General features: G+C 40.2%; 3 protein-coding genes across 6 annotated transcripts; 2 read left to right on the forward strand and 1 right to left on the reverse strand.

The window, feature by feature from the left end:
• Positions 1–24,516: 24,516 nt before the first annotated feature.
• On the reverse strand, positions 24,517–83,865 carry LARP7 (La ribonucleoprotein 7, transcriptional regulator). Of its 4 annotated transcripts, none has more exons than XM_089691843.1 (14): positions 83,773–83,858; positions 78,606–78,659; positions 78,116–78,331; positions 71,995–72,095; positions 70,564–70,647; positions 66,865–67,029; positions 63,631–63,739; positions 54,057–54,407; positions 50,222–50,360; positions 37,588–37,730; positions 34,228–34,328; positions 33,259–33,418; positions 30,654–30,745; positions 24,517–25,733 (listed from the first exon to the last, which is right to left on the reverse strand). In XM_089691843.1, exons 3-14 carry the CDS (start codon positions 78,321–78,323, stop codon positions 25,653–25,655), a joined length of 1,734 nt encoding a protein of 577 aa, XP_089547969.1. In that variant the 5' UTR covers positions 78,324–78,331; positions 78,606–78,659; positions 83,773–83,858; the 3' UTR covers positions 24,517–25,652. The 4 variants fall into 4 exon arrangements, with proteins under 4 accessions (XP_089547969.1, XP_089547970.1, XP_089547971.1 ...); XM_089691844.1 differs by having other exon boundaries at positions 83,707–83,810; XM_089691845.1 differs by lacking the exon at positions 78,606–78,659 and having other exon boundaries at positions 83,773–83,865.
• A 203-nt stretch (positions 83,866–84,068) lies between these two features.
• On the forward strand, positions 84,069–229,707 carry ZGRF1 (zinc finger GRF-type containing 1). The gene is made up of 29 exons (XM_089691846.1): positions 84,069–84,143; positions 98,743–98,808; positions 101,713–101,793; positions 103,950–104,009; positions 104,782–104,958; positions 105,999–107,748; positions 110,546–110,703; positions 111,420–111,470; positions 120,661–120,760; positions 124,472–124,563; positions 125,257–125,386; positions 125,796–126,406; positions 134,293–134,431; positions 140,024–140,208; positions 140,331–140,527; positions 148,195–148,334; positions 151,321–151,467; positions 156,567–156,681; positions 160,335–160,579; positions 164,284–164,443; positions 178,252–178,329; positions 181,673–181,820; positions 183,615–183,742; positions 186,803–186,926; positions 211,599–211,775; positions 211,894–212,028; positions 221,025–221,289; positions 223,011–223,144; positions 228,858–229,707. The coding sequence occupies exons 2-28, from the start codon at positions 98,788–98,790 to the stop codon at positions 223,139–223,141; spliced, it is 5,745 nt and encodes a 1,914-aa protein (XP_089547972.1). The 5' UTR covers positions 84,069–84,143; positions 98,743–98,787; the 3' UTR covers positions 223,142–223,144; positions 228,858–229,707.
• A 28,425-nt stretch (positions 229,708–258,132) lies between these two features.
• Positions 258,133–261,587, forward strand: NEUROG2 (neurogenin 2). Its single transcript, XM_089691847.1, has 2 exons — positions 258,133–258,503; positions 258,578–261,587. Exon 2 carries the CDS (start codon positions 258,579–258,581, stop codon positions 259,164–259,166), a length of 588 nt encoding a protein of 195 aa, XP_089547973.1. The 5' UTR covers positions 258,133–258,503; position 258,578; the 3' UTR covers positions 259,167–261,587.
• Positions 261,588–288,358: the final 26,771 nt, after the last annotated feature.

Genomic DNA, 288,358 nt, shown 5'->3' on the forward strand with positions numbered 1-288,358 from the left:
TGCATATATCAGCAGCACATTTAAAGCCCTGATGTGTGTTTCACTATGTGGGAAGAATGGTGGCCTAATTGGTGAACAAGTCACAGACCATCAAACAAACAATTCATTGGCTGTCTAGGGGACATTTGGGTAAAGGACCTACCTGTCACCATCAAATCCTTGGTCTTGGGTTTTCAGTGCTGCCCTGGCTTCCACTCCTATACCAGCTCCCACTACAGCTGCGGCCTCACGACCATACAGGCTGCTATGGACTGGTCAGAGCATCAGTGGAGCTTCCAGACCCGCTCCTTCCTGCTGGGGAATGTACTGTGTAGCGCACTGCCCCCGTGTGTACCTGGTTGCGCTGCAGTGCCATCATGGAGTGGGGTGGAGGGCCCCAATTTGCAGGCAGCGCAGGCTCAAGGAGCAGCTGCTTTGGGCTCCACAATAATGACTGGGCCCGGGGCATCTGCCCCTTTTGGCCCAACGTTAAAGACGGCCCTGAGTAAGCTGCAATACGAATAATATTTGTGCTTGTGTTTAATAAGGCTTTAACTCTCTTACAGAAACTAGATAACTTTCTTTCTTTCAGCAGACATAACCTATAAACAAATGTAAACAGTCCCTTTAAAATATCTCCTAACATGTGGAAAACATTCTCTTTGGAGAATTCAAATTGTATTGACATAACAGGGCAGTCCTAATCTAAATGAGTGAATCTATTGTAAATGGAAGAGTTCCTTTTAAGATGTGGTAAAATGCAGCAGAAGAAACAAAATAATCTGTTTTGATGACCCTGAATTCTCCATCAAATGCACTTCCTCATTGTCAGGATGTAATTAGATCTCTTTAAAAAGCATTAAAACATGTTATACAGTGCAATTTGTATCTGAGTTCCACTTGTTCATTACAGAGCATAATGGTGAAATGTTCTTTGCTGTTGCTTGCTTGAGGAGCGGATGTGATTAATAATGCACTCTGTTTTTATTTTGGTATTGGACAAAGCAGTGATGGAGAAGAGATGTTCTCTGCTAACAGCAGAGCTATAAAACTGTGTTAAAGAGCACCTGTCATGCAGCAGTGTTTAGGTTGAGAATGAAAAATAGAGCATAATAACCCTCCAGGAAGAGTTGACAGAATACAGGTATCACTTGAGGAACATCAATTTCCGAGTAAAGATACTATTAAAATTACCTGCATGCTCCAGAATGTGAAGATTGACATTTGGAGTAGCATTTCTTCCTTTTTCAGTCATGGCACCCTTTATACCCTTTTGCTACTAGAGCCATTTTTGCTTTTGAAGATTAGTTAAAACACCCAAACATTATACATTTTTCTGAGAGTAGAGACCCTCGAAAATGAAATAGTGGTAGTTCTAATTTCCTTTGTCACATGATACTTGCTCAAATGTTTATCAAGTGCAAAACTTCAGTAAAAAAATACTTTGACATTCATTTTAGGGCACAAAATGCAATATGTCATTTTATATAATTTTTATAATATATAAAAGATGAGTTGCATCAAGTAAATAGAGCGGGGGTACAACTGGGGGAATCAATGGTGGAGAAGGATCTGGGGGTTCTAGTAGATCACAAGCTTAATACTGGCAAGCAATGCCAAGCTGAGGTTTCTAAAGCGAGCAAAATCCTCTCTTGTATTAAAAGAGGTATAGACTCCAGAGAGATATCCTATTACTCCGGTACAAATCAGTAAGACCTCATCTGGAATATGCAGTTCAGTTTTGGGCACCAATTCACAAAAAGAACATTGGGGAACTGGAGAAAGTACAGAGAAGGGCAACCAAACTGATAAGAGGCATGGAGGAGCTCAGCTATGAGGAAAGATTAGAGGAACTGAATGTTTTCTCTCTTGAGAAGAGGAGATTAACCCCTTGATGCCGACGGCACACAAATATGTGGCCTCCTGGAACTGGGCTTTTTTCCATGGGGCCGCATATTTGCATACCTGTCTTCGTGCTGGGAGCGCGCCACACGGCACAGAGACCGCGGTGTCACTGAGAGCCCCGGGTCCCGTTCTAACGATTGGGACCCGGGACTCCCGATTCCGGGTCACGTGATCGCTGTGATAGCCTCTGATTGGCTATCACAGTGATCAGTCACTGTGCAGCCCGGCCCCCTTGTTTTTTCTCTCTCTATGAATGGAGAAGAGAGATACATTGTATCTCTCTAACTCCTGACATAGAGAGATAAAAAAAAGTTTGTAAAAAAAAAAAAAAAAGATAAATAAATAAATATTAAAAAATAAAATAAAAATAAAAGAAAAGGTTTCATCCAGTTCAGTGCCAGGGTTAGTGTTTGGGTCAAGGTCAGGGTCAAAGGTCAAGGTCAAAGGTCAGGGTCAAATGTCAGAATTTAAAAAAAAATTGGTATCAGTGTCAGTTAGCGTTAATGTCAGTGTCAGTGTGTTTTAGGTAAAAAAAAAAAAAAAAAGACAAAAACAAAATGCGTACTATTGTTTCTGGGCTGTACTACGGGTACAAACAACAAATAACATACACATATATGGTATCGCTGCGATCGTCAAGAGCTGGAGAATTTATTGTGGGTTGTTCTATGGAGGTAGGTTATGGTCGTAACAAGAAACACACAGCTAAATAAAAAAAATGATTTTTTTTTTTACTATTTTGGGCCAGTTTTCCTTTGATAATAAAAAAAAGTAGGAGCTTTCCATTACCATTTACCACCAAATGAAAGCCCAATTTGTCCTGAAAAAAACAAGGTATAATTCACCTGGATGTAAAAAGTAGTTGTGATTATATGTACGGTTTTACTAACACATGTCAACGTTGCAGAAATGTGCTTAGGCATTTAGATTTGTTTTACCCTTAGGCATGAAGGGGTTAAGGTGATCAACGTATAAATACATCAGTGGTTCATATAGTGAACTCGGTGTAGAGCTATTCACCCTGAGGTCATCACAGAGGACAAGGGGGCACTCTTTATGTCTGGAGGAAAAGAAATGTAATCTCCAAACACGGAAAGGTTTCTTCACAGTAAGAGCTGTGAAAATGTGGAATAGACTCCCTCAAGAGTTGGTTCTGGCCAACTCAGTGGATTGCTTCAAAAAAGGCCTGGATTCTTTCTTACATACACAGAATATAACTGGATACTAACATTTATAGGTAACATTGATCCAGGGAATATCCGATTGCCTCTCGAGGGATCAGGAAGGAATTCTTTTCCCTGCAGGAGCAAATTGGATCATGCTTTGCTGGGGTTTTTTGCCTTCCTCTGGATCAACTGTGGGTATAGGATTATAACTTTTTTTTTAATGGTTGAACTGGATGGACTTTTGTCTTTTTTCAGCCAGACTAACTATCTAACTATGTAAATAGATATCCAACATGTCAAATTTTAAGTTTGTGTGTGCCGGCAAAATGAAGACAACCTTTGGCAACCCATATTTTCCATAGCCAAGGTTTTAAAAGCCCTATAGGTCATCGGTTTAGTGTTAATCATGAATAATGGATCTAGAATTATTGATCTCACTCCAGGGCGATAGGTACCTGCGTATCACAAGCAAGATTTTCATATGCAGGCATCTCCAACGGGTGTGTCTACATTTGTGTGTGCATGCACATCCGGGTGGGCAGGCTCAGAATTTTTTCTGGAGAATGTGGGGGGGGGGGGTTAAGTGCTTAAGTGCTTGGGTGAAGGTAGTTTTTTACTTTCACTAAACTTTAGATTGTATGCCCCTTGAGGGTTAGGGACTGATGTGAATGTACAATATATATGTAAACCTCTGCGTAAATTGACGGCGCTATATAAGTACCTGAAATAAATAAATTAATTAATTTATATCTCATAGGAGACAAAAAGTCCCCTATGTGATAAAATATTCTTAGAACAGGTTTTCATTAATGAGATAGTTATCTCAGTTGCGTTGTGCTACCATAAAAAAATAAAAGTGCAGGTGCTTATCATTAAATAAATATTAAAGAAGTGTTAAATAGATCAAATTCATAAAACATTCATAGAAAGTGTGCTCTACGAAAATCACACAAATTGAATATAGTGTAAGTTTCAAAAGAATTCATATAAAGTCCGTTATCAAAGACCACAGTATGTGAATAAAGCAGCCCAGATGATCCCATAAACAAGCAGACTCTTTGCCACTTGGGAACACCGCCTAACCGAAGTTATTTACCGGACTCTTAGACCTCAAAGTAATGGAGGTCTGGCTAAGTTTTTAGGGGAAAAAAAAAAAAGATGGATAGATGATGGATTCCCAGCCCATCAGGTGCTCATTGAAGAGATGAATAAATAGATGGAGAACTACCATCTGATTCGATGGATGATACAGTGGGGAAAATAATTATTTGATCTCCTGCAGATTTTGTAAGTTTGCCCATTTACAAAGAAATGAAAGGTCTATAATTTTGCATCATAGGTGTAGTTTAAATGATAGAGACAGAATATCAACCAAAAATCCAGAAAGAAAACACATGATACAAATGTTATAAACTGACACATGACTGCAGGTCAGTGAGTAAAATAAGTATTTGATCCCCTACCAACCAACAATAATTCTGGCTCCCACATAGAGGCGTAGCTTGAAGCTTGTGGGCCCAATGCAAAAGTTGACCTGAGGCCCCCAACCAACTTCCTCTGTGTGCCAAGATGCTCCCACCGCACGCCATAATATGATAGCTGTATGGTGGCTTTCTCTGTTCTCTCTCTCCTTCTGCCATTTGCACATGCACACAAGATTGGGGACAAGCACGCCACACTCTGAGCTGTGGGGTAAAAGCTGTAGCTTTGTATGTGAAAGAGGAAACTCAGCAGGCCCTCTGACTGCCAGATCCACATAGAAGCTCACCGCTTTCACCCAGCAGCTCACAGTGTGGTCTGCCTGCCCCCACCTTGTGTGCACATGCAGGGCTGAGCAAGAGCAGAAGGGGGGAACTGTACTGGCCTGGGTGGGGGGCTGATCAGAGAGTGTGCCACTGCAGATATCATGTTTTTGTTTTTTTAACACATTTCGTTTATACGTCATTAAACAGCATCCAGTTACCTCTCTCATGGCCATACTGAAGTGATATGGAGGTGCAGGATATTAGGGAAAATTAACTCCCCCCCTTTTTGGTAATGACACATGCCCTCCGGCCTCCTCTTGGTATTGACAGATGTTCCCTCCTCCCACCAGGTAATGACAGATGACCCTTATTCCCACCAGGTAATGACAGATGACCTTTCCCCCCACCAGCTAATGACAGATGACCCTCCCCCCATCAGGTAATGACAAATGACCTCCATTCCCCAACAGGTAATGACAGATAACCCCCCTTCCCCAGCAGGTAGTGACAGATAACCTCCCTCTCTCCCACCAGGTAATGATAGATACCCCCTCCCCCACCTGACAATTTCCTGTCCAGCAGGACTGGCCTCACCCCGTCCTTCCTCCGCTACTTTCCAGCTCAGGACTTGAAATTGAAGCAAAAGCTCAGAGCTTCCGATTTGCTCCAGATTCTGCTTTGTCCGTGATAGTGACAGGGAGACAGCACAGGCCTCCCTGGAGCATGAGCAGGGTCACAATTGTGACCCTCTGAGACCCCTGATGCTACACCCATGCTCTCACAGACTGGCTATGTGTTCATGTGGTACACAGATTAGTCCTGTCAATTTAAGAAGGTGCTCCTAACAACAACTTGTTATGTGTATAAAAGACACCTGTCCACAGAATCTCTTTCTTCCATTCAAACCTTACCACCATGGGCAAATGACCAAAGAGCTGTCAAAGGATGTGAGGGACAAGAACGTAGACCTGCACAAGGCTGGAATAGGCTACAAGACCATCAACAAGAAGCTTGGTGAAAAGGAGACAACTGTTGGAGCAATTATTCACAAATCAAAGAAATACAAAATAACCATCAATCGTCCTCAGTCTGGAGCTCCATGCAAGATTTCTCCTCATGGGGTAAGGTAGATTATGAGAAAAGTGAGGGATCAGCCCAGAACTACATGGGGGGAGCTTGTGAATGATCTCAAGGCAGTTGGGACCACAATCCCCAAACAAACCATTGATAACACGATACGCCACCATAGACTGAAATCCTGCAGCGCCCGCAAAGTCCTCCTCTTCAAGAAGGTACATGTACAGGCCCATCTGAAGTTTGCCAATGAACATCTAAATAATTCAGAGAAGGATTGGGAGAATATGCTGTGGTCAGATAATACCAAAATTGAGCTTTTTGGTATTAACTCGACTTGCTGTGTTTGGAGGAAGAAAAATGCTGACTATGACCGTAAGAACACCATCCCTACAGTCAAGCACGGAGGTGGAAACAATATGCTTTGGGGCTGTTTCTCTGCTAAAGGTATAGGCCGACTTTGCCGCATTGAGAGGCCAATGGACGGGGCCATGCATTGTAAAATCTTGGATGAGAACCTTCTTCCCTCAGCCAGAACAATGAAGAAGGGTCTTTGATGGGTCTTCAAGAATGACAATGACCCAAAACATACCACCAAGGCAACAAAGGAGTGGCTAAAGAAGAAATACATTAAGGTCATGGAGTGGTATAGCCAGTCTTTAGACCTTAACCTTCTTGGCAGTATGATTCTTTTCGATTTTTTGTGCTGAAAGCGGTACCATTTTTTTGCATGGAAATATGTACCGTATATACTCGAGTATAAGCCAACCCGAATATAAGCCGAGGTACCTAATTTTACCACGAAAAACTGGGAAATGCTATTGACTCGAGTATAAGCCCCATCATTAGTATCAGTGGGAGGAATAGTGCCCCATCATTGGTATCAGTGGGAGGAATAGTGCCCCATCATTGGTATCAGTGGGAGGAATAGTGCCCCATCATTGGTGTCAGGGGGAGGAATAGTGCCCCATCATTGGTATCAGTGGGAGGAATAGTGCCCCATCATTGGTGTCAGTGGGAGGAATAGTGCCCCATCATTGGTATCAGTGGGAGGAATAGTGCCCCATCATTGGTATCACTGGGAGGAATAGTGCCCCATCGTTGGTGTCAGTGGGAGGAATAATGCCCCATCATTAGTATCAGTGACACCAATGATGCGGCACTATTCCTCCCACTGACACCAATGACACTTGCTGACCCCTGTTGCAGTATGGTGCTGCTGCAGCCAACATATGTGGTTGCAGCAGCACCTCTGCACTGCACACTTACCGGCTTTTCCCTCACTCGATTTTCGCGGGTCCACTCGGCTCCGCCTCCTCGCCCGTGATTGGCTGCCTGTTTACCTTTCCTGAGCTACAGTTCTGGCGGCCAATCACCGGTGAGGAGGCGGAGCCGAGCGTCAGGAGTGAGGGAGTGGCCGGAGTGACAGAAGGAGCAGCGCTGCCTGGATGGATCATCGTGGAAGCCAGGTAAGAGACAGCAGCCCTCTGCCCACCCCTGTACGCGCCCCCCTTGACGTTGACTCGAGTATAAGCCGAGGGGGCCGTTTTTCAGCACAAAAAATGTGCTGAAAAACTCGGCTTATACTCGAGTATATACGGTAGTTTTTTATTGTAGGCTGTAATTTTTAGGAATAACTCACTGAAATCTGTACGAACAAGAGTCTATTAAACATTACGGATATGATAAAATTTGAAACACGAAATCATAAATAATAATTTAATAAATAATCATAAAAAATAATAATATAATAATAAATTTAATTCAATAATATAATCAAACCAAAAACACTGAAATTTGAAATACAGAGGCAAATTCGCACATCGCTGAGCAGTCACAAAATCGTTTTCAGTGTCTGATGACAAATTTCCCCACGAATCATTATCACTCAATTCTGCAAGTGGTTCTAATTTACTATCGCTGTTCTAAAACCGATTTTGACATAAAGGGACGCTTTTTGGACGCCATGGACTTTTCTAAGTTTCCAGGCAGAAAGAACATTCAAAATGCAGGCAGGGCACAGGACAAAGCAGTAGGGACAAAATATATGTGAAATGCATTGAAATAGCAATGACAGCAAAAATGACATTTTTTAAAAAATTCAAATTTCCACGGCGCCCGTACATCCCGACGTCACAGGGACCAGAACACAGAAGCCGGATGCCGGCATCGGCCGGAGGAGATGGCTGGGGACGCTGCAGGGGACACATCGCGGGAGCGAAGGACAAGGTAAGTGCTGCAGGGACCCCCAGAGCAGCGCCATTGTAAGCCCGAGTGTAGCTCGGGGTTACCGCTTTTGGTATAGAAATTTTACCCCGAGCTACACTCGGGATTACCGCTAAGGAGGTTAATCCTATAGAAAATTTATGGAGGGAGCTGAAAGTTCAAGTTGCCAAGCAACAGGCAAGAAACCTTAAGGATTTAGTGAAGATCTGTAAAGAAGTTTATACCAAAATCCCTCCTGAGATGTGTGCAAACCTGGTAACCAACAACATCTTACCTCTGTGCTTGCCAACAAGGGTTTCTCCACCAAGTACTAAGTCATGTTTTGCCTGGGGATCAAATACTTATTTTACTCACTGACTTGCAAATCAATTGATAACATATGTATCATGTGCTTTTTCTGGATTTTTGGTTGACATTCTGTCTTTATAATTTAAAATACACCTATGGTAAAGATTATAGACCCTTCAATTCTTTGTAAATGGGCAAACTTACAAAATCTGCAGGGGATCAAATAATTATTTTTCCCACTGTATACATGTACTCTCACTGTCTCCATCAATGCACACTGCTCATCTCGCCAGCAACACCGATCCACCATAAATCATGCCAACCAGTAATTATATCAATATACACTATATTTTCAAAAGTATTAGGATGCCTGCCTTTATACGCACATGAACTTTAATGGCATCCCAGTCTTAGTCTGTATGGTCCAATATTGAGTTGGCCCACCCTTTGCAGCTATAACAGCTTCAACTCTTCTGGGAAGGCTGTCCACAAGGTTTATGAGCACGTCTATGGGAATGTTTGACCATTCTTCCAGAAGCACATTTATGAGGTCAGGCACTGATGTCGGACGAGAAGGCCTGGCTCACAGTCTCTGCTCTAATTCATCCCAAAGGTATTCTATTGGGTTGAGGTCAGGACTCTGTGCAGGCCAATCAAGTTCCTCCACCCCAAACATGCTCATCCATGTCTTTTTGGACCTTGCTTTGTGCACTGGTGCGCAGTCATGCTGGAACAGGAAGGGGCCATCCCCAAACTATTCCCACAAAGTTGAGAGTAGGAAATTGTCCAAAATGTCTTGGTATGCTGAAGCCTTAAGAGTTCCCTTCACTGGAACTAAGGGGCCAAGTCCAACCCCTGAAAAACAACCCCACACAATAATCCCCCCTCCACCAAATTTTAAACTTGGCACAATGCAGTCAGGCAAGTACCGTTCTCCTGGCAACCACCAATCTCACATCCATGGGAAGCGTGATTCCTCACTCCAGAGAACACGTCTCCACTACTCTGTCCAGTGGCGGCATGTTTTCTACCATTGCATCTGATGCTTTGCATTGCACTTGGTGTTGTAAGGCTGCTTGCCCATGGAAACTCATTCCATGAAGCGTTTTACGCAATGTTCTTGTGCTAATCTGAAGGCCACACAAAGTTTGGAGGTCTTTAGCTGCTTCCACTTTGTTATAATACCGTTAACAGTTGACCGTGGAATATTTAGTAGCAAGGAAATTTCACGGATGGGCTTATTGCACAGGTGTCTACCTACCACGGTACCACGCTTTAATGCAGAGCTCTTGAGAGCGACCCATTCTTTCATAAATGTTTGTAGAAGCAGTCTGCATGCCTAGGTGCTTGTTTTTTTACACCCGTGGCCATGGAGGTGATTGGAACATCTGAATCCAAAAATTTGTCCCAATACTTTCGTCAATATAATGTATAAGCAAGAGGAAAGACAATTCTCATGGTGTAGTATTATAAAACCATGCTTTAATTAAAATTAGGCAGCTACTCATAAATATACAGTAGACGTTAAAACAGCATCACTAGTATACTATGATCAACACCTTGGCAGGTGTGATGACGTCACTGCTGTAGCTCTGTGTGACACATTTCATCCTATGGGATGTTGTCACTGGGGAAACAAAGTACTCCCAAGTGACGACACCCCATAGGACGAAGTGTGTCATTTATTTAATGATAACCACATCATCCTTTCTCTGTTTATGGCAGCGCAATGCAACTGAGATAGCTATTATATGTATTTCATATGTGAAGATATAGTGTTTAGTTAGTGTTTAGTGAACACTAACTATACTTAAAAATGTTCCTATCCCTGCTACCTATCCTGCCTAACCTGTGTAAAAAAAAAAAAGACTTGCATACTTATTTTTAGTCTGCTCCGATCCAGCTTTGTGATTCCACAGCTCTGGCTTCCCCTGCAGAAGAGGAGGGAGGGCCCATCAACGACTGGGACATAGGAGTCTATGTGTGACATATCCGCTCCTGGAATTCCCAGGTAAAATAATAAAGCTAAAATAATTGAAATGTAGAAGATGAGTACAGGATGGCTTATTGCTCCAGTTTACAGAAAAAGGCAGGTCAAGTTGGTGTTTTTGGTCTGATATCAGCCCGCTCATTTTTTGTGTCTCTCAGCTCATTTAAAAGACCCCATCAGGTCTCTAAAGAAATAAAAATGGCAGCTTTCTGCTGAGTCCTGTAGTGAAGTAAAAAAATCAGAGGAACCACGGTTTTGGGGGTTGTAAGTTTGAGGGGGCAAGCTTCTGATGACAGTGACAGAGGCTGCAGTGCTGCAAGCACTATGTTAAAATATGCACTGTAGGTGACATTTGAGTAACTGGACAGTAAGAGGCTTGTGTATCCAATACAGTGCATCCAGAAAGCATTCACAGTGCTTAACTTTTGCCACATTTTATGTCACAGCCCTAATCCAAAATGGATTAAATTCATTTTTTTCCGCAACAATCTACAAACAATGCCTCATAATAACAACGTGTAAGAAGTTCATTTTGAAATCTTTGCAATTTATTAAAAAAACGAACAACACAAGATGTACATAAGTATTCACAGCTTTTGCTCAATACTTTGTTGATGCACCTTTAGCACCAATTACAGCCTCAAGTCGTTTTGAGTATGATGCTACAAGCTTGGCACACCTATTTTTGGCCACTTTCTCTCATTCTTCTTTGCAGTACCTCTCAAGCTCCATCAGGTTGGATGGGGAGCGTTGGTGCACAGCCATTTTCAGATCTCTCCAGAGATCTTCAATTGGGTTCTAGTCTGGGCTCTGGCTGGGCTACTCCAGGACATTCAAAGAGCTGGCCCATAGCCATTCCTTTGTTATGTGTGCTGTGTGCTTAGGGTCGTTGTCCTGTTGAAAGATGAACCGTCACCCCAGTCTAAGGTCCAGAGCGCTCTGGGACAGGTTTTCATCAAGGATGCCTCTGTACATTGCTGCATTCATCTTCCCTTTGATCCTGGCTAGTCTCCCAGTTTCTGTCGCTGAAAATCACCCCCAGAGCATAATGCTACCACTACCATGCTTCACTGTAGGGATGGTATTGGCCAGGTGGTGAGCGGTGCCTGGTCTCCTCCAGACATGACGCTTGGCATTTAGGCCAAAGAGTTCAATCTTTGTTTCATCAGACCAGAGAGTTTTGTTTCTCATGGTCTGAGAGTCCCTCAGTTGCCTTTTGGCAGACTCCAGGCGAGCTGCCATTTACTTATTTCTGAGGAGTAGCTTCTGTCTGGCCATTCTACCATACAGGCCTGATTGGTGGAGTACTGCAGAGTTGGTTGTTCTTCTGGAAGGTTCTCCTCTCTCCACAGAGAAACGGAGCTCTTTCAGAGTGACCATCAGGTGCTTGGTTGCCTCTCTGGCTAAGGCCTTTCTCCCTCGATCGCTCATTTTGACCGGACGGCCTGCTATAGGAAGATTCCTGTTGGTTACAAACTTCTTCCATTTACGGATGATAGTGGCCACTGTGCTCTTTGGGACCTTCAATGCTACAGAAAATTTTCTGTACCCTTCCCCAGATCTGTGCCTTGATACAATCCTGTCTCGGAGGTCTACAATTCCTTGGACTTCATGGCTTGGTTTTTGCTCGGACATGCACTGTTAACTGTGGGACCTTATATAGACAGGTTTATGTCCAATCATGTCCAATTAATTGAATTTCCCACAGGTGGACTCCAATCAAGTTGTGGAAACATCTCATGAATGATCAGTGGGAACAGGATGCACCAGAGCTCAATTTTGAGTGCCATGGTAAAGGCTGTTAATACTTATGTACATTTTTTTTTAAATTTTGAATAAATTGCAAAGATTTCAAAACGAACTTCTTTCATGTTGTCATTATGGGGTATTGTTTGTAGAATGTTGAGGAAAAAAATGAATTTAATCCATTTTGGAATAAGGCTGTAACATAAAAAGTGGCAAAAGTTAAGCTCTGTGAATACTTTCTGGATGCACTGTATTTGTATAGTGTATATTAGAAATATACAAAATACTGCCTGGCCTACCTTCTAGTTTATAGACTAAAGTGGAATCCTGGGTAGATAAAATACACCAGTTAATATAGTTATGCATTCATTCAAAAATAAAAGTAGTTTAAACCTGATTGGTTTATATACACCAGCTTTGTCTTCATATTAGCCTCCTGTAATCCGTTTTACAGTATTACTGAGTCTGCTGTAGTAATCTTGATTAGGCTTGCTTCTGCTGCAGTAGAGGTTGATGATCGGGCTGTGTTGCCTGGCAGGGGTGACTGGATCACATAACTGAATGCACAAAATCAAAAATTATCCGGCAGGCAAACCATTTTCCCTAAAAGTAGTTTGACTCCATATTTAGCTGCTTCTTTGGCAGGGAAAAGATGAATATGGGACTAATAATGGGGTGTTGCATGCTGATATGAGTAGAAGGAAAGGTGACAGATGAACATATCAGTGAGCTGTTAGACCTCAAATTGATCCTAGAGTTACTTAGGAGGCCTTGAATCTTGGCTGTACACAGGGGCCTTGAGGTCTCTTCATTAGAGATTAAGCCCCTCTCCAAATAGTACAATATCTAATGCCTATTAAGGCTCTGGCATTTGAATGACATTAGTCAAAGCATAATACAAGTAGGGAGCAGGGCTAAACCACAACCTGGGGAGAAGCTGAGAGACTGTGTACAGTAGGAATGACACAGGGATTAATTTGAAGACCAAAAGTAGTACTTGCAGTCACAAGGCACCTGTACATCAGCAGTATTATTATGTTAAAGGAGAAATAAAGCTGTACTTCTGTGGTTTACAGGATTGTAGCTTGTTCTGTACTCCTGTGACCCGTTTTCAGCCAACAGCGGGCTAAAGTCTGCTGCCATCACTTAGCCCGTCCAGGCTGGGAAAGATCACGACCCTATGATTGGGCACGGGCATGCGAAATTTTAAAGCATGTCATGTTTGGTATCCATTTACTCAGTGTAACATCTTTTATATGCTATCAAACAATTGGACAATATATTGTGTTTTAGTACATTAAAATTCTAAAAAGTGTATTTTTTCCTAAAACATTGCGTTACAAAAATTTCTGCGCAAATACTGTGTGACGCAAAAATTTCAACATCCGTTTTATTCTCTAGGGCCTCATATTTATTGTTTGGGGTTTCAAAGTAATTTTCTAGCAAAAAAAATAAAATAATAAAGTGTCAGAAAAGTCTTGGTCTCATAAACTGGGGCACTCGACAGGGATGTCCACTATCCCCTATTTTATTTGTCCTGGCTTTGGAGCCCCTGGTCATAAAAATTAGGAATAACCCGGATGGTTTGGGTATCCTGTGCGGTGATAAGGAACATAAGTGCGCCTTATTTGCGGATGATCTTTTAATGATCTTGACATCCCTGGCCATGTCGATACCTAACCTGTATAGTGACCTATCATGTTTTTTTAGCGATCTCTGGCCTTAGGGTCAACCATAATATATCCCTTGACCTCAACTTAACTTTGGATGACTCCACAGTTCTTTCTTTACAACAAAGCTTCTCTTTTAAATGGCAAGTGGAAACGCTTCCTTATCTAGGAATTAATCTAACCTCTTCCGTGGACACCCTGTATCAACGAAATTATCCTCCCCTATATAAAAAATTGCAGGGCGATCTTTCCAAATGGGCCATCCATCCCCCATCATGGTTTGGTAGGTTGTACTCAGTAAAAATGAATACTTTGCCTAAGATCCTGTACCTGTTTCGTACCTTGCTGATAATGATAAACATGTCTGACTTACGTATTTTCCAACAGAAAGTGTTAAAATTCATATGGGGAAATTCATATGCTGCCCAATTGGTACCATTGATACACTATCATTCTAAACACGTCCATCCCATGTGGATGCATTTGGAATAGTCCCATATCCCTAACATCCCGATCAGCCATATAATGTGGCTGAAAGCCAAGGATAGACCCACAATTTTGTGTCCGACATTATAGTTTTCCCTTTCCTTATGGGATAGATTGGCGAATAAGCATGACTTTAAATCTCTCCATACTCCCCTAGCTCCTTTACTGAGCAATCCGGCATTTTCGCCGGGACTCAGCCCCTCTGCTTTTGAATGGTGGACAAATAAAGGTTTTCTTCGGTTGGTGGATTTTTGTGACCATAGAGGCCCCATATCTAGGATAGTATTTCAGGAACAACATCACCTCCCCACTAAGGAACTCTATCGACTCTCACAAATAACCCATTTTCTTCATACCCTTAGACATAACAATGACGAGTCCTCATTGACTTCAATGGAACATCTCTGTAGAACTCTAGATAAACACACTGGTCATATATCCATGATATACGCTATCTTACAAATGGATTCCTCCAAGTTACCCCATATGGAACGTTGGGAACAAGACCTGAGGGAAGTATTAGAGGTGGCGGAGTGGAATAAACTGGCGCAGCTTAATTCCAAAAAGTATATCAATACTTTGTTGATCAAAGCGAATTACAAGGTTTTCTTGCGGTGGTATTTGGTACCTTCCCGCTTGGCGTCTTTTGTTCATGGGGCCTCCTCCGGCTGTGGACAGGAGAGAATGGTTCTCCATACGTGGTGGACCTGTAGCAAAGTAAAGCGATTCTGGATTCGCACATATAGTTTTATATATTCACTTACTCAGGTTAATCTTATCAAATCTCCACTTCAGGCCCTCCTGGGGAAGCTGGTGGAAGGCATACCTGGATATGTGAGACACCTAATTGCATTTATATTTACTGCAGCCAGAATATCCATTGCACGCTCCTGGTGGTCCCCCTTGGTATCCCTTGACCTGAAGGCCAAGCTGACTTGGATTATGGTCAATGAATGTTTGACCGCTATTCTTCATGATAGGGTGGCCTACTTTGAAAAAAACCTGGGATCTTTGGATTAAATATCTCTCAGCACCGTTCTAGGCTGGATGGTGGACAATATGGGGAATGTGTAAACAGTACACATCTCGTACCCCACGCTTGGTTCCTCCTCCTCCACGCGTCCTCTCTTTCATCTTTCTCTCTCTATTCTTCTATTTCTCTTTTCACTTCTCTTCTTTTCTTCATTTTATTCCGTTTATGTGTCTTTGCCTGGCATTGGATATAGTTAGCTAAAGGTCACGGTGGGAGGGGGTCTCCTCTTATGGCCTGTTGATTATTGGAGGGGGATTGACTCTCCATACAGGTTATGGTAGTCTCTGATGCCAGGCCTGACAAAAAGTTTCACTTTAGTTTTTATTTTCTCATTTACCTTATTGTTACGGGCCTTTCACTTATTTATAAGTCCCAATGGGACCCTTTTGGCTATCACTTGACTGACAATTATCCTGGAAAACTGTATTTTGTGCATTGCTTGTATCAGCCCAGATGGGTGGCAGTTTATGGAAAATGGATGTATACTTTTCTGGACTGGCTTGTAACTCCTGTTATAAAACAAATAAACATCATTGAAAAGAGAAAAGGCTTGATCTTCAAGTGGTTAGAAAAGTGGGTGATGTGTGGCATAAGCTTCTGATGTTGGCCCTGACATGCCAGGATAGCAGAGGCACCCCCCAAGCGACTGCCTTTTTGGAAAGTAAACACTCCAAGATATTTGCTAAGGGGCATGGTGAATATTTTGCAGATCTCATATGTTGCCACAAGACTTTGGAAAACAAAAATGTATTTTTTCTTTTCTCTTTCAAAACCCTGTGACAAAAATTATATCTGCAAAATACTCACCACGCCTCTTATCAAATTCCTTGGATTGTATACTTTCCAAAAAAGGGTCATGGGGGGGGGGGTTGTGCTATACTGGCATTTTAGGGCCTTTGAAACTTTGATACATAGTGAGCAAGTGATATGAGGAAATATGCCCTTTGAAAGCCTGGAGGTGGGCATTGCATTTTGGGTGCCCGTATGTAGCTAGGCTGCCAAAAAGTCTCTCACATGTAGTATCCCCATACGCAGGAGAAGTATCAGAGTGTGTTTTGGGGTGTTATTTTTCATATACCCATGGCATGCGTAAGCAATATATCATTTAATTGACAGCTTTGTGTAGATAAAAAAAAAGTTGTCATTTTAAAAAAATTTGTGGCAAAATTCCATGGACTCAACATGCCTCTCAGCAAATTGTTTGAGGTGTCTACTTTTCAAAAAAGGGTCAATTGATGGGGTTTGTACTGCCCAGGCATTTTAGCAACTCAAGAAATGCGACAGGCAGTCAGAAAGTAAAATCTGCATAAATTCCAATATATATACCATAGTTTGTAAACGCTATAACTTTCAGACAAACCAATTAAAAAACATCTATTGGGATTTTATTTTCACCAAAGACATGTAGCAGAATACATTTTGGCCTAAATTTATGACTGAGTTTACTATATATTTTTTATAACAAAGTAAAAAATAGTTTTTTCAAAATTTTGTCTTTTTTCATTTATAAATCACAAAAAATAAAAAAAATCATTGGTGATCAAATACCACCAAAAGAAAGCTCTATTTGTGTGAAAAAAAAAGAACATAAATTTAGTTTGGGTGCAGGACTGCATGACCGCGCAATTACCAGTTGAAATTGCGCAGTGCCAAATAGCAAAAAATGGCCTGGTCATTAAGGGGAGTAAATCTTTCGGAGAGCAAGTGGTTAAGCACATTTCAGGACAGGTACAGTTGGGCTGGGAAGTTCCAAAATTAGAAGCCTGTAAAGCTCCACTGCAGTTCATATGTGCTGACAGGAAAACAACTCGAGGAGATAGAGCAGGAAAAATGATGGAGCACAAGGTCTTTAACAGCTAGTATCCACTGCCCAAGTTAACATCTGGAGCAAACAACCTCACACTTTTAAGCAATTAGCAAGCCCAGCAATGCAAAAAGAACCAGCACTCCATGGACAATCCTCTATTGAAAATCCAGCTTTATTAAATATACATTAAAAAAAGTTATTGCATTATTTCAGACAGAAATCCTTAACGATAAAATACATGTCTAAAATCCATAAGCACATTTTAATGCATATTTAATAAAACTGAATCTATATATTATGGAGACTTGTCCTGGAAGTGCTGACGTTCCATTTTGCCTTTCTGAAGGAGAAAAGAGATTGATGTTGCTCCTACATTGTTCAGTCACTAGACTGGGGGTGTGTTCTTTGCAGCAAACTGTGGTGTCCCTGAGGTTTAGGAGCTTTTGTGTTGTTTTGCAGGAGTACTTGCTTAAGAGGACTACTTAAACAAAACTGCAAATGGATTTGCACATCAAACAGCTCATGTAAATGGAGATATTCAACTGTGAATTTACTTTTTGGCATAGAGTTCACCTTTGAACCTTAATTTTAGTCCAAAAATAGTAAGCAGAAGGGACATTAGTTACAATGTGATTTGCTCCTTGTACTGCTGGTGTTTTCATTGAAATCTTAAGTCCTCCAATACACCCACAATCTTTCGGTGTGCAGGGGGTAATAGAGCCGAAGGACCTGTCATATGCACTCATCAAGAGTGCCATTTATGCCTGCCTTTTCCACCCTTCTCCTCCATTCATAGAAGTTGTACTATAGCTTCCATGAAGGAAATGCAAATATATGAGTGATGGGCGGATAAATAAAAGGGCTTGCTTCCTCCATTAATAAATGATTTTTCATTCAAGTAAGCTATAGTACAGAATGGAGGAGGGGGGAGGGAAAGGACTGACATAGCTGGCACTCTTGATGAGTGTATATGACAGATCCCTCGGCTCTATTCTTTTTTTTTTATTCTTTATTTAAAGGATTGCAACAGATAACAAGAAATGTATCGACTCCTGTCCAGCAAAAGATTTAGAGCTTTGTAAGGTACATTATGGAGGACAAACAGAAAAATATATGCAGAAAAACCTACTATGCATAGATACGGATATACACCGTGTTTCAAATTATTATGCAAATTATATTTTTCTCATTTACCTAAATAATTGATGTAAATAACAGTCAGCATAATTCTCATGTTATCAACTATTAACAGTACAATTCACATTTTATTGAACAGACTTCCTAATGATAACAGTATTTTTTTTAAACATAAAAAACTTTCAATGCACTGTTCCAAATTATTACGCACAGTAAGTTTCAAAACACTTTATAGGTTGTAAAGAACTGAAAATTGTCATTTTGTTGTGTTTGCAGTATATTTACTGAAATCAAAAACTATTTCAATCAAACTTTTAACATTTTAACATAGGACCTTTTATTTGATAGCAGCTTCACAAGTCTTGCATCCATTGAACTTGTGAGTTTTTGGACAGTTTCTGCTTGAATTTGTTTGCAAGATGTCAGAATAGCCTCCCAGAGCTGCTGTTTGGATGTAAACTGCCTCCCACCCTCATAGATCTTTTGCTTGAGGATGCTCCAAAGGTTCTCAATAGGATTGAGGACAGGGGAGGATGGAAGCCACACCATGACTCTCTCTCCTTTTATTCCCATAGCAGCCATTGATGCAGAGGTATTCTTTGCAGCATGAGATGGTGCATTGTTTATGGCATGGATGGCAATCCAAGGGGGGTTGCCTCTCAGGACATTTATGCATGCCAGGAACCTGAGCAGATACAGACACTGCCCCTTCTGCATCATCCATGAGGAAACGTCTCACCACATTTTCTGGGAGTGCTCATTTGCTCAGGCCCTGTTGGGGGCCCTGGAACCTGAACTCAAAGACTTTGTACCACTGACAGCCATCACTCACTTTGGGGTGTTGAATGGACTGTTCTGTGGAACTTTTTCTCTGGAGGACATTGACGGCGCCTGGTGGGTGCTGGGTTGCTTTAAGGACGCTTTATGGTGCACCAGGAAGCGCCTCATCCACCAGCGGGAGAGGATGTCCATTGAGGACTGTCGCAGACTGATCCTCAGTCTGCTCAGAGACTATACCTTGATAGACTTTAAGGAGGAAGAGGACGTCTGAAGATCTCCCCTTCCCCCTACTCCCCCTTGCGTGTCTTTGTCCCTTCAATAAAGCTTCAGGCCTGTGCTTTCCCCTTTTTTCCCCTCCCCCCCACACACCCGATGCTTATTGTAGATTGTAAACTCCGGCTTTCGTTTTCGCATGACTTAGTAATGTTAGAAAAAATGTACTGTGTATCAGGATGCTATGGTTTCGGGGTAAGCGGCGTTATGCATGACGTGTTGGTCTGGGGATTCATCCTCCACGCACATCACGTCAGGCATCATACCGCTGAGTGAATGTATTTATTTCTGAATGTATTTATCGTATGCTTGGAACTGTATTGCAATGTGGTGCGCTGCGTCGCAGTACAGGGTGAGATGTACCCCGATTCCAAGTATCATGTTGTTTTTGATGCTTCCGTAATAAAAGTATCTTTTCAATCAAAAATGAGATGGTGCATTGTCATGCATGAAGATTATCATTATACAGTATTTATAAAGCGCCAACAGTTCGCTCAGCGCTGTACATTACAAAGGGAGACAGAACATGCAACAGTACAATAACAATACAATGTGATATACGAGGGGTTCGAGGGCCCTGCTCCTTCGAGCTTAAAATCTAGGAGAGGGGGATAGTGGTACAGGAGGAGATAGCTGTGGGGGATGGGGTGGTAGGAGGAGTGGAGGAGGTCGGCAATTAGCAGGGGATGGGGTAGGCTTCTCTGAAGAGGTGGGTTTTCAGGGTGCGTCTAGAGGAGTAGGTGATAGTCTGATAGATTGGGGTAGGGAGTTCCAGAGGATGGGTGATGCCCTGGAGAAATCCTGGTGGCGTGCATGGGAGGAGGAGGAAGATGATTTTATTACGGAAAGCATAGTTCTTCCTTCTGTACCAGGTAAGAAAGTGGTCAGTCATAAACTCCACATACTTTGCAGAGGTCATCTTTATACCTTCGGGACCCTAAAGGGGCTGACCAGCTCTGTTCCCATAATTCCAGCTCAAAACATGACTCCATCACCGCCTTACTGACGTCGCAGCCTTGTTGGAACAAGGTGGCTGTCCACCAACCATCCATCTGGACCATCCAGGGTTGCATGGCACTCATCAGTGAACAGGACTGTTTGAAAATTAGTCTTCATGTATTTTTCTGCACAATTCAGCCGTTTCTGCTTGTGAGCATTGGTTAGTGGTGGCTGAATAGAAGGTTTATGCACAGTTGCAAGACTCTGGAGGACTCTACACCTTGATGTCCGTGGGACTCCAGAGGCACCAGCAGCCTCAAATATATGTTTGCTGCTATGTAATGGTATTTTAGCAGCTGCTCTCTTGATCCGATGCATGGATCTGGCAGACATCTTCCTCAATGTGCATTTATCTGCACGAACCCGTCTGTGCTCTGAATCAGCCACAAATCTCTTAATAGTGTGATGATCACGCTTAAGTTTTCATGAAATATCTAATGTTTTCATACCTCGTCCAAGGCATTGAACTATTTAATTTTTTTCGGCAGCAGAGAGATCCTTTTTCTTCCCCATATTGCTTGAAAATGGTGCTCTGCTTAATAATGTGGAACACCCTCCTTTAGTAGTTTTTCCTTAAATTGGGCTCACTTGCCAATCTAATTATCACAGGAGTTCGAGATTGTTTTCAGTGATCAAAAGAGCCCTGACACACAATGCCATCCATGAGTTAAACTGAAAAACAAAATATTTAATCTTTGTGACACCTAAATAGAATTTGCATAATAATTTGGAAAAGGGTGTACATACACTTTGAAATGTAATAGGATAAAAACCGTTTTCTGTATCCAATCTGTAGCAGTGCCTTTGAGTCAAATATGTACATAGATAACTGGGGGCTTGCATATCTCAAAAACATTTTTCAATTTTTCCTAAGACAGAGAGAGAAAGGAGGAAAGAAGAGAATGGAAAGACAAAAAAAAAAAGGGGGGGGGAGGTGGAATGGAGGGAAAGGATCACCTCTGAGGGGACTTGGGGGAGGCATGTCTTTACTTCCAGCCATTAAGAGAGCAGACAGAAGGAGATTATGCAAGTCAAACATATTGCATATATTCATCAGAGAAACGAAAGATATTCTAATAGAACCACCTGGTCTTATGTTCCTCCATCTTGTCTTGCAGGGTTGAGGCAGGTCCTCCAGTTGTTCTATATTATTCCTTGCAAGACATTGAGCGAATATGGGGGGGGGGGGGAATTGTTGTTTCCATGAGATAACAATGCAGGCCCATGCCGCATTCAACAGGTGTTTTAGTAAAGATTTGTGATACCGCTTCTGCAATAGGGGATTTAGATTGAGCAAAATCACAGCAGGATTATCTTGTAGTGAGATGTCTGTAAATTTTGGAATAAGGTGGAGCACAGGTTGCCAAAAGGTTTGACGTTTAGGTATTCTCTTACATATCTTTTGAGAATGTCCCACAGACGAACCACATCTCCAACAACAACCACTTTGTTGAGGGTATAGTTTCGCAAAGACCGACGGAGAACTGTACCAGCGAGTCACTATCTTGTAAGTGGTCTCTTGGTATTTGTTGCATAGGGACAATTTATGTGCAAAGAAAAGTATTTGTTACTTTTGAGAGTCAGAGAAGGTGACCTGTAAGTCTCGTTCCCATTTAGCTAAGTAAGGGGGTCAGACTGAGCATTGAGTTCTAGAAGGTATTTGTAAGAGTTAGAAAGAGAGCTTTGGATCAGGCCTTTATCAAAATACATCTCCCAAATGCATGTAACTTTCTAGGGAAAAGTGAAGGTTTGGGTAGAGAATAGAAGAAGTGAGATAGCTGGAGGGTCTTCCAACAATCTGTGATAGAGGTAGATGGGCTGGGAAACGAGGTACTCAGCGAGATCCCCCCAGTGGGACATAGAAAGTGAGATGCACGTATTAGACCCTGGGAAGACAGGGATCTGAAGCTAGAATCAGTAAGCCCGGGAAGGAATCCTGGGTGGCCTATGATTAGCGTCATGGGGGAGGGGAAGCTCTGCAAAGATGCTAATGCGAAAAATCTGTTCAGTTCGACCAACATGGGACTTATTAGTGGAGGAGTAGTAAGTTGGGATACGTATTGCCTTCTTGCCCATGGAAGTCCTGCAAGCGGGGCCCCCGCCATTTCCTGTTCCAATGTGACCCATAATTTGTGCTTCTGGTGTAGACCAGTCCACCACTCTAGTCATCTGAACAGCTGTACAGTATAGGGTCCGGAAAGCCTACGCCACCTCTCAGTTTGGGTCTGCGTAGCAAAGCACAGATGATTACCATGCCAAACAAATCTAGTGAAGGCAGAGCACACAGAGTGGAAGAAAGCTTGTGGCAATTTAACTGGTAGGGCCTGTAATAGGTATAATAGCCATGGCATAACATTCATATTCAGCACATTACAACAACCAAACCACGATAAGGCAAGGGAATCACATTTTTTTAGGTCAGCAGATAGTACACTTGGCTCTATTAACCCCTTTGGCACCATGGTAGGGGGGCATCAGAGGACAGAAGATTTCAACTAAAGTACCAGCCAGTAGCACAAGGGACACATCACAATGATTGATAGTATTTTCTCATGTAAAGATCTCCACAGGCAATTGCTGGCTGTGTGAACAGGTATGACTAACTGCAGCCGCTGACAGCCTGTCAGTGTACAGGCTTGGTGTCAGTGATTCACAAAACAGCTGTCAATCCCAGCAGCAAGAATCAGTAAATTCTTGCTGCTAGGATTCAACGCATCACTAAATGCCCGTGAAAATGGTGCCTTAGGTCTTAAACAAACCTTTGCTATCTGATGCTAGTTTTGTTCTTCACATATGCATACAACAAGATTAAAAAGAAAAAAAATACCATGCCACTACTCACCACTATTAAAAGTTGGCCAAACAGAACAGTGTTCTTTTAATTATAGTTTGATGAAAGAATTAGTCATTTAAAGAGCTTTTGGCAATCCTATACACATGGTAATTACAAGGGTTAGACAAAAAAATGGAAACGCTACATGATTTGCAGGTGTGAAAGTGACATGTTTCGTGTTGAAAAAGGAAGTGATGTAACATTCTTTTGCTTCTGCTGTGTAATGAGACACCTAGCTAACAGGTGGGAAGCTTCACTTTCATCATTCACTGCGTGCGCTGCTAGTGATACGGAGTCATGTCAGAGCTTACTGAGCTTCAAAAAAGGGGAAATTGTTGGATCCCGCCTAGCTGGTGCCTCCGAGACTGAAGTTGCAAATTTATTTGCGGAGTTGTGAGGTACCTTATCAAAGGTTATGACGGTATACACCAACAATTTGCCCTCTTTGAAGCTCAGTAAGCTCTGACATGACTCCGTATTACTATCAGAGCATGCAGCGAGTAACGAAACGAAAGCTGCCTCGCTGTTAGCTCAGGGTTTCATCACACAGCGGAAGCAAAAGAATGTTGCATCACTTCCGATTTCAATGTGAAACATGTCGTCACTTTCACACCTGCAAATCATGTAGTGTTTCCATTTTTTTGTCTAACTCCTGTATATATCTATATCAAGATGTATTAGCACTGTAAATGCAACGTCTAGGTATTTCTAGCAGCATGAAATTCAAATCTGGCTAATTGCTTTTTTTAACTCATCTGACCGTTTTTCTTTTTATAAGGTTCCGTTCACATATGGGCATTTTGAAAGCTCTGCAATTCTGTCTGTGCTTTCAAAATATTCTGCTAAAATGGAAAAAAGAAAAAAAAAAAACAAACCACACAATGCTAATTTCAAATCCCATTAATTTTAATGGCACCGGTGTGCGGTTCTGCTGCAATTGTTGCGCACTAAACCTTGCTGCAAACCACATCGAGCGAAGCAGGTCGCCCAAAAGCAGGAGCTTCCTTTAGGTGGCAAGCTACGCGTGATGCAGTTTGCGGTGATTGCAGTGCGACAATCACGGAAGAACCCCACCATGTTTTTAGGTGCCATTAAAATAAATGGAATCTGAAATTCGCATTGAGTTATTTGCCATTTTAGCACGGCGTGTTGAAATTGCGGCGATTCTGCTCATGGTTCAAAACGCCCATATATGATATGAGCCTAAGAGATCATTGCTCCCAGCATCCACTGAACATTTTACAATGGCAACAGAAAAGCAGAATTTACCAGCGTTTAACAGTAAACTAAGCACTGCTGGCATTCTGATGATTGCATATATTGTGCAGGTTCACTTTCCAAGCAGGCTGTAAAATGTAAAAGGCGGTTCCCCACAAGAATTAAAAATAAGGATTTTTATTTTCTCTGAAACAATACAAAATATATCCTTTGTCTGACAGCTTCACAGAAGATCCACAATCCTTTGTAGATGTAAGCATTGTCTGAATTAAACAAACTTGTAGGGTAGTCTGCTAAAAACAGTGTTGGATGTTATATTGTATGACAAATATAACAGCAGCTGTAAGGGAGGGGATCCCCCCCACCCTCTGTCACAGGGGAAACATTGAGGTGTTGAGGGGATTGTGCAGGAACATGTTACATTCTAAATACAGGTGTAACATGTTAAAAAATGTGAAGTTATCTTTTAAACAATTTGATCACATTGACAAAATGAAAAAACACCATAGCCAAGTGGATAATGTTATTATATGTAGTAACTGCAACATAGCTGCAAACTCCTTGAGTCGTTGGTCATCAGGAGGTCTAGGATGATTAAATTGATTAGTAACCCATCTTTATTTTATATGCTGAACACTCACAACAGAATATATTGGATCTTGGGTATTCCTTAGCATCTAGAATCTTTAGCATGCAGTCCCCTTACCTTTTACCTATATCTAATGTTGTGGTAGATGATACAAAAGTCATGGGCCTGGATGCATGGCGTTATGAGTTTGGGGACTTCCTGGACTTTACATAGAATAAGTTGAACAAAAATAGGTGTACTTGCAGTCCTGCATTTTAATGCTGATGCTGGCTTGATTTTGGATGATTCAAGCCATGTTCCTTTTATATTAAAGGCAAATCAGCTATCAGAAATGGGGTCAAAACCCCTAAACTGCATGCTCAAGTAAGTAAATAAAAAAAGCACTATGGGATCAGTAGGTCAGGCAACTAGCATTTTCAGAAGGTGAGGTTAGCAGTGGCAACTACCACATGTCCATTTCCTATCCATATTTCTTTAAATGTTGACTCGGCAAGCTCATTGGCTCCTGAAGATACACCCAGAAAAGAGATGCTATATTCTGTATTTACATCCAATACAATGTTTGACATACACTTTTTTTTTTTTGCAAAAAAATCCAACGGAACATACATTAACAAACTGTAACCTGAAACGTATGTGTTTGCATGCTGAAAAATTATAAAATGTTAAAAAAAAAAAAAAACAGTCTAGATATCACATTTCTGTGTGTCAGGGTTCATCACAGAATCTGATGTGTTTGCAAGCCTCCTGGGTTTTAACAAGGCGGATTTTCTCAGCCTTTGCAACCAACTGTAAAGAAAAACAAAAAGGAGAAAGAAATTAGAATGTAACTTAACTTGATTTCAAATCTTTTTCTCAAAAGGAAATGATCAGAATTTGAATACGTGGGTGGTCCTGCCTACTTGTAAATGAAGGCTTTCATCCTTATCCTTCCTGCAGCATCAGGTATCCTGACACATAATATGCATTTGCTTGCTCCAGGTCACTGAATTACTAAGTACACAGTGGTGCATAAGGATGAAAGCCCAGAGCAGAACCTCTGTGTAGGAGTAACTGTACTGTTGAACATAGACTTGTGATATGTAAACTTGAAATAGAAGGCAATTTACAACTATGTGTCCATGTTACATAGTTAGTCTTGCTGAAAAAAGACAAAAGTCCACCCAGTTCAACCATATTAAAAAAAAAAAAATTATAATCCTACACCCACAGTTGATCCAGAGGAAGGCAAAAAAACCAGCAAAGCATGATCCAATTTGTTCCTGCAGGGGAAAAAATTCTTTCCTGATCCCCCAAGATATTCCCTGGATCAACTTTACCTATAAATGTTAGTATCCAGTTATATTCTGTGTATCTAAGGAAGAATCCAGGCCTTTTTTAAAGCAATCCACTGAGCTGGCCAGAACCAACTCTTGAGGGAGTCTATACCACATTTTCACAGCTCTTACTGTGAAGAAACCTTTCTGTGTTTGGAGATTAAATTTCTTTTCCTCCAGAAGTAAAGAGTGCCCCCTTGTCCTCTACAACTGTGTCCATGTACAACAGTAACAATGAAGGTGTCTGTGATGAATAGTCTTTATTTTATTGATTAGCACTGCAATGCCACTTTTTATTTTTTTGTTAGTTAGCTGGCTTGTTTTAGCTTGTTGTTTACAGACCCGTTTCAATAACACATATTGCGAATGAGGATGGTGGTTAGAGTAATTTCCCTAAATGGGTCTATACCCATCTACACAGGGATCAACTAAAACGTTATACAACAATATACAGTGACTAGAAAGATTCACATAAACAGCGCTCTGTCATACTAGATTACACTTAAAAATTAAATAAATAAACCAATGAAAAACAATTATAAAAGGAAATAATATAGAAACTTCCACCAAAGTGAAAAAACTGTGAAAAAGTTCAGTTCATTTTAGTAATGCAATATCTCTTTAAAGTAGCTTGATCCACCATCAATGTGATCCTGCAGTGATTATCACCCCATTGATTTCAACAAACAGCGCTCTGTCATACTAGATTACACTTAAAAACAGGAGTCATAAATAATCAATATCCAATCAAAAACAATTATAAAGTAAATAATATAGAAACTTCCACTAAAGTGAAAAAACTGTGAAAAAGTTCATTTCAGTAATGTGATATCTCCTTAAAGTAGCTCGATCCACTATCAATGTGATCCTGCAGTGATTATCACCCCATTGATTTCAACACTCACCAGAAGCTGGTGAATAACCAGCAGTGGAAAAATCAGAAGAAAATCAACCTCCTTGATGTTGAATGGTTGTGAAAGCGACAATAGGATAATCAGCCAGCAGCCCAAAAACAACCTGCGATCACTCTTACTCCGATCTCCTCATCATCCATATTAAATATCAATTCCACTCCATATATGGGCACAATAAAACAGCCACATAGTGCGATTCCATAAACACATTATCTTAAAAGCCCCCCTTAAAATGAAAACACTCACACTGAATTAAAAAGTAAAGCACATTGCAAGCATAGCACTTCTAATATAATGGCTGCCACTTCTGACACCCTCAGAGGAAGTCGGAATGACGAAACGCGTCAGTACGTGAACATCTGTGATGTCAGCACGGATGCCGGGACCACATGGCGCGATCATGTGACCGTTCCTGCGGGAATCCATAGGAACCAGTGTGTGGTGAGACTGTCACCAGCCGCAGAAGTGGTGGCCATTAGATTTGAAGTGCTATGCTTACAATGTGCTTTACTTTTGATCTCAATGTGTCATTTTAAGGGTTTTTTTTTTAAGATAATAAATGTGTTTACAGAATCACACTATGTGGCTGTTTTATTTTGCCCATATATGGAGTGGAAGTGATATAATTTAATCTGGATGAGGAGATTGGAGCAAGAGTGATCGATAATTCACTGATTGAAGGTTGTTTTTGGGCTGCTGGCTGATTATCCTATTGTCGCTTTCACAACCATTCAGCATCAAGGAGGCTGATTTTCTACCGATTTTCCACCAGCTTCTGGTGAGTGTTGAATTCAATGGGGTGATAATCACTGCAGGATCACAGTGATAGTGGATCAAGCTACTTTAAGGAGATATCACATTACTGAAATTAACTTTTTCACAGTTTTTGCACTTTAGTGGAAGTCTCTATATTATTTACATTATAATTGTTTTTGAATGGATATTGATTATTTAATCTAGTATGACAGAGCGCTGTTTATCTGAATCTTTCTAGTCACTGTATATTGATGTATGAGTTATTTAAAATGGATGATTTGTTTTACTATATATAATTTTAATTTATGTGTTACCTTCACCATCACTTTAGCACGGAGATATAGGCTGTGATTGGCAACATATATATATATTGTTTGTGAAAGTTATACACATCGGAGATTTATTGCAACTCTGTATCGATTTACATCACTGCATTCTTTAAAAATGCAAGCAGTGAAAGTACCAAATTCGGCCTTCGTAATCAGCCCTTCATAGCTGAGCTCAGACTTGAGAATTACGAAGCACCACAAGTAGCAAATCCATTTTGCTGCAGTGTAAGAAGTAGGCTGACAGGAAGGTACAGCACAATGATGGAGGGATGATTTCAATGTTCTGCTGTTTCTCATTTAAAAGGCTTGGGGAAGGACAATGTCTGTAAATGTTACTTAACTACAGCAAGGACAATTTAGTCCTTCTGCTCTACAGATGAAGCTGTGCTGTGTAGTCTAAGGACTGGGTTGACAGAAATGCAAAATGTTTTGCAGATAACACAGCTCTCATATTGATTTTATCTGTAATAGCTGTTTGCTTGCAATTTAGCTTTTAAGGTACCCAAGCCATTATCTTAAAACAGGTGCAAAAAATAAAAAAATAAAGACAATGCTGTCACATTTGGTTTATATAGTTGGGACTTTAGAAGTTTGGCTAATGGCAGCTCTTTATACTTCCCAAATTTTCATAGTGGAATTATTGTTTGATATTAAAGCGGTAGTAAACTGCCAAAAAAAACCCCCAAAACAATTCCTGTGCAAAATAATGTCAAGACTTAGAACAAAGCCCTCCAGCAAAGCACTGTCACTGCTGACAGGGCTTCCATCTTTACCTGGTCTTCCTTCTGGGTTAGCGGGCTCTGGCTGCTTGATTGGTCAAGCCACAATTACGTCACTCCACGCATGCACGTGGGAGTCTCCGCTGTGGCACAGAGCTGTGAAGGAATGGCACAGGTATGTGCCGGTGACGTCACCAGCTGCAGGGACACGGAATATCTCCTAAACTGTGCATGTTTAAGAGATATTCCTTGTACCTACAGGTAAGCTTTATTATAAACTTGCCTGTAGTTACAGGTGTTCAGTGGGAGTTTACTTCCATTTTAATGTCATTTTACACACCTTCATAGGTAGTTTTACATGGGTGTAAATGTATTAATGAAATAATGGTGTCCCACTAGTATGATACACCAATTCTGACTGGCTTTAATGAGCTACAATAAGTTGCTACAATTAAAATTGTTAAACTGGGTATGCATGGTTAGTTTTTTTCTTCGTTCAGCCAGTGGGCTGAATGGAAAAAAACAAAACAAAAAAACAAAACAAAACACAAGACAGGATTTCCCCTCATCCACACAAATGATTTGGACAGAGGAATCCCTCCGCTTTAACAACAATGTATTCTGACAGCGGAGCATCTTCTTTCTCAGAATACACTGATTAGTGGCTGTAACTGAAAGTTTTCCAGTGTGGCTGTTGAACAGAAGTCGATTCAATAATCAACTTCCGTCAAACAGGGAGGGACATACAGATTGAATTCTGGCTGGTCCTTGCGGAACTGGCCAAATTTCGATTCATCTGTACCCACTCTGCAGTGTACACTGCATCATTTGATTGGACTCAGCTGCAGTATAACTAAAGGAAATTTTTTTTCTTTTAAGTTTTGGACAGAGTAGAGATGGATAAGTACACCAGTTAGATTTTACTGCAGTCTGTGCCCCCATTACAGAGATTCATCCTCTTTATTTGTCCTGTTTACCATTATCATCGAAAGTGAAAGTAAAAGAAACCCCCAAATTTTGAGTTGCCCCAGAAAAGTATCAGGAGGGAAATGTTTCAATGGGGACACTAGTTCTAGTAACCTGGGGGTTCCCAAGGATTTCCCTTGGCTAGGGGACAGGAAGTGAAGGGAAATAGCCTCAATGGGGCACAGATGGCAAAAAATAAATGGACAGGGGTTATAACCCTCCATTAAATTATTCAAAACGAAAAAAATAAAATAAAGTTTTGCCTATAGTTCTACTTTAAGTATGGGGATCAGAAAGGTCATACACTCCTCAGATGTTTTTTTTTTTGCCTCAGTGACTAAACCTTTTACAGTAAAATAGTCAGCATAAGAGCCAGGCAATTAGCATTTGGAGACATAAAAGTCAATTACAGTACTTTATTCTCTCATGACAAAAAACCGCTTCTTCAGTAACTTTCACTATTCATTAACATGTTGAGAAACATTGTTCCAAATATATAAACAAAATACAGTAATTTAGTTTGGAGGTACCAGGGATACAAATCATTGTCACAAAGCCTTACTCACATCCAAACACATCAGAAAACACCTTATAGAACAGTCTACCAGTTGATCATAATCCTAAGACTCGACATTGCCAATAAATTACCAGTATTTAGAAAGATATTAGCCCAGCTGCAAAGAAAAAATAATACAATTATAAAATTCACCTTTTCAGTCCCCCGCTTCTTTTCACGAGGTCTGTTCAGTTTTGCCTGCCTGTCCACTAAGATCTTCTGCCAATATCGCTGCTCATTGTCTCCTAAAGAAAAATAGATTTAATTGCACACAATTCCATATCTGCAAACAAAGTACAAGCAACTGCCACCAATGAAGTATTGAATAAAAGTGCACTGTGACTTGCAGCTACTATACTGGCTGGAACCCAAGAAAAGCAAGACATTATACATTATACCATTTCCTTATTCAATTTTATTTAGCATAACCTTCAACTATGTAATGCATGGTCCACCTGCCCTTGGTCTATCCATTAAATACATGTGCCTCTACTATGGGGGCTCTCAAAACTTCTAGAGTTAGGAACTACAGAATATCAGGGTGCCATGACGAGGCTCTGTAGCTTACACATGTATTTGCAAATGTGTGCTAACTAGGGATGCACCAAAATTTTGGCCACCGAAACATATCGGCCGAAAATAACCCTATAGGCATTTTGGCGATAGGAAAAATGTAGCTGATACAGGTGCAGATACAGGGGACTGTATGTACTGCAGATGTGAGAGGGGGGGCAGCGGAGAAAGGCAGGAGAGGAGGAGTGTATCCAGTGACTGGCTGTCACTATATGTCACTGCCGTTATTAAATGTAATTACAGGATTTTATTTTTTCTTCACTATAGCTCAGAGAATCAGCTGTCACTTTCCCCCAGCTAAAAGAAACAAAGCTTCCTTTTAGTTTATTTCCCCAAAAAGAAACAATGTTTAAGTTTCTTTCCTGAGATAAATAGAAACAAAGTTTCCTTTAGCTCCAGGGAAAGTGACAGCTAATTCTGTGAGCTATACTGAAGAAAAAAAAAAGCTGGCAATTGCATTTAAAAATTGGCACCAACATATAGTGAAAGTCAGTAAGGGAGCCTCTCTGTATACACTGCTCCCTCACTGTATACACTGCTCCTCCCCTGCCCCCTCCACTGCGCCTCTCCCCACCCCCCTCCAAAAAGGACCTGTCACTCATATGCTATCACATAGGGGACGATTGGTCCCCTATGCGATAGCAATGAAATCTTAAGTTAAAAAATGATTTTATATATACATACACACATACATACACACGTACATACAGATACACACACGCACACTTACAAGAAAGTAGAAAAAAAGTACAAAAAAAAAATTGGAGCCTCCCCACCCCCAGATACATTTCGGTTCGGTTTTCGGCCACATGCATTCTGAATTTTCAGTATCGGTTTCGACACCATAATTTTAATTTTGGTGCACCACTAGTGCTAACTAAACCCCTGTTTTTAACGCATACTGTTAGACAGGATAATTCAGTTTGTTTGCAGGCTGACTGGCAAGTCGAGCCAGGAATTTTTCTCTTTTGTTGTTTGACATGTGTCACCCTTCCATGTGCTCCTTGCTGTGAAGGCCAGTTATAGACTAGGGCAGTGGCCATGTCTTGTACTGTTGAATTGTTGGCGGGGGTGGAGACTGGACACCTTAGCTGCCATTGTGCTATATGCTGGGTGTCCAGTGCGCTCCTGTACCTTTAACCCCTTCCCGCCAGCTCTTCCCGGGCCTTTAAGAGTTTCAGAAGCCTGGAGGCAGGACGGGCGGGGTTTAGGGATCACCGTGACCGCCAAAGGTCCCAATCGAAAGAGCAGACCGGGACTACCGTGAGTACCGGACATGTGTGCTGGGAGAGCGCAGGGTGCGCGCTCTCAGCGCATATGGTTTTTGTTAATTGCACGCAAATGTGCGGCCGCACGGCGTCTAGGCCCAGACGCCGGGAGGCCGCACATTTGTGTGTGGCCGGCGTGAAGAGGTTAAGGAGGGGTGGGCTCCCTCAGGTCCACCTGTCCTTGGTCTATCTATTAAATAACATGTGCCTCTACTATGGGGGCTCTCAAAATTGTAGAGTTATGAACTACAGAATATCGGGGTGCCGTGACAAGGCTCTGTAGCTTACGCATGTATTTGCAAATGTGTGCTAACTAAACCCCTGTTTTTAACGCATACTGTTAGACAGGTTAATGCAAGGCCTTGCCTGACTGCATATAAACTGAAAGTGTTAAGCTTTGACCTCATTATATGGTTTTGGATCTAATCTAAAAGGAAAATTGTACAAGAAAATCGTATAATGTATGGCCAAGCCTTACATAGACTATACAAGGTTATATCTGAAATGCAGATGGTATCTGTAACCAATTTTGATGCTTGAGTTTCATCCATTCTATACCCTGCTTTACTTTTTTTTTAATTTATATATTTATTTATTTTCCATATAAAAAATACATATTCTTCATTTCTCTCATATAACATACAAAACCTTCAATTATATTTAAACCCTTAATTATATCCCTTTCTATCATTGTTCCCATTCTATCTTTATTCCCCTTACCCCCCCACCCTGAAAGAAAAAAAAAAAACCCTACAAGTAAAACCACCCACTCTGCATTTCTCATTACGTCTTTTCCTAAGTAATATGTACTGTCACCTCTCCCATTCTACTACTTCATATATTTCACCTTGGACACCTGCTTTACTTGTTAATGTACTGCTCAGTAGGTGACGGATATCCTTTAACCATTTCCTTACCCGTGAGGATTTGAAGCTTCCAGTTGTGCTTGCTCTGCAGCTCAGAGCGTGCTTTCAGAACAGCTTGAGCATCTTCAGGAGTCTTACAGCGAGCATGACACTCTGTATCCCCCTCCAGCATATCTACATATACTACTTCAGACACTGCAGATAATATCTCCTACAAAAAAAAGGTTTAATGGAATTATATTTTTCCATCTAGTGTTATGTAAAAGAGCATTGTAAATGACCTCTGGATGACTTGATCATTACAAAAAAGAAGTGCATGGAAACTGTTGCCTAATTCTTATTTACTCTCCAAACTTAGGATTCTTGGAATGAATCAAGGTACAGACTTTCTAGAAAATGGTATAAAATGTTTTCCTGCCATCCATCCTCAGTGTCTAAAAACCAAATATAGTTGCCAGTATCCTCAAGTCTTGGACAACTCTGCATTTATGTTAATGTATTCAAATGCAGCTCCCTCTCCAAGCCCACCAAAGGCCGCACATTATAGAAACTGAGATAGCACAGAGAATCATGTAAAAAAGGTTGGAGTCACATCCAAAAACCTACAGGGAAACTTATTAAATTTGACTGTAAAAGAGCATATGATACCTTGAATTAGATAACCTAAGAATATTTTCTATATAATTTATTATTTTTTACAGGTACTTATATAGCACCGTCAATGTACGTAGTGCTTTACATATACAGTATATTTTACATTCACATCAGTCTCTAACCCTCAAGGAGCATACAATCCAAGGTACCTAACTCAAATTCATAATGTCACTAATCCAATTATCTGAAGAGATTTTCCAAAACGTTTTCTGGCATACATGGCACTATTGTAGAGCGCAGGGTATTTTTGTCAAATTTCTAGAGTTTGGCTTTAAATAAGAAACTAAACTCAAGACTTGTGTAAGATGGAATATGCAGCTACAACTGTAAAAAAGAGCCAATAAATATAGAGTTTTCTCTGCTTACCTTAATGTATTTACGAATTGGCAAAGGATCTGAGCAGGTGATCTTCACAATAACACCACAAACAAACTGGGGTCCTAGATTTTCATTCTTTGCACTATTTGCTGTTGAATGCATGAGAAAAATGTGAAAAGAAGCTGCCAAAATATAATGTGATGGAACATTACACAGAAACTGAAAGAAAATAAACAGGGAAAATAACGGGACAACTAAAATTAATTCAATGATGAGTACATTAAAAAATGTTTTTTTTAAAGCAGATGTGTAGGCAAAAATAGGACGCCAATTGAATCCAGTTATATATTTGTTACACATGCTTAGATGTATTTTTACATGGTACCTCAATCTGTCTTCATATTATTCATCTGCAATACCCAATATAGCAGTATTCATACTGGTGAGGAAGACTACTGCATAGGAGTGACTTCCATCTACCACTGGGAATATGCTAATGGAGGGGGGGGGGGGATTGCAGGGTAAATGCAACTTTGCTTTTCTTTTCTACAGGTTGGAGCAGTCTAAACAAGCTATTGTGTTTCAGCTGTGGTGGAAAAAAAAAAAAGATGTAGCACCTGGCTTTGCTGTTTGGTAGGGGTGCATAGATCACATGAGTTAGGCCTCAAACACACTGCAGCTGTCAAACGCCCATTTTACAGGCATTTGACATGTTTTTTTGTTACCCCAAAATGCCTCACTTTGTTAGCCTGTGTCCATGTACACAAACCTTTTTAGGAGTTTAGAGGAAGAAATCTGAATGCACCAAAATCACATTCAGGAGCAAAAAACGTTTAGGCAGAAAAAAAAAAAAACACTGTTCATTTCAATGGCCAGAATAAATTAATATTCTGCTCAATTAAATAAACGCCAAGACACGTGACGCACATGTCTAAAAGCACCTTAACACATTAGAAAAGTGTGGCTTTAAGTGCGTGTTTTTTTTTTTCTCCCAAAAAATATTTTAGTAACCATTAGCCGCCTGGCCTATAGCCGTTTGGTGGCAGCAAAAATGCATCAGCTTTCTGGGTGCACACCATTTGGCGTGCTCCCGCACATGCGCAGTTTGTGCGGTTGCAGAGCCGCGCAGCGGCGCGATCTGTCACCGGCCGTGTACCTCGGACAGGGCCGATGACAGATCTGAGTACCGGCCCCCGTTGCCGGTACCATGTGACCTGCTGTGACCAATCACAGCAGGTCACATGACAGTTGTATACAATGGATGGCTTCATTCATGCCATCCATTGTATACTAGTGCCTAGCTGTGAATGGTCACAGCAGGTCACATGCACATGTCATGTGATTAGCTGTGGCCAAATCACAGCTAAGCACAAAGAAAAAAAAACAAAAAACCTAAATGAATCGATTTCATTCAGGTAAATGCTTGCTAATAGCAAAGTAATTCTTTGCTATAAGCAAATTGTGTAAAAAAAAAAAAAATACTGATCACTTCCCCAAAGTAGTACAATGTTACTATGGTAACATTGTACTACTTTGGTCATAGTAAAATATGAAAAAAAAATCTTAAAAAAAAAAAAAAATGTAATAAAAAAATATATATATTTTTTTTTCATACTGTCACCAGTCAGTGTCCCTGTTCACTGCCATGCCAGTTATATGATGATGCTGTACTGCACTGGTGACAGTATGTAAAAAACAAAAATAGTGAAAATAATTTTTTTCATTTTCCGAAAAATTATGACAAAAAAAATACAACTTCAAAAAACGCGCCATTCCTCTTATGAAGTACGTCGGACTGTCTACTCTGCAAAAAGGGGTCATTTGGGGGATATCTGTACTGCTCTGACATTCTTGGACCTCAAGAAATTAGATTGGCTGTACTTCAGGATTGATCAATTTTCAGATCTATACCATAGTTTGTGAACTCTATAACTTTCCTACAAACTAAATAATACATCCTAATTTGGGTTATTTTCACCAAAGACATGTAGCAGAATACATTTTGGCCTAAATTTATGAAGAACAATTATTTGTAAACTTTTATAACAGAAACAAAGAAAAACGTGTTTTTTTTTCAAAATTTTGGGTCTTTTTTTGTTAATTTAGCAAAAAATAAAAACCCCAGCGGTGATTAAATACCACCAAAAGAAAGCTCTAGTTGTGTGAAGAAAATGATAACATTTTAGTTTGGGTACAATGTTGTATGACCGCGCAATTGTCATTCAAAGTGTGAGAGCGCTGAAACCTGAAAACTGGCCTGGGCAGGAAGGTGTAAAATTGCCCGGTATTAAAATGGTTAAACAATAAGGCATAGCAAAGCAAATACAACTACGGATCGCAGTCCTAGAATAGACACAATAAACGGTGTCCCGTATCGCAGACGGGTCAGACATATAGATTACAATGCAATCATAGCGTAACAATGCAGTAAGACAGGTGTATATTACATTACTGCAGATATGAAGAGTTTACTAGACGAGGTTATGTAGATAGTAAAGGGTACTGACCCATGTAATAATGAGCTTTTATGATGAGGGGGTACGAAGTGTCGGGTAGGGGTTGCTTTGAAGAGGTTGCGTGTTCTGTGTTGTGTATCCGGATTAGAAAATGTGTGTTACCTAGAAGTATTTGCGTCTTGAAGGAAGTAACTGCTATATTCTGTTGAGGAAATGTGGATGATGTGAGTATTTACTAAAGGAAGTTAAGTGCGTTTTAAATGCTGCTTTTCTCTAGTCAGGAGAAAAGCATTCAGAAGAGTCTAGTGCGCATGAGACCTTACTACACAAAGGTTTTAGCAGGGAGAGCACTCACTGACCACTTTATTAGGTACAGCTGTTCAATTGCTTGGTAACACAAATTGTTAAATCGGCCAATCACATGGCAGCAACTCAATACATTTAGGCATGTAGACGTGGTAAAGACAACTTGCTGAAGTTCAAACTGAGCTTCAGAATGGGGAAGAAAAGGGATTTAAGTGACTTTGAACGTGGCTTGGTTGTTGGTGCCAGACAGGCTGGTCTGAGTATTTAAAAAAAACTGCTGAACTACTGGGATTTTTATGCACAACCATCTCTAGGGTTTACAGAGAATGGTCCAAAAAAGAGAAAATATCCAGTGAGTGGCAGTTGTGTGGATGAAAATGCCATATTGATATCAGAGGAGAATGGGCATTTGATTTCAGCTGCAACATTCAGATGGTAGGATCAGAATTTAGCGTAAACATGAAAAAAATGGATCCATCCTGCCTTGTATCAATGGTTCAGGCTGGTGGTGGTGGTGTAATGGTGTGGGGAATATTTTCTTGGCACTAGTAAGGTGTACCTAATAAAGTGGCCGGTGAGTGTACGTGTTGTGTATATTTACTTTTGTACTGCAATACAACTCTGTGGCTGTTTCAGGTCAATCTACCTTTACTGTCAAGGTTTTCTCCAGTTGGCTCAGTTTCCATCTCTCCTGTAGAACGGCTTATTTCATTTAACGACTTCTTGAGGGATGCCATGCTGGCTCTCTGAAGTGACAAGTATTCAGTCTTGAGGTCCAACCATTCCTTCCTGTGGTAAACAAAGGACATTTACTATATCTGTGAAAGTTATTTTATTGAGTGCAACACAAAAACAGATGTTATATATAACCGAAAAAAAAAATAACGTAGTACAATTCCTAGGCACATTTTCCTGCAAAAGCAGTGTACAAAGCCTACTTGCAATACAGTCTTAAGGCTGGATTCACACAAGCAACTGTGAACAGCCACTGGTGCTCACTGGGAGGACAAAGAGTCGACGCATAGATCCCGGCACATTGCAGGGTTTACTTTATTTTTTGTTATAACTATAGTGAAATGTCACAAATTTAAAAATATTATAAAAGAAACCTTTCTTGAGAGGCTAATCACTGTCCGGAAAATATAAGCTGCCCAGCTGTCATTGGCGTCTGAAAAATACGGAAAGGCACTGGATCTGGAACAAGTATGCAGCCAGTGAGATCAGAACAGCTTACCTTTACACAGACAGCCAAAGAAGTGAATGGATGTGTGTGCCTGTAATCAAGCACATGTCGGATGCTTTCTTACAGGATTTAACATTTTTAATTCCATGGCTAATTTTGAGTCCCAAACTATCTGTGTGCATGAGGTCTTAGAGGCATTTTTTATTCCTATGAATGCAGCATGTGTCTACACACGCATTGTGGCCTTTAGATCTATAGTTTAGAGTTGTGTTCAGGGGCAAAAAAAGACCCAAACCTGCATTCGGAAAAAAGCTTACTGGCATAAAAAAAAGTGAATATTCTAGCCAACAGAATAAATTTATGTGCATGCGACTCTAAACACCATATGCATAAATGTGTTTAATTACAAGCCAAGATGCACATTTAACGCTGGATTCTGCTTCTGGCAGAAAGTCCCAAGCGTATATGGGAGTATTTTAATATGCCTGTGCGCATGAACCCTAAAAGCCTGTATAATAAGGGCTGTATGTATCATTCTGAGAAGCAGGGTTTTCACTGGGATGATAAAGGATAAGTTCACCTTTTAAAAATAAATAAATGCACATGCAGGTAAAAAAAAAAAAAAAAAAAAATGTGCATTTATTATTTTTTCACTTGATCACTTCACAGATCACAGGTGCCATGCAGGTATCCTACAGACTTGCCATTGTATCTGTTTGTTCAAACCTCGTATGGGCAGGCAGATACACACTGACAGGAAGAGACTATGAACCACCACTCAACAGCACAATACTATCGGTACTTGTAGTTACCCATTTACAAAACTCTGTGAATGAATGACGTGGCACTATTTTTAAAATGGCGACACTTAGCAGGGGGAGAAGATCCCCTGCAAGGTGTCACTAGATGCAGCGGATGCAGGAGTGGAAACATGTTACACCATAAAATCTGATGAAACTGTAATATGTTCCCAAAGGTGAAATTATCCTTTAAGAATCAAAGTCAGGCCCATCCCACCATTTCCAGGTATTAAACCCCCAAAAACTAGTTCTTGTCGTAGTAATCAATGACAACTAACAACTATTAGAAAACAGTGGTGGAACCTTGCCAGAAAACACATTGGGCACTGATTGGGGAAAACTTTTGCACTCCACTCAGAAGGGTTAATTGCTGTGTCTGTCTTCCTGTGTGCACCATCTTTAAAAGAAACCCGTACTGACAAAAGCCACAGGGCTTGCCAGTGCGGTTATCTAATGTTAACAAGCTGTTCCACCATTCTTTTCTCGGTCACCGGTGCTTGTTCAGTGTGTACATTTGTCATTACAAAAGTTCAGTGATAAGTGCACATAATAAAATAAAACTACAATATGCTTTGGTAGGTTTAGAAAAACAAATGCATGTGAAAAACAGCAAGTGCAAGCCCCTATTCTAGAAATACACATTACAATCTGACTACACAATCTCCTTTACTATATAGTGTTGGATCTAAGTCGAACGTACCGCATTGCCGAATTTGCACATCTTTGCTACTTTTACACTGTTCTGTATCAAAAACGCACATGCATTTTGCCATGTTGTAGCACAAACGCAATGTATGATGCATTTTTGCTGCATTTGTGATGCGTTTCCGCATATCACTTCCCTCTATTCGGCCTCATGCACACTGGACATTTTTGCATCTGCTTCTAGGGGCGTTAGGTGTTTTTTTTTTTTTTTTCCTGCCTCTAAAATCCCATGCATGCCCATGTACACATAGGAATTTAGCAGTGTTCAGTGGCAAAAAAATTTGGAGGCAGGAGAAACCCCCCCCCCACTATCAGTGCATCCAGGAGCAGCAGGGTTTTGGCAGAAAAAATTATTGGTACGCACATTTAGCGCTGGAGCATTAATTAATTTCAATGGCCAGAATAACTTTAGTGGAACTTCACTCTCTCTAGCAACATGAGCTACCCTGTTTCCCCTAAAATAAGACCTACCCCGAAAATAAGACCTAGGGCTATTTTTGGGAATTACTAAAGTATAAGACCTACCCCGAAAATAAGACCCAGTTGTGATCAGGGCTTTTTTTCAGCCGCAACATTGTGGAACGCCATTCCGTCACTGGCCCTGCGCACACCCATATTCACTGTCTCTTATAAACACAGAAGCGTGCCTGAAGTGACAGCACCATCCGCCCCCACAGAACCTCCCTACCTCTGTACTCACTGTGGGACAGGGAAGGAACAGATATCTGCGGGTGCAGTATGCAGTGTGTTTAGGGGTGGGGCATCTCCTCCTGCAGTCTAATGCATGGAAGCCGATGCTCCAGGGGTGATCGCCGGCCAGTGGGGAAGAGGCGGAGTGGTGAGTAAGTACGCTTGGTGCACTGTGTGGGAAAATGGGACCCGGAATGGGAGTTACTATAGAGAGGGGCCGGCTGCTGACAGCTGTGTTTTGCAAAGCTAGCTAACCATATGAGGACAGTGGAGGGGGAATGTGCAAAGGTGAGCTGCAGTCAGGTGAGTTGCAGACGGTGCATAGGTGAGCTGAGGCTGGGGGGGTGCAGAAGTGAGCTGAGTTGCAACCCACCTTTGCACCCCCCAGCCACAGCTCAGCTCTGCACCCCCCAGCCACAGCTCAGCTCTGCACCCTCTGGCCACATCCCACATCTGCAACTTACCCCTGCACCTTCTGTGGCTCATCTCTGCACCCTGTCTGAAACTCACATGTCAAGTCACCTCTGCAACACCTGACTGTAGCTCACAACTGTCATCAGCCGGCCCCCTCCATAGTAACCCTCATCCACAACTGCCTGCAGCTCACCTCTGCACCCCCTGTCCACACCTGGACATTTAAAAAATAAGACCTACCCCAAAAATAAGACCTAGTGTGTTTTTTTGAGCCAAAACAAAAAAAAGACAGTGTCTTATTTTCGGGGAAACATGGTATTTGTAATCCTTCTGCTGCTATCATTAATAAATAGATAGCAAAGTATATTTTATTTACTTGTTTTAAACTTTTTTTTACATTTCTCAAGTTACTTCTAGGTTTCTGTGCCTAGGCAAATGATGTCATACATCCTAGGAGTCCTGAGAAGAAGAGATAAATGAATCATCAACCTTTACTCAAGATGGCCCCTGCCAGAAATGCCAGGATGTGTTTTTCAAAGTGATTTCTCAGCAAAAGAAAAGCATGGACACATAGATGGATGGAGGAGTTTGCTTTGATTATTAAAAATGAACTAAATAGCATTTGTGGTTTGTGGTGCTCATATGCAGTGCAGTTCCACTTTATTTATTCTGGCCAATGAAATTAATCAATGCCCAAATGCTAGACGCCTGTAAACGCATCTACACACTTGTAAAAGCTTTACACTTTTACAAGCATCAAGCTTTTTTTTTGCCAAAATGCTGCTGCCAGGAGGAAGGCTTATAGGAGAGTTTAGAAAACGTTCTGGGTGCATGAGGCCTATATGTGAACGCAACAGAGACCACATAATCAGACTGCAACATATTCGGTTGACTTAACAAAACAAAAAAAAAAAAAAGGTTTTGCCTTTAAGTTTTGGACAGAGTGCAGAGGGATTAGAATCCTGTTGGACTTTTACTGCTATTGTCCTATTTACAGTTATCACTGAAAATTAAAGAAAATCCTAAAATTTTGGGTTGTCACTAAAACAGGAGTAGAGGGGAAATCTTTCAAGTTGGGAAACTTGTTGTGGTGACAACTAGGGATTTTCTCACCTTCTGTTTTGTCTTTGGGACAGGAAGTGAAGATAAATCTTTTTGAAAAATTTACTAAGTTGAATGGAAAATTATCTGCTGAACAATGACTGCATCCAATCAGAAGCAGTCCCTGTTTGGGAATTCAGGGTGCCATGGGTGTTGGCCATCTGAATACAATAGTTGGCAGTGCAGATTCCTCTATCCATGCTGTTTAGCATGAATAGAGGAATCGAGTGATGAACAGCGAAAATAAAAATGTTTATGGCTAGCTTAAAGTATAACTAAATTTATTTTTTTTTTCATTTTGGATAGAGTGGAGAGGGATTATAACACTTGTTGGGTTTTTATTTCTGCGGTTTACCATTATTACTGAAAATAAAAGTAAATTCCAAATTTTGCATTGTCCACAGAGGAGGAATAGATGCAAAATCTTTCAATGGGGGCTACTAGCTCTGGTGACAACCAGGGAATCCTTCACTTCTGGCTATGGGACAGAAAGTGAGGGGAAATCTCCACAATGGAACACAGATGGCAAAAAATGACAGGGGTTATAACCCTCCTCCATCTAAAAGGAGTTCTATTTTAAGACTCTCCATAGTTAATTATTTATGTAATGGCACACGTAGTGAATGGAATTTTACTTATTCTACAAGAGATTGACTTTTAATTGCAGAGATATTTCAGCATGCACACTGCTTATGAAAACTAGACCGTGTATGCCTATAAGTAAAGATGATGCACACATATCAAAGATGAATTTCAGTAGTACCATCACCAGGAATTTTAGTTATCCTGAATACCCATGACATCCATACTATCCTAAAAATATAATAGATATTTCTAATTTACTCCCATGTTCTTCCAATGTGACCCTAAAACTTCCTGCCACATTACTTTGATTGACACTCTTCCTGACAATGACATTCTAAGGAAACACTTGCTAATTACTGTGCATAACACAGCTCCAGGGTTTACACAGAAATAGTAAGAAAAAAAAAAGAAGTGTCATTTAAATCACCTTAGGATTCAATTCTAAACAAAACTAGGTATGTAAGAGCTTTTGGTGCCTGGGTGAAAGATAGGCAAATTTGCACCTAAATAGGTTTTAAAACAATCAGCATTAGCATTCCAGGAAAGCCTGCTTTAATAAATAGCCTGCTTGTAGGAGGGGAGATATTAGAAACACATGTTTGGAGAATCTCTTTTATTGATGTACAGATACATTACACTTGATGAGCCCAAGTTTTGAATAATAGAAAAGACTTGGAACATTTGTCATGTTTTTATTGCAGTTTGAGATTTTACTGGGGAAAGAAGGTAGAGAAAGCAATAAAACCTAACAGTGTTTCAAACCTTTTACCGCTCTATTAAAAATAGTGTTTATTTTGCTACCTGTGACCCCACTGGAGAGATATCCCATCACTTTCTGACTCTCTGACTTTCTGCCACCAAGACAAAAAAGTGAAGGAAAATCTTTCCAGTGGGGTCACTGGCAGTAATAAAAACCCATCATATTCTAACCCTTCTCCACCCCAACATGATTAACAAAATCAGTCACAAGTTAAAAATCTGATAAAAGTAATTCTGACTATAAATTCAGATCACACAGGACTTGTATCAATCAGGCAGATCCACAAATATAAATATTCGTAGACTTTTCACTAATTTACAATCTCCCAACACCTCCACAACTCCCAGAACTATAGTGGCCTTAGACACACATACATCATTTTCAAATCTATTTATTTATTTCAGGTACTTGTATAGCACCATCAATTTATGCAGCGCTTTACATTCACATCAGTCACTAACCCTCAAGGGGTGTACAATCTAAGGACCCCAACTCACATTCATACATACGCATACTGGGGCCAATTTAGATAGGATCCAATGAACCTACCAGCATGTCTTTGGAGTGTGGGAGGAAACCGAGTACCCGGAGGAAACCCACGCAGGCACAGGGAGAGCATGCAAACTCCAGGCAGGTGGAGCCGTGGCTGGGATTCGAACCAGCGACCCTAGTACTGCCAGGCGGAAGTGCTAACCATTTAGCCACTGTGCTGCTCAATCGATCATATGCTAATCTGATCATTCATACACAGCTTTTCTTCTAAATTATTCGAAGGGACAAACAAATTGTTCTCGATACCAGGTCGTACGATTTGTTTAATCAGTACAGTTTTCATCTGAAAGTACAATACAAATACATTACATCACTTCTGAGTTTTTATTCTGTCCTACAAGAATTTTCCTAACTTTAGTAACCTCTTCACATTCGATATGAGATTAGCATGCAAACAAAACAAAAAAAAAACAAAAAGGAGATTTTTAACGCAAGTGGATATTAGAAGGTCAAAAATAACTATTGTATGTATTGCTATTACATGTTATAAAATGAAAGTGCATACTTTGACTATACATATCCTTTAGCTGGGCTTCTAAGCAAACAACATGCTAAAAGAATAAATGTTTGTTTGTTGAGAGCCTAAATTTACCAAACCTGCCAGCATGGGTTAAAGCATATCATAGGAAACAAACATGCAGGTAAGGCCTGAATTCTGAACGCCAATAAGGAAAAGTTGTAATTATTTCATTCCCTATATGAGGCTCTGTTACCATGTAGAGAAAAGCTTCAAATTGACCTATGACCAAGGGTATCATTCCCCAGTACCTAGCCCACTGGCAGAAAATGTGTTATATACGACAATATGTGAGTATTTCTATACATGTTGGTGGACATGTTTCAGAAAGCCATTTGTCTTCTAACAATCACTGTTTAACCCCCCCCCCCCCCCGTTGTGATTTTAAACCTCCATTTTTCCTATTTTCCTAGCTCATTCCATATCCCCAATGATCAAGTTCTGAATCACTAAAAAGGAGCCACTGGGTCAGCATGGAAGCCAGGTGACTATCATTTTCAAAAGAGCAAGAACGACAGCCTTCAAAGCTTCTCTTAACAAACGTTTTATGCAATATGAATAATTTTATCAATGTATGCTTTTTACTTTTTGCCATATTTATAGTCTGTAGTCATATATGTGGGAATGGGCAACCATAGTACCTTGTTACATACGGACCGATTACAGCTTACTAGCGTGGCAAAGTGATTGTGCTGTACTATCAGTCTGCTTGGACGCAATGAAAACAAAGATAATAAAAATGAAAATAGCCTCTGATAAAACTTGTAAAAAGCAAGAATTACCTCCAGCCAAATATTCCATTTATGTATTGTGCTAAACCAAAACTAAAAGTACTAGTCAGCAATTTTATTTAATGGAGAGTTACTAGACAGCTGAAAACCAACTACCAGACACCCCATTTTTCTTCAACTTCTCTATGTCTGAGATGCCCCAGAATTACATACTGGCCATTAAAAAACTGTTTGAATAAAGTGTTTTTCCTTTTTCGCTATACCATATGGTGGCAACTATAGATGCATAGTTCATCATACTGTCATTAGATTTAAAAATGATTACTACTGCAATTTCCTTATCTGATAAGACTTCTACTCCTAAACAGATTTTCTGCTGTTTGATTCATTAGCATGGAATGCAGGCAGTCGGAAAGGGGCTAAACAAAGTTATAATTGCATTCGGGGTTTACAAAAGGTATGTGAAGTTTGTGCTCATCCCAAGGACTTTTGGCTTTTGCATGAATACAATTAGTATGTGTCCACTGCCCAGCCTGATTGTAACAAAATGCCATTGCAGTGCTTTGATCAGCTCACTCCTGTGTACATTTGCCTCAGGAAAACCTGATCAGCCCAACAGCAGATTTCACCACTGCAGGTAGTTAGCATATAAATACAATGTAAAATAAGTAACTGAGTCATTCTCAGTCATGAGAAGAGGTAACTGGTAAGATTTCCTCTACTTAATCAAGATAAAGGACAAATGGATGCAAGAACCTCCCCAAAAAATTAACACACAGTTAGTAATCCCAAGTGATAATTGGGAGGTATAAAGGGAAGGCCAGTGAGGCAAGGCCATTAGGAGCAGCACAACACAAGAGTACAGTTCAGCAGACAGCAACCAAGGTGAGTCCTCCACGCACATCACGTCAGGCATCATACCGCTGAGCGAATGTATTTATTTCTGAATGTATTTATCGTATGCCTGGAACTGTATTGCAATGTGGTGCGCTGCGTCGCAGTACAGGGTGAGATGTACCCCGATTACAAGTATCATGTTGTTTTTGATGCTTCTGTAATAAAAGTATCTTTTCAATCAAAAAAAAACCAAGGTGAGTGACTACTAGAACCAGCTCACAGCTCTTTAGCTGCCTTCTGTGGTTTACTGACTGCATGCCTCTGAAACAGGCCAAAACTAAAAAGGGATGTCAGTGTGACTGATTTTAGGACAACTATAGCAAAGAAAACTAGTCAATAGGGAGCCATTTCCCACAACATATCCTGGGACAAAACCACAATTAACCATGGCTCTAATTTAATACAGTTTTCTCTGTATTTGTACCATTTGCATCATATTTATACGCCTATTGGAAATATCTGGTCTACATACTTTGGCACGATGTACTTATTGAATATGTGTGTTTATGGCAAATAGTATTTATTTTACATTAAGCCATTCCTAGTTTTTTACTCATTTGTGTCTCTGAACAATCGCTTTCATATAGTTACTACTATACACATTGTCACAAAAAGTTTGTTTTCTCATCTTCATTGAACTCTAGTGTTTTACCATTAATGAAGCTAGCATAAATCTTCATTAGGCTTACCTCATAAACCAAAAACCAATGTGCAAAGTTACAAATGAACTGAAATTTGATTGGCTGCTGTGTGATATTATGTGACTAGCCTCATTTATGTTAACATTTACAATTCTTTCTCCCAGTAGGTTCCATGCTGGAAAAGATCAACAATGTGAAATACTTTCTTTTGCCTTAACATTGAAACGCTTTTCTGATTTCAAAAGAGCAAGTGCTTCATTGTTTCGGCAAAAGAGGGTCCTACTTTTGCATAGACAGCGAACCATCCCAGTGAACCACAGCACATTGTACAAACAGTGCAATAATGAATTTATGTTTTAATAGCACATATAAATGTATATGTGTACACAGAGTACTTGTCTGTACATAATATATGTAACGAATTATTGCCTTCCATAAAATGTTATGCTTTTATGAACACATCCCAGAGTGCACCGGCACTTTAACGTTGGAGCACTTTCTGTGACTTGCAAAAAAGGTAAGTGCTTCCAACGTTGTAGATCTGGTGCATTTGATCACATCCAATGGCTTAAAACAAAACAGAAGATAATGGCAGAAGTCTGAAGGCCACAAAGAAGCTCGCTCATGTTACAGGTATTACTATTATACAGTATTTATATAGCGCTAAAAGGTTTGCTCAGCGCTGTACATTATAGATAGGTAACCAAGAGACATATCTGCATTGTCGCATGCAGCAACCATTGCCAATGTGCACCTCTGTGGTGTTAGAGCTGGAATTGCACTTAGCAATGGTGATTGTTTGCAGCGTGTCAGCAGTCCAATCACATAAGTTATAAGGAAGGTAATTCAATTACAGTATCATTCCTACAAAAATGTATTAATAAAGGATGCGGGGCACAGTGGTTGGCACCTCTGTCCTGGGGCCCTTTGTTTGAATTGAATTAAAGACACTATAGTTTGCATGCTCTCCCTGTGCTTCTGTGGATTTCCTCTGGGTACATTGTTGCCCTCTCCATTCCAAAGACAACTGCAACATATGGCAGACAGTTGGTAACAATATGTTGACAGGCTATTGCAACTTTGTATGCATTTCAGACTTGAAGCCACAGAAAATCGTGTTAGACGTGCACCAAAGATGGCAATGCCAGTCACAGTAGTGGGAAGGCAGGGGGATGCTATATTTTCTAGAATAGATTTTTTTTTTCCAAATATTTATTTGAAACAAGTAAATATCTAAATATCCCCTTTACTAATACAAAAATCATTTGGTAAAGCAGCTTAAAGAAAAAGTTCACCTTTCGTAACATGTTGCACCCATATTTAGGGTGTAACATGTTGCAAAAGGAGTATAGGGGTAACACCTCCCCCCAATCCCTTGTGATGGCTAGTAGGGGATCTTCTCCCCCTGCTGTCTCTCACAATTTATAAAAATACTCAGTACTCAGTTCACAGTATTGTGTGAATGAGAAACTAAAAACGTTTTAGCAGCCTTTGTAGTTCTCCATGATCTACCATGGTGCTGTTGAGCACTGTGGTAGTTCATTGCTTCTTCCTGTCAGAATGTATCTGCTTGCCCGTACAAGGTAAAAGCACATAGACACACTGACAGGTCTGCAGGAGTCCTGTATGGTACCAACAATCTGCTGATCGCTGGTGCAATGCTTTCCAGGCTCCCAAAACAAAAATAGTAAATGCACATTTTTTTTACCTGCAAAAAAATGTGCATTTATTAATTTTGTTAAAAGGTGAACTTGTCCTCTAAGTTGCATGTATGAAATATATGACAAAACAATAAGCTGTAGTGTATGTAACAATTCATATACCTGTGCTACTTTAAACTTGTCCATACACTTAAAGATTTCTTAAAGAGAAATCAATGGATCCTCTAAACATGGAAGCGCTAGTAACAAAACTGTAACTGTAACTTATAAAATACCTGGTGAAAAAGTAAAATTTTTTATTCTGTATTTCAGATATTGCTCTATAGACTGCAACTAGACCAGGGCTTATTAACCAGGGTTCTATCATTATTTACATGTCCCATCACAGGCAGGTGATGGGTGGATCACATCATCACAAAGCGGACAGTCCATCTGCTCCTCCCCCTACAGAGCCATGCATGGAAGCAGCATACATCATTGTCTCCTGACCCCTCTCCCCCATACTGCACTCCTGGCCCTCATGTATTGTGCACTTCTGACGCTGCCCCCCCCCCGTATTATGTCGAACCCAGTATTGTGCCCTGCTGCCCCATACCTTGCTCCCTGGCTCAACATCCTTCCCATATTGTGTTCTCCTGACCACCCATGCCCCCCCCCCCCCATTGCACTTTCTAGGTCCTCCACCTGGTAATTGTGGGTTTAAAAGAAAAGAAAAAAGGGGGAGGGGGGGTGTTGCTGATCACACCAATGCTCTGAGCTGTAGATACGAAAATTATTTCACGGGTTTCCTGAGATCTTAAACTTTTTCACAAGGGTTCCTCTGAGGTAAGAAGGCTGAAATACCTTGAACTAGACAACTGGGACAAAATTTGAGGTGAACCCGTTTTCACTTCATATCTGCACTAATGAATTGAAATAAACGACGACCTTGCTGCACATTAAATGAATATATTTAAGCTGCAAAAAGCAACCTATATCTTCGCGCTTGAATGGAAAGGGTCAAAAACGTAATAAATCAGTTAATTAAATATAATAAACAAATAAAGCAGCTGTTTCAAATAAATAAATGAATGTTTGAACTGTCCTCATAAAAGCGCTCAGTATTGCAAAATTAGGTATACAAATATTGCCTAAAGAATATATAATGTCTAACAAAAATCGTGACAAAAATTACAATTAAAACTTCCACCAAAGTGCACAAATGTGAAATAAGTTCAGTTCGTTTGAATTATTTCAGTATTTCCTCCAGATAATAACATCCACCATCATAGTGATCTTGCCGTGATTAACACCCCATCAGAATGTTCACTCACCAGATGCTGGTGATTAACCAGCAGTGGAAAATCAACCTCCTTGATGTTAAAATGATTGGAATCAGACCAGGAATACAAAAGACCAAGAAGTCCTTTATCTCCAATAGATATTGCTCAATCTGCCTCCAGAATCATCATCATGTTGTTGTGTAGATATGAGTAGTTCAGGTTTTGGTGTTGGTTTTGCCTTTGGATCTGCTGGTTTCATAGTTCTTTCTTGTGATGCTGGCACCCTAGGGTCAGAGCAGTCATGTAGTGGATTAGTTGGAGAAGAAGCAAGGAAGTACAAGTGACACTGCTAGTGCACCCTCGACAGCAGCTGTAGCTGGGAACAGTAAGGTGCCAGCATCACAAGAAAGGACTATGAATTACCATAAATTAAATTCTGACTTAGTGCTATGGAGTATTTTTACATAATCAAACCTTGCATTGGATTGTTGAATCAGACCCCAAGACTGATAACTCTAAAAAAAAAAAAAAAATTGTTCTACCATATCCAAGACAGAAGAGCAGCAGCTTGATCTGACTGCAGTATAAACACTGCAGTGATCCGCATTGTCCAATGCATTGTTACTATATTTGTGTGCATTGCTCACTGCATTATCTCTGTAGTAATATTAGGAGATCCCTTGCAGCAGTTGAAAATGTTATTCAAATAGCTTCTGCTGTGTGATCATGTAAGTTATAGTTTGTAGATTGAGCTGTTGGAGAAAAGATGTCTGATACATACTTTGACAGGACTCTGAGTGGAATCACTTCCTCCCCAACTCTGTGTCTCTCCTTGTGCTTCTTTTTTCTTTTCCTTTTTACTTTCACAGTAGATGTGTCTTTCTTGTCACTTGTGTCTTTTTCTTCTTCTGTAGAAACCTCTGATAAATGCAAAAAAACAGGTCCACAAAACCAGCCATGAAAACTTTGGGACATACAACTGATAGAGAATCTCTCTGTTCTTCAGTAGCAAAGTGATTTCTTTAACTGCTTCTGAGCCGCCCTATAGCAGAAATACTGCTACAGGGTGGCACGGGTGCACAAAATCACGGTGACTGACAGCCACTCGTGGCCTCGGCAGTCAATTACCGGGTCCCGGCCGGTGATTCCCCGATGGCACCCGGCGATCTCCGAAGATTTCCAATGGGGGGAGACCTGTATGTAAACAATACAGATCTCTCCCCTGTCAGCTCCTGCACACTGCTTTGTATGGTTCTGCATATCAATGTCATACAAAGCAGTGTGCTTACAGTGAAACACACACAGCCCCCCATAGCAAAACAGCACACATTTAACCTTTTGATTGCCCCACGTTGTCCCCTTCCTGCTTAGTACCATTAGTACAGTGTCAGTGCTTTTTATTAGCACTGATCACTGTATTGGTGTCACTAGGGATGTCAGTGACACCAAGTCAGTTCCTCCCAGTGTCCCAGCGCCGCAGTCCTGCTATAAGTTGCTGATCGCCGCCAATACTAGTAAAAAAAACAAAAAAAACAGTATACAGGCATACCTCGGTTTACGAATTTAAATTTGCGTAAACCGAAAAGCCGTTTCCCATAGGAATGCATTGAAAACCAATTAATCAGTTCCGGAGGTCAGAAAAAAGTAGACGCTACTAAAATACCACATTAGTTATTTTATCAATTCAAGCGGTATTTTAGTAGTGACAACCATGTGTTAATGTTTCAGCTGTCAGCGGGGTTCCCCACTGACAGCTGAATGTAAAAGAAAGAACTGCCAGCAATTTAAAAAATTTAAAAACCGGCGTGGGGTCCCCCCTCCCATCCTTACCAAGCCCTTCAGGTCTGGTATGGATTTTGAGGGGAATTCCCACGCCAAAATTAAAAAAAACAAAAAGGAAATGGCGTGGGGGTCCCCCCCCAAAATCCAAACAAACCCTTAACCGAGCATGCAGCCCGGCAGGTCAAGAAAAGGGAGACCCTTATCCTAAACCATGCCAGGCCACATGCCCTCAACATGGGGGGTGCTTTGGGGCAGGGGGGTTCCTCCACCCAAAGCACCTTGTCCCCCATGTTGATGGGGACAAGGGCCTCTTCCCCACAACCCTGGCTTGTGGTTGTGAGGGTCTGCGGGCAGGGGGTTTATCGGAATCTGGAGGCCCCCAGATCCCGCCCCCCCATGTGAATGAGTATGGGTTACATGGTCCCGCTACTCATTCACACAAAACCAAAAGTGTAGTGTGAAAAAAAAAAATAGGACACGGTCTATGACAAGTCCTTTATTAAAAGAAAAATCTAAAAGAATGTCCCCCACAGTAGATCCAATGTCAATCATGATGTCTGCCGCCAACCCGAAAAAATAAATATATATATATATATATAAATAAAAAAAGCTCCACTCCCGACGATGGCTCCCGGCTCTCTGCCTCTGAGCTGGCTTGACAGTTCTCAAATATGTAAGGGGCAGGGCCACCCAGTGACATCACACGTGTGGCTCCACCTCCTTGTGACATCATTGACCCAGCATGCCCCGGCTGATGGGGGGGTAAGAGCCTGCCTGCCAGGCTGCATGCTCGGATATGGGTCTGGTTGGCGTGGGGGTTCCCCATACCAGACCCGAAGAGCATGGTATGAATGGTGCGGGGACCCCATGACATAGTTTTATTGATTAGGGTGCCGGTTTTTAAATGTAATTACCGCTTTTTTTTTTCTTCACTATAACTCAGATTCAGCTGTCACTTTCCCCCCAGCTAAAAGAAAAAGTTTCCTTTTAGTTTATTTCCCCAAGTTAAAAGAAACAATGTTTCCTTTTAGTTTGTTTCCTGAGATAAAAGAAACAAAGTATCCTTTAGCTCCAGGGAAAGTGACAGCTAATTCTGTGAGCTATAGTGAAGAAAAAAAAAAGCCAGCAATTGCATTTAAAAATTGGCACCAACATACAGTTTGTATTGCGAAACAAATTTGTAAACCGGGGCATTACTTTCAATGGATTTTCATTCGTAAACCAAAAATTATGTTAAACGAGGCGTTTGTAAACCGAGGTACACCTGTATATATATTTCATGTAAACCAATTAATTTACATGTAGTGGGATTTTTTTTACTTTTTTTTTTTTTTTAAGGAAACACATGTAGAATACATTTTGGCCTAAATTTAGGACGAAATTTGATCTTTTAAATTATTTTACTGGTTATGTTCATTAGCAAAAAGTAAAAAATATTTTTTTTTTCAGTTTTTTGTTTATAGCGCAAAAAATAAAAACCGCATAGGTGATTAAAAACCAATAAAAGAAAGCTCTATTTGTAGAAAAATAAAAAGACGCAAATTTCATTTGGGTGCAGCATTGCATGACCGCGCAATTGTCAGTTAAAGTAACGCAGCGCCGTATCCCAAAAAATGGCCTGGTCAGGAAGGCGGGTAAATCCTCTGGAGGGCAAGTGGTTAAATGATCACAAGTGATATCACATACAGTACCACCTACTAGTAGCATTCAGGCATGCAGAGCTCCCATCATCGATACAGACACTGATGACACTTTATAAACATTTGCTGCCTGCATGATTACATCCTTGTTTTCTATGATAATAATAATAATAGTTATACTAACAATATTAATATTTACAATCCCAATTTACTACCAGTTTGCAGCCTGGTAAAGTAAAGAATGAGCAGTAGGAATCTCCTCTACAGCCCTAAAACTGTGGGAGGTATTGCTAACACATCCTGGTGACACATGCCCTGGCCAACAATACATTCTCATGGTCCTTGTACTATGCCCCATTTTTAGGAAGATTCATGGATGAGTTATGTGGCGTTTAGCTACAATTTACTGCTAAATCTAGATGCCATCTACCTCACCCTGGACAATCTATACGCATCCTGTTAGTAGTAGCAGAAGATGAGTATGTTTCAGTTTGTGGTCACTGCCTGTTATTTAGATATGAAGCTGTGGAGAATCCCCTTTCAGAGTTAACAGCATTGATGTAATTAAATAATTCCATGCTTTCAGACAGCTTGAGCGGTCAGGCGACTGGATTCTTGTGCCAAGCAGAACAGCATCAGTGATTGCTCACCACCACAAGAAGAAGCTCAGATAGGAGGTACATCATAAATTGGCGGGCTTATACAGTATATCAGCCAAGTATTTTTTTTTAGAGGGTACCATTATCAGAAAATATCCCCATAATTCTCTCATGGCAGCATTCCTTTGTGTTAACATTTATGTACCACGTAAAACAGAAGTATGGGGTTGTGGAAATAAAAACAAATTCTACTCACTTAAGTGCTGCATCTGTCCCCTGCCACTTCTGAGACTGAGAACCGAGTCTGCGGAAAGCCGGTGACTTTCAATCACCAGTTCTCTGCACTGCCCCTCCAGTGCTCACTGGAGCACTGGGTTGAGAAGGGGGTGGGAGCGACTGGCTCAGGCTCTCAACAGTATGCTAGGAAGGGGGGTGAGCCAGCTGTTCATCAGGCTTCTGGACGGAAGTAGGGTCAAAATAATTTCGACCATACTTCTCCTTTATTGCTTTATTGTGGATAATTAACAATCAAGTAGAAGTGGTGATGAATATGAAGAACTCAATGTATTTACAAAAGAGCAATACAATGTATTACCTTTACAGTCCAGAAGGTCTCTTGAGGACTTTGAATCTACAGATTCAGAATGCATTTTCCTTTGCTTTGATGAGGAGGAGTCGTGCTCTTCTGAGCTGCTTTCTGTATGTTTTCTCTTGGATGATCTAACCTCATCAGACTGGTCAGAGCTCTCTGCTCTGTCTCTCTTCCTCTTTTCCCTTCTTGAAGACTGTTTGTTGGTATCTGATGATTCAGCCATTGAACTCTCTGACACACTGCGATGTCTCCTAGGTTTTTCCTCCTTTGAAGGTGCATCATTTTCCTCTTCTGCTTTTTCCTCATTCTCTTTTCTACTCTTTGACTTTTTCTTTTTCTTCTTCTTTTTCTCTTCTAGAAAACAGAGTAAGGCATCAGAATAATGACATAGTTCAGCAGAGAAATTGTATTACTAAACCCTGCATTCGCTATATCTGGTCTCCCACAGTACACACAACATAGAAATGCAATTATTTTAATAAATATAAACTGCTAAATACCTTTTCTCATCAGCAGTTAGAGCAGTCTTGTGACTTCTATCAGTGCCCAGGTGAGCAATAGTTAAAGCTTGTAGGAGGAATTTGCATTCTTCCCTCATTGTCCTATGAGACTGCATAACCCCTAACCTTCTGTCTAGACAGTGCTGACTGGCCCTGTGCTGGTCCCATGCACCCTCCCAAGAAAAAAACTCTAGTAATACACACTAAACTGAGCATGTGCAGTTTGCCCCCAAGGAACTGTTCTATCAGCAGATGGATTGCGGACAGTAGAAAAAGGGGAAGATCAGAGAAGACAGGAGCAAATATCCTTTTTACACTATGCCGAGGATTAACCCCTTACGTTCCAAAGTGACTATAACAAGAATACTTTACTGCATATACAGACTGATTTTACTGTTGTGGGTTTAGTAACAGTTTAAACACATTTACTTATAAGCATAGTGGTACAGTGGTTAGCACTTCTCCCTTGCAGCACTGAGGTCCGGACTAAATCCCACCCGGACACTATTTGCAGGGAGTCTGCATGTTCTACCTTGCTTGTGTAGGTTTCCTCTCAGTACCCCAACACCCCCCCTCCACCCACCCGCGCACACACTCCAAAGACATGCTGGTAGGTTAATGTGCTCATGCCCAAATCGGCTCTAGTATGCATGTGTATGCGCATGCGTGTAAGATAGGAACCAGAGGTTGTAAGCTTTGAGGACATCTTGATGTGAATGTACAGTATTTAAAGCAATGCATAGTAAACTGTCAATGCCAGTTTGGGAGGAATCTTGTACAGTATTTTCTCCAAGGCAAGTGTTTAATTACTTTTTTGCCCATCCCAGAAAAAAACTTAAAGTGACATTAAACCCAAAACAAAAATAAAAGCTGATCATTGTAAGCACAGCTCAAATTTCAGCTTATGCAGTAGAAATGTTTTCGGAGGGTGACCCTATTTGCCCTAAAACAGCCAGGCAGAATATTCTTGTTCGAACAGCTCCTGCTTCCAATCAGAAGCAGACAACTGGTCAGCTGTCAGAATCCAATAGTCAGCACTGTAGATTCATCCAACCACTTGATTTAATCTGGATGGGGCTGGTCTAAAGCTGGATCAGTGTAATTCACCTTTAGCCCCCGGTCACATCAAAGCCGATATTGAAACTGTGCGACTTACAGTAAAGTCGCATGATTGCAAAATCGGATGACCTGCCGATTTCCTTGCGACTTACAAGACATCTGACACAGATGTCTATGCAAATCGCACGAAAAGTAGTGCATGTGCTACTTTAGAAATTGGTGAGGCTCCGACCATGTCAGAACCGCACCAATATGATGGCTCTAATAGCGGACAATAGGGTGCAGCTTGGCATATGATCACCTGGAATGAAAATCACATGCCAAATCGCACCTGATGTGACCAGGGGCTTAACGTGTATGGCTAGCTTGAGCCAAAGACGAAAAAATAAAAATGCAGCCCAAAAGGCAAGAATGTCTTATTCCCATACTTGTTATGATCAGTGACTCAAATATATTGAAGCCCATGCATCAGCCTAACGAGCAGCGTTTTCAGAATGAGCGGTCAGAAATGGAAGCTTACTTGTGTTAAAGCTGTTGTAAACCCTTACATTTACCTAGTGAAGTGACTGGCCTCAGGTAACACACCGAGATGAAACAAATCCTACATAAGTTGTACCTGTTTATCTCTAGTATTCTCTTTTCTACATCCAAAGTAAAGAATTTTTACAGCTTGTCTGAGAGTTCAGAAAAAATGGGGCGGAGAGCTGAAGTTACACTCTGCAAAACTCAGCGAGGAGAGCTCTGAGAGCTGATTGGAGGGAAGAGCCCCCCCACACATAGCTCACAGGAACAGAGTCAAAGTGGTTAGTCTGCTGGAAGTCCCTTCCTCGTCACCATTTTTCTCTTGGTGTCAAGAAAAAGCAGCACACAGAAATTACACTTAGTGCTCTTAATTGAGAAAAGTACACACTATAGAGAGATATGCTTTGTTCATATTTTATTTCTGAGGTTTACAACCATTTTAACAACTGAGCATAGGTCTGCCCTAATGCTTTATTGTGGATAACAACAGGTAAATGGGAGTTGAGCTCTGAATTCATTTAGATCTGCGAGATAAAAACAGGAATTTTGACTAAACTGCAAATTCCTTATATTGAAGTACAGTACAGGACAGGACCAGGGGTATGGACATTTAAAAAAAAAAAAACTATTTGTCCAGGGACTAAATTGGGGTCTACTTGTCCCTCGTGACAATCTGCTTGTCCTGATAAAAAGAAAAAACAAAAAAATTCTAATCAAAACTGTATTTAAATCTGAGGTGCTTTTAGGAATGTCTGGGGCTTTTAAAAACAAAAGGGGCTTTATGGTGACTTAAATGTTTAATATTTTTTAACATTGCGCTGTTTATCTCCTCCTCACCTCCCTGCCTATCTCCAGCACCGCATCTGGGGACTTGCAGGGAGTGGAGAGACCTTGCAAGTGTAATGAGCACTGATTGGGTGCTCGTCCGGAAAGAGGAGTAAATGAGGTGCCGGATCCAATGGAAAAAAAAAAATAAAAACTTTATTCCTTCAGGTTACCCTCACACAGGGAAACATTTGGGTGCTCAGTACTAGCAGCCAAACCAAACTCCGGTGTCCGCTCTGTTAACCACTTTCCCTCCTAAGGATTTAACCCCCCTTCCTGACGAGGCCATTCTTAGTGTTATGGCGCTGTGTTACTTCAACTGGCAATTGCGTGGTCATGCAACGCAGCACCCAAATTAAATTTACATTTTTTTCCCCACTAATTGAGCTTTCTTTTGGTATGAATTGATCACCTGTGGGGTTTTTATTTTTTGCACTATAAAAAATAAAGTCTGACAATTTTGAGGAATAGAAATCAATATTTTTGACTTTTTGCTATTAAACATGTCCGTTAAAAAAAAAAAAAAATCAAATTTCATCATAAATTTAAGCCAAAATATATTATGCTACATGTCTTTGCTAAGAAAAAAAAAAAAATCCCAATACACGTAAATTAATTGGCTTACGTGAAAGTTATAGCGTTTACAAATGGCGGTATATATACTTGTCTTTTTTTAAAAATATTTTTACTAGTAATGGCGGCGATCAGTGACTTATAATGGAACTGCGGCTGGCATTCTGACACTGAGGGGAACTGACTTGGAGTCACTGACACCAATACAGTGATCAGTGCTAAAAAAAATAAAAATAAAAAGCACTGACACTGTACTAATGGCATTGGGCAGGAAGGGGTTAACATGAGGGGCAATCAAAGGGTTAACTGTGTGCGGTTTCACTTGTGTCTGTGTGCTTCACTGTAATCACATTGCTTTGGATGGCTGTGCATAAGCCGACAGGGAGGAGAACTGTGTTGTTTACTAATAGTTCTTCTCCCCATCGGAGATGCTCGGCAATCGCCGGGCACCGGCGCGTAATCACTGGCTGGGACCTGGTGATTGACAGCTGCAGTTGCAAATGGTTTTGCGGGTAGGGATCACGCACCGCCTACCCGAAAATGCAAAATCACATATATATGATTTTGCGCATCCGTGCCGCCCTGTAGCAGTATTTCTGCTACAGGGTGGTCGGGAAGCAGCTAAAGGAGAAGTTCACCTTTAAAATAAATAAATGCACTTGCAGGTAAAAAATTCACATTTTATTTTTTTTTATTTTTTTAAGAAGCCTGTAAAGCACTACACCATTGATGAGCAGATAGTGGGTATAATGCAGGACTCCTGCAGACTGTCAGTGTAATCTGTTTGTCTGTACATCATATGGGCAGGCAGTTTCACAATGACAAAAGAATCAATAGAAACATAAAACAGTGATGGCTGAAAAAGACAGAGTGGTCCATCGAAACCTATTTTTTTTTTTTTTTTGTCTGAGTATAGATCTATGCTTGTCCCAAGCATGTTTGAAGCTATTTACTGTTGACTGGCTCACTACCTCTGCTGGAAGTTTATTCCAAGCATCAACTACTCTTTCAATAAAATAGTACTTTCTGAGATTAGTTTTGAACTTTCCACAAGTTAGTTTAAAGTCATGCTCACGCTCAACAGCACCATAGTACTTAATTGAGAACTACAAGCCGACATCCACAAAGGATGTCGGTAATCATAGTTGATTCATTCACAGAACTCTGTGAATGGATGGCGTGGCCGTGTGGGCGGAGCTTCTCCCCATACTGCTGTCACAAAGAGGGCTCGGATCGCCAAGCCACTGGAGGATCAGGAACATGTTATATGTTCCACCCTAAAAATAAGCAGAACATTTAACATGTTTCTGACAGTGAACTTATCCTTTATCAATTTTGCTGCAGAATCTTCTTTGCGTTTTTTTTTGCACGTTTAAAAAAATAATTTTAGGCCTGAAAACTACACAAAACCCCAAACATTATATATTTTCTGAAAGCAGGGGTGGCTGCCAACTTAGCATGGTGTGTAGAAGCATTTGGGTGTCACCGTAGCTGCCTGAATGCTTCCACCTAACAAGTAAGCCCTGCTGCTTGCCCACAGCAGGGCTAAATGGAAACAAAAAACCTGTCCAGTGCCCAGAACTGCATGTCCCAGGCGTCAGGTGAGACAAATCGCACACCCCTGAGGACATAAGACTTGCATTTAAAGATCATGGGTTATATGCAGGCTACCTTCAGGTGATTGGAAACTGGCAAAAAATCTTGCCAGGACTGTCTCTAGTGCACACTCATAACCCCACCCACTCTTTGAGACTCCAGTTTTTATCAAGCAATAAGGAATGATCAAGACACAGAGGAGAGTGGCCTGTGTCCTTTACCATATTCCTATATAAGGAATGTACAGGCAAGTCAAAATTCTTACTATCCTAATCATACAGTACAGGACTTGGATTCATGGACAATGGGACATCCCCAAGCAACAAACTCAAAGGGTGGGCAACAACACAGGAAAAACAAAACTGCCAATACACCCACAAAAAGAGAGAGGGGATTAAAAAAAAACTAAAACACTTAAGTGATAGCAAGAAGCACCTTGTGGCCAAAGCTCACAGTAGAAGAGGCCTGAATATCCACCAAAAGGAACTTCTGGACCAGAGAGAGGAGTGAGGACCAGAGGGGGTCTTGAAAACGTGGGATAAAGATGTTTGATGTTGAAAAGCCCAAGAAACACCAACAGTCCTGGTGGAGCTCTGAGAGGGAAGGGAGGAACTCTTTAATTAAAGACCAAGTTCACCTTTCGGAACAGGCTAAAGTTACAAGCTATACAAATATAGCAACCACTATAATTTATAACTAGCCTTTGAAGTATGATGCAAAGTGAAGGGCACTGCACATCACAACAAACTAAAAAGTTCCCAGCACACTTACCAGCCTGCAAAAAAAAAGGACCCTGTCTATCTAAGGGCTCGTGTACATGGGGCATTTGGAAAACTCATCTAAACTATGGAAATTGACTGCTGGAAAACGTAGGTTAAAAAACGTCAGTTTAGCCGTGTTTGCATACCGGCGTTTATGTTTAGAAGCGTTTTTAAAAGAAAACCTCTGGAGACCTTCCCAAATGCCCAGAATACACTGAAAAATAGTAAATTAACTATTTTAGACATTTTGAGAGAAATAGAGAGAGCAGAAGCAGAGAGATCAGTATGTGTTGAGATCACCTATCTTTTCTGGTTCACGTGAAACCTGGAACTAACTGGAGACTCTCAAAAATTAGTCAGGATCACACTATAAAGGAGGAGCCTTGGTGAGGCAGTGCAGCTTCCACATCTACAGTATTGGCATGTATGCAATGAAACCCTCTCCTTTTAACGAGAATTGATAGACAGGGTGAAATTGGTTATTTTGCAGGCTAGCTGGTAAATGTGCTGTGAATTATTTTTGTTTGTTTGTAAGGTTAAATGTTACACCTGTATTTAGGGAGAAGATGCTTTTTACCAGCAGACCAAAAATGATGTGCATATGCACAAAGAACAGGGACTTTCAAGAGACTTGGCAAATTAAATTCTTTAGAGCAAGGTTTCTGAACCAGGGTTCCATGGAACATGAGGGTTCCTCCAGAGGTTGCTAGAGGTTCCTTGGGCAAGGACTAATTTTTGCCTCTCTGATAAGTTCCTACTGATACCATTGATCTTTTTAGCTATCTGTAAGGGTGTAATTCTTCCCAATAGCCAGAAGTGTAAGAAGCATTCTTCCCACTGACCGGTACACTAATGTATCATGCGTTGTAGATATAGTAACAGTTCCTCTGTGTCAAGACAAAACAATTATTCTAGGAGACCAGGGTAATCAAAGACATGTCCATTGTCTCTGTTCATTTGTGTTGTCCCTCTGCTTCCCTATTAAAAAAAACTGACCACATTTAGCAGGAGAGCACAGAGTGTTCAGTTTTCCAGCTATGCTGGGAACTCAGCCTGCTCTCCTTCAATGATCAGACTTGTCCTGACACAAAGCCCCACACAGCCATTAAATAGGAAGATCAGTGTGCTGCTGTTTATCATCCCCTAGCTTTTATGCAGCTGAGAACAGAGGGAATTAATAATGTGTTTTATATCCATACACAAATGTTTTGCCTTTTATTTCTATTTTAAACTGAATGAGTTGTTTTACAAGGTGAGGGTTTACAATAACTTTAAGCTCCATGTGCACAAGGCCTAAATCTAAAGACAAACCCATCCAGATTGTTGTTAAACATGGAGACCATAAGGTTCTTATTCAGAGTTCACCACCTGTGACACCTTTCCTCAAACACCTCTGGGTGTAGGGACCAGGGAAGGATATGGACTACGTCTTACAGAGTGAATTGATTCTGATGGTCAATGTACGCCACGGCTGTAGCGTACTCCAACAAAATCTAGAGTGGATGAACTTCTAGCATAATGGTTTAAAGTTCCAAGATCTTGAGCAGATGAGACTCCAACAACGTTCATGACTGCTGCAGTAACAGGGTACCTAGGCTTTTTCCCTAGCCTGACAGGTTTTCAACTATTTTGAGGATCTTCCAAAATATGGGAGTGAAGAATTCCCCAATTCTGGAGCTAAAAATATTAGGAGGCCAGGGCTGGGATCCTGAGACACCAAGCCAGGGACAAAATGATCCTTGACGCCAAATGAGTTCTGTCAGGGACCTGATGACTGTCCCACAACAACAGACTGTTGTGATGAGAGATCTGGAATGAACTGGTCAAAAGTGCAAAAGTTGAAAAACCCAAAATGTTTTGCCATAGGAACTGGAGCAATGACACTGTGATCAAGAAGACACTAGAGGGCTCAATGAAGATCTGCAGATGTGTGGAGATACAGCAAGGTTGGGGATTATAAACAGAGGAGGAGATAATTGAAATTCCAGATGTAGCCCTGGGACACCACAACCTGCATCCAGGCAGCTGGGATGCAAGCAATCCAAGTACCTGCAAAAGGTTTAAAGTGTAGCCCCCCCCCCTAAAAAGTCAGGGCGTACCTTCATGCAGAGAGAGGCTTGCCTGAGAACATGGCACACTTACAGTTTTAATCTTTGCAGACAGACTGGGGCCCAGCTTGATGGGGTCTTTATGAAGAAGTGGAATGAGCAGAGAAGACAAAGGGAAAGTTTAAACATTTAAACAAGAGACTGAGCAACCTGTTGCTCAGGTGTCTTTCATAGAGGAAGATGGGTGCTTATATCATCCTTGACAATAGAAAGCAAGAGTCAGTCAAAGAGGGTGTCCCTCAATGGTCATGGGGATTAAAAGCGTCTTGCAAAAGGAATTCATTGTGCTGCATTTGAACCAAAGCGTCTTATGCATAAGTATTGACATGAGACAACTGACATGAGAGATGAGATGGGAGGCCTCCAACAGGCTTTCAGTGTTGAAATTTAAAGCTACAGCTATCTTTGCCATACTTTGAAGCACAGACTGTGTTGTAATTGTAGTGGAAGCAGGACTACTGAATGAACACCAGTGAGAAAAAAATGGAAAAAAAAAAAAACTGTGCCTGGTTCCCCTATTTGCACAGAAAGCATAGGGTTTGGCAGTTCAACCTAAGGATGAGAAAACAAAGCAGTGAAATCCTGTTATAGCTGAAACACACAGGTTATAATCACTGGGAGTACAAAGCTATCACAGATAAAAACACCAATATGGAAAGCTGGGAAAACCTGCGATCAGTGTTCACACACTACCCAGTAGGATACTATTTAATAAATAAGAGCGCTTAAGACCTGATAAAATTCATAACATGAACACTTCAGAGGTGGGGGTCTGAGGAACTGGTGCAACTTAGGTACCAATAACTCAGTAAGGAATCCCCAGGCAAGCCAGACCTAAATAGCAAAGTCCTGCGATAATGGGATGTCACTAGCTGCAGGTTTGTCATAGAGAGATCACTAAAATAAAACTGGGAAAACCTGCGCTAGTTGACTGAATAGAGAGACTTCAAGGATTGCACATCCAGTAAGAATCTGAACAAATCGTGGCTAACTGGAGAAACCATCAAGTATTTTAATACATCAGACATGGGTCTACTAGGTCTGTTGACTAACTGGAGAGACCTTCATGATTTCATATATCCAGCACAAATCTACCCAGCAGCTTGCAGATAGTGGAAAAGCCTTCCAGAAATTCATCCAAACAGCAGAATTGAAGAAAACATGTAAAATGTTCTGAGAACACTAGCAAACATGGTTGTGGGAAGGACTATCCTTTTCTGGTCAACTACCTTTTTTGTCACCATTTCTCCTGTAGAGGACAATATCATTCAAAAAGACAAAAAAAAAATAAGAATTCCTGTTTGCCTCAATGGAGGATAAGGAATCAATATACTGCAGTTTATCAGTCCTTAGCTGTGGTGTCAGAATTAGTTTTCTTTTTTCCCTGGTGATCTTGCCAGGAACACTCTCTGTTCCAGGGTGACTATGCTCACTCAAGGTATTGTATGTATGGAGAAGAAGCGCTATCACCCTAGGACAGAAAATATATTAGAACTACAGAACACCACCACCTCTCCATAACATGGGTGAGGGGGGTTGTTCTTTAGTTCAAAGAGAACTGGGAACAAAGCTAACGCTTGATAATGAACAGAGATGACTAATACAACACACATATACAAAACTGAGCTCATACCAAGCTCCCGTGATTCAGAGACTCTTAACTCCGGAACGTACTTGTTCTTTACAGTCCTGGGGAAAATCCCAGCTTTCCTTGGTGCTTCCTCTGGAGGATTATTCAGGTGCTACAGAAAAAAAAAATACAAAAGAAGGTCAGGAAGATAGTGGACAGTCTGGCATGAGGTTTATTAAAAAAACAAAAAAGCAAAAAATAAAAAACAACTTTCTATGTAACATTAAAATGAAATAAACCACAACAACCTATGACAGTAGACTATGAATTATACCAGCATTCATACTATTTCATTCCTTAACCTGGTCACAATTAGGTGATATTTTCACATAATATGAATATTTTGCTGCTAACATTCAACAATTCCAAAATGTATTGTGCATAAACTATGATATGGGACCCCTGCATGAGCATTCAGGAATGAAAGTGGTGGGAGACCAGGGAATGGGAAGGTGGAATGAGCAAGGAATTGCTCAACTCTGAACACTCCTGGGTTTAAATATGTAAGGATATCTGTGGGTGCAGCCATGTAACCTGCAGATCAGGGACTCTTCATGCAATTACAAACATAAAAAAATGTGTTACTGCATGTACATGGGACTGAAGGGCCCCTAAATATTTTAAGAAGCATCACATAGATATAATTTGCCCAACTAAGTATGAATGAGAGTTCTATCTGAAATGCATTTTCCCTATGAAAAACTGACAAGGGTGATTGGGCCATGGAGTCAAAATAACAGTGACTTTGAGCTGCAGCTGTGGAGTTATTTTTACAGTCACTTCTCTAGACGCTAAATGATGATGAACTGTCTTTAATGGCTATGTCAAGTCAATTTTCTCAGTATTAGACACCAGAAGGTTTCACAGACAGCTAACCAGTTCTGATTGGTAACAAAAATCTCACTAACAGTCTATGGCATTTATACATAGAAAAGAAGGGTAAGGGATTTAAAAAGTTAACAGTTACAAAAATGTGATACTGGATGTATGCTATAATACAGTTCTAAAATTTCTAGTGCTATAAGATTCTTTTTTTTTTTCAAAAGCTGAAGTTTAAAGTGGAACTTTAGTCAGAAAATTAAGTAGAGGTCGATCTGCTGACAGCCTTAAAGCAGAATAAAACCCTCCTATCCTTTCCAGCCAATGAAGCTGCTTCTGTTTGATCTGCAACTGCCATGGTGATGAACATATGATCAGTTTTAACACCAGTCATTTGATGGTTTGACAGTTTGGTTGAGGATACAAGCAAAGGTGACAGTTAGCAATTCCCGCATTCCAGGAATGTAACTGTTTTTTGAAACCGGTAAATAAATGGGTTTAATTCCACTGATATACTGTTGTTCGGAGACCCTGGGCTTCAGCAAAATAGCAAAAGAAACAGGAACAATGCTAGAGGCAATTTCCAGCACACACTAATTTGGCAAACATAATTTTTAATGTGGAATGTATGCTCCATTTTAAGGAACATGATGAACATGCAAATTTAGCCAGGGCTCAACAATCCCAGGCGACGAGTCGCCACATAAACCGCGTCCTGGTGCCAGGGCCCCCGCCAGCCCACACTGTCCTACACTCCCCTATTCAGCGTCTTTGTCCGGCTCCTCTCCCCAAACCTCACAAAGTGGAGCCCTTGAAGTCCCCCCATCCCTCCCCGTGCACAGAGTGCACACCTCTCCCAGGCAAAGAACCCCCCCCGAACTCCCCGTACAGCCCCACGAAAGCCAGCCCCCCCAGATGACACTGTAAGCCTGACACCACCACACACAGACAACCCCCTCCCCGGAAAGCCCATGGAGTGGAGGATGTGGCCCCCCGCAGTGACTGCCCCATCCACACCACTGATGCGGATGCAGCGCCGCACACCGGAGCCCGCCAAGGCCGACATCAAAGTGACAGACAACACATGCGGCTCCCCCCTGGAAGAGCACAACATGCAGACGGGAGTCACCGAGGCCACAAAGTCCTGCCACCTGTGTTAAAACTGAGAGCCCCACCTCCAGCACAGCGCTGAGCACCCCCACCGACCACAACCAAGGGGACAGAGGCTCAACTACCCATCCTGGCATCAGATCCTCTCCACTGACACCATCTGGAGGAGCTGCTTCTGGACAGGTGAGATCTGGGAGGACTGGTGCTTCCCAGGGTGTGCCCCCTACCTGTCCCCCTCCCGTGACTTCCCCCCCCTCTCGTGACACTTCCCCCTCCTGTCCTGCTGTCTCCTCTCGTGACACTTCCCCCTGTCCAGCTGCCCCCCGCCTGGCCCCCAATTTTTTAGCTGGCTCCTAGATTAAAAGAATATTTGTCAAGCCCTGAATTAAGTTATCAAAGAATACCTGTCTCTGTGCTCACCTATGCAATGTAGGCAGATTATGGCAGGTGGGGGGGGGGCAGCGTGAGGCAGCAGTGTTCTACATAGAAAATATCACAGTGCCCTCCTTCAGTATGTCTTTTAAGAGCCTTCAGCCCTGATGTAGGCAGTGATCAGGTTCTTGGGAGCAGCCACGTAAACATCAAATGAGATGGATATCCCAGGGCAGGCTGTTTTTGCACGCAGGTTTCATAGGCAATACCCACATATGATGATGAGCCTCTATGATTGAAAGAACCAAAATCCAGTAAATAAAAAAGGTGGGTCAAGGACAGTCAGGCTGGAGAGAAAAAAAAGCTAGATGATGCTGGATGTCCTCTAGAAAAGAAATGAGGCAGGTTTTGTCTGACTTGCTGCAGTTTTTAATGCACATTGTGAAAAGCTCACAGTGTGCAGTGAAATCACAGTAAGCAATTTCAATGCAGGAGAGGAGCCTGTAAATCTGTGCAAGACTGAAATTAAGGCTGGAGTTCAGCTTTAATATTTCCAATCAAATTTACCATGTCACTCAATTCCTTAAAAGACAAAAGGGGCTGTATATGCTTTTTGAAATAAAGCCTCTCTGCATTCTACTCTTTTCATGGACTTGATTTGTGTACACGTATGGGATTTACTACTCTAGCAAAGCTGAGAAGTCAACAATTAGGAGAAGGCATGGTTGCATGCTATTCCCGAGCAGCAGCATTTGTTGGCATTTCTGGTAAGGATCATACTCACACCGGAAGCCACTTACTTAGGGAAAAAAGAAAAACAGCAGGTTTTGCTGACTAATATGTGCCAGATTTATTTACTGTTGAGGGAGTTAATTCTCACTGTTGAGGGAGCTAATTAATTGACAAAGCAAGATCTAATAAAAGGAGAAGCATTACCTCAATGGCTTTAGCAGCCTGTACTTGATTCTCAAACTCAATAAATGCAAATCCTTTTGGGTCACCTGTGGATTTGTATCTGGGAATGCTGATATAGACAACCGTTCCACATTTACCAAAAACACGATCAATCCAGCTGTGGGTAACATTCTTGGGAAGTAGTTCCTGAGAATAGAAAGCAACACATGAAAACAAACTAGTATTCAGCAAAACCAAGTAAAACAGTAGGAACAGTTTGAAATATACTTGATGGCAATGGCAGCTTACCAGCCCTTGGATTTGAATTTGTTTTAATTTTATACCCATTGATCTGGCCTTGGCAAATATGAAATGGAGGGTTATTTTATTTCCAAGCAATCCTCTGAACTACTAATTCCCCCACCCCCTAAGTAATGGAGATGAAGAGGAAGACAGGTTTGTATAGTGTGACATGGTTGCCAAACAAATACAGTACAGTGAATGAGCACGGTCGCTAGAGTTGTGAAATTTGCAGGATCACAATGTGAAAAGTAAAAGGACAAAAAAAAACAAAAAAAAAACAAATGCAGCCACCACATCTAAGGATTGGTAACCTTCAATATATTACATTTTTGTTGTTGGGTTTACAAACTACTTAAAGCGGAGTCCAGCTGAAAAAAAATGAAAAAGGCAGCAGCTACAAAAACTGTAGCTGCTGACTTTTAAAATACAGCCACTTACCTGTCCCTTGGTCCAGCGGTGTCCTCACCACGGCCGGGTGCCCACCGCACATGCGTGAGAAGCGCTGCGCTTTGTGAATGGCTCCGTAGTCTTCCGGGACCTCTCACATGTCCCAGTAGACTACGGGGAGCAAAGGGGGGAGGGGGGTGAACAACTTCTGCTTCCGATCGCCTTAGGCAATCGCAGCGGAAGTGGGAGCGGGTACCTGTCAAATTTGGGTACTTGCAAGCCCCCCCCCCCCCCCCAAAGGTGCCAATCCTTCATGGAGAGCAGGGGACAAAGACTTAAAGCGGAACTTCCTCTTTTGGGTGTAGCTTCGCTTTAAAGTGGTTATAAACCCTCACATATACCCAGTGAAGTGACTGGCCTCAGGTGACACAGAAATTAAACAAATACTCCTAAGCAAGGTTGTATCTGTTTATCTGCAGCCGTCTTTCCTCTACATCCTTTCAAAGTGCAGAGTTTATACAGGACCTCTCACTAAAAAGTAGAGGGTGGGGAGCTGCAACTGCACACTGCACAAAAGCTCTGAGAGCTGGTTGAAGGGAAGGGACACAGCCCCTTCACACTGCTCACAGAAACAGAGCAGAGCCTGTCAATCTACTGGAGCTCCCTCCCGCCATCATTTTTCACTTGGTGTCAAGAAAACTCCTCAGAAGTGACTCATGCTGATAGTAGATGAAGGAGGCAGCAGACAGAAATGACAATTAGTACTCTGAATTGAGTTAAGTACACACCATAAGGGGATATGCTTTGTTCATATTTCATGTCTGAGGTTTACAACCAAATACTTTACATACAATAGAGACATCAAAGCAGAGCTCCACCCAAAAGACAACCTCACCCCTCCTCTACCTAACTTGGCATGTCATTTTGCATCCCCCCCCCCTTCCAAGGCGATCCAAGCAGAAGTTCTTTTCCCCCCCCTCCCTCCCCGCAGTCTTCTGGGACAAGTTACTGGTCCTAGAAGACTGCTGGACCAGAGCAGCTCGAACATGCACAGTGGGCAGCTGACTGTGAAGCCGAAAGTAGGATGCTGGTTCCGGGAACCCGGAGACTAGTGAAGAACTAGGCTGTTTGAGAGCAGCGCTGGATCCTTGGACAGGTAAGTGTCCATTTATTAAAAGTTAGCAGCTACAGGATTTGTAGCTGCTGACTTTTTTTATTTTTTCTATAGCGAGCCACAGCCTGCACCTGTTGTGGATTGATCTGGATTGTTTGCCTGAGCGGTATACCTCTGTTCTTTACATTTCATCAATAGCCAGCAGCCTCATTTTCTATAACTCTGAGAATGCAAAAATTGCACTGGCCTTGTAAATCACACTTTCTTCTGGAAAATATCACTTGTTTGTCTTTTATAGACCATGGTGCATATGGAATTTACTGAGATTTAATTTAATGTTCAGCCAAAGAAGTGTCTAAAGAACTGAAAATACAGCTGCCAAAGTAAAACGTTGGAAGGTTAATGGGAGTAAAAAAGCCCACACACAGATAGTGGGAGTATTAAATACCCTTGCATCAGTGGGAGTAAAATATGCCTTTTGTTGGTGGACAGCGTTTGTAAAAAAAAAAATGCCCCTGTATCTTGTGTCAGTGGGGTTAGAAATGCCCTGACAAAAAAACCTCTGCAATGGTGGTCAGTGGGGGCAAAAAAATCCTTGCTTTGGGTGCCGAGTAGGACTAATAAATTCACTAGCACTGGTAGCTGGTAGTCAGCATGAGTAATAATTTGCATCTGTTCCATTGGACTGAGCAACAGGCCATAATTTGGAGACCTGTGATCTATCTTAAACGATAATTTAGTATTAGGGCTTTTTTCTATCAGAGAATAGGTGCAGATACTCACTCATTTCCACCCCCCCCCCATCAAATTGTGGGTGTGGTCAAAGCTCAAAACAGCATATTGTTTAAGGTTCAGGAATGCGTAATGCACAAAGTAAAGGACTCAGGAAGGAATACCACTTAGGGCACAGGACTGTGCATCCCACAGGGAGCAGGAGTGGGTAACACAGACCAGTGTATAACCAAACATTACTCCCCCCCCACCCCAGTACAGAGATCCCCCCCCTCCCCACAGTACAGTACTATTAGACATTGGGGGGTTTAACAAAAGGGAAATATGCCAATTATGTTGTGTGAATATCAGCACATTTTCCATGTGCTAAATGAACAATGTCATTACACTTCTAGGTGTTGTTGTGCCAACCATGCCAAATCATGCAACAAATTATTGCGATGTCATGTGAAATATATATAGTACAAAAAATGCTACAGACAGGACAGTTACTTACAGTCTCTGGCCATCTCTGGTATCCGTCACCAGTCTCTGGCCGTCTTTGGCATCCTGCCACCAGTCTCTGACCGTCTCTGGCATCCTGCCACCAGTCTCTGACCGTCTCTGGCATCCTGCCACCAGTCTCTGACCGTCTCTGGCATCCTGCCACCAGTCTCTGACCGTCTCTGGCATCCTGCCACCAGTCTCTGACCGTCTCTGGCATCCTGCCACCAGTCTCTGACCGTCTCTGGCATCCTGCCACCAGTCTCTGACCGTCTCTGGCATCCTGCCACCAGTCTCTGACCGTCTCTGGCATCCTGCCACCAGTCTCTGACCGTCTCTGGTATCCTGCCACCAGTCTCTGACCATCTCTGGCATCCTGCCACCAGTCTCTGACCATCTCTGGTATCCTGCCACCAGTCTCTGACCATCTCTGGTCTCCTGCCACCAGTCTCTGACCATCTCTTGTATCATGCCCATTGTCTTTGACGATTTCCTGTGCTGTGTCTCTGATACTGAATATTCACTGAATTTTATGTACAGCCCTTTGATGATGCTGAGGACCGCATTTGAGGCCCCCATATCAAGAAAGTTGACCACCATGGTCTATGTCCTTGTGTATTGCTGTACACAATTTACTTAGTTCCCACTTCAATATGAATATATAAAACAAAATTATCAATAACCATATACTCTTTAAAAGTAGAAGAGTTGGAACCACTTACTGCATATACAGTACGGTCATCCACATCCTCAGGTTTGTCCCCAAGTGGAAGCCTTCTCCTGATTTTTGTATTTTCTAAATTCATCTTGAAAAGAAAAAAAGAATTAGATCTGCTTTTGTTTGGATGGTATCTTTGCATTTCAAATACATACACTCACGGGTACACCATGCTAGTTCCAGGAAAATACCCACCACACCATTACACCACTACCACCACCAGCCTTTACTGTTGATACAAGGCAGGATGGATCCGTGCTTTCATGTTGTTTATGCCAAATTCTGACTCTACCATCTGAATGTTGCAGCTGAAATCAAATGCCCATTCTCCTCCGACATCAATAAGGTATATCCATGTACACAATTGCTACTCACTGGACATTTTCTTTTTTTTTGGACCATTCTCTGTAAACCCTAGGGATGGTTGTGTGTGAAAATCCCAGTAGATCAGCAGTTTTTTAAAAATACTCAGACCAGCCCATCAGGCACCAACAACCATGCCACATTCAAAGTCACTTAAATCCCCATTCTGATGCTCAGTTTGAACTTCAGCAAGTCGTTTTCACCATATCTAGATGCCTACATGCAGTGAGTTTCTGCCATGTGATTGGCTGATTAGCAATTTGCTTTACTGAGCAATTGAACAGGTGTATAGTGGCTGGTGAGTGTATAAAATGGCCATGTGCTATGCTTAGCAAGCACCTCTGTGCTTGCTGGGATACCATAAAATCTGGGGCAGTATGATTTACAAACAGCAACCAGCCTCCCCAACCAGTAATGAGGCATGTAAGGAAGGGAAGGCCAGAACTGGCAACCAAAGGAGATAGTCTGTACATGCATATAAGAACACCCCAAGTTTTCTATTGTCCTGGAATACATTGCAGAAAATCAGATTATAAGTAGCAGTGTTATATACTGTTAAGACACATATGTTTACAGAAATACTGTCAAGTTACCCATGTAAGATCCCATCCCAAACCAGTTATACACACACCTTACTAGTTAGCATTAAAATCCCTGGTTCAGCTGGGGTCAGATGATGGGAGGAGAGGGTCATGTAATAATGGTCAGGTCTAGCCATTGGCTAGGTCACGTGTTCCCCCATACCTGTTTCACTGGGTAATGCTGCCAATGGTGACAGTGGGGTGAATTTATAAAAGGCAAATAGACTGTGCAATTTGAAAGTGCAGTTGCAGCAGAGCTTAGTAAATGAGGGGAAAAACTGCTGACTTCCATTGCCGAATCATATACAAGCACAAATGCTGTTTTTTTTTTTTCTTGTATGTGATTGGGTATTCTTTACAAAAATAAGCTTCATCTCATTTACGAAGCTCTGGAGCAACTTCACTAGCAAAATGCACAGTCTATTTGTCTTTAGTAAATCAACCCCAATGTCTCTTTCAGGACATGAATTAGTTATAAGAAACCTACTCACCTCCACAACTAAAGAATTCTTGACAGCTCTGGCAATAAGTTTAGTATCTGTAGTCAGTTTCTTCATCTTATTAAATGAGGCCAGTAGAGAAATATCAATAACTGGAAAAAAAAACAATTATAGAAGACATACTATTATTGCAGTGTTCATAATTATCTATGTGTTCTATTAGTTTAATCCTGTTTGGTACATTTTAGAAACAATTTTCATATAACGAGGAATGTAAAAAAGTAACATATAGATGAAAATTCACCATTTTTCAGAAAGTTTGCTTCTGATGGAATAATTTAAGATGACTGTGTAGTCTGTAAATTACCGTAATCTGGCATACTATCAAGTGAGATGATGGAAGCTCAGTGGATGTAGTTTATGCGGTACATTATCAAATGTTTTAATAAAATCAAGATAAACATTTTATTATGCACACTGCTGCCAGACTTACCTACCTTACCAACCGCTCAGTGTCCGCTGCCCCTTTCTGCCAATCCCTGCACTGGCTTCTGATTGCCCAGCAAATTAACAAAGCTATTCACAACTCTGCCCCGAGCTATATCACCAGTCTCCAAATATCACCCAAACCATTCTCCCCGCTCCTCTCATGATCTCCTGCTCTCAAGCTCTATGTCTCCTCCTCCCATGCTCGTCTCCAGGTCTTCGCCAGAGCCTCTACCATCCTCTGGAACGCTCTACCTCGATCTGTCTGGCTATCCCCTACAATGGTTGCCTTTGGGTGATCCCTGAAAACTCCTCTCTTCAGGGAAGCCCATCACACCTACATTTAAACATCACTTCCATCAGCTCATCCCCCACAGTTGTAACCTTTTGTACCACTTGCCCCACTCCATTTGATTGTAAGCTCTTATGAACAATGCCCTCTTAATCCTCTTGTATTTTATTGTATTGTAACTTTACGGTCTTCCTCTATATTGTAAAGTGCTGAGCAAACTGTTGGCGCTGTATAATAATAATAAATGTTTAAATGATTTAGTAACATGTCATCTATATTTAGGGTCATTAGGCAGCATCCACAGCTCACCCCCTTATTCCCAACTGTTACAGTGGGTGGGGTTCTTCTCCCCTCACTTGTCACAATTTAAAAGCAGCGTAGATGTGCAGGGGCTCTGCCTGCACAACTGTGTATCATTCACAGGAATCAGTGAATGAAAAAACGACAAGTTCCGTTCACCACCACGGCAGACAGATCTGCAGTTTGAATGAACTGCAGGCAAGTGGATAAGCATACCCATAGTTTTTTCACAATGTCTACAGCTCAGGAAATGTCTGCCTGTACAGAGGCACAAGAAGAGAGCTCTAGGCAGTGTGCACAGGAGGCCAGCATTACAGCCACGATCCACTGATTGCAGGTGCAAGGCTCTTTTACCTGCAAACATGTGTGCATTTATTATTTTTTTTCAATAAGTGAACTTAGACAATAATCTATAAAAAAGGCCTGTTGGAGTTGATGAAAATAATATGTACATGGATAGGAAACTGGTTACATGTCCAGAGAGTAGTGACAAAGGACTCATTCCCTGAAAGGTCTAAAGTTGCGAGTGGTGTGCCCTTGGGATGAGTGGTTTGTCTTGGGGTTAATTCTGTTCAATTTGTTTATTAATGATATAAAGAAGGGGTATTGAATTAAAATTCACTGAGGTCAGTAAATGTTCTTTGAGCAGAAGTATTAATCACATATTTGGTTCTTAATGGCACCTCGGTACATTGGCAAACGTGGCTTGAAAAATGTGGTATGTATTTCAAAATGAAGAATTAAAGAGTTGTTTGGCCACAGTAATAGTAAACAGGTTGTTGAAAATCTAAGATGGAATTTTAGGACACAAAACGTACCAACTGTGAAGAATGGTGGTGGAAATGGTATAATATGGGGTTGCTTTGCTACTTCAGTTCGGGCAGCTTGAAATAGTCAAGCCAACTGTAAATTATGAGTGCTTGATAAGAATGTCAGGTCATCTATGCAAAAACTGAACCTGATCCACAAATCACTCTTTCAACATAATCATAAACCAAAGCACACTAACAAAATCACCAAATAATGGTTCAAAAAAAAAAAAAAAAATGGTGGATTATAGACTGCCTAACCAAAATCCTGATTTAACTCATATTAAAATGTTGTGTGGCAATATCAAAATGTGCAGTTCATGTAAAGAAACCAGCAAATATCTTGCAACTGCATGAAATTTGCATGGAAAAAGTGGTCAAAAATGTCACATTGACATTAAGACTGGTGGGCAGTTTAAAAAAAAAAAAAAAAAATCACTAGAAAAAGTAGTTTCTGCTAAAGGGAGCAATACCAGTTTCTTAGGTGAAAAATAATTTTCCACAGTAAACAATTACATCCATTTGTATTCTTGTTGAATAAAAAACAGAAAAGAAAAATTTTCTTAGTGGTGTTCATTCAAGTATATCGTCATTATATGCAGACACTGTTTGGATGTAAGCTCTGATCATATTTTGGAATCCAAACATACCCATTCGATAAAAGCCAGACAGGCTGCTGTACACACAGATCGATTCTCAGCCATTTGTACCAGCCTTAACCCCTTGACGCCAGCCACAAGCAAATTTGTGGCCTCACGAAACTGGGCTTTTTTCTGTGGGGCCGCTAATTTGCATACCTGTCTTTCTACTGGGAGTGTGCCGCAAGGGGTAGTCACTGAGAACCTCAGGTCCTGTTCTCACGATCGGGACCCGGAACTCCCGATTCTGGGTCACCTATTGCTGTGATAGCCTCTGATTGGCTATTACAGTGGTCAGTCACTGTGAAGCCCACCCTCCTTGTTTTCTCTCTCTGAATGGAGGAGAGCGATACATTGTAACTCTCTCTGTCCTTTCAGAGAGGAAAAAAAAAAGTGTGTGTTAAAAATATATATAAATAAAAATAATAATAAAAAGATAAATATACCTAGATCAGTGCCATGGTTAGTGTTTGGATCAAGGTCAGGGTCAAGGTCAGTATTATTTTTGTCAGAATCTTTTTTTTTTCTAAATGTTTAAATTAGAATCTGTGTCAGTTAGTGCCAGGATTAAAAAAAAAAAAAAAAAAAAAAGCAAAAAGGCACACTATTGTTTCTGGGTTGTACAATGGGTACAAACAACAACTAACATACACATGTGGTATACATGTGGTATAGCTGCAATTGTCAGGAGCAGTAGAAATTATTTTGGATTATTCTTTGGTGGTTGGTTATGGCAGCAGCAAGAAATAAACAGCTAAATTAAAAAAAAAGATTTTTTTTTACTATTTTGGGTCAGTTTTCCTTTGATAATAAAAAACAAAAAAATCTGGGAGATATCCATTACCATTTACCACCAAATGAAAGCCCAATTTGTCCCGAAAAAAACAAGGTATAATCCACCTGCATGCACAAAGTAGTTGTGATGATATGTATGATTTTGCTAACACATTTCAAAGTTGCAAAATTGTGCTTAGGCTTTAAGACCTGTTTTACCCTTAGGCATGAAGAGGTTAAGGAATAAAGTTAGAACAGGAAGACCAGTACGTGAGCCAGCTTAAGGGCTGGTTCACATAACATGCAGTCCACTGCGTTTTTGATCATGAAAAATGCATGCACAGTGTTCAATGTATTCCAATGGTCCTAGTTTATGCCAGTGCAGTCAACAAAAGAAGAACATGCTACATTTTTTCTGTATAGAACGCATCTGGAAAGTTGCTAAACGCATCAAACCCCCACCTGAACACAAAGGAAATGCATCAAAAATGCACATGTCCTCAACTGAGATGAAGCACAAAAAAAAAAAAAAAAAAAAAGGGGGAAAACACACCAGAACACATCAAAATGCACCTAAGCATATAAACGACACATACAAAACCACAGTCGAAACACAGAAATTGTGGTGTGAACCGGCCTTAAAAGAGTCAAGCCAGTTACAGTCAGTGTACGGACACTTTAAAAAGGCCAAATGGAAGGGCATATCAAGTCCCTTGGATGGGCCTCTCTCTGCTACAGTCAGGTCCATAAATATTGGGACATCGACGCAATTCTAACATTGTTGGCTCTATACACCACCACAATGGATTTGAAATGAAACGAACAAGATGTGCTTTAACTGCAGACTGTCAGCTTTAATTTGAGGGTATTTACAGCCAAATCAGGTGAACGGTGTAGGAATTACAACAGTTTGCATATGTGCCTCACACTTGTTAAGGGACCAAAAGTAATGGGACAATTAGCTTCTCAGCTGTTCCATGGCCAGGTGTGTGTTATTCCCTCATTATCCCAATTACAATGAGCAGATAAAAGGTCCAGAGTTCATTTCAAGTGTGCTATTTGCATTTGGAATCTGTTGCTGTCAACTATCAAGATGAGATCCAAAGAGCTGTCACTATCAGTGAAGCAAGCCATCATTAGGCTGAAAAAACAAAACAAACCCATCAGAGAGATAGCAAAAACATTAGGCGTGGCCAAAACAACTGTTTGGAACATTCTTAAAAAGAAGGAATGCACCGGTGAGCTCAGGAACACCAAAAGACCCGGAAGACCACGGAAAACAACTGTTGTGGATGACCAAAGAATTCTTTCCCTGGTGAAGAAAACACCCTTCACAACAGTTGGCCAGATCAAGAACACTCTCCAGGAGGTAGGTGTATGTGTGTCAAAGTCAACGATCAAGAGAACACTTCACCAGAGTGAATACAGAGGGTTCACCACAAGATGTAAACCATTGGTGAGCCTCAAAAACAGGAAGGCCAGATTAGAGTTTGCCAAACGACATGTAAAAAAGCCTTCACAGTTCTGGAACAACATCCTATGGACAGATGAGACCGAGATCAACTTGTACCAGAGTGATGGGAAGAGAAGAGTATGGAGAAGGAAAGGAACTGCTCATGATCCTAAGCATACCACCTCATCAGTGAAGCGTGGTGGTGGTAGTGTCATGGCGTGGGCATGTATGGCTGCCAATGGAACTAGTTCTCTTGTATTTATTGATGATGTGACTGCTGACAAAAGCAGCAGGATGAATTCTGAAGTGTTTCGGGCAATATTATCAGCTCATATTCAGCCAAATGCTTCAGAACTCATTGGCGTCGCTTCACAGTGCAGTTGGACAATGACCCAAAGCATACTGCAAAAGCAACCAAAGAGTTTTTTAAGGGAAAGAAGTGGAATGTTATGCAATGGCCAAGTCAATCACCTGACCTGAATCCGATTGAGCATACATTTCACTTGCTGAAGACAAAACTGAAGGGAAAATGCCCCAAGAACAAGCAGGAACTGAAGACAGTTGCAGTAGAGGCCTGGCAGAGCATCACCAGGGATGAAACCCAGCGTCTGGTGATGTCTATGCGTTCCAGACTTCAGGCTGTAATTGACTGCAAAGGATTTGCAACCAAGTATTAAAAAGTGAAAGTTTGATTTATGATTATTCTGTCCCATTACTTTTGGTCCCTTAACAAGTGGGAGGCACATATGCAAACTGTTGTAATTCCTACACCGTTCACCTGATTTGGATGTAAATACCCTCAAATTAAAGCTGACAGTCTGCAGTTAAAGCACATCTTGTTTGTTTCATTTCAAATCCATTGTGGTGGTGTATAGAGCCAAAAATGTTAGAATTGTGTCAATGTCCCAATATTTATGGACCTGACTATGTACAAAGCTACAGTATATTATATGTACTGGGCAAGTTCTCTACAGGCAGAGAAAACAAACTGGCAACAAGTCTCCAAACGGTTCCAGATAGTGTGCAATTCAATAAATGAATACTAATGTAACTATCAAAAGTGCGCACATTCAAGCCAGAATATGTGATAGGATAGATGTAGCTAGGTGGCAGAGGAAGCACAGCACAGGCTATCGGGGATTGAAAAGGCAACTGCATGCACGCATTATTTTTCAATATGTATATGAGTGAAAATAGGATCATGAAGCTTCAAATTTTTTTTATAAATATTTACCCTGTATGACAGCTAAAGCAACAGTTAGGCACAGACCAAGATATCCACAAATATGTTATGACATTTTAGGAACTTTTTAGCTGTTTAATTATGCAGTTACAGCAAGATTATTGATCACTGTTAGATATCCTTTAAATCCCCAAAACATGTGGCATGGGAATAAACAAATTGCACAATAGGACTCACAGCCATCTCTGGATTTCTCAATCTGCTCCCGCAGGAAGCGATCCTTGTGAAGGTTAACATCACCAAACCAGAAGTCCACCTGCTTGGCAATGTCAGCCAGCAGTTGTTTTACCCGAGAGCGTTTCTTTTTCTCCCGTTCCTTCCTTGTCTCTGTGCTTTCATCTTCTTTCCCCTTGCTCCTTGGTGTGTCCATTTCCATATCAGCCATCCTGGTAACTAAACAAACACACAAATTACAATACGGAATGACATCGGTTTTTAAAAAATAAATGAATGAATGAAATCTCAGTTGCATCCTGAGTACCATAATCATCTGTTGGGAGATTTAGCAATTCACATATCTGGGGAATTAAGGCAAAATAGCTCAGCAGCTGAACATGAACCATACGGAACTTTCAGTCGATTGCAATTTCATGGATCAATATGTAAACAATTCCTGCCAAAATAGAGGCTGACATGGTTTCATTTTGTTTTTACTTAAAACAGTTACCTTTCAGAGATCTGTTTTTTTTTCACTTTGCCATGAACGTCTATTTCTATTGATCTGTCACAAAAAAAAAAAGGGAGAAAGGGTGAAAAATGTTCTGTGACAATAACATTAAAATGTCCAAGGGTGTAAATGCTTTCTATAGGCAGAGTCTACCTTTACTTACTCCTTTTTTAAAAGGTGCAGGCTTGAAAGTCATCATCCTGATCCTCTACTTACTAGAAAGCTGTATGCTTTTTTCAGTTAGGACCTCCCAACCTTTAAGGGCCCCTAAGTTAAGGCTTGCCTGAACCTTAAAGTAGAAGTATGGGAATAAAACAAACACCCATACTTACCTCCATGACACAGCTCAGTCTTTTTCTTAACAAAGTGGCTACTGAAGAGCCACAAAACACATCAATGGTGTTTTAACCTGTTTTTATAATCAATAAATACCAACCTTCTTTAAGAATCCACTTGGAAGCACTTTTTTTATTGAATGGATATCTGCTGACCACAAACTGGTTCCATTTTTGGACCTTATTCTTTCTACCATTGTTCACCAGATTTGATTGCAACCTAGCACGGTGCAAGAATTTCTGGAAAACCCAGACAAGCATTGAATGCAACTGTCCACAATCTGCATGGAGACAGCATTATTCTCCACATGTGCTTGACCCTAGGACAGGTATCCAGCAACCTTATGAATGTGAGTATATGCCTACTACACTTTTTGCCATACTTTTCTCAAATGGGTCTTGTGAACATTATCGAGGAGTTCCTCTGGCTCATCATGTCACATTGCTGGTGGGCAAGGGTCAAAAACATGGATGAACTACCCCACTTCCCCCCGGATGCCAGTATGAAATTAGCCAAAAGTAAAGGAAATCTGTCCAATGGGACACAAATCACAAAAACTGATATTATTATTATTAATAATAATAATCAGGATTTATACAATGTATCTCCAACAATTTATATATCAACAGTTTGTGCAGAGCTTTACAATACAAAGGGAGACAGTATAGTTACAGACAACAGGGTTAGGAGGGCCCTGCTCGTTAGAGCTTACAAGGTGGGGCAACTGGTACAAAATGTAATAACTGGTAGGGATGAGCTGATGGAAGAAGTAAAGCGGAACTAAACCCATTGATTTCATGGTTTCAAAAAACAGTTACATTCCCTGCGCCAACTGTCATATTTGCTTGTGTCCTCAACCAAACTGTAAAACCATCAAATGGTTGTAGACATAACTGATCACATGTGCTGCACTCTGGCAGTTACAGACTGAAAAGAGGCTAAGATGGCAGCTTCCTTGTCTGAAAAGAATAGGAGGGTTTAGTTTTGCTTTAAAAGTTCAGTTGTCAGGTGAAGGCGGGATAGGCTTCCCTGAACATATGAGTTTATTACGTACTATTGGATTATTGGACTTTACTAGTACAAAGAAGGCAGACACATGTATCTATACATGTGTCTGCCCTCTTTGTACCATTAAAGTCCAACAATAATTTGGGTTTTGTGTTGTATATTTTTTGGATGTGTTAGCAGCCATAGTTTTCACATATACACTATATTACCAAAAGTATTGGGACACCCCTCCAAATCATTGGATTCAGGTGTTCCAATCACCTCCATGGCCACAGGTGTATAAAATCAAGCACCTAGGCATGCAGACTGCTTCTACAAACATTTGTGAAAGAATGGGTCGCTCTCAGGAGCTCAGTGAATTCAAGCGTGGTACCATGATAGGTTGCCACCTGTGCAATATGTCTATCCGTGAAATTTCCTTGCTACTAAATATTTCACGGTCATCTGTTATTGGTATTATAACAAACTGGAAGCAACTGGGAACAACAGCAACTCAGCCATGAAGTGGTAGGTCACGTAAAATGAGTGGGGTCAGCGTATGTTGAAGCGCACAGTGCGCAAAAGTCGCCAACTGTCTGCAGAGTCAATAGCTAAAGACCTCCAAACTTCACGTGGCCTTCAGATTACAACAGTGCGTAGACAGCTTCATGGAATGGGTTTCCATGGCCAAGCAGCTGCATCCAAGCCTTACATCACCAAGTGCAATGCAAAACATTAGATGCAGTGGTGGAAAGCACACCTCCACTGGACTCTAGAGCAATGGAGATGTATTCTCTGGAGTGATAAATCACGCTTCTCTGACTGGTAATCCCATGGACTTGTCTGGGTTTGGGAGTTGCCAAGAGAATGGTACTGCCTGACTGCATTGTACCATGTGTAATGTTTGGAGGAGGGGGGATTATAGTGAGGGGCTGTTTTTCAGCAGTTGTGCTTGGCCCCTTAGTTCCAGTGAAGGGAACTCTTAAGGTGTCAGCATACCAAGACATTTTGGAAAATTTCATGCTCCCAACTTTGTGGGAACAGTTTGGGGATGGCCCCTTCCTGTTCCAACATGACTGCGCACCAGTGCACAAAGCAAGGTCCATAAAGACATGGATGAGCGAGTTTGGGGTGGAGGAACTTGACTGGCCGACCTCAACCTGCTAGAACACCTTTGGGATGCATTAGAGCAGAGACTGTGAGCCAGGCCTTCTTGTCCAACATCAGTGCCTGACCTCACAAATGCACTTCTGGAAGAATGGTCAAACACTCCTATAGACACACTCCTAAACCTTGTAGACAGCCGTCTCAGAAGAGCTGAAGCTGTTATAGATGCAAAGGGAGGGCCAACTCAATATTGAACCCTACGGACTAAGACTGGGATGCCATTAAAGTTCATGTGAGTGTAAAGGCAGGCATCCCAATACTGTTGGCAATATAGTGTAGAAAGCTTGGGGCAGAGATGCAAACAACATGGCTTTTATCCATTTCCTACTCCATCCTGGACAGGAACAAAAAGCTTAAGATTTTTTTCTTGAGTCGGGAGCGGGTCCACGGTTGTCAGCTACTCGTAAATCGCAGTGTTACAGCAAATTAATCAACTGTTTGTTTTGAAACTGTACATAGGCAGCTTTGTGGTCCAGCATGGACAATGTACAGGCAGTTGTCTGAAGCATGATTACGTGAACCTAATGTATTTGTTTCTGTATACATCCTGAAATATCAGTCTGTGCATTTCCAGGTCTTGCATGACCTAGTTGTTTCCTGAGTAAATAGAAGATCTAAGCACCTACAGTGACATTTTGGCAGTTGCATTAAGCACCCTGGGTGTGTCCACCATTGGGTCAGATGCAAGCATTTCAATTAAGATTGCACAGTAGACTAGACATGCTTTTGGGGCAGAGTTTCCAACTGTCTGTAAATTTATGAACGGATTGCAAATATCATTATTTACAAAATGTCTTTAAGTGTACATTATGGACAGCGGCCACTCATAAAAAATATGGCCGTATCAGCTTTTGAACTGTGCATGTGCAGTTCTGAAGCTGGCAAGGCTCGGCCATCATGGGCCGGTGATGTCATGGCACCTTTTATGAATTGCAGCAGGGTTGGCTGGGGGAGCCGGGATTCAGGAGACAAGATTGGACTGGTGCAGCAGTGGAGAAGAGGAGACAGTGCAGAGCAGACTGAGGTGGTGATGACGACTAAAAGCAGAGGTAGAACAAGTGAGTCACCCAGAGGAGTGTAGTGGACTCCTTTTGAGGAGGTCATTATGACAGTGTTATTCCACCCTCGCCAGTCACCACAGTCTCTGTGGGGGGAGTGAATACACTAAGGCAGTGTTTCTCAATTCCAGTCCTCATGGACCCCCAACAGTTCATGTTTTCAGGATTTCCATTATTTTGCACAGGTGATTTGATCAGTTTCACTGCCTTAGTAATTACCACAGCTGTTTCATCTGAGGGAAATCCTGAAAACATGACCTGTTGGGGGTCCATGAGGACTGGAGTTGAGAAACACTGCACTAAGGTAAGGGGGTACACTGATATTAAAATTCCCAATTATATCAGTAACCCTCCCCTTATCTTAGTGTATTCACTCTGCAGAAAGAGTTCCCGGCATTCCCCTTTACATCAGAGTCTGCAGGTTTCCCCCTTACAGTGCAAGGGGAACTCTGCAGACCCTGATGTAAAAGGAGGGGGAGGGGTTTGGCCCCTTACATCAGAGCTTCCCTTCACACCAGAATCTGCAGAGGGTGGTCTCTGGTCATCAGAGTCCTTCACCCCCCCCCCCATCAGAGTTCCTGGTGTTCCCCTTTACATCAGAGTCTACAGGTTTCCCCCTTACAGTGCAAGGGCGGAACTCTGTGAACCCTGGCATTGATATTAAAATTTCCCCTTACCTTAGTGTATTCACTCTGCAGAGGGTGTTTTCTGCCTCTGGTCACGAGGGTCCCCCCCCCAGAGTTCCTGCTGTCCTCCCTTTACATCAGAGTCTGCAGGGTTCCCCCTTACAGTGCAAGGGGGGAACCTGATGTAAAGGGGGATGGGGGCTCTGTTGATCAGAGACCCCTTACATCAGAGTTTCCCTTCACACCAGAGTTTGCAGCATTCTCCCTTATATCAGAATACATGGATTACATTGACATTAAAGTTTCCCCCCTATATCAGTAATTCTCCCCTACCTTAGTGAATTCAATCTGCAGAAAATGGTCTCTAGAGTAACCCCAACCCCAGAGTTCCCACCATTCCACCTTAAATCAGTGTCCTTAGAGTTTCCCTTTACATCAGAGTCTGCAGGTTTCCCCTCACAGAGCAAAGAGGAACTCACCGGACCCTGATGTAGGGGGGAACTCAGGTGACCATAGATCCCCTTACACTAGAGTTTGCAGCATTCCTTCTTACATCACAGTCCATAGATTTCTCCTTTACATAACATCAGGGTCTGCAGAGTTCTCCTTTGCACTGTAAAAGACAACCCTGTGCTGGGTTACCCTGATGATGTATATGGAGAAATATGTTTTTTGTACCTTAAACACATTGCTAATAGCACTAGCTAAGTGTCTGTAGGTTAAATATTGAGATTTGCACCAGTAGCTTTTCCAAAGTGTCAGTAAAAATGTGGTTCGATCAGCAAATTCCATGAATTGTGTCAGTAAATGACACTTCAGGAGGTTACCAACACTGGTAGTTGTATATCATCCCCCCAGCGGAACCCATACATTTATCCTATAGTGACACTCATCCAGACTGACTACAACACCAGCAATGGCAGCTACCTGGTATACAAAGACCCGACATGTTATGCTATGTTATTACACCCCGAACTCCTCTTCTCTGCTCACCTCGCGCCCACACAGGTCACTCCCTCCGCAAACAAGATTCTACAGAGGAAAGCGCCGGGAAACGTCAACAAGCATGCGACCCACAGCAGCTCAGGACCCCACCTCTCCAAAACCTAGAGCTGTCCTCTGAGTGCCTGTATTTCCATGGTAACCTTACCATGCCAAAGAACCGAAGTCTTCCTACCTACACGCCAAACATGTTTTTCTTACATGTTTAATGTGAATAAAATCCCGACATAAAAAAACAAAGCTAAACGAGCTTCCTCTATCCCCACCATGGTTAGTGACTTCCATAACTTGGCGCAGGAATGTGACGTCCAACGAGCGCGAAGTGCACGAATAGCAGCCTGGTGTGAGGAAAGGTGTTCCAGGTGACATGGTGGTTCTGGGTATACAGGGGGCACTGACTGATATGAGAACACACTGGGATGAATGTTAGAGCCTGGCAAAGGGAAGCACGTGAGAGTGAGGGGCTGAGAGGATAGATGTCCTGATATGAAGCAGGGCACAGAACTCAGCTGTGTGCTATACAGCCTCCTGCACAGCCCTTCACATGAGCCAGAGAGATGACATTGGAGCTGGGGCAATGGCAGTGCTTTACAAGCTGGCCAGTCCACATACACACTGTAGGTACCATAGATTACAGGTGTAATAGATGTATTACTGGTCTCTATGCTATCACTGGTTAGCTGCTGCTGAAAATAGTATATACACTCAAGTCTGATAGAAACTCATACAGAAGTGCCAGTTCCACTAATCCTCTATGTAGAGATTTTATAAAAAAAATCAGGGATACACGTCCTCATGTAGGACATAAACTCCTAGGGGTTGATTTACTCAGACTGGTGCACTCAGAATCTGGTGCGCCTGTGCCTATTAGCCAATCAGCTTCTATCTTCAGATTGTTCATTTAAAAGAGAAGTAAAGCCAAAGCTCTTTTGGCTGTACTTGTCCTGTGGATCACAGGAGTGCAGTTCGTTCTGCGCTTCTGTGACCCGGTTTCAGCTGACAGTGCGCTGAAGTCTGCTGATGTCACTCAGCCGGTCCAGGCTGGGGTAAAATCCCAACTTTAATGTCATGATCCACCCTAGAGTCTGGAGCAGCACCTGGCTCAGCCTCACAGTGAGCTACTGAGAGCCTGAGCCAGCTTCTCCCTCCCCCTCCACAACCCAGTGCTCCAGTGAGTGCTGGTGGGGCAGAGCAGAGAGCGGTGACTGACAGTCACCGCTCTGCTCAGAAAACTCGGCAGTCATGTGATTGCTGAGCTTTCACACTTACCCTTGGTTCACATCTAAGCATTTTCTGCAGCATTTTGCAGAAATGCAGTACAGCCCATTTAACATGATTCCTATGGGACGTGTTGACATCTGTGCGTTTTCACCAGGTGCATTTTTTGGAAAGTGTCCAAAGGGACTTTTTTTTTTTTTACGCAAAAATTTGCATTTTTGGGGCTACGCTGCAGAAAAGCATATATTGTGTTTTTGATGTGTTTTAAATCTGCCTAGCAACAAGAAAAATTAAGATGAAAAACATCTCCCCCGCAATACACATCAAAAACACGTCAAAACGCAATGCAGAAACAGCTCAAACGCAACCTGCATAGGTGTGAACTAGTGGTGCACGGAAATGAAAATTATGGTACTGAAACCGAAAATTCAGAATGCACTTGGCTGAAATCCGTTACCAAAATGTGCAGTTTTTAAAAATTAATTTATATTTTTTGGAAAAAAAATACACTGACTAATACAAAAAAAAATATATGCCCCAATTTTTTTGTAAAATATGAAAGAGGATGTTATGGCGAGTAAATAGATACCCAACATGTCACGCTTTAAAATTGCGCACACTCGTGGAATGGCGTGAAACTGTGGTACTTAAAAATCTCCATGGGTGATGCTTATACAATTTCTACAGGTTAGCAGTGTAAAGTTATAAAGGAGGTCTAGTGTGAGAATTATTGCTCTTGCTCTGATGTTTGTGGCGATACCTCACGTGTGTGGTTTGAACACCGTTTACATATGTGGGCATGGCCTATGTATGCATTCACCACTGCGTGCAAGCACGGGGGGACGGGGGCACGTTAAACTTTTTTTAAAAATGTATTTAATGTTTTTTTTTTTTGCACTGTCCCTTTAAAAAAAATTGTAATCACTTTTATTCTTATCACAAGGAATGCATGCATCCCTTGTGATAGAAATAATTAGTGACAGGTCCTCTTTATTGACCCCACATCTCTCCTCTGCAATGTAAGCATTGGATCAAAAAAAGCATTAATCTAGGGCTTGGAAAAAAAAAATGGCTGGAATCGGAAGTGACATCACTCCGGTCCTCCAAGGGCATAGAGATGAATGGAGGCCATCTTTCCTTCACTAATCTCTATGCACAGCACCAGGATCGTTCGATGGTTTCTCGGGTAAGGCTGAGAACTACCAAGGGGCAGGGTTTTTTCAGCACCTGTATCAGTGGCCGAAGTGTTTTGGCCACCGAAATTTCGGTGCATCCCTAGTGTGAACTGTCATAGAAAGTGTGAACTGTCATAGAAAGTCCACAAAAAACAATCCATAAGCTGTGCTTCGTTCACAGTTTCCTCCACCCTAAGTGTAGGTTCACACCTATGCGGGTTGCCTTTGATGCATTTCTGCATTGCGTTTTTAATGCGTTTTGCATTTTTTTCTTCATTTTTTAAACATTTTTCTTGTTGCAAGGCAGATTATAAACGAAAAACGCATCAAAAACGCAAAACATGCTTTTCTGCAGTGTTCCCATTGAAGTCTATAGAACCATGAGCGTGCGTTCAAAAAAGACCCTTTCCAAAAAAACTGGTGAAAACGCGGAGATGTGAACCTGTCCCACAGGAAATCATGTTAAATGGACTGTACTGCATTTCTGCAAAAATGCAGGAAACGCATAGGTGTGAACCTAGGGTAAGGTGTCTTTTAGACTTGTGTTTGAGTTGTATTTTTAGCTCCCCTAAGCCCTGGTAGTTCAATTTCAAAGCCACAGGTCAGTGTGATTTCATGTGTGACTTGCCTGACATCTGTGTGACTTCATGTACAGATGTCTATGCAAGTTGCAAATGAAATCGCAAATAATAGTGCAGAAAACTTTTCTCCAAATTGATGCGGCTCTGCAAAGTCAGAGTTGCACCACATTGAATGGTTCCATAGGCACAAATAAGGTGTGACTTGTCTATTGATTTGATAGGTACAAATCGTATGACAAGTTGCATCACTGTGAACCAGGGCTTAAAGCAGAACCAAATCCTCCTATCCTTTTCATCCAAGGAAGCTGCCACCTTAGCTTCTGTTTGATCTGCAACTGTCATGGTGCTGCACATGTGATCAGTTATGACACCAGCTGTTTGATGGTTTGACAGTTTGGCTTAGAACAAAAGCAAATGTGACAGTTCGCAATCCCGGCATGCCAGGAATGTAACTTTTTTTTTTAAACTGTTAAAGCAGAACTTATGCAGGCAATAGACGGTTCGTTTATCGGCTGATTTTTCATCCGAAAAACGAAACATCGGTCGTTCTGTTGCCACCAATGATTTTGAAAATTGTCTGTTTTTTCGCAAATTTTCCAGCATGACCGATAAAAGAAATGAGGAGGAACCGCAAAAATCGGCCGATGACATTACCCCACTAACAGTACGAAAATCGTCCAATTATTCTTTCGGACGAAAAATCGGCTGACAAACGAACCGTCTATGGCCTGCCTAAGTCCTATCTTTTGTTAGCCAAGGCGAGAATATCAGATGAATGGTTGTCTGTTTTTTTCTTTTCATGCTAGTCTCATGGAAAATGAATTGGTTACAAAAATTTTCATAAGATAGATTACAACTTCAGAAGTGATGTAGTGTATTGCAATGTATTCTTTTGTTTCTGATCATTCATGGTCTTGGTCACTCAATTTTTTTCGGACAAATACTGTACTGATTAAACTAAAATTATTTGTTCTGTTATTTTAAAAGAAAAATTTTTGTGCTTGTTTCTTTGGATAATTTCTCATGAACGTTTGTGATCGGCTCTCGAAAGATGTGTAGTAACAATCAGAATCATGATCAGACGATTGCTCCAAAAGCTGTATTTTTCATCTGTTTTTCTCATTTAGTCATTACATTCACGGTACATATCAGGAATGTAACTGTTTTATGAAACTGTTAAATTGATTGGTTTAGTTCTGCTTTAAACTGATGGGTTTAGTTCCACATTAACCTGCAAAGTCAACAGACAGGTGTTCACATGCCACTGTAGCAGTGCGCTGCGCTCATGGCAAAAAGTATCGCTTCTGCTCCCCATTAAACGAATGAGGATGTGCCACAAACACACCACCACGTGCAATACATGTGGATGCACAGAACAGTGTAAACATTTGCCAGCACACCATGGATCTTCAGACAAAGTTTGAATCATGTTTTATTGAACAAAGATCACATCACAACAGAAGTGTACAACATTTCTGAGCCACATAGGATCCCTTCTTAAGGAATAAATGCCAAAGGGGTCCTTAGCAGCTGCAAAATGTTTCATTTGGACTTTGCAGATTCATGATGTGCTGGCAAATAGGTATATACACTATTCTGTGCATGTTCCAATCTTCAACTGCGGTTGCTGCAGCACACATTACTTTAGAGCCTATTCTGGGATTGTTTATGAGGGAATATGGAAGAATACATGTGGATGCAGCACCTTGGAGCCTAAAACATGCTTGAGAAGGAGTCATATCAGTCAAGGACTCCCTAACCTTCCAGCACACCATCATGCGGCTCAGTTGGCTAAATTATCCTATACTACTGTAAAAGTACCCTCACCTCAGTGGGTTTCCCTTGGATCTAATGAAGCCTTAATGTGGGTTCCTAGTAAGATGTGACCTCCTATCTTATGCCTACATTATCATATTTCCTTGCCACTTGGGACAAATAAAAAGCTAGGAAAAATCCCCCCCCCCCCATACTCGTTTAGCTCTCATCCTAAATAACCCTGAATTTACTCCAGGTTTACTCCTGTGTCAGCCCCACTGGTGGTAAATAAAGACCTCCAATAAGTAGGGAATTTTTGGGTGGAAGCAATTTATATACCATAGAATACTATAAAAACTGTGTTCTTGCAGTCATTTGTACAGGACGACCACGCTTAGGGAGAGTAGCAACAGTGCTAAACTTTCTCCATTTGTAGACAGTCTGTCTTATCATGGACACATGAACATCAAGGCTTTTGGAGATACTTTTGTAACCCTTTCCAGCTTCATGCAAGTCAACAATTCTTGATCGTAGGTCTTCTGAGAGCTCTTTTCTGCGAGGCATGGTTCACATCAGACAGTGCTTCCAGTAAACCCAAAACAGGTGTGTGTTTTTTAAGGGCAGGACAGCTGTCTGCAACACATCCAATATCATCACACTGATTGGAGTCAAGGTTGGCTCACTCCTGGCTCCAATTAGCTCTTGGAGAAGTCATTAAGCTAGGGCCTCACATACTTTTTCCTCCCTGCACTGTAAATGTTTACATGTTATGTGCAATTAAACCATGGCAACATCTAATGTTTGTGTAGTATTATGTTCAGCAGACTGTGTTCTTCTATTGTTGTGACTTAGATGACGTTCAGAGCACATTTTATGCCCAATTCATGCAAAACTCCACGTAATCCCAAGGGGTTCACATACTTTTTCTTGCAACTGTACAGCTACTCCCAACTGATTATTCTGATACAATCAAATGACATCTTATATTCAGACCAAACTTTAATATTTGGCCCATACTTTTTATTACTGACAGTGTTCGAGATCTCCTGTAAAACCAGAGACTCAGCTAAAGGTCATATTTTAATTATATAAAATCTTCTTACTAGATCTAAATCATAAGCTTCCATATATGCAACAATGGGAACAAGATCTCGATATCAAGTTAGATTTATTGGACTAGCAAGATATAGCTAATCATTTCTCTAAAATTTCTATCAATACAACTAAAATAATGAATATATAAATCACTACTAAAATGGTATCTGGTGCCTATTCGGTACTAGATTGCTGTAGATGTTGTAGCCACATGGGAACCATGTGCCAGGTACAGTGGCAGCATCCCAAAGTGACCAGGTTCTTGATCAGAGTCTTTAATTTAATTCAGTTGGTGATAGTAGTACATGTTCTTAGATCATCAGAAATTGCTCTTTTATCGTACATCACGGGATACATAGCAGGCTATTCATGACTGTTTAGGTTATAGGCCACCTATAGGTGAATGGACACTGGCTGGCCAATCAGAGTGGAGGTCCTCTCCTATATAATCTCTCCTATACAGAAAGTACCTCAGTTATTTTGCCACTGTCTGTAAGGTGGATGGTCACTGAAAGTGTTGCTGTGCTCTTGGAGCATACCTGAAAATACTGAACGGTTCCATTAGAGCAGCCGTTCTCAGCTTTTTCAACGCAGAGGAACCCTTGACATAACTTTCCGGTCTTAGGGAACCCCTGCTTTAAATTACTTTATCTTCAATTGATGATACATTAGTGTGATGGTCAGTGAGAAGAATGCTCCTTACACTTAAACTTGGTTATTGGGAAGAATTACCCCCTTACAGATTGCTTAAAAGTTCAGTGGTGTCAGTGGGAACTTACCTAAGAGGCAAAAATTGCTCAAGGAACCCCTGGCAACCTCTGGAGGAACCCTAGTTGAGAAACCCTGCATTAGAGAATCAGGAACTTTAATCGGATCCATTCGGAAGGCTATGAGCTAAAATGGATGGTACCCAAGCCTCGCTGGATAAGGAGAAGAATCCTTGGTGTTTTGCCTGTAATGCAGCCTTATAGCGCTGGATATTGCGTAGATGGAACCCTGTGCAGTTTTAAAATCTGACCAAGGTGCTTCCAGCAGGGTGCTATACGGGTCCAAAGCAGTAGCCACTCATCATGGGGATTTGAAGGTCTGTATGACAATGCCCGCCATGATGGGTGAAGGTTGGTGCCTGACAGAAGTCAGAGACCTGCGTTGGGACTGGTAAGATATCTCCTTTTTTTCTCTCTGTAAAGAGAAACAAACAAAGCTCTAAATTGGAGGGAAAAGGAGAGGTGTTGTGACTGTGAGTTTCCACCAGTGGGAGTGCTCACTGTTGTTCCTTGCGCTTTTTGTTCTCGGCCACTAGAGGGTGTGCAACTGGAACAGATGTTGGCTATATTTGGTGTATCTGGAGGACAGGACTCACGTGGGCTGTTGCTGAGAAACCTCTTGTGGTCAGGACACAAAGCGGGCTATTCAGTAGGGGCACATGAGTACTCCCCTGAGGGGGAAGCGTGGACCAGTCAGTCAGGAGCTGCCCTAGGTGGCTCATAAGGCAGCATTTGCATTGAGTGTTTTTACTTCAGCACACTACTTCCATAGCTGTGTCATTGTGATCTGTGTTACTAGTGGAGGTGCACAGGTTTGCGCTATCTGAAGTAATGTCTTCCTGAAAATGGAATGGGGGAGGTGCAGCAGGAAACGGCACTAATGTACCACTGCCAGATCCTGAGGAGTCTAGTCAAAGGTCCACTGTAATATCCTCTCCTGACAGGCCAGAAGTGACTGGGCAGTCTGAACCGCTGCGTCTATCTGGCATTGTGGCTACTACTGAGGCTTCTGCATATGTAACCAAGAATGATCTTGCTTCAGCCTTAGCGGGTTGCATCAGTTTCTCGGGAGTAAGAAGCGGGATAGATCCCGTCACAAGAGTCACCAATCCTGGAGCAGGAATTGGTCAGGCAGTAGAATTTCTGTCTGAGGAGTCACAGCCTGAGGAGAAGCAGGATGTATCTGCCTCCCAGTCTCAGAGATTTTTAGTCCAAGAACTCACTGATCTGGGTTAGGTCTGGATTCAGGCTATCTCCGATTGAAACCTCTAAGGTTACTTATTCTTCCCTAGGCTCTTTGAGGCCTTCACAGAGTACTCAGACCGTTCCGGTGCATCCTCATCTAGAGCAAATTATGTATGCTGACTGGGACCACCCAGACAGGGTTTTTGTTCCACCAAAGAGGTTTTTTGTTTTGTACCCCATGGAACAACAGTTTGTTAAGAAATGGGGGTTGCTTGTAGTTGATGCAGTTGTTTCATCCTTGAATAAATCTTTAACATGTCCTGTGGATAATGTACAGGTTTTCAAGGACCCAGCAGATAAGATGCTGGAGTCTCTCCTTAAAGCCTCCTCCTCCCTAGCAGGTTATGCCACACAGCCAGCTGTGGCAGCTATTGGCATATACCAGAGTCTTTCTGACCATGTCAAGCAACAGATTGGAAGACCATCAGTACAAGGGGGAATGCTCAGCTGAGGATTCAGAGGATGTTCTGCATACTTTGTGTTTTGTGGTTGATGCTCTTAAGGATTCAGTTCAGCAAATTTCTCACCTGGCCCTCTTATCAGTGCACATGCGCAGAATTTTGTGGCTGCAGAGTTAGTCAGCAGAATTGCCATGCAAAAAATTGTTGGCAGGTTTTCCCTTTCATGGGGAACAGCTGTTTGGGGAAAATTTGGACAAATATATCCAAACGATTTCAGGGGAAATAAGTAATCTTCTACCCACTAAGGAAATCCAAACTCCCTTCTTTTAAGGTGTCAGGGGCTTCGGTTCCTGGGCCCTCATCTACCAGGCAGTCGTTTCACCACACACAGGTCCCAGCCTCCAGGAGTAGATCTCAGAATCAAAACCCAAGGTGGCCCTGGGTGCAAAAGTCGTCTAAGACAGATCCAAAGTCTGCCATCTTATGAAGGGGCAGCCCCACTTGTTCAGGTGGAGGGAAGGCTTTTGAATTTTGTGGCCGCATGTAGGGCTCTAATCCAAGACAAATGGGTCATTTCCATGATTTCTCTGGGGTACAGACTAGAATTTCAGGTATTTCCCTCCTTGGTTTCTAAGATCAAATGTACCAACAAATCCAAAGAAAAGAAGAGCTTTATTTCAGGCACTCAATTACCTATAGGCTCAAGGAGTAATCACGTAGGTTCCAGTGAGCGAAAGGTTTAAGGGGTTTTATTCAAACCAGTTTACAGTCCCAAAACCAAATGGGGATGTAAGGCCCATTTTGGACTTCAAGGGGCTAAATCAGTTCTTATATGTCCGATCCTTTCGTATGGAATCTGTTCAGTAGTGGCCTTCCTACAGGAGGGAGATTTTTTGGCGACCTTCGACATCAAGGACGCATATCTGCATGTACTGATATTCATTACTCACCAAAGATTTCTGCGGTTTGCAGTAGGGGCTTAGCATGTCCAGTTCATAGCACTACCGTTTGCACTGGCTACAGCTCCCAGTGTTTTCACAAAAGATCTTGCTCCGGTGTTGGGGCTACTCAGAACTCAGGGAGTATTGGTTGCAGGTTATCTAGATGACCTCTTGCTCCGTAATCGGTCGGTGCCAGATCTGTAGCAGAATGTGGTCCTTACAATGCAGATTCTGGAACAGTTGGGCTGGATGCTCAACTTTAAGAAGTCGGCTCTGGAACCAGTGCAGAGCCTGGAGTATTTGAAGATGGTCCTAGACATGCTTCAGGCAAAGGTATTTCTGCATCTAGGGAAACGTTGTGCCCTGAGGAATGAGGTTTGCAGTTTCAGGGGTGTGGCAATTTTTGAAAGAACTACTTGTCCAGGGACTAAATCAGTGCCCCAATCTACTTCTCCCTCATGATAATCTACTTGTCCTGATATAAAATAAAAACGATTGGAACCAAAACCGTATTGAAATCAGAGGGGCTTTTAGGAATGTCTGGGACTTTTAAAATCAAAAGGGGCTTTATGGCAATTTAAACGTTTAATATTTTTACCATTGTGCTGTTTATCTCCTCCCCTCCCTGCCTGTCTCCAGCACAGCACCCGGGGACTAGCAGAGAGGGGAAAGACCTTGCAGTGTGATGAGCACCGATTGGATGCTTGTCAGGAAAGGGGATTGTCTGGCTTATCCTTTATCCCTTGTGTTGCCTGAGCTGTTTTTGCGTTTTTTGGACTCGTTTAAAAAATCATTTTAGTACTGAAGATTACACAAAACCCCCAAACATGATATATTTTTTGAAAGCAGACACCCTAGAGAATAAAATACTGGCAGTTCTAATTTTTTATGTTGCATGATATTACCACAAAATTTAATTTAAAGTCAATTTTAGGGCACATAAAAAGCAAAACAATTACCCTATTTTTTTTGTAAAGTATAAAAGATGAGGTTGCAGCGAGTAGATTATCTCGGTCGCTGGCAGTTGATTCCAGGAGAATGGGCTTTGCTTCCTGATGGTTTCAACAAAGTCTTCCAGCGATGTGGTTTCCCGGATATAGATCTATTGGCATCCAGGTTCAACAACAAGGTTGGTCTTTTTGTGTCCAGGGTAAGGGACCTGGCGCGGTAGACGCCTTAGTGATTCCTTGGAACCAGTTCTCACTGATTTATGCCTTTCCTCCGATCCAGCTGCTGTCGCGTCTCTTACGCAGGATTCGGGAGGAGTCTATTCCGGTGAAACTGATTGCTCTAACTTGACCCAGGAGGGCCTGGTATGCAGACATAGTGAAGATGGCAGTAGAAAGGCCGTGGGCCCTACTGTATCGACCAGACCTGTTGTCTCAAGGTCCTATATTGCACCCAGCTTTACAGTTGCTAAATTTGAAGGCATGGCTATTGAAACCCAGATCCTGAAGGATAGGCGAGTGTCGAATTCTGTCATCCCCATCATGTTGGGTGCTAGAAAGGAAGTTTCTAGGAACATTTATTACAGAACCTGGAAGGCTTACATTGCCTGGTGTGAGGTTCACAAATGGCAACCACGAAAGTATGTGATTGGCAGGATTCTGTCGTTTCTGCAAACAGGGTTGCAGAAGAATATGTCTGTTAGTACCATTAAGGGCTGGGTTTCACCATTAGCTATTTTTTTTTCCAGAAGCCCATTGGGTCTCACTCTTTGGTCTGCACTTTTTACAAGGAGTAAAGTGTATGGCTCCTTCTGTCAGGTTGCCTTTGTATCCTTGGGACCTGAATTTGGTTTTGGAAGTTTTGCAAAAGCCACCAGTTGAATCTATTGGAGACATTCCACTGGTCCTGTTGACTTGTAAGGTGTTGTTTCTAGTGGCAATCACTTCTGCAAGAAGGGTGTCGGAGCTGGCAGCACTATCTTGCAGAGAACCATTTCTGTTTTTGCATCATGATAGGGTGGTGATGCGACCTCATCCATGCTTTTTACCAAAGGTGGTATCTGGTTTTCATCTCAATCAGGACATAGTTCTGCCTTCATTCTTTTCAGTCAGCAATAGGGAGATCTCTGCATACCTTGGATGTGCTTCGTGCTGTAAGGGTCTTCTTGAAGGCAACAGCACAGGTCAGGAGGTCAGATGCTCTATTTGTGCTGCCACAGGGGCCTAGGAAGGGGTAGGCGGCATCCAAGGTGACTTTTTCTCATTGGATCCGCCAATTGATCATTCAAGCCTATGGTTTGAAAGGTAAAGTCCCACCCTTTCGGGTGAAGGCACACTCCACCAGGAGTGTGGAGGCAACTTGTGCAATCTGCCATCAGGCGTCAGTGGCTCAGGTTTGCAATGGTCTTCGGTTCACACATTCACAATGGTCTACCAGGTGGATGTCAGAAGATTCTGCCTTTGGCCGCAGTTTTTTATGAACGGCCCGTTATGTACGATGAAGAAAATTGGATTTTTTATACATACTTATCTGTAAAATCCATTTCTTGACACGCATCACGGGACACAGAGGTCCCACCCCCCTTTCTGGAATGTCATTGCTTGCTACAAAAACTAAGGCACTTCCTGTATAGGAGGGGTTATATAGGGGAGGACCTCCTCTCTGATTGGTTGTCCAGTGTCCATTCACCTATAGGTAGCCTATAATCCACATGATTAGCCTGCTCTGTGTCCCGTGATTGGTTTTACAGGTAAGTATGTTGAAAAGAAACAATTTTTCCAGAAATTGGATCCTGGAATCCCTATAAAATCCAAGCGATCAATGTTCTATATGTTAGTGCAGTAGTGTATTTAGATTTTATGCTGCCCTTGGCAACACAAAAATTCTGCGCTACCCCCTCCCCAGTGAGAGAGCGAGAGAGTTCCATAAGTGTGTGGATGTATATATGACTCTCTCTCCCTTTCTTTCTGTTCTCCCCCCCCCCCCCCCACCGGTATCTTCCATTTCTCTCTCTCTCCCCATCTCTCTCTTCCCCTCCCTCTCCCCCATCTCTCTCTCCCTCTCCCTCTCTCTCCCCCTCCCTCCCCCTCTCTCTCTTGCCCCTCTCTCTTTACCCCCCCTCTCTCTTCCTCCCCCCTCTCTCATTCTCCACCCTCTCTTGCCCCCCCCCTCTCTCCTCCCCCCTTCTCTCTTTCTCTCCCTCTTTCTTTCTCTCTTCCTCTTTTTCTTTATCTCTCTCTCTTCCCCCCCTCTCTCTTCCCTCTTCCTCTTTGACCCTCTTTTTCTTCCTCTCTCTCTCCCCCTCTCTCTTCCCCCCTCTCTCTTCTCCCCTCTCTCTTCCCCCCTCTTTCTTTCTCCCTCTCTCTCCCTCTCTCTTTCTCCCTCTCTCTTTCTCCCTCTCTCTTCTCTCTCTCCCCTCTCTCCCCCTCTCTCTCCCCCCTCTCTCTTTCCCCCATCTCTCTTCCCCCCTCTCTCTCTTTTCTCCCCCCCCTCTCTTCCCCCCTCTCTTCCCCCCCTCTCTCTTCCCCCCCTCTCTCTCTTCCCTCCCTCTCTCTCCCCCCCTCTCTCTCTTCCCTCCCTCTCTCTCTTCCCTTTCTTTCACTCTCCCTCCTCAGATAGTATGGGACCACACCCACCCCCCCCTCTCCAAGGGCTGCTGATCTCTGCAGCAGGAAGGGGGGGGGTGTGTGTGTGTGTGTGTGCAGTCCATTACGATCTGTCAGTGATCAGTGTCAGTGTAATCTGCTGGATGGATGACAGGAGGGAGAGCCCACAGAAGACAACACAGCTCACCTCTTCCGGGCTCTTTCATCGCTTCTCTCCCTGCTCCACGCATTCCCCTGGTCCTGGCTTGTCAGCAGCTGGATGGAGAGGTGCACGATCGTCGCTCTGCAACTGCCTTCCCCCACATCGATCTTCCTGCTGTCCGCCGCTGCTCAAAGGGTCCCTTCTTTGGGGGGGGCAGTGCCACCCCCCTAAAAATAGCCACCCTAGGCAAACGCCTTGTTTGCCTCGCGGTTGATACGCCCTTGTGTTAGTGGCTGCAAGAATTGCAATTGCAAGATGCTGGAACCAGCCGATGGTGATATTCAACTGTGTTCAACAAAAATTTAATTGGCTTATGATAAATGTAATAAACCCTCATTACTAGTACAGGTGCATTTATCTTTTCTACTATCTGTTTTTTCCTTAACTCATTTCCTTTCTTTCTCACTCCTTCTTTACTTGTTCTTTGATGCAGCAACAACACATCAAGAGCTGCATGTCACAGAACTCCAGTACCTCCTGTAGTATAGAGAGAATTATATTTGACTGCTACATACATGTTGTCAGTGAATAGCTTACAACTTCTATGATTGTGTACTTGTTCACCATAAGCAAATGGTTTTGAAGGTAATTGAGCTTGCATCAAGCCTAATTTTGTATATCTAAACTTATTACAACTTTTGTCTATCCAAGTCGCTTGTATGATGTTACTTTTCCTCCCACTGAGAGAATTATTTGTTGCCATTTTTTGAATATGTGAATAAAAAGATTGAAATATAAAAAATCTATTGTAAAAAAAAAAAAATTGATTAGAGCATAATATTTATTAAAACCGAGCTTCCTTTGTCCTAAATGATCAGTACTGTCATTAAATGTTCCTGGAATTCTGTATTGTAATGCTGTATTCAGTCGACTTGCTGACCGCCCCATAGCAGATGTACTGCTGTGAAAAATTGTGTGTGTGTGTGTGTGTATATATATATATATACATACACATACACACATGCGCGTGATCTTGCATTTATAGAGAGCGCATGTGCCACCATACCTGCACTCTCCTTGGCTCCCGAAGATGTCAGTCACCGGGTCCCGACAAGGGATTCATGGCCCTAACTCAGTGATCAGCAGAGTAGTTGACAGGGGAGAGATCTGTGTGTAAACAACACAGATCTCTCACCTGTCAGCATCTCCCCCAGTAAAACAGCACACAGTAAGCACAAAGCAGTACACAATTAACCCTTTGATCGCCCCAGATGTTAACCCTTTTTGCCCAGTGTCATTATTACGGTGTCAGTGCTTTTTATTAGCACTGATCACTGTACTAGTGTCACTGGAGATGTCAGTGGCAGTTAGTGTCAAAATGCCCACCGCAGTAGCTGATTGCTGCCATTACTAGCATAAAAATAGATAAATTCCGGTGTATATACCACCATTTGTAGTTGCTATAAATTTTTCACATTTACCAATTGATATACACTTACTGGGATTTTTTTTTTCCAAAGACATATAGCAAAATACAGTTTGGCCTAAATTTATGAAGACATTTTATTTTTTTATTTAATGTTTTAAAGGCAAATGTAAAAAATAGTGCGTTTTTTTTTTTTTTAATTTTCTGTCTTTTTTTTAGAGCGCAAAAAATGAAAACTGCAGAGGTGATCCAAAACGCGCAAAAGAAAGTTCTATTTGTGGGAAAAAAATGCCATAAATTTCATTCATGTACAATGTTGCATGATCGCGTAATTGTCAGTTTAAGTAGCGCAGTGCAGTATCACAAAAAATGGCCTGGTCATAAAGGAGGGTAAATCTTTCGGAGGGCAAGTAGATAATCTATAAGGTAACACTTTATATAATCTTTTGTATTGTAAGCACACTACAGGTTTACAATATGGAAACATCTGCATTGTTGATTCATGTTGAAAATGTTTTAAATATCAGATTAGTCAGAAATTTTGTCTTGTATTTTAAATTTAAGTTATATTTTTTCCCCAAGCTTTCAGAAGTGAAATATCTTTGTTACATCACTATTGTATGGAATTGTCATATTTACGCATTATTTTCCTGTTCTTCAGTTTAGATGACTTGTATAATAAATAAATGGTTCCATAGGTGATGTCATGGCTGCCCAAGAATTCACAGTAAGTGTAATTTTTTTATTTGGCGTTTTAAGCCCTTATTTGCCAGCTTTCTTAAATCTGCATCTACAAAGAGATAGACTAGGTAGTCTTAAAGTGTTGCGAAACCCATGACCCTGCATTCACTATATCTGGTCTCCCACGTTACACACTACATGGAAATGCAATTATTTTAGTAAATATACACTGCTAAATACCTTTTCTCATCAGCAGTATATAGCAGTCTTGTGTCCAACTGAGCACTGGTTAAAGCTTGTAGGAGGAGTTTTCATTCTGCTCTGAATGTCCTATGAGGCTGCATTACCCCTGACCCTCTGTCTGGACAGCGCTGATTGGCCCTGTGCTGATCACATGCACCATCCCTAAGAAAAAAAAACTCTCTAGCAATACACGCTAAACTGAGCATGTGTAGAGTGACTCCTAGAGTGTAGGATTAACCCCTTAGGATCCACAGTGAGTGTAAAAAGCATGCTTTACTGCATATACAGACTGATTTTACTGTTGTGGGTTTAGTATCACTTTAACTCTCAAAAGGAAACTTGTGGTTTGCAGTTAATACCCCTCCCCATCCTAGAGTGCATAGACCTACTTGGCCTTCATGGCCCAATGCTCTGCTCAGTGGCAGGAGCCAATGGAAATAACAGGTATGTCTGAGATTGAAGAAACGAGTGGCCTGCTCCACTTACTTTGCTTCCTTTCACTCTAATGTGGCTTTTGTTATCTTAGTATTGCTGATCCTGTTGGGAACTTTCCAGCAACAGATTTTTACAGAGGCTACTTCCCTGCTCCTACAGGAAGAAGTGCTGCAGAATTTCACTTGTAGCAAAAGAATGACACCTTCCTGGTTCATCGACCAAGGTGGTCATGCCATTGGAGTAGGTGATGCTCTCTTAAAGATCCTGGTGCTGGTTAATTGCTGCCAGTGACAGAATCCAGAGTATGACATGTCCGCTAAAGAAGCCATGGTCACAGTAAAGGTTCTGGGAGTCAAACACATCATCTCCCAGCTGATGCTTTCATTCAGCAACAGTGCAGCATTGCTATTACTTTGTAAAAAAAAAAAAAAAAAAAACCTCCCTCTACAGTGACAGAGTGGAGAGGGATTAGAACACCATTGTCATAGAAAGTAAAAGAAAATCCCAAATTTTGGGTTGACATCAGAACAGTAATAGAGGGGGGATCTTCTAATGGGGACACTGGTTTAGGTGACCCTGGTGACACCCTAAGATTTCATTTCACTTCCTGTTTTGGATATAGGACAGGAAGTGAAAGAAAATCTCCACTAAGGGGCACAGATGGCAAAGAAACTGACGGGGTTATAATTCCCCCATACTGTATCTAAAGTGGAAAAACGTTAGTTCTATTTTAATGCACTGTACACAGACACCTTTAGCTAACCAATGAAAAACAATTGACGCATCTGTAGCAGTCGTGCACACAGAGATGATCGTGGTCATCCATTTTGCTCCAAACCCTCCATCTTGTATCTCTCTCCCTCTTTCCTCATCCCCCCTCCCTCTCTGTTGAGTGACATGTGATGCAGAGTTCAAAAAGGCATTAAGGCCCAGTGGGAGAGCTCATGGCTATAAACCCCAATTAGCCTGGCACCCATGTGTCTGCGAGACTCTTGCTGGAGAAGGGTCGTAAAGCCAAAAACCAAGTCCTTCACTGAGTTCAAAGACATTCCAGCTAGCTGTGAAACAGACTTACATTTAAAAATCCCCTTTTCCCCTATGATTACATATCTTGGAACATGAGAGACTTACATAAAAACCAGGCATATATTCAGACCGGTCACTTTAATACAAGTCGTTTGATATATTACACCCCCTATCTGACATATACAGGAAAACAGGAAATGATATCTCCTCAACTATCCCAGCAGGTATGTCATATTTCATACCTAGACGTTCAGCAGATGATTCTGCGTATTAATCTACCCGTGGGTGGAATGTTACATGTACCTAGGAAAAGTTATCGACCATAGTATAATTTTTGAGGGCTTTGGTCAGAGCCCGAGCTCCCCGCCTAAAACTCCCTCCCCAAATGAGGCGATTGGTTCTCTGCTTCCGGGAGACACCCTGCTGAGTTGCTAGAAAAGCTGTTATGCTTGGAGCAGAAAGCTGAGCTGAGTTGAGCTAAGTTGAAGATTCTCACTTGTAACATCGGAACCAACTCTGGGAGACGGCCCTTTTGCTCTGAAACTTGAAAGCTGCTTAACCCAAGGCTTTTTGCAAGTACTTTATCTATCTAAATTCCTTTCTGTTATCTCTTTGCTGTGTTATTGCTCTTTGTATATTTATATATATATATATTGGCTACATCTTTTTCTGTAAATATTTTTATTGCACCCTTTTGACCTTTTAGTAATAAATCTTACTTTCTGAAAGTGTTGAACTGTTTCTAAAGCTCTTTAATGCAAACTAAGAACCCCTGTCTCTGAAGAGCGCTACTGTGTGTGTTTAAACCTCTGTATAACCTGCCTGCGGTGACAGTGGTATACAGACGATTATTCAACCATCATAGTGTTATTGCTTATATTGTCGAGTTTCCTCTTTTTCTGTACAAAAAGGAGGTGGTGGCAGTGTGAAGGGTTAATTGCGTAATTAACCTGACCCAGTAACAATCGCTCCCAGGCTGCCGACACACAGATTGTGGTCCATTAGCTGGAAAATCTTTGTGCAGGGTGCAGCTGGGCGTGGCATTGTTACGCACGTGGCAGCACGGTTTTAGATTGGCTAGTCCTTCGGTCACGAGTTTGGTGAGAAGGGCTGGGGTCTGACACCGCGATCATCACAGCATCCAAACACAAATTACTTTGGCCACAAAGGCATAAAATACTCTTGATCTTGAAAGCATACTAAATCTAGTGTTTGGAATAATAATTGGCCCTTTTTCTTTCCTCAGGTTTTATATACTCACCAGAAGACAAAAAAGTCTAAAGTCTGGCAAGATGGTGTTTTGAAGATTTTAACAGGGGGAAATCAGGTGATTCATTTTATTAACACTGAAACTTAGCCTGACAAATCTAAGGAGCTTCAACCTTTTCTGTTCTACTATTGCCAATGGAAACTTGTTTCACAGATATTTCGTGACTGATGACTCATATATTTTCCTGACTGGCTTTGGAGTTCTGCATAAAGTCAGCCCAAATCTTTTTTTGTAATTTTGGAGAGTGGAGAAAGGTTAGATTGTGTGTTTGTGTGTCATGCTTTTTATACAGCCGTTAGGGAGATTTATCTTCACTTTGGTCATCAAGGCAAGAAGGGAGCAATATTTCTCCAACAGGTGCGCACCAGCAAAAGCATCATTTTTAAAAATAGAGTGGGGAAGGGTAAGAACCTCTGTCATGATTATTATTGTCATATGTGTCTCTGTTGAGATGATCTCCTCCCTAACTTTCTATCTGGTCACAAGGGCAGGAAGTGAAGATGTAATCTCCACTACAAGTGTACAAAAACAACTTTGCCTTACTACAGCCAAAACCAAGACATTTGTTTTGGCTGGATATGGGCTTTAAAGTGAAACTGCAATTTTTAGTTTTAAACTTTCCTGCTTAACTACATACAATGCAAGAATTTTAGCATATTTTATATCAGATTCCTTCCATCTTCTGTTGAAATCAAGCGAATCAGCATATATGACAAAATTTGTTAGGATTGGTTTTCAGGGCAACTGCTGTGTAGAACTATGCTCCATCCCAAAGTTTTATAGTAAACAAATGTGTTTATCACAATGTTTTCACCTCTGAGCTCCATGTCCCACCTTCATTGTGGTTGAAGCTCACAATTCTCTCCTTGGATGGTGGCAACTTATAACCTGGAAAATGTTTTCTTCTAAAATCAGATCTTAGTCCACAAATTACATGTAATAGGAATTATCAGGATTACTGTGTCTCCTCAGAAGTCCTTTGAAATCCCGAGTTTATGTGACAAGAATGTCAACGATGTGACTCTGCTATGCTGGGAATTAAAACGGTGTGTCATGGGGAAGTACAGTTCTCCTTTAAATTAATTTATTTGTGGTAAACCTTTTTGATTAAATCCAGCTTTTTAAATATACATGAATTTAACTTAAATTTCTTGTAAACCCTAAACATTTTTTTACCCTAATGCATTCCTTTCATTTAGGTAAAAAATGTTTCAGGATGTGTATCGCCCCCTCGCCCTCACTTATACTTACCTGAGTCAGATCCTGCATTGTGCCCATCTGAAGTGGCCCCCTCCTCTTCTCCCCACTCTCCTAGGCTTTGCTGCGAACAGCAGGAGCCATTGGTTCCCACTGTTGTCAGTCAAATTCTGTGACGTGGGAGTTGGGGACGAGGCTGAGCCTTGCTCTCTCATGCAGGCAGCAGGGCTCAGGATCAAGCCTTCAGGTTTGCCACAACAGGAAGTGGTTTCCTATGGTGGCACACCGAGTAGAGGAGGAGCATTGGTGGGATACCCCAGAGGAGAAGGATCGGGGCTGCTCTGTGCAAAACCATTGCACAGACCAAGTAATTATATTTGTTTTGTTTGTTTTTTTTTTTAATTTCCAAACATTGTAAGAACTGTTATTTCACTAGAAAACGTTTACTGCATTTTCACTCACTTATCACACACCCTAAAGCAAAACTAAGTCCACTTTGTTTATTTCCCCTCCAGCAACGAGACATCTGTGCCCAGTCTACTTCTGGCGCCATTGGCAAGCCTGGCTTGCTGTACCTTTCAGTCATGTGCATGCGAGTTTATTCATCCAGGCACCATGGCTAAGACTGTAGATTTAGCTACACATCTGCGGCTTGGTGTACATTTAGGCAAAAAAAGGAGCTGTTATTGCATTTGATACATAAAGAGCCTATTCTGTAATTGAAAATAAAGTTTTGAAGGAAAATGGAACTCAAGTAAAAATCTTAAATCCTCATTTGCCAATGATTATAGTAACACACAGCTCCCTTTAGGCTTTACGGGCTCCTAAGGTTGCAGTTATACCTGTAGCATCTCTTTTTGGTCAAATTTGGTGTTGAGAAGTAACCACATGGATATTGTGTTTGTCTGTGATAAGCACTGCTGCTGGTTGTTTAGACCTCAGCCCAGATGAACATTAGACTGTTTCTTTATGCTGTCTGCTATATTAATCATTTCTGTTTTGGTCTTTATATGTAGGCTTCTTTATTCAACGATAAGGGTCAGCGTCTGGATAATGTATTTATAAAAACTGGCAAGGTGGGTTTAAAAAAGAAAAAATAATGTAAGTTCATTTAAAATCTTTATTAAAACAGTTTTGCTGTTTTTTTGTGCATGATAAATTTGTATATGTACATTATCGTGGAAACGAATGAAGTAAACCTAGAAAAGAAAAGTGAAAAAGCATACCCTGAGAGCTTTCGGTAAGCGTTCGCTATTTACACATAAACCACCAATACGGAATGGGAACAATATTCCTTCCTACATATGAAATGTACAATCAACACCCACATTTATTAAATGTAAGCTATTGTTCACATCTGGGGAGCTTCAGGAGCAGAGCTAGCTTGTTTTTGTATTATGGTAGTGGGTGTTGTTTTTAGTTTTATAACCATATATGGGCATTGTTTTTACCATTCTGTGTTTGCTTTATGAATAACTATAATGTTTTCAGATAGATGGCAGAGTGCCTTGTTTTCTTGGGTAATTTTACAAGTTTGGAGTGGCATTCATCTTGGGACCTTGCATGAATGCACTTATTCTTCAGGCTCTCTGTTTTTACCTGAATTCTTGACAGATTTTCAGTATTGATTTCTAGCACTGGTTACACATAGTGAATAAAATTGTAATATTACTGCTGAACACAACTATTGTGTATAGTAAATTGTGTATTTACTTTGTGCTTCCATGGATTGGTGGTTGTGATAAATGACTGTTACTTCACTGAGGGAAATGTAAGGCCGAAACCAATTATTACACTTCAAATAGACTTTATCTTCATACATTTATTATGCGTTTTCCTATTTTATAGGCAAATATTGGCGATGATCTGGAAAGTGATCGCTATCTGATCACCATTGAAGCAGAAGGTGCAAGCACTAATACTTCTGAGAGCAACAGTGAACGTAAAGATGTACCCATGTTAACCAGATATGGTCTAATGTCTGCTGGCCTGCGTCCTCCAACTGGTTTAAAGAGGAAATTTACAGTAAGGCAAATTAGCAGTATGGTATAATTGCCACCTCTGCATTATCTTAATCTCTCATAACTATTCATTACTGTTTGGCACGTAGTTATCACTTTTCAGATAGCGTTCTGAGAATCCTGTTCACCATGGAAATCTGAAGAGAATGACAGAGCATTTTGTACTGGTTTCCACCATACACATTAAAGTGGTTCTAAACCCATTCTATGCATGAAGGTAAAAAGCCTTCATTGTGCACCTCAGTCCCCCCCCCCCTTTATATTTGATCCCAATCCAGCAATTTGCACAAGAGCAGAAGATTTCCCGGGTCTATGCCTCCTCATTGTCTGAGACACAGCAGTGGGAGCCAATGGCAATCACATTCAGAAAGTAGGGAGAACAGGGGCGGAGCCAAGTCACGCTCTGTGTGTCTCATAGACAAACAGAAGCTGCTTGGGAGCGAGCAGTCATGAGTGCCCCCACAGCAAAGCGCTTGCTCTGGGGGCACTCAGCAGGTAGGAGGGGCCTGGCGTGCTGGCGGGGGACCCAAGAAGAGGATGGTCAAAGCTACTCTGTGCAAATTCATTGCACAGAGCAGGTAAGTATGACATTTTTATTATTAAAAAAAAATCAGAACTTTTGCAATCATTTTAATCAAAGCTCTAAAGGGAACTTTAGAGACTAAAAAAAATGTCATTATTTGAAATAAGCAAGAGCTCAAATGTTCTCCTTGTGACTGATATTTGAGGAAACTGAAATTATTTTTTTATTTTGTGTGTTAACAAGACTTGATGATGAGTTACACTGGAAGGAGGTTGATTTTACTTTCCTTTGGGCCAAGCTGAGCCAACTTTTAAAAGACTATGTAACCACCTAATCTCTCCCTAATGAAAAGCACTTTTTAATAAAATAATACTACGATTTTACATAGTATTTTCTTATTAGAGAGGTAGACTTTGATGGTACAGAATACATTTTTCATTGTTCAAGTAAGAACACATGGAAGTCACAAATGGATAGGAATTGCTTGCTATGTTTTACATGTGAAATGCTTTATTTTTCAGGGTTTTCATTGTCCCCGTGAAGTAACCAAAAAGCCGTGTACAGAGGTGGAGGAGTCGGGGAGGACATCTCAGCTGGAACAAGGATGTAAGTCTCCATCTTCACAGCTCCTTACTACATCGCCTCTCTTTGCTGCTTCATTCACCAAGAAGGCTGACACAGTGGGAGCAGTACAGTGGCGAAACGCATACCATCCAGATGACAGTTCTTATACATGTGAAAAGCAGAGCAGTGTGACTTGCAGAAACCCCCAAGTTAATAGCAGTACGTCCACCAGTCATTTTTCAAGTATTATAAATCAGGGAGCGGAAAGAGAAAATATTGCTGATAAAAATGTACTAGAAGATAAAAGCAGAACTAAGCAAAGTATACGAAGCACAGCACAAATTTTGGCCCTGTTAAAGTCACAGCCAAGTAAAGAAAGGACATTGACTAACTTAGTGGATCGACCTATTGATCAAGTACCAGTGAAACCGGACAAGGATCTTCTAGGATCTGCATTTGCAGGCAGTGCTAGCAGTCATCTTCTAAAATGTGAAAACATTTGTCAGGAACTATTACCAGTAAAACCCCATCCTGTAAAAAGTCGTTGGGATATTTACTTAGATCAGCCCTCAGTCTCCTGCACTAATTATGGTGATGACAATAACACATTTGTGCTGTCAAGAAGTCCAGATGAGTTGCTGGAAAACAAAAACCCTGTAAATTGCTTTCAAAATGGTGAAATAAAACAGGAGGAAATGAGAGGGGAAAATAAACTGAGTTCCGAAGCTGAAGAACCACATATGATTGGTCACAAATTAAATGATTTAGAACATGTAACTATGCCATCAAACAAGGAGCTTTATAATGTAGACAAGTACTGTGAAAACAATTCTTTTCAGTCTGCTTATGTCGAGTCCCCTACCCCAATGCTGTGTTCTTCTTCTCATAACCCAGCTAAATTAGAACTGGATGATGATGGATTAGAGAATGAACATGTAACATCTTTCACAGAAATTTCATTTAACCTGATGGACAGTTTTGATTTCACAGAATTGGATGACGGGGATTCAAATGTGGCCCCTTCTTTTTCACAAAACAATTTACGTTCAGCAGCAGAAAACATGGGTGCGCATCAAGAAAACAATATTTTTGAAGGGAAAGTTCAGGAAAATAATTTAGAGAACAAATCATTATTTAAACCTGATACTATCAAATCCATATTAGCTGAAGATGGCAAAAAAGAGATTAATTACACAACCTGCATTCTGCCTATAGCTTGTGACACCTCTGGCAGCACAGCAGAAAGTAACACAGATGAACTTGCTATTTCTATTGAACTGCCTAAAAGTGATGTTTGTAATCATCACAAAGAAGAAATTAAAAGTGGAGATGAAAGGCTTTTGTCATTATGTGAGTCCAGAAGCATGTCTGTGCCTTTCAGTGATAAAGAAGACATCCCTTGTGGTCCGTTTGTATTGATATCAGCTGATGCATTACAACAGGAAGGATTATCAGGCGATGATGACACTCTCTTCAAATGCACTAGTAGCAGTTCTTTAACACAGGATTCCAATACGGAGGTCCAGTATAATGAAGAGGACTCACCTGGGCTTCTAAAGTCTGGAAGCAGTATTTCTGTCTTAAAAGCTCTAACTAAACCATGCAATGCTCTTGAAAGCCTAAATGCCTTAAAGTTGAAATCTTTCTCTTCCCCAATGGAAAGAGACTGTGAATCAGGAACATGTCTGCAGAGTGGAGCACAAGAAGGTTAGAACTACATTTATCATTACAAATAAAAAAGTCTGCTCCATATGAACTTCAGTTGTGTGTCCTTGGTCTCTGAATTGTCAGTGTTTGGAATTTATAAACATGTAGGAATCTAGTATAATGGCTGAAGTGCAGTTTTATTATTTTCTTCTTTTTTTTGTTATACAAAGAGCAGTTTAGGTTGTCTGTTTTACCAAGTAAAGTTGAACTTCAGCCACACACATTTTTTACAAAATCATAGGGTGCAAAATTATTACCTCCTGTGAAGTGTGTTAAATGCCCAGTCATGTCCACTGTATAATTCATTAATTTCTTAACTCATAACCCATCCAGCTCTGTCCTTCCATCGATGCAACTCTCGAATAGTGAAGGGATACTGTTGATTACCCTTTCTTTAATCTTCCCTTGTCCATTAACATAGTGCCTTGTATTATGTAAAATAACACAGGGTGTTCTGTGAATGAACAAGAACTGCAGCATTCATACAGTCAAAGGATCATGTAACTTTCTGTTCACAAAATACAGGTCATTCTGTTAATGGATAGGGGGAGATAAAAGGGAGGGTAAATGACAGGTGACTCAATTTACTAAAGCAGATCTCATGCAGTATTTAGATGATATGACACAATTTTCCCCAAATACTGCATGCGATGATGTGAAAAATGCCAATTCATTATGCAGTATTTACCATAAAAAGCAAAAATACTTGGTAATAACTGCATAAAACAGCACTAAAGTCAATCCACTAAAGGAAATAAATAAATGCATGTGGTAAATAAGAAGTGGTCCAGGCATCCAATAATTAAAGAAAGTATTTTAATTCAGCTGGTTGTCTAGGAGGTACAGTTCTGCCGATGTCCTCCTGCAGACCCCCACAACCACTGCCCAGGGTTGTGGGAAAGAGGCTCTTGTCCCCATCAACATGGGGACAAGATGCTTGGGGGGGGGGGGGTCATTCACAACCCCCCCCCCCCATGTTGTGAGGGCATGTGGTCTGGTATGGTTCGGCAGGGGGGTGTAAAGTGCTTGCTTGTCCACCCCTTTCCTGGCTTGCTGGGCTGACCAGGAATGAATAACCCTGGGACCCCCACGCAGTTTTTTTTTGTTTGATTGTTTATTTGGTTTTATTGTCCTTCGATTATATTCTGACTCATCAGATGACAGCATTTGAGTCATGGTTGTTAAGAATCATTAGCTCCTTAGCAACAATATTTACTGCTTTACTGGTTGTTAAGGTCAGCAGCGACCACCCACTCCTTAATAACCATGTTGTTTACTGTTTGTTAAGGACGCCGGCTACCGTTGGCGTTAAAATACGTTAGCTTTCACTGCTGAAATACTGCATCACTTCATAAAATAGGTGCTGCCCATCAGGATCCAACTATAACTAAAATATCACTCTAGGGTGGTTTGATGTTTAATGTGTGAAATACCATCTTATTTGATACAGCAAAGCGCAGTATAAAGAAGACGTAAAGTGAGATCTCTCCAAAACAAGGAAAAACTCCCTCTTAAGCCAGACATAGACCGAAATTGGGCCTCTGTCACTACACGACACAGTAGTGACTTAAGGTCCAGCAGATGGAACCAGAATGTGGGACTAGAAATCCTAAACAACTGGAAGCCTGATACCAGCTGCATCCATAGCTCTGCAAGAGAATGGAGTTGACATCTAACAGACATGTAAATATTCCTTTTTTTTTTTCTTTACCATGAATGCAGAGTATGCTGCACATGTGCAGTTATGTCAACAGCTGGAGTTGATGTGAATATCTTAGACGATGCACAGTTAGGAGATATTCACGATACCAACAGGTATGATTTATTATAAGCTTACCTGTAGGATAAAATTAAAAATAGAAGTTTAATATCACTTAACTTTTTTCGTTTTTGTTTTATTTTGCTGAACTGGCAATTGGCTTACTTTCCCCCTCAGCAGAGATGATTTGACCAGGTTCCTAGGCTTTTACACCTAGTCAGCACTGATGAAAGCCTGCAGCAGTGTTGTCTCCAAGAAATGAAAGTATTTCAGACCATCTCTTTAGCTGTTACTCATACCAACAAGAACATGAGCATGACTTTGCTAACATTTCCATAAACTGGCTCATAAGTTAGTAATTGTGCTATTGTCTAAATCTTAAACTTTTAATGTTTCCAAACACTCAATCAAAAACCTCAAATGGAGATAAATATTAACAGTTTTCTTAATTGCAAAAATATATACCTCAATGTATAAGAGAACATTCTGTATACAAAACATTCAAAATCATTTAAAGACTCTCCTGCCAGACATGCACGTATCATACTATATATAGTATCCCTTATTAATTCTCTGACATAGATATTACCTGATCATCACTCAACTAGTAGAAAAGGATATATGCCTGAAGCCTTATCAGCAAGCTGAGCAAACTATATAACTATCTAGTTTAGTATCTCCCAGAGATTGATTGTAAAGCTTTCAGCTAGAGATCCAGAGAGAATGCACTGAAAGATGTTCACTGTTGACAGTATTACACAGGGTTAATCCCAAACCTTTGTGAGTAATGATAGAGATAGAGATTACCAACAAGAAATATAATACTTTTTTAGACTTTTAAGTCATAAAGTGGAAACCTTTCTTATCTTAGCAATTCACCAATCGCAAGATTTTTTATAAGGGTTTTATTTCTCGACTCTAATCAGCTTTGAAGGCATTTTCTATTGTGACACTTGGCAATTTTAAAATTGGCCATTTGTGTCCTTAAATATGTGACCGTGATGATTTTGAAGTAAGACTTATATTGTACACCTTAAGTTCTTCCCAGGACAAGCCACTTAGCAATGAAGCTGCCAGCTTGTGAAGATGTACCAGTTTCATTTTTCCCTGCACCAGTGTTGTCTACCTTTTCACCAGTGTGCGAAGAAGATGATGAACAGACATTATGCTTCCCTCAATCTATTTCCCCACCACTGGTAAAGACCTAATTTAGTTATTTCTGATTGTTATTGCAGTAGTTTATTATTATTATTGGTATTGTTTTGTTTTTCATTATAATGTTCAGGACTAAAAAGGTGTATTCGATTATTTAAAAAATTTGAAACAGTTATTTCTTTTTTAGTTAGGTTAATATGAAATAAAGTAACAATTAATACTGACCACTTTGCAGCTTCACAGCCTGTTTCCCGCTGTGCTTTGTGAATGGTCCCAAAAAAAAGAAAAAAGTGCTATTTGTTAAATGGGGGGGGGGGGGGGTGCAAACAAGCAAAACTTCCCCTTTTGGGTGAAGTTTCACTTTAAGCTTTTGTGAAAAAAACAAACAAGCTGGAAACTGATTGGTTTCTATGTAGAGCTGCACCAGATTTTGCAGTCTACAGTTTTAGCAAATCAACCCACTATATAATTGGCACAAAAATATATATATTACAATAGTTTGATAACGTGCTTGTATCAATGAATTATACTTTGCAGAGAAGTGTTTATTAGAGCTTACTTCATTGGAGATTGCTAGAATGTCATAATCTGAAATCATTTAATGAGCAGTTTTGCTTTTTAAAAAGCAAACATAACATTGGTTTTCCTTATTGAATTAACATTTTAAGTGAGGTATATTATGGCATATTGGGTGCTGTGAGATTATGGCAAGCTGTCCTTTTCCCATACAATGATACTACCTGATTTCTGTTTATAGACACAGCCTGTATGTCAGGAGGAGCAAACTAGCCTAACAACCTCAGCCATGGTAAATGCCTATTTGAAGTACATTTCTTATTTGCAGGAAGGATCTGTCCATCCAAACTGATGTTTTACATTTGGGTAGACAATGGTTGGTTGAATTTCTTTCATCTCACATGGTCTTTATGGCTGAATCCTACCAGGTCTTTTCACCTGCTTCAGACATAACGATATATCCTATCCACATTTGTGTAATTGTGTTGAGAAGTGCAGGCACAAATGGTCAGGGAAATCCATTCTGGCTGATTGATTCCTCATCAGAAAAGAGTTGAACTGTTAATCAGGGGTGGCCTGAGGAGGCCAATGAGTTCCGATAAAATTACAGTCGTTTTATTTAGGTTGTAGCCAACTGGATTAGGTGAATTAAATTTTGGCAGGATAATCATTTTCACCGAATGAACTCGTCCTATGCAAGACAAGAACGGGAATTTCCAAGAGCGCATAAGAGAGGACACGGAACGAAGCAATGGAAAATAGTTGGCAGCAAACAAAGTGCCATAGGTGGGGGTCAGGTGGATGCCCAAGTATTCTAGCGAAGATGAAGCCCATTTGTAAGGAAAATGGGACTGCAAGCGCAAAACCAAATCCGAGGCCAAGGTGATATTGAGAGCGACAGTCTTATCTAAATTTATACGGAGGCCCAAAATCAAGGAGAAATGGGCAAGCACCTGTTGCAAGTTTGGGAGCATCATCAAGGGATTAGTGAGAGTCAAGAGGACATTGTCCACAAAAAGACTCAACTCCTCTTCCGTGTATGGGATCCCGATATGAAATAATCAGCCCGGAACGCCATGGCTAACGGCTCAAGCGCCAAGACAAAGAGCGCCGGAGACAGGGGACATCCCTGTCTCGTCCCTTGCCAAATAGGAAAAGGATCTAAGAAATACCCTGTATACTTAACCGAAATCGAAGAATACAAAGCCTGAATCCAAGAAAGGATAGAATCACCGAAGACAACATGAACCGCAGGTATTCCCAGGATAAGGTATTGAAAGCTTTATAAATGTCTAAAGACCATAAGAATCCTGGAATTTTCCGCTGTTGCAGAAGGTGTATAAGGTGAACCACCTTACTAACATTGTCGCCCACATACTTCCCAGGGACGAAACCCATTTGGTCCCTATGGACCAGGATACGCAAATATTTATTGATCCGTAGACTGAGAATCTTGCCCAATATCTTCAAATCTTCATTAAGTGAAATTGGCCAAAAGGCTTGCAGTTCCTGCACATACTCTGTTGCCTTAGGAATCATTGAAATATGAACTCTGAGTGCTTCTGGGGAGGGCAAAGAGCCCTGTCGTAAGTCATTAAAGTAGCTAGCCAAAAAGGGCACCAACAGGGTTGCAAATTTCTTGTAGTATAGGCCTGAAAAAGCCATCCAGGGCCACAGAGGACCGTAAGGATTTGATAGCTTGACGTGCTTCTGATACAGATTCACCTGCATTAAGGGCTATCTGCGCCGCTTCAGACAATCCAGGGAGCCATAAATCCTGAAAGAACGCTTCCGTCTGAGCTACAGGATCTGGTTTGGTACAAATGCGAAAGGAACTCCTTGAAGCACGAGAGATCTGCTGGGGATTTGAAGTACAACCCCCCGTGGGGAGCCGCAACTGGGCCAGCTTATAGGGTTTTCCCACAGACTTGAGTTTCCTAGCCAGCATCGGACCTGGCTTATTAGCACAGGTATAAAACTTATGTTTGGTCCAACGTAGGGCCCGTTCAGCCTCCGAAGAAACAAGTAAGTCTAATTGTGCGGCCAGGGTGTCTTGTGTACGTTTATGGGCCGCGGACGGGTGTGACTTCCAACGAGCATCCGCCAAGGACAGAAGAGAATGAAGTTCTGAAAGGTGAGCAAGGGGCAACAAACATAAAACCTGAAACGGTCAATAACAAAGCTACATCCCACGTCAATAGGAATAAGGGTCAACAGGAAGTGGGACACCCCCATGTAAATTCTCCCGCTGGAAACCCAACTAAGCTTGGGGACCCAACACCCTCCAGGGGAATGACTACAGGTCACAGCAGAACCCAACCAACTCAGCCCAGATTGTCCCTGGCTGCAGAACCCCCACAAGACCATCAACATGGTACCAAATAAGGGCCAGTCAAACCAACCTCCCTCCCCGGAACCCGAGGGAACTATCGGCCCAAGCCACCCCCACTAATCCGACCACCCTCGCCCAGGACCCCTAATATTCTATAGTGTTGGAAAGTCTCAGAGCTCAAATCCATTTGGTGACCCCCTACCCATGGAGGGGCTCATGGGAGATGGTCGAACAGGACCTAACCCTAAACCAAGACCAAAACCGGGGAAGCCCAAGATGCCAAACTTACGGTCCCATCAAAAGGATTCAGCGATGAGGCACAATGGAGGAAGTCCTGGACACGGCTGCAGCCTGGTGAGGAGCAGGTTGGACTGGAACATAGGGGAGACTGAGGGAGGGCCCTCTTCTGGTTGGATGTCTTCTCCCAGAGGTGACCCAGAGGAAGCAGCCCCACCTGGGATCCAGATGAATGCCTCAGGCTCTGCGTAGTGCCTTCCAGCGGGATAAGGTGTAAGGATTCCAGAAAAGAGTGAGCTTCCTCCAGCGTGGCAACGGAGTGGCTACTGCCTTGGTAGTTGATGGTGAGGCGGAATGGAAAGCCCATGCGTATTTAATTCTACGATTCACCAGGACCAAAGTGAAGGGCTTCAACTGGCGAAGTTTCTGAAGAGATCCGAGAAAAGCTGGTAGTGATGTCCCTGGAAACTGAGGTTTGGGTTATTCTTGGCCGCCAAGAGAATTGTTTCCTTAGTGCGATAATATGTGAACTTGATAATAATGTCTCTTGGGGGCCCCTCCGGCCGTCGGGGGCCCAGTGCTCAATGGTATGCGGTCAAACTTGAGCCGGGTGATGGGAATGGCGGGGTCCAGCTCCTGGAACAGGGCGGTGGCGGTTGAAGTGAGATCTGTAACGGTTTCAGGAATACCCCACAGGTGTAGGTTACCACGATGGGAACGGTTCTCGAAATCTTCAAGTTGGAGCAGCATGTCCGCCAATTCTTTCTTACGGTTGCTCAGATCCTGCTCATGATTTTCAATCGCCATGACTGCAGCATTCATTTTATCCTCAAGATCGTTCTTGCGATTGCCCAGCTCCCTAATTTCTCTAGAGAGACGCTCTGCCAGCCTGGAAGTAGTGGAAGATAATTCTGTCTGCAGCATGGATTTAAAGCGATCCAGGAGCTCAGCATCCCGAAGGGCCGGTGCAGGGGTGCCTCTGACGCAGTGTCTGTGTCATAGGGGGGATCCAACTCACCTGCGGGTAGCAATCCTTTTTTTTTTTTCTTCATAGATACGGGTGTACAGTAGCGATCCGGGGGGAGCCAGCAGATCGGCTTATCCATAGCTATCTCCGCTCACTGCTCACGAGCCTCTACCCCCCCCCCCATAGTAGAATAGTTTGAATATACGAAATACATTCTTTCCTAATTTCCTAATGGTTAAAGCTGTGTTAAACCGAATCCCAAATGTATTAAACTGCAGCATATCAATTTTTAGATGGGGTCGCTGCATTAATGTTTTAGGCTTCTTTTCCCTTTTTTCACCTGGTGATCCAGCCAATAAGTCTGCTATTTTTCGACTTACTTTAACAGACAAAGCTGTCCAAAGTAGCAGTTAATGGGATGACACAAACCATTTAACACTGACAGGGGTGTTTACAATAATTAGCTTTTATTCCATTGATTTAAACCCTTTATCCCAGAAGAAAAAAAAGTTGTTTGCTGCAGCTGCCTATAAATTGTTAAGCTGGGTACACAGTTTTGTTTTTTTCATTCAGCCCAGTGCAGGAGTTTGCTGTACTAATGATCTGGTGTTAGTACAGCGGTCTCCCCACAGAGCTATTGTGTTCTAAAAGGGGGACTGCCCCCCCTCCCCCCCTCCAGAATACACCAGTCAGCGCTGGCAGCCATTGGCTGCTAGCTCTCATTGGATGGTTGTTTTCCAGTATGCTCGTTTGAAAGAAGAAGACAGCCCTGTCAGTCAGTTGGGTGTACACACGGGCCGCATGTCAGCTGGTTTCTAATGAACTGGCCAATAACTGGTCCGTTTGTACGGGGATGGAGTTCAGCTTCAGTTTGTTTATCAAGTTCATCTAAATCTGCTAGTCTAACACTCCCCCTCTCCTGTGACTGATAATGCTGCTGTACAAAGGTGTCTCCTTTACTACTTCATCCACAGTGCAGACATCCTTAAGATAAGTGTGTTACTAGAAAGATCACCAGGTGAAATAAAGGAAAAAAGCCTAATAAAAGAAAATGGATGCAGTGTCACTTCTAGGGACTTATAAGCTGATGTATATTACATTTTTGTTTTTGGATTTAATACCACTTTTAAGCGGAGCTCCAGTCAAAATTAAAAAAAATAAGTCAGCAGCTACAAAAACTGTAGCTGCTGACTTTTAAAAAAACAGACATTCACCTGTCCCTCGATCCATCATTGTCCTCACAGCAACTGCATTCATCGGCCATCCTTTCTCCCTAGCGCTCTTCAGTGTGGGCACCCGGCTGTGACAGTTTGCGGCTTCACAGCTTGGTACCCACTGCACATGTGTGAGTAGCAGTGCGCTTTGTGAATGGTCCCGTAGTCTTCTGGGACCTGTCACATGTCCCAGAATAGTCTTCTATTGTTCACGGAGGACAACTTCCGCTTTCTGATCACCTAGGCGATCTCAGCGGAAGTGGGAGCGGGTACCTGTTAAAATTGGGTAACCCCCCCCCCTCTCCGCAAAAGTGCCATTCTTTAACAGGGAGCAGGAAACAAGGCCTTAAATGATAAGTTCACCTTTCAACAAAAAATAATATATGCAGGTTTTTTTGCAGATCGCTGATGCCATGCAGGTCTCCTGCATCCCGTGTGATGAAGACGATACTTCTGACAGGAAGAATTAATGAACTACCAATACCATCGTGGTAGTTCATTGAGGACTACAAGCCGACAGTCACTAAGGCTGTTGGGACCTGTAGTCTATTAATTCACAGAGGTGAAAGGTGGCAATTAGTACGGGGTGTGACGGTCGCGGCGTCAGACCCCCAGCCCTTCTCACCAACTCGTGACTGAAAGACTAGCCAATCTAAAACTGCTCTGTCACACGCGTAACAATGCCACACTCAGCTGCACCCTGCACAAAGATTTTCCAGCTAATGGACCACAATCTATGTACTGGCAGCCTGAGAGTGATTGTTACTGGGTCAGGTTAATTTCGCAATTAACCCTTCACACTGCCACCACCGCCTTTTTGTAGAGAAAAGGAGGAAACTCGCCAATATTAGCAATAACACTATGATGTTTGAATAATCGTCTGTATACACACTGTCACCACAGGCAGAGGTATATAGAGGTTTAAAAACACACAGTAGCGCTCTTCAGAGACAGGGATTCTTAGTTTGCATATTTAGAAACAGTTCAACACTTTTCAGAAAATAGGATTTATTACTAAAAAGGTCAAAATGGTGCAATAAAAATATTTACAGAAAAAGATGTAGCCAATATATATATATATAAGTACAGAGAGCAATACCACAACAGAGATATAATAGAAAGAAGTTTAGAGAGGTAGAATACTTGCCATCAGCCTTGGTTTAAGCAGATAAAGTTTCCTGAACAAAAGGGTACCGTCTCCCAAGTTGGTTCCTGATGTTAAAAGGGAGATCTCTTCAACTTACTGCTCCAAGCATAACAGCCTTTTTCTAGGAACCTAGCAGGGTGTCTCCTTACAGCAGAGAACCAATCGCCTCATTTGGGGAGGGGTGTTTAGGCGGGGGAACTCAGGCTATGACCAAATCCCTCCCAGTTTATACCATGGCCAATAACTTTCCCTAGGTGCATGTAGCAGCCTAGCCACTAGTAGATTAATATGCAGAATGATATCCTGAATGTCCAGACATCAAACATGCCATATTTCACTATTTCAGCTAGAACTATATGGCTCTCTGCTCTCCTGTAGACTTCAACTAGGGGTGTAAGATATCAGGCGACTCGCATTAAACTGAGCTATCCGAATATATGCTTTGCTTTATTGTAATTATTTTGTAACTTAAGATATAAAATTATATGTGAAAGTGATTTTAAAATGGGATGTGTGTTTCACGGCTATCCCGGAATGCGATTGAAGTCCAGTGAAGGACTGGTTTATGGCTTTACGATCCTTGCCAAGCAAGAGTCTCACAGACAAACTGGGTCCAGGCTAATTGGGGTTTATAACCATGAAGCTGTCCCGCTGTGCATGATGTCTGTGATCTCGGCATACATACAGACCACATTCCTGAAGGAGGGGGATTGGAGGGAGAGAGAGATTGATACAAGATGGAGGATCCCTAGCAAGATGGATGACCGCGTCCATCTCTGTACGTATGATTGCTACAGGGGAACTTCTCCCCATACTTCTGTCATAGATAGGGGAGACAGCGAGTAGCAGCTGCAGGATCGGGAACATGTTACATGTTCTACCCTAAAAATGGGTGGAACATGTAACATGTTCCCAAAGGTAAATTTAAACTTTAAAGCGGAATTTCCCCATTTTGGGTGGAGCTCCGCTTTAAGCATGGTGTTCCAATGTGTAATGCATATGTCATGCTGAGCAGTATCAGTTAAGTGACTTAAGGGTTGGGCAACTCAGAAACGATATTGAACTTATATATGGAGCCTGATCGTCTGTGTCAGTCCCTGTTTATATATACTGTGTGTATATACACTATATTGCCAAAGTATTGGGATGCCTGCCTTTACACGCACATGAACTTTAATGTCATCCCAGTCTTGGTCTGTAGGGTTCAATATTGAGTTGGCCCAACCTTTGCAGCTATAACATTTTCAACTATTATGGGAAGGCTGTCCACAAGGTTTAGGAGTGTGTCTATGAGAATGTTTGACTGTTATTCCAGGAGCACATTTGTGAGGTCAATCACTGATGTCGGACAAGAAGTCTCTGCTCTCATTCATCCCAAAGGTGTTCTGTCAGGTTGAGGTCAGTCAAGTTCCTCCACCTCAAACTCGCTCATCCATGTCTTTATGGACCTTGCTTTGTGCACTGGTGCACAGTCATGGTGGAATAGGCAGAGGCCATCCCCAAACTGTTCCCACAAAGTTGATAGCAGGAAATTATCCAAAATGTCTTGGTATGCTAACGCCTTAAGAGTTCCCTTCACTGGAACCAAGAGGCCAAGCCCAACCCCTGAAAAACAACCCCACTCCATAATCCCCCCTCCGCCAAACTTTACACTTGGCGCAATGCAATCAGGCAAGTACCATTGTCCTGGCAGCCGCCAAGCCCAGACACATCCATTGGATTGCCAAACAGAAGCGTGATTCGTCACTCCAGCGAACATAGAGCCCAGTAGTGGTGTGCTTTACGCCACTGCATCCGACACTTTGCATTGCACTTGGCGATGTAAGGCTTGGATGCAGCTCCTCGGCCATGGAAACCCATTCCATGAAGCTGTCTACACACTGTTGTGCTAATCTGAAGGCCACATGAAGTTTGGAAGTCTTTAGCTATTGACTCTGCTCACTGTGCGCTTCAGCATGTACTGATCCCGCTCTGTCATTTTACGAGGCCTATCAGTTTGTGGCTAAGTTGCTGTTGTTCCCAGTTGCTTCCACTTTGTTACAATACCACTAACAGCTGACTGTGGAATATTTTGTAGCAAGGAAATTTCACAGATGGACCTCTTGCACAGGAGGTAACCTATCATGGTACCACGCTTGAATTCACTGAGCTCCTGAGAACGACCCATTCTTTGTCAAATGTTTGAAGAAGCTGCCTACATGCCTAGGTGCTTGATTATATACACCTGTGGCCATGGAGGTGATTAGAACACCTGAATTCAATGATTTGGAGGGTGTTCCAATATTTTTGGCAATATAGTGTATATGCATATACAACAATGAGATCACACTACCATAAATCTGTTTGTTTTGGAACTTTAGGTGCCCCTGCTTACCTTTGCTTGTTCCAGCACTTCCTGTTGCATTCTGAATCAAGTGACATAAATAAAACATCCAACAGGGAGATTGAGGCTAATGTTGGCATCTCATCCCTTTAAACCTGATCACATATTAATTACACAATTTCTGAGGTGAATTTAATGCAGATAAGGCTCTATGTACATTTAATTACCACCTTAATCTGCCTCAGAACCCGTGCAATTAATATGTGTTTGGTTTTAAAGGGATGAGGTGGCAACCCTAATTGGGGCATCCTCATAATGACCACAACAGGTGTGCGGACCCAGGAACTCAAGCACATATATCTCACCATAAGCTCACCCAGAAATATCTGAGCCATCTGATGGTTTATCACTACTGCTCCTACAAAAAAAAAAGTTATCAGTTTTGAGTAGAGTGGCCTTTTTAGACATTTAATATATGTATATAGAGCCTTACCACTATGTATTGTTCCATGTTTGTGTCATATACTCCTATCAGACACATCATCCTGTTGAGTTTCAAGGTCACCAAGTGAATGGATCAGCATCTAGTGCAGTCATGATTAGGCCTGAAGCATCAGTATTAGATTGGAGCTGCTCTCCAGATAGAAGCTCACATGGAAGTCTTCCCTTTGATTCAAGCAGTAACTTTCAATCACCATCAGCTTATGTATTCAGTCAGTCATTGCAGGTAATGGAATTGTCTTGTGTGAATCTTGGTTGCAATATGTTTTAATTTAATCTTCTAAGTATAGCTTGTCTGCCAAAAACCAAGTTATCCGTTTTGAGTGGAGTGGCCCTTTAGACATTTAATATATGTATATAGAGCTTTACCACCATGTATTGTTCCAGTTTGTGTCATATACTGTTATCAGGTACATCATCCTGTTGAGTTTCAAGGTCACCAAGTGAATGGATCAGCATCTAGTGCAGTCATAATTAGGCCTGAAGCATCTGTATTAGATTGGAGCTGCTCTCCAGATAGAAGCCCTCTTGGAAGTCTACACTTTGATCCAAGCAGTAACTTTCAGTCACCATCAGCTTGTCTTTTCAGTCAGGAGTTGCAGGTAATGGAGTTGTCTTGTGAGAATCTTGGTGAAAATGTGTTTTATTTTATTCAAAGCATATTTTTTTTTATATTGGCACCTTAGCAATCTTTGCAAACTAATGTTTTCTGCCTTTGTTAAATTTTTAGAAACATACAGTAAAGCTATATTTATTTCCAGAATTCTCCTGCTATTGCATTGGATGAGCCATGCTTTGATTTCAGTGATCCTCCCCAGACTGCTATGGTGCACATTATGACACCCCCTGAAACCAATTCTTGTAAGTAAATTGAAAGTAGGTTATTTTGTGTTTCTGGCACATTGTAGGCAACGGTAATACTTTTCCATCACTAGGTGGCGACAACTCCTTTCTTAAAATCTACAAATCTTGTTTGCAAGTAATGTAATCCTCAACCCCCTTCATCTAGAACTATAGTATGTACATAGAAACATAATGGCTATTGTGTAACTGCCTTTTTAAAAAGTTGCATTGTTTATTATTATATTACAGACATGGTAGTATAACCTTTTATGGGGGGAAAAAGATGTGTATCTTATTTAGCACTGTGGGACCTGGGATCTGTTTATCTACAGTTAAATCTTGCACTTTATATTTTACAAAGTAGCCAGTTGAGACTTTGTTTTACTTTCCCATTCTGTACACTGAGAATGAAATAAAGATTCTATTTGTTTGCTTTGTAATAGGAACCACGACTTTAACCCTTACATGAAAACACTTTCACCCCACTCCCCTTATATAAGTTGTATAAATATGATGTTAAAAATGCATACAAACAGAGGTGATAATAATAACTGAAGTTGTTAAACATTTCTTTTGTGTAAAGTCTAATACAGTATGAGGGGAATTTATCAAAGCTGGAGCAGATGTAATCTGGAGAAGCTGGCAGGCAATCAGCTTCTATCTTTAGCTTGCAGGAGAAACAAAGTAGCCTAGCGCACAAGAGTCTGTAAAATAATTGTTACATTTTATTCAAACAAATAATAACGCTTACATTAAGGCTTCAAGAGTGCAGGAGCGTAGAGGGGTTAGTCAGATCATGCAGGATGGAAAGTAGAGCTGCTATGTAAACTCCGCTGTCTGAGGCCATCCTGCATGGTTGGCCTAACCCTGAAAGCAGAATTTCTTTAGTACAGGCTTAAAAAATATTTAGAAGACAAACTTTGAGTCACAATCATATGTTTGTATGTAAACACTTATCGTTTCATCAGATGAAGTGTCATCATACAGAGGTGAGTTTGTGAAGCAGGGATATTCCACTGTGTTCCTTTCCATTGTTTAAAAGTTGCCAACTTAGTGGAACAAGTCATACCAGTACAGGACAGATTATGACTGATTGTCTAGTGCCAATGTTTAAAGTTGAATAGCAGAAAACAGCTAAGTACACAGATAACATGAATATACAGTAATATGGGAGCTGTCAGAGATTTTAACAGCTCTGCTACAGAGTACAGTACCATCTGGCAAGGCAGGGGACTAGCATTTTCTCTCCTACTTACAGGTCTTGTCACTTCTCCAGCCTATGGCACATTGATGAACTCATCTCTTTGTCACTCTGCTTTCTTCTTCTAACAGTATGTCCCTTGCTGCTACATGAGCACAACTAATTGGCTCTTTGAGTTGCTCCTCCAGTTTGAGCTCTTCTGCAAGAGGCTGATACCAAGTCATATTTGGATACTTAATTCTTTAACATTATTTTAAAAAAAGACAACATTCAACGATGTATTCATAATTGAATTCACTTGTGTATCCACTTAAGGACCAGGCTTTTTATGGCACTCTTTGTTCACATTAAACAATGAGGTTTTTTTTGCTAGAAAATTACTTAGAACCCCCAAACATTATATATTTTTAAAACAGAGGCCTAGAGAATAAACTGGTGGGTTTTGCAATTTTTTATGTCACACGGTATTTGCGCAGCGGTTTTTCAAACGCAATTTTTTGGGGAAAAATTTACTTTTGTTTTATTTTAATGCAAACACAATACATAACCCATCTTTTGTAGAATATAAAAGATGATGTTGTGCCGAGTAAAGAGATACCAAACATGTCATGCTTTAAAATTGCGCACACCCATGCAATGGCGACTATGTAAATTTTACTATCCATATACGCCGCTTTAAAAGCATTTATAGGTTACCACTTTACATTTACAGAGGTCTGGTGCCAGAATTACTGCAATGATCTGATGTTCATGGTGATACCTCACAGGTGTAGAACAGTCGCTGTGTGCATGCGGGAACGACGCATGCGTTCGCCTTTGCTCACAAGCTCGGGGGGTGGGGGCACTTTATTATTTTTTTTTTTTTTTACATTGCCACTTAAAATAAATACATTTGATAATTTTTATTGCTGTCACAAAGAATGTAAATGTTCCTTGTGACTGTAATAGGCCTGTGATAGGTACTCTTTATGGAGGGATCTGGGATCAATAAGGAGTGATTGAATGCTTTTTTTTTTTTTTTAAAGGTGCTGATTGTTTTGGAGTAAACCAAAATGATGTTAGATCATTGCTTCTAGTATACTAACAGAGCCGAACAAAGCCAATTTGGTCTTTGTTCAGCTCCCTGACTAACTGGCGACAGCACTGGCTGATAGATCGGGACTCGCGGTGGGACAGGAGCTCCCGTTAATGCCACAGGGGGACATCCCCTCCCACTGCTTGTAATAGCTTTTAAGCAGTTAGTTAGCCACTCTGACTGCTTTTGCAAACGTGTTACATGTTCCACTTATTTTTAGAATGGAATATTTAACATGTTCCCGCTCCGCTGCATCTAGTGACAGCTAGTGGGGGATCTGCTCCCCCCTCTAACTATCACTGTTTAAAAAACAGCCTGCCCAGCCATGTCGTTCATTCACAGAGGTCTCTGAATGGGAAACTACCAGTGCCGACAGGCTTTGCATCTCTGGGCTTGTAGTTCTCAATGAACTACCATGGCGCTGTTGGGCGCTGTTGAGCGCTGTGGTTGTTCATTGTCTCTTCCTGTCAGTATGTATCTGCCTGCCTGTACGAGCAGACAGTTAAACTGACAAGTCTGCAGGAGTCCTGCATGGCACCCACGATCTGATTATGTGTACAATGCTTTACAGGCTCCAAGTAAAAAAAAATTATAAATGCACAGTTTTTTTACCTGCAAAAAGATGTGCATTTATCTTTTTTTTTTATAAAAAACAAAGGTGAACTTATCCTCTAAGGCAATAGGGTTGATTTACTAAAACTGGACAGTGTAAAATCTGGTGCAACTAAAACCAATCAGCTTCCAGGTTTTTTTTTTATCAAAGCCTAATTGAACAAGCTGAAGTTAGGAGCTGATTGGCTATCATGCACAGCTGCACCAGATTTTGCACTCTCCAGTTTTAGTATTTTAATATTTTAGTAATTAACCCCAAAGTGTTTTATTGATTGGGCTTGCAAAATCAGCAGCGTATACTAATTGAACTCTTGAATGGTCATGCATGGTCCTAGTCAAGCCATACAAACATAATCTTTTGCCTCTTTCAATAAAAATTACAATATTGTTGTAATTGTTACTATATTTATGCCCTTAAAACAAAAGTAGCTGCTGTTCTTCCCAGTCTGGGCAGTTTTTTTTTCCATTTTTCCAGGAATCGTTTTTTTATCTTTTGGAAAACAGAAAAGATCCTTACTTGGTTGCAGATTTCTAAAGCTTAGTTCTGAATGTAACCAAAATGAAAAAGATCTGTGTCTATAGTGCTCGGCTATACTCTCTTGTCTCATGCAATAAGCAATTTTCTTACTACCCCTTGCAATACTTTGATAAATGGAGCTCATGGTTTAATGGAAGGAACCATTTTTGAAAATGTGTTTAACCTACATTACAGATTGTACTGTTATTTACTTCCAGATCTTTAAACACAATAATTATATGATCATCAAACAACTGCTGGTAAGCTTTCATTATAATAATAATCATTATCGTTTCTTAGTATAGTATTGCTCTTTACCCTCAGTATCCTCAGTGCAGTGTTCGCTTCCACGATGGACTATGGGAACTCAAGGATCTGATTGTGACTGGGAGTTTTCACAGTGGATAGACTCTAAGGTTCGTGAGCACTCGCATCAGTTACATTTATAGTGTGAAGGTTATAAAGTAATAACTGGATATTATTATAAAATCCAGAATTTAGTTTTTCAATATCCCACGCGCTTAACGTAGACCTTCATCTGAAGAAAAAAAAAAACATTCAGCATCATTCTCTTCCTTAACTCAAGCCTGTTACAAAATTGCATTTTTTTGGGAACTGGATACCTTTTTTTGGTGGTACTCGCTCCCACTTCCCCATTATCTGCCTAGGTGTGGAGGACATACCCAGGGCATAGCTGTCCCACCTGCAGCCTCCTTGGATATACTTTGCACATCACAGGTGGCTGCAGAACCAGTCTCCCTGCAGTTTATAAGCTCGCTCATGCACAGTAAGGGGAAGCTATGAATGACCAGGAAGTGACAGCATCAGAATGTTGTATATCAGCATGGAAGATCAGATACCTTGTGAAGAATTTAGTTTGTGGAAGACAGCGCTGGACTTCATGGGCTGGTAAGTACTACTTGTAACTGCTGACTTGTAGATTAACCATAGTTTAGTACAGTTATTCTTCATGCCTGGAAAATTTTGTTCTAGTAATTTTTCTTTCCTTGCTACACCAGAATCATGATTATTTTTTATAGAATTCATTTTTTATTTAGTTAATTACTGACTGTACATTGTATATTGTCTTTTCTTTTAAATTATTTCAGGGTAAAACGCCAACACAAGAAAAGTCAGACAACTTAATGTGTCCATTTTTTCTGAGACCAAGGCAATGTGTGTCTGTGGAGAGCCCAGGAGCACAGTTAATGGATGGGCCAGCTTTTCTTGAGCAGCACAGTAAGAAAATAGTCCAACTTCTAAAGTAAAATATATGCATGACAATCCTAGATATATCTGTGGTAGATGTATGTCTTTTCTGGAGTTACCTGTTCTGTGGTAGCTGTTGGTTGTTTGCTTTCTTGCTAAAAAAGCAGCAACCAAAGATATCCATAAACATTAACCATTATCTAGATTCTGCAATTTCTATGAGCTTCAGGAGAAAACGAACAGTATACTGAGTAGTAAAATATGTAAAACCAATGACCACGATTGTCTACACATTCATTTGGTGGCTGCTGGTTTTCTTCAAGGATTACCAAGTATGAACAGTTTACAATGATGCCCCAGACTGTAATCTTACATTGCAGCACCAAGAAAGGCAACACCAAGTGGCTAAAATTACCTTTTTTTTTTATCTCCACCTAAGATTTTGTGAACACTGAAAACCTATCAAAAGTACGGTCCAGGCTTCAGATGCAAGTAGCAAAAGTAATTCAACCAGAGGCTGTTGTCAGTCCCAGCTTAGATCTTATGGATGGAGGATATGATGATCCTGAAATTCATAAGCAAAACAGATTCGTATTAAAGACTAACTCTTACAGATCCAAGGAAACACAGTCTGCCATTGTAGATGACAAAAGCCAAGGTGGAGATGATCTTTTCAACTGTTTAGGTACAGATCCTACATTACTGCGACCACCTAAAAGATTTCCTGAGCCATCAAGTAAACAGCCAAGCAAATGGTTAAAGTATCAAGATGTTCCTTCAGAAAATTCACAAAACAATAATTATGAGGTGAACACTGAATTCTGCGCACAAAGTGTCTTTAGACACCCTGAAAAAATACAGGAGATCCAGAATGATGTTACAGAATTGGCCCAGGAACACCAGGTTGGTCCGTTGAAGCACAGACCTGGCCAACAGAATGCTGTTGTTTCAAGGGTGGAGCTGATCACCAATGTTCTTACTCCAGCTAATGGTACTGTGCCTCACATGAGGAGAAAGAACTTGTATTTCCATGACACAGGAGATAAGCAGGTCTGTACTCAACTTTATAAGATATGTATTGAAAAATTTACTGCTTTCTTGTTTGTTTTGGGTTCTTTTTGTGGCTGTTCCAGCAGAAGTAAAGTTGGACATTTTACAAATAATGCAAAATAAGTGCTTAAGTGTGCAGTATGTGTAGGAGAGAAGTGTAAGTGCTATGATAGTAGGGAGTATGTGCAGAAGAGGAGTTTAGCAGGTATTGTGGCAAAAATGTGGGAGAGAAGTGCTGCTAGTGGCACAAATATGGGAGAGAAGTGCTGCTAGTGGCAAAAATGTGAGAGAGAAGTTTTACTAGTGTCCTAGAATATCTTTTCTTCAGCTCTCTTGCAATAAAGACTAACCTATTATTTTGCTAGTGCTTTTCACCTTTGATTTTTCTTATAAGAATGTTATTTTTGATGTCAAATTTCGATTTAGTTTTAGTCCTAGCCTTTTGACTAAAATGCCATTTTAGTTTTAGTTGTATTTTAGTCATCTGAATTATTTTAGTTTTAGTCAACTAAAATCTCCAGTACATTTTAGTCGACTTAAATCTATCCGGTTCAGTTAAATTGTAATGCATTATTTAAGCATTTCTCAAGAATTTCCAAACTCCATTACATACTCCTGGAGTAAAATCTAATAACGTTATTATTTATGGTAATAAGGTCTGAAAATGCACTACAGACACTTATTTAGGCTGCAAGTGAGGATGGGGAAGTAAATGGGAGTGAGGAAATGCACCAGGCAGAGAACTGGATGGTCTGGAAAGGCTTTTATTTTACACAGTGCTAAGCACTGCTACCTTGCTGGGAGGGGAAACACTCGCCATGTCACATTCAGACAGACATGAAGAAATCTGACGGAGGAGTTCCTCTTCTGTGGTTTGCAGAGCATTGTTCCAGAACTCCCAGGCAGCAGACAGGGGGAGCCTGCATCTCTCAGCCAATACAGCTTACCAACAGAGTCAGGGGGCTGGGGCTTTAACCACTCGCCCTTCAGAGGATTTACCCCCCTTCCTGACCAGGTCATTTTTTGCGATACAGCGCTGTGTTACTTTAACTGACAATTGCGCGGTCATGCAACGCTGTACATAAATTAAATTTGTGTCATTTTGTTCCCACAAATAGAGCTCTTTCAGTGGTATTTGATCATCTCTGCGTTGTTTTATTTTATGTGCTATAAACAAAAAAAAACTGACAATTTTGAAGAAAAACCCCAATATTTTTGACTTTTTGCTATAAAACATATCCAATAAAATTTTTTTGAAAAATAAAATTGCTTAATAAATGTAGGCCAAAATGTATTCTGCTACATGTCTTTGCTAAAAAAAATCCCAATAAGTGTATATTAATTGGCTTACGTGAAAGTTATAGCTTCTACAAACGGCGGTATATATACTGGAATTTTTTTTTTTGGCAGCGATCAGCGTCTTTTAGTGGGACTGTGGTGAGCATTCTGACCCTGGGTGGGAACTGACTATCTGCCACTGACATCCCCAGTGACACTAATAAGTGATCAATGCTAATAAAAAGCACTGACACTGTACTAATGACACTGGGCAAGAAGGGGTTAACATGTGGGGCAATCAAAGGGTTAACTGCCTACCAGGAGATGCAAATCACGTATATATACGTGATTTTGTACAGCCGTGCTATATACTTCTGCTATAGGGCGGATGGCAAGGAGACTAACAGACAGGCGGAGCTCCGAGGAAAGCGGAAGTCCAGGTGGGTAAAAGTCCCTCCCTCACACTTTTATTCGTTTGCGAAAATTGGAATTGATTTTCGTCATGGTTTTCATCACTGAAAAGATGCAGCGGAGGAAAATTATAATGAAACTATTTTCAACAAAATTAACACTGCAGTCCTCTCCGCATCACTACTGGAGAATTTTTCTCTGATTGAAGCTGTACAGTGTGGCTGTCCTTGGGGATAGCCTAGAAGTGACCTTCTGGCACTGGGTTCCAGCACTTTCTCGACTCGTTTTTATTAAAAGTTAGCTGGGGAGCTCTCTCCTGGCCCAGAGCCATTGGCAGTGCCTCAGCATTTGCCCTGTCTCATAAGACTCAGTGTAATGCTGGGAGCTACCACATTTTCCCATGGTGTCATCATTCCACTTTTCCTGACAGTTCTATCATGGAATGTGTTAACACTGTGGGACTGAGCTGTGAATTTAACTTCTGCGTAAAGTGTCATGTGCATGCACGCTGTACTCTTCATGCCATACAGCGTAAGGGAAGCATCTTTCTGCTGCTGATCCTGTTTCAAAGAGCCACGGAGAATCTCAATCTCCAGTCTTTGGCCATGTCACTCTCAACTGCTGTCCAGGTTTCTTGAGTACTTGATACCTTACCTCTTACCCTGAGACTATGTGTTCCTTAAAGTGGTTGTAAACCTCAGCCATGAATAATGAACAAAGCATATTCCTTTATAGCGTGTACATCTCAGTTAATTGTCACTTCTGTCTGCCGCTTTGTTCCTCTGCTATTAGCATGAATCATTTTTGGCAAGTTTTCCTGACACCAAGAGAAAAATGGTGACAGGAGAGGCACCTCCAGCAGATTGACAGCCTCAGCTCTGTTTATGTGTGCTGTGTGGAAGGGGTGTGTCTCTTTCCTCCAGTCAACTCTCAGAGCTCTCGTCACTGAGCTCTGCAGTGTGTAATTTCAGTTTTTTGCCCCCTTTTTTCTGAGCTCTCAGACAAGCTTTAGAAATTCAGCACATTGAATGGATGTAGAGAAGCGAAGACTGCAGATAGACAGATACAACTTATATAGGAGGATTTGTTTCAACCCTGTTTATCACCTGAAATGACATCACCAGCCACCGTTCCAACGTGTTTCATCACAATCACGTGACCTCCTCAGGAATAGCAGGAATGCTTATTTAACAAATTCCCAAATACATTTATATAAAAATGCACTTACAATTAAAAACAAATCAAACGACATACAAACAGCATGACAGGTATTCAGAGAATCTTGACATGCAGTTCTTCCATCCGGAGCAGAAATTAGGTCTCCGGCCTACGTTCCGATGCTTTGTGTCACAGCTACGTGAATTCTTCATGGTTGTGACACAACACATCAGAACGGAGGCCGATAACATCATTTTCAGTCTGGACACAAGGACCGCATGTGAGATTCTCTGCATACCTGTCATGCTGTTTTATAATCATTTGATTTGTTTAATTGCAAGTGCATTTTTATATGCATTGGTTTTTTTAATAAATTATTGCACTATGAGAGGCGTTCTTTCCCTTTCTTGAGTTTTAATCTCCACCCTTGATCACGGAAGTCTTAAAGGGGACTGGCACCGCTGTACACCCTAATCGTCCAGGGTACATGGTATATGATTCCATCTGGCGGCTGATCATGACAACTTGGTTATTGGAGTTGAGAGTGCATTGTGACCTGTGAATTATGGGTCAACTATCAAGGGAAGGGTGCATTTCGTGTGGTGGAGGGGTGCAAGCTTTACTGGATCCACTGGTGACCACTGTTTTGAGAAGGTGAAACACAGATGATATTTATGATTGGACTGGTTTCTTTTGAACTTGGTCTTTTATATGCACTGATTAATTTGTTTGCAGCTTGTCTGCACTTTGTGTAACATTTATGGATACACTGTTATGATAATTTTTTTTCATGATTTACTATCAGTTAATATTTTTAACACTTTAAGGGGCTAGTAGGGCTGTTGGGTGTTTCTTGTTGTGATCACTATCATCTATCTATCTATCTATCTATCTATCTATCTATCTATCTATCTATCTATCTATCTATCTATCTATCTATCTATCTCTCTATCTTTCTATTTATTTATCCACTTATTTATTGATTGAATTTATTTATATATTTGGGGATTTGTTATACAAGCTTTTTTTGCTGATGCATTTGATTTTTTTTGCTATCAATTAATTTTTGACACATGCATTCTATATGAGGTTATTTAGTGTTACATGTATTGGGGTGTGAAGGGCTGTTAGGTGTTTATTTTCATGAATTAGTATTATTCACATTTATTCATCTATCTATTCTCTTGTGATTAGTTTGGCAGCGTAACACTCTTTATTCTTTATTTTTTTTGTCTTGGTGTATGTGCGAAAACTATTGGTGTTTGCAGCAGCCCTCGGTAATTATTAGTGTTAGTCTGGCTATAGCTTTAGATGCCTAGAATGCCTGAAAGTAAAAAAAAAAAACTTCAGCCTTTGCAACCACTTTAACAGTATCCTTATACTACAAAACAAATCCATATACATCCCTACTTAATGGCCTTCTAATATATTTTCCATCAAATGGTTTGTTACTGTGTTTTTCTACCTCCTTGTAACATTTTCCATGAGCTACCAAACCTCTTCTATTGTCCTTCACTTCTGTTTGTTTGGAATAAGCAGTGCACTTTAGTTGCGATCATGTGTTCTGCTGTATGCACACGACAAATACCCATAATCCATCTAGGGAGCAAGCAAGAGAGGGAGGCTACGTTCCTACATATAGTAGGATCATGGTAGGATCTCATCCAAAAATCGATGTGTATGGCCAGCATAAGGCTACATTCACACTAGCCTTGTTTGCTAGCGGCAGAAAGGCGTTTGGGAAGCGTTTTTACCGCTTCCCAAACGCCTCGGACATTTCTACCCATTGCAGCACATGGTGCTGTTCTAACGGGAGCAGTGCGGCAAAACGGACGCCTCTGGTCGAGTCAGGAGGTGTTGAAGCCTCCTACTTTAGTCTATGGTGCCGCTCCGCGTTTGCGGAGCGGTAACAACATTCAAACTTCATTATAGGCGTTTTTGGGGCGTTTTTAACTCTCGGCAAACGCCTAGCAACTGCCGCTAAACCGCGCATGCGGCGTTTGCGGAGCGTTTAAAAACGCTTCGTAAACGCCGGACCAACGCTTGCCAAAAGCTATAGGGGCGTTTGGCAAGCGTTGGTAGAACAGTCAAGTGTGAACAAGCCCTAATGCAGGCCATAGATGGGGAGAAAAACGGCAGATTTTTCTTTTAAAAAACGAAAATTCGGTCGTTCAAGCGGCCGACGTTACCATCAATGGTAAAAAAAATCGGCCGATTTTCATCCCTTCTACAGCCGGCAAAAAGTGTCCCTGCAGAGAGCTCCGCTATTTCTGACAGTTCTCTGACAGTTCCTTCACATTTACAGCGGTTGAAACATTGTATCTATTTGTTTCCATTTAGGATACAGATGTTTTTATTCGGAAACAAATAGATACATTGTTGCAACCGCTGTAAATGTCAAAGAACTGTCAGAGAACTGTCAGAAATAGCGGAGCTGTCTGCAGAGACACTTTTTGCTGGACTGGAATTCTTCTTATTTTCATCCTACTTCTTCTTCATCCTCTTCTTCTTTTTCATCCTCATCTTCTTCATCATCCTCTTCTTCTTCTTCTTCTTCATCATCTTCATCCTCTTCTTCATCCTCTTCTTATTCATCCTCATCCTCTTCTTCTTCATCATCCTCATCCTCTTCTTCTTCATCCTCATCCTCCTCCTCTTCTTCTTCCTCATCCTCTTCTTCTTCTTCCTCATCCTCTTCTTCTTCATCCTCTTCTTCTTCTACATCCTCATCCTCTTCTTCTTCTTCTTCCTCATCCTCCTCTTCTTCTTCTTCATCCTCATCCTCTTCTTCTTCATCATCCTCTTCTTCATCATCCTTATCCTCCTCTTCTGCTTCCTCATCCTCATCCACTTCTTCTTCTTCCTCCTCCTCCTCTTCTTCCTCATCCTCATCCTCTTCTTCTTCTTCATCCTCTTCTTCTTCTACATCCTCATCCTCTTCTTCTTCTTCCTCATCCTCTTCTTCTTCTTCTTCATCCTCATCCTCTTCTTCTTCATCATCCTCATCCTCTTCTTCTTCATCCTCATCCTCTTCTTCTTCATCCTCATCCTCTTCCTCTTCATCCTCATCCTCATCCTCTTCTTCATCCTCATCCTCTTCTTCATCCTCATCCTCTTCTTCATCATCATCCTCTTCTTCTTCTTCTTCTTCTTCTTCCTCATCCTCTTCTTCTTCTTCTTCATCCTCTTCTTCTTCTTCTTCATCCTCATCCTCTTCTTCTTCTTCATCCTCATCCTCTTCTTCTTCTTCTTCTTCTTCCTCACCCTCTTCTTCTTCATCCTCTTCTTCTTCTTCTTCCTCTTCCTCATCCTCTTCTTCTTCTTCATCCTCTTCTTCTTCCTCTTCTTCTTCTTCTTCATCCTCTTCTTCATCCTCTTCCTCTTCTTCTTTTTCTTCTTTTTGTCTTCCTCTTGCAGGTCACTGCTCATGTGCAGATTTTTTATCGGCAAAAAATCGGCCGATTTGCCCGCTAATTGCCGCGAAAATCGGCCGATCGGCAAAATCGGCCGATTTTTTTCCAACTTTACAGAAAAAAAAAAACGGCCAAAATACCGAAAAACGGCCGACCAAATAGCCCACTAACGATCCGAAAATCGGCCAATTTTATTTTCGCCCGAAAATTGGCCGATTTTCGACCCATCTATGGCCTGCATAAGACTAGTAGCAGCAGCATGCTTTTTTTAATCACCTGTTATGATGGGATCAAAAAACAAAAATTAACCCTTTATAGCACAAAAATAGCAGATCACTGCTATAAGGGGTTACTTTATACTGTGAAGAAACCGTGAAAGTAATTATATATATAAAAAAAACTTATATACACTATATAATAGTAAATATACCAGGCAGTGTAACTGGGAGTCAGACATGAAGCTACATGCAGGAATTGGGGTGGGGATTGGTGGAGGAATAGAAATCGTTTATATCCATGCAGAAAAGTCACAGCCTTTAGTACTACTTTAATATAAACATTTTACATTTTGAGAATGTTCCCACCGCTGCCCGATTTCCCCCCCCCCTCAAGACAGCAGTACGGGGAGATGTTCCCCATACTAGCTGTCACTTTTTGAAAACCAGGTTCTGTGAATTATTGAACTAACCTTTGCAGCTGTCAGCTTGTAGTTCTCAGTGAACACTACAGTGCTGCTGATAGTTTATTAAATCTTCCTGTTCAACTGTATCTGCTTGCCCGTATGGGATGTATGGATACACTGACAGTTTGCAGGAGTCCTGCATTGCACCAGCGATCTGCTGATCACTGATGCAATGCTTTGCATGCTCCAGAAAACAAAAAAAATGCCCCTTTCTTTTTTTTTTTTTTTTGCAGGTAAAGTGAACTTATCCTTTAAATTTAATTAGAATGCCTAATGTTACCTTCAGTCTATCAGTCTACCGCTTCTCTGGGTTCTGATGCTGATCTTACCTGCACAGAGCCCTTAAAGTGATTGTAAAAATTAGATTTTTTTTTTTTTAATCAATAAACTTGTCATACTTACTTGCTCTGTGTAATAGTTTTGCACAGAGCAGCCCTGATTCTCCTCTTCTGGGGTCCAGTGCTTCTGGCAACCTCCTGCTCTCAGAGTGCCCCTTTAGCAAGGTAAAAAAACTTCTGCCTTTAGAATAATTTCCTTCTCCTGCCAAGCACTGCATGGTCCATAGGACTCCTCACACATTCACAATTTCTCAGGCACTTACTGACATATATGAACAGTGTACTGAGCTGTATGTATGGTGCACTGTATTTTCTGATATGTAAACAAATAATGCATTCTGTATGCAGGCCAACTAATCAGCTAACCAACTAAGCGATAATCGATTATAATTGATTATGTTGATTAGTTGTTTCAGCCCTAGTGCTGTTGTTATTTATTTGTTCAGCCCATGCCACTCTGCGTGTTTTATGACTCAATGCATATATACTGTAAATTAAACTTCATGCCCTGTATCATTTAAATAGTCTTATTATACTTTGTAGAGCGTCTGGAAATTAAACAAATATTTTTTCTGCTTACTTGGATTTTATTCCATTTCATTTTAGATCTTGCTCTCCTGTGATCTTGCATTTCCATCCAAACACAATGTGCTGTCTGCATTAGTTCCTAAAAGAAAAGTAAATATCCCAGCTGTGTTCCAGTCTTCAGCCCATTATAAGCAAGTCTTCAGTGCATCTCTTGCAGGTATAAAAAATGTCTTCAATGTAATGTAAAACCTTAAAGCTGACCTTCAGGCAGCTATAAAAGGCACAAATTCATGCAGTTCTGTAATCAATTTTTATATATACAGTATGTATGTATATACTGTGTGTGTGTATATATGTGTGTGTATATATATATATATATATATATATATATATATATATATATATATATATATATACACACTATATTACCAAAAGTATTGGGACCCCCTCCAAATCATTGGATTCAGGTGTTCTAATCACCTCCATGGCCACAGGTGTATAATATTAAGCACCTAGGCATGCAGACTGCTTTTACAGACATTTGTGAAAGAATGGGTCGCTCAGGAGCTCAGTGAATTCAAGCGTGGTACCGTGATAGGTTGCCACCTGTGCAATAAGTCCATCCGTGAAATTTCCTTGCTACAAAATATTCCACGGTCAACTGTTAGTGGTATTATAACTAGTGGTGCACCGAAATGAAAATTCTGGTACCGAAATCGAAAATTCAAAATGCACTTGGCAGAAAACTGAAACCAGAATGCTCAGTTTTTAAAAATTAATATATATTTTTGGGGAAAAAATACACTTTGATTAAAAAACAACAAAAAAAACAAAACAATATATACCCCAATGTTTTTGTAAAATATGAAAGAGGATATTATGGTGAGTAAATAGATACCCAACATGTCACGCTTTAAAAATGTCTACAGGTTAGCAGTGTAAAGTTACAGAGGAGGTCTTGTGCAAGAATTATTGCTCTTGCTCTGATGTGCGTGGCGATACCTCACGTGTGTGGTTTGAACACCATTTACATATGCGGGCATGGCCTACGTATGCATTCACAAAAACGTGCGAGCACAGGGGGATGGGGGCACTTTAAACTTTTTTTTTTTTTTTTATTTATTTAATGTTTTTTTTTCTTTGCACTGTCCCTTTAAAAAATGTTTATTCACTTTTATTCTTATCACAAGAAATGCATGCATTGCTTGTGATAGAAATAATTAGTGACAGGTCCTCTTTATAGAGAGATATGTGGGGTCAATAAGACATTGGATCAAAAAAAAAAAACATTGATCTAGTGCTTTAAAAAAAAAAAAAATGGCCGGAACTGGAAGTGATATCACTCCGGTCCTCCAAGGTCATAGAAATGAGTGGAGGCCATCTTTCCTTCACTCATCTCTATGCCCAGCTCTGTGATCGTTCGATGGTTTCTCAGGTAAGGCATAAGGCTGAGAACAACTGAGCGGCTGCCGGTGGCGTTGAGGGGTGGGGTTTTTTCGGCTCCTGTATCAGTGCTTTTTTTCATGTCGGCTGACAGCCGGAAGAGGTGTTTTCGGCCGAATCGTTTCAGCTACCGAAATTTCGGTGCATCCCTAATTGTAACAAAGTGGGAACAGCAACTCAGCCACGAAGTGGTAGGCCACGTAAAATGACAGAACAGGGTCAGTGCATTCTAAAGTGCACAGTGTGCAGAAGTTGCCAACTGTCTGCAGAGTCAATAGCTCAAGACCTCCAAACTTTGTGTAGCCTTCAGATTAGCACACCAACAGTGAATTTAGAGCTTCATGGACTGGCTTTCCATGGCTGAGCAGCTACATCCAAGCCTTACATTACCAAGTGCAATGCAAAGCATTGGATGCAGTGGTGTAAAGCATGTCTCCACTGTACACTAGTGCAGTGGAGATGTGTGCTCTGGAGTGACATATCATACTTTTCTGTCTGGCAATCCAATGGACATGTCTGGGTTTGGCGGTTTCCAGGAGAATGGTACTTGCCTGACTGCATTGTGCCAAGTGAAGTAAAGTTTGGTGGAGGGGAGATTATGGTGTGGGGTTGTTTTTCAGGGGTTGGGCTTGGCCCCTTAGTTCCAGTGAAGGGAACTCTTAAGGCGTCAGCAACCAAGAGATTTTGGACAATTTCATGCTCCCAACTTTCTGGGAACCGTTTGGGGATGTCACCTTCCTATTCCAACATGAATGTGCACAAGTGCATAAAGCATGGTCCATAAAGACATGGATGAGCGAGTTTGGGGTGGAGGAACTTGACTAACCTGCACAGAGTCCTGACCTCAACCCAATAGAACACCTTTGGGATGAATTAGAACAGAGACTGTGAGCCAGGCCTTCTCCTAAACCTTGTGGACAGCCTTTTCAGAAGAGTTGAAGCTGTTATAGCTGCAAAGGATGGGCCAACTCAATATTGACGGACTAAGACTGGTATGCCATTAAAGTTCACGTGCGTGTAAAGGCAGGCGTCCCGATACTTTTTTGTGTGTGTGTAGTGTTCAGCATAAATGAATACACCCCAACTGATTTGGAGTGATGAGACCAAGATAAATGTTTTTGAAACTGATGGCTTCAAAACTGTATGGCATACAGATTATATTTTGAAGATCGAGGGCCACTTAAATGATTTGGTAACCGGTTATGGGCCACAATTAAATAAAATGGTTCTGAATTTTGAATCTTTTAATTTGAATAGCATAATGAATGTTTTCCTCCTGCAGCTACTGAATGCCGGTTTATCTCCTGATTATCTGATTATCTCCTAATCTCTACAGTAGAGCTGACCACACACAGACCAATTTTCAGAACATGCAATAAATATTTGATAAAAATATGCTCTTGGCTGATTTAATTAGAATTAAATATACAGTATGTTAGATTACCTCAGCAAATGTTCGCGTTTGTCCCATTGTTTGCAGTACATGGTGGAAAGAATTGTTTCATTGCACACTTTCTTTTACTGGTTTATTATGTAAAGATATACGGCTGCTAGAAGTAAAGGATTCTACAAAATGCCCTTAGCAAAAACAATTTACAATATTATTTCTATCATTGTAAAAGGATATACATGAATCCTCAAATAAGATTCAGTGTTACTCATCTAAGCCACCCAATTACAGAGAGTCTCTACTGTACCGCAGTACTGATTGTTATTGTTGAGCTTTCTTGGGTACATAAAGAGTAATATTTATTTACAGTAAACAGTGTAATCAGGCTTTATAGCTTATTCATTAGAGGATTGCTTTTAGAATGGTAGATTTTAAAACTGGCCCTTATGGGAACCAGTTGACTGTATTTAAATAACCAAAACTGGATTGCTCCATCAATACCAACAAATGGTACAGGAATGGGCATTTTTTAAAAATAGCTAATAAAAGTCATATTCTATAGAGGTGATTAGGGAGGTAACCTAGAGTAACATCATCTCAGTACATGTGCTGTCAAAGCATGTCAGTTTAACCCCTTAAGGGAAAACAAATCTTAAAGCCTAAGCACAATTTTGCAGCTTTGGCATGTGTTAGCAAAACTGTACATATCCAAACTACTTTGTGTATCTAGGTGGACTATTCCTTGTTTTTTTTCAGGACAAATTGGGCTTTCGTTTGGGGTAAATGGTAATGGGTATCTCCTGATTGTTTTATTATCAAAGGAAAACTGGCCCAAAATAGTAAAAAAAAAAAAATGTTTTTCTTAATATAGTTGTAAATTTCTTGCTACTACTACCATCCAAATTAGTTCCTCCTGCTCCTGACAATCACAGCGATATCACATATGTGTATATTAGTTGTTGTTTGTACCCGTAGTACGGCCCACAAACAATAGTGCGTATTTTGCTTTTTTTTTATCTTGCCACTAACTGATACTAATTGAAAAATTGGAAAAAAAATATTGACCCTGACCTTTGACCCAAACACTAACCCTGACAAAAAAAAATACTGACCCTTACCTTTGACCCTGGCACTGACCTAGGTCAAACCTTGATCTAGGTATTTTTATTTATTTATTTTATTTATTTACAAACACTTTTTTTTTTCTCTGAAAGGACAGAGAGATACAATGTATCTCTCCTCCATTCAGAGAGAGAAAACAAGGGGGGCAGGCTTCATAGTGACTGATCATTGTGCTATCCAATCAGAGGCTTTCACAGTGATCATGTTACACAGAATCATTAGAATGGGACCCAGGGCTCTCACTGACACCCCAGTCTTTGTGCTGGGAGCGTGCCGTGCCCCCACTTAGTAGTGCCCCCAGCTTTGCTGGTAACCCGCTCAGTAGTAACCTTCATCTCTGCTGATCCTCCACTCAGTAGTAATTTCCAGCTCTACTCATTCCCATTTCAGTAGTAACCCCCAGCTCTGCTGATTCTCCACTCCGTAGTAACCCCCAGCGCTGCTGATTCTCCACTCCGTAGTAACCCCCAGCTCTGCTGATTCTCTTGTCCCCGATCACATCCTGCTATATTGCTCCCACTCTGTGCACCACATGTGACAATACTAGTTTCTTCTGCTCTGGTCCCCTTGCTCTGTTGATCTTCTGCTGCTCAGTCCTCTCTCTACAGGCTCCACTCACCTTCCGCTATAGCATTCCCATGTTGCACACCACGTGTGCCGTCTGCTAGTTGCTCCGCTCTGGTCTGGACCCCGCTCACCTTTCTGCTGCTCCACACCACAGATGTGACGTTTGCACCAGACACTTCCAGAATATATACACATGAACCGGAAATTACTGCTGATGACATCTTTCCGGTTCCCTTGTTGGTTTCCAAGCGTATCCTAGAATATCTAATACCTGCAATACCTCCAAAACAAAGAGAAGCTAACTGATTAAAAGCCCCTCAAAAGCTACAGGGGCTGTTAGTGAGCTCTGTCATTGACTTCTGTGGAGGCTCTTGAAACACTTTGAAGCACCAAGAAAGCAACATGGATTATAATTTTTGAAGCAAAGCAATAGCAACGTATAAACAGAACTGTAAGCTGACCATTCTACTTAGTAACTGGTGCTTTGTTTGGTATTCAGAGTGCTTAAAAAAAGCGTGTCCAATGCCACATTTTAAAGCAAGTGTAAACGAGCTCTAAGCCTTAAATGATTTAAATAGCATTTCTGGTTTGTGGTGCTCAGATGCAGTGTAGTTTTCCTTAAACTTTGATCAAAGTCAAATGTAAAAGGCAGACTTGCAGACTACCTGTATTTTTAGAGACAGCACATCTTAAAACCTCAATGTATGTCCTCAATGGCATTGGTTTGTATTGTCCTCAAAATGTAAGAGCATATGTTAATTTCTACATTGTATTTAACCTACTTCTTGCTTACTCATATTCATTTTAATGATCTTGAAGTTTGTAAGCTTACTTTGTGAAGATCCACACATATTTACTTTCTTGAATTATATGACATTTATTCACTATGCCCTGTTGATAGACACTTCTGTGTAACAGAATTCACACAGAAGTGTTGGAAGCTTGAGTCTCAGAAGTTAGAGCCAATACAGGAATCATGCTTGCAGGCAGTAAAGTAACATGGAATTAGTCCATAGAAATGCAAAACATGCAAGAAAGAGATGGTCAGCAGGCAGAACCCATAACATAAAATTAGATTTTTCAAGTAAGCTTTTATTTGATTGTCAAAAATAATTATTAAAATATTGTGAAATATCAAATTACTGACTGAAATAATCCTGTTTTTCGTATATGTCATGTGTATAGACCTCAAATGTTTTTATGGAAGTTATTTTCCCTCTCCAGCTGGGGACAGGTGTAGTTTTTAGGTGCCATAATAATTTTTGCCTATTTTGTTTTCCTTTACAGAACATTTAAACATTATAATGTTTGAGCTGTCACAGAGGCTACACAAAGCTATCTCCAAAGTGGACATATCATTCTACACATCATCAGTAGTTGATGAGATCAACAGAAAGGATAATGTTTCTCCACTCTGTCTGCATCAGCAACCTGCCAAGCTTGTTATGGTCAGAAAAGAAGGCCCCAATAAGGTAACACATTTATATTGAACTCAGTTTAGAAAGTTACATTTGTGGCCAGGCCAAAAAAACAAACTGATTAATTTGTGAGAATACATTTTTTGAATAAATATTCAATTTCCTTTTAACCCCAGGGTAGATTCTTTTATACATGCGATGCTCCTAAAGAGGATCAGTGTAAGTACTTCAAATGGTTGGATGAAGTTAAAGGGACACAGCAGGAGAAGGGAAATATTGAGTCCAGACTTGTAATAGGGGACATGAAGAGCCTGTCCAAGTACATCAGATGTCAGCATATAAACTTGTATGAAGAAAGCCAGCTTATCTTTAGGTATGTACTACACAGATCATTTGCAATGTATGTAAATATTGCACTAAAATATTGAGCCATTGAGAGAGACAGTACGTTTTTTTTTTTTTTCCCTTTTTATGTTATATTGGTGCATCCATAGTTTTTGCTAATGTCCTAGGAGCATGGTCATGTTTTCTTCTTTTTTCTAATCAAGACATTTCTCTATATCACTGTTCGTGGTTTGTTTCTTTGATTACAGTTATCTGGTACAGTTGTCCTCAGCATGATTTTTGGAGCACAGCATCTGCACCCTGCAGGACTGGATGTTGCTGGGATAAATGGAAGTTGCCTTTAGGCTCTGTATTCCCCCTGCAGCACTTTCTAGACTCCATTATGGTCAAAGTTAGCTGCAGAGTTCTTTCCAGGTGTGGTTGGCATTGCCTCAGCCTGTCTCTAGTGCTAACTGTAAGCTAACGAATATGCTGGCCATTCAACTCCAAAGGGTGGAGCCAGACATTGTAAGCAGATTGGTGATTTAGGTTCTCTGTGTGCTGTGAATGGCTTGGAGCTGAGCGACCAGTGGATTCCTTAGCTTACAGCTAGCACTATACTGATCCACAGTATCCACCCACATGTTTGGTTTTTGTCATATGTCCTCAGTCTGCTGTGTTTTGTGAGATTATTTTCACTGTCCACAATAAATGATTTATCATAACTATACTACACCATGTGAAACCTTTTTTCCTGCCTGTGGGTCTGGAGCTACCTTGTGTGCAGGCAGTGGAGGAATACTTCTCCTGGTGCTGTTCAAGCTACAAGATAGGCATGCAAATTTGGTGAGTGATTATCCTTAACCACTTGCCCTCCTGAGGATTTACCCCCCTTCATGACCAGGCCATTTTTTGCGTTACGGTGCTGCGTTACTTTAACAATTGCGCAGTCATGCAACGCTGCACCCAAATGAAATTTACATCCTTTTCCCCACAAATTAAGCCTTCTTTCCGTGGTATTTGATCACCTGTGCGTTCTTAATTTTTTGCACTATAAGCAAAAAAAACCCAACAATTTTGAGAAAAAAAACAATATTTTTTGCTATTAAACAAGTCTAGTAAAAAAATTTGAAAAATAAAATTTTGTCATAAATTTAGGCCAAAATGTATTCTGTGACATGTCTTTGCTACAAAAAAAATCCTGATACGTGTAAATTAATTGGTTTACATGAAAGTTATAGCATTTACAAATGGCGGTATAGATAATGGGATTTTTTTTCTACTAGTAATGGTGGCGATCAGCGACTTTTAGTGGGACCACGGCGGACATTCTGACACTGGGGGGAACTAACTTGGTGTCACTGACACCAATACAGTGATCAGTGCTAAAAAAAAAAAAGCACTGACACTGTACTAATGGCACTGGGCAGGAAGGGGTTAATGTGAGGGGTGATCAAAGGGTTAACTGTGTGCTGGGAGTGTTTTACTATTGGGCGGGGTGTGTGTTCTTCACTGTAAGCACACTGCACAGGAGTGTGCTGGAGCTGACAGGGAGGAAGATTGTAAACAAAACAATCCCCCCCCCCCCCCGTCAGTGATTTAACTGCTTAAGGGTGGTCCTTAAGCAGTTAAATGGTTGTAAAGGCTGAAGGTTTTTACCTTCCTGCACTCTCGAGGGACAGCAGCATCCCTGAGTCTATAATTTACATGATGGTCAGAGCTTGTAAATCTACCTTCCATTAGGTCTATTCTTGGATGTGGAAGGCTTACATCACTTGGTTTGTGTTCTGGGGCTTTCAGCTCAGGAATTTATTTATAGGACTAATCCTTTCATTTCTGCAGCTGGGTCTGGACCAGTTTTTGGCTCTCAACACTGTCAAGGGTCAGGTTTCTGCCCTTTCTATCCTGTTTGGGAGACCATTGGTGTCTCACTCTTTGATTAAGACCTTTGTACAGGAGGTCTCCCATGTAGCCCCCCTTCCCCACCCCCACATCCATTCCCTAATGATTCTGTGTGACATGAACCTGGTTTTGCTCTGCACTTTATATACCACCATTTGAATTGGTTAGAGGTATCCCTCTCTCTACTCTACTCTTCTGGTTCGAATTCACCAAAAGAAAATTTCCCTCCATTGGATGTGGTTTGGACTGTGGAAGTCTATCTCTCAGTCACTGCTTCTTTCAAAAAGACTGATTTCTCTTTGTCATCTTGGCTAGATCTTGAAAAGGTACACTGGCTTTCTATTACACCATCTACTAGGTGGCTCAGACAGACCATCATTCAAGTTCATGGTCATGGCCTCAAGGACTGGGTTCCATCCTTTCCTGTCAAAGTGCACACTACTAGATCTGTGAGCACTTCTTGGGCTTTTCAGCATCAAGCAACTGTTTTCAAATTTTCAAGGCTGCCACCACTTCTTCAGTTGACGCATTCCCTACTGAGTTGACTTTCTGCCTTTTCTGATGCCATCCTCGGGCTTAATGTCTTTAAGACAGTTCATTGAGCTGCATGCATTCCCCAGTTTTCTGCTGTTTTCTTGATGCATTTGCTGTGATGCCCACCTCCCATTTGGACTGCTTTTGTACGTCACGAAGGTTAAACGCTTCCTGTGTCCCTCAGTGGACAAGAAAGAAAACATGTTTTCTGTATACCCTATATCTTGCGCTAATCCACAGTTTTTTTTTTGTTTTTTTTTGCTTGGCAGTGTCCAATCCTTTTGCAGGCAGCATTATAACCCAAATTTTACAATTTCCTATGTCCCTCAATGGACTCCAACAAAAGGATTTTATATATTTGGGTACCAAAATCCTTAATCGTACAGTAAAGGACATGGAACAGCAAGTCATAGACCATGGGCTATATGCTGCTACCGTCAGAGGAACGGACACTTGCAAAAGCTTTGCTGAAAACACCCCTAGTGCATCCTCATATAGCCCCACCCACTTGGAATCCAGTTTTTGCTGATGAGTCCTTAGGTGATGGATGTCTCCTATGAAGATGTTCTCAAAAACATTTTTTTTTATTTTTAAAGTGTATCTATGGTAAAATGTTAGTCATATATAAATTTCCACATCTGTTTTCAACTGTTTCTACCCTACTCCTGTTAATTTGAACAATCTTGAAGTTAGTAAACTGACTATTGCCACACATATAATTCCTTGAATTCTGTGACATGTATTCACTATGCCTTATGTTTAGGCACTGCTGTGTCAGAGATCACAGATCCTGCCTTCTGAACTAAAGAGGTTCTGAAAGGAGGAGTTTCAGGAGGCAGAGTCAATACATGAATTACTGATTACAGACAGGTACATATTGGATATATATTTCTTGGAAATTGAAAGTAAACAACAGAGTAGAAGCTACAAAGCATACAGGGAATCCCGGAAGTTGAACTCCTCAACTACTTTGACTGACACTTCTATCAAAATTCAACTGGTTATTGCATTAGGACTCGCCAGCAGTTTCCAGATCAGTTCCAGATCAGTTACCCTTGATATGTATCTTGGGAACTGTACCCAAACCCTGCAATAGCAGGGCTGATCTGTAATGTGTGCACTCTCCCATACTGAGGTTCTATACCGATACAGCTTCCTCCCTTTTATTCTAGTTCCCTCTCAGGCATGCAACGGGCAACCTATTCGACTAAGGCAGATTTCAATTCAACTATGTTTCTCTCTACTCCACTATAACCTTCAGTCTCCATGTCACAAAAGCACTCTTCTGCCTCTACACTATCTGAATCTCCTCAGCTGCAGCTTCTAACCTCTTGGAGGATGATATGGACAGTGAGGTAGTTGCATGTGAGGACTCTAAAGAGGAATTCTCTCCCACTGAATTTTATGAGGTACAAGCTAGGGATTGACGCTATATGCATTCTACTGTGAGTTCACTTACTGATGTGGTGCATACTAACCTTTGCCTAACAACACCAGAATCTCCTCAGGCTAAACACACTCCTATGGGCACAAAAACACTGGTGAAGTGTAGAAATACCTTTACCTTGCATACACAAATTAACCATGTTTTACATGAGGATTGGCCAATATATTAAAAGGTATTCCTTCCTCCAAAATGCTTTGCTGAGTTATAGCCTGAAACCCAGTCCACAGGGTCCTTTCTATCATTTCCAAGGACTACAAAAATAGGATTTCTATCTCTACCCCCTCCTTGATTCCTACCCTTCAATCTGCCAGCTTCAACTCAAAGATAGGCAGATTTGTGTATTGCCATGAGTCAACTTCAGGCACAAGAAGTGGTAATCCTAGTCTGCGCAAAGGAAAAGTTCAAAGAGTTTTACTAAAATGTATTCACAGTCAAAAACTGAATTGAGTAATTGCCCCATTCTGGACCTAAAATTTTGAAACCAATACAGTATCTACATTAGGCATCACTAAATAGCGGACCATGGTCCAAATACGGACCAGGTGACAGTCCTGTCTGGAACGCAGCCACACTACTTAGCAGCCTGAGTGGACTCCTCTCCTCCCGCCGCTGCAGCTGTTTGAAATCGGGAGGAATGGCAGGATGGACTCCTATTCTGTATGCACTTGCCTGCCACCGCTGTAGTCACCGCTGCTGTTGAAGTCACAGCAGGGAAGAGGGCAGGATGAATGGAAGGAAGGACTCCTCTTCTGAATGTTCCGGCTTGTTGCCGCCGCCGCAGATCTTAGAGCAGGATGGAGAGCAAGAGGCACTGCAGGTCTACAAAGGGAGCAGAGGAGGGGAGCCAACCTTTCATATTAACAAGCGGGTCACTCCCCTTTTAACAAGAAGAGTTGGACAGCTCACGCACTCTGTGGAGAGTGAAGAATATTGGGGGAAGGGGGTTGTGATGCCTGAGGAGGGAATCTGTGATATGGGGGGGCTGTGAGAGGGGGAGCTGTGATGTGGGGGTTCTGTGAGAGGGGGAAGCTATGATATGGGGGACTGTGAAGTGAAAAGGGGAGGTGTGAAATGGGGGGGGGCTTTGAGGGTGGAGCTGTGATATGGGGGGCTGTGAAGTGAGAGGGGGGAGCTGTAATATAGGGGGCTGTGAAGTGAGGGTGGGGGGAGCTGTGAAATGGGGGGCTGTGATAGAGGGGAGTTGTGATTTGCTCAGCTCCACATCCTCATGATGTGGTACAAGCAGATCCCTTCTCTGGTTTGCCCACTACTGCTGTCCAGCCAAAGAAGAATCTTTCTTCCATGTTGAATTTCCATCTCAGCCCTAGAATATGGGAAATAATTCCTTACCCTTCCTGAAAGGTGATAACAACAGGTGTAAGCCTGAAAGGCTGGGGTGGGGTCTAAAACTCCCTGACTGTTCAGGGAACCTGGTCCCCCCAGGAGCCTATCAACATTCTGGAACTGAAAGTTATAAGACTGACTCTCCTACATTAGACTTCTCTTCTACATGATCTCCCAGTGAGGGTGCAGTTGGACAATGCCATGGCTGTGGCCTACATAAACCATCAAGAAGGTACAATGCCTGGTTTCAGGAGTGTGGTCCCTCCACCTCGAGATTTACCAGAGTGCTCTGTCAGAAATGGGAAACACCTTATGTCAACATCATAGTCTTCAGATTCAATAAAAAGCTGGACAGGTTTGTGGCCAGGTGCAAGGATCCCCTGGCTTTCGCTGTCAATGGCCTTGTGATTTCTTGGTCCAGTACAGACTGGTGTATGCATTCCCTCCAATGAAGATTTTTCTTTGGCTATTCATCAAGATAGAGGAAGAGCAGATTCTGGCGATCCTTACTGCTACAATTTGGTCCTGGAGAACTTGATACACAGGCATACAATCTCCCAGTGGATCAGTTGGCCTCTGCCAAACAGGCTAGACCCCTGTCACAGGGTCCTCTGTTCCACCCTGTTCTTGGTCACTGGCTTTAACAGCATGGCTATTGCAACCCGGGTCCAAATATGGCCATTGCCAACTCATTCCCCCCTAGCTTAAAGCGGAGTTCCACTCAAAAGTGGAAGCTCCGCTTATTTGCCTCCCACCCACCACCCTCCACTGCCATATTTGGCACCTTTTGGGGGGGAGCGGATACCTGGTTTTGACAGGTAACCGCTTCCACTTCCGGCTTAGTTCACTGCAGCCAAGTGAGACGGAAGTTCGGCCCCCTCCTCCCTCTCGCAGTCTCCTGGGAACTTTCACAGGTCCCAGAAGACTTTGGAAGATTTGGACCAATTCGGAAGCACAGCGTGACGCGCATCAGGCTGTGAAGCCGCAAGCTGTTACAGCCTGGTGCCCACAGTTGAGATGCCGGCGCCATGGAGGAGAGAAGGGACGCTGCGGGTGAGAACATCACTGGACTCCGGGACTGGTAAGTGTGTGTTTATTAAAAGTCAGCAGCTACAGTTTTTGTAATAAACAAAAAAACAGCTGGAACCCCACTTTAACGTAAAAAAATCCATCTCTTGTAGGATCTGCCATAGCACTTGGAGGACTTACTTTGGCTGGTGCGAAAAGAGACACCCCAACGTCCTGAAATATTCTAATCCTCACCTCCTGGCTTTCTTCCAGTCTGGCCTGGACCAACATCCGGTACTTAGTACTCTTTAGCCTTATCCATTCTGTTCCAAAATCCACTGGCTTTGCACATTCTTGTCAGAACTTTTATCCAAAGAGTTGCTCATGTTTATCCCTCCAATCTGGCCTATGTCACCAAGGGACCTTAATCTAGTACTTACAGCTTTTGGAAAACCTAGCTTTGAACTGATTTGGGATTTCAGATTGGGGTTTCACACAGGTGAGGTGGCCATTAACTCTGTTGTGTGTGTCTGAGTTGGCAGCCCTTTCTTGTAAATAACTTTTTCTTGTCCTACATAGGGACAAGGAAGCCCTGAGACTCAGACACTTTTTCCTCCCCAAGGTTGTTTCTTACATTCACCTCATGTCCTTCCATACCTATGTCCTGCTCTATAAAATGCCAAGAAGATTTAATTCCAGTCTGGATGTAGTCAGAGCAATTTGGGTCTACCTAGCCACAATATCTTCTTTCAAGAAGGCCCCATCCTGCTTCTTCTTCCACCACCATTTCTCTTCCCTATTAGGGCTCATTCCACCTGATCTGTGGGTGTTTCTTGCGCCTTTCAGTATCAAGTATTTGTTTCACATGGTTGCTAAGCCACAACCTGGTCTTCCATTCTTTTTTTTTTTTTTTTAGTTACGTTTCGCCAGGTGGATTTTCAGGCCTTTACTATGAGAGCTTTGGCCGCACAATGCTTCAAACTGTTACCTTTGACATCTCCATTGACCCTGCCTTTTGTGGGCCTGTTTCCTATGTTGTTGCCCACCCCTCGGTTTATTGCTTGCGGACATCCCATGGTCTATGTCTTGCTTTCCTGTGTACTCTACTGTACAATTAAGATAACTGTAAATACCATATCTTAGAGTATAGTACAGAACACAGGTTCCCTCTCTCTTCCCCCACTGTCCTCTGTAATTTCTTATTGCTTGCTAAAATACTGGAGTCCTATAGAGTGGTGGGCTTATATAAAGGTGCATTGGGGGCGTTCATGAAAGCTATTCATGATTGTTTAATTACCTGAACATAGCTGCAAATAACCCATGGTCTATGATGTGCTATCCTGTACTGTACTCCGAACTTACTGGTAAGTCAAAATTCCCATTTTGTTTAAACCTAAACTGAAGAATAAACTGTTACTGCACTGTTGGCAAAATGTTTTGGATCTAAAGAATATTAATAGTCTCATCTTGCCTGTTAACAGGAAAATATCAGGATATCCAAAACGACAGTTTGGCAAGTTTGCAAAAGTTGTCAATGCAAGTGCAGATTTTGTTGGTGAATCAAAAACAAAACTTTATCTTAAGCTAAACAGAAAGGATAACTCATCTGCATATAGTAAAGGTATTTTAATATGGCTGTATTGTTGTATGTTGATAGTTATATAGTAAATGCGAAGGAATATTTGCCTTAAAGGTGTAATTAGGGTCTATAGTCTCCTGTGCAAGTTTTGCTGAAAAGGCTCTTTATACTCTGTGAACTGAATATAGTCAGTGTACATAATGTTCAGTTTGCAAAGGACATAGTGCTGATCTCTTTAGGAGGCTTTTCAGAATATATCCTTCATCTGCTGATTGTAACCATAAAGTTGCTGTTTACATGAACAAATTATTATACCAAGTTACCAGGGTGGATTTGATTTAAATCAAACTGATTTAAATCACGATTTAAATCACTAGTCAGTAAGGCTTGATTTAAATCATAGTTTTCTACATAGACTAATTCTTGCTGGTATAACTTTAATATGCAAGTAGATGAAGATTTTTAGAATAACAACTTTTCATATTAGTTTTTTTATCCCCAGTTTAATAGGTTAATCATTCATATTTGGACAACGTTTTGTACTTAGGAAGGAGAAAAATAATCATTACCTTAATAATAACAATTTAAATAGATTTATTCAACTGAAACAATAACATTCCAGCATATGTTATTTGCTTAAACAAACATCCATGTTTGTTAACTAATTTGGCTAAGCAAAATATATATATTTTAAGAAACTTAGACTGTCAGCCCCTTCCTCCTCACACTTAGTTTCACTTTCTTCTTGTGCAGATCTATTCCACTCCAAACAATCAGAAAAATATTTTCTATTATATTCACTGAACTTCTTGAAACTTAGCACTGAAGGGGTTGATTCTGTATTCATAGGTTTGTAGAAGTTAGGATTAAGGTCTTTTTCTTAACTCTGTTCATGTTATAACATTTTTGCTGTGAAGAAGAGGCATGTGATCTCCGCTGAGTCAAATTCAGTTTTGAGAACTGCAAAAGTAAACCAAGCATCTGTGATAATATCTTGTAGGCAGAGAAACTGCCCAATAATCTTACAAAAACCTCTGGAAGAGCATGACATTGTGAATGGATTAATGGAATTTATTTACCAAAAAAATTAAACATATACAGCCTTATTCTACATAATTAAAAAACTAATCTTTATTTCATGATGGAATAACCTTTGGATGGTAATATATTTTCCTCAAAAAGCATTTTATTAAAAAAAATCCAATTTTAAATAAAAAAAATCTGATTTAAATAAAAAAAAATCAGATTTTTTTTTATTTTTTTTTTAAAAAATCATTGATTTTTATCCACCCTGCCAGTTACTAAGACAGCATGGGCATCTACAATGATTCCATGGTACTTTTACCATGAACCAAACTAGAACAAGTCTCAATGCAGGGCTCTTTAAAAAGTTCTGAATGCTCCGGGGGCAAGAAGGATCAGCAATCATGTGACCACTGTGACTGGCTGTCACAATGCTAACATGATTCAATATGATGAATTGGTCCTGCCGGCTGCAGGTTAGTTGGGACCGAGAGCTTTGACAGCTCGGCGTCTGTGCTGGGAGCATGAAGTCAGTGCGCTCTCAGCATAAAGACATCAGCCACCCAGTGACGTTTATATGTGACATATGGGCATTAAAGCCCACACTTTTGCAAACACACATATGTGTTAATGGGGCAGCAACGGGTTAAAAAGTGGAAGATCTGATGTTGGGTGATAAAATGTAAGAACGATGCAATCACTGGACTCAGTTATATACCAAAACTCGTTCCCTGGAGCTTACTGTACAATTTATGTGTAAGGTGTGGTAAGCCTTTAAATGCATCCTTCACATTGAGAGCTCCACAAAACTCACTCCCATAATGGGAAAATGACTTACTGCCAAAACTAGGTAAGTTACGCTGTAGACAGAAATAGGAAGCAGATTTGGGTGTGCTGATTGATGAGATGTGGGAGGATGCCCTTCAGGCATTCTCACAAGTGTCATTGTTCTCTCCCCTCAGGCAAAGCACAATTTTTTTTTATTGCATAGGGTCTACAGTGGGTCTGGTCTTTCTCCATAGGATAGGTGCCAGATAAACTCTTATAGTAAATGCAACATGAATCAAGGTGATTCTCATAAATCTGTTTAGAGCTGCCCTAAACTTGTGCAATGCTGGGATTTGGTTGTATCTAAGATCAACAGTATATTTGGTACACCCATAAATACCCCATTTACATGTATATTGGGCTGCTTTTAAACCACAGAACTAGACATACTGTACACACTTCCCTTGTAGTGACACAATCTTTATTCATGGCCCATAGAATGGTAGTATTGAAATGGGTTTCCACAACAGCACCGAAGAGCTGACTGGAGGGAAGGGGCACACAGGAACAGAGCTGGAGCTGTCAATCACAGGCTGTTCCCTCCCCTATCATCATTTTTCTCTTGGTGTCAGGAAAACTTGTCATAAGTGACTCATGCTTATAGCAGAAGAACAGGTAGCAGACAGAAATGACATTTAGTGCTCTGTATAGACAAGCACACAATATAAATGGATATGCTTTGCTCATATTTCATGTCTGAGGTTTACAACCACTTTAAAGTTTTGTCAATTCATTTTCTTTCAAAGAAAAACAAAATGCCTGAAACATGAATTTTGGGACATTTGGAGGCATTATCAAAAGTGTGGTGGGTAATAATAATGCTTGATATGACACTTAAGATTTGTAGATTGTGTTACTGCTCATTAGGCATCAGGACCACTGTATTGCTATTTTATAGTTGTAATACAGAAGTTCACCTTTTTTTTCTGACGTGTAATTGATTGTATACTATATATATGATTAAGTGTGTTGCATTGAATGCCAAATTTTACTTATGTACATTTTATGTTTACATTGCTTTCCTTTTAATGTAGCCAGCAAGCTCATTGGCCTGACATGTACAGGGGACTATTAGAGCAATGTGTCCATTCATCTTGAGAATCCTTGTCGTTTTACAACTGAGCTGTAATATATAATGGTACTATTTATAACAACCTACTTCATCACATTTTTTCAGATGATGTCTGGGTTGTTTCAAAGACTCTGAACTTTGATCCAGTGGATACTTTCATCGCTTGCAGCGTTTTTTTTGGTCCCTCCGCTAACAATGACATAGAGATTTCTCCTTTGAAAGGATACTGCCCTTCCAACTGGCCAGCAAACAGTATGTGACTGCAGTAACTATCAAAACAAAGAATTTTCTAACACAAATGGTGAAAATATTTATGGCTGTGAAAGAATAGAATGGTGGCGTGTGTGTGTTTGTTTTCATGTTCACACTTGGAGATTTGTTATTGTTTTTAATTTTTTTTTTTTTTAAATGTGATGCAGAAGTTGTTGATTCATTTCGTTCATGTGGTACACATCATTATGTATTATTGAAATTGATTATGTACAGTAGGCGTATGGGTATATAGCATATAATTTGAAGCACTAGATGGGATTGAATTTTCTGCATTTAGTGCTGCATATTATATACAGTATATAGTGATATTTGGGCTTTGGAATGCTAGCCAACCAGCCAGTGTAGTTGTAAAAACACTTTTTTCTCCAAAAGGCAAACAAAGCAGCTTATCTGCAGCATAAAACAAACAAAACAGTCCATAAGCTCTGGTACAAAACAAAGCTTCAGCTCACTGCCAACAGTCTTGAAGTTCCCGCCTGTGCCATAGGTGCATGAAAGTCCAGCAGTGTCTTAATCAAAAAACAGCCCATAGTCCTCTCACACTGGGGGTTAATTACTAAAACTGAGGAGTGCAAAATCTGGTGCAGCTCTACATAGAGACCAATCAGCGTTCAGGTTTTATTGCCAAAGCTTAATTGAAAAAGCTAAAATTAGAAGCTTATTGGCTACCATGCACAGCTGCACCAGATTCTGAGTGCACAAGTTTTAGCAAATCTACCCCACTGTGTCCTGCTCCACACAGCACCTCATTGTCTTGCTACTTACTGAACTTTTCAGGCCTGTCTCACATGTGGTTTTAAAGTGGTTCTAAAGGCTGAAGGTTTTTTATCTTTATGCATTGTATGTATAAAGATAAAAAACCTGCAGTGTGCAGCGCCCCCAGCCCCGCCTAATACTCTCCTGAGCCAGATCTTGGTCCAGCGATGTGTCAGGAGACTTGACTTTTCCAGGTCTCTCTCTCCTCATTGTATGAGACACAGCAGCGGGAGCCATTGGCTCCCGCTGCTGTCAATCACAGCCTGTGAGGAGGGAGCAGGGTGTGGGACCGAGTCTCGCTCTGCTGTCTCTTATGGACGCAGAGAGCGGGGCTCAGGGACAAGCACGTACCAGTGGCCCCATAACAAGCGGCTCACTGCTCAGGTGGGAGGAGCCAGAATCGCCAGCAGGGGACCCAAGAAAAGGAGGCTTGGGCTGCTCTGTGCAAAACCACTGCAAAGTGCAGGTAAGTATGACATGTTTGTTATTTTAAAAAAAAAGGCTTTAGTATCACTTTGTCTGAATACTTCAAAGCTGTTCTTTATCACCCCCCTTAAAGGGACTATAAACCAAACAATGGCTATACGTATTTACCATCCAGGACCCCATCCTTGGCATATTAGCCAGACTAATGTTTTCACAAAATGAGTTGCTCTTTTTTTTCCAGTTGCACTGTTTGGCAAAATTCCTTACTGCTTTTTTTCTTCTTTCATGCACTTGGCTGACAACAAACATTTGAAAAAAAAAAGTTTATTGCCACTATCCCTTTTAACTTTGAAACACTGTTTGGGAGGCTTTGTGGAAAAATATGTGGCAAACTGACACAAAATCAAACTGTTTCTCATCTTTTCAGTAGCATAAGTGTACCCAAAATACATATATAACTTCTTGCTTTTCACATGGACAAATATATGCTAATAAAAGACCCCCACAACACACATTTTTTATAGTAAAAATTAGTTTTGCAATTATCATTTATCTGTGCTATGAAATTGTACTGCAAACATTAGTACTAAAGATAAGTCTTCATGGAATACTGTAAAACCAGTCTCCAATTACCTTCTCTGAAGTATTTCGATATCAACAAATCACATTTTATCTAAAAGCTAAGCTGAAACATGCCACCCGACCATTGTTGTTGACATTAATTTAGCTTTCTTGTAAAACCAGAGATTTCATGAAGGGCCGCATTTCCATACTGTATAATCTTTTAGTGGATCTGACCCATAAAACTTCCTTACAATTGTGCTAAAAAGTTTGCATACCCTTGCTTGGAGAATTGGTAACATACAATACAATATGTACCGTTTTTAAAGAAAACATGAGTGAGCAGGCAAAACATATTTCTTTTATTTCCTTTGGGATTCATATTCAACTGTAAGTCATAACAGAATGACACAATCAAAAAACAAAACATGGTAATAAGTAAACAAATGAATGACCCCTGTTCAAAAGTTTGCATACCCTTAGTTCTTAATACTGTGTATTGCCTCTTTTAGCAGCAATGTCTTTTGTAATAGTTGTCTATGAGGCCCCAAATTCTTGCACATTGTATAGCTGCCCATTCATCTTGGCAAAATGCCTCCAGATCATGCGGAGTCTTTGGTGATTTTGCATGAACTGCACGTTTTGAGATTTCCCCACAGTTCTCGATGATAATCAGGTCAGGAGAGTGTGATGGCCACTCCAGAACCCTCACCTTTTCTGCTGTAACAACTGGAGGGTCAATTTGGCCTTGTGCTTACGGTCATTGTCATGCTGGAAAGTGTAAGACTGTCCCATGCACATCTCCCGTGCAGAAGAATCCAAATTGTCTGCCAGTATTTTCTGATAACATGCTGCATTCATCTTGCCATCAATTTTCACAAGATTCCGCATGCCTTTAGAGTTCACACACCTCCAAAGCATTAGTGAGCCACCACAATGCTTCACAGTGGGGATGGTGTTCTTGTCGCCATAGATCTTGTTGACCCCTCTCCAAACAAAGTGCTTATGGTTGTGCCCACAAAGCTCTATTTTGGTTTTGTCACTCCAGATTACAGTGTGCCAGAAGCTATGAGGCATGTCAAGGTGTTTCAGGGATATTGTAACTGGGCTTTTTTGTGGCATTGGCGCAGTAAAGGCTTCTTTCTGGCAACTCGACCATGCAGCTCATTTTTGTTCAAGTATCGCTGTATTGTGCTCTTTGAAACATCCGCACCGTCTCTTTCCAGAACAGCCTGTATTTCTCCTGAGGTTACCTGTGGGTTTTCCTTTTTATCCTGAACAATTATTCTGGCAGTTGTGGCTGTAACTTTTTTTGGTCTTCCTGGCTTTGGCTTAGTATCAAGAGATCCCTGAATTTGTCAACTACTTAGTAAGTGATTGAACAGTACTGACTGGCATATTCAAGGCTTTGGATATCTTTTTATATCCATTCCCATTTTTATAAAGTTCCATTACCTTGTTATGCATGTCTTTTAACAGTGGTTGCAGTGGTTTTGCACAGAGCGGCCCTCATCCTCCTCTTCTCAGGTCCCCCACTGGTACTGCAGGCGCCTGCCTCCTCCTAGTGCCCCATAGCAAGCTGCTTGCCTTGGGGGCATCTGAGCAGGCTCGCGCCTGAGCTGCTACTCTCTGTGTACATTCACACACAGAACATGGCTCGGCCCCGCTCCCGCTCTCTTCTCATTGTCTCACTGGTTATGATTGTCAATAGCGGGAGCCAATGTCTCAACCAATGAAGAGGGAGAGACGAGAGAGTCAAGGCTCTTGTGCACATCGCTGGATCGGGATGGAGCTCTGGTAATTTTTAGGGGGGCTGGGGGCGCTGCTGCACACAGAAGGTTTTTTACCGTCACGCATAGGATACATGAAGTTAAAAAAACCTTGAGCCTTCACAACCACTTTAAATAAGACAGTTTTTTGGCATGATCAGTCATATTTTCAATATTGAGTACAACAGTATCTGGAACAATGGGAGCATGATCCTAATATAACATTGGATTTAACTGAATGACAGAATATAGTTAAAGCAAAGTTCTGCTTTAAGACAGCCCCCCCCCCCCTCTACCTAACTTGACATGTAACTTTGGAGGGGGCAGGGAACAGGTACCTAGTTTTGACAGTACCCACTCCCCTTTCTGCTCAGGTTGCTTAGCCTAGGCGATCCGAGCTGATGTTCTCCTCTCTCCCTCCCTATCTGCAGTCTTCTGGGACACGTGTCAGGTCCCAGAAGACTGCGGGACAATTCACAAAGTGCAGTGGACACCCAGCTGTGAAGCCACAAAGCTGGGTGTCCACAGTTAGGATGCTGGTGCCGGGAACCCGGAAGCTAGTGAAGAACTAGCTTGGGTAAGGACGACGCTGGATCCTGGGACAGGTAAGTGTCCTTTTATCAAAAGTCAGCAGCTTTAGGATTTGTAGCTGCTGACTTTTATTTTTAGTTTTTTTTACAGACTGAACCTCCGCTTTAACAATTTATTTTAAATATTCATTAATACAACCCTGGTTGAATCTAACTAAACCTTTATTTAGATGGTACACTGCCCCATTAGGGTTGCTAAAATGTGCCCACAAATGTTATCTAATCATCTCTGTAATGGAGTGACCATACCTAGAGCTCCAGAAGTAGCACTTTCAAAAATTGGTTATTTAGCTCCCTAAAATCCTGAAAAGATCAGTATCAAACATTATTTTAGCAGCCAGCATCGCAGTTACACAGAGTTGGGACCAATCAGTGGTGTTCTTTGATCATGTTCAACAAAAACTAAACGGGATCATGATCAATGACACACTTTCGACCCTTGAATACTGAACCTGGCAATAGCCTAGCAAGACCTTGGAGCTACCGTTTCTATTTTCTCCCCTCTGTTTTTCTTTAGATTGCTTTTTCTCTTTGTTTCCTCTTTCCCTTATGCCTAACACGTTTATTAGTTTATAATGATTATTTTGTTGCAACACTTATGTACAGGCTTCTTATAAATAATTTAAGAAATGCTGCGTGACATCTGTATTGATGTACAATATATGTAATTTATTTTTTTAAATATCATATTCATCTTAAGGATTTTGTTGTTTTTTTCCTGTGAATTGAATTGCTAACTTCTATTTCTGTTGTGATACTCTGACTGTTATCAATCTCCAACATGTTAACTGGTCTCTTTGAAAATAATTGTTTTTCTTACTTGGTTCATATGAAAAATCAAATAAACATATTGTAATATAAAGATAAGCCTTCATATTAAATAATAGTTTGTACTTGATTATTTCTTAAAATCTGTAAAAGTGGAACTCCAGCCATTGTCTCATTAAAGCTGTGCTGTTGTTCTATATACTTTCAGTGATTGTCCATGCATTGCTGGTCTGTAATGCAACCACAGAACTGACTTGTATGAAAAATATTCAAGAGCACTTCAACTCATCAACTTTACCTTTAATGCCTCATCTCCTCAGAATGTAAGTAAATGATAGGTAAGCATGAAAAAAAAAAGTATAAAATGGCATCAAGTCTGTCTGTTATCTTAGGATTACAGTGTCTTGAAAAAGTATTCACATCCCTTGAAATTTTCCACATTTTGTCATGTTACAACCAAAAATGTAAATTTATTTTATTGGGATTTTATGTGATAGCCCAACACAAAGTGGCACATAATTGTGAAGTGGAAGGGAAATGATAAATGGTTTTCAACATTTTTTACAAATTAATATCTGAAAAGTGTGGCGTGCATTTGTATTCAGCCCCCTTTACTCTGATACCCCTAATTAAAATCTAGTGGAACCAATTGCCTTCATAAGTCACCTAATTAGTAAATAGAATCCACATGTGTGTAATTCAACCGATTCACGACCGCCCTATAGCAGATATACTGCTACAGGGCAGCATGGATGCGCAAAATCACGTATATATACGTGATTTTTGCATTTACGGGTAGGGGGCGCGTTCGCCCTACCCGTGCCGCCATTCGCGGCTGTCAATCACCGGGTCCCAGCTGGTGATTAGTCATCAGCGCCCGGTGATTGCCAAGCATCTCCGATGGGGAGGAGAACTGCATGTAAACAATATAGTTCTTCCTGCCAGCTCGTGCACACTGCTTTGGATAGCTGTGCATAACACAGCCATCCAAAGCAGTGTGATTACAGTGAAGCACAGACACACGGACACAAGTAAAACAGCACACAGTTAACCCTTTGATCGCCCCTCATGTTAACCCCTTCCTGCCCAGTGCCATTAGTACAGTGTCAGTACACTGATCACTGTGCTTGTGTCACTGGGGATGTCAGTGACACCAGTGTCAGAATGCCCGCCACAGTCTCCCTATACTAGTAAGAAAAAAATTTTAAAAAATTCCGGTATCTATACAGCCATTTGTAAATGCTAAAGCTTTCAGGTAAACCATTTAATTTACTCACATTGGGATTTTTTTTTAGCAAAGACATGTAGCAGAATACATTTTGGCTTAAATTTGTTACAAAATTATATTTTTTTTAATTTTTTTTACTGGAAATGTTTAATAGCAAAAAGTCAAAAATATTGTTTTTTTGTCGGTCTGGTTTTTTTTTTATAGTACAAAAAATTAAAAATGCACAGGCTATCAAATACCATCAAAAGGAAGCTCAATTTGTGAGAAAAAATGGACGTAAATTTAATTTGGGTGCAGCGTTGCATGACCGCACAATTGTCAGTTAAAGTAACACAGCGCCGTAACGCAAAAAATGGCCTGGTCAGGAAAGGGGGTAAATCCTCAGGATGGCAAGTCGTTAATCTCAGTATAAATACAGCTGTTTTGTGAAGCCCTCAGAGGTTTGTTAGAGAACATTAGTGAACAATCAGCATCATGAAGGCCAAGGAACACACCAGACAGGTCAAAAATAAAGTTGTGGAGACGTTTAAAGCAGGGTTAGGTTATAAAAAAATATCTCAAGCTTTGAACATCTCATGGAGCACTGTTCAATCCATCATCCGAAAATGGAAAGAGTATGGCACAACTGCAAACCTACCAAGACATGCCCATCCACCTAAACTGACAGGCCGGGCAAGGAGAGCATTAATCAGAGAAGCAGCCAAGAGGCCCATGGTAACTCTGGAGGAGCTGCAGAGATCCACAGCTCAGGTAGGAGAATCTGTCCACAGGACAACTATTAGTAGTGCACTCCACAAATCTGGCCTTTATGGAAGAGTAGCAAGAAGAAAGCCATAAGAAGTCCAGTTTGCACTTTGTAAGAAGCCATGTGGGACACAGCAAACATGTGGACAAAGGAGGTGTTCAGGTTAGATGAGACCAAAATTGAACATTTTGTCCTAAAAGCAAAACTCTGTGTGGAGGAAAACAAACACTGCACATCACCCTGAACACACCATCCCCACCGTGAAACATGGTGGTGGCAGCGTCATGTTGTAGGGATGCTTTTCTTCAGCAGGGACAGGAAAGCTGGTCAAAGTTCATGGGAAGATGGATGGAGCCAAATACAGGGAATCTTAGAAGATAACCTGTTAGAGTCTGCAAAAGACTTGAGACTGGGGGGGAGGTTCCAGCAGGACAATGACCCTAAACATACAGCCAGGGATACAATGGAATGGTTTAGATCACAGCATATTCATGTGTTCGAATGGCTCAGTCAAAGTCCAGACCTAAATCCAATTGAGAATCTGTGGCAAGACTTAAAAATCGCTGTTCACAGACACTCTCCATCCAATCTGACAGAGCTTGAGCTATTTTGCAAAGAAGAATGGGCAAAAATTTCACTCTCTAGATGTACAAAGCTCCTAGAGACATCTTCAAAAGACTTGCAGCTGTAATGTCAGCAAAAGGTGGTTCTACAAAGTATTAACTCAGGGGTGCTGAATACAAATGCACGCCACACTTTTCAGATATTTGTAAAAAAAATTTTTAAATAATTTCTCATTTTCCTTCCACTTCACATTTATGTGCCACTTTGTGTTGGTCTATCACACTAAATCCCAATTAAATACAATTACGTTTTTGGTTGTAACTTGACAAAATGTGGACAATTTCAAGGGGTATGAATACTTTTTCAAGGTACTGTATGTGGCTCATCAGTTACAATAAATGTGAGCTTCTTGTTAATATGTATAATATTGTAGGCTATTTTCTAGATGCACAACGCCAGAAAACATGATCTGTGGATCAAGAATTTTCGGCCATTTTTATATTTTGATATTTTACATGACTTTTCCATCTTAGGACAATTGTATTTCATTTGCATGTTCATTTCTGGTACTCTAGAAGCAGCATATCTTTGATATTACCTTGCACCATTGCATGCACATTTTACAATGATTTTTGTTGGTACAAAAGATCTTTTACAATTCGGATGACCACTGTCTTTTTTTTCTATAGGTAGCCTTAGTCTGACCATTTAGATATCATTCAAGTCATAGAACACCGCGAACCCTGTTTAGTAAATATTTCTTATTCTTAAGTGCTATAATCTATGACAAAAACAACTGAGTACTGACTTGATATTTTTTTTATTTGCACTAACATACAATTTTCAGGACAAGCTTTCGGGGTATGTCCCCTTCTTCAAGGTCCAAGCAGTACTACTTCACAAAGTTTAAACTTTTTGAAGAAGTAGTGCTCGGACCTTGAAGAAGGGGACATACCCCGAAAGCTTGTCCTGAAAATTGTATGTTAGTGCAAATAAAAAAAGTATTACGGGCAGTACTCAATTGTTTCTGTTGCAAGTGCACTAATATGGCTACAATCACCTCAAGCATAATCTATATCAACAATCCTAAATGCAGTAATTGATCAGAAACCATCTTCTACTGCACTGACCTCAGTCTTTAATGCTAGTTGTCATAGGGCACTGCACTTATCATTAAGAGATCTTTTTAAATAAGCCTATACATAAATGGTTTGTAGTGTACCAGATTTTTCTTGCTGTGGAACTGCCAACAAAGTAAAAAGTACACGCAAGATAAATGTGGATACCCATATGGGTTGATAAAAAAAAGCTCAAAGTCTGCATTTACCCTGCTGATTGTATATAAATAACAGATTGTTAATTTAAAGTATCACTTTAAATTAACTCAGAGACTCAGTGATGAAAAATGTAATTACTGTAAATTATGTCTTTTGCTCCAGGTCCTCTGAATGTGAAAAACCTAATAAGATTTCAAGAGGAAAGTTCAAGCCACCTGCCATTACTGCAAAGATTTCCAACAAATGTGAGATTCCAGATCATAAATTTGTAATGAGTTTGGCAAAGGATATGATTAAACATTTCTGTTTGAATAAAGACCAAGCAGCTGCTCTGATGCAAATAGCACTAATGATGTGTGGTACTGATGGGCCCAAACAACAAAGACCCCCTATCACTATTATCCACGGTAAGCAAAAAAAAAACAAAAACTAGAGACTGCATATTTCTTTTTGTGATTCGTTTTTGGTATGTGCTCTGGGACTGATGAATAAATTCTAGAGAAAGGTACAATGAAGACGGCACTAACCGCAAAACAGTCACTTAATAGATTGCATAATTTATAAAATATAAACAGGGATTCTAATTAGTTTCCATGAGCAACAACCCTATTTATGTTAGTGTATATGTCATAAATTTTGTTCAAACACGATTGAATAATTGCGGATAAAATAAAGTATACAATGATATACACTTGCCAAGCACTTTATTAAGAATACTTCATCAAACTAATTTGTTGCCATACAGGAATGCACATGGTCAGCAATAATACTCTGTGGTATTCAAATAATGAAATGTTGGTAGTAATGGGCACAAAGTGTGCCATGAAAACCTTATCTGCACCATTACACCACCAGTTTGGATTGTTGACTTAATACAGGTTGGGTCCATGGATTAATTCTAACACCAAATTATGACATCTTGCTTCAGCAGAAATCAGGATTCATCAGACCAAGCTCTGTTTTTCCAGTCCAATTTTGGGATGCCTATGTTCACTTCATCCTCTGATTTCTGTTCTTGGCAGAAATGGGGAGTGGAACATGAAATGGTCTGCTGTTGACTGTAAAGGTTCTGATTTATCCAGGTTGCTTATCCAGGTACTGTATATCTAGTATTAGATAGTCACATTCAGTGGGACAAGACCAGATGAATGTGACTAACTGCTACTTGATATACAGTATATTCTGCTTGTGTAGCCCATCTGCCTTAAGGTTTGACATGCTGTGCATTCTCAGGTTTTTTTTTTTCCTTCACAGTTGTGAAAAGTGGTTATCGGAGTTACGGTAGCCATTCTACACGCTCAAACCAGTATAGCCATTCTCCTTTCTCATCAACTAGGCTTTCCATTCACAGAACTGCCACTCACTCACTCAGTTTTTTTGTTTTTTTTAGTTCTGAGTAATCATTATATATTGTTTTGTCTGAAAATCCCAGGAGATCAACAGTTACAGAAATAATCAAACTAGACTATCTGGCACCAGCAATATTACCATGATCAAAATTGCATCTTTTTTCCCATTTTGGTGTTTGAATATTAGCTCCTGTCCTGTATTTGGCTGCTAAGACAGTTGTGTGAAAAATCAGATGTTCAGTTGTTCCCAATAAAGTGTTTGGTGAGGGTAAGTATGGAAGATCATTTGTTAGGATATATTTATAGAGGCATAAATATATATTTATTGGACTTCCTGTAATGTAGATTAGGTTGCCCAAAACTGTGGGAAACTGTTTCACAAAAGAAATTGTGCTTTGTGAACAGTGACCTTTTAGTGATCCTTTGTATGCTTGTCATTTTATTTCTTCATGTTTGTATTTTTAAATACATGTAGTGGCAGTAAAGTCAGCATAGCTGCTGGACAACTGCTGAGATGAGAGTAATTCCCAGCTAAGACAAGTAGAGAGTGTATTGTTTTTAAACAAACTGAACTGATTGACAGGTTTGCAGTGAGAGAACTGAACTACTAACCAAAGAGTACAACCTGCTCGCAATTTTTGACACTGACAGAATATCCATGTGATATTTACAAAGCATTGCATGGCCTTTTTGCACAAATCTCAGTGAGGTCTTTGTGTCATCTGCGTGTCATATTTTATAAATGTAGAGAACCAGTCTCACATCCTGGCAATTCAAATTGGCTATATGAATTTTAGCTGCATTTTCACTAAATGTTGTCACCCACCGTATGTAAGCTCTGCTTTTACGCTTTTTTTTAAAGGATATCTATGGTCACAGCATACATTTTCATTTTATAACATCAACATTGTAACAAACAATACTTACATGAAAAATCTGCTTTCATGTTATGAGTGCTGCCTATCCGCTGACCATCTCTTTCATCAGCTTGCTGGATTCCCTGCATGCTTTGCAGCTTCTCCTCTGTTGTTTAATATAAAATTCTAAGGACTAAATATCACGATACCTCGCTGCCTGTACTGATTCCACCTCCTGAAACTCCTCTTCTAGCACCTCTGTAGTTCAGAAGGCAGGCTCTGTGAATTGTGTGACACAGAATTGCCTACTCACAGGGTTGATTGCAGACAACTGATAGACCGCGATCCAACATGCCCAACTCTACTGATGATCACTCTTGCCAACTGTCAGCCGAGCTGCTGTTCAGATCACAGCACACATGCAGAGCTCCAGTGGGGCGCCGAAGTGCGCTCCAGCACTAGTGTGGAAAGTAATACATTCTGTCAGGCAGAGGCATCTCCACCCGAGAGATGATTTCTAGTTCCAGCCTCTGACTGGCTGTCAAGAGAGAGCTGTGAGGGGGTTAATAATTACATTAGTAATGTGCCGCATGAAGAGGTAATGTGCTGCCACTGGTCACTGATGCATTAGTGACAGGTGGCAGTTAATTAACCTGTTTATGCTGCATTAGTGGCACCGGTGTCAGTGTTAATTAACCCCTTAATGCTGCAGCATGAAGAGGTTAGTAGTAAAAACTCCCACTTGCCACTAATGTGGCATAAAGGGTCAATTAACACGGACAATGGTGTCACTAGTGCAGCACAAGGGGGTTAATTACAACCACTGCCCACCAATAGGGAGGGTAGTTTGATGTTGCACTAACACTGACTATGCAGTGCAGAGAAGCATCGGAAGAAAGCAGGAGGGACCCCCTTCTGCCACCTGTAAACGAAATCCAGTGGCTAATTGGCCACTAAGACTGCTTTTATGAAAAAATAGCATCACCTGCCCGAAAAAAACAATACTGGGATGATGCCTATAGCTGCAGGCATCATCCCAGTATACCACTTTAAACCGGCAAAGTAAATGTACGTTATCCAGTTTTAAAGTGGTTTTTAAAGAAGAATTCCAGCTTAAACCTAGTTAGCTGTAAAATGCATCTCCCCCTCCTAACACCTATGCTGGCTATACTATTTTCAGGCCGCTCCAATCTGGTCACATTATCTCACCTATGAGAGCCAGCGGCATATGTAAGGGACAGGAGGGAGTGTTAACAAAAGCTGGGACATGGGAACCTATGGGTGACATCACCATTCCAGGTCTTATGAGCCGTTGTCAGGCATTCTCTCCTCTGCAGCCGCCACTGACGGACACAGGGAAGATCACATGACCAGACTGGGGAAAGCTTAAAATAGATAAATATATACATATTTATTATTATTTTTTTTTATGATGACATTTGTTTATTTATATTTTTATAAGTTTTTTTCTTCATGCCATCCTTTTTATTGGTACCTTTCTAGTTAATGTCTTTAGAAATTAAAAAAAGGGTGCTGCACCCCCGTGATCTTTGATCTTTTCCATGTTGCTCAGGTAGATCTCCACCTCTCAAAGGTTGCCTACCTCTGGTGTGGTGAATATGTGTCATAGAATTCAAGGAAGTAAATGTGTGGGTATCTTCATAAAGTTAGTTTACAAACTTCAAGGCTACTTGATTGATCAATATATGATTTTGCATTTTGACCGTAGTTATGCTTTAATTGAACTATATCAATTATATGTACATATACAGTTAATTTATAATGCAACAACACATAATATGTATATTAAAGGTGACTGCATAACTGGCATCACACACAAACAAAATGGCAAGCTGTATTGTATCCGGCAAACTCAAAAATTAAATTTGTGATTTTTTTTTTTAGGAGTTTTTGGTGCTGGAAAAAGCTATCTACTGGCTGTGGTGGTTGTGTTCTTAGTGCAGCTTTTTGAAAGCTTTGATCTCTCTGAAGAACAGGGTTCATCTCACTGGAAACTCCTTATTTCATCATCCACCAATGTTGCAGTGGATCGAGTTCTTCTAGGGTATGTGTACATTGTGCAGTAGAGTTCAGTTTTAAGTGGAAGTAAACTTTCTCAATCAACATTAACTCTTTTTAATCTTTATGCTGCTAGCATCAGTAAATAGATAAGATCCTTTTTACTTGTGTTGAACTTTTTTTTTCTTTTTTCGATTGCTTCCCGGTTTCTGGCCTAAACCAAAATGATGTCATACATTCCAAAAGTCTTCATGATTTTTTTTTCCTTTCATCTGGAGACGAGGAGGAGGAGTTTTCTCAGCTAAGCACACCTTCCTGCCTGCATGCCTAAACTAAGGGCAGATGAATTCCAGGAAGTAATTGCTACATGAGTTGTCTGCCCTTACTCAAGATGGCCACGGCTAGAAAAGCTAGGGTGTGTTTTTCAAAGTGATTTCTCAACAGAATAAAGCATGGAGACATGGATAGATGGGGGAGTTTTTTTCTTTTTAATATTAAAAATGAATTAAATAGCGTTTTCAGTTTGTGGTGCTCAGATAGAATTCAGTTCAACTTTAATCTATTTAAAAATAAGGTAACCTTTGTAGTTAGAATTTAATTATTAAAGAATGTGAAATATTATAGGACCTTAAATTGACATGGCTCTGGCAGATGCAATTGTGATAAATGTGGGAGTTATGTTGTCTATGAGAAACCAATGAACACAACAGATTTCTCTAGCAGCTCCATCATATAAAAAAAAGCTATCAGCCTGGTTGGAATTTTTAGTTATGATCTTCTTCATTGGTGCAGAAAAGAACATGCTTCATCAGATCCCAATGGCAGCAAACCTGTAGTATATAAACATATATTTTATGTTTAAGTGCCAGGGATAAAATAAGTCTTCCAGCAATTAGACCCTCTCTTGATTTCTAGATGGGTAGCATAATCTCTTTGTATATGGGTATCTTCACATACATTTTCAATAAGGTGTGACTAGTGTCACCTAATGATGCAGTGCTTTGAGAGTACCACTCCTGTCTGATTGCTCATACACCCTGCTGTGTATCGGTAATTGTAATTGATGAATCTACAATTAAATGGAAGCAGCAATGATATTTTCATTAACTTCTAAGAGATTATTGAGTTTTGTAAACAGCATCTAAATGTCCTAGATAAAACTCCTTGTTTTTGTTGTGGTAGCTAATCCAGTAAAACTATATTGAAGCAGTGATACCAAAACAAACCTTAACCCTTAAATGCTGCAGGGTATATGACAGCGCTGTTCCACAAGGCACAAATTTATGGTGGTTAGTAACAAGATAGAGGTAAAGTGCTTAGAAACTGTACACATTTCCTATTGAAGGAAACATGCTCCCTGTTTTTCTAATAGCTGTGATTTATAACCTTGTTATAGCAGTTCTAGTCTACAGCAAGGTACTGCTAATCCCCTTTGTTACTTTATGAGTTCATTGCCCGCAGGCTGTAGTCAATGCCTCCCCCCATCTGTTTTCTCATTCCATGCTCACCTATGTTTGGTGATGCTTCTCCAATAACTGTAAATACTGGCTAATTTGAGTAAAGCTATTGTAATAATACACCCCAAGTAGGCTCAGGAAAATGTCTCAACGCATAAGTGCGCCTTGTATTTTAATCATTAACACTTCTGTTAGGAGGATGCTGGAACATGTGTTCTAGTGCAGCTGTTACAAGTAATTATGTCACAGTTTGGTTTTATGGAAAGAAATTGCGATACCTGGACAGTAAGCTGTTTTTCTAAATGCCCTTTCAGTTATTTTATAATGTATCAGTGTAGTAAGCTATTTTATAAGGGTGAATGTTGTTTCAGTAGGCAAGGAAAATATAGAAGCAATGAATGTAAACAGCCAGTGAAAGATTTTGGCCTGTGTATAAAGAACTGCTTTCAAGGGAGAAGTGTGTGGACTACCACTGATGACCTCTTTCTCTAAAAGATGCTAAACTTGGCTGTCATTCTGATTCTTTGGCTTCAGTACTTTATGGATCACTGACCCAAAACAATTGTAGAGTGAGTGTCAAGTACCTGGTTATTGATGTGCAGAGGAAGGCCTCTTGTACAACTCCGGCTCAGGGGGGTGCTGATAGTGGAACAGTAACCAGAAGAGCATGGCGAGGTATGAGTGCCTGTGATCAATCCAGTGGTCTGCACGGTAGTAGCCAACACTTTGCTGGAAGAATGCTGGGAACAGAGCAGTTTAGGGCAGGCTGGAAGCAGACAGGCTAGCAGCAGACAAATGACACAGCAGAGCAGGCTGTTAGCAGACAGGTTGGCAGCAGGCAGACAGCCAGATGAGAACATGCTGGACAGAGGAGCTGTAGCAGTCTGGATGAGTAGGCTGCACGGTCAGACAAGCTGGGTCGGTAGCAGACAGGCAGATCAGGCGTAAACGGCAGGCAAGAGAGAAGTCAGGTCGGCAATGGTGCTGGCGGATCATGCAGAGGCAGAATTCCGGAGAACAAGCTGAGGTCAGGCAGGCAGCAGACGAGCGGAGTCAGGAGTAAGCCGAGTCAAGATCAGAGGTCAGATACAGGAATCAGGATAAGCACACACAAACGCTGTAGACCAAACAGCAATTAGCCAGTACACTAGCTCCGTTTAAATGGGCTGTTTGACGCCAGCATTAGTAACAGGCGCGCGCCTGGCTACACGAGTGTGCATGCGCGTGCCTATGCCCATATTTGTGCACATCTGTTGGCCTGCACATGCGCATATATATGCACCAGGAAACTTCATTTGTGCTATGGGCAAGCCTTTCCTGACAGTAAGGAATTCTTTTTTCTAACATTCTTATGGATTATTTTTTCTGAAGTTTCATCATGCTTGTCCCAAGTTTTTTTTTTTTTTTTTTTCCAGAATCACTGAAGCCAAATGAAGCTAGGCAACTAGGCAACATTTTAAAGTCCATCTCCAGACACAGGCTTTATATATAATTTTGGATAACGTCAAGAGAAGGGTTAAAAGACAAGTATAGGTTTCCTTTTTATTCTTTTTTCTTTTGCTTCATCCTATTCCCTGTAAGTTGCTAATACATAAAGATTTTTGCAGTACTCTGAGACCTGCACCCTTTCTGCTAAAATCAAGGTAAATACCTGTGGGATGGGTTTCAGTCTTCTCTGGATTCTTATGCCGACAATCTTGTCTGGATCCACCTCCTTTCCTTTTCCTCTGTTTGATTGATGTCGGCTCGGGGCTGTCTGCTCTCCCCCCTCCTTCCTCCTCCTCTTCCCTCCTTCCACTCCCCCCTCCTTCTTCCTCTTCCTCTCTCCCCTTCCTCCCTCCTTCCTCCTCTCCAAAGAGGATGGGGGGCACAACTGAAATCAAGGGGGACAGGAATACAGCCCTCCCCAACACCTCCGCCAAGATGCAGCCACGTCTACACCACTTATGTATTTTCCACTATGCATAGAATTAGCACAGTGCCTGAACTCTTTTACTGTTCAGGTGTTTGCCTGTTCAGTAGGTGTGGTCACATCTCCCAGTGGAGGAGGGACAGAAGGAGGGGCGGATTGCTGAAGTTGTAGCAACCCCCTCTAAGCTTTCAAACAGCAAACGGACCGTTATGAGACCTGCATGACATATGAAGTGCCCCTGCTGGAAAAACAAAAGGACAGATGAAAGAAATAACAGCTGATTGATGATTATGGTAATATTTGTGAATTATTCAGCCTATCCCATACTTCTCCTTTAACGTAGAACTGTAGGCAAACGTTTTTCTCTCTTACGTTCATTGATGGACACAGCTCTTCTGATTCTTGACCATAGGGGTTATAGTGCCACCTACAGGGGTAGTACACTAGGCAGAAAAAGAACACAGCACCACCTGTAGGCAGCTATAGGCAAACCAGTTATTTCTTATAAGCCAATAATCCCATGCCTTATTTAAAAAAAATTACTAAAAAAAATATTTTAAAAATATCAAAAATAGTATAAATCACAGGTAATTTATCTTCACAGAAGAAATTGGTTGACCATTAAAGTGTGCTGAGGAGTACAGAGTACTGCATAACTTTATGGTCTACCACCCTGCTTACTGTCTCTGTTTGATGGCAGGTTATTGAAAGTTGGGTTCTGGGGCACTGGGAGGTGTTGAGTTCAGTGCCCCCACATGGTTGAAGGCACGTAAGTATACCTCTCTGAAAAACATTGCCCTTGGAAGGCTTATCTTGCCTGGTTCAAGGCTCTGGGTGTTTGTCTTTCTCAGTGACTTGGGTTTTGGCCTTTTTCCAATGGGGTGTTGCACAGCAGCTTGCCTTGAGTGTAATTCTTGGCAGGTTTCTGGGTGGTCTTCTTTCCAGTGTCCTTTGGGTTTCTTCTTGTGGCGCCTCCTGTGTTTTCCCCGTGGCTGCTGTGAGGCCTGAGCTTGGTTCTTTTGGTCCTCCAGAAGCCCTCCTTTGGGAGTATTCGGGTTTTCTCCTGATTTACTCCCTTTCAAGAAGTTGCATTCTTGGCTGCAACTTCTGTGCTGCGAGTGCCAGATCTGGTGGCCTTTGCCTGTGAGTCTCTGTTTTGCACAAGGTGAGGGTGGTTCACCATCTGTGCTTTTCCTTTCTTCCGAAAGTGGGGTCAGATTTCACCTGTATGAGGACATTGTACTGCATTCGTTGTGTCCACGGTCATCACATCCTAAGGAGGTTGCATCATACTCCTTGGATGTGGCCTGGGCGGTTTATGTGTGCCTGTCTTCTACGACCTATTTCAGGTGTTTAGAACTTGGGCGTCTGTGTCTTAGGTTTGCAAGGCAGCTCCCTGGTCATCTGATCATAATTTAAAAATAAATACATTTCCAGGTTGCCGTGCTTGCATCTTTGGATGCTTGTTTTGGCCGCAAGGTTTTGCAGGCTGCTATTTAAAATTCCTTGTTCTAGTTTGCCAACCCCTTCTTGAGACACTGCTTTGGGACATCCCTTTGGTCAAGGATCAGAAGGGCTGTGCCCCTCAATGAACGAAGACGGGTTTTTTTTTTCCTGTGTTTTTTTTTGTTTTTTTTTTTTAATTCACCGTAAAATCTCTTTCTCTGAGTTCAATGACGGACATAGTACCCACCCCTATTTTTTTGAATTTATACTTCTGACACTGCTTTGTAACTAGTTGGTTTACCTATAGCATAAACGGGCCCCCAGGCCACCTTAGTGTACCCATTGGAATGTTTTTCCCTCTATTACATTTCTGGGAACAACCCAAAATTTGAGATTTTGTGTTACTTTCACTTCAATGATAACACAGGTATGTGCAATTTATATTGCCCGATGCTCAGCACATGTAGTTCTGGGCTCCGGGCAGGTAGAAATTTTTTTTTAACATTAATAACTTCACAAATTTTAATAACTTGCCCACAGCAGGGCACATCAGGAATTTGTCAGGTAAAAGCATTTGGGCAGCTGCGCTGCCGCCCGATTGCTTCCAAACACCACGCTAAAGTGACAAGACACCCCCCCCCATCACCACCCCCATCTCCGGAACTGGCATAGCAGAGTTGTGGCTGGTAGAGGGGAGGCAGGAGAGCTGACACATGTCTGCTCTCCTAACCCTTCTTGTCCTGATCTGGAAGCGACGTGTACGATGTCACTTCTGGGTTCCCGTTGACAGATTTCCCAGTCATCAAAGCCAAGAAAGAATGTGATGCAGTGCAATCTGCATTGCAATACTTTCAATAGAGCACAGGGGAGATATGCAGGGTCTCTTAGACCCTGGATGTCTCGGAGAACCTGTCACCAAAAAATCATCACATAGGAAATTAAGTCCTCTATGTGATGAAAAAAAAAGTTACATAAAAAATTGTTTTCTTTAATTGTACAAAAATTACAAAGTTACACCCAAGCACAACACCCTCTTAAAAAAAAATGTTGAGGCCCCCTCACCCCTACATATATGTACATACAAACGTAAACGCACACATGTCACATATCACCGTGCACGCCGGAATAAGAGCAACAATTCTAGCACAAGACCTCCTCCATAACACTAAACTGATGACCTATAGGGGGCTTTAAAGCATCCCCTCTAGAAAATATAGGGTACTAAAGTTTGTCGCCATTTCATGAGCGCACACAAATGTAAGGTTTGACATGTTGGGTATCTATTTACTTGGTTACTCGCAGGGGCGGACTGACCATTTGGAATCTCAGGCACTGCCCGAGGGCCCAGGGTCAGTAGAGGGCCCCATGAGATGCCCCTGTTACCTTTTTCATAGACTTTTTTGAGTTTGGGCAAGGACACAGGGGCCCTATGATCCCCTATTGCCCGGGGGCCTCATGAGTTGTCAGTCCGCCCCTGGTTACTCGGGTAATTTATTGTATTTTTGTGCTCTAAAATTAACTTAAGTGTGTTTTTTACTGAAATTTTGTATTTCCTATACTTTTGCGGTAAAATCATGTGACATATAAAATTGCAACTACCACTATTTTTATTCTCTAGGGTGTCTTCTTTTAGAAAATATATGTTTTCTGTAGTTTATGTAATCTTCAGGCCTAAAGTGATTTTTTAAACGTGTGCAAAAAATGCAAAGAAGGCTCTACAGCGAAAGGGATAAAGGATAAGTTCACCTTCTAGAACATGTTATATGTTCCACCTGTTTTTAGGATATGTGTTCTCACTCTGCAGTGGCTTGGCTATCCCAGTCCTTTTGTGTGAAAGCAGTACGGGGAGAAGTTCCCCACACTCGCTGTCACTTTTGAAAAGAGTACGGCTCTGCAGAGCTTCACCCACATGGCCGCGTCATCCATTCACACAGTTCTGTAAATGAATCAACTACAAGTACCAACATCCTTTGTGAATGTCGGCTTTTAGTTCTCAATGAACTACCACAGCGCTGTGGTAGTTCATTGGTTCTTCCTATCAGTGTTAAACTGCCTTCTTGTACGGTGTACAATGTACGGACAAACCGATTACTCTGACAGTCTGCAGAAGTCCTGCACTACACCCGCAATCTCCTGACCGCTATTGCAATGTTTTACAGGTTCCTAAGAAAGGAAAAAAAAGAAGTAAATGTACATTTGTTTACATGCAAAAAAAGTGCATTTTTTTTTTTAAAGTGAACTTACAGAATCTTTGAACAGAGTGGACACAGGAGCTTGATTTGGCTGCTCAGCATGTGCTTGTACTGAGCACCCAAGTGGTTCAGTATGCGAGGGAAACCTGAAGGAATAGGGTTTTTTTTCCTTTTTGGTGTCGGCGCATCATTTACTCGCTCAGCAGATGCGCTTCTGTTGAGCGTTAAGATAGCCCGACACTCCCCTTTCCTAACGACCACCCAGTCGGTGCTCATTACACTGCAAGGTCTCTCCCTGCTAGTCCTGGGTACGGTGCTTTAGACAAGAAGATAGGTGAGGAGGAGAAAAAAAGCTCAATGTTAAAATTATTAAACGTTTAAGTCGCCATAAAGCCCCTTTCATTTTTTAAAAGCCCCAGACATTCCTAAAAGCACCCCAGATTTAAATATGGCTTTGGTTAAAATTATTTTATTTTTTTTTATCTGGACAAGTAGATTGTCATGAGGGACAAGTAAATTGGAACCCTGATTTAGTCCCTTGGACAAGCAGTTTTTTTAAAAAATGTCCACACCCCTGTAATGGTAAACAGGACAAACAGATAGAGTGACTCTTAGTTCTACTTTAAGCTGGGTATACAATTGTTGAATTTTGTTCAACATTTTTTAATTGTACATTTTTCATTCAACATATTGTAAAAACATTTGTTCAATTTTAAATCATTAGTGGGGTAAAATCAGCTTTCATTTTCAACCACAGTGGCAAGTAAATTTGAGGGAATAGGATGGAAAATGTTTCTCGAATGTAATATAGAGATTCTAACTGTGTGTGGCCTTTGTTTGATAAAGTCCATCCATTCCAAAATTGAATGTTAAAAGCAAACAAAATCTTGAACTGCTTTTAATAAAATCAGTAGTTACTCTGGGAACTACTCTTTGCAACTGTGGTGAGCAGAAAAGTATCTAACAATGTGCATGCTGAAAATTTGAGCCTGTTTGGAGAGCAAGGGAAAACTCTACCAGTAGAGTGTTGCTAAAAAACAAAGTGCTTGATGAGTTTATATACCACCCTAATTTCACTAACAATGAGACCCATTCAAGCTTCACAAACAGTTCCAAATGGAACTTTACTTTAGCAAAGAAGAAAGCTTGTAATGTCATCTGCAAGATCTTCAACTAACCATTATGCTTTTGCTGTTTGTACAGACAATATCTCAGTTATTTTAAGTAGTATTTTATAGGTTTTTCTTTATGCAGCCTTTTTTAAGATGATATTCAGCACAGTTACCGAGGAGTCAAGTGGGCTAGAAACAATTTGTCAAAGACAAGCTGAATAGCCCTGGAATATACCCTTAGCGGTTAGTGGTTCTTGTTCAGGCACTTTCTGTTATAGGTGCTCAAAAAAGTCAACACTGGAGTCCATACATAGACTGCAGAGTTTAATTATCAAAAATTAGGTGTTGTAGTTTACAGCAGAACATTAACACGTTTTGGCTTACAAAGCCATACTCTTTATTCATGATTAACTATAAACTGATGGGCAGTAGGAGCTTTGAAAGCATTGTTTATGGAAAATTTGGGGTTCCAAAGTTCATTGTCATTTCACAGGTACGTTCATTTTTTTTTATAGATTAATGTGTGGTATCTATTTACTTGGTGAAACCTCATCTTGTATATTTTACTAAAAAGTGGGTAATATATTGCATTTGTGTACCCTAAAATTATTTTCTACTAAAAATTTTGGCTTAATTAACTATTGCCCTAATATTGTGCAACTAAAAATTTGGAACTACCAATATTTTATTTTCCAGGGTCTCAGCTTTCAGAAAATATATAATGTTTGGGGCCTACAATTTTTAAACATATGTGCAAAAATGACTTTGGTAGCAAAAGGGTTAAAGAGATAAAACATGGAAATGGAAATGCATTGCATAGATGCACTGCGTGTTTTTTTTTATTTATTTCAATTTTAAGCTGTGCCCTGACGTACACTTTCATTTACTATACTAGTAATTGATTCTGGTTTGGCGCTATCTTCTTTTTTTTTTCTTTTGGATAAAATAGAATTTAGTTAATGTCTGCATGAATTCTCTTAGATTGTAAGCTCCAAGGAGCAGGGCCGTCCTAACCCTCTTGTATCGAACTGTATTGTTGCTGTATTGTCTCCCTTTATATTGTAAAGCGCTGAGCAAACTGTTGGCGCTATATAAATCCTGTATAATAATAATAATTCCATGATGTTGTGTATTTTGTTTGTAAACAGTATGTTGCATGATAAAGAAATGAATGTATTTAATTCAGAAAGCAACAGAAGAGTCTGAATGAGAGTGAAACATTTGACATGATGCTTAAGGCATGTCCTATAGCAAGGCAACAGGCAAAGTACCAGTGGCAATAAACACCCTCATTTACATATCATTGGATTAAAATATCTCTCAGCGGGTCTGCCCTGTACTAGACAAGTTCAGTTTTATGTATTGATTGTTCCCACACTTCATTTAAGGAAGAGATGGCAGCATGACAGGACTAAAATGAATTTTAGTAATTAGCTTGACTGTTTTACCCATGCCCTGGTTACTATGACACCCCACCCAACACACACTTCCAAATCCCCATTCATTAGCAAGTTTCTTTACTTCCTTAAAGACCAACGCTACTTTAAATAATTTTTAGATATAGATGGAGCTGTATAACAACACACAGAATTACCTACAGTCCTAGTAACCTTCCATCTGCTAAAATAGGTTTTGTTGGAGACAGAACTTACAGTCTACTGGATCTGAATTTCTAACAATGCTATAAATCACTTCAGTTTTTTTTTAATGGAGTTGTATTTATAGCAAACATGTTAATGTAGAATATACATAACAGAGCAATGTACAAAAGAAACAAGCTTCAGATAAAACTTGACTTCAACAAATCTGATCAGGTTTAGATCGATAGGCAGAAAAATGAAAGGTAATGGTAACCTGAGAGAAGTGCTGTATGTGGCTGGCCATTATAGACCTAAGGACCTGTTCTCACTGTCCGAGTGATAAAGGCTTTGTTTTACAGCTGTCAGTTTTGTCTAAAGTGAAGGGCTGATGTGATGCATATTTATTTGAAGTACACAAAGTGACACTTCATTCCTGTCTCAGCGCAGCAGCACCGTGCATTGCACTGCAGTGCAGTGACTTGTGGTGCCTACTTGTGCGCTGCAGTAAAATGCAGCATGTCTGTATTTTATTGCAGCTCTGGGCTGCGTTGCAGGGCGAACAGGCCAAAAAGAAAACGGTTGTTTTCTGTGTGTCCTAGCGGAGACTGGAAATTATCCAATGTGGAAAAATGCCAGTCGCTGCGTTATGTGTGAACAAGCCCTAAAAGTGCTACATAACCTGGCAAATGCTTTGACTTTAATACTGAGTAACTGAACTAGAACACATACAGTATGCAGCCAGTGAAGACCAAACTTCATTTTTATTCTATGTCACTGACTTAGTGCTGATTCCAGGCAAGTGACTTTTTAAAAAGCAAGTCTATAAATGCTATATCTGTATTACTCTTTCAATGAATATGTTTAATTGATGCCGTGTCATTCAGCATTCAGATCAAGTGTGATGTACATTCCTGCCATCATGTCTCTGAAACAAACAGAACTGACAATATATTTTTAATAGACATGCATATACAGTATGATAGGAACCTGAAACTGAATTCTAGGCATCCAGCAAAAACAGTCAGCGGAATTCATAAAGAGTGTCTACCACACTCTTAGAATGTCATCATGACTCCAAATGACAAATGTTGGAATGAGCAACAGATTAATGTTCCTCTTGGAAACAGGTACATAAATTATGAGCAAGCACCAAGGCTGAAGCATTCATACTAACACTCCATCCTCATTGCAGCTGAGATCCTTTCTGCTGCTGAGACATCGCAGTGGTTGATGAGTTTTATAGCTGACTGAGTGGAGCCTGATAGAGATTCAGAGACACTAGTTCTTCATCAGGTCATCTCCCCATGTGATTGGCAGTGGGCAGATCCATAGCCAATACACAGCCTGCTATTTCCTATAGAATTCACCCATTGCCTGCTGCCAATCACAACAATAGTGTGGACCTGATGGGGAACGAGTCCAACAGCTTCCCCATCAGGCTTTGCCCACTGTCGTCATCACTGGTTACTCTGAGCTTGTCATTCTTGACAACAAGTGATAGGTGATGGGGAATGGGTTAGGAGTGGCAGATAAGCTGCACTTTGGCTTTCTGTATGCCAAGTTTAAGTGGGTCTTTATTATCTCCAGTTGTGTTATGTGTGAACTAAAGGTAATGTATTTTAGTGCAGTATTAGAACCAATTTTTAAAAGTAACATCATCAAGAAGTGTATGAATCTGTCATGCATCATTAAAGGTACAGAAACTGGTGGCAGGGATTTTTTATTTAGGCGCAGGCCATTTGAAAAGGACATTTTGCCAGAGGAAATGTAGGAAATGTTTTAATGATTTTCTCCCAATGTTTTAATGTACATACAGTTGTGTTCAAAATAATAGCAGTGTGTTGAAAAAAGTGAATAAAGCTCAAAATCCTTCTAATAGCTTTTATTTCCATACACACAAATGCATTAGGAACACTACACATTCTATTCCAAATCAAAATATGAAGAAAAATATATCAAATTTGTGTTGTTCCTCTAAAAAAATTGAAGAAAAGTGAATATTAGACTGTTCAATAAAATAGCAGTGTTTGTATTCTTCTTTACAAACTCAAACATTCACTATATAAACTGAAAAATGTTTGAAGATTTTGCTTTCCTTTGAATCACTTAATTAATATTTAGTTATATAAGCACTGTTTCTGAGAACAGCTGTACATCTGTGTTGCATGAAGTCAACCAACTTCTGGCACCTGTGAACAGGTATTCCAGCCCAGGATGATTGGACTACATTCCACAGTTCTTCTCTATTTCTTGGTTTTGCCTCAGAAACTGCATTTTTGATGTCACCCCACAAGTTTTCTATTGGATTAAGATCCGGGGATTGGGCTGGCCACTCCATAACGTCAATCTTGTTGGTCTGGAACCAAGATGTTGCACATTTACTGGTGTGTTTGGGGTCGTTGTCTTGTTGAAACACCCATTTCAAGGGCATTTCCTCTTCAGCATAAGGCAGCATGACCTCTTCAAGTATTCTGATGTATTCAAACTGATCCATGATCCCTGGTATGCGATAAATAGGCCCAACACCGTAGTATGAGAAACATCCCCATATCATGATGCTTGCGCAACCATGCTTCACTGTCTTCACAGTGTACTGTGGCTTGAATTCAGTGTTTGGGGGTCGTCTGACAAACTGTCTCTGGTCACTAGACCCAAAAAGAACAATCTTACTTTCATCAGTCCACAAAATGTTGCGCCATTTCTCTTTAGGCCAGTCAGTGTGCTCTTTGGCAAATTGTAACCTCTTCAGCACATCTTTTTTTTCAACAGTGGGACTTTGCGGGGGCTTCTTGCAGATAGCTTGGCTTCACATAGGCGTCTTCTAAGGGTAACAGTACTCACAGGTAACTTTAGACCTTCTTTGATCTTCCTGGAGCTGATTGTTGGCTGAGTCCTTGCCATTTTGGCTATTCTTCTATCCATTCGAATGGTAGTTTTTCGCTTTCTTCCACGTCTTTCAGGTTTTGGTTGCCATTTTAAAGCATTTTCTTTCATTTTAGCTGAGCAGGCTATCATTTTCTGCACTTCTTTATATGTTTTCCCCTCTCCAATCAACTTTTTAATCAAGGTACGCTGTTCTTCTGAACAATGTCTGGAACGACCCATTTTCCTCAGAATTTCTGAGAGAAATGCACTGTAACCAGCATGTACAACATTTGCTGCCTTCCTTCCTTAAATAAGGGCAATAATTGCCACCTGTTTTTCAAAGAATGAATGACCTCACTATTAGAACTCCACACTGCTATTAATTTGAACATGCCCCTTTCAATTAGTGATTCAATTACACAGAATCCGCAGCATGCATGTCATGACTGTTGGGTCTGTTGGATTTCTATTACTCTACTACACCTGCTAGTAAACTATTTGCCATGTAGAAATATCATTTCTACCAAAAACAGTGATTGATCAGGTTAGTGATGTCTGACTGCTATTATTTTGAATGTAACTGTATGTGATCTTACTTGTCACAGGATTTGTAACTCACTCCAGCCACCTCTGAAAGCATAGCCAGGTGTCACTATGTTCTTTGTTATAGCTAAGAAGTACACTTTTCCTGCTCACAGCCTGCTGTTTGGATAATGAGAGAGCAGCACTATGTAATCATTGCTCACTATTGTTTCCTCCTGTGAACGTGTTTATTGTTAGCACATACATGTGCATAAAGCAGAGATTGAATAGTTTGTAATGCTGCCCTCCCCCCTTCCCACTGAGTGTTGATGACACTGTTATCAACACCAATTCAGGTACTTATGTATTCTGTATGTATTGTAGCATGTAAAAATATATTCGAGTAACGAAATACACAACAGCAACCCTGGTATTTTGTGTTTGCATTACGTTGGGTGTAGTGCATGCAGTGTTTGTCTGAAGAGGTGTTTCACTTGTTTTCTGCTACAGGTGCCACGATCATTTTATTTAGCTAAGGCACATACAGTAGATAATCAGAATGCTTGCACAGCAAACTTTTTGGATATCACAAGGAGCTTCCCAATCAATGGAACAGCTCTTTATTTGCTGATGTCCTAGTTACTGTTACACAGATGAAAATGTCTAGTGAACTAAAACATACAGACATGTGAACTTGTTCAGAATGTTACATACAATATTAGGAAAATTTTTCAACATTTGGACAATAATATTTTGTGTTTTAAACAGGTTGCTTAATCTGGGATTTGAGCAGTTTATACGAGTTGGAAGTATTAGGAAAATTGCAAAGCCTATTCTGCCTCACAGGTAATATACATCTTATATAGTTCTTTGCAAAAATTCCATTTGTACTGTGAACTGGAGTCACATTCTCTTATATACAGTACATAAAAAAGCAATTGAAGATGGTACTGTTTCTAAGCTGCATGGGTTCAATGCTCCTTTAATAGGTAGATTGTGTAAGTTAACCTCTTGCCGTCCGCCTGCTGTTTATAAACGGCAGGGCGGTGGCAGTCCAGGGGCGGGTTGCCGTTCATAAACGGCACCCGCCTTTTCTAGCTGCGCGCACTCCCTGGGAGCGCACAGCACCGCGATCCAGTGTCCACTGTGTCCTCCGGACACAGTGAAACACCGATCGTCGGACGGGACCTCTGTACGAGGTCCCGATCATGTGATCACTGATTGACGAATCAGTGATCACATGCAAAGTAGTAAGCAAGATGTCACTTGTGGCATCATTGCTTACTACGTGTGAAATCTGTGAATGATCACAGAGGTCACATGGTACAAGGCTATTCACAACAGCTGTGACCAATCACAAGCTCACTCAGTACTTCTCAATGACTGCAAGAATGCAGACAGAGAGAAAGAGAAATTATTGCTTTTACATCCTATATGGGTGTAAAAGCAATCAGTGTAAAAAAAAAAAAAAAATCTTCATCACCCCCCACAAGTAGTACAGTGTCACCATGGTGACACTGTACTGCTAGGGTGACAGTATGTAAAAAAAATAATAATAATAATATAAATAAAATAAAAATGTAAAAAATTTACAAATTATAATTTTTGGTTATAAACTAATTTGGATTTTTTTTTTTTACTAAAAAAATAACGGAATAAATTTTGGCCAAGATTTATGATGAAATATAATTTATTTGCAAAATGTTATAAAAAAAAACACTTTTTTTCAAAATTTTTGGACTTTTTCATTTACATAGTAAAAAAAATAAAAATCCCAGCGGTGAATAAATACCACCAAAATAAAGCTTTTCTGTCTCAAAAAAATGGTAAACAATTCATATGGGTACAGTATTGCATTTGTCATTCAAAGTGTGATAGCGCTGAAAGCTGAAAATTGCCCTGGACAGGAAGGGGGTAAAAGTGTCCGGACAGGAAGTGGTTAAAACACTTATGCACTTTGTTAAACAGCCATTCATAGTAGCAGAAGAAATCAACCAGTGGACACTGAATGATGTACTACACTTGTCCAAATAAAATATCATCAAAGTACACAGGGCGTGTGTAGTATGTCCCCCTCCCACCTCACATTTGCTGGCAATTCCCAACTGTCAAAATGGCAGTCTGGAGTTCATATTTAAATACAGCAGTTGTAATATTTGGTGCTCTTTAGAAATGTCTGTCAGAATGTTTATAAACACTGTTCAGACACAGATAGAGATACAAATGACATTGTTACTTTTAAATCTTTTCTGTTTTATTAATCTGCAAATCAAATGGATATACTTTGATCCATATAGGATGTCTCATAAAGCAACCTGAAAAGTAAGAAAGAAAAAAAAAAGTATTTTTTAAATAATATTGAATCCTTTAACCCTTAGGTTACCCTAAATCATTTTTTCCTATTTCTGTTTTTCTAACCGTTAATAGTTAACATTTATTTTATTCATTTTTATTAATTGTGTTCATTGATTTTTTTCAGTGTTGCATTAAAAAAAGCGAAAAATTGAAAGTACAAAACAAAAAAAGGTTTTCTTTGTAGCGTTTTTTTTTTATCCAGAACCATAACTTTAGTGTGATTTCATAAATAATGACATGGCCTGGTCTATACAGGTGTGAGAGCTGAAGTGGTTGCAGCTTCACAAAAATAACCTTACCAACCTTGGTTATTAATTAAAATTCCTTTTTTATATACAGTACATAGGGACAGCCAATTTTTCCCTTGCACAGGCTCTATCTACTTCCTGCTTTACTGCACTACTCAATGGTTATACTGTACTTTACTCGTAATACAGTTATATGACTTAGTCAGCACATTGAAATCAGCATACCCACAATATGGTTGATATCTTGTTTCACCCATTTTTAAAAGACAAGTCTAGGCTACTATAAATAATATTTTACAGGAACAGATACTTTCTATATTGGCAAGATTTCTTCAGGAACTTGTGCCAAAGTACATTTAATAGATGAGTTTTTTTGCAGGTACATGACTGCCCACTGCCCCCTCTGTGTTCATAGCTGAGACTATGGGTAGGAAGAGGCAGTGCTTAAACTTCACTTCCAGAATCTTCTACACACAGTGGCCACTCCTGTTAGCACTGCCAATCGACAGACAGTGAGGCAAGGCTGGCCATGGTGCTGCTGGGCATTGGCATAGCCACCTCTGCTTCACCTTGACCAAAGGAAGAGGTAGCATCACTAAGTACAGTAGGCTGCATGTAGCCTGTACGTTTTAATGGTGAAAACTCTGTAGATTTACATGTTACAGCATTGTCACCTGTTACTGATATTAGGGCAGAATCTACAGGTGTGGATGTAGATAAAGAGAGGGAAATTAATAATAGAATGAGCTTTTCAGGTGTACAGCTTTCAATGTAACAAAGGGCACGTATTACACTTTAAGATGGCAAGCAGGGTATGGTAGTGACAACTTTACAATGCATTTAATGGGTAATCTACAAATCTTTATATTTCATACAAATATGAGAAAATTTAAAGATGTGAACGTGACATTTGGAGTAAACACTGCAGTAATAACTGAAAATACACAATACTTGTCCTTTAAATTGGCATAAAAACACATACATGGGTTTATAAGGGTTATCTGGCCACCTCAAAGCTGAACTTCAGATAAGCAGCTAAATACACAGTTGAAATATGGGAACTGTTTTACCCATCAAAGTATGTTCAGTTCTGCTTGTCAGTTTTTTGATCCAGGCACCCCTGTCTAAGATGACAGCCAGAACCTCAACTGTCCTTGCAGTAGCATTCAAGAACACTGGGTCAAAACATCCCCTCCTTGCTTATTGATAAGACAATGAGTCATTAGCAGGACACTGCATTTCAGCAGAACATTACTGGCTCAGGAGGATGCCATTGTCCCTTCTAGTTTTAGTGCTGCCATGCAGGAAACTGGTGGGTGTTGATATTAGGACAAATATGCCTAGCCTAGGTCTGTTTAAATACATTTCTTTTTTAAAGAATACATAACTGTATTGCTTGTTTTGTTTCTTATTTTGTTTTTATTTGCTGGAGTTCAGATCTGATTTTATTGTGTTTTCACTAAAGTCTGTGCTAAAGTCCAATAAACGTGTAGACATTAAGGCCCTTCTGAAACTAGCCATGTACATCCAGCTTGATTTTAAAGAACCATTTTGTAGAATGACCACTTTTATATTGTCTGGTTCAGCTTGCATGCAGGATCAGAAAATGAAAGCGAGCAACTAAAGGAACTGGTAGCTCTCCTGAAGGAAGATTTAACTCCTGTAGAAAAGGTGTATGTGAGAAAAAGTATTGAACAGCATAAACTGGGTACTAATAAGACTCTGTTGGGACAGGTATGTGTACATGTTCATTACTGAGCCCTGTTTTAATATAGCACTTTAAGTTTTTTATACATCATAATACAAAATCTCCTCTTGGTTTTTTGTTTTTGTTGTTTTGTTTTTTTACTGACAAAGGTAAACCCCAGAAAGATTGGGTTTTTTTTTAGTTCATTGACCTATGACACCTTTTTTAAGGCACATTCACACTATATATGCATATGTTTTTCCACAGTAAAGCATATGCATTTTATTGCATTGTATTTCTTTTTAGGTAGAAATACCAGCCATCACTGTGTCAGTAGTTCACAAAAAAAAATAGGACACGCTGCATTTAGTTAATTTACTTATACTGAGCCAGCCCAGTGAAGTGAAAAACTTTAAAATGAATGTATCATTCAGTTTTGTGCATTTTACAAGCAACTGCATCATGGAAAATCCCTGCCCTGAATGTTTCTGCATTACTTATTGAATAATTGAATGGGCCAGAAATATCCATAAAAGCATGTCTTAAAGTGATACTAAATGTTCAGCTTTAAATAAAAAAAAAAAAAAAAATCTTAAAAATAACAAACATACTTTACTGCTCTTTGCAATGGTTTTGCACAGAGCAGCGCTGATCCTTCTCTTCTCAGGTCCATGTCCTGCGCTCCTGGCTCATCCCCCCTGCTGAGTGCCCCAGAGCTAGCTGCTTGCTCTGGGGCACTTGTGCGTCGTCACTCCTGAGCCACTTCTGCATGTCCATAAGACATTGGCTCCCACTGCTGTGTCTCAGCCAATGAGGAGGAAGAGACCTGGAAGAGCCGGTGCTCTCGTGCACATCGCTGGATTGAGTTTGGGCCCAGGTAAGTATAAGGGGAAAGGCTGAGGGGGCAGCTGCACACTGAAGTTTTTTTTATATTCTATGCATGAAGGTAAAAAAAACCTTCAGCCTTTACAACCATTTTAAATGTACAAACTTTAAATGCATGTTGTAACAGACATCAAAAACATGGGGTGTACTCCCTATGCATAAATGTAATAGGGTCCTTAATAATGATTGGATATTTTTCTAAAATGGTTTGTTCTATAATGTGATTAGTAAAATTCTAATATTTCTAATATTTTCATGACTACTCTAAAAGAAGTTTACCTACTGTATACAATTAAACGCATACTCTGTACGATTCCTAATATTTAGCTCTGTGGGCTGAATGAGAGAAATCTATGGATTCCCATATTCATGCTAAACAGTGTGGACAGCGCAATCTTCTCTGCTGGCTATTGTATTCTGACAGCCAGCACCCGCGTCTCTCAGAATACCCAAACAGTGGCTGTATCTGATTGTAAATAGCCAGTGTTCGGGTAACAATTCTCTGTCAGGCTCCTTCAATTTTCAATTCTAAGATGTCAAATGGAAGGATGTCGACAGGGCTAATCATGACTCAAATTGTCTCTGGTTTATCAGGAAACTGTAGAAATTCACCTGGTGTATTGTCAGCTTTAGTAAGCACTGGCCAAAATGCTCAGACTAGGTCAAGGGTGCAGACATCATTTACGAAGAATGTTTGCTTTCAGTTTCATGAAGCATCATTTGCATATATGGAGTAGCTTTCACTAAAGTCCCTTGCATTTGCTTAGAATGCACAAGGTTTGTCAAATCTAGCAGAAAGAAAGACACAGATGGCTTGCCATTTTCCCTAGGATCACAGTGCCCTATGGCCCTGTCAAAGAATGACAGTGTTTAAAAAAACAAAAAACTGATAGTTATTTTACAGTCACTACAGGAGTGCATTTCTCTAAAATGTTTTTTGTCCTATTTTATCCAAGGTTCGCGTTGTTGGTGCAACATGTGCAGCTTGTCTTTTTGCTTGTATGAGTAGCCTTAAATTCCCAGTTGTAGTTCTCGATGAATGCAGTCAGATGACAGAGCCAGCATCCTTGCTTCCGATTGCCAGGTAACATAAACTTTACTTAACTATGGTATTACTGAGCGTAGATTTGTGTCTTTGTCACAGAAATATTACTGCCTGATGAAGTGTCCTTATCTCAAGATAGACAGTGTTTAACAAGAGCATGTTGTGATTTGTCCCTAGTAAAAATGTCATTCAACAAGATATTGAACAGACGTGCAGAATTAGGCAGCCAGCTTAAAGCACATGGGGGTCAATTCAATTCACAAAGCAAACATACCAGAGTAAAACTAGCCATAGACAGATTGAAATTCGTCCAGTTTCTGCTGAATTTTGATCCATGTATGGGTGGGCTTGTTGTACTAAAGTCAGTCGCTCAATCGACTTCAGCACAACCAGCCTGTCGGGGTTTTCTCTTTTTTTTTCATTTGATCACTGCTATAGCAGCTGGCAGTGATTATTGTATTCTGATGGCTGGGACCGCAGTCAAAATAGAAAATCTCCGCAGGAGGCATTTCCCCATCAACTCTGAATGTGTTGATGGCAGAATCGAGCAATAAAATAGTATTATCTATGACTTGCTTTAGCTTATTTATTTATTTTTGTCAATGAAGTGACAGTTATTTTAGTTTAATCCATTGAGATTTGAAAATTAGTCACATGGCTAAAAATGGGATACTAGCCTTGTATTAATGCTAGTGAATTAAGCTTATAGGTTACTTTTACTTATACAAGCGGATACATTACACAAAGTTGCAATTTTGAGGTATATTTTACTATTCTGAATGAACAAGCAGTGAATTCCCATACTTTGGGCTTCAAAAGGGGGTGTAACTGCATTTAGAATATAGAGGTGCATTTGGGGAACAATAGGGGCCACCATTCAAAATGAGACCAAGTATGTGTGTGTGTGTATATATATATATATATATATATATATATATATATATATATATATATACAGTTGTGGTCAAAATAATAGCAGTGTGTTGAAAAAAGTGAATAAAGCTCAAAATCCTTCTAATAGCTTTTACTTCCATACACACAAATGCATTAGGAACACTACACATTCTATTCCAAATCAAAACATGAAGAAAAATATATCAAATTTGTGTTGTTCCTCTAAAAAAAATTGAAGAAAAGTGAATATTAGACTGTTCAAAAAAATAGCAGTGTTTGTATTCTTCTTTACAAACTCAAACATTCACTATAGAAACTGAAAAATGTTTGAAGATTTTGCTTTCCTTTGAATCATGTAATTAATATTTAGTTGTATAAGCACTGTTTCTGAGAACTGCTGTACATCTGCATTGCATGGAGTCAACCAACTTCTGGCACCTGTGAACAGGTATTCCAGCCCAGGATGATTGGACTACATTCCACAGTTCTTCTCTATTTCTTGGTTTTGCCTCAGAAACTGCATTTTTGATGTCACCCCACAAGTTTTCTATTGGATTAAGATCCGGGGATTGGGCTGGCCACTCCATAACGTCAATCTTGTTGGTCTGGAACCGAGATGTTGCACGTTTACTGGTGTGTTTGGGGTCGTTGTCTTGTTGGAACACCCATTTCAAGGGAATTTGCGATCATTTTAGCTGAGCAGCCTATCATTTTCTGCACTTCTTTATATGTTTTCCCCTCTCCAATCAACTTTTTAATCAAGGTACGCTGTTCTTCTGAACAATGTCTGGAACGACCCATTTTCCTCAGAATTTCAGAGAGAAGTGCACTGTAACCAGCATGTACAACATTTTCTGCCTTCCTTCCTTAAATAAGAGCAATAATTGCCACCTGTTTTTCAAAGAATGAATGACCTCACTAATAGAACTCCACACTGCTATTATTTTGAACATGCCCCTTTCAATTAGTGATTCAATTACACAGAATCAGCAGCATGCATGTCATGACTCTTGGGTCTGTTGGATTCCTATTACTCTACTACACCTGCTAGTAAATTATTTGCCATGTAGAAATATCATTTCTACCAAAAACAGTGATTGATCAGGTTAGTGATGTCTGACTGCTATTATTTTGAACACAACTGTGTGTGTGTGTGTGTGTGTGTGTGTATGTATATATATATATATATATATATATAAGTTAAAAACATGACAATTCTTTAAGCCTCATACAATGCAGGATTTTATTTCCAGCAGTGACAAGAATCCAGATTATTCCTGTGGTTGGATTTACAGGTAAATGCTGGCAATTGAGGCTCTCAGCCTGTACAAAGATAATACAGACTGACAGCAGCAGCAGCTGTCCAGGTGGTACAGATGATCAGCCCTGATGATCACAAGCTTTTTATGTGCTTGTGGATTGCTGTTTATGACACTATTTACAATTTACTGTGTTGATGAAGAATAATTTATCAGGCAGCTAAGCTGACCATACGTGGCTCAGTTTTTTTCGGTTCAGCTATCGATCTGAATAAAACAAAACTGAATTGATTCCCCCATCCTCACATTTGAGGTGCATGGGGGAATTCCCCATGCTGCCCTAATGTATTCTGACAGTGGGTGGGACTCTTAAATTTCAAGAATACACAGATTAGCATTGCAGCCATTGGCTGATCGAGCATCTTTTTTTACCAACAAGACGGTTGAATAGAAGTCAGTCAATAGATTGACTTCTGCTTAACTTCAGTAGCCACACATGGTGCAAAATTCAGTTGATCTCTGCTGACCCGGACAAATTTCAATCCATCTTTGGCTGCCCTAAGAGTTTCAGTTGTATAATTTTGCAGTAATCCGTTGTATTTTTACATTTTAGTGAGGTATAAATATTTCATAACAAATATAAAGCATTGCTTCTCATGTATGTCAGTATGCGCACATAGAGAACATGAAAATAATTATTACTTTTTTTCAAAAATTATATTTTAAAGTTCCAAATATGTTTCAGTGTAGCAATAGCAGTTTATCTGCAGTAGTCTTTGACAACTAGTGGCTTTGTGCTTTGTTTTCTAGAATAGGCAGAAATTAGTTGGTTTACAATATATTGACACTTTTTTTTATGTAATTTTTTGTGTAAGCATGCAGTTTATATAGCAGAGACAATAAGAGAACTCATACCTAGTGATTGTCTGCTATTTCACCTTTGCAGATATCAATGTGAGAAGCTGATACTGGTTGGAGACCCAAAGCAGCTTTCTCCCACTATCCAGGGATCTGAGCCAGCACATGATGGTGGATTAGAACAAACCCTATTTGATCGCCTCTGCTTAATGGTATGGATTATTACAGCAATAATTACGTATGCTGCATTTGAAGTAACAAGTGACAATACTGTTTACATGTAGATCACATAATATTCAATACACCCTGCTCTTTTCCTAAAATCACCTGTGCCTAGACTGTAACCATTACATTACATATTCTAAACAGCCAGTAAAAGAGCTTTAAACCAACAAGTCATTCCTAACCTTTCTAGCTTCTTTTAATAGGAAGTTATTTTTTTCTCAAAGATCACATCAGAAACTCTTGAGTGATGTTTTAATGTGTTTGTAAGGTCCCTCGCACACGGGGCATCTAGCTGCTGTGTGTCCCTCCCGGCTATTTTGCGCACCTTGGAGGGACAGGTGCAGCTTCAGGCCTTGCTGCCTGCAACCTGCGAAAGTCTATGACAGGCTGCGACCAGACAGAGTTGAGTGGTACTTGCGTTAAGAACCCTATGCCATCAGTGACAAATGCTCAGAACACAGAAGACCTGCATTTCAAGTACCCTAAACATGAGTACCACTCGTTACAGTGTTCACCCCTGTTAAGCTGCAGCCTACCATGGACTTTGACAGGCTGCAGGCATGGGATCTGGATCCTGCACCTGTCCTTTCCAGGGGCACTGAGGCCCATTTCACACCAGGAATCACACAGCAACAAGAGCACAATCCTGTGTGATTTGAGTGCAGTGTATTTTAAGCCCACTGAAAACCACATGTGACTTGGTGCAGGCATACGCACATCGTTGCGAGATCGTTAGCATTGCATTGACACCCACTGTTTTGAACGCAATGCAGGAAGCACGCACACAATGCGAATTTCTCACACCATGTTCTGGTGTGACTGGGCCTTTAAACGCAGCAGAAAAGCACGACAGCTTGAAGGCCCTGTGTGCAAGGGGCCTAACAGCTTAGAAACACCAAGCTACCAAGATTAACAAGAAAGTAATAGTGAAAGAGCCAAGATTCCAATACCTATGTAGTGAAGGTGGCTTGTGTGCTTTTCAGAATCTGTAAATACTTTAGTGTGCATGATCTGGGCACTGATTTATTTTAAGATTTCTAAAACTAATATTATTAAGTGTTCTTGCATAGCAAGGAACACTTATTGTTATCTCACAAATATATTCTTATTAAGTGTTCTTGCATAGCAAGGAACACTTATTGTTATCTCACAAATATATTCTTATTCTTATTTTTATTCTTATTCTTATTATTATAGCCAAATTTGCCACGCTAACTCCTCCCACAGTTTTTACACTACAAAGACAAGTAATATATCAAAACGTGCGGATTGTTCCCGATCGGATTGCTATTACTTTGTGGAACGTTTCGCCGAATCGTTCAAGAAATATCGCGGTTTTTGCGGCAAAATTTTCCCATAGGAATGAATGGTGCATCTAGAGTGGCAGCAGAGCACAGCTAGAGTGTGCAAAGGAAAAATCAGAACATGATTTGTAAACTGCCATCACTATGTCATTTTCAAGCCCACCTACACATATCTTATATCAAAACGTTCAGCTAACCCTGCTGTCACTAAAAATGTTCACGGCTAGGACATACTCCTGATAGTTTTCACAATATGACCATTTGTTTGGACCTCACCCCTCCCATTGACTTTCATTGAAACTCCACTTTAGACACAAGAAATTTTAAGGGACGTTTTTAAACTGCGACTGTGCCTTCATTTTTAATATTGCAGAGACATACTATATATCAAAATTTAGGTCTTTTTCTTGTGATTGTCACAATATAAACCTTTTCACGGTAGCATGTATACTTTTAAAACTACAAGTGTTTGAAAATGGCAATCGCCAGTGAACTTGGCAAGTTTAAACAGCCTGTTTTCAGCAGAGCTTCTCACACACCTGTGACTGACTGAGGTAACAGGTGCAAGCAAAGGTCACTCAGGGGGCAGCCGAGTCACATTAGAGTGAGAAATCTACAGTGTGAAAAGAAAAATCAGAACATGATTTGTAAACTGCCATAACTATGTCATTTTCAAGCCCACCTACACATATCTTATATCAAAACGTTCAGCTAACCCTGCTGTCACTAAAAATGTTCACGGCTAGGACATACTCCTGATAGTTTTCAGAATATGACCATTTGTTTGCACCTCACTCCTCCCATTGACTTTAATTGAAACTCCACTTTAGACACAAGAAATTTTAAGGGACGTTTTTAAACTGCGACTGTGCCTTCATTTTTAATATTGCAGAGACATACTATACATCAAAATTTAGGTCTGTTTCTTGTGATTGTCACAATATAAGCCTTTTCACGGTAGCATTTATACTTTTAAATCTACAAGCGTTTGAAGATGGCAATCGCCAGTGATGTCAGCAACTTGGAGCAGTTTGTTTATAACCATGACTCTGCCCTTGGTGTGGAGGGAGTTGCCATAGGAACCCAGCTGTATGAGCAGGAAGCAGAGAGACAAAAGCTAACCTGCCCACTCCAGTTGTGTGGAGGCCAGAACACCACACAATTTCCACAGAAATTGTGAAGACGCCAGTGAAGTAAGCAATTTGAAGCAGTTTGTTTTTAACCGCTCTTCTCTGCCATATTTGAAATCTAATTCTTATTCTTATTATAGCCATATTTGCCACGCTAACTCCTCCCACAGTTTTTACACTACAAAGACAAGTAATATATCAAAACGTGCGCATTGATCCCGATCGGATTGCTATTACTTTGTAGAACGTTTCGCCGAATCGTTCAAGAAATATCGCGGTTTTTGCGGCGAAATTTTCCCATAGGAATGCATTGAGCAGCACAGCACAGCTAGAGTGTGCAAAGGAAAAATCAGAAAAATCAGAACATGATTTGTAAACTGCCATCACTCTGCCATTTTCAAGCCCACCTACACATATCTTATATCAAAACGTTCAGCTAACCCTGCTGTCACTAAAAATGTTCACGAATGCCAGTAGTGTACCGCGCTCCAATATATTCTACCTTATGTGATATAATGAATTCATAAGTGTACCACCGATAATCAAATAATTACATCAATTAATTATACTTAAATATATGATTTGTGTAAATATATAAAATAAATTAATTTATCAATGTGAAAAAACAAAAACTATGAATGAAAAATATAAATAAAAAATAAAAAATATTTGCAGTGGGAATGACAGTTCCTTCTGTATAAATGAGATGGTGTTATTATTCAGTCTGGATAAAAATAAAAATAAAATAAAATTAAAATAAAAATAAAATTAAAAATTAAAATTAAAACAAAATAAAAATTAAAAATAAAATAAATATTAAATAAAAATTAAAATAAATAAAAAATATTTGCAGTGGGAATGACAGTTCCTTCTGTATAAATGAGATGGTATTATTATTCAGTCTGGATAAAAATAAAAATAAAATAAAAATTTAATTAAAATAAAAAAAAATAAAATTAAAATAAAATTAAAAATAAAATAAAAATAAAAATTAAAATAAAAATAAAATTAAAATAAAAATTAACATAAAATTAAAATTAACATAAAATTAAAATAAAAATAAAATTAAAATTAAAATAAAATTAAAATTAAAATTAAAATAAAAAAAAAATTAAAATAAAAATAAATAATTGATATCCCGGATAAGACACTATGTTTCTTTTCTTTAATATTTAATTAATACTAATTTTAGCACGCAATTGAACTTGGCAAGTTTAAAAAGCCTGTTTAGAACACACATGCTGACATTCCTCTCAGAGTGAGTTGTCATAGCAACCCAGCTGTCTCAGCACAGTGAGCCTACTCCGCCCTCTCCAGGTGCAGCAACCAAAGGTCACTCAAGAGGCAGATGACTCACCAGGCTGGACTGTGAGCTTCAAAATACAAGCTGAAATGCATTTCTCACTATCAGGCTTGCAATGTGCACTGCTTACATTTCATCAATCATTTGGTAAAGGTTGCGGCAAGAACACTTTACACAATTTCCCCAGAAATTGTAGATTGTCTAGTTCTTATTTTTATTCTTATTCTTATTATTATAGCCAAATTTGCCACGCTAACTCCTCCCACAGTTTTTACACTACAAAGACAAGTAATATATCAAAACGTGCGGATTGTTCCCGATCGGATTGCTATTACTTTGTGGAACGTTTCGCCGAATCGTTCAAGAAATATCGCGGTTTTTGCGGCAAAATTTTCCCATAGGAATGAATGGTGCATCTAGAGTGGCAGCAGAGCACAGCTAGAGTGTGCAAAGGAAAAATCAGAACATGATTTGTAAACTGCCATCACTATGTCATTTTCAAGCCCACCTACACATATCTTATATCAAAACGTTCAGCTAACCCTGCTGTCACTAAAAATGTTCACGGCTAGGACATACTCCTGATAGTTTTCACAATATGACCATTTGTTTGGACCTCACCCCTCCCATTGACTTTCATTGAAACTCCACTTTAGACACAAGAAATTTTAAGGGACGTTTTTAAACTGCGACTGTGCCTTCATTTTTAATATTGCAGAGACATACTATATATCAAAATTTAGGTCTTTTTCTTGTGATTGTCACAATATAAACCTTTTCACGGTAGCATGTATACTTTTAAAACTACAAGTGTTTGAAAATGGCAATCGCCAGTGAACTTGGCAAGTTTAAACAGCCTGTTTTCAGCAGAGCTTCTCACACACCTGTGACTGACTGAGGTAACAGGTGCAAGCAAAGGTCACTCAGGGGGCAGCTGAGTCACATTAGAGTGAGAAATCTACAGTGTGAAAGGAAAAATCAGAACATGATTTGTAAACTGCCATAACTATGTCATTTTCAAGTCCACCTACACATATCTTATATCAAAACGTTCAGCTAACCCTGCTGTCACTAAAAATGTTCACGGCTAGGACATACTCCTGATAGTTTTCAGAATATGACCATTTGTTTGCACCTCACTCCTCCCATTGACTTTCATTGAAACTCCACTTTAGACACAAGAAATTTTAAGGGACGTTTTTAAACTGCGACTGTGCCTTCATTTTTAATATTGCAGAGACATACTATACATCAAAATTTAGGTCTGTTTCTTGTGATTGTCACAATATAAGCCTTTTCATGGTAGCATTTATACTTTTAAATCTACAAGCGTTTGAAGATGGCAATCGCCAGTGATGTCAGCAACTTGGAGCAGTTTGTTTATAACCATGACTCTGCCCTTGGTGTGGAGGGAGTTGCCATAGGAACCCAGCTGTGTGAGCAGGAAGCAGAGAGACAAAAGCTAACCTGCCCACTCCAGTTGTGTGGAGGCCAGAACACCACACAATTTCCACAGAAATTGTGAAAACGCCAGTGAAGTGAGCAATTTGAAGCAGTTTGTTTTTAACCGCTCTTCTCTGCCATATTTGAAATCTAATTCTTATTCCTATTATAGCCATATTTGCCACGCTAACTCCTCCCACAGTTTTTACACTACAAAGACAAGTAATATATCAAAACGTGCGCATTGATCCCGATCGGATTGCTATTACTTTGTAGAACGTTTCGCCGAATCGTTCAAGAAATATCGCGGTTTTTGCGGCGAAATTTTCCCATAGGAATGCATTGAGCAGCACAGCACAGCTAGAGTGTGCAAAGGAAAAATCAGAAAAATCAGAACATCATTTGTAAACTGCCATCACTCTGCCATTTTCAAGCCCACCTACACATATCTTATATCAAAACGTTCAGCTAACCCTGCTGTCACTAAAAATGTTCACGAATACCAGTAGTGTACCGCGCTCCAATATATTCTACCTTATGTGATATAATGAATTCATAAGTGTACCACCGATAATCAAATAATTACATCAATTAATTATACTTAAATATATGATTTGTGTAAATATATAAAATAAATTAATTTATCAATGTGAAAAAACAAAAACTATGAATGAAAAATATAAATAAAAAATAAAAAATATTTGCAGTGGGAATGACAGTTCCTTCTGTATAAATGAGATGGTGTTATTATTCAGTCTGGATAAAAATAAAAATAAAATAAAATTAAAATAAAAATAAAATTAAAAATTAAAATTAAAACAAAATAAAAATTAAAAATAAAATAAATATTAAATAAAAATTAAAATAAATAAAAAATATTTGCAGTGGGAATGACAGTTCCTTCTGTATAAATGAGATGGTATTATTATTCAGTCTGGATAAAAATAAAAATAAAATAAAATTAAAATAAAAATAAAATTAAAAATTAAAATTAAAACAAAATAAAAATTAAAAATAAAATAAATATTAAATAAAAATTAAAATAAATAAAAAATATTTGCAGTGGGAATGACAGTTCCTTCTGTATAAATGAGATGGTATTATTATTCAGTCTGGATAAAAATAAAAATAAAATAAAAATTTAATTAAAATGAAAAAAAAATAAAATTTAAATTAAAATAAAATTAAAAATAAAATAAAAATAAAAATTAAAATAAAAATAAAATTAAAATTAAAAAAAAATTAAAATAAATAAAAAATATTTGCAGTGGGAATGACAGTTCCTTCTGTATAAATGAGATGGTATTATTATTCAGTCTGGATAAAAATAAAAATAAAATAAAAATTTAATTAAAATAAAAAAAAATAAAATTAAAATTAAAATAAAATTAAAAATAAAATAAAAATAAAAATTAAAATAAAAATAAAATTAAAATAAAAATTAACATAAAATTAAAATTAACATAAAATTAAAATAAAAATAAAATAAAATTAAAATAAAAATAAAAATAAAATTAAAAATAAAAATTAAAATAAAATTAAAAATAAAATAAAATTAAAATTAAAATAAAAATAAAATTAAAATTAACATAAAATTAAAATAAAAATAAAATTAAAATTAAAATTAAAATAAAATTAAAATTAAAATTAAAATAAACATAAAATTAAAATTAAAATAAAATAAAAATAAAAATAAAATTAAAAATAAAATAAAATAAAATAAAATAATAAAAATTAAAATTAAAATAAAATTAAAATAAAAAAAAAATTAAAATAAAAATAAAAATAAATAATTGATATCCCGGATAAGACACTATGTTTCTTTTCTTTAATATTTAATTAATACTAATTTTAGCACACAATTGAACTTGGCAAGTTTAAAAAGCCTGTTTAGAACACACATGCTGACATTCCTCTCAGAGTGAGTTGTCATAGCAACCCAGCTGTCTCAGCACAGTGAGCCTACTCCGCCCTCTCCAGGTGCAGCAACCAAAGGTCACTCAAGAGGCAGATGACTCACCAGGCTGGACTGTGAGCTTCAAAATACAAGCTGAAATGCATTTCTCACTATCAGGCTTGCAATGTGCACTGCTTACATTTCATCAATCATTTGGTAAAGGTTGCGGCAAGAACACTTTACACAATTTCCCCAGAAATTGTAGATTGTCTAGTCTTATTAAGTGTTCTTGCATAGCAAGGAACACTTATTGTTATCTCACATATATATTCTTATTAAGTGTTCTTGCATAGCAAGGAACACTTATTGTTATCTCACAAATATATTCTTATTCTTATTTTTATTCTTATTCTTATTATTATAGCCAAATTTGCCACGCTAACTCCTCCCACAGTTTTTACACTACAAAGACAAGTAATATATCAAAACGTGCGGATTGTTCCCGATCGGATTGCTATTACTTTGTGGAACGTTTCGCCGAATCGTTCAAGAAATATCGCGGTTTTTGCGGCAAAATTTTCCCATAGGAATGAATGGTGCATCTAGAGTGGCAGCAGAGCACAGCTAGAGTGTGCAAAGGAAAAATCAGAACATGATTTGTAAACTGCCATCACTATGTCATTTTCAAGCCCACCTACACATATCTTATATCAAAACGTTCAGCTAACCCTGCTGTCACTAAAAATGTTCACGGCTAGGACATACTCCTGATAGTTTTCACAATATGACCATTTGTTTGGACCTCACCCCTCCCATTGACTTTCATTGAAACTCCACTTTAGACACAAGAAATTTTAAGGGACGTTTTTAAACTGCGACTGTGCCTTCATTTTTAATATTGCAGAGACATACTATATATCAAAATTTAGGTCTTTTTCTTGTGATTGTCACAATATAAACCTTTTCACGGTAGCATGTATACTTTTAAAACTACAAGTGTTTGAAAATGGCAATCGCCAGTGAACTTGGCAAGTTTAAACAGCCTGTTTTCAGCAGAGCTTCTCACACACCTGTGACTGACTGAGGTAACAGGTGCAAGCAAAGGTCACTCAGGGGGCAGCTGAGTCACATTAGAGTGAGAAATCTACAGTGTGAAAGGAAAAATCAGAACATGATTTGTAAACTGCCATAACTATGTCATTTTCAAGCCCACCTACACATATCTTATATCAAAACGTTCAGCTAACCCTGCTGTCACTAAAAATGTTCACGGCTAGGACATACTCCTGATAGTTTTCAGAATATGACCATTTGTTTGCACCTCACTCCTCCCATTGACTTTCATTGAAACTCCACTTTAGACACAAGAAATTTTAAGGGACGTTTTTAAACTGCGACTGTGCCTTCATTTTTAATATTGCAGAGACATACTATACATCAAAATTTAGGTCTGTTTCTTGTGATTGTCACAATATAAGCCTTTTCACGGTAGCATTTATACTTTTAAATCTACAAGCGTTTGAAGATGGCAATCGCCAGTGATGTCAGCAACTTGGAGCAGTTTGTTTATAACCATGACTCTGCCCTTGGTGTGGAGGGAGTTGCCATAGGAACCCAGCTGTGTGAGCAGGAAGCAGAGAGACAAAAGCTAACCTGCCCACTCCAGTTGTGTGGAGGCCAGAACACCACACAATTTCCACAGAAATTGTGAAGACGCCAGTGAAGTAAGCAATTTGAAGCAGTTTGTTTTTAACCGCTCTTCTCTGCCATATTTGAAATCTAATTCTTATTCTTATTATAGCCATATTTGCCACGCTAACTCCTCCCACAGTTTTTACACTACAAAGACAAGTAATATATCAAAACGTGCGCATTGATCCCGATCGGATTGCTATTACTTTGTAGAACGTTTCGCCGAATCGTTCAAGAAATATCGCGGTTTTTGCGGCAAAATTTTCCCATAGGAATGCATTGAGCAGCACAGCACAGCTAGAGTGTGCAAAGGAAAAATCAGAAAAATCAGAACATGATTTGTAAACTGCCATCACTCTGCCATTTTCAAGCCCACCTACACATATCTTATATCAAAACGTTCAGCTAACCCTGCTGTCACTAAAAATGTTCACGAATACCAGTAGTGTACCGCGCTCCAATATATTCTACCTTATGTGATATAATGAATTCATAAGTGTACCACCGATAATCAAATAATTACATCAATTAATTATACTTAAATATATGATTTGTGTAAATATATAAAATAAATTAATTTATCAATGTGAAAAAACAAAAACTATGAATGAAAAATATAAATAAAAAATAAAAAATATTTGCAGTGGGAATGACAGTTCCTTCTGTATAAATGAGATGGTGTTATTATTCAGTCTGGATAAAAATAAAAATAAAATTAAATTAAAATAAAAATAAAATTAAAAATTAAAATTAAAACAAAATAAAAATTAAAAATAAAATAAATATTAAATAAAAATTAAAATAAATAAAAAATATTTGCAGTGGGAATGACAGTTCCTTCTGTATAAATGAGATGGTATTATTATTCAGTCTGGATAAAAATAAAAATAAAATAAAAATTTAATTAAAATAAAAAAAAAATAAAATTTAAATTAAAATAAAATTAAAAATAAAATAAAAATAAAAATTAAAATAAAAATAAAATTAAAATTAAAAAAAAATTAAAATAAATAAAAAATATTTGCAGTGGGAATGACAGTTCCTTCTGTATAAATGAGATGGTATTATTATTCAGTCTGGATAAAAATAAAAATAAAATAAAAATGTAATTAAAATAAAAAAAAATAAAATTAAAATTAAAATAAAATTAAAAATAAAATAAAAATAAAAATTAAAATAAAAATAAAATTAAAATAAAAATTAACATAAAATTAAAATTAACATAAAATTAAAATAAAAATAAAATTAAAATTAAAATTAAAATAAAAATAAAAATACAATTAAAAATAAAAATTAAAATAAAATTAAAAATAAAATTAAAATAAAATTAAAATTAAAATTAACATAAAATTAAAATAAAAATAAAATTAAAATAAAATTAAAATTAAAATAAAATTAAAATTAAAATAAAATAAAAATAAAAATAAAATTAAAAATAAAATAAAATAAAATAATAAAAATTAAAATTAAAATAAAATTAAAATAAAAAAAAAATTAAAATAAAAATAAAAATAAATAATTGATATCCCGGATAAGACACTATGTTTCTTTTCTTTAATATTTAATTAATACTAATTTTAGCACACAATTGAACTTGGCAAGTTTAAAAAGCCTGTTTAGAACACACATGCTGACATTCCTCTCAGAGTGAGTTGTCATAGCAACCCAGCTGTCTCAGCACAGTGAGCCTACTCCGCCCTCTCCAGGTGCAGCAACCAAAGGTCACTCAAGAGGCAGATGACTCACGAGGCTGGACTGTGAGCTTCAAAATACAAGCTGAAATGCATTTCTCACTATCAGGCTTGCAATGTGCACTGCTTACATTTCATCAATCATTTGGTAAAGGTTGCGGCAAGAACACTTTACACAATTTCCCCAGAAATTGTAGATTGTCTAGTTCTTATTCTTATTCTTATAGCCAAATTTGCCACGCTAACTCCTCCCACAGTTTTTACACTACAAAGACAAGTAATATATCAAAACGTGCGGATTGTTCCCGATCGGATTGCTATTACTTTGTGGAACGTTTCGCCGAATCGTTCAAGAAATATCGCGGTTTTTGTGGCGAAATTTTCCCATAGGAATGAATGGTGCATCTAGAGTGGCAGCAGAGCACAGCTAGAGTGTGCAAAGGAAAAATCAGAACATGATTTGTAAACTGCCATCACTCTGCCATTTTCAAGCCCACCTACACATATCTTATATCAAAACGTTCAGCTAACCCTGCTGTCACTAAAAATGTTCATGGCTAGGACATACTCCTGATAGTTTTCAGAATATGACCATTTGTTTGGACCTCACACCTCCCATTGACTTTCATTGAAACTCCACTTTAGACACAAGAAATTTTAAGGGACGTTTTTAAACTGCGACTGTGCCTTCATTTTTTATCTTTCAGAGACATACTATACATCAAAATTTAGGTCTGTTTCTTGTGATTGTCACAATATAAGCCTTTTCATGGTGGCATTTATACTTTTAAAACTACAAGCATTTGAAAATGGCAATCGCCAGTGAACTTGGCAAGTTTAAACAGCCTGTTTAGAGCAGACCTTCTCACACACCTGTGACTGACTGAGGTAACAGGTGCAAGCAAAGGTCACTCAGGGGGCAGCTGAGTCACATTAGAGTGAGAAAGCTGCAATGTGGAAGGAAAAATCAGAACATGATTTGTAAACTGCCATCACTATGTCATTTTCAAGCCCACCTACACATATCTTATATCAAAACGTTCAGCTATCCCTGCTGTCACTAAAAATGTTCACAGCTAGGACATACTACTGATAGTTTTCAGAATATGACCATGTGTTTTCACCTCACCCCTCCCATTGACTTTCATTGAAACTCCACTCTAGATACCTGACATTTTAAGGGACGTTTTTAAACTGCGACTGTGCCTTCATTTTTAATATTGCAGAGATATACTATATATCAAAATTTAGGTCTTTTTCTTGTGATTGTCACAATATAAACCTTTTCACGGTAGCATTTATACTTTTAAAACTACAAGCGTTTGAAAATGGCAATCGCCAGTGAACTTGGCAAGTTTAGACAGCCTGTTTAGAGCAGAGCTTCTCACACACCTGTGACTGACTGAGTCTGGGGTGCAAGCAGAGGTCACTCAGGGGGCAGCTGAGTCACATTAGAGTGAGAAGTGAGAAAGCTGCAGTGTGAAAGGAAAAATCAGAACATGATTTGTAAACTGCCATAACTGTGTCATTTTCAAGCCCACCTACACATATCTTATATCAAAACGTTCAGCTAACCCTGCTGTCACTAAAAATGTTCACGAATGCCAGTAGTGTACCGCGCTCCAATATATTCTACCTTATGTGATATAATGAATTCATAAGTGTACCACCGATAATCAAATAATTACATCAATTAATTATACTTAAATATATGATTTGTGTAAATATATAAAATAAATTAATTTATCAATGTAAAAAAACAAAAACTATGAATGAAAAATATAAATAAAAAATAAAAAATATTTGCAGTGGGAATGACAGTTCCTTCTGTATAAATGAGATGGTAATATTATTCAGTCTGGATAAAAATAAAAATAAAATAAAAATTAAAATAAAATAAAATAAAATTAAATATAAAATAAAATTAAAAATAAAAATAAAAATAAAATTAAAAAAAAAAATTAAATAAAAATAAAATTAACATAAAATTAAAATAAAAATAAAATTAAAATAACATAAAATAAAAATAAAAATAAAAATAAAATTAAAAATAAAATAAAATTAAAAATAAAATAAAATTAAAATAAAATAAAATTAAAATAAAATAAAATTAAAATAAAAATAAAAATAAAATTAAAAATAAAATAAAATTAAAATAAAATAAAAATAAAATAAAAATAAAAATAAAATTAAAAATAAAATAAAATTAAAATAAAATAAAAATTAAAATAAAAATAAAATAAAATAAAATTAAATATAAAATAAAATTAAAAATAAAAATAAAAATAAAATTAAAATTAAAAAAAAAAATTAAATAAAAATAAAATTAACATAAAATTAAAATAAAAATAAAATTAAAATAACATAAAATAAAAATAAAAATAAAATTAAAAATAAAATAAAATTAAAAATAAAATTAAATTAAAATAAAATAAAATTAAAATAAAATAAAATTAAAATAAAATAAAATTAAAATAAAATTAAAATAAAAATAAAAATAAAATTAAAAATAAAATAAAATTAAAATAAAATAAAATTAAAATAAAATAAAAATAAAATAAAATAAAATTAAAATAAAATAAAATTAAAATAAAATAAAAATAAAATAAAATAAAATTAAAATAAAATAAAATTAAAATAAAATAAAATTAAAATAAAATTAAAATAAAAATAAAAATAAAATTAAAAATAAAATAAAATTAAAATAAAATAAAAATAAAATAAAAATTAAAATTAAAATAAAAAAAAAATTAAAATAAAAATAAAATAAAAATTAAAATTAAAATAAAAAAAAAATTAAAATAAAAATAAAAATAAATAATTGATATCCCGGATAAGACACTATGTTTCTTTTCTTTAATATTTAATTAATACTAATTTTAGCACGCAATTGAACTTGGCAAGTTTAAAAAGCCTGTTTAGAACAGGCATGCTGACATTCCTCTCAGAGTGAGTTGTCATAGCAACCCAGCTGTCTCAGCACAGTGAGCCTACTCCGCCCTCTCCAGGTGCAGCAACCAAAGGTCACTCAAGAGGCAGATGACTCACGAGGCTGGACTGTGAGCTTCAAAATACAAGCTGAAATGCATTTCTCACTATCAGGCTTGCAATGTGCACTGCTTACATTTCATCAATCATTTGGTAAAGGTTGCGGCAAGAACACTTTACACAATTTCCCCAGAAATTGTAGATTGTCTAGTTCTTATTCTTATTCTTATTATAGCCATATTTGCCACGCTAACTCCTCCCACAGTTTTTACACTACAAAGACAAGTAATATATCAAAACGTGCGCATTGATCCCGATCGGATTGCTATTACTTTGTGGAACGTTTCGCCAAATCGTTCAAGAAATATCGCGGTTTTTGCGGCGAAATTTTCCCATAGGAATGCATTGAGCAGCACAGCACAGCTAGAGTGTGCAAAGGAAAAATCAGAAAAATCAGAACATGATTTGTAAACTGCCATCACTCTGCCATTTTCAAGCCCACCTACACATATCTTATATCAAAACGTTCAGCTAACCCTGCTGTCACTAAAAATGTTCACGGCTAGGACATACTCCTGATAGTTTTCAGAATATGACCATTTGTTTGCACATCACCCCTCCCATTGACTTTCATTGAAACTCCACTCTAGACACCAGACATTTTAAGGGACGTTTTTAAACTGCGACTGTGCCTTCATTTTTAATATTGCAGAGACATACTATACATCAAAATTTAGGTCTTTTTCTTGTGATTGTCGCAATATAAACCTTTTCACGGTAGCATTTATACTTTTAAAACTACAAGCGTTTGAAAATGGCAATCGCCAGTGAACTTGGCAAGTTTAAACAGCCTGTTTAGAGCAGAATTTGTCACACACCTGTGACTGACTGAGGTAACAGGTGCAAGCAAAGGTCACTCAGGGGGCAGCTGAGTCACATTAGAGTGAGAAATCTACAGTGTGAAAGGAAAAATCAGAACATGATTTGTAAACTGCCATAACTATGTCATTTTCAAGCCCACCTACACATATCTTATATCAAAACGTTCAGCTAACCCTGCTGTCACTAAAAATGTCCACGGCTAGGACATACTCCTGATAGTTTTCACAATATGACCATTTGTTTGGACCTCACCCCTCCCATTGACTTTCATTGAAACTCCACTTTAGACACAAGAAATTTTAAGGGACGTTTTTAAACTGCGACTGTGCCTTCATTTTTTATCTTTCAGAGACATACTATACATCAAAATTTAGGTCTGTTTCTTGTGATTGTCACAGTATAAACCTTTTCACTGTAGCATTTATACTTTTAAAACTACAAGCGTTTGAAAATGGCAATCGCCAGTGAACTTGGCAAGTTTAAATAGCCTGTTTAGAGCAGAGCTCCTCACACACCTGTGACTGACTGAGGTAACAGGTGCAAGCAAAGGTCACTCAGGGGGCAGCTGAGTCACATTAGAGTGAGAAAGCTGCAGAGTGAAAGGAAAAATCAGAACATGATTTGTAAACTGCCATCACTATGTCATTTTCAAGCCCACCTACACATATCTTATATCAAAACGTTCAGCTAACCCTGCTGTCACTAAAAATGTTCACGAATGCCAGTAGTGTACCGCGCTCCAATATATTCTACCTTATGTGATATAATGAATTCATAAGTGTGCCACCGATAATCAAATAATTACATCAATTAATTATACTTAAATATATGATTTGTGTAAATATATAAAATAAATTAATTTATCAATGTGAAAAAACAAAAACTATGAATGAAAAATATAAATAAAAAATAAAAAATATTTGCAGTGGGAATGACAGTTCCTTCTGTATTAATGAGATGGTGTTATTATTCAGTCTGGATAAAAATAAAATAAAATTAAAATTAAAATAAAAAAATAAAATAAAATTAAAATAAAAATAAAATTAAAAATTAAAATTAAAATAAAAATAAAATGAAAAATAAAATAAAAATTAAATTAAAATTAAAATAAATAAAAAATATTTGCAGTGGGAATGACAGTTCCTTCTGTATAAATGAGATGGTATTATTATTCAGTCTGGATAAAAATAAAAATAAAATAAAAATTAAATTAAAATAAAAAAAAAATAAAATTAAAATTAAAATAAAAATAAAAATAAAAATTAAAATAAAAATAAAATTAAAATTAAAAAAAAAATTAAATAAAAATAAAATTAACATAAAATTAAAATAAAAATAAAATTAAAATAACATAAAATAAAAATAAAAATAAAATTAAAATTAAAATAAAAATAAAAATAAAATAAAATTAAAATAAAATAAAAATAAAATTAAAATTAACATAAAATTAAAATAAAAATAAAAATAAAATTAACATAAATAAAAAATATTTGCAGTGGGAATGACAGTTCCTTCTGTATAAATGAGATGGTATTATTATTCAGTCTGGATAAAAATAAAAATTAAATTAAAATTAAATTAAAATTAAAATAAAATTAAAAATAAAATAAAAATAAAAATTAAAATAAAAATAAAATTAAATTAAAAAAAAAATTAAAATAAAAATAAAATTAAAAAAAAAATAAAAATAAAATTAAAATTAACATAAAATAAAAATAAAAATTAAATTAAAAATAAAATTAAATTAAAATTAAAATAAAATTAAAATTAACATAAAATTAAAATAAAAATAAAATTAAAATAAAATAAAAATAAAATTAAAATTAACATAAAATTAAAATAAAAATAAAATTAAAAATAAAATAAAATAAAATTAAAATTAAAATTAAAAAAAAATTAAAATAAAAATAAAAATAAATAATTGATATCCCGGATAAGACACTATGTTTCTTTTCTTTAATATTTAATTAATACTAATTTTAGCACGCAATTGAACTTGGCAAGTTTAAAAAGCCTGTTTAGAACAGGCATGCTGACATTCCTCTCAGAGTGAGTTGTCATAGCAACCCAGCTGTCTCAGCACAGTTAGCCTACTCAGCCCTCTCCAGGTGCAGCAACCAAAGGTCACTCAAGAGGCAGATGACTCACGAGGCTGGACTGTGAGCTTCAAAATACAAGCTGAAATGCATTTCTCACTATAAGGCTTGCAATGTGCACTGCTTACATTTCATCAATCATTTGGTAAAGGTTGCGGCAAGAACACTTTACACAATTTCCCCAGAAATTGTAGGTTGTCTAGTTCTTATTCTTATTATAGCCATATTTGCCACGCTAACTCCTCCCACAGTTTTTACACTACAAAGACAAGTAATATATCAAAACGTGCGCATTGATCCCGATCGGATTGCTATTACTTTGTAGAACGTTTCGCCGAATCGTTCAAGAAATATCGCGGTTTTTGCGGCGAAATTTTCCCATAGGAATGCATTGAGCAGCACAGCACAGCTAGAGTGTGCAAAGGAAAAATCAGAAAAATCAGAACATGATTTGTAAACTGCCATCACTCTTTCATTTTCAAGCTCACCTACACATATCTTATATCAAAACGTTCAGCTAACCCTGCTGTCACTAAAAATGTTCACGGCTAAGCCATACTCCTGATAGTTTTTAGAATATGACCATTTGTTTGCACATCACCCCTCCCATTGACTTTCATTGAAACTCCACTCTAGACACCAGACATTTTAAGGGACGTTTTTAAACTGCGACTGTGCCTTCATTTTTAATATTGCAGAGACATACTATACATCAAAATTTAGGCCTTGTTCTTGTGATTGTCGCAATATAAACTTTTTCACGGTAGCATTTATACTTTTAAAACTACAAGCGTTTGAAAATGGCAATCGCCAGTGAACTTGGCAAGTTTAAACAGCCTGTTTAGAGCAGACCTTCTCACACACCTGTGACTGACTGAGGTAACAGGTGCAAGCAAAGGTCACTCAGGGGGCAGCTGAGTCACATTAGAGTGAGAATGCTGCAGTGTGAAAGGAAAAATCAGAACATGATTTGTAAACTGCCATAACTATGTCATTTTCAAGCCCACCTACACATATCTTATATCAAAACGTTCAGCTAACCCTGCTGTCACTAAAAATGTTCACGGATGCCAGTAGTGTACCGCGCTCCAATATATTCTACCTTATGTGATATAATGAATTCATAAGTGTACCACCGATAATCAAATAATTACATCAATTAATTATACTTAAATATATGATTTGTGTAAATATATAAAATAAATTAATTTATCAATGTGAAAAAACAAAAACTATGAATGCAAAATATAAATAAAAAATAAAAAATATTTGCAGTGGGAATGACAGTTCCTTCTGTATAAATGAGATGGTGTTATTATTCAGTCTGGATAAAAATAAAATAAAATTAAAATAAAAAAAAAATAAAAATAAAATTAAAATAAAATTAAAAATAAAAATAAAAAAATTAAAATTAAAATAAAAAATTAAATAAAAATAAAATTAAAAATAAAATTAAATTAAAATAAAATAAAAATAAAATCAAAATTAACATAAAATTAAAATTAACATAAAATTAAAATAAAAATAAAATTAAAAAAAAAAAAAAAATTATATTAACATAAAATTAAAATTAAATTAAAATAAAAGTAAAAATAAAATAAAAATAAAATAAAATAAAAATTAAAATTAAAATAAAAAAAAATTAAAATAAAAATAAAATTAAAATAACATAAAATAAAAATAAAATTAAAATAAAAATAAAATTAAAAATAAAATAAAATTAAAATAAAATAAAAATAAAATTAAAATTAACATAAAATTAAAATTAAATTAAAATAAAAATAAAATTAAAAATAAAATAAAATAAAAATTAAAATTAAAATAAAAAAAAAATTAAAATAAAAATAAATAATTGATATCCCGGATAAGACACTATGTTTCTTTTCTTTAATATTTAATTAATACTAATTTTAGCACGCAATTGAACTTGGCAAGTTTAAAAAGCCTGTTTAGAACAGGCATGCTGACATTCCTCTCAGAGTGAGTTGTCATAGCAACCCAGCTGTCTCAGCACAGTGAGCCTACTCCGCCCTCTCCAGGTGCAGCAACCAAAGGTCACTCAAGAGGCAGATGACTCACGAGGCTGGACTGTGAGCTTCAAAATACAAGCTGAAATGCATTTCTCACTATCAGGCTTGCAATGTGCACTGCTTACATTTCATCAATCATTTGGTAAAGGTTGCGGCAAGAACACTTTACACAATTTCCCCAGAAATTGTAGATTGTCTAGTTAATATTGTTATTCATCGTTGTCATTTATCTGTTATATCATTGAAAATCATTTCTTAAAGCTGAGCTCAAGACATGCTTCAAAACACCATTGAAATACATACAGGTGAACTGTTTTACCCAGCAAAGGAATTTTAATGCTGTTATAGTGATCCAGGAATCACTGGCAAACAGCACAACCAAATACTGGACTTCTTTTCAGACTACACTATAGTAAAATAATACAGCTTTGTCCTACATATACCCCAGCTTGTAGTTGGAGGATAAGTGGACAGCAGCACATTAATTAAGTTATCTCTCTGCTCTCCATTTCTATAGGCATGGTCAAGTGTTAGATTTGACAGCACTGCTAATGAAGTTACAGAAGGCCAGGATCTAGACATATCAGTATTTGGTTATGTTAGTTCTATAACATAAATGGCTGTATATTTACACTTTAGAAATGACAGTGCATTGTAAGGCCTCATGCACACTGCAGCTCAAAAAAGCTGCTTTTACAGGCATTTCATTTCTCCTCTAAAATTGTACGTGAATGCAGATTGTTGTAACTTAGGTGCAAAGGCAGCTACACCTGTTTTACCCAATGTGGACAGGAGAATGTGCAATATTACTAGTTAAAATGTGCCAATTCCAGATGTGGCAAGGTTAGGGATAGTACAAATAGCTAAAATTGTAAGTGTAGGTAACCCAGGGGGCTAAGGTGTCAGGCCAATGAAGGAAGGGTTTTTAGCAGGGGATGAGGTGTCTGGATGAAGAAGAAGGGAATAGAAGTGTCTTGCCAGGGAAGGATATATGTCAGTGGCAGGGAGGTGTCTAGGTTGGAATGTATGTCAAATGTATATGATGTGGGCAGTTGCAAGATTGTGTATGTGGGGTGGGGGTATGAGTTAGATGGGAAGGCTGTACTGGGGGAATGTAGTGGGGAAGATCTGTAAGGGGTGGGTGTTGGGGATACTCTGTAATGCATGATGAGGTGTGTGGTAGGGAGGTCTTTGGAGGTGGGAGATGGGTGGTGGAGGTCTGTGAAGCAGGGGTAAGGTAAGTGAGGGTATACTCTCTCTTGGGGTAGGTGAGGTGATTAGCAGGGTGATTCTGTGAGTGGTGGTTAGGGTGGGTGTTGAAGATGGTCTGTAAAGAAGTGTTTTTTTTTTTTTTATATTATTAGGGATTATTATTAGTTAGTAAGATTGCTTGGTTGATTTGTCTTTATTGATATACACTGCTCAAAATAATTAAAGGAACACTTTTTAATCAGAGTATAGCATCAAGTCAATTAAACTCCTGCCATATTGATCTGGTCAGTTAAGTAGTAGAGGGGGTTGTTAATCAGTTTCAGCTGCTTTGGTGTTAATCAAATTAACAACAGGTGAACTAGATGGGCAACATTGAGACGACCCCCAAAACAGGAATGGTTTTACAGGTGGAGGCCACTGACATTTTTTTCCCTACTCATCTGACTGTTTTTCACTAGTTTTGCATTTGGCTAGGGCCAGTGTCACTACTGGTAGCATGAGGTGATACCTGAACCTTACAGAGGTTGCACAGGCAATCCAGCTCCTCCAGGATGGCACATCAGTACATGCCATTGCCAGAAGGTTTGCTGTGTCTCCCAGCACAGTCTCAAGAGCATGGAGGAGATTCCAGGAGACAGGTAGTTACTCTAGGAGAGTTGGACAGGGCTGTAGAAGGTCCTTAACCCATCAACAGGACCAATATCTGCTCCTATGTGCAAGGAGAGACAGGAGGAGCACTGCCAGAGCCCCATAAAATGACCACCAGCAGGCCACTGGTGTGAATGTCTCTGACCAAACAATCAGAAACAGACTTCATGAGGGTGGCATGAGGGCCCGACGTCCTCTAGTGGTCTTTGAGCTCACTGCCCGACACCATAGAACTCGATTGGCATTTGCCAGTGAACACCAGAATTGGCAGGTCTGCCACTGGCACCCTGTACTTTTCATAGATGAGAGTAGGTTCATCCTGAGCACGTGACAGACATGAAACGGTCTGGAGAAGCCGTGGAGAATGTTATACTGTCTGTAACATCGTTCAGCATGACCGTTTTGGTGGTGGGTCAGTGATGGTCTAGGAAGGTACATCCGTGGAGGGATGCACAGACCTCTACAGGCTAGACAATGGCACCCTGACTGCTATTAGGTATTGGGATGAAATCCTAGGACCCATTGTCAGACCCTACACTGGTGCAGTGGGTCCTGGGTTCCTCCTGGTGCACGACAATGCCGGTCTCATGTGGTGAGAGTATGCAGGCAGTTCCTGGAGGATGAAGGAATTGATACCATGTAATGGCCCCCACGCTCGCCTGACCTAAATTCAATAGAACACATCTGGGATATCATGTTCCGGTCCATCCAACGCCACCAGGTTGCACCTCGGAATGTCCAGGAGCTCAGTGATTCTCTGGTCCAGATCTGGGAGGAAATACCCCAGGACACCATTCATCGTCTCATTAGGAGCATGCTCTGACGTTGTCAGGCATACATACAAGCATGTGGGGACCATACAAACTACTGACTATCATTTTGAGTTGCTGCAATGAAATTTCAGCAAAATGGACTAGCCTTCTGCATCTTTTTTTCACGTTGATTTTCGGGGTGTCTTTGAATTCAGTCCTCTGTAGGTTGATAATTTCCATCAAACGAGGGGGCATTATTATGTTCCTAACACATTACCCAGTCCATATCAGTATAGATATCCAGCATGATATTTTTCCCCATTGAGATCTGATGTGTTTTCAAAGTGTTCCTTTCATTTTTTTGAGCAGTGTATTTGATCTACCACACAATGATGAGATAATCCACTATTTTAAGAAAAAATAACAGTACCTCCAACAATTAGAAAATTTTACTAGATAAACAACATGGAGAATATTTAAAGCAGACATGGTAATGGCAGGCAATTGTTAAAAGTAAAAGACCTGCCTAAGAGAAAAGGACACACATTGTTTTCTTTTACTTTTATTAGCTAGGCAAGTAACACATTTATTTCCTGGTTTGGGATTTCAGCTTCCCAAATCTCCTTTCTGCCTGCAGCATGTTCATTAAGCAATGAAACAGCATCAAGTTAACAGGGATGTAGTAAAGCTGGACCAGAAAGTAGTATAGTGGTCTTCCTTGATGTTTGGTATAACAGATATATGTAAATCACAAGACTGGCTGAGCAAAATTACTTTGGCAGGTAAAACAGTATCCCAGTCATACATGGATCAAAATTCAGCCCTGTGTACAGTCAGCCTGCCACCGGCTATGCTGTACAGTGAATTCTGACAGCGTCTCCCCTGCTGTCAGAATACACTAGCTCAGCGGGAGGGATTCTCCGATCCACATTGAATAGAGTGCACCTGTGTCCAGACTTTGAACATGAAACTATTTATAGGACTCATTTACAGGGGCACTAGCCCCATACAGCTTGACAATCCCGTTGTTTACTTTTCTTTCCTAGAGATGAGCTGTGTGCAGACAGCCAATATAGGTGAATGGACTAGCTTCGGCTGTTTGGACTTGCCTGAACATCCAATTTTGACAGGTATGCAGGAATAGGTGCATGGGGTCGGAGTCCATGCTCCTGTCCCCGCACATTTGTCAGATTCGGCTGTGCGGGTTTCTCACAACTTAGAAACACTTGCTGGTTTTTTACATTAAAAGGCTGGCATGGCATATAAATATGTAAATGTAGTGTTCATAGTCACAGGTTCACTTTATGGGGTGTATTTACTAAAGTTGCATAGAAACCAGTCAGCTTTCAGGTTTTATTGCCAATGCTTACTTGAACAAACTGAGGTTAGAAGCAGAAGTAGCCTGGTTTTGCACTCTCCAGCTTTAGTAAATAAACGCCTATGGGTTCATTCAGCTATGTTTGTGTTTAAGTATTACTTATAGTATAGAAGTATTCAATGTATTGTTTTTCTTTGTAGGTAGTGCCTTCAAGGGTTATAACATTTCTATATGCTTAACCTAAAACCAAAAACATTCTATTTTGTTTGGGATTGGGTAATGAGTTATTAGAACCACTGCAATTCTTTGCCACCTGTGTCCTAATAGGGAGGTTTCCCCTAATTAACTATCCTATAGACACACGAGTAATTGAAAAGAAAACTTCTCTTTTCTTAGACAGTTGCCACCGGAATAGGTGTGTTCATTGGAAGACTTCCCCTCTATTACTGTCACAGTGATTTTTCCTCACAGATCTGGTGATAATTTTTACTGGGACAGACAGAGAGGGGGAATCACCACAATAAGGACACAGACAGCAATAAACACCTGCCAAGGGTTTTAACCCTTCCATAAAAGCGAAAAATAAAATATTTTGGCTTTTAGATATATTTTGAAGACAAAAAACTAAAAATACACCTTTTTCCAGGTCGACCAGCAATAATTTAAAACAAGTGTTATCGTAGATTTAAAGATAAAGTCTCAGGATACAAAGGATGCGGTTTATTCCTTGTGTTTTGAGATTAAAATTAGGATTACGATACAAAGTATGGTAAAGTTACTTTCAAATAAAATGAAGGTGCTTAAACATTGTTTCTCGGCATGTATTTTTTCAAAAATATCAGAGGGACAGGAATTAACAATTAATCAATCGGCAATTTCCATAAAAATAAATAAAACTAAATAAAAACTCTCACTATAACCACCCCCAAGAAAAATCACACTTTCACCCTTGAAAGCACAATTATTACTAAAACCTTTTCTCTTTAAGAAACTTAAAAACACCTAAACAAAAAATACCCATCAATATAAAATATAAATAAATAAAATTAATTAATTAATTCATAAAATAGAAAAATTTAATAGTCCAAAATAACTATCCAAACATTAGTGTCCAAATATAATATCCAAATATGAGTAGTCCACCAAAATATTTCAATCCAATGTGTCCAACTTTATTTCTCCATTCCAGACCACGTGATGCCTCAAAAAAATATAACTAAAATAGTGTATTACCTTCAAAAATCACTTAAATGTATATACCTTTAAACAAATTAGTATATGCTATATTAGTGCAAAATAAATAAATAAATAATAACCAGATTCAACTTTGAGTGATACTTGAATCATGCAAAAAAAGGTATATACATTTAAGTGATTTTTGAAGGTAATGCACTATTTTAGTTATATTTTTTCGAGGTATCACATGGTCTGGAATGGAGAAATAAAGTTGGACTCACTGGATTGAAATATATTTTGGTGGACTACTCATATTTGGATATTATATTTGGACACTCATTTTTGGATAGTTATGTTGGACTATTTACTTTTTCTATTTTATTCATTAATTAATTAATTTATTTTATTTATTTATATTTTATATTGTTAGGTATTTTTGGTTTAGGGGTTTTTTGAGTTTCTTAAAGAGAAAAGGTTTTAGGGACAGGAATTCACACCAATGCCTACTGCCTTTGCCTAAAACTTTCAGAAATGTGATTTATCATGTGTTTACATAGTATGTTTATATAGTATTCCTTCCACCAAATCTGGAAAATTTCACTTAATCTGATACTAATAGATAACTTTTGCCAGCCCAAGCCTGCATTACATTTCAAGAAGGCTAGAGCCCTGCAAAATTTCCCCTGCCATCAACAATAGCTGTGACTGAAATGTTCTAAATTGGGCCTCATTTAAACATAGTAGGTCCGGCTACAGGCCGCTGGGGGTAGTACATATTGGTGTGGTTTGCGTGCTTTGCTTTGCGGCAGGGTACAGCAAAAATTCTACATGTTGCATTCAACAGGCAGCACTATTGCCAAATGCAAATAAATTGGGCCATGCTACAAATGCTTGGCTTGCAATAGTGCTGCCATATTTCAATAGGAAATCCTGTTCTACTGAGAAAAAAAGGGCATTCAGGAGGGTGAAAGAACGCCTGACAGTTGCTGCTCTACTGCCCTCTTTTCAGAGGGGTGGTAGATCATGCTGCCCATGTGAACAAGACCTCAGAGTTTTACATGTATTACCTAATTCTCACATGATTTGCATCATTTCAGGGCCACCAGGCGATTATGTTAAAGACTCAGTATCGCTGTCACCCCGTTATCAGCTCTGTAGCTAATGAACTGTTTTATGATGGACATCTTTTAAATGGAGTGTCACGAGAAGATTGTAAACCCCTTTTAGACTGGCTCCCCACATTATGTTTTTATAATGCCAATGGAAAAGAACAGGTATGTTCACAGGATTTTTTTTGATGACTGTTGGGATCTATACTACAAACTATATCCAAGGTTATTTGAACATATTAATTTTTTTCCCAAACATATTTTCTTCCTAACATGTATTTAGGTGGAAGGGAATAATAGCTTCTATAATATGGAAGAAGCCAACTTTACTGTGAAGCTCATCCAATCACTGATCGCTAGTGGAATACAGAGTTCCATGATTGGAGTAATTACTCTTTACAAGTCACAGATGACTAAGGTTTGTTTCTCACATATACAGTATATATATTGGATATTTATAAAACCAAGTAAATTATAGATACCCAAGTACAATACATGTTTCAATCCACTTTTTGCAATAATTGTTTTGTTAAAATTTGTGTTGTATTATGTAGTTAAAAGCTGGCCATAGATGGATTGGATCTCGGCCAGTTCAGCAGGTACCGGCTGAGATTCGATCTATCTATGGGTAGGCTTGTACTGAAGTAATTCCATTAATCGACTTCAGTACAACCTGCTTGTCAGATTTTTTAAATGCGATAGACAGCGGCTTTAGCAGTGATCATTGTATTCTGCTAGTTGGGGGGGGGGGCTTCCTGCGCTCCCCGCTGGCAGGACACAATAGCACTGTGGGAGGGATTCCCCCATCATCACTGACTGTTGATGGAGGAATCAAGGAATTTTTTTCCCTTCCACCCGTGGTGGAAGGAAAAAAAAATGCATAATCTATGGGCTGCTTAATTTATCTGTACTCTAAATTTAGATTACAACTATAACAGCTTTTTTACGTCTTAGCAACACTTTTGAGATTAGTGTATGTTGCATTATGCAGCATTGGCTTGTGAGTTACAAGGATCTGGGGTTTTCAAGAAAAACACTGACAGCTTATTACCAGATCATGCACAAATAGAGGACTGTAACCAATTATCTTCAAGTGGGGAGTTCTAAGAACAGGTAATACATTTTGCTAGGATTGAGTAACATAACGTAGGTATCTTTATGTTTATATCTGTAACTTAAGGGGTACATGAATAGCTAGCTGCAGCACAGTTTTTGTAAATGGTATATTTACATGTTTATCAGAAGTTTTCAGCACTACAGTACTGTGCTGCAACTTTTAAAAGTAGAAATCTTTTCCCACTACTTTGGCCACAGTATGTAGGTACTGTATAATGCAAAAGAGGATACTTTACTGTCAAAGCATATCTAGACTCCCCTCCCCCCAAAAAAAAAAAAATATATATTGAAGCCTTATCAGATCATGGATGTGGTGACCAGATTAGTCTTCTCTTTTAGCCTTTTTCACTTTATTTTTATGTTAATTCTGTGAATTTATCAAAACTAGAGCAGACACAATCTGGAGCAGCTGTGCATGCAACCAATCAGCTTCTATCTTGAGCTTTTTCTTTTATGTTTTGAAAATGAGAGCTAGAAGCTGACTGATTGCCATGCAGAGCTGCTCTCTTCAGTGTTGATAAATTCCCCTCTTTCTGTCATTTTGTGGCTACACTCATTTCTCAAGTAGCCATGGTTGTCACATTTCTGCCTTTGTTCATCTTCATTACATGGTATTCGATGGGATTAGTAGTTTACACAAGAAAAGTAAGGTTTTGTGCTTTCACAGATTGTGACAAGGTCATTGCATTTTTGGCAAGATCGACAGATAAAGCGGGTATAATAAGTACTGAACTTGTCACTATTTTTCTCAGTAAATATATTTCATACAAAGAAACCAAAACAAATAAGTTCAGAAATTAAGTTGTGTAATAAAATGGAATTAAAAAGTATTGAACACATGAAGAGAAGGGAGGGGAAAAAAGGCATGGAAAGCCAAGACAGCAGCTGAAATCTATCAGCAATTAGAAAGCAATCCTGCCCCTTTTCAGTGAAAATTAATATCAGCTGGTTCAGTCTCAACTGAGGCCTATGAAAAGTTGTCTTTTTACCAAGGTGTCACACAAGAAACATATCATCATGGGTAAAAGCAAAGAGCTCTTTCAAGACCTTGGCAAACCTATTGTTACAAAACATACTGATGGCATTGGTTTCAGAACAATTTCTAAGTATCTGAATGTTCCAGTCAGTACTGTTGAGGCAATAATCCAGACGTGGAAAGAACATAATTTCACCATAAACCAGCCATGACCAGGTGCTCCTTGCAAGATTTCTGACAGAGGAGTGAAAAGAATTATCAGAAGAGTTGTTCAAGAGCCAAGGAGAGCTTCAGAAAGAGCTGGAATTAGCAGGTACAATTGTTTCAACGAAAACTATAAGTAATGCGCTCAACCACCATGGCCTGTAAGTACACTCACTACACAAGACTTCATTGCTGAAGAAAAGCATGTTTGCTGCACAACATTTAGACAAGCCTGTGAAATACTGGGAGAATATAATCTCATCAGATGAGACCACAATTGAACTCTTTGGATGCCATAATACACACCATGTTTGGAGGTCAAATGGCACTGCACATCACCCCAAAACCACCATACCAACAGTGAGGTTTGGAGGTGGGAACATCATGGTGTGGGGCTGTTTTTCAGCATACATTACTGGCAAACGTTATATCATTTTAGGAAGGATGACTGAAAAAGTGTACAAAGACATTCTTGTTAAAATTCTGCAGCCATCTACCTGGATGATGAAGATGAAACAAGGGTGGACATTTCAGCAAGACAATGATCCCAAACACAAGGCCAAGGAAACTCAGTTGGTTTCAAAGAAAGAAAATAAAGCTGCTAGAATGGCTCAGCCAATCTCCTGACTTCAATACACTATATTGACCAAAGTATTGGGACACCCACCTTTACACGCACATGAACTTTAATTGCATCCCAGTCCTAGTCCGTAGGGCTCAATATTAAGTTGACCCACCTTTTGCAGCTATAACAGCTTCAACTCTTCTGGGACGGCTGTCCACAAGGTTTAGGAGTGTGTCTATGGGAATGTTTGACCATTCTTCCAGAAGCGCATTTGTGAGGTCAGGCACTGATGTCGGACGAGAAGGCCTGGCTCACAGTCTCCACTCTAATTCATGCCAAAGGTGTTCTATCAGGTTGAGGTTAGGACCAGGCCAGTCAAATTTCTCCACCCCAAACTCGCTCATTAATGTCTTTATGGACCTTACTTTGTGCACTGGCGTTCAGTCATGTTGGAACAGGAAGGGGCCATCCCCAAACTGTTCCCACAAAGTTAAGAGCATGAATTTGTCCAAAATGTCTTGGTATGCTGATGCCTTAAGAGTCCCCCTTCACTGGAAGCCCAACCCCTGAAAAACAACCCTACACCATAAACCCCCTTTCACCAAACTTTACACTTGTCACAATGCAGTCAGGCAAGTACCATCCTCCTGGCAGCTGCCAAACCCAGACACGTCCATCTGATTGCCAGACAGAGAAGCGTGATTCCTTACTCCAGAGAACACATCTCCACTGCTCCAGTAGTTGCGCGCTTTGCACCACTGCATCCGACGCTTTGCATTGCACTTGGTGATGTAAGGCTTGGATGCAGCTGCTCAGCCATGGAAACCTATTCCATGAAGCTCTCTACGCACTGTTGTTTTGCTTATCTGAAGGCCACGCAAAGTTTGGAGGTCTTTAGCTATTGACTGTGCAGACAGTTGGAGACTTCTGCATACTGTTCGCTTCAGCATGCACTGACCCCGCTCTGTCATTTTACATGGCCTATCACTTCGTGGCTGAGTTGCTGCTGTTCCCAGTTGCTTACACTTTGTAATAATACTGTACCACTAACAGCTGACCGTGGAATATTTAGTAGCAAGGAAATTTCACGGATGGACTTATTGCACAGGTGGCAACCTTTCACGGTACCATGCTTGAATCCACTGAGCTCCAGAGAGCAACCCATTTTTTCACAAATGTTTGTAGAAGCAGTCTGCATGCCTAGGTGCTTGATTTTTTTACACCTGTGGCCATAGAGATGACTGGAACACTTGAATTCAATGATTTGGAGGGGTGACCCAATACTTCTGGCAATATAGTGTATATGGAAAGAACGAAGTCTGCTTTCACACTTGAGCGATTTAAAGCTCGAAGCTCCAAAAATGCTCAAACCTAAAAAATCAGTTGTTCTCTATGGTGCCTGTTCGCAAAATCAGGTGTGAACAGGCACCTTGGAAACAATTGATTTTTTAAGCTTGAGCATTTTTGGAGCTTCAAGCTACAAATCGCTCAAGTGTGAATGCAGCCTAAAGATCAGAGTTCATGAAAAAGGCCCACAGAACCTCCAAGATTTGAATACTGTGTGGAAGAATGGGCCAAAATCACACCTGAGCAATGCTTGCGACTAAGTTCTCCATACAGAAGACGTCTTGAAGCTGTCACTACCAACAAAAGATTTTGTATGATGTTTTACATAAATTTCAGTTAGTGTGTTCAATACTTTTTTCCTGTGTCATTCCATTTTTTTACACATAATTTCTGAACTGTTTCTTTGTATGTATGGATTGCATGGGGTGTTACCAACATGTGGTGAAAATATCAATAGCATCTTCAGAAATATATTTACTGAGAAAAATTGTGATGTATTCAATATTTATGTTACCCTCTGTATGTTAAGGGGGCACTCTGATGGGCACTTGCTATATTAAGGGGCACGCTGATGGACAGATTTTATGTTAAGAGGCCACTCTGATGGGCACATTTTATGTTAAGGGGGTATGCTGATGGGCACATTTTATGCTAAGGGGGCACTCTGATGGGCACATTTTATGTTAAGAGGCCACTCTGATGGGCAGATTTTATGTGTAAGGGGTTATGCTGATGGGCACATTTTATGTTAAGGGGTCACTCTGATGGAAAGGGGCACTATGATGGGCACATACTGTGGAAAGGGGCACTTTGATGGGCTGCACATGTGATCTTTTATGATACCAGCCATTTGATGGTTTGACAGTTCATGCCATGAATAACAACTGTGACAGTTATCATTCATGGCAAGACTTAAATGTAACTCTTGGGAAACACCATCACACCTGCTACACCATTTTAAAAGCAATACTGGAGTCACTATTTGAAACACTCTGTTTTGTATTCTTCAGCATCAAAATTCTGAGTGGCATGGTTTCACATACTGGTACATTTTAATAAATGTTTGCACAGCTCTGTCATAACACAAACTTGAGATTCAGACCTCGGGCAGAAGAAAGTTTTAGTGACTGGACCGCCTTGAATTTAATTCAATACCCCTGGGTTATAGCAAGGGGTTTATTGTTTTGAATTATTTCAATTTTAGCCCCAAAAGCCCTGCTTACCTTCTGGGACTAAAATATTACACATCCTTTGCAAAAACATACTCCTGGTCAGTACGGTTGTGCTTATTGTGTGTCGTTAGAATAGGGCTACTAAATCTCATCAGGGCAATGAAAATATTTGTTGGAATCTAAGGCTTATGTGTATATGTCACCCAGAAAGTGTATACTAGAATTGAAAGAGTGCACAGTAAGGCATCTAAATAAAGCACATGCAAAAGCTTAGCTACAAGGAAACCCTAATTTCACGTATTCACTCTGGGAAGAGGCTATGTACAGGCTAGGTTGGTGTTACCATATCATTTAAAGATCTAAAAGATCCATATAGAAATTGTTCTTTTAAAAAAAGGTTACATTTTCACATGTGAAAAGTGTTCTTTAAGAGTGGTGAAAATATATATTATTTCTCCACATATACTGGTACTAGCAGATGCAGTAGATCAGGGGTGTCCAACCTGCAGCCCATGGGCTGCAAGCAGGTCAAGACGGCTATGAATGCCGCCCAACACAAAATCGTAAACTTCCTTAAAAAATGTTGTTGTTTTTTTTTTAGTATTACTAAACCCGTGACCCTGCATTCACTATATCTGGTCTTCCACAGTACTAACAATGTGGAAATGCAGCTATTTTAGTAAATATAAACTGCTAAACACCTTTTCTCATCATCAGTTAGAGCAGTCTTGTGACTTCTATCATTGTCTGTCCAAGCACTGGTTAAAGCTTTTAGGAGGAGTTTTCATTCTCTTCTGACTGTCCTATGAGGCTGCATAACCCCTGACCCTCTATCTGGACAGTGCTGATTGGCCTTGTGCTGATCAAATGCACCCTCCCGAAGAAATAAAAAAAACTCTCTAGCAATACACACTTAATTGAGCATGTGCAGAGTGACTCCTAGAGCTCTGTACTATCAGCAGATGGATTAGGGACAGTAGAAGAAGGGGAGCATCAGAGAAGACAGGATCAAACAGTCTTTTTACACAATGCAGAGGATTAACCCCTTAGGTTCCAAAGTGAGTATAACAAGCATGCTTTACTGCATATACAGACTGATTTTACTGTTGTGGGTTTAGTACCACTTTAAATGAGTTTGCACTTGCTGAACACATGAGGCTGAAGAAAAATTTTACAGTGTCTCTTTCCTGGACTTTTATGTTTTATCTTCCCATAGAAGAATATCACACTCTTCAAAATCATTCCTTATTCACGTCATCAGTTTTTTGGCAGCACCAACAGTATATTTGTAAGCAACTATTTTCAAGGATGAAGCACACAAAGGGCCAAATTAGAACCAAAATATCTGATAATACCCTTGAGAATTTATTGAGAATTGCTACTACATCCATCAAACCAGATATTGATGCGTTAGTTTATCAAAAACAGTGTCCTATATCACACTAGTTTACAGTATGTTGCCGTCTTTGACTTTTATATTAAAAAATATTACATATTATAACTGACGTTTTATTACTCAGGTACATTATCTACATCAGTGATCGCTAACTTGTGATCTGACCGACTTTTCTGCTCATCAGCTATCTTTCTTGTTAATGTATTTTATGTGTTGCCAAAGACAATTCTTCCTCAAATGTCGTCTGGGAAAGTCAATAGATTGGACACCCCTGCAGTAGCTGGTTTGAAAAAGGGTTGGTGCTTTTCTATAAGCAGGGGTAGACAAACTTAAACCTGCCAGCTATTGTGGAACTACAAGTTCCATTACGCCTCAGGGAGTCATTCTTGGCCTGTCAGAGTCTTGCAATACCTCTTGTTCCACAACATCTGGAGAGTCAAAGTTTGCCTATCCTGCCTTAAGAGATAACATACATTTCACAAACTAAGGGCTGATTGGCTTTCCCCATCAGAACCCTCACAGACCTTAAATCATATGGTTTCAAATGCCACAGACATTTCACTTCTGTAAGCCATTGGGTTGTGCTGTACTCTGCAGATTTACATTCAATGAGTGTAATCAAGAGCCTATCTCCTTGCAGGGCTGATGAATGGAATGGAATTTTTAAGTACAAGAAGCAAAGTGCTATCTACATTGCTAAAACATTACAAAGTAGAATGTTAAACTAAGATTTTTTTTCATTGTTTAAGCAAATTAGAATAAATTTCATGTTGAAGATGTTTTGCCTTCCTCTGGATGTGCTGGAGTTCCTGATACAAAATATTTTTGGTAAAATGTTTTGCAGCTTACCAGTCATTAGATGTGGTTGCGGCGGCATTTGTTTTCTTTTTTTAGACTTTTTCCCTCTATTTTCACCAATAATATACCTCCTGTACTGAAATGCCCCCACTCTTTATGAAACGCGCTACTTCAAAGCTGACTATTCACTGAGACTTCTTGACACTCTGTGCGACTTCATTTAACTGATGTCAATGCAAGTTGCAATGAAGTTGTGCAGGGACCTTTTTCAAAGTCGCTCCAACTTGAGTCGCAACAATTTGAACGGTTCCAATCCTGCTAATGGGACAAGTCGCACTGGTGTTAACCAGGGCTAAAACTGAACTCCAGGCAGATATACCAATTAGGAGGAATGCCGTTTTAAAAATTGTTAAATGTATTTTAAATGTAACTAGGGTAATATTTGAGGTGATTTTAGCCTTTTGTAATCTCCATAGCAGCAGCACTAAGATTAGAGAGGGATGGACGGCAGTAGGAGCCAATCAATTGTCCTGCAAGCTCATTTGCTGACAGGAGGAAAGAGCAGAGAGATTAGGTCATCAGTTTGTTGCTCAAAAACAGATACAAACGTGTCACGCTCTACTAATGACATTAAATGTGAAATATACTCAAAAGAATATATACATAAACAATATAGAATTCAAATTAATTTTAAAATCATTTTAAATTACATACTGTATATGAGCCAAATTATTTTAAAATTAATTTGAATTATATATTGTCTATGTATATATTCTTTTGAGTATATTTCACATTTAGGTGTCCGTTTGTGAACCAGCGGTAATAGATCGCTGCTCAGTTCTCTGCCATTCTCGGAGAACACAGTTCTCCTGTGAATGCAGTTTATGAAGCAGTTCTCCGAACGAAGGGAGAACGGTCTCTAAACGCTGGAGAACGGTCTACAAACTCTGAAAAACGGCTCATTTTACTATAATCTCTCGAGATTATAGTAAAAGATCAGTTTACTAAACAGAGGTAAACTATCTCTGCTTAGTTTTCGGTCCCTCTGATTCTCCAGCTCTGGGCTGGAGAATCTGGAGGGAGAACACAGATCTCCAGAGAAGGGCTGACATGATCTCCTGAGTGTCATAAACTGTGAATGACCAGAGAATAGCTGAGATCTGTTGAATCGCAGCTATTCTCTGTGTCATAAACGGACACCTATATTGTGTTAGTGGAGCGCAACACGTTTGTATCTGTTTTTGATTATAGTGACACACGCGTATGTGTATGTGTAGGCGACCCACTTACTTGATTTTCATATATTTATTTATTTAAATATTTTTTAATAACTCACACACACAAGCATATTTATTTAGCACACAATTCATAGTGGTATTTTCAATTATATTCATTGTTTATTTTTATTTTATTCACTCACCTTACAAAGACATGAATGCATAAAATACACCATAGTAGCTCACAAAAATCACGCTTTTACATCAGTCTGTTGCTGTTTCTTCACTGTTCAATTACAGGCGACCTGTATTTTTGTTTATGAGCAGTAGAGAAAAGTCAGGTTATGAAGCCTGCTTTGCTGTGTGGTAGGGCTGTGTAATTCTGGAATGACTAAAATATAATAAATAAAAATTCTTTAGCAGGTAAATATATCAACGTTAGGCCTCATTCACACATGTGCTAAGGCACCTGCTACTCAAGCCACATAAACACACAGCCCATTCACAACCTATGGGCCCTTGTAAATGAGATCTAATGTCACTGTGCTGTGTATCTGCATTTTTACATATTTTAACAATGTAACTGTATAACAATTTAACTACAGTTTTTTGTTTCCAAATAGATTTGCAGTTTGCTTAGTGGCATGTCTTACTGTGACCCTCTGGAGATGAAAGCAGTTCAGGTATCTACAGTTGATGCCTTCCAAGGAGCAGAAAAGGAAATCGTTATCTTGTCTTGTGTGAGAACAAGGCAGGTCGGATTCATTGATTCTGAAAAGAGAATGAATGTGGCCCTGACAAGGGGAAAGCGACATTTGTTAATAGTCGGCAACTTGGCCTGCTTGAGGAAAAATAAGTTGTGGGAGCAAGTCATTCATCACTGTGAAAGTATGTTGAACAGTGCTTACCTGGCAGCTAAATATATTAGTATGAGGTTAAATTTCAATACAACAGTGTTTGTTCCACTAACAAATATTCATGTTTACCATATTTTGTTAAGGAAATTCAATCTCTTGTTTTTTTGGGTCTTGAGACTTCATCTAGTAATACCAAATTTCCACGCAATAATGTGTGTACCAAGTAAACTCCTTGTGTATAACACTAAAAGAATATAACTATTAATATAGGTTGATCAGTCTCCTATTTCATTATAAAATCAGAATGGTTGTATACGTTTCAGGATTTTAAATCACAAATGGTTTTTGTTTTGGATACAGTAGGTAAGGGTGAACCCTTGTCAGGGTTTTTTGGAGGTTTTTTTGCTGTCTGTCCCATCAGAGATTTCCCTTCACTTTCTTTCCCAGAGATTTAACAGAAAGTTGAGGGAAATCTCATCGAAACAAGGGAAATATCCTCTTAGACCAGTGTCTCTCAACCTTTTTTCAATCAAGGTGCCCTTTCAAATCCTGCACAAACTCGAGGCACCCTGCTATAAAATGTAAAAAACTAGTTTTGCATAACGCAGCAACATCCACATATGCAGGATGCCGAAGCTTAGAGGTGATTTATTCCTTCCAAAGCAAATACACCTTTGCACACTGGTACTGACTAGTATTCCAAAGTCTCTATTCCCCCTCAGTTTCTATCTCTCACACAGCTAATGTGACCTCAGTGCTGATGGAGAGGGGCAAGGGAGGGCCAAACGATGCTGTGCAGACACACAACATCCTCCTTATCAACTGATGACATCCTTGGTTGTTAGGACTCTGGCGGCTGGAAGGTTGTAATGCTGCACAATGAAAACCTGTGGCTTTGTGTAACTAGAAGGCAGGCTTAATCCACTTGCTGGTTTGTATACAATTTTTGAGCACTTTTTAGGCATTTTGCCAAGGCACCCCTGAAGAAGCCCAAAGTCACGCCAGGGTGCCTGGGCACCCTGGTTGAAAAAGGCTATCTTGGACAACTACCACCAGAATAGGTGCCCTGTTGGAGGATTTCTCCCCCTTTCTTTTTTTCAGTGAGAACTCCAAAAATTTAGCTTTTATATAACTTTTTTTAACCGAGCATGATGTTTACCAGGTTGAAAAAGCAGGTGTTACCTTACGCTTTTTATTTATATACTTATCATTTTATGACCTCTTTAAAGTCAATGTAGGTATAGTAGAAACTGATGCTAGGAGGTACAACCAACGTTTTATAATGAACTTTAGTGTGCCTGGCAGACCCCTGAATTCTTCTGACTTTTCTGTTTCTGTGAGGACACCTCCATCTGGTGCAATGCCTATTAGGAAGTCTAGATATGTCATATAGGTAGGTTCTTCTAAATGCCATTGAACCTTTTATGAGGCTTTACCTTTAGTATCGGTTGGTCTGCGCTGCTATTGTTATCAACTTTAGACTAAATACAGATCACTTTAGGATTTTACAGTTTATTAATGATTCTCTAATCTAATATAAAAATAATATGACCAGTCTGTGGACATAGTATACAAAGACCATTCTATACTAAAACTTATAATTCAGATGACTTGTATAAATAAAATGTTGTCAGATGACTTTGTCTCTAGATTTGTTTCCTACTAATCATTTCTGTATTCCCCCTTACATTTCCAAATTCCAACTGTAATAATTTTTTTAAGTTAAATATTTTTTTGTTGTCTTTTTATCAGGACAAAATAATGGGTTAAAACATGTAAGTCAATGGGATGAGAAACTTAGTGGTATCCTAAAACTTTACCAAGAGAAAAAAGAACAAGATCTATCAAATATGCAAACAAAACACCCCAAAGGAAAAGGTTAAAAGGTAAACGTGGAAATATTTTGTTAGTGTTGGAAAAATAAAAACATTACATCATATTGATGAACTAGACATTGTTATTATCTTGGTGTAAGGTACAGGGAAGAATGCCTATAAATGTTTATACTTTGATTTAGTTACGTATTCTTCAGAAAAGGCCACTGTGGATTGCATTGTATGCATTTTCTAGCTGTCTTTTAAGACTGTATACAGGCATACCTCAGTTTATGAATTTAATTCGTTCTGCAGGACTTTTTGGATAGCGAAAAATTTGTAAACCGAAACGCCGTTTCCCATAGGAATGCATTAAAAACCAATTAATCCGTTCCTGAGGTCAGAAACAAGTAAACGCTACTAAAATACCGCATGAGTTATTTTATCAAGTCATGTGGTATTTTAGTAGTGACAACCATGTGTTAATATTTTCGCCGTCAGCGGGGTCCCCCACTGACAGCTGAATGTAAAAGAATTGCCAGCAATTAAAAAAATAAATAAATGTTGTAGGGTCCCCCCTCCCATCCATACCAAGCCCTTCGGGTCTGGCATGGATTTTGAAGGGGACTACCATGCCAAAATTAAAAAAAAAAAATGGCATGAGGGCCCCCCCCCCCCCAAAATCCATACCAGACCCTTATCCGAGCATGCAGCCCAGCAGGTTAGGAAAGGGGGGGCAGTGAGCGCCCCCCCCCCCTCCTGAACCATACCAGGCCACATGCCCTCAACATGGGGGGTGCTTTGGGGCAGTGGGGGCTCCCCCCCCCAAAGCACCTTGTCTCCATGTTGATGGAGAAAAGGGCCTCTTCCCCACAACCCAATGATGTCACATGCGGCGGAGTCACTCGGGTGATGTCCCCGGGTGGCCTCGCCCCTTACCTATTTAAGAACTGTCAAACCACCAGAGCAGGCAGACGGCTGGAAGCCGTCATTGGAAGCGGAGCCTTTTTTTTTTTAAATTAATTTTTTTTTTTTTTTTTCGGGTCGGCGGCAGGCATTGTGATTGATGTTGGATCTACTGCGGGGGACATTCTTTTAGTTTTTTCTTTTATTAAAGGACTTGTCAAAGACTGTGCCCTGTCTTTTTTCACACTATACTTTTTGTTTTTTGTGAATGAGTATCGGGACCATGTACCCCATATTCATTCACATGGGGGGGGGATGGGATCTGGGAGCCCCCTTGTTATAGGGGGCTTCCAGATTCCGATAAGCCCCCTACCCGCAGACCCCCACAACCAACAGCCAGGTTTGTGGGGAAGAGGCCCTTGTCCTCAACATGGACAAGGTGCTTTGGGGGCTGCCCCTATTAGTGTGGTTGTGGAGGTGGAACAGTAGACCGACGGTGTTCTTGCTCTCTGTCACTGGATTATAATTATTTAATTTTTAGTGGACTTTCTATTTTTTCAGTATTGGGAGGAAAGCACATGTTCATATACATATTGCGTCTAATGTTTCAAATTTAAAGGTACTATGCAATAATTTTTATTATATTTATTACACATTTGCATCCAGGTGTTTTGGAGTGCTGCTGTAATGCATTTTTTTACCCTATTTCACACTAAGCGCAGTTCTTTTTGATTATAACTGAATCATATGTCCTATAGTGAACAGTAAAGAAAATAGCATTTTTGTACTTACTGTAAAATCCATTTCTTGGAGTTCATTAAGGGACACAGATCCTACCATTCTGTGTTTGTAATCTACTCTACTGCTTTTTTACAAAAAGTAAAGCATGCTGGGGGTGGGAGGGGTTATACTTGGCTGGACAACAGCTTTTTTATTTGCCAGTGTACAAATACATTTATAGGGGGTAGTATAACCCAATTATCTCAGATTAACTGATAGCTGTGTCCCCTTATGAACTCCAAGAAATGGATTTTGTGGTAAGTAAAAAATTACTGCTTTTGTGGCAGTTACAGAAATTATTGGCTTAACGCAGATGCTAATGATGCTAAATTATAAAATAGCTTGTGTATCTCTTGGATATATATGTTGGTAATATTTGTTTGTAATAAAAGTCTAGTTTAACAATCTGTGCCTACTTGTTTACTAGGAGTGTACTCATTACAGAAGCTCAAGCCACAGCGTATATTTACCTGGGCATAGTATTATAGAGCAATTTATGTTTAATGGTGACGGGAGGGGAATAACATTATTTCCTGATGCCAACATGGCAGCATACATGTGATATAGCTCCGCCCTATATCCACCCACAGGACCTGTGTATATCTATAAAAGTCTGACTGACAGCAACCTCCCCCATTCTCCTTTTTGTCCTCAAGATCTACACCTGCAAGACTGTGATCTTGCGATGAGTCCCTACCTGCCGACTGAGTCGGAGTCCGTCTGGGTTCAGCCTCTCCCAGGCGCAGTCCTGCATTTTAGGTTGCTAAATGCACCAACAAGGTGGGGAGCCCCTTCTGGTGGTCTTTTGGGGCTGAGGAGTTCTGTAACCAGAGACGTCAGAACCTCATGTGCTGCACCTGAGCTGGTGTTTGTTTGCTGCAGTCCATGCTGCATGTGTTTCTCTGCACACCTGAGCAGAATCATGGTGCTGGAGTTACTGCTGCCTTTCTCTTTTCTTTCACAGGTTAGTACTATCCCTTTTTGTCTTCCTCCCTTGCCTCTATCTTCATTAGATTTTGTCATTTTTCCATTGTGAGAGTGATTTGAGGGGTTTTCTTTTGTTAGCAATTTTCCTCTCACCTGTGACCAGCGTGTGTACAGGATCCGGTCCAGGGTTTTTGGTTGTTTCTGGTCTCATGGCTGGCTAAGGCATCCACACATACACTGTGAAGAAGGCCAGTTGTGGCAACCATCTTTAAGTCATGTCCAGGCTCACGCAGGTGCAAGTTGAGTTAGCACTGGAAACATCATCTGTTTTCCCTTGCTTATGCTGCAGATTTATGAGGAGGGAGATGATTCAGGCACATGCCTATGATCTGTTTGCTTCTTTTTACTTTCTGTGCAGTGTTGACATCCTTGTTCCAACATGACCCTTTTGCCATATAACCAAGACGTCCATGTGCTCAGGTCAGGGGCAGACTGACCATTTGGAAACTCGGGCACTGCCCGAGGGCCTGGGGTCAGTAGGGGGCCCCATGAGATACCCCTGGTACCTTTTTCATAGGCTTTTTTGAGTTTGGGCAAGGACACGGGCCCCATGATCCTCTATTGCCCGGGGGCCCCATGAGTTGTCAGTCCGCCCCTGGCTCAGGTAGGGACCATCAGTGTGGTAAGAAGAGGAAAAAGAGTGCCTTTCCAGGAGCACTGTTGCTTAAGGGTCAGTTCCCACTACATGCCTTTCAGTTGCTTATTTTCTGCATCCAAAACGCACAGAAAGTAGGTTAAATGGTTGTTAAGGTCATAGTTCACATCAGTGCTTGCAGTTCCAGTGTGTTCCAGTTGCAGAAAAGGAAGTAGAACAGGCTGCATTTTTTTCTGTACAGAACTGTACTGGAATGTGGAAAACGCACTAGCACACATGTCCCTAATTCAATTGAAGCAAACGAGAGGGCAAAAAAGAAGTGGAATGCATAAAAAATCCACCAAAAACACTTCAAAAGCACATATGCAAAAACTTATCCAGAACGCATCTGGACCGCATTTCTATAGTGCGAACCAGCCCTAAGGTCAAGCTAAAATAGCGTTGCCATGCCATGACAAGTCCAGTGGCTCTTCCAGCCCCGCAGGTCTCACCCAGGATGTACACAAAGTTCCCAGTGAGTGTTGGCATTTCTGCTTCCCTGAGCTCTAAGAGTGACAAAGGGTAAAGAGTGCTGAGCCTGAGGCGTGGACCTAATACCAGACTAACATGTCTGATGATATTGCCGCTGAAATCTCTCTAAGGACAAGGTTGGCTGGGAGCCAGCAAGTGGACAAATAGCTAATGATCCTCTGAGTTCTCCAATCACTTATGCCAGCAGATTACGAGCACAATGTCAAGGATGCAGCCCTGCAGAGGAGTACAGGGCACCACAGCCCTCTTTACCATGGAGGCCCCAAGTCCATCATAATCCTGCAGAGTTTCAGGAAGGATTCCAACAAATGCCATTTACTCCGAAGTCTGCAACAAGTTCACAGTCTTTGCAGCTGAGCAGGATTTTGATCCTAGCAACCTGGTGGTCGCCGGTTGCTATATTTTGTTCACACAGATCTGGATTTGGGGCTCAGCCTAGTTCTGTAAGGACTCGAATTTCAGCCATTTCAGCTTCATCAGGGAATATGAGCGTGTGAGCTGCCAGGGGAGAATTTCAGGAGGTTGCTCCTGAGACTTTGCCTGGAGGAGTTAAAACCTTTCCCCTGTGGGATTTTTTTCTGGCACTGGATTTCCTTGCCAGGTCTCTGTTTGCACCAATAGAAAGGAGTCTTCAATAAGAGGTCACTCGAGAAGCAATGTCCCTCGATAACTTCAGGGGGCAGAGTTTTGGACCTGCAAGCACTTCAAGTTTAGAGTCCTACATCTTATTTCTTCTGAACAAGTTGGGACCTATGCCCCTCAAACACCTACACCCCACCCCAGGTGGCTTCAGTTTTCATCTTACAAATTGGTGATTCCATCCTTTTTGCACAGATGGTACCTAACTACACAAGCTGGATGTACCAGGCATCTAAGATGCCTACGTTAAAGCTGCTTCCTAGTTTAAATCCTCTGGGAGGCTGTTCGTGTTTCCATCAGGCAAATTCAGAGGAGGAAGCTGCAGTAAACCATGTCATCTTGGAGTGTCAAGGTCATCCTGAAAACATAGTGCAGCCAGGTAAGAGCCTCTAGAAGTGGTAGAGGCTCATTCAGCCAGGTCCATCTCTACATTCGGGGCAGTGCACTCAAAGTGTCTATGAAGACTTTTGCAAAGCAGCAGGCTAGTTACCACAGTGCACCTTCCTCAGGCCGTACAGGGAAGATCCAGGGGCTTATACATCAATGGACTTCAACAGAATGGTAGTCTAGGCTTCCATGTCCATTGTAATGAAATTTTATTATACAGTTTAGCCCTCCCTGTTTAGCTAGTTATTTATCACATGTATGCTGCCATGTTGGCATCAGGAAAACAGAAAATTGTATAATACTTACCGTAATTTTCCTTTCCGGACGCCAATCCATGGCAGCATATTAACCCTCCCATGTTTGATCTTGATTGTACGGAGAATGGGGGAGGTTGCTCTCAGTCAGACTTTTATAGATATACACAGGTCCTGTGGATGGATATAGGGGCGGAGCTATATCACATGTATGCTGCTATGGATTGGCGTCAGGAAAGGAAAATTACTGTAAATATGCTAAAAGTTTCTGTTTTTTCATTAGTGTTTCTTTTCTCTGCCAAGTTATTTTTGATTAGTGTTACTTTTCCCTGCCAAATTTTTTTGATTCCTGGTTCAGATATAGTTTGTTTTAGATTCACACTTGTGCAATTTTATATGCGTCTTGAATCGCACAGAATTGCATGGCCAGGGAAATCAAGTTGTTTGCATCAATGCAATTCCGCAAGGAGTGATTTTGTAAAAGGTTCCTGTACTACTTTGGTGTGATTCCAGTGCGTTTTTATCCCCATAGAATATACAAACCTTATCATAGTTGCATCCAAATAGCACTATATAACCATACACAAAGTCAGATCCAAATTGTATGACAGTAGTGTGAACCTAGCATTATATAATGCACTTCTGAATGGTAACTGAATTACTTCTTTTGGGTTTAAAATAATCTTTTTATATTTGCCATTTACAGGTTAAAGTCTCGTTACCCACCTGAGGAACTGAAAAAAAGAAGAATATCTTTCAAATTGTTTTAATTCTAACTGCAATTCAGGAATTGTTTTATCATGTGCAATACTGAAGAAAAACAAATTGTATTATTATATCTTCTTTATCTCCTTCATGCACACAAGGCTCAATTCACTAATCTAAATAATCTGTACTTGTCATAATGAGGACACTGAGAGCTGAAAATAAAGTCAGATGGTTGAAAATATTGATTATTATGGTAAATAACGGATGGGTTATAGCTTAATTAATTGAGCCTGGCTCCAATCTGTGAAAAGAGAATGTAGAGTTTAATAAGCCATTACATACATACAATTTTAGCTCAAGTTTCTCTTTTGTTGCTTCAAGTTAGTTTTACTGCTACCATTCACATCACCCACATAGATGGTTATGCCTTCCCCAGCTTGGTCCACACTATTTTCCTGGAAGAATGCTTTAGTTCATCTACCTGCATTACATCTGAATGCTGCACTGACCAGGAGATGCTGCTTTGAGAAACTCATGTCCCTTTCAGTAAGAAGGAGAGCACAGCGGTGAGGTTCCAACATGTGTGTTTTAGGAAGGGTTTACCTTAGATGGTGCTGTCCTTATAAAAAAATTTAGCATGAATAATTTCTGTATTGTAATTCCAGAATTGTACCTTGAGCTGGTGGTTACAACCAGTCAATCAGCAAGCTGTTAATGAAATGTTCTGCAGTATTTATTTAATTTATTCTCTCCTGACTGTATGTAATTAGTGTGTGTATGTAAATGTATATACCTGTGTTATTTTATGTAAAAAGAATTGTTCTAATAAATGTATTACATTGAATACACTAGGTGGCGATAGTGTATTCTTTATTCTGTGTGCTTTCTGCTGCTTTTATGTAATCACTAAGTACGTCAAACTTCTATATAAGTACATACTGTGTATATGTGTGTATCTATAAAGTCTTTTATTTGGCCATATTATTATTTTCTATTATCAGCTCATGTTTTTTTTTTTAATAACATACTTATCAAATCTGCAAATGCTAGTGTAATTCCAAAAAACAACTTTTTACTAGAAAAAAAAAGTGATTTAAAAAAAAAAAAAAAAAGAAACTGTTGTGAATTTATTAGAGTAAGTATGTAATGTTCATGTCTAAGCTAATTACTTAAAATCTAATAAAAAGCAAACCTAAGGAGTATTGAATTCCCTAATTTAAATTAGTACTGACACCTTAGGGTAATATCTTAAAATCTCAATCAACAATCCATTAGAGCTCAACAGGAGTAAAACTAAATCCTCATTTAAGTGTATTTATCCAATCTCTTTTCTCTCTTTCAAATGCTAAATCCATTTTAGCATATGCCCCTGCTTTCTCTCGCCTTTTTCTATAGCCTAGCAGCTTCTATTACCCTTGTAAATATGAAAGATGCTAATCATATGACATATCACGTCTCAGTCGGAGCCTGGAATAAAGCCTTGAGATGTGGGATCATTGCATCCAGACAACAGCTTCATCAGCCGGAAAGTTGTTTTTTTTTTTTCTCCTTCCCTTCAACTATCAATCCCCTCTTTGTCTGAGAGAAAATGGAGGCAGTGCAAGTCTTCCATGGCCATATGGTTCACTCTGTATTTTCTTAGTTTGATTCAGTATGCTTTTCTAGGACTGGCTGGTGTATAGTGATACAGAGTATCCTCGTCTTGTTTCATAACAAATGCAGCAAATGCTTTTCAACACTTTCATTTGGAAAAAAGTTTTTTTAAGCATTTAAAAATAATTTTTTTGGTTCAAACCATAATAATCTACCCTGTGATCTGCATTCTACCATAATGTGACAGAATATATACACAGATTTGGTGCCAGTGTTAATGCAATTAGAATATAATTGTCTGTGTTGTAAATTAGCAGGAAAAGAACATTGTCATTTACATATACAGGATGTTTAAATCAAGAATATTTTTTGTCAACTGCAGTATTTGTGAAATTATTTTGTGACTTTAGAGTCTGAATAATGCATCATTTAGAAAACTGCATCTCTGTATAAAACAATAAGAAACCTTCTGTCAGGCTCAGTAAAGTAAAATGAAACCAACTTCGGAGAGACACACATAGGAGTCTTCTCTCGCTCACAAAAGTAATGTAGTAGTAAGCATCCTGTGGTATCTGCTGTGAGAAAACACATGTAAAATGTAAAAGAAAACTGCCAAGATAGAAATTAGGAAGTTGTTATTGCTGACATCTGTCACTTTTATCCTTCTTTCACTGTTTAGTGATTTACTGAACCTCAACAAGCATGTCCATATCAAGTGTCACAGCGCCAGACATGCATATGCTTTTTAAAAGTCAGTGACTCCCCAATTCTTCAAGCCAGGATATACAACTTTGGAGCTTTCATCTTCAAAAACAAAGTTGGTGTTTGTAGCTTCCATGTTTCTGTTCAGTGAATTTTAAAACTGCTGTGTCTTTTTATGTAGTACAGTGATGGCAGCTGATTCCTAATTATATTTATATATTGTAATTTTTAATGAGCATGTAAAAATTCCGAAACCTAAAGTTTAAAGTGTTACTAAACCCACAACAGTAAAATCAGCCTGTATATGCAGTAAAGCATGCTTGTTATACTCACTGTGGAACCTAAGGGGTTAATCCTCTGCATTGTGTAAAAAGGATGTTTGATCCTGTATTCTCTGATACTCCCCTTCTTCCAGTTCACCCCTCCTATCTTCTGATAAGACATATCGTGTGGAGACACTGCACATGCTCTCTTTGGTGTGTATTCTAGAGAGGTTTTTTTCTTTCTTAGGAGACTGCATGTGATCAGCACAGGGCTAATCAGCACTGCCCAGACAGAGGTCAGGGGTTCTGCATCCTCCTAGAGAAAACTCCGCCTACAAGTTTAACCAGTGTTCAGCTGGACACTAATAGAAGTAACAAGACTGCTGATGAGAAAAAGTATTTAGCAGTTTATATTTACTAAAATAATTGCATTTCCGTGTTCTGTGTACTGTGGGAGACCAGATATAGAGGATACAGGGTCCTGTGTTTAGCATTTGCCTTGCATTGCATTGGGCTGCAAGCTACATGCATTTGAATGTAAAATGCAGTATTTGAATAAAACTGCCATCAACATGAACCCTTAATCAGCTAAATAGATTCCAGGTGCATCAAAATCAAAGATGTTTAAAGCCTTACAGTTTGGGTTTTTTTGGGGTTTTTTTTAGAAAGCAGCCACAGCCTGAGCAGAAATTCCTTTCCTCTTACCAGGTTGTTGCAGAGAAGGATACTTGCTCTCTTTGTGAAAACAATAGTCCAACAAGTCTGAGATAATGCTTTCCAATCAGCAGGGAGTATGAGACTTTGGTGATTACAAGCAGTGGGTTTTCAGGACTTTAGCAGAGATACAACTGCTTCCACACACAGAGCAAGGGTCTTAAAATGCAGTATGCTGGCATGGGACAGTCTTTTCTACTCAGGTTGCTGTTTAAAGAAAATTAACTGTGAGACTTTATACACCTTTTGTTGTAATGTAGTAGAGATCCCCACAGGAAAGAATAGGGATAATATGCACTAGGAAGAGAACCAGGAAGAGCTTTTATGACAATGAACTGTGTGGCTCAGTGCAGGGCCACACAGTGAAGATTGCTAGGTCAGGATAAAAAAGTATATAGCCAGGTGGGGTGCACCTAGAGGGGACATGCAAGTAATTAAGTAATTAACAAAGGTACAGTTGTCCTTTAAACTGAAAACTACATTGGGATTTAATGATCAGTCCAAAAACTGATATTTTATTGGGTTATATGTATTTATTGGTTGATAGCCTGCAAATCTGCTACATCTATCCTTATTAGTGTTTTTGTTATTATGATTATACAGGGATGTGCAATTCATATCACCCGATGCCTGAGACACGTAGTTCCAAGCGCTGGGCAGGTTGGTTTTTTTTTTCAACCTTCAGCCCTGCTGCAGCAAGCATTCAAGTGGTAGCGCTGTCGCCCGATTGCTTCCACACCGCCCACAGTGCCAGCCGCTGCCCCCTTGCCCGCTATATGTCCTGGGCTCCGCTTGCCTATTTGCGGGCCCTGGACCAGTGAGTGGGTGCTGGCAGTATGTTTGGATGCAGGTATAGAGGAGAGTGGACACGTCTGCTCCCCTCCCCTTCTTGTCCTGACCTGGAAGTGATGTGACATCACTTCTGGGCCCCCGTTGACAGATTCTCGGCCATTGATGTCGGAAAAGAATGTAATGCAGTGCGATGTGCACTGCATTACATTCAGAGGAGCACAGGGGAGACATGCAGGGTATATCTCAAAAAAAGAGAACCTGACACCAAAAAATCATCCCATAGGGGACTTTTTGTCTCGTGATAAAAAAAAAGAAAAAAATTTAAGTTACACCTAAGCATATAACCCCCCCCCCCCCCCGATTTTTCAAGGCCCCACACATATGTACGCACACACAAACACAAAAGTATGTGCTGGGACACCCACACGAAAACAGTGATTGCTGTACACATGTTACATATCACCGCACATGCCAGAATGAGAGCAATAATTCTAGCACCAGACCTCCTAACGCTAAACTGATAACCTATAAGAGGCTTTAAAAGTGTCGCCTATAGAAAATATAGGGTACTAAAGTTTGTTGCCATTTCACAAGCACATGCAAATTTAAGGTTTGACATGTTGGATATCTATTTACTCTATGCAACCTTGTCTTTTATATTTTACAAAAAAATTAGATAATGTATTGCTTTTTGTGCCCTAAAATTAACTTTTTGCCCTAAAATTAACCTTTGTGATAATATCGTGTGACATAAAAAATTGGAACTACCGCTATTTTATTCTCTAGGGTCTCTAATTTCAGAAAATATATAATGTTTTGGAGTTTTGTGTAATCTGGCCTTAAATGATTTTTTAAAGGTGTGCAAGAACAACAAAAATGGCTCTGCCAGCGAAAGTGATAAAGGATAAGCCTGACACTCCCCTTTCCTGATGAGCAGCCAATCGGTGCTCAGTACACTACAAGATCTCTCCCCTCCCTGCTAATCCCCGGGTGCCGTGCTGGAGACGGACAGGGAGGGGAGGAGGAGATAAACAGCGCAATGTTAAAAATATTAAACGTTTAAGTCGCAGACATTCCATAAAGCACCTCCGATTTAAATACGGTTTTTATTTTTTCTTATCAGGACAAGTAGATTGTCCTGAGGGACAAATAGATTGGGACACCAATTTAGTCCCTGGACAAGTAGTTTTTTAAAAAATGTCTACACCCCTGATTTATATTATAATGAAGGCAACAGGAAGAGTAGGAATGGACCATCGTAGAAAGAAAAACTCAAAATGTACTAGGTGGGTTGAAACAGAACCATGCACTATCACAACTTTGGAGTCCCCAAAAATTTGTTAGTGGATGATTTAGCTCACTAGACTCCCAACTGTATCTGAAAGGTTTTTGGATGGGATAACCTTTTAAAACGAGTATCTTCATAAACAGACATTCAGGAACACTGGATGCTAAAGAAGCCAGAAGTCCAATCCATACAACGTATTATACAATAATTAGTTGTAATGCTTGTATTGATATAGAAGGTTTTGTATGAATATAGTAGGTTAAAGCCTTAAAACACAGTTGAAACCATAAAGTGACCAATTCCTTTATGTCCAACCAGTTTGTGGATGTATGTATATATTCAGAGGTTACAAGGTGCAGTAGGCATTTTGTAATGCAAAATTGTATGACTCTGAAGATGTCTATACATGTGCAGATTACATGTGCATGTCCAAAGAAGGCTAATCTTAGACCTGTGCTGATATGTAGCGCCTTTATGGATCGTCACCAAGTCTACCATCAGAGAGTTATCTGCTTTAGTGTCTTTGACTATAATAACCTATTTGTTCATACACCAAATGAGAGCGCTTATGCAGCTTTCAAACAACTTGCTGTTGTCCTCTGCACTATATGGATGGGCAGCATGTATCTTTTACAGACTTTTGTGGACAGAAGAACTAGGGTATGGACACTAACTGATGTATTTACTTTTTGATATATTACCTTCCAAAAATATACACATGTATAATGTTGGCTCTTATAGGCTATTTTTTTTTAAAATCTTTGTATATCAGTTGTCCTTTAAATTTGGGAATTCAGAATGACATTGATATATACTCTGTAAGCTAACAGAAGCTTATTGGCTGGTCCCTAAAATGTTAACTGTACAGCTCTGCAGATATCTACCCAGATTAGCACAGCTAGCGTGTTTTTATTTGTAAGACAGAGTAGCCTAACTTGCATAAGAGTTTGCCAAATCCCCTCCCTTTCTATGCCTAACTGAAACCCCAAAAGGCATTCAGCCAAATCATTACATTCAACAGAGGTGGTCAAGCCAGCACAGCTTTTCAGTAAAACCCTGAAAAGAAAGAGATCCTTGAAGTTTAGAAGATGCCCAAGGAAAACTCTGAATGACATGAAAAGATTGAGTTTCCATAGCTGTTGGAGCACGAGAGCAGTGTAACAGCACAAAGGGGGATTGGAGCACTGCCACTGGCCCACTGCTCTATCTCAGTACAATTGGGTCACTGAAATGGAGAATTAATTACCATTGGTGAGTGGGCAGTCCATTCACCACTGGCTGAGTTTTATTAAACGCCAATATAAATAACAAAACAACTCTTGTGGCTGCACTATCCCTACACGCCAAAGGAAGGATTATGCCGAGGATTAACATCTTAAAGTCTATGAGACTTTCTGACTCAGGGCTCCAAGCTGGTAATCGAATTTGTCTGCTGTATCAGCGATTAGTGCTCTTATTCTCCCACTTTTGCTTGGATGGCCAATGTCCCTTTTTGCAGGCAAGAGCCTATGCACAATAGGCTGTTCTTTTCTATGCATCTTTGTAGTATGAGAGCAAAATAATAAAGCACCAGTCTGACTGGTCTTCTTAATCTAAAGAATGGCACTTCTAGAGATATTCTTGATTACTGTATTAAAAAAGAGGGTGTGTTGTAAAGAAGAAAACCTGGGAGGTGCATAATGTCTTGCACGTTCAAAATGCAATAAAGTGGATTACTGTAGTCATGCTACTATACAGTAAACTAGACGGCTGCTATGCTAGCACATAATAAAAAATAACATGGTTTACATTTTTTTTTTCACTTGGTAGAACATGCTGTATATGCTCATGATGGGATCTATAATGAATAGGACCAGAAAAGACAGGTAATCTCAACACATACTGCTCTTCCTTCTTCTGCTCTCTCTATTTCTGTCAAAATGTCTAACATGGTTAATTATTTACTATTTTTCAGTGCATTCTGGGCATTTGGGAGGGTCTCCTGAGGTTATCTTTTAAAAATGCTTCTGAATGCAAACGCGCATAAACGCGGTATGCAAACGAGGCTAAACTAACGTTTTATAACCTACATTTTCCAGCAGTCAATTTCCATTGTTCAAAAGAGTTTTCCAAACGCCCCATGTACATGAGCCCTAAGTCTGATCTCTGAGCAGGGGCGGACTGACCATTCGAGCACTCGGGCACTGCCCGAGGGCCCGGGGTCAGTAGGGGGCCCCATGAGATGCCCCTAGTACCTTTCATTGACTTTTTTCATAGGCTTTTTTGGGTGTGGGCAAGAACACAGGGGCCCCATGATCCCCTATTGCCCGGGGGCCCCATGAGTTGTCAGTCCGCCTCTCTCTCTGAGACCAGATTTGAACACAGCCAAACAACATCCAAGATGCGCAGCACAATATATACACAAGACACCTAGAATTACAATATTCCTATGACAAATGATGCGAACAGAATCAGAAAAGGTGCACCTGTAGCTGCCTTCTGTAATAAAGGGCTTTGGAATTCTTATGAGCCGCTTATAATTGTTTTTTTACATTGGTGCTTGCTTAATCAGCTGAAAAGAGCAGCAATGTGCTTGCAAACCATATCAACCAATTAAATGTTATATTTTAAAGTAAGACTGTAGAATGATCAATTGATTGATCTTCGAATCCGGGTACCAAGCAAAACGCAGATGTCTATAACTGATTAATCCCTTTTGGAATTTCAGGTTTCCCTAATTTTATATGAACACACATCTATAGGTTAAGACTATGAAATGACCACAATACACAGCCTTACAGTAACCACAAGCTGCTTTTTACAGCACACACAGCACTTAACATTTAAAACGGTTATTTGCAAGTCTGAAATATCTTTGCTGGCATTTTATTTGAAGACTGTATTCTACCACTTCTTTTAAGGATGTTGTGCAGAAGCCTCTGTTGTCAAAGGACATAAATCAGGCCTATTCTTTGTTGTTGTATTTTTTTTTTTACAATGCCTCCCCTGTATTTGTTTCCAGTTGACCTACAGAAAAAGAAAGACTTGTTGCTATCCAGGCATGCTACTTGTGGGGTCTGTCTCTTTCTGTGTAACCAATGACTATAAACACACCTAAACCTCAGTGGTTCTCTTTGGACATTGCAAAGTTCAGACAAACAAAGGCCTTTCTTGAAAACTTAGAGAGTCCCCTTTCTTGCAGAAGTGCTGGTGGGACAAGTTGAAACCATTATTTGAGATATTTTGATCCTTGCTTGGTGTTGTGCACTTGCTTACAAAGTAGGATTCCCCTCCCTTCCCAGAAAGGTTTTTGGCTGGAGTGGGGCTTTAAAGGGAATACAAATATGCTGACATTGCAGGCAGTGCAAAAAAAATCTCTCTTGCTGTAACATGGACACTAATAAAAAACCTGATAGAGCTTCTAACCCCTATTTACTTTCATGCAAATCTAAAATAAATTGAGTTGTTTCCACAATGTTTCTATTTTGTTACTTTGATATGTACAATACTTATTACCTTAAACCAGTGCTTCTCAATTATTTTCTGTCATGCCCCCCCCCCTAGGAAGAAGAAAACATTTTGCGCCCCCCCGCGCGACTGTAAATAGTATCATTTGTCTATAAAATTGTTATAAGTACACCTCTGTATAACACTGTATCCTTATTAACGTATAAGAGAATAAAAAAAGAAAGAAATGTGGATCAATTTACAACAAAGAATAGCTTTATTAACTGTAGCAGAAAAGATTTAAAGTGCATTAGAAATTCAAAAAAAATTAAATCCTTAATTAAACTATAAACATTTTTTGATTGGACATGTCAAACCATATGATACTGAAAAAATACATAAAATCAATAAATAATAATGAATTCAAACCGATCACCAACATTTACTTAGGACCTAATCATTGGCGCCCCATCATTGGTGTCAGTGGGAGGAATAGTGCCTCATTATTGGTGTCAGTGGGAGGAATAGTGTCCCAACATTGGTGTCAGTGGGAGGAATAGCGTCCCATCATTGGTGTCAGTGGGAGGAATAGCGTCCCATCATTGGTGTCAGTGGGAGGAATAGTGTCCCAACATTGGTGTCAGTGGGAGGAATAGCGCCCCATCATTGGTGTCAGTGGGAGGAATAGCGCCCCATCATTGGTGTCAGTGGGAGGACTAGTGTCCCAACATTGGTGTCAGTGGGAGGAATAGTGCCCTGTCAGTGGGGAGAGGAATAGTGCCCCATCGTTGGTGTCAGTGGGGGGGAGGAATAGTGCCCCATCGTTGGTGTCAGTGGGAGGAATAATGCCCCATCATTAGTATCAGTGACACCAATGATGCGGCACTATTCCTCCCACTGACACCAATGACACTTGCTGACCCCTGTTGCAGTATGGTGCTGCTGCAGCCAGCATATGTGGTTGTAGCAGCACCTCTGCACTGCACACTTACCGGCTTTTCCCTCACTCGATTTTCGCGTGTCCGCTCGGCTCCGCCTCCTCGCCCGTGATTGGCCGCCTGTGTACCTTTCCTGAGCTACAGTTCTGGCGGCCAATCACCGGTGAGGAGGCGGAGCCGAGCGGCAGGAGTGAGGGAGTGGCCGGAGTGACGGAAGGAGCAGCGCTTCCTGGATGGATCATCGTGGGAGCCAGGTAAGAGACAGCAGCCCTCTGCCCACCCCTGTACTTAGTGTCCCTTCTTTCGGAAGGGGGGGGGATGGCGACGCGCCCCCCTTGACGGAGCCTCGCGCCCCCCCTGGGGGGCGCGCCCCACTATTTGAGAAGCACTGCCTTAAAGTGATATTAAAGTCTCTAGTTTAAAAAAAAATGTCATACTTACCTGTTGTGTGCAATGGTTTTGCACAGAGCAGCCCCGATCCTCCTCTTCTTGGGTCCCCTGCCTGGGCTCCTGGATGCTCCCCCCTCCTGAGTACCCCCATAGAAAGCCCCTTCTTCTGTGGGCACTCATGCATGCTCACTCCTGAGCCCCACTCTGTGTGTCTATAAGCTCAGCCCCACTCTCTCCTCACTGGCTGTTATTAACTGTAGTGGGTGCCAATGGCTCCAGTTTCTATGTCTTAGCCAATGAGGAGAGAGAAAGGCCCGGGAGAGCCAAGGCTCCCATGCACAGCACTGGATTGAGATCAGGCTCGGGTAAATATTAGAGTGGGGAGTAGCACTCTGGAAGGTTTCTATGAATTCTATGGAGAAGCTGCGCTGAAAGAGCGGGTGTAGTCTGGCATTCTTGATGAGAGCCTGTGACAGCTCCTTAGTTGTATTAACCCTCATCACACCAAAGGATTACGATAGTGGGTGTGGGGCATGGACAGAGAAGGATTTATATTAACAGAAGAGGAATTCGCACAAGAGACACATCCCACTTGTGTGTAAGTTATGTTCCTTGTGCCAATTTTTCTTTTCTATGTAGCACTACGCCCCTTAGGAGTCACTAGAGATTTGGGTCCTGATATAGTCCTGCATAGCCAGGCAACACGCATTTCATTCCAGCCTTGCACTCCAGAGACTGTAAACAGTGCTTGAACTTGTATTTTTGGATTTTATTGGTGGATTGAAACTTCGATAGGGATCAGGGATACATGGATACAACTTCCTGGAGCTATGTACAAGTGCTCAGAAAGGTTTCTCTTCTTTGGAGAGCTATCCAGCCTCTCCTAGTGTAGAAATCCCTGGACAAGGGGATCTAGAGCCTGACTCTTTAAAAAGCACAATCCAGCTGGGGCTAGTCAGTTTCCCACCCAAATGCCCTCTCCCCTATTCCTGTCCAGGGGGTGTAGAATTACACACTGTCCCTCTCCTGTAGGCTGCAGGTCGGTAGCTGCTTTCAGGCCTTCTGCTAGGCTAGCTCCTTCCTTAGCTCCACAGATGGTCCTTTCCCAGGGGGCCAGCGAGGTCCAGCTTTCCTTATATCCGCAGATCTCCTGGAGACAGGACTCTTCTCTGGGCCTCCTCCCAGGCTCCACTCTCCAGCTTCGTCCTCACATCTTCCACCTAAACTCTCCTGCTGCTGAGCATGTGCCTTCACATCTTCCACCCAAACTCTCCTGCTGCTGAGCAGGATCCCACACATTTAAGGGCTGCCCTGGCCCCATGTCAAGCCTCCTGCTTGGGGATTGGCCAGGGTCCCTTAAGTGTGCAGGCCAGCCCCTCATCACCCCCGCTAACTGCTTCTAGAATATTCTCCAAGATTCTAGAGCAAGGGGAGGTATCATGGAACTGACCTGCAGAGCCTCTTAGCCCTAACCCTGCTAACTATTACACCCAGGCTGCTACTCAGCCCTCCTAACTAAAAATGGAACACTAGCTCCCCCTGGCTATCTAGAGGGGTGCTACATTTAGGCTTTATTCAGTAGTCGCCCATGCCTTCTGCCCTGATCGTTTCCCTTTAATCTGTGAAAGAACTGTCCTATCCATCCCGTACTATACATCGGAGAGAAATTCCTTATATTTGTCCTGTGACAGATGCAGAAAGTGATAGGAAATCAACATTTTTGAGTTATAACCTGAACAAGCAGTTACAATTGAGACACTTGTTCTAGTGACAACAGTCTGGAAGGGGAATTCCCCTCCCTTTGTAGAGACATCCTCCCACTTTTTGTTGTTCCTGTTCCTGTTAAGCAAAGAGAAATCTCCCTAATGTAACACAGAAAGTAAAAAAATAAGCTGACAATGGTTTTAACCCTTCATTACTTGATCCAAAAAATGTTTTGGATATACATAAACTTTATGTTAGATATATAGGACAGTGTGACTTCTGAGCTAACCAAGTTAGGATCAATGCATAAGTGTGTTATTTCATCCACAAATCAGCATTGAACATTTCCTTATTACCAGACAATGAGATGACTGGAGCATTACTGATGCTTTTATGGAATAAAAAAAAAACATACATTGATTTTTTTTTTTTTTTGCTGTGAACCATCCCAATCAATTCTCACATCTCAGGATGTGAGTGTGATGGTAAAATAGAGCTGGTGGATGTTGGTGAACTTTTCTTTAAAGTGATTGTAACAAACCTGTTTTACTTACGTGCTCTGTGTAATGGTTTTGCACAGAGCATCCCCAATCCTCCTCTTCTCAGGTCCCTGCAGGTGCTTCTGGCCCCTCCCCCTTGCAGAGTGCCCCCTTGGCAAGCTGCTTGGACACAGTAAACAGTTTTCCTTTCAATAATACCTGGTAATCCCACTATGAAGATCTTTGTGCAGACACTTCATGTTGCTAAGTGACAACACTTGGTCCCTGCCTCCCAATTGTTCTTATGTGTTGTCACCACGTCACATGCTGTGTGCTAGCAATTACAAGTGACCATTCTAATACATGTTGCACAGACATGGTCCACTGTTTTCAACATTGCATTTAGCTGCATTCAATTTAGCGGCCTCTGGAGAAAATAGAATTCTGTGTTCCAGGGGTGCTAAGCGCATCAAAAATTAAAGAGAATTTGATCTAGGAAGCATATCAATAAACAAAATGCAGAAGGCACAAGTAAATGTAGCCTAGGATGTAAATTCCCCTCACTTTGGGGAGATTGCCTCTCATTCTCCATTGTGTCTCTAGGACAGGAAATGAAGGGAAATCTCCCCAGCAAGACGGAGACAAAAAAATAACCTGATAGGAGCTTTACTCTTGCCTTACTCTATCCAAAGCCAGAAAAAAATGTTTGGAGTGCTTTATTTTCCTTATTGTGGCATATTTATATAGCTATTGTCATTATTATTATATAGTATTTATAAAGCGCCAACAGTTCGCTCATAGAAATTTCCCCTTGCTTCCTGTCCTAGTAACATGACAGCAAATGCCTAAATTTGGTCCAAAAAAAAAAGCTCATGTATTTTTTGGGTGTAGGGTAACTGAACATATAAGTGCTAACAGTGACAAATAAAAAGAATGAGTTGCTGCATGTTGAGCTTAGGGAAGTCAAGCATAGGGAAACAACTTGAGAAAATGCTCGAGTGTGAATGGAGACACGCATTATTATTATACAGGATTTATATAGCGCCAACAGTTTGCACAGCGCTTTACAATATGTACACACATAGCACTCAAAACCTAGCAGAGGTTCAAAGGTTTTCCAGGTATATCGAAACTTTGGTCAGCGTTGCTCTTTAAACGATAGGATATGTGATATGAATCATAAAGATGGAAACAACACTACCTTTAATTTAAGTTCATTTATTTAAACAGCCACAGCAGAAACACCTGAATAATGGTGGTTACTTGACAGAGCCTGTATCAAATCCAATATCGAGTTTTACATTTAAGCAGGACATACACACCCAAATCAAAAAGCAATCATAGTTATGACTGACTTTTATGAAATGACTCCCAGTTGAGTAAAATGATCAACTGAAATGCTAGTCAGCCAATTTTTTTTTCATGCAATTTTGTTTAAATGGTATAATTTTTATCCAGTAGGGGGCAGTATATGCTCGGATTTGCAAGTACAGCTAACATTATTTAGGTTGGCTTGAACTCTGCAGTTGGGCTTGTTGACAGCCACTAAAATATCCATATTGCAAACAGAAGACCATTACTGTATCACTGCAAAATATCTTCTATAATACAAAAATGAGCGCAGGACAAAATCTCTGACGCATTTCACACTGTACTCAATGATTGCATTAAGCACTTAAGAACTGCCCAACACACATATGTCCTCATTTTAAGATTTAATACAAGCTCATGGCAGCAGCTGTGAGCTTGGTACTGTTTCATAGATCAGTTGATCTACAGCCACCCAATCACTTGTACAGTACAGAGAATTTGATGCTCATTGCCACCGTGTACCCCGGGCTCCACTGTCCCCTCTGTGGGCCCAGGACCAGTAGGGTAGGTGTCTAATGGTAACGCAGAGGGGGATCAGCACACGCCTGCCATCTGATATCACTTCTAGTGAATTAACTAGAATCAACAACGATTTTGTCACTTCCAGTTTCAGGCAGTCATTTCCCCAGCTTCTGTGGCCTAATCAGCATGAGTGGCCACAGTGGGGTTCATGAGTGGGGTTCATAAGTGGCATTAGGGGTATAAGTGATCACATGTTATCAGCAGCATAAGAAGCTCAAAGAGCTGGGGGAGGAGAAACAGCAGTACACTGGTCTTCCCAGTACATGGCTGTGCAGGGGGTGGGGGGGGGGGTGTTAGGACACGTCTGGAGGAGAGCAGGCTGAATTCTCAGCACAGCTAGAAAACTAACCACACTGTGTTCTCTTGCCTAGTGTGCTCAGTTTTAATAGGAAAGCAGAGGTGCTGGCAGGAACACCAGGAATTTCACACAAAGGAAGCAGTACAAAGAGAACAGGATACTTTTTCATACATGTACATGGTCAGGGGCGGATTGACGATTTGGGAACTCGGGCACTGACCGAGGGCCGGGGTTAGTAGGGGGCCCCATGAGATGTCCCTGGTACCTTTCATAGGCTTTTTTGGGTGTGGTTTGAGTGTGGGTGAGGACACTGGGGCCCCATGATCCCCTATTGCCCGGGGGCCCCATGAGTTGTCAGTCTGCCCCTGTACATGGTACAACAGGCACATATCAGGAATATTTAATGTTGGCTTTACGTACTCTTTAGGTCTAAAACAAAAGTTTTAAAAACTACAGTGACGTATATATATATATAACACAAAAAAATGTAAAGCCCCGCCACCCCCCAGACATATGAAATCAAACATGAGTCAGGAGTGCCTACATGTGGAAAACACAGCTGTACCACATATGTTAAATATTGCTGGAAATGGAATAGGAGCATATTTCTGAGGCCATTTTTCACTGTTAACTCCAAACTGATGAGCGGTAAAGGCTTTTACAGCATCGTCTGTGCAATTTTGGGTACTAAAGCTTTTTTGCCATTTCACAGGCACAAGCAATTTTAAGGCTTGACATGATTGGTAGTTATTAACCCATCTTTTATATTTTACAAAAAAATTTATTTTTATTATGTATCTGTTTTTCCTAAAAATATTGATATGATAAACATTTGCGCAAATATGCAACATAAAAAATTGCAGCTGCCATTTCTTTATTGCACAGGGCCACTGCTTTTAGAAAATATATGTGTTTGGGGGTTTTAAGTAGTTTTCAGACTTTTGACTAAATTGATCTGTTGTGTTCTGATGTTTTTTTACTTTGTAATATTTGAGCATTAATTTACTGTATACTGTCAGTTATATTTTTTAGCTTCATTTTGTTTCCTGTTTTCTTTCTTCAGAAAAAAATTAGCAAAAAAATAATGAGGCTAATAAGGAGTAATTCTTTGGCACATGAACATGAACACAGTGGTTTTTTACCTGCTAGCTGAAAGGAGATTACCACATAGTCAGAGAGTGCTACTGGTAGGTGGCATGAGTACTGCTTCCTACTATTCATTTTAAGATGGCATTCATTTTTACAAATACTCATTATCTCATCATTTCAAAGGAGAATAATGTATTATATAAAAATTAAAAAGTGAGTCTATGCAAAAAAATGTAAAGTTCTTTTATTGATCTTCAGTGAATCAAGCCTACTCTGCAAATCTTTAACAAAGAACACTAAACTATTTTCAAACATGCAATCAGAATATCAAATGTTAGGATTTCAAATGATTGACTGAAATATCAAATTCTCCCATTGAAACTTCCACCATAATCCCAGCTATGCACTTTACAATTCTATGGCAATGCTTGAGCCGGGGTTCACATATTTGCAGTGTGGTATATCGCATGTGATTCGGACAAGAACTGCACCGCATTCCTGTGCAAATCACATGTGATTTATGTGCGGTGCGATTGGAGCCATACATTTTGTATGGCTCTAATCGCACTGCACTCACACCAAAATGGTGCAAGCCTTTTTTTTTGTGTCTGCACTAGAATCGGATTTCATGGTTATTCACACCTATGCGATCCGATTCTGCACATCACACTGCATTTTGCGGACTACTTTCGGGGTGTTGTTAACATACACACCCGCAGCGGTTCACATGAACAGGGTGCGATTCTGATGCGGTGCGGAATTCGCACAAAAAACGCTGCGAATCGCGCACAACATCAGTGTGAAGCAGGGCTCATGCTTTTTACCAGCATTCAGGCTATGTTCCGAAAAAGTCATTATTATAATACTACACATTTGCTGGGCTTTGTTGAGTTTCAAACTAAGTTTTGCTGTGTTTTTGTGCATGTTGCTGTGTTTGGTAAAATACAGGTTAAAGATGTTTGCTGAAACTCTGCATTTTTATATACACAGCTCGAAAAAAAGGAACACTTTGAAACCATCAGATCTCAATGAGCAAAAATATGCTGGATATCTATACTGATATGGACTGGGTAATGTGTTAGGAACGTAAGGATGCCCCATCGTTTGATGGAAATGAAAATTATCAACCTACAGAGGACTAAATTCAAACACACCCCGAAAATCAAAGAAAAAATGATGCAGCAGGCTAGTCCATTTTGCTGGAATTTCACTGCAGCAACTCAAAATGGTATTCAATAGTTTGTATGGCCCCCATGTGCTTGTATGCATGTCTGACACTATCAGGGCATGCTCCTAATGAGATGACGGATGGTGTCCTGGAGTATTCCCTCCCAGATCTGGACGAGAGCATCACTGAAGTGCAAAATGGAATTGTTGGATGGACCGAAACAGGATATCCCAGAGGTGTTCTATTGGATTTAGGTCAGGCGAGCATGGGGGCCATTCAATGGTATCAATTCCTTCATCCTCCAGGAACTGCCTGCATACTCTCCCCACATGAGGCCAGTCATTATCATGCACCAGGAGGAACCCAGGACACACTGCACCAGTGTAGGGGCTGACAATGGGTCCAAGGGTTTCATATCAATACCTAATGGCAGTCAGGGTGCCATTGTCTAGTCTGTAGAGGTCTGTGCGTCCCTCCATGGATATGCCTCCCCAGACCATCACTGACCCACCACCAAAACGGTCTTACTGAACGATGTTACAGGCAGTATAACGTTTCTCCATGGCTTCTCCAGACCCTTTCACGACTGTCACATTTGCTCAGGGTAAACCTGCTCTCATCTGTGAAAAGCACATGGCACCAGTGGCGGACCTGCTAATTCTGGTGTTCAATGGCAAATGCCGATCAAGCTCGATGGTGCTGAGCAGTGAGCAAATGGCCCACTAGAGGACATCGGGACCTCAGGCCACCCTCATGAAGTCTGTTTCTGATTGTTTGGTGAGAGACAATCACACCAGTGGCCTGCTGGAGGTCATTTTGTATGGCTCTGGCAGTGCTCATCCTGTTCCTCCTTGCACAAAGGAGCAGCTACCGGTCCTGCTGATGGGTTAAGGTCCTTCTACGGCCCTGTCCAGCTCTCCTAAAGTAACTGCCTGTCTCCTGGAATATCCTCCATGCTCTTGAGACTGTGCTGGGAGACACAGCAAACCTGGCAATGGCAAGTATTGATGTGCCATCCTGTAGAAATTGGACTGCCTGTGCAACCTCTGTAGGGTCACGGTATTTCCTCATGCTACCAGTAGTGACACTGACCCTACCCAAATGCAAAACTAGTGAAAAACAGTCAGAAAAGATGAGTAGGGAAAAAAATGTCAGTGGCATCCACCTGTAAAACCATGCCTGTTTTGGGGGTCATCTCATTGTTGCCTATCTAGTGCACTTGTTGTTAATTTCATTAACACCAAAGCAGCTGAAACTGATTAACAACCCCCTCTACTACTTTACTGACCAGATCAATATCCCAGGAGTTTAATTGACTTGATGCTAGACTCTGATTAAAAAGTGTTCCTTTAATTTTTTTGAGCAGTGTAGTTGTAATGTCAATGCATGCTTATTCTTTAAGGCTAGATTTACATTCATACAGAGTTCAGTGTGTTTCCTGGTTTGCAGAAACAAACTACAGTTCATTTAACATGATTTCCTATGGATCTAGTTCACATTTGTGTGTTTTTAGCAGGTGAGGATTTTTTTCCCACAGCAGATTGCGTTTTGCGTGTAATAGATTTCAGAAGAACCAGACCAAAAACGCAAGTATTAGGGTTTTTTTTAATGCATTTTGCGTTTTGTGCGACTTTAAGCTACGGTAGTTGTTAAGGAGCAGGTAGCCAGCGGCATCCTTAAGAACCAGTAAACAACATAGTTGTTAAGGAGCAGTCAGCCACCCTGTCCTTAACAAATGAGTCATTAGCTGACAGCTGATTATAAAAAAAACAATCAAAAATCAAGAAATAATAGCATGGGGTCCCCCCCAATCCATACCAGGACCTTTGGGTGTGGTATGAATTTTAAGGTGAGCAACATACCACATTTTTTTTAAATGCCCCCCCCAAATAAAAAAAATGTTATACCAGACCCTTATCCAAGCATGCAGCCCGCCAGGTCAGGAAAGGGGGGGGGATGAGCGAGCGCCCCCTTCTGAACCATACCAGGCCACATGCCCTCAATATGGAGGGGGCAGTTTGGGGCAGGGGGGCTCCTCCCAAAGCATCTTGTCCCCATGTTGATGAGGACAAGGGCTACGCTTGTGGGGGTCTGCAGGGGGGTGACTTATCAGAATCTAGAAGACCATTTTAACAAGGGGGCCCCCAGATCCCTGTCTCCCCCCAGTGTGAATGAATATGGGGTCATACCCCTACTTATTCACCAAAAAAGTGCAACGGTTTTTAACAAGTCCTCTATTAAAACTGTCTAATTAAAAACTGTCCCTTGAAGTAGATCTAACATCAATCACAATGAACAGTGCTGTTGCCGACCCCAAAAAAAAAGCTCTGCACCCGACGAAGGCTTCCGCCATCCAACAGCTCCACCAACTGACAGCTCTTAAATAAGTGAAGGGGTATAGCCACCCAGTGACATCATCAGGTGACCCCGCCCCCTCATGATGTCATCAACCCAGCATGTCCCAATATTGAAAATCTGAACACAATTTAGAGCAAATTATGGACAAAAATAAATACTTGGGGACAATTACATTTAAAAGAGCACAAAATAAAGCACATCTAGGTCTTCTCAATCTGAGAAACTATATTCACATTTCCAAAGCTTTAAAATTTGGATTGCTTTTAAAAAAGGCCTGGATTCTTTCATGGATACACAGAATATAACTGGTTATTAGCATTTATAGGTAAAGTTGATCCTGGGAAAATGTGATTTCCTCTCGGGGGATCAGGAAGGAATTTTTTTCCCGTGCAGGAGCAAATTGGATCATGCTTTGCTGGGGGGGTGGGGGGTTTGCCTTCCTCTGGATCAACTGTGGGTATAGGATTATAACTTTTTTTTTTTTTTTAATGGTTGAACTGGATGGACTTTTGTCTTTTTCAGTCAGACTAACTATGTATATATGTAAAGCAATAGCAAAATAATAAACTAAATTACCCTAATAAAATGAAAGATTTTGATTTTGAGCATTGTGAGTTTTTTAAGTTGTAATATTTTTTTTTTTGGAAAATGAAGAAAGTAAAGAAAATTAGTTTTTTCACAAAGTTGTCATATTTATCAAGCACAGCATAGGTATCCTTACAAGTACACCTCAAAACACATTCTTCTACTCCTCTGGAATATGAGAATACCACGTGTGAAACTTTTTCACTGTCTAGGTCAGGGGTAGGCAACCTTAAAGAGGTGGAGATCTACCTGCACAACATGGGAGAAATCAGAGATCACCGGGCACAGTGTCACGCTTTTAACGCCCCCAATCCCTACCCCCTTTAGCTGCTGAGGCAGCAGCCAAAGGTGTACACATGACGCAGCAGGAATGAAACCACCTGTGGCTTTTGGTGGGTGCTACCACCAAACATGACCGATTCAAGTAAATGGGGCCACTCTGCAAGCACCCCACAACTGTATGCTTCTGTGGGTTCCAAGGAGCTAAAGTAGGTGGTGAAAAAGCACCACAACGCTGCCTGCTTTAACCCCCTTCTTTGTTGTATTGTACATGGTTAAAGGGCACTTGCAGAGCGGCCTCATTCACTTGAATGGGTCATACTTGGTAGGTGCTGCATCCCCCAACCATGACAGGGTATATAACTCCTGTTGCGGCTGCAAAATGTGTACACACCTGGCAACTGCAGCTAAAGTGGGTGCGGTTGGGACAGAGGTGGTAAAGACACATCTTAACTATGAGGTTTTACTTACCCCCAAACTGCAAATGTAAATGAACCCTTACTGTTCAGAACCCTCTATAAGGCTGTTTTCACACTGATGGGCTGAGGTTTACCTGCACCGAAGGTGCAATGGAGTGCATCTACGACTTTCCTTGGTTAGCATCGCTTTGCCATTGACTTCTATTATATCTTTCTTTATACTTTATCTATCTTTATGCTTTCAGGAGTTTTGGTTCTCTTTTAGAAAGTGCACCAAACCCGCAGGATATAATAGAAGTCTATGGCTAAGCTGAGGAAATCTGCAGGTACACAGCACTGCACCTTCAGTAAACTGCAGAACATCAGTCTGAAAGCAGCCCTATAATTTTTTGCCCATTGTATTGCTTCACACTGACCTGAAGATCTTTTCTTTCCTGCTGCTGGCACCACTGTGGAGATGGCTAACCGGGATAAGAGGTGGAGTGCAGTTGGTATCACTCTGCATGGGACAGGAGCCAGCACTCTGGAGGCATCAGTCTATGCTGCTCTTGCTTCCTACTACAGCTAAAACTTTACAAGTAACCCCTCTGCATTGCACTCTGTTTGATACTCTGGGATGGCGGGTCAGCAAGCCCAGACCGCGATCTGCCAGTCACCTGGCCAAGACCTACTGGTTGCTGACCCCTGGTCTAGGTGCACAGAAGGGACCAAAATCTAAAGAGCACCTTCTGGCTTTCGAGGTGATAATTACACATCTAATTTGCTGACTACTTGTCATATTTCTTGAGAGCCTGAAGGGCCAGAACATCAGAAAAACCCAGAAAATGACCACATTTTTCAAAGCAAACCCTTAAATGTGAGTTTTGAAAATCACATTTTTTGCCACAGGTTTTTGGAAAATGCAGAAAGAAAAATAAAATGTATTTTTTACCATAAAGTTGTCAATTAATAAGATATTTCTAACACACAGTATAAGCATACTTAGAATTACACCTCAAAACTTTTTCACACACTAGCCAAATAGAGAGCTCCAAAATCCAAGGAGCCCCCTCAGGCTTTAGAGTGACATAAATTAGGCATCTAATTTGCTGACTCTTTCTGCAAAGAACCTCACATACTCTATATCAGAGGTGGCCGTTATTGAATTACTGCTTTGCACAGGTTCATACTTTGCATTGGAATCTGACTGTGAGGTCCCCACATTAGTCACACAGAACTGTTGCTGCTAATGCTGGCACTGGTATGACCAGCAATTAGACCTCTGTTGCTGACTTCACTGGCTCCGGTGACACTGCCACTCATGTTGTAGTGATCAGGACACTGGCACTAGCTTACACTGCAACTAGTGTTGCTAATCAGGAAGCTTTTGCTGGTTTACACTGGTCTGAGGGAACTGTGACTGCTGGGGTGCCAGTTAGGGATAGTAATTCTGAATGCACTGGTCTGATGACCCTGCAACTGGTGTGACAGTGATTTGGAACATTTCACTGGTGTGGCGGCTATCTGGAACATTGTTGCTGGCTTCACTGGAACTGGCAACACTAGACCTGGAGTGACTAGTGATCAGAACAGTGTTGCTGACTTTAATGGGTCTGCTGACACTGGCAATGGTGTGACTAGTGATCAGAACACTGTTGCTGGCTTCACTAGATCTGGTGACACTGGCACTGGTGTGCCAGCAATCAGGAAGGACACTGGCGCTAGCTTACACTGATATTGGTGTTGCTGGCTTACACTGGTCTTGGGGCACTGTGACTGCCTTAGTGGCAATCAGTAATACTGTTGCTGGCTGCACTGGTCTGACAACCCTGCAACTGGTGTAACAGTGATTAGGAACACTGTCATTGGCTCACACTAGTATGGTGGCAATCAGGAACACGGTTACTGGATTACATTGGTTTTGTGACACTGATACTGGTGTGGTGGTTATTAGGAACCCTGTTGCTGTCTTCACAGGCTCTGATGACATTGGCACTGGAGTGGTTAGTGATCAGGACAATGATGCTGGCTTGACTAGCTCTGCTGACACTGGAACTGATGTGACTAGTGATCAGAACAGTGTTGTTTGATTCACTGTCTCTGCTGACACTGGTACAGGTGTGGCAGTGATCAGGACGCTGGTGCTAGCTTACACTGGTTTGGTGGCAATCAGAAAGACTGTTGCTGGCTTCACTGGCCTGCATCACTGATATCATTGTGGCAGCAATCAGGGATACTGGCTAGCTGCAACAGCCTGCTGACACTGTGACTGATATGGCTAGTAATCAGGGACACTGCTGCTGTATGCACAGGTCTGATAACCCTACAACTGGTGTGGCAGCAATTAAGAACACTATTGCTGGCTCACAGTGGTGTGGGAGCAATCAGAAACACAGCTGCTGGATTACACTGGTTTGGGGACACTGTGATTGGTGTGATGACAATCAGGAACACTGTTTCTTTCTGGAGTGGCTTGTGATCTAGGACATTGTTGCTGTCTGCACTGGTGATACTGGGGCTGGTGTGGTGAATGATCAAGGACACTGTGGCTTGGTGCACTGGTTTAGCGACATTGTACTGATGTGATTAGAAATCATGGACATTGTGACTTGCTGCACCGATTTTGTGACATTTTACTGGGTTGGCTAACAATCAGGGACACCGTAGCTGACTCTGGTGAGATTGTAAAAACTCACTGATTCTCTCATTATAGGAAATGCTCTGTTTCCTCTCTCTACTGCTCAGTGTGTTGGAGGAAACAGAGTGGTGGCTGCAATACTTTATTTACATTTGTGATTGCTGTGATTGGTCACATGGTACAGGATCAATTTAATTGGCCCTGTAACTTGCTCTGTGATCTGCTATGTCTAAAAGACACAGCAATCACAGGGTTCACCAAGTGGGAGGACATTTTAATACACCCTCAGGATTGAGCTGTCTGCCTATTTATTTGCAATGGCCGGATGGCAAGTGGTTACTTAGATTTGGAGGTAGATGAGCCAACCAGGGCAGTTGTATTGAGATCACTGTTTCAAGCGAGGAAGTTAAACCAGCAGTTTAGCATCCTTTGACACCATACTGGACAGAAACAATCACCACAACACATTGAAAATGTATGTGCGTCTATGTGCTATGCTGTGTTACAGAATTCACAGAGCCTGCCTTCTGAACTACAGAGGTGCTGAGAGGAGGAATTTCAGAAGGTGGAGCCAGTACAGGAATCACTGCTTTTAAGCAGAAAGGTAACATGGGATGTGCAGTCGTTAGAAACTAATGCAGGCCATAGATGGGGAGAAAACCGGCCGATTTTTCTTTAAAAAAACGAAAAATTGGTCGTTCAAGCGGCCAACGTTACCAGGAATGGTAAAAAAAATCGGCCGATTTTCATCCTGTCTACAGCCGGCAAAAAGTGTCCCTGCAGAGAGCTCCGCTATTTCTTTGACAGTTCTTTGACATTTATAGTGGCTGCAACATTGTATCTATTTGTATCCATTTCGGATACAGATGTTTTTATTCGGAAACAAATAGATACATTGTTGCAACCGCTATAAATGTCAAAGCACTGTCAAAGAAATAGCGGAGCTCTCTGCAGGGACACTTTTTGCTGGACTGGAATTCTTCTACTTCTTCATCCTCTTCTTCTTCTTCCTCTTCTTCTTCTTCATCTTCTTCATCCTCTTCTTCATCCTCTTCTTCTTCTTCATCCTCTTCTTCAGCCTCTTCTTCTTCATCCTCTTCTTCATCCTCTTCTTCATCCTCCTCTTCTTCCTCCTCTTCTTCATCCTCCTCTTCTTCCTCCTCTTCTTCATCCTCTTCTTCTTTTTCTTCTTTTTGTCTTCCTCTTGCAGGTCACTGCTCATGCACAGATTTTTTATCGGTAAAAAGATCGGCCGATTTGCCCATAATTGCCGTGAAAATCGGACGATCGGCAAAATCGGACGATCTTTTTCCAACTTTACCGATTAAAAAAAATCTGCCAAAATACCGAAAAACGGCCGAACAATTAACCCACTAACGATCCGAACATCGGCCGATTTTCGACCCATCTATGGCCTGCATAAGTCCAGAAAGTTCTGGAAAGAGATGGCCAGCAGACAATCAGCACTCACAACATGAAAGGAGATTTTTCAAGTAAGTATATGTTGGATTGTTAAATATAGCTATTGTTTGCATTGTTATTACAGTGCTGATGTTATAAAATGAAAGTGCATGTTGTAAACATAAATACATAAAGACACCAGTCCATCAAGTTCAATGTGTGTGTCTGTCTACTATTTTCCATATCCCTGTACATGGCTCACTAAGAAACATATCTAAAAGTTTTTTGTATTTTATCTACATTCCCCACTGACACCAACAACTGTAAAAAGGAGTTCTATATCCTTACCGCTCTAACAGTAAAGAAGCTAGAGAGCGAACTGCTTCTCATCCAACATCACTGTGTTGCTGCGTGTCTTTTTTTAAGACCTTAGATTAGATTTGTTTCCTCCCAATTATATAGTCACCATTGAAAGATTTGCATACTGTAATCAAATGCCTTCTTAATTATCTCTTCTTCGGGGATAATATGTTTAATGTTTGTAGCTGTTCCTAACAGAGGTCCTCCAGCCCCCTTATTAGCTTTGTTGTCCTTCTATGGACTTTCTCTAGTTCAAGAACATCCTTCTCAGGATTGGTGACCAGAGCTGGTCAGCATACTCAAGATGTGGCCAGAGTTTTGTAAAGTGCTACATTTCTAGCTTTAGCTCTTGAGTAAATACGTATCCTTTTTAATGCATGCTAATAGTCTGCTGGCCTTGGTTGCTGCAGCTTGGCATTGCATGCTATTGCTGAATCTGTCATTTACCAGGACTCCCAGATCCTTTTCCGTCCTGGATTCCCACAGAGGTTCTTGCCCCAGCCAGTAACGTGCCTTAAATTTTTTAGCCCCCAATCGCATTACTTTAAATTTTTCAATATTATGCTTCATCTGTAATGTAGTTGTTCACACTGGTATCGAGTTCTTCTTGTAAAGTTGAAGTAGTATATCCTGTTTTGAAGTTATTGCCCTGCTTAGTTTTGTATTATCAGCAAACACTGAGATTGAACGTTTTATTCCAACTTCTTTATCATTTATGAACAAGTTAAAAGAGAAGTATGGGATTTTTTTTCCCCTAGTTATACATACCTAGGTGGATGCAGCATCTGTCCCCTGCCAGCTCTAAGGCTCCATGCACACATGTTTTAATAACGCTGGTAACATTAGCTGTGTAAAGTCACGTTAAAACTGTTTAACCACTTCCAGTCCGGACACTTTTACCCCCTTCCTGACCAGGGCAATTTTCAGCTTTCAGCGCTATCACACTTTGAATGACAATTGCGCGGTCGTGCAACACTGTACCCATATGCATTTTTTACCATTTTTTGAGACAAATAAAGCTTTATTTTGGTGGTATTTATTCACCACTGGGATTTTTATTTTTTTTGCTATGTAAATGAAAAAGTCCAAAAATTTTGAAAAAAGTGTTTTTCTTATAAAATTTTGCAAATAAATAATATTTCATCATAAATCTTGGCCAAAATTTATTCCATTATCTTTTTAGTAAAAAACAAAATAAGCCAAATTAGTTTATAACCAAAAAGTATAGTGTTTAAACATTTTTTTTACATTTTTATTTTATTTTTTTTATAGTATTATTTATGTTTTTATTTTTTTTACATAATGTCACCCTTGCAGTACAGTGTCACCATGGTGACACTGTACTACTTGTGGGGGGTGATGAAGATTTTTTTTTTTTTTTACACTGATTGCTTTTACACCCGTAACGGATGTAAAAGCAATCATTTCTCTTTCTCTCTGTCTGCATTCTTGCAGCCATTGAGAACTACTGAGTGAGCTGTGATTGGTCACAGCTTGTCACATGGTACAAGGCTGTTGTGAATAACCTTGTACCATGTGACCTCTGTGATCATTCACAGCTTTCATACCACGTAGTAAGCAATGATGTCACAAGTGACATCTTGCTTACTACTTTGCATGTGATCACTGATTGGCCAATCAGTGATCACATGATCGGGACCTCGTACAGAGGTCCCTTCTGACGATCAGTGTTTCACTGTGTCCGGAGGACACAGCGGGCACTGGATCACGGTGCTGCGCGCTCCCAGGAAGCGCGCACAAGCAGGGTGCGGGGAGGCCGTTTATAAATGGCTACCCGACCCTGCACTGCCACGTCCAGCCTTTTATATACAACGGCCGGACGGGAGGCGGTTAATTAGCATTTTGCCGCATTTTTAGGGTTGTATTTGACCCCAAAAAAATGTTTTTGTTTGGTCACAAAACGTCCAAAAATGCTGGTTTGCCGCAATTTACCACGTTTTGCTGCGCTTTTCAGCATTAGAGTGTCTGTTCTGCCCCCCCCATTGCTCACTGGAGCACTGGGCTGTGAAGTGGGAGGGAGCAGCTGGTTCAGGCTCTCAGCAGATCGTTGAGAGGCTAAGCCAGGTGCTGCTCCAGCCTGGGGTGGATCCCGATTTTAAAGTCGGGATCTTTCCCCAGCCTGTCTGCTGAAAACGGGTCACAGGAGTGCATAATAAACTGCACTCATGTGATCCACAGAAGTACAACCAAAAGTGCTTTGGCTGCATTTCTCCTTTAAACAGATTTGTTACCAGGACAGAGCCTTGAGGCACACTGCTTAAACTCCAGACCATTCAGAAAATACTCAGGCTGCTTTCACACTCATCTGTTTTTCCTGTTTTTGTGTTAAAAAATGTGGAAGAAAAATGCATGACCATTGAATCCGAAGAAAAAAAAATATGTCTCTATGTGAGCCAAGATAAAGATAAATTTTTTCTCTATTGGCTAATAAAAAATGCCAGAACTCAAAAAGCCAGAAAATGCCTTATCAAATCGTGCACAAACATTTACAAATGTGCATAAAAATGCACACAAAAATGCTACATTCAGGTGTGAATGGGGCATAAATTCCCTCACTTTGGAAGATTTCCTCAAATTTCTGTGGGGCAGGAAAGAAAATTTCCTCAAACACTCACAGGCAGCAAAACTACACTATATTGCCAAAAGTATTGGTACGCCTGCCTTTACACTCACATGAACTTTAATGGCATCCCAGTCTTAGTCCGTAGGGTTCAATATTGAGTTGGCTCACCCTTTGCAGCTATAACAGCTTCAACTCTTCTGGGAAGGCTGTCCACAAGGTTTAGGAGTGTGTCTATGGGAATGTTTGACCATTCTTCCAGAAGCGCATTTGTGAGGTCAGGCACTGATGTCAGATGAGAAGGTCTGGCTCGCAGTCTCCACTATAAATCATCCCAAAGGTGTTCTATCGGGTTGAGGTCGGGACTCTTTGCAGGTCTGTCAAGTTCCTCCACCCCAAACTCGCTCCTCCATGTCTTTATGGACCTTGCTTTGTACACTGGTGCGCAGTCATGTTGGAACAGGAAGGGACCATCCCCAAACTGTTCCCACAAAGTTGGGAGCATGAAATTGTCCAAAATGTGTTGGTATGCTGATGCCTTAAGAGTTCCCTTCACTGGAACTAAGGGGCCAAGTCCAATCCCTGAAAAACAACTCCACACCATAATCCCCCCTCCACCAAACTTCACACTTGGCACAATGCAGTCAGGCAAGGACTGTTCTTCTGGCAAACGCCAAACCCAGACATGTCCATTGGATTGCAGGACAGAGAGCAGGATTCGTCACTCCAGAGAACACGTCTCCTCTGCTCTAGAGTCCAGTGGCGGCATGCTTTACACCACCAACACTTTGCATTGCACTTGGTGATGTTAGGCTTGGCTGCAACTTCTTGGCCATGGAAACCCATTCCATGAAGCTCTCTACACACTGTTGTTGTGCTAATCTGAAGACACATGAAGTTTGGAGGTCTTTAGCTATTGACTCTGCAGACAGTTGGCGACTTCTGCGCACTGTGCACTTCAGCATGCGCTGACTCCGCTCTGTCATTTTACATGGCCTACCACTTCATGGCTGAGTTGCTGTTGTTCCCAGTTGCTTCCACTTTGTTATAATACCACTAACAGTTGACTGTGGAATATTTAGTAGCAGGGAAATGTTGCGGATGGACTTATTGCACAGGTGACAACCTATCACAGTACCACGCTTGAATTCACTGAGCTCCTGAGCAGGGGCGGACTGACAACTCATGGGGCCCCTGGGCAATAGGGGATCATGGGGCCCCTGTGTCCTTGCCCAAACTCAAAAAAAACTATGAAAAAGGTACCAGGGGCATCTCATGGGGCCCCCTACTGATCCCGGGCCCTCAGACAGTGCCCGAGTTTTCAAATGGTCAGTCTGCTCCTGAGAGTGACCCATTCTTTCACAAATGTCTGTAGAAGCAGTCTGCATGCCTAGGTGCTTGATTTTATACAGCTGTGGCCATGGAGGTGATCAGGGGTGGACTGACCATTTGGAAACTCGGGCACTGACCCAGGGCCCGGGATCAGTGGGGGGCCCCATGAGATGCCCCTGGTACCTTTTTCATAGGTTTTTTTGAGTTTGGGCAAGGACACAGGGGCCCCATGATCCCCTATTACCCGGGGGCCCCATGAGTTGTCAATCCACCCCCGGAGGTGAATGGAACACCTGAATCCAGGGATTTGGAGGTCTGGCCCAATACTTTTGGCAATATAGTGTATGTCCTAGCACGGTTTAACCATTTCCTCCTCTATGCAAAGAATAAAGTTCTCTGTATCCCGTTTCTTTTTCATGTGGTGTGTACGGAACGTGCGCCATTCCTTGGCACCGAACTGTGTAAAGTTTTCTGTGGGAGCCTGAGGAGAGTGCGGGGCTGACAGACAGCGCTCAGGTTGACGAGCACAAAGCCGGGACCACCCCGCCTCCTCCTCCCGTCTCATCAGCTGCTCTGAGGGCGCGTGGCTCGCTGGCCCCCTGTCCAGGATTCCGCGCCCTGCCATTGGCTGCCACACCCGGCCCTATTGATTCAGGAAATTAGCGGCACGCTTCAGCCGAGCGGGAGCCACCAATCAGTGAGCAGGAAGCCGGAGGAGCGGAGAAGATGACAAGCTCGGTGGAGGAGGGGGGAGAAGAGGAAAATGAGTGATGAGATGGAGCCGGGGAGGGGGCGCGCTGCCCCGGGGTAGCTTTGATTGTCTGGCGGGCTGTATATAAGGGATTTTCGGTGGGTCGTGTGCCAGACACACAGCCACTAAACCGCAGGCAGCTTGTACCGGGAGCCTGGCTGCAGGACGCGTGCCGGGAGCACAGCACACCCCCAGCCACTCACCACCCGGGGCTTCTACGGCAAGTAAGTACAGTCCCGGCCGCTTCTAGCACGGCTCTCGTCCTCTATTGGATACTAATGTGTCTGTCTTGTTACAGGATGGTGCAGGTGAAGAGTGAGTACGGAGAAGAGGAGATGTCCCCGCAGAGCCCGCTGTCAGACGAGGAGCCGCTCCTCACCCCGCCGCAGCCAATGGAGCCGTCCGCGGACAAGCCCAAGCGGCATCGGGCCAGGAGCAGCACCAAAAACGGGCCGCTCGTGATGAAGATCAAGAAGAGCCGGAGGCTGAAAGCCAACAACCGGGAGAGAAACCGCATGCACCACCTCAACTCCGCCCTGGACGCCCTCCGGGAGGTGCTGCCCACCTTCCCCGAGGATGCCAAGCTCACCAAGATCGAGACCCTGCGCTTTGCCCACAACTACATCTGGGCGCTGTCAGAGACCCTCCGACTGGCCGATCAACTGCACGGATGTACCGAGCCGGCCATGCTGATCCAAGACTCTTCATCCCCCAGCACATCCTCCTCCTGGAGCTACTCCTCATCCCCATCCTCCTCCTGCGGCTCCCTCTCCCCTGCCAGCCCTGCCACATCTACCTCGGACATCCTAGACTACTGGCAGCCGGCTGATCGCCACCTGAGCCAGCAGCACCATCTCCTTCTGCCAGCCAGCATGACTTTTCTCTGAACATGGACACAGCTAGGGGGATCACATCCACCTGACATTCCTACAGACAAGACTGGGGGGGTTGGCTTGGGTCGTCCCATCCACCTGACATTCCTAGAGACCAGACTGGGGAGGTTGGTTGGGGTCGTCCCATCCACCTGACATTCCTAGAGACCAGACTGGGGAGGTTGGTTGGGGTCGTCCCATCCACCTGACATCCCTGGAGACAAGTCTAGGGGGGTTGGTTGGGGTCGTCACTTCCACCTGACATTCCTACAGACAAGACTGGGGGGGTTGGCTTGGGTCGTCCCATCCACCTGACATTCCTAGAGACCAGACTGGGGAGGTTGGTTGGGGTCGTCCCATCCACCTGACATTCCTAGAGACCAGACTGGGGAGGTTGGTTGGGGTCGTCCCATCCACCTGACATTCCTAGAGACCAGACTGGGGAGGTTGGTTGGGGTCGTCCCATCCACCTGACATTCCTAGAGACCAGACTGCGGGGGTTGGTTGGGGTCGTCCCATCCACCTGACATCCCTGGAGACCAGACTGGGGGGGTTGGCTGAGGTCGTCCCATCCACCTGACATTCCTAGAGACAGAGAACACTTAATGAAAATGCAATAGATCTGGCTTCCTTTAACCCAATGTCATTGATATATGTAGTCCTGGATGCATATCATTGGTATGATGGGGGGAGAAGTTGTATGCTGTGATAGCCCAATGCAGATGACAGGTCTTGTCATCAGTGATAGAAATCAAGGCTAGGGAATTTTGTCAGAAGAACAGTAGGTGAAAAAATTGGAGGGGGATTTACTAAAACTGGAGCAGCTGTGCCTAGTAACCAATCAGCTTCTATCTTCAGTTTGTTCAATTAAGCTTTGAAAATAAAAGTTAGAAGCTGATTGCTTGTCATGCATAGCTGCTCCAGTTTTAGTGCTCATTCACACCAGCGTGCAGAAAAACTGACTTGCAGATTTCACTTGCAGACATATCAGTTTACATCAGTTTTATACACATTGCAGATTCCTGTGCAGAACAAATCCACATGTGATACTAGTGTTGTGTGAACATGGCACATAGAGAACAACTGATTTAGATGTGCCCTCATACAGCGTGTGCAGAAAACCGCACGTTTCTGCATCATGGTGTGAACAAGGTCTTAAGCAGGATATGCATTGATCAGTTTTTTTCTGATCGGCCTGCAGGCTGTTTGGGGGGGGGGGGGGCAGATGGATTGCCCAATCTACACATTCAAAGTAGATTGGGAAATCCTCTCTACTGTCAGATTACAGTAGTCAGTGCTGCAGCTGATCAAATGAAAATTTACCAACAGTCCCATTCATGAGGAGTCATTAGATGAACTCCTCTTGAACAGGAACTTGGCCATAGATGGACTGAAATTTGGCCAGTCTCTACAGAAATAGCTGAATTTTGATCCATGTTTGGCCAAATTAAGTAATTTCCCCCTCCCTGTGTTTACAAATGTTTGCGTGATCCAGGCAGCCAATCAGCAACAGAATTCCAGCTTTCCTGACACTTTAAATAATTCTTTTGGGCAAGCTGGAAGAAACAAGTGTCGGGAGTCCTCTTTTAATTCAATGGTAAAATGTCAGCGGTGTTAAATGTTGCTTTTACCCCACTTGTGTGTACTGATATGACATCTGTTTTCTTTCCCACTCATTGTTGATTGGTGTGGGAATTTCACCTGCCAAGGCAAACTTTCTCTCTGACGTGCACTTGGTTCACTTGGCCAGATTTTGTCACAATACCTTTTTTGTTCTTTCGCTCTCTGTACCCGATTCCATCTGTCCTTATGATTTATTTGAAAAACAAAACAAAAAAAAAAACAAAACAAAAAAAAAAAGTTGTTCGCCAGAGGGCCAGGTTAGAAGTCATTGTATAATTTGTAGGCTTTTGTGTCCTCTGAATGGAAGCGTGAAAATTTAGGCAGAACTCACTAGCAAAAGCAGAAAATGTGAAGAAAAGGGAAAAATGAAAAGGGAGGTTTCCTTCATACATTATTTATTTTAGCTTTCAGAGGATGAGAAACCACCATTGTTTCAGGAGATTAAACTGAATCAACAGACCAGGAGGATCACTGTGACCAGATACGTGGTCACTTTTATTTATTACAGATGACAGTTTTGCGGAGTATATGTATTTTTTTTTTGTATATTTGAAAGAGTTTATTTTAGAATGTATTTACAGCAAGATATGAGATCTTGTACTAATAATTATTAAATAAAGTATATAATTTTCTTAATATTAGTTGTTTTTCTGTCTGTTTAAAATCTTTATGATATATTGAGGTACCCTAAACCTATGGTCCCAGCTAAACATACTTGGTTTTCATACAAGGTGCATTCTCTTCACACATTTAAATATTTGTGTGTGCATAAAAGTTTTAAACTTCCATAAATGTATTTTTTTAAAAATGAAACATTTTATTTATAATTATTGTAATAAAAAAATATATAATTGAGAACGAGATCTCCAAGTGTACACACTTGAAGTAAAGAGAATTTTTGTAACTTGGAGATCTCCTCCTCATTTGATTTTGGATGTTTTATATGGATGGAATTATGGGAGCCAACAGATAAGATTTGCAACACACCAGGAGTTACCTGCTCCAATTTCTGATAGAGATATATTATACGTCTATAAAAAAAAATACACACTTTGAGTTGGAATCAATAATGTTACTCTATACACTGCATGCAATAATTTTTTTTTTCTTTTTGCAAGAGTACAATATCTAATTTTAAAAAGTTTTCATTTTATTTAAATAAATGGAAGTATAAATAATTGGAAGTATAAAGAAGTGCTATATCTTAACTATTTATTTTAAGATCTTTTACTTATTCAAGTAGTTGTTTTTTGTTTGTTTTTTTACTACTTTGTTACATTGTTGATTTTAAACAGACACTTTGTAAACACAATATATAATTGTTTGTATAGGAACGGTTCGCTAGTTCTAAAACAGCTGGCCTCATGCCATGGAATGTATTGTAACACAATAAACTCATAATTCTTAATAACATAAATATGACGCTTAAAATCAGTGGTACTCCACTAGTGGATTAAGTTTTTTATGTGAAGTATTTAAATGTGATGAACACTTAATTCAGGGATCATACGTTTTTCTTAAATTGTGAAGAGAAACTGAAATTTTAGCAAGTTTTTATCTATTATATTAAAATGTAATTTAGGGAATGTAACATTCTGCCAACCTTTACAGATCAGAGCAAATCATTTACTTCTTTCAATAACACAGTAGAACTTGCATTCAAATCTTTTGTCTGATTCAAGCAACACTTTTTTTCTTTGTTTTCTGCATGAATATCAGGTAATCTTACTATATTATATCCATTTTCATAGGTCAGTTAAAATTGGTAAGGTTTGTATTTGCAATTATGAGATTAAACCCTATTAATTTAATATTAAGGAGTTCTTTATCCAGAAGTGCTTATCAGTATAGGGCCAACTAAAATTCACTTTGCTGAAGTCATAACAATAAAGATGTATTCTTAATTGGTTTCCATGGGCTAGTACACTTCTGAATTATTAACTGCTCATTGGGTAATGCCAAAAGACAGAGTTTACAAAGTAATGTGAAGCTCACTAAAACACAATCCATAGAATTCATAAAGACTTGCGCAGATAGATTTTGCGAAAGTGTCTCGTATGCATGCTAATATTGATGCAGTGTGTGCCAAATTAATGTACCTGTCTAGAACTTGTATTTTAATTTCATACAGACTGTACCACATTTAGAGTGCATGTGAGACATTTTCACAAAATCTGCCTCTGCCATCTGCCTCAAAAACTGTAGCTGCTGACTTTTAAAATACAGACACTTACCTGTCCCTTGGTCCAGCGGTGTCCTCACAACTGCTGGTTTCACCGGCCGTTTTCTCTCCCTGGCGCCGGCATCTTCAGTGTGGGCACCCAGCTGTGAAAGTTTGCAGCTTCACAGCCGGATGCCCACTGCGCATGCACAAGAAGCGCTGCACTTTGTGAATGGCCCTGTAGTCTTTTGGGACCTGTCATGTGTCCCAGCAGACTATGAGGAGCGGGGTAGGAGAACAACTTCAGTTTCCGATCGCCTAGGCCAGGGGTAGGCAACCTGCGGCTCTCTAGATGTTGTGGAACTACATTTCCCATGAGACATTGCAAAATTTACAGTTACAGCTATGACTTGCAGAGGCATGATGGAACTTGTAGTCCTGCAACAGCTGGAGAGCCGCAGGTTGCCTACCCCTGGCCTAGGTGATCGCAGCGGAAGTGGGAGCGGGTACCTGTCAAATTCGGGCACCCGCTCCCCAAAGATGCCAATCCTTAATGGGGAGTGGCGGACAAAGGCTTAAAGCGGAACTTTCCCTTTTGGGTGTAGGTCCGCTTTAACTTTTGTTCCATTTTGTTATGTTACAACCTTATTCCAAAATGGATTAAATTCATTTTTTTCCTCAACATTCTACAAACAATACCCCCTAATGACAACATGAAAGAAGTTAGTTTTGAATTCTTTGCAATTTATTAAAAATAAACAAAAAAACATGTACATAAGTATTCACAGCCTTTGCTCAATACTTTGTTGATGCACCTTTAGCACCAATTACAACCTGAAGTTGATTTGAGTATGATGCTACAAGCTTGGCAAACCTATTTTTGGGCAATTTCTCCCATTCTTCTTTGCAGTACCTCTCAAGCTCCATCAGGTTGGATGGGGAGCGTCGGTGCACAGCCATTTTCAGATCTCTCCAGAGATGTTCAATTGGGTTCAAGTCTGGGCTCTGGCTGGGCCACTCCAGGACATTCACAGAGTTGGCCCATAGCCACTCCTTTGTTATGTGGGTTGTGTGCATAGGGTCATTATCCTGTTGAAATATGGACTGTCACCCCAGTATAAGGTCCAGAGCACTCTGGGACAGGCTTTCATCAAGGATGTCTCTGAACATTGTTGCATTCATCTTTCCTCCGATCCTGACTAGTCTCCCAGTTCCTGCCGCTGAAGATCATCCCCACAGCATGATTCTGCCACCACCATGCTTCACTGTAGGGATGGTATTGGCCAGGGGGTGAGTAATGCCTGGTTTACTCCAGACATGACGCTTGGCATTCAGGCCAAAGAGTTCAATCTTAGTTTCATCAGACTAGAGAGTTTTGTTTCTCGTGATCTGAGAGTCCCTCAGGTGCCTTTTGGCAAACTCCAGGCTGGCTGCCATTTGCCTTTAACTGAGGAGTGACTTCTGTCTGGCCACTCTACCATACAGGCCGGATTGGTGGAGTGCTGCAGAGATGGAGTGACCATCAAGTGCTTGGTTCCCTCTCTGGCTAAGGCCCTTCTCCCTTTTGGCTGGGCGGCCGCTCTAGGAAGATTCCTGGTGGTTTCAAACTTATTCCATTTATGGATGATAGAGGCCCCTGTGCTCATTGAGACCTTCAATGCTGCAGAAATTTTTCTGTACCCTTCTCCGGATCTGTGCCTTGATACAATCCTGTCTCAGAGGTCTACAGTCAATTCCTTGGACTTCATGGCTTGGTTTGTGTTCTGACATGCGCTACTAACTGTGGGACCTTATATAGACAGGTTTATTCCTTTCCTAATCATGTCCAATCAACTGAATTTCCCACAGGTGGACTCCAATCAAGTTGTGGAAACATCTCAAGGATGATCAGTGGGAACAGGATGCACCAGTGCTCAGTTGTGAGTGTCATGGCAAAGGCTGTGAATACTTATGTACATGTGTTTTGGTTTTTTTTAAATAAATTGCAAACATATCAAAATTAACTTCTTTCATGTTGTCACTATGGGGTATTTTTTGTAGAATGTTGAGGAAAAAATTTAATATAATCCACTTTTGGAATAAGGCTGTAACAACAAAATGTGGCAAAAGTTATTAGCTGTGAATACTTTCTGGATGCTCTGTATCTTGCCTCAATATATAAGATCATATAGCTCATGTAAATCTCTCTCTATATACATATACACTTTTTTTTAAATGTGAGAATGTCCACAGCTTGCTAAGTCTTCTCGTAAGAAGAAATGATAGTTACTTTGGATTTTCCTGGCTGATATCTACAGTGCCTTGAAAAAGTATTCAGACCCCTTGAAAGTTTCCACCTTTTTGTCATGTTACAACCAAAAGCATAAATGTATTTTACTGGGATATTATGTAATAGACTAACACAAAGTGGCACACAATTGTGAAGTGGAAGGAAAATGATAAATGGTTTTCAAAATGTTTTACAAATAAATATCTGAACAGTGTGGCGTGCATTTGTATTCAGCCCCCTTTACTCTGATACTCCTAACTAAAATCTAGTGGAGCCAATTGCCTTCAGAAGTTACCTAATTAGTAAATAGAGTCTAATTTAATCTCAGTATAAATACAGCTGTTCTGTAAAGCCCTCAGAGGTTTGTTAGAGAACATTAGTGAACAAACAGCATCATGAAGGCCAGGGAACACATCAGACAGGTCAGGGAAAAAGTTGTGGAGAAGTTTAAAGCAGTGTTGGGTTATAAAAAAATATCCCAAGCTTTGAACAGCTCATGGAGCACTGTTCAATCCATTATCTGAAAATTAAAAGAGTATGGCACAACTGCAACCCTACCAAGACATGGCCGTCCACCTAAACTGACAGGCCGGGCAATGAGAGCATTAAACAGAGAAGCAGCCAAGAGGCCAATGGTAACTCTGGAGGAGCGGCAAAGATCCACAGCTCAGGTGGGAGAAACTGTCCACAGAACAACTATTAGTCATGCACCCCACAAATCAGGCTGTTATGAAAGAGTGACAAGAAGAAAGCCATTGTTGAAAGAAAGCCATAAGAAGTCCCATTTGCAGTTTGCAAGAAGCCATGTGGGGGACACAGCAAACATGTGGAAGAAGATGCTCTGGTCAGATGAGAACAAAATTGAACTTTATGGCCTAAAAGCAAATCACTATGTGTGGCAGAGAACTACAGTGAGGAACAGAAGTATTTGAACACCCTGCGATTTTGCAAGTTCTCCCACTTAGAAATCATGGAGGGGTCTGAAATTCACATTGTAGGTGCATTCCCACTCTGAGAGACAGAATTTAAAAAAAATTCAGGAAATCACATTATATGATTTTTAAAGAATGTATTTGTCTTGCACTGCTGAACATAAGTATTTGAACACCTGAGAAAATCATTGTTAATATTTGGTACAGAAGCCTTTGTTTGCAATTACAGAGGTCAAACGTTTCCTGTAGTTCTTGACCAGGTTTGCACACACTGCAACAGGGATTTTGGCCCACTCCTCCACACAGATCTCCTCTAGATCTGACAGAGTTTGAGCTATTTTAGAAAGAAGAATGGGCAAAAATGTCACTCTCTAGATGTGCAAAGCTGGTAGAGACATCCCCAAAAAGACTTGCAGCTGTAATTGCAGCGAAAGGTGGTTCTACAAAGTATTGACTCCGGGGGGCTGAATACAAATGCACGCCACACTTTTCACATATTTATTTGTAATAAAGTTTAGAAAACCATTGATCATTTTCCTTTCATTTCACAATTATATGCCACTGTGTTGGACTATCACATACAATTCCAATAAAATACATTTATGTTTTTGGTTGTAACATGACAAAATGTAGACAATTTCAAGGGTATGAATACTTTTTCAAGGTACTGTATTATTTTCACCATATGTAAGTCTATGCTAGTGACATAATGTTGCTCCCACTCCCGTCTCCATACACCCAAATGCACACACACATTAGAATTCAGATGAGCATGTGCAAAGGTCTTTCAGTGGTTTAAATCGTACAAGCTAACCTATCTTCTATACAATATTTGTAGGTAGTTTTACAATTACGACAAGGTGCTAAGATCTAAGAGTGTAGGATGCATGAGGAATCTTCTTTAATAGCGACCTTCAGAAAAAATAATGGACTGCACAGAAGAGATTCTAAGTTAAAGTGGATTTGGCATCCGATATATGTTTAGTTGCGGCATGCTAATTAATATGTAAAAATATTGCTTACAAGCATGTATTACCCCTCACAAAGATCAGTGACCTCCAGGGGCGGACTGACAACTCATGGGGCCCCCAGGCAATAGGGGATCATGGGGCCCCTGTGTCCTTGCCCAAACTCAAAAAAGCCTATGAAAAAGGTACCAGGGGCATCTCATGGGGCACCCTACTAACCCCGGGCCCTCGGACAGTGCCCGAGTTTCCAAATGGTCAGTCCGCCCCTGGTGACCTCCTTCTGATAATAATAATAACAAGAAAAGTTAAGGCGTTTAACACAAAAACAGTAAGTCCAAATAATTAATAAAGTGTGCATAAACAAATGTCCATAAATCATGAAAACAGTCCATCCACACCACACATCATGTGAAATAGGTAATTCTGTAGTTCTATCCACAAATCTTTATATGACAGAGCACCAATCACCACAGTAAAATTGCGCACTCACCGCAAGCCAATGACCTCTAAGTTAATAAAGGTCATCAAGCACTCTTTTTTATGCCCAAGGATATTAGCCAAACTGATTGTCTTAATTTTGAGTGGTCACTCCTAATCTCTTAACAACAGAAATCTCCCTCTGATAATGCCTTTGTCTGCTTTACTTTCCAGAAGGTGGAAGCCATGTTTATTAAGGCATCATCCAGAGTCAGCTCCAACTTCTGGGACTGATTATGATCATACACACCCTGGTACCTGTATCAAAGCAGCGTATAAACCATATATCAGAAGTGTACACATGAAAGTATAATAACCAAAGTCAGTAAATAAATAAATATTATAAGTCAATACGTTAATAGTGCTGTTTCTCACTCCTCAACGCTGCTAATTATACGAACAGGAGCCTGGAAGGAAATGCTCACCACACGGAGCCAGGAGGATAGTATATAGTGTAATATTTATTTATAAAATCATCACAATAAAAACATCATGAACAATCTTCCACGTGGAAAACAATCATGGCTGGACATAGCAAGATGGCTTTCGATCCAGACCTCAGAAACGGCGTTGTGACATCAGCACATAGGCTCCACCCGACGCGTTTCGTGCACACGTACGTCCTCAGGGATACATCCTGGTATCTGTGCAGCTGACTGTGTTAACAAATGTCTGACATAGATAAAGATGGCCATAGATGGATTGGTTTTTTTTCATCAGCCTGGATCAAAAGAAAAATTAATGGATTCCTCCATCCACACAAGCAAAGTGAATAGAGATATCCTCCATGCTGGGACATTGTATTCTGACAGCAAGGGCTCCTCTGCTGTCAGAATACACTGATCAGCGCTGCAGGCGATTGGCTTCATGTGCTGATCAAATGAAAATGTTCAAACATTACCTTTTGAGAGAAGCCAGTCATTAGATTGACTTGAGCAGGAACAGCCATAGATGGTTCAAAATTTAACTGGTTTTCAATGAAACAGTTGATTTTCAAACCACTTATGGCCAGCTTAAGCCCCTACTTCAGCCTCAGGGAACTAACAAAATGCTTCTTCTTACCTGCAGCAGACTGATGACATATCTCAGCCTAGGCTAAGTCACTGGCCTGGAGCTAAAGAACTGATTTTTAATGTAAAAAGTTGTAGCTTGTGACATGTCAGAATTTATTCATGTAGACTTGCAAAATTATGGAATTTAGCAACTTTGTAGTTACAAAACCTACATTTGCAGTAATTTCCAAAACTGGTATCAGGTTCCTCCAACAGTCTGCATTTTGGGCTGATTTTCACAGATAGCTAAATTACGGTTTGTTGCAGAGATACTAAAGCTGGCTATAGACAGTTACATTTTTGTTCACATGGAAATTATGGAAAATTCTTCATTCTTTCTTTTCACCATTGAATCAACTAATTTAATTTAAAATACCTTCAACATTTTCCCAAAATTGCTAATTGAATAGAATCCTAGACATCCCAGAATTAAATGAAATCCCAGGTTTCAAAAATATTTGCAATTTTTCCCAAACAAAAATCACATTCACAGTTAGAATTCATTTTGTTTCGGAAAATAAAATTCCTTCCTGTTTGTTTGAATTTTCTCATCAATGTGGTCAAAAACGTATGTAGGTTTGATCATTAGCAAAGCAAATGTTCTGAAAATGAACATTTTCAAGCACAATTCTACAGTTGTTTGGCCAGCTTTAAGCCGACTATACACGGTTCTAAATTTGGCCGGTTTAGCAGATACCAGCCATGTATGGGCAGGGGGGTTGTACCAATCTGTACTCTGTTGGATTTTTGCTGCTCGATCACAACTGCTGGCCATAGTCCCCTGCTGTTAGAAAACAAAATACAAAATCTTAGTGGGAGACTTGAAAACACTGATTCGAATCGACCCGCTGGTTGAACGACAAAAACAAATTCATATATGGATTGCCTTATATTCTACCTATGTGTTTTTAGCTGCAGAAGAAGCACTGCTAATGGGGCTGGTTGAAATTTGGGAAACATTGGCTTGAGGGTTAATATATCCCAATGCTAACTGCACCAAGTTGATGATGTCATTGGGATTGGGGGGGGGGGGTTGCTGTAATGTTTTACAGAAGATGTACAAACTTTTAAAAAAAATTGTCCTGTGACAATCCTGCAACTTAAAAATGCCTAATCAAATTCTGTGGGTTTATACCTTTAACAATGACCATTGTGTTTGTTCCAATTGCTTATAATTCACTTTTAGTTAAAAGCAATAAAATAATATGACAGGTGTTGAACAGCTATATTTTAACATTTTATGTGTGCTCTCTCACTTCTGTCCTTTGGGATGCTCTTTTATCGTGTGCTTCACCATCTATGTATAATTTATACATTTGCGAAATAAAAGAAACTCCTAGTTTAAATGTAATTTATTCATGTAAAATGGGAGCGATTTGTCCCTGAAGTCATGTAAAAGGCTCTCTGCATTGAGAATTAGAATGCCAAATAAAGATGCAAATACACTTAAAGCTTAAATATGTCTAATTAGCCGCAGGCATTCCTGTATGGGAAAGCACATGTGTTATGAGCTACCTGCTTCCTACTGAGCTTCCTTTAAACACTTGTCAGTCCTCAGGCTTGTGAATATCGATTGTCTACAGGCAATGCCCCTGCTTGACAGGCTCCAAACCCCTGGCACAACCCAAGCACAAAGCCATTAAATCCTCTATGAATAAACACCCCTCCCACAGCAATTAAAGGCTGCAGAACACACTGATATCATATACTGAGCTTCGTTGCCAGTAATTGGGGTAATGCTCCAAAGGGCAAAAAAGTTGTGCTTCTTTTCAATGTAATCACAATTATAAAAGTTCAATAAAGAGTGAACACATTTAACCAGTAATAGGCTGGATGTCGTCTGAGCGACAAAACATTGTTCACATAACCCGTGTGCAAGCGTGCTAAAACTCTTCTTTTTAATGACTTGTTTCCAATTGTGTGTCATTAATACGCATATAAATGCCTGTAAATTATACTAGTTTAGACCAGACTGTGTCCTTGGATGTCCCTCGGCACAAAATGTTTCCTAGACCAATTGATCACTAACCCAGGATGATAAAAGTGAACATTTCCCCTGTTAACAAAAAGGGTGCAAGTTTCTTTTTTTTTAATAGAAAAGAACTGTGTGTCTTCTTCTGTTGGGCTGTATATCTTCAGAACAGAAATAAATTAACACCTCTCTTTACATGACACATTCAAGGAAAGTATTAAACTCCCAAGAATTCTGCAAATAAAATGTATGTCTTACCTTTATCCTATATATGCATACACAGAGGTTTTAGTATTTTTTTTCTTTAAAAAAAAATAACTTGTGGCAGTTTAAGGTGGGATAGGAAATTACCATAACACTGATTGGTTGGTAGGTAGGGAAAATATGTTATTGGCCTCAGTTCCTATACATTAAAAACTTATTTGTACGTACCATTGCCAGAAGGTTTGCTGTGTCTTCCAGCATAGTCTCAAGAACATGGAGGAGATTCCAGGAGATAGGCAGTTACTCTAGGATAGCTGGACATGGCTGTAGAAGGTCCTTAACCCATCAGCAGGACCAGTATCTGCTCCTTTGTGCAAGGAGGAACAGGATGAGCACTGCCAGAGCCTTACAAAATGACCTCCAGCAGGCCACTGGTGGGAATGTTTCTGATCAAACAATCAGAAACAGACTTCATGAGGGTGGCCTGAGGGCCCGACGTCCTCTAGTGGGCCCTATGCTCACTGCCCAGCACCATAGAGCTCGATTGGCATTTGCCATTGAACATCAGAATTGGCAGGTCCACCACTGGTGCCCTGTGGTTTTCACAGACGAGAGCAGGTTCACCCTGAGCAAATGTGACAGACGTGAAAGGGTCTGGAGAAGCCGTGGAGAATGTTATGCTGCCTGCAACATCTTTCAGCATGACTGTTTTGGTGGTGGATCAGTGATGGTCTGGGGAGGCATATCCATGGAGGGACGCACAGACCTCTACAGGCTAGACAATGGCACCCTGACTGCCATTAGGTATTGGGATAAAATCCTTGGACCCATGCTGGTGCAGTGGGTCCTGGGTTCCTCCTAGTACATGACATAGCCCGACCTCATGTGGCAAGAGCATGCAGGCAGTTCCTGGAGGAGGAAGGAATTGATACCATTGAATGGCCCACACACTCGCCTGACCTAAATCCAATAGAACACCTCTGGGAAATCATATTTCGGTCTATCTGACACCGCCAGGTTGCATCTCAGTAATGCCCTGGTCTAGATCTGGGAGAAATACCCCAGAACACCATCCATTGTCTCATTTGGAGCATGTCCCAATGTTTTCAGGCATGCATACAAGTACATGAGGGCCATATAAACTACAGAGTCCCATTTTGAGTTGCTGCAATGAAATTTCATCAAAATGGACTAGCCTGCTGCATCATTTTTTCACTTTGGTTTTTGGGGAGTCTTTGAATTCAGTCCCCTGTAGGCTGATCATTTTTCATGTTTATCAAACAATGGGGCATCCTTACGTTCCTAACATGTTACCCAGTCCAATATCTTTCCTCATTGAGATCTTATGTGTTTTCAAAGTGTTCCTTTAATTTTTTTGAGCAGTGTGTATATATATGTAATCAAAGTGTGCTTATTTATGACTATAGCATTGGGTTATTGCATCTAAAATAGCCATATCATTTGTTTTACTAATCTGGAGTTGACACTGGTCTGACACTTTCAGAATGTGTACAAATTTTTTATTTCGGTCCAAATGGAATCTATTTGAGGGCTGGTTCAAACCAGATGCTGTCAAGTGCGTTTTTATTCTGCATCGAAAATGCATGTACAATGTTTAACATGGACTTCAATGGCCCTAGCTACTGGTGTGAACCCACCCTAAAGGTTAAAAGCAATATACCAATTTTGGTAAGAAGTAGCTGTACACACCATGTTTTTTTTTTTATATGTGCACATGTTTGCAAAGAGTATTTTCAATTAATGTCTACCTTTCTACACAAGTACAGAATGGACAAGATTGAGAATGTAAGTACAAAATTAACATGATCCTAGTATTCTACAGAAATGATGCAAAGCTTTGTCTGGCTATTGCAGGAAGACTGTGGAATCAAACACACATTATAAGAAACAATCTCAGAATTACATGTTTAATAGAAAATGTCATAAATCAAAAACGTTATCTTATTCTGTTCAGTTTTTTGTTCCATGTTTCTTCTTTTTGTCTTCTTGAGTGTGAATTATACTTTATTTTATCATAATTTTACAATATTTTTAATATTGATCATTAATGGGGTATAAATTGTGAATAAGAAAACATTCATATATGTAATTAATGAATTTGGCAGTACAATTTAATGGCTAAATCTTATAGAGGAGAGGTTTGGTGTTTCTCTTTTGCCTTTGTCATCTTGCTGTTGTCACAGCTACTCCCATATGACTTGTAAACAGGGAGTGTTGAGAAGAGCATTAGGAAATAAGAATGAGCTCAGTCACGAGAGTCCTTGTCCTGGCACACGAGTGCTCTGTGTGTAGCCTATGGTCTAGTTCCCAGCCACATGCAGGTTCCCCAGAGACACACTCTCAGGCCTTTTAATTATTCTATGCTGACCCTTCTGCTTCCATATACACACACAGCAATACAATCATTGGTGTCTCCTTGGCAATACCAAATATATTAAGTCCCACTTTAAAGATAATAATTTAACTATTCCAAGCTCAAAATAATATGTGTTAATGATCAGTTATATCTGGAATGGTCTGTGTCCTCGGTTAGTAGATTGTGGCTAGTTAATAGTAAATGTTAGGCCTTTTAATTTAATTTAGTTTAATTTGTTTTAATATAGCTTTTGGTTACAACACCTACTGTATAACTTGTACAACAGTACACATAGTGTTGCATTCTGTAAGTGAGGCTACAAGCAGTGCTATATTATGTACAACAAATACATTTCAATAGTCCTTTTATCTTGTCATGAAATGCAGATTTTCAGTATTAAATACAGAGAAACTGACCAGAGACAAGCAAGCGAGACAGGAGTTTAGACCTTTCTTATGTTACTATATACACTTCTTCCAGGTCACTAAGTCAGCAATGGCAGCTCCCATATGTCTAGCCTAATAAGTTCTCTTTAAAGTATAAGACCTCATATCTGGCAAATACCATGAAGCAGGACAGGGAAAACATCAGATGATTAAGTGGTATTTGTTTGATATAGGAATCTATACATATAAGCACTGATTCATTATAGGCCATAATGGGTGATCTGTTAAATCTCCATTATCTTGAAGAGCTCTGAGAGCTGGTTGAACACTTCCAAGTGTGTCAGATACCTGATTCCCTGGTGGGCACTGTGGGTACTCCTCTATGTCACTACAGTGTTCTGCAGTGATGAAGGAGCTGGCAGAACGGCAGGGGGGCACCAGGTATCTGAAGCATCTGGAAGTGTTAGACACCAGTGACCCTGGAGCTTTTCTAGAAAACGAAGATTTAACACACTGCCTGCCAGATGGCTAAGTGTAAAACATATTTTTATTTATTTTTTATTTCATTTTATTTTTTTGTCCATGGCAATAGGCTCACATTAAAGAGTTTCTTAAAAGCTATCTTTGAATCTTGTAGGTGTGAACGAATGTGTTAGTACCAGGGGCGGACTGACCATTTGGAAACTCAGGCACTGTCCGGGGGCCTGGGGTCAGTAGGGGGCCCCATGAGATACCCCTGGTACCTTTTTCATAGGCTTCTTTGAGTTTGGGCAAGGACACAGGGGCCCCATGATCCCCTATTGCCCGGGGGCCCCATGAGTTGTCAGTCCGCCCCTGGTTAGTACACAATACTTTGCCTAGCTGAGCTTAGATTTGGTTGCTGCAGGTAATGTTTGTAGGTCTTGAAGCCTTATGCTCGCCATGAACACACATAGATTTCCTTTGTTCAGCCAGCATGCTGAATGAACAAAATCTAGCAGATTCCTCCATCCATGCTAAACAGCGTGGGACAAATCTTCCTTGCCAACTGTTGTATTCTGACAGCTGGCTCCACCAGTTCCTGCAAACTGATTGAATGCAATTGCCATTTGGCCAACGACTTTCCTCCCAGCAACTTAGACAAAGTCGATCAACCAGGTAAAAAAAAAGAAATATCAAGCGCTTGCCGAATGCAACCAAAAGCCCATGTAAACTAGCACTTGCAGCTTCTCTAGCAAGAAGCAATATTTTGATAATGTTCAAAGGATGGGATCAAGGTCATTCATTATAAAGTACATCATGCTGATGATGAAACGATTATCTGCAAAGAGCAGTAGCCTATAGCAACTAATCAAATTTGTGTTTACCGATGCTAGCTAAGTTCAGGTTCAAAGATTATTTCTTATTAGACACTGTGGATTACTGCCCTTTGCAGTCAATACACTTTCTAATAAATAAGCATCACACAATGGTCTAAATAAAAAAAAAATATATGTAAAAAGATGGTAAAGATATATTATTCACAGTGAGAACGATATTACTTTCTTGCCTTACCAATTTAGGAAAGCAGCCCAAAAACACATGCAATTTTACTCTTGAGCACTTTTTAGCCTCTAAACCTCAATGCGCATGGGGTCTAAATGTAAAATATGCAAAATATTTCTAACCTTTGTCATTAAATCTTGATTTTCAGCACCATCAGTGCAGTACATCACTTCATTGTCAAATGTATTGGCTTGCGATAATGCTGTAACATTTACGTTAACACTACATTGTCATACTCATATGACTTCTTTCGTGCATATTGTTCCAGTATATATACATAAACTCAATATAATGTCAGTACAAAATATGAGGATAAGTATTTTATTTCTATGGCCATGAAAAACCATTGGAGAGGGAAACTTTAAAACAAACACTTTTTAACAAAAGCTTTTCTATGGTGAAGGCGAAATAGATGTATTTACTTGCCTTGTGGCACTATTCAAATGAACATATAGCTGAGTTCTTTTATTCATTTTCTTTTTTTCTCTCAATCTTTAAGCCACCAGCACCTGGAAATCATTCTGAGGTACAAAATCCACTTTCCCCAAGTGAATGCATTAATTAAATAAAATCCTCAGACCATGAATCTTTTAAGAGTGGTGGGATCTTCTGAGCGTGAAGCACAGCTAGCAAAACACTGACTAATAAAATAAAATGTGTGAAAATAGAATTAGTGAAATTAGGTTAGGCTAATAAATTGTGAGGGGCTCTTCTTTTTTTTCTACCAGCCTTGGGCTAGAAGTTCTAGCTTGCCTGATCTATTGTTTCCTATCTAAGCAGGGGGTTTATTGTGTGATAAATAATTCCTTTAAAAAAGTGAGTATTTGCATAATCAGTTCTTTGAAGTGTCCAACATTCTGAGGATTGGTCCCCAGATCTGCATTGGGCCTGGAGTAACAAAAAGACTCCAATCTTTCACTGCACTGACAGTGTGTGGCAGCTTGTCATAAACAGCTTCACCCTTCCTCTTTTTTCCGATCCCCCTTAATGACTAAACTTTAGGAATGTCACAAAATAGGGCTTGTGTTTTTTTTTTCAAGTCAGGCGTGATGGATCTGATTGTCCTTCTTCTCAACCTTTTTCCAGGATCTGTTTTGAACACTATCCTGTGTGTAGAGCAATAGCTTAGGCAACAGCTTCCATCGTTACATTCACCCAAAGGCTAAGAACAACTAGTTGGTGATGCCCCTATAGAGAAAACTGCAGCAGCCCAAGGATCAAGTCAAATGTAGGCATCATCTAATAGTTACACAGGACTAATGTGTGCTGTAAGTATGAAACCCATAGCTATCCAACAAGGTACCTTCTGCTGCCAATATTTTTATTTCTTTACTTAGAGGAGTATTCTGGGCTTCTAGCTATTACACACTATGTCATTTCTTATGGGTTGATACAGCAAGTGCATATAGCCTGACATCATGTAAATTTACTGACATTGTTTCTTCTTAACATAAGTAATGCAGCAAATACTGTCTTGTACCATACAGTCTGTCTACCTAATAAACCTGTGAATAATATGTGTTGCACAACAGAGACTCATATGTTGTTGATCCTATTAGCAGCTCCAGTTTATGCGACTATTTTGCTCCTTGTGGCCTGTAAAAGTCAGTGACCTGCAATTTACAACAGTAACAGTTTGTAATAGTAACAGGTTTGTGAGAGCTCACAGAATTGGTACTATCAGAAACAGTGAAAGAAGTACCATTATTTGTGCAATCCAGGTTTATAAATAATGATGTGAAGAAAACATAGAACTGTTATTTTTAAAATAACAAAAACTTGCTGACACTAGTTTCTCTAGTCTTTAGGTGTAATAAATCCTTACTCTATGGTCAAATACTGTACCACCAAGTCCAGTATATCCAAGTGTAAAAATGGTATTGAATCACAATAATCAGAACATGATTCCTGTTTGGTTGTTTTGTAAATCATTAGTCAATGGTATACTAGGTAAGGGGGAATAAAAAAGTCCTGGATATAATTACAAACCCAACTAGGAATCTAACCCTTCCCCATTCCAACCAAAACTAAAAATTCATTTAGTCGGACATATACTTAAAGAAAAAAAAATATTTGTAATATAACACAATTTAGAGAAGAAGCTAAAAGCCAACAGGGAACAAACAATATAATGAATGATATGAATATTAAAAGTTTTGATAAAGTGCAAGAAGGCACACAATGTGCATTGACTGTCTGCCTGCCCCCTTCTTCCTAACTGATTCCTCTGTCCAGCTGCTGTACTAGGCTTTGGATATTATGAAATGAGTGACCACTTGGATTTTTAGTGCAGTAAATAAAAGATGTGGCTATGTTAATGTACAAAGGAGTGTGTGCCCAGTTATGTGGTTGTGGAATGATCAGATCTAAGTAGAAACAAGATGTGCCCACGCATATAACTGCTAGATGATATGACTCCTTTTTTCATCATGTCTTAGAAAGACACATTGGACTTGATGTGTTAAAGTCCGGAAAACTAAGCACCATTACCATTTGTAATTATTTCTGCACTTCACGTGCTGATTAAGTGCTTACTTCTTTGAATGTCAGTAAAGGAAAATTCACATGTGAGGTTGAGAGATAATTACATACAGCACTTACCCCATATCCAAATTTACTGTTCTTTTTTAAGTAAGTTCAGGCTTAAAAGGAAAGCAGCTCTTTATATCTCATGAAATACAGCTGCAAATGAATAAACAGTTGCATTTACTGAGCCATTGAAAGCTAACCATGTTCTTGCATGATTGGTCTTCTTGTTTTTTGCTAGCAAATTTAAATTTAAAAAGTGTGCTCCCGTCTCAGGCCTAAAGTTCAATGCAAATAAGCCTGAGTTTGTGGATAAGATAAAGGATAACTTTACTTTCATAAATGTTTTCTTAAATTTACTCCCCCTTCACTCCCCAGTAACCCCCATCCTTCTTCACCACCACATCATGAGTCTAATACTCAACTGTCTATGCTCCTGGTAGATCTACACTGTGCAAACCATGGGGGGCTGCACAACCACCACTGCAAGCTCTGCCAGGCAGCTGCGCAATACTGCATGTGCAGAAAATCCTGTTCATTCCTATGGAAAAGGAAGACCTGTTCATATCTATGGAAATGGAAACTTCCATGAATGTGCAGAAGAATGAACAAATCAGATGGAGAAGTTTGCAGCAGTGCCTGGGTGGCAAACTGAGGGTTGCTCAGTATGGCACATTACAGGAACATGGATAGGTGAGTTTAAAATTTTAGGTGGGTGTTGGTGGGGGGTGGGGAATGGTATAAGAAAGTGTGAGAAACTAAGTGAAGATTTTACTGCTATGTATGTCCTTGATGGAGAAATTTTCTCACTTCCTTTTTGTTCACCAGGACCAGAAGGAAGGTGCAGTTTCCCCACAGATGTCAATGAAATCCTGACAGATGTTCCAACCCTTATCCACTCTATACAAAACCTAATAATATGTTTTGTCTAGAATTGGACTTTAATACCAAACATGTGTTCTTTAGCATTATGCAAGTGATTCTAGAAAGGAGTCGTCAAAAAATATGCCCCCCACTTGCATCACCCTGCCATGGCATGTTCTTACAAACTGAAATTTCTGCAGTCCCATTACCATAGTTACTACAGCCTTTCTCAATAATTTTATCCCAGTGGAACCTTTTAAATAATTTTCAGGTCTCAGGGAACCACTAGTAAGGTTAGTTAATTGGAAGAATAGCCCCTTACATTGGTGATGGTAAAAGGGAAGAATGCCCGACTTACAGTGGTGGCCATAATGACACCCTTACAATCTTACTGCTGGCTCTGCCAAGTGGTGTTGAACCTAGAACTATGCAGGCACCTTCAGATGGATGGTCAGTTAACTCCTAGCCACCCCTGAAGGAACCTTAGGCTTCCACAGAACCGTGGTTGAGAATGGCTGAACTACTATAAGGGAAATTGTTTCGCTTTATCCAGTTTACAGCCTGTCAGACAACTGAGTCAGATTGGTGACCTGGCTCCTTTTTGCAAGTAAGCAATACAGCCTGGTCATATCCTGCCTTAAGAATATGACTGGACAGTGAAGGAGCATCAGTAGTTCACCCATCAGTTATCTGCTCCTAACAGCACATTATTTGTCAGCACATTTACATGCTGCACATCTGATCAGCTCCTAGGTCTACCCCTTTCTCTCCCAGTCCCTGTTCTTCTATATAGGAGGTTGCAAGAGGCTGATACCAGGTCAAATACAGATCTGTACACTGGTTGACAACAATATTGGATGTTAAACCCAGCCCCAAGGCATAGAATATTAAAAAAGCTCCTTGCAAGTTGGTAATATTTATGTGCTAACTATATAAGTCTTGTCATTCACTTAGAATGTAGCTAAAATATAAAAGCCCAACTGAGAGGTTTCTAACCCTCAAAGTCTTTGTCCAAATCCCAACCCTTCAGCTCAGCCAAAAGGTGTTAAAGCACTTATAGGGATTGCCAAAGGATTTCCTTTCAGTCGTGAGATTTACCCAACTCTAAAAACCGCATAGCCATGTTGGTGACCTGACTTTTTTCTACAGAGATTATGTAATGTAGCCTGGTCACTTTCCTGCTTTTAGATTGTGAATGGACAATGAAATAGCAGGGACACACTGATTAGGTCATATCTCTACTCTGTATTTCTGTCAGAATTTTCATGCAGCAGAGCCGGATTGGCTTCAAACTCTGACCCTTTCTCTCTTCTAATCTGAATTTTACTTTACCAGGTATTACAAGAGGCTGATCTCAAGTTAAATGTAGGTATTTACATTAGCTGCTTTTCAAAATACCTTCAATAATTTTAATGAACAACATGAATCAGATTTTAATGAACAGCATGAATCTTCCAAGTGTTATGCTGTATTGCCATACGGATGATGTGAAATACTACATACATACTGTACTTCTGCTCAAAAAGATCCACCACTACATGTTATCATTTAAATGCACATATATTGCTTGTTGTTTGTCCCTGCTGATCCTGGTCATTTTACGCCTCTTCTCGTTTTGGAGATCATTCTGATGTTTGGAGATTACCTGTGTGTCATTCATCTGTAAAGTTATTAAAGTGGAGTGCCCATTTACTAACCATGCTCAGATGCAGGTACAGACCCCTTCAACTTCATTTCACACAACCTAGATTCCTGGACACATCCAGGGAAGATAAATTGCTCAGCTTCCCTTAGAGACGCTTCAACTGGTGAATAGGGATGAGCTTTGGGTTCTAGAACAACCTAATGCCCAGAATCAAGCATTGTGAAAGTTGAACAACTCCCCATCCATGAATCAGAGACGTGGTGGTCAACTGTCATGTTGTGCACAGATGCTTCAGTGGCCAAGAGATCTAGTGTGTTTTTGATTCCAGCTAGCATGTCACTACCCTGCCAGAACCAATTTTCCAGCAATACTTTTCTAAGAAGAAGATGACCCTGGAATCACCATGTATCTCATTAACAGCCTCTAGGCTGTCAATTTTTGCATTCAGCACATCAGCAGGTGTCCTTCATCATGACTGATGTAGATTTGCATGGCTGTATGATGTGAGTGATGATGAATGTACATTGTGGAACATTTTTTGTTATAGAACTTATACGAATTGTCAAAAGGTGTCATTATTTACTTTTTAATTTTTTTTACTATGTACCTCCTACTTATTTACATGGGGAAGGCTGGTATCTTAAAGAGGATGTCCAGATTCTTATAAGTCACCTGCCTGCAGACCCCCTGCAACAACCTGCCCAGGTTTGTGGGAAAGAGACACTTGTTCTTATTACCCTCCTGGCAAGGTATTCCTTCTTGTAAAAAGCATGTGGCATTCTATAGCATAATAGGGAAGAGGAGCATACTCATCCCCCTTTCCAGGTGTGGTATGGAATTTAGGGAGGGAGGCCCCTGCTGTTATTCTTTCTTTTTTTGCGTAATGTTTTTCTTTCTCATCAAGAATAAGGGTCTGATATGTATTTTATTAAGTTGGAACCCCATGTTGAGTTTGCAATAAAGAGGATTAGCGAGCGCTACTTCAAGAAATAGCCGCTTGTACACCAAAGGTAACCAAAATCAACCCTTACATGTAAATGTTAAAATAAGGTGCAGCGCTAAGATAAAACAAGACTGAAGAACTAACACCCATTCTGCTAGAAGCAGTAAGGTGTCTATTGGATGTGTTCTTACAGGGCATCTATTGGGCAAGGTGTTCTTACAGGGGAATAATGACCTGAGCTTTAGCCATGGGACTGAACATAAGAGATATCAAAGCATATCTCCACACCTCTACCAAGAAGTCAAGCATATGTAAGGTCAGATGTTGCAAAAAGGTCTGATCAAAGAGTAAGGGCCAAGGGTAGCATCAATCACCCTGTTGAAAGAGAAGGATTGCACCCTCCACTGCTCTGTGAACTATAGGCATCTGAATGCAGTTCCTGCGAGGGGTGCCTATTCTCTTCCACAGATCTAGGAATCCCTTGCTGCCCTAGGACAGGCCAAATTTTTCTCCACATTTGATCTCAGCAAAGTGGACCAGCCAAAGTCCATTTTCATTATTCCTTCATCTTTGTGCTATTTAAAAAGTATGTTTCACATGATGAACAATGCACCCATCAAATTCCAGGGGACTATTAAACAGTGCCTTGGGGACATGAACCTGGATAGTATCCTGATCTATCTAGACCAGGCCTCAAAATTAATACTCGCCTGCTCACATTGGCGAGTGAAAATAAGGTGGGGGCGAGTGTGTACCTCAGGGCCGTCTTGCTGAGCAGGCTCGGAACTAAAGGCCGGCTCTGTCACTCGCACTGGGAGCCGTCAGACTGCTCCACTGAGCAAAGTGAAAGCAAAGGAAGGAGTGTGTGCTGTACTCTCTGCCTCCCCCTAGAGTGCAGTACCCGGCTTTGTGAGTTAAGGTAATGAAGTACTGCAACTTTTTATGTGGTTGTGTGTGCGTGTGTGTGTGTATGTGTGTGTGTGTATGTGTGTGTGTGTGTGTGTGTGTGTGTGTACATGTGCCTGTGTGTAAACATACATGTATGGGTGATATGCACAGGTTTAGGATTATGTGGTTATTATGGGTGGCAGAGTATAGGGCATTTGAGGTACTGCTGGGTTGGATAGATAGTAGGATATGATTGGTAGAATTATAGTTTTGTGAGTGAAAGATTATGGGGGATTATGGGGGGTTATGGTTGTATGTGGTGCATGGTCTAAGTATGATGGAGTGTTTAGGGGGACATTGGAGGCCCTGATGTAATGTGGGGGGACTCTGGGGACCCTGATGTAATGTGGATAACATTTAACAGTGTCATTTCATGAGATAATTTATGGGGGCGTGTTTAGGAGTGTAATTAGGGGCGGGGCAGGGTAGGGGTTGGGTGGGGCAACTGGTGGCAAGTAACTCTTAAGGCCTGGCTAGTAGCTCAAGGCTTGAAATTCTGATCCCTGATCTAGACAATGTAGTTGAGTTTTCTGCCACATTCAAGGACCATCTTACACACTTAAATACTGTGTTGGCCCTGTTGCACCAGTATATGCAAAAGTTCACACCCAATCAGAGCCATCTATTCAACTTTAAAATCTAGGTACTAAGACATGCCATCTTCAGACAAAGCATACTCCACAGTCCTGAGAAAGTAAATACAGGAATGGAGGCCCCAACAATTGTGACCAAAGTCAAAGCATTTCTGGGGCTGGAATGATATTGTCAGTGTTTCATCAAGTACTATGCCCATCACTCTTCAAAATTTTTTATAGAAAGGTCAGAAGGAGGGCTACATGAAAGTGAAATGGTAAATGGAAAAACAGGAGGTGTTCTTAAAGCAGCAGCTGGTGTTGGCTCCCATGCAGGCTTTTGCTATCATCTCCCTTCCACTCTTGATAAGAACCTGACAGTCTAGGGTCCATGCTCTAGCAAGTACAAAGTGGCCAGCAGAAGATCTTTGCCTTTGCTAGTTGAAGCCTACACGTGACTAAGAAGAAACCTGTAAACTACAGCTCCTTCAAGCTGAAGCTTTTGGTCTTGGTGTGAGCAGAACACTTTGCTGAGTACTTGACAGGAGCCAAGTTTGAGGTCTAAATGGATAACAATCCATTGCACATATCCAAACAGCTAAACTTGAAGTTCTGCAGCAATGTTGACTAGCCCCCTCTGGCAAAGTTTGAATTCTTCTTATTACCCTGGAAAGAGCAACAAGGTGGCAGCTGCCCTATAACCAGTGTACCTACTAACCAGGCCTTACTGAAATGTGGATGAAAAAGCTGAAGTTATAGAAATCCCTGATTTGATCGGAGAAAGGCTTAAAAGTAGGTCTTTGTTCATGTACTAGAAGAGTGTCACTGGATGAAGACCACATGGTTGAAGGCCATATGTTTACAGTGGTGTACCAGTCCTAGATAAAGATCAGAGTTACTACCAGAAAGCAACAAACTGCTGAGTGAGCTGTCTTGTGACATCCCAAGGGATGGTATACTGTACTGCAGAATAATTTTCCCTGTTGACTCACCAGTGACCTGGCAGGTTGTACTGTCAAGGCCTCAGGTCTAGTCTGTTGAAGTAAGAATCTACATGGAAACTAGCACTCCATAAAATGTTAATCTGGTTCAAGAAACAAATCATGTGTGTGGGTCTGTTCCACTGGTTGAACCAACACAGTGTGGTCTGTTCAGTGTAAAAGAGTGCTGAGGGTGCGTGTCTGCCCCACTGGAAGTACTGACCATCCACTTTCTTACACTCGCAATGTCAGAAAATGGATATTCTGATCACATTCTAGTCATGGTGGAACACATTACCAGGTATGCAGTGGCAATGACATGCAAACAGACCACCAAGACTGCTGCCCATTCCCTGTGCAATTCCCTTCACCATTTCCCAATGTTCTCACCTTCTCAATTTGACCTAAAAGATGTTTTAGGTCAATATTCACCTTCTCCTTTAACCAGAGTCAATATAGCCAAAACTGGTTCCCGGATGTGCAGTTTTCAGGCATTTTCAATCCAACTCCATCCTTATTAATCTAAGGGGGAAATTTCAGACCAAGCTCAAAAGGAATTTAAAAAATCATAGTGCTTTCCATTTCTCACTGTATTTTATTAAAATTAAAAAAAAAAATCACTCCACATGTGTGGAATCTGGTGCACTTCAATGTTACAGGCTGTGTTTCCCCTTAAATAATAGTATGTTTGCTCATTCACAATATGGTGGCCCGGACACTTCCGGTTTGCAGCGTGATGTCATTGGTTCCTCCCTATGTGTTACATCACTATCATCTTACTTCATCTTTTGGTTTATGATTTGATAATATTTTGAAGAATTGCAACACATTAGTGTGTATATACAGAGTGACACCTTTTAATTTATATGGTTTTTGGTGAATATATGGGAACACATAGAAGTGTTAGCAGCAGTATTGCCAGAAATATATTCAGGGACGTAAGTAATATAATTGCGCAGACATTTTTTTATTTTATTATGTTCCAGTACGAAACATCTGGGGACACATTGATGAAAAGCTGTTTCATCCTCCAACCTCTACATTAGTACAGGACTCAGCAGTGATGTATGGGTTGAAAGAACGAGCCACAGCACATAGTGGGAGACACAGGCAACTGACACTTCTGAAAGCGTTGCGTGCCAAACAGACTAATAGAGGCTGCAGCACTGGAACAGAGGGAAGGTAGGAGACACAGGATGCTGGAGAAGTAAGTTTGGTGTTCTTTTGTTGCAGGGAGTCTCAGGTATGATTTCTTCAGGAACTGATAGGGTCTCTTTAATCATGGGTATATAGCCTTTAAACAAAAACTCCTAGTCATCATGTCTGTCTGTAACCCAAAACAGAAAGTGAGAAAGACAAAAGTCACTTTTCCTGCCATGCTTTTTTAAACACCTGTCACTGGAGACTTCCTGAGCCAAGCACACAACTCACCCAAGTGAAAAGCTGTCTGTGATTATCTACTTGTGGGTCTAATCTTCTGGCACAGAAAACACAGCCAGGGGAGAGGATATGATCTGACCTTGTTGGTGTTCATTACATTTGGTTAACATACTTTTCTGTAAATGGCACAACGTTAGCAATCAGTGACCATTGCTAAGTCATTTCACTGGCATTCCCCAATCATCCATCTGTTCAGACAGTGAAAGAAGATGTCTACTTTCTGTTTACAGTAAATAAAAACTCTAGAGGGTTCCCTGATGGATGAGTGCTGAACCAGCAGGGTTGCTCCTACTCCAGGAAACAACCACAAACACTTCAGTGGGCACTTTCCTAAACTTTCTTCTTCACTGAACTCAATGTGAAACTGAAAAAAGCTTCCATATAGTTTCTTATCTCTTTTTTAAACTACTATCCATTATAGATATATCTACTTTGTATATGTCAATAAACATAACATCTATAACCTTTATTTTCTGGTTTAAAACTAATGTGCAAAACCATGTAATTATCCATGGTTTACAAACTTTATTTTACATTTCATGCAAATATAGGCAAAGTTCAAAGTTGTGTTTATATAGCACTGTCATTTTATATGAGGCAGAATCCATATATCCATTCAAATCAATCCCTGTACCAAATGAGCTTATAGCTTATTGCTTTACTACAGTAACACATTTAGGTGGCAGACACTTACTGGTATGTACAGTTGCAAGAAAAAGTATGTGAACCCCTTGGGATTACGTGGAGTTTTGCATGAATTGGGCATAAAATGTGCTCTGAACATCATCTAAGTCACAACAATAGAAGAACACAGTCTGCTGAACATAATACTACACAAACATTAGATGTTGCCATGGTTTAATTGCACATAACATGTAAACATTCATAGTGCAGGGAGGAAAAAGTATGTGAGGCCCTAGCTTAATGACTTCTCCCAGAGCTAATTGGAGCCAGGAGTGAGCCAACCTTGACTCCAATCAGTGTGATGATATTGGATGTGTTGCTGACAGCTGTCCTGCCCTTAAAAAACACACAACTGTTTTGGGTTTACTGGTTTCAAGAAGCACTGTCTGATGTGAACCATGCCTCGCAGAAAAGAGCTCTCAGAAGACCTACCATCAAGAATTGTTGACTTGCATGAAGCTGGAAAGGGTTACAAAAGTATCTCCAAAAGCCTTGATGTTCATGTGTCCACGGTAAGACAGACTGTCTACAAATGGAGAAAATTTAGCACTGTTGCTACTCTCCCTAGGCATGGTCGTCCTGTAAAAATGTCTGAAGAGCACAGCGCAGAATGCTGCATGAGGTAAAGAAGAATCCCAGAGTGTCAGCTAAAGACCTACAGAAATCTCTGGCACATGCTAACATTTTTGTTGACACATCTACAATAAGGAAAACATTAAACAAGAATGGAGTACATGGGAGGACACCACGGAGGAAGCCACTGCTGTCCAAAAAGAATATTGCAGCACGTTTGAAGTTTGCAAAAGAGCACCTGGATGTTCAACAGCACTACGGGCAAAATATACTGTGGACAGATGAAACCAAGATTGAGTTGTTTGGGAAGAACACACAACACTATGTGTGGAGAAAAAAAGGCACAGCACACCAACATCAAAACCTCATCCCCACTGTAAAACATGGCAGAGGGAGCATCATGGTTTGGGGCTGCTTTGCTGCCTCAGGGCCTGGACGGATTGTTGTCATTGATGGAAAAATGTATTCCAGAGTTTATCAAGACATTTTGCAGGAAAACGTACGACCATCTGTCCGCCAACTGAAGCTCCGCAGAGGATGGGTGATGCAACAGGACAATGACCCAAAGCATACAAGTAATTCAACAAAACAATGGCTGCAACAGCACAGAATACGCCTTCTGGAGTGGCCCAATCAGAGTCCTGACCTCAACCCGATTGAAATGCTGTGGCATGACCTTAAGAGAGCGATTCACACCAGACATCCCAAGAATATTACTACACTGAAACAGTTTTGTGAAGAGGAGTGGTCCAAAATTACTCCAGATCGTTGTGCAGGTCTGATCTGCAACTACAGGAAACGTTTGGTTGAGGTTATTGCTGCCAAAGGAGGGTCAACCAGTTATTAAGTCTAAAGGTTCACATACTTTTTCCTCCCTGCACTGTGAATGTTTACATGTTATGTGCAATTAAACCATGGCAACATCTAATGTTTGTGTAGTATTATGTTCAGCAGACTGTGTTCTTCTATTGTTGTGACTTAGATGACGTTCAGAGCACATTTTATGCCCAATTCATGCAAAGCTCCACATAATCCCAAGGGGTTCACATACTTTTTCTTGCAACTGTACCATATCACAATATTAATGAGTTTCAATGAATCCGAAATAAATTAAAATGAAAACAAATTCATTCATATTCATTTGTTTCATTCCTATGCAAATTGAGAAAGTTTGTAAGTTCAATGATATTATTATTATTATACAGTATTTATATAGCGCCAACAGTTTGCTCAGTGCTGTACATTATAAAGTGTCACATTCTGTATTGTTATGATAAGTTAAAGCCAAAGTCAAGCATATTGCATGGAAGTGTCATCAAAGTCACAAGCAAGTCACATTAAAATTGCAAGAAGGTCGCTGAAATAACTTAATGAATAAGGGAATGGGTATTGCGCCAAATTAAACTCAGTCTCCAAGACCTCCTTCTGCATGATACTTGGCTTACCCTGCACTCAAATGAAAAAGATTTCACATTTTTCTCGACCATCCACAACAGGTATTCCCGCCTAGACTACTTCCGTATTACGCAACAAGACCTTCCCTATCTATCCTCTGCGTGCATAGAACCGATGGTGCTCTCGGACCATCACCCAATTTCTCTCAACCTGACAATTCCTGACCGTCTTCCCATCATCAACATCTGGTGGCTTGACCCAACTCTTTTAACTGATAAGACCCAGGTGGCTGACGTGCGTAAATGTCTCTCTGACTACTTTAGGGGAAGAAATACCCCAGATGTCTCCCCTTTGACACAATGGGAAGCCCACAAATGTTTTATCCATGGAAAACACATCTCATTGTTTTCAGCGGTGAAGCTTGACAAACAGGCGCACCTGAAGGACCTCTTTACCAAACTCAAACTCCTGGAAGCAAAACACAAACACGCACTTGCCAGGCAAGTTCTCCAGGAACTCACTGAGACCTGCACCCTCCTTCTTGAAGAGATGGGGCGAAACCTCCGTCGAAAATACTTCTTGTCACAAAAACTATTCTATGAACATGGTAACAAAAACGGTCACCTATTAGCCCAAGCACTCTTCTCCAAGGAGGCTAAGGCAATGGTACACCATCTCAGATCCACTAAAAG

The sequence above is a fragment of the Staurois parvus genome, unplaced genomic scaffold (assembly GCF_062004578.1).
Source record: "Staurois parvus isolate SC_StPar_1 unplaced genomic scaffold, SC_StPar_1.0 ptg000572l, whole genome shotgun sequence".
In the NCBI taxonomy this organism is placed as follows: domain Eukaryota; kingdom Metazoa; phylum Chordata; class Amphibia; order Anura; family Ranidae; genus Staurois; species Staurois parvus.

Coding starts and splice junctions, on each gene's coding strand:
- ZGRF1 (XM_089691846.1), top strand. CDS start 98,788: ATGGCTGCCCAAGAATTCACA. Junction 134,432..140,023: donor CTTCAGTGCATCTCTTGCAG/GTATAAAAAATG, acceptor TTTCCTTTACAG/AACATTTAAACATTATAATG. Junction 212,029..221,024: donor ACAAGTCACAGATGACTAAG/GTTTGTTTCTCA, acceptor GTTTCCAAATAG/ATTTGCAGTTTGCTTAGTGG.
- NEUROG2 (XM_089691847.1), top strand. CDS start 258,579: ATGGTGCAGGTGAAGAGTGAGTACGGAGAAGAGGAGATGTCCCCGCAG.
- LARP7 (XM_089691842.1), bottom strand. CDS start 83,728: ATGTCGGGTCTTTGTATACCAG. Junction 72,096..78,115: donor TGAGAAATCCAGAGATGGCT/GTGAGTCCTATT, acceptor TTTTTTTTCCAG/TTATTGATATTTCTCTACTG. Junction 34,329..37,587: donor AGAAAACCTTGACAGTAAAG/GTAGATTGACCT, acceptor TGCATTCAACAG/CAAATAGTGCAAAGAATGAA.